At 40.6% G+C, this 241,647-nt stretch overlaps 3 protein-coding genes and 1 long non-coding RNA gene across 17 annotated transcripts; 2 read left to right on the top strand and 2 right to left on the bottom strand.

The window, feature by feature from the left end:
* Positions 1-13,190: 13,190 nt before the first annotated feature.
* Positions 13,191-18,028, bottom strand: LOC141942314 (uncharacterized). Its single transcript, XR_012628601.1, has 2 exons — positions 17,926-18,028; positions 13,191-14,902 (listed from the first exon to the last, which is right to left on the bottom strand). It is a non-coding gene; the product is annotated as an uncharacterized LOC141942314 (long non-coding RNA).
* A 1,534-nt stretch (positions 18,029-19,562) lies between these two features.
* Positions 19,563-27,906, bottom strand: VIM (vimentin). Its single transcript, XM_074865269.1, has 9 exons — positions 27,276-27,906; positions 27,025-27,085; positions 22,926-23,021; positions 22,621-22,782; positions 22,001-22,126; positions 21,054-21,274; positions 20,914-20,957; positions 20,418-20,503; positions 19,563-19,934 (listed from the first exon to the last, which is right to left on the bottom strand). The coding sequence occupies exons 1-9, from the start codon at positions 27,815-27,817 to the stop codon at positions 19,893-19,895; spliced, it is 1,380 nt and encodes a 459-aa protein (XP_074721370.1). The 5' UTR covers positions 27,818-27,906; the 3' UTR covers positions 19,563-19,892.
* Positions 27,907-28,279: 373 nt separating this feature from the next.
* TRDMT1 (tRNA aspartic acid methyltransferase 1) lies at positions 28,280-80,307 on the top strand. Of its 14 annotated transcripts, XR_012628583.1 has the most exons (13): positions 41,040-41,157; positions 49,675-49,784; positions 51,471-51,547; positions 53,020-53,091; positions 56,813-56,878; positions 58,406-58,475; positions 59,331-59,435; positions 59,924-60,291; positions 67,566-67,623; positions 68,622-68,751; positions 74,439-74,610; positions 75,211-76,937; positions 78,389-80,307. XR_012628583.1 is itself a non-coding variant. In XM_074865253.1 (11 exons), exons 3-11 carry the CDS (start codon positions 49,729-49,731, stop codon positions 74,537-74,539), a joined length of 1,026 nt encoding a protein of 341 aa, XP_074721354.1. In that variant the 5' UTR covers positions 28,280-28,503; positions 29,464-29,533; positions 49,675-49,728; the 3' UTR covers positions 74,540-75,164. The 14 variants fall into 14 exon arrangements, 11 of the variants coding, with proteins under 11 accessions (XP_074721354.1, XP_074721362.1, XP_074721369.1 ...); XR_012628578.1 differs by lacking the exon at positions 78,389-80,307 and having other exon boundaries at positions 75,211-77,096; XM_074865253.1 differs by lacking the exons at positions 41,040-41,157; positions 51,471-51,547; positions 75,211-76,937; positions 78,389-80,307 and adding exons at positions 28,280-28,503; positions 29,464-29,533 and having other exon boundaries at positions 74,439-75,164.
* A 7,063-nt stretch (positions 80,308-87,370) lies between these two features.
* Positions 87,371-235,814, top strand: CUBN (cubilin). The gene is made up of 67 exons (XM_074865188.1): positions 87,371-87,504; positions 87,660-87,789; positions 88,110-88,202; positions 89,190-89,228; positions 90,001-90,102; positions 91,041-91,144; positions 94,775-94,901; positions 96,347-96,515; positions 97,284-97,415; positions 98,611-98,706; positions 99,240-99,361; positions 101,552-101,738; positions 103,445-103,563; positions 104,904-105,138; positions 106,484-106,665; positions 107,435-107,597; positions 107,796-107,986; positions 111,900-112,056; positions 112,680-112,858; positions 113,312-113,474; positions 113,721-113,937; positions 114,926-115,056; positions 123,239-123,425; positions 126,670-126,830; positions 127,343-127,524; positions 128,160-128,316; positions 130,801-130,988; positions 143,999-144,158; positions 153,693-153,874; positions 160,426-160,600; positions 162,246-162,427; positions 170,386-170,542; positions 172,221-172,337; positions 174,633-174,746; positions 176,017-176,145; positions 176,413-176,545; positions 178,728-178,933; positions 180,198-180,379; positions 181,901-182,090; positions 182,818-183,015; positions 183,350-183,496; positions 184,375-184,565; positions 184,863-185,046; positions 186,382-186,556; positions 187,591-187,769; positions 189,449-189,658; positions 189,963-190,103; positions 191,859-192,040; positions 193,594-193,765; positions 194,731-194,937; positions 197,923-198,072; positions 198,925-199,046; positions 200,923-201,148; positions 203,198-203,385; positions 205,677-205,833; positions 207,368-207,517; positions 214,457-214,657; positions 216,962-217,091; positions 218,034-218,251; positions 228,514-228,719; positions 229,583-229,745; positions 230,224-230,432; positions 231,075-231,222; positions 231,339-231,520; positions 232,851-233,016; positions 234,864-235,099; positions 235,499-235,814. Exons 1-67 carry the CDS (start codon positions 87,386-87,388, stop codon positions 235,604-235,606), a joined length of 10,905 nt encoding a protein of 3,634 aa, XP_074721289.1. The 5' UTR covers positions 87,371-87,385; the 3' UTR covers positions 235,607-235,814.
* The last annotated feature ends 5,833 nt before the right edge of the window (positions 235,815-241,647 follow it).

Genomic DNA, 241,647 nt, shown 5'->3' with positions numbered 1-241,647 from the left:
TATGGGCTGAGAAGACCATCAGCATTTTTAAAAGAGAGGGGAGATCATCTCCTCAAGGATCCCAGGATGCCCATGTTTGGGTATGTGAATGTGCCTGGGTTTTGAGATACACGTCTGAGTTTTAGCTTGCCTCTTCCATCTTGTATCGAGTGTCTGTGTCATCCTCACTCTGCAGCCAGAGACAATTAATAGTGAATAGGATGTTAAGGTCTCACAGCCTGTGCAGACTGACAGATGGAACCATCTGGTTAATGGAGATACCATAATGAAAGCATTAGCTCTTAAGTATATAAATGCAGATGAAAGTCTTTTATCATGTAAGTGAAAAAAGAGATAGCCCAGTGAGGACTGAATTTAAGCTGCTCTCTGTTTTCTGCTGCACAGGGAAGGGAAGCTGAATTAGTCCGGTAGCTCACGTCCTGCCACTGTCCTTGGAGGAAGAAATGCTGGATGTGCTGGGAAAAAGATACAAGTATTAGAATTGGAATAACTTTCATCTTCTAAATTACTTTACTAGATATTCTGAGAGACTTTTAGGGCAAAAATAATCTGACTGAATTCTAAGCGCAGTGTTGCTTTTGTAACTCCAAACCTGCGGGGGCATTAGTTCTTTCTGTTTAGCTTTTAATCTCCTCTGTAAGGACAAAAATTGTTCTTGTATTATGTGTGGAGTTTTAACAGAGTAAAAACACTCAGTATCAGTCCCTGCCCGTCTAAAACTAATACTTCACCTTGAACAATACACACTGCGCAAAACCAGCTGTGAGCCCAGGCAGGACGGTGGGAGTGGGCTGCAGCCCCGTGCTTCTTCTGCCCTCTTACAGAGCCCGGGCACAGCTCCTGCCTGTGGGCTGCCAGTGGCCCCCACCCAGCCCTGCCAGCGGCTGGGTGCCGAGGACTCCTGCCAGGAAGGTAGGAATGATATGTCTGAATCACCTGTAGGAGAGGAAGGAGTTGAGCTGGGTGGCGTGCTGCCTTGGTAAACATCCTAAAACTGGATTATGGTATAAAAGAGGAGCAAAAGGACTCTTCCCCTAGCTGGATTTTAAATTAATTGGTTCTACTTTTCCAAAATACAGAGTTGTTATGCTCTCAGGAAAGGTTTCAAAGCTGGATCCAAAAAAGACAATGGCATTCACTGAGGCATTGGAATAGAAGAGTAAGAGATAAGATTTAAGGTACTCCAGATATGTTTGTGCATGAGACATCATAGAGAAATGTTATGAAGGAAGGATGGGGGCAGTGTGATTAAGTGGCAGAGGCAGTGACATAAATTGGGAGATTACAGGACTCTGACATCAAATACACAGTTATCCATCAAATGCTGGTGTAAAATAACTTTCTTTTTAAAAGCCAGATGTTGAAGCACTGAATGGGCTGGTATGGGAGGCAGATCTAGGAGCTGTGACACAGGTCTACCAGTGTCCTTGGGCATCTCACCTTGCTGTAAAGCTGAGCAAGGCAGCAGAAGGAAATAGCCTGAGATTCATCTCACCAACCATGGTCTCCAGTTCAAGGTAAGGTGACTTGTATGCTAAACTCCATGGTCCATAAGTACAGGATGCTACTTCATAGTCAGGGTGACTACTTCATATATAAATTTCTATATCATAAACAACTACACTTATTAAATCAATCCCATCATTCCTGCCCTACCCTTTCTCTATCTACATTGAATTTTTTTAATGGTGCCTTAGTCATAGAGCTCTGAACTCTGTTGGCCCTATTCACTCTACTATAATATAGATAATAATTTCTAGGATTAAATCTCTTTTTCTGAATATATTTATCATCTTTCAGAAGAGTCTAAAATAGAAACTCTAAGAACATTAACTTAGAAGCACTTTTCAAGTTCATCTTACTTGCAGTCCATTAAAGTGAAGTGACAACTGAGGTGTGACATGAAGTAATTATACTGATTGTGTTGTATGTGCTCCGCAGGAGCTGAATGATTTGCTGAGGATATTAATTTCAGAAGTCAGACAGCAAGAGATCAGCTGAGATGGAAGATCACTGCAAAATGACCTCAGACCAGGGGAAAAGAAAAAGAAGTGGGGGGGAATGTGGCCCAGCGCAGGAGTTCAGTGCTGCATAGTCTAGCAGTGAGCTGAAGTAGGGGCATTTTGTCACTAAAGGTGGTCTCCGTGTAACTGAATGCTGGTGTCGTCACTGGAGTTCAGAGTCATCACTGTAGGTTCCCTTTATGTTCTATGGAGAGAAGTGGAGAATAACTAATCCGGCTTATTTTAGGTATCTGCATTAGGATGTGATAAATCATGCCCTAGCTTCCCTAGTTCATAAAGAGAGTGTCAGGTGACTGACTGGGCCATAATGTCTGTAGTTTGATGTTCCACCCTAAGGGACTAATGCAGGTACAGGCCCAGACTGAGCTACCATCTATCTTATTCAGTCAAAGGCATGGACTTGTCTATGGCCTGATCATTACACCCGTGGCATTACACTTCATGACCAGGGAAATTAGTTGCTAAGTAGCAGACTGCATAACATGACTTAGAGAGAGCATATAATGAGATCAGGTTGATAAGGGTTCTCTGAAAGAATCTGTACTTTTGTGAATAACAAATGTAGTGAACTTAATTTCTTTGATCTCTAAAACACTTTTCATGGTCACAAGAAGTTAATCAGAATGTAAAAGCTCTTTTTCTTTATCAAATATTCACTGTTGAAATCAGTATTGGATTTGTGTACTTGAACTGTTGTGTGGCCCTGAATAGATACATTAGAAGCAGTTTAATTCGATTGTACTTTGGCTTTAGCTTATTTCAGCAATCTGGCAGTGCAAGTAGAACTGCTTTCACTTAGAGATTGTCACTGCTTCACTTGGATAAATTCATTAGCAAGACATAAAGTAACTGTGAGTCTGAGAGGCTTTGGGAGCCATGGGCTAGATCTTCCTGAGAGAACCAAAAACTGGAGGTAAGTAATAATCTCTTCTCAGTGTAATACAACATTCATGAAAAGGATGTCATGAAGCTTGTCTGGGCAGCATATTCCTTGAATCTGGATATCCACACTCAGAGAAAGAGGTAAGCAATAGTGAAAGCGTGATTCTGTACTAACAGAGACCTCCACGCTCAATCCATTCCACAGGGCTTTATCTGTCGTTTACCAGAAAAAGTGACAAACTACTTTAGTTTCACTAAAGTGTTGACTTGGCCAAGAAACAATTTTTTGGCACATCCAGACCAAAACAAAAGTCTGTAATCATCATGGCCATCGCTGCTACTGATTCATAGACTTCATGGAAAAACACAGGCAGTCCCTGAGCTGAAGGCCCTCGGCTCAAGGGCTCTGAGCACATGTCCAAGGATCCTTGGTCCCTTGTGATTTTGGCAGCTAAGGCTCAGCCTGTACTGAAGAGGCGACTGGCCTATACAGCCCGCCCCAGGGTAACCATCTGGGCTGGTACAGCCTTCTTCTGTAGTCAGTGGACTTTTGGAAACAGGCCTGTTATCCCATCCACCATGGTGCTGTTATGCCTCCACTGACAACAGAGAGTCACCTTGAAAAGAGGTTTAGGGTTTTGACAGCTAAAGTAAACAAAAAGATCACCTTGCTCACTGATTAAGGTTGTATCCTTGCATGGCACCATTAATTGCACTGGAACTCCAATCTCTGCAGCACAGGCACCATCCACAGATCTTTTGTGCTAGTGAGAAGAGGTGCTAACCAATTTGTGGCCATCAGGAATCTTTTCTCTTTTCTTTCCACACACCTGGAAATGAGTCAAGACTTTGAAGTTCGGAGGGAAGGATGCCTTTGTAGGGATCTTTTCTTTTTAGTCTCCATGTAGCGAGAGTAGAGAGCAGTCTCTTGATTTCTCTATGGCCAAGCACTTAGTCCTCTATTACTCCCTCTTCAAAATGGGGACAGCATTGCTTGATCCTCTTCCAGTAGTGTTATGGGGGTAAATACATCATAGATGATCTGTGAGCTCTGTTCATGTTCTGTATGATGGAGACCATGCATGAACTGCAGACAGACAGCTTCTCCTCTCTCTAAAAACTGCAGTTTATCTCTTGCTGCTGTTTCACAGCTTGATCTATGCTTGGTTGGCCATGACATAAAGCACAACTGGACAGTTTAGATGTATAGTACCATTATTATGAAATTTAAATTACAAAGATAGAAAGCAAATCAAAAGAACATGGAGAGAATTTAACATTTTTGATCAGCCTTTCTCCTGCACTTTCTTACTATTTAATTTAAACCAGAGCTGTTTCTTTCCTCCTGTAATAATCACCCGTCTCCAAGAAGTGAAAATACACTTGCAAAACTAATAAATGAGAATCTATTTGCAAAGATATTTATTTATGCGCCTGGCACTTCAGGGTGTTTAGAGGGTAATCTCAAACTGTGAGCTCTGCACTGTGTAAATTTAGAAGCGATTTTTCTAAATGTCAAGTATTTATTACATGAAAAAAACATTTGGAGTGTGGAGCAGGTCCCCAGTGATATATGGTGCATTTGGGGAAGGGCTTCTTGGAAGAACAGAAATAATATTTGAGAGATGAAAAGCAAATCCTCTATTTGAAATTGCTTTGTGTACATGGAAAGGAGATTGAACAAAGGTAGAAGGCCAGCTCAGTATTTTGCTTTGTCTCATGCATAAAATAGTGGTTTTCCCAACCTTTTATAACCAAGCCTATACCAATCTGTCTTTTCTGGGTCCTGCGGCACTTCTACCACCCCTGCTTAGATTGCTGCTATCTCCTCCTCACCCCCTTAACAGCTCCAGCAGACTTCATTCAGACTGCAGGCAAATGAACCCTGCAGAATTTATTCATGTAGGATTTCACCCACATAATACCTCACCTTAATGTCAACATATCTCAAAGTGCAAAGTAATAAAGTGCACCTCTCCAACAGGAACCTGATGATATGGAGTATAAGGGACTGATCTATTGTAAGAAGCCTGTGATGCCTGTTGTTTTGCTTGGAAATACCAGCCAGCCTGGAAGCTGCAGCAATGTGAGAACCATCACAAGCATAGGAAGGACACAAAAAATCTAGCATGTTTTAAACCAGGAAGCTTTTTCAGGCTGGTGGGTGCATAGAAGCTGAAGGAATTCCCGCATTCAGACCCTGCTCTTGGTTTCGCTGTCTGTAGTCCACAGTGCTTGTACAACACAAATCCCCAGCACTCGGTGGACTATTTGATCTGCTTTTGGGGACCTTCTCAGTCTTAGTATCACAGCCATATACTTCCTTCACCACGGTCCTTGAATGTCATTAGTGAGGATCTCCTACGTCTTCCATTTGGTATGCTTTTCAGTTAGTACTTAGGTTACTCACTTTCCTTTGAAGACTGACTTCATGCCTCAACCGCTAATATTCTGCAAGAACAAAATATCTAATATAGTTGTTTCTTTGTGTTCAGTCTAGGAATTAAAGTAAGATGCTTTCTATCAGTAGTAACTCTGCAAATGTTTCCCTTCTGCTCTTAAGCCTTTTTTTTCTCTTCAGATAAAGCCTTATGTTCTCATTTTACACTGTATTTAGTGCATAGTCTGAAGCTACCATATTACTCCTGACTACTGTTTTGTCTGCGACTGTCTGTGATATTTTTGGAGGAGCTAAGGAGAGCCCTGCTGTTCCTGGGAAAAATAATGCAGACTGAGTTACACACATGCTGCCACCGTGCTCTTCTGAGTAGCACGTGCCTCCCTGCCACTGCGTGGGAGGGCAGCAGCACAGGGAGCTAAGATGTGCCAGGCTGCATGCCAAAATTGCCATCTCCCTGTGGTCCACCTCACTGATCCCTTCAAAGTGATGCAATGACCTGCAGAGACCCACCTGCGAGACTACAAATGGGATCTTGGTATGGTGTATGCAGGGCCTATGACTACACCATCAACAGAGAGATCTCTGCCCAGTCCTTCAGGGGCTTATCAAGTAGTGAGGCCAGTCTGTGGACTCTAGCTAGGTTACAATGGCTGAGTCATGGCTGGCACTAGGATACCCAGCTGCATTATAGCCAGTGCTGCTCTTCTGGCATTGGAGGTACTGACCAGTGAAGGTGTAAATGAAGCAAGAGTTCCCACACGTCCTTGATGAGCTGAGTGCCAGGCAGCCACGGGGCAGCAGGAGGGAGGTTCTGCTCCTCTGGTGCCTTCTCTGAGCATCTGAAGTCTTGATGGATCTCTTGTCTCAGGAGCGAAGGGCAGGACCTTTTGCAGTATCCTCACAAACTTTAGTGTTGGGCCCTTCTACAAGAAAGGGGTCTGCCTGCCTTTATGCAGAACTTTAGGCTGCTGTGGGGGACAGAAGGGAAGTTGAGGGGTTGAAGGAAGTGCCAAGTGCCTCGAGTGAGAAGCAAGAACAACAGCACACAACTTCAACAATATGTCTCTATTTGCTCATTTGAAAAATGAAAAAAAACAGGAAAAAAAAACAAAAAACAAAAAACAAAACCAAAACACAAACACAACAAAAGTAACAAGGAATGGTGGCTCTAACAAATTTCAAACTAAATATTTGAGGTTCTACAGGGAGACAGACACCTCTCCTCAGTGGTGCCCAGTGACAGGACCAGAGGCAGTGGGCACAAACTGGAACACAGGAGGTTCCCTCTGAACATCAGGAAACACGTTTTCACTGTGAGAGTGACTGAGCACTGGCACAGGTTGTCCAGGGAGGTTGTGGTGTCTCCACCCTTGGAGATACTCAAAAGCCGCCTGGACACAGTCCTCAGTAACTGGCTCTAGGTGGCCCTGCTTGAGCAGGAGGTTGGACCAGGTGACCTCCAGAGGTGCCTTCCAACCTCAGCCACTCTGTGATTCTGTACTGGGGCCAGGACATCAGGCCAAAGTGGAGGTTATGATTAGGCCCAGTGAGGGGAGCTAGTGTCAGACACAGCCTGTTGTACCCTGGGTCCTCCTTCTTGCCTTTCTTTAAGATAGCAGTGACGTTTACTTTCCTTCAGTCTTCAGACACCTATTCCAGTCACCATCATCATTCAACAATAATTGAAGGTGGCCTCAGAACGACATCAGCCAGTTCCCTCAGCACTGATGGATGCATCCTGTCAGGGCCCAGGGGTTTGTGCATGTCCAGTTTGCTTAAGTATTCTCTGACATGATCCTCTTCCACCAAGAGTACATCTTCCTTGCTCCAACCTTTCACCCTGGTCTCTGGGGATTCCTGAAGTTGCATCTTGCTAGCAAAGACTGAGGTGAAGAAAACATTCAGTACCTCAAGCTTGTCCATGTCCTGTGTCACCAAGACCCCTGCCCCTTTCAGCAGCAGGCCCACATTTTCACTAGTCTTCTTTTTGCCCCTTGTGTATTTATGGAAGCCATTCGTGTTACTCTTGACATCCATTGCCAAACTCAACTCAGGGTGGCTTTGGCTCTTTCCTAACCATGTCTGTATGCTCAGTGTCTCTATATTTCTCACAGGTAACCTACCCTGATTCTACCTTCTGTAGACATTTTAATGTCAGAGTTTTGCCAGGAACTCCTTATTAATCCACATAGGCCTCCTGGCATTTTTGCTTGACTTCCTGTTCTTTGGGATGGACTGTTCTTGAGCATGAAGGAGGTGATCATTGAATATCAAACAGCTTTCTTGGACATCTCTTCCCTTTAGGGTCCTATCCCATGGGACTCATTCAAGCAGACCCCCGAAGAGGCCAAAGTCTGCTGTCCTAAAGGCCAGGGTTGTGATCTTGTTTTTTGCCATGCCCTCTCCTCTCAGATCCTGAACTCCACCATCTCTTGGTCACTGCAGCCACGACAGCCTTTGTCTTTCACATCCCCAATGAGTCTTTCCTTGTTTGTAACTGTGAGGTCCAACAGAGCACCTCTCCTTGCTGGCTCCTCTGTCACTTGGGTTGGGAAGTTGTCATCGATGCTCTCCAGGAACCTCCAAGTCTGTGTTGTACCTCCAGCAGATACTGGCGTGGTTAAAGTCAGAGCCAGAGAACGTGAGGCTACTTTTAGCTGTTTGTAAAAGGCCTTATCTACTTGTTCTTCCTGATCAGAGCAGACACCCTCTACATCGGGCACCTTCCCCATACAGGTTCCTGATACCCTGGGCTGAGGCTGCCCCAACTGTCCTTCCACACCAGGCTGCCCTGCTCCCTGGCTGGGGGAGGTGGGATGGGCCCTGGATGGTGGGGCCCTGCCCTGCCAACCTGTGTGGGGACAGCCTGCAGTGCCTGTTCATCTGATGACGGTGTAAGTCAAGGTTTGTGGATAGAGGCCCTGTGTTTTATTAGTCTATCTAATAAAGTTGGGGAGGAAATTGACAAACTTTCATCTGAAAGCTCTTCTTCATGTCTAAAATAGATGCCATGAAGATCAAAGCAATTGCTCCAAGTTCAATTAGGTACATAGGAGCTCCGCTACCTAAAGGAAAAGGCAGCTAGATAATTATGGGTTAAAGGATAGAAATGCTAAGAACCTATCTTGCAAATGACAGAGAGAGGCAAGTAATTTACAGTCTCTGTGGAAAGTGGGGAGGTCAGTGGTGAAGACGAGGTAGCAGCTGCGTATACTGAAATTCAAAATCAATCCAGGAAGGAAAAATGACCTGGAAATCCATTTCAATCAAGTTGAACATCGAAAGGGTGCTTTCCTTAAATTTAGGTAGCAATTTAAAAAAAAAAAAAAAAAAAAAGAAGTTAAAAGATTGAAAATGCTGATAAACCACAAAGAGACTTTTTGAGATACTATATTAAACTGAGAACTGCCTACTATCTTACTGAAAAGCCTCTCAGAAAGAAAAGAAAAAAAGAAAAGAAAAAAGAAAAAAGAAAAGAAAAGAAAAGAAAAGAAAAGAAAAGAAAAGAAAAGAAAAGAAAAGAAAAGAAAAGAAAAGAAAAGAAAAGAAAAGAAAAGAAAAGAAAAGAAAAGAAAAGAAAAGAAAAGAGAAAAGAAAAGAAAAAGAAGGAAAAGAGAAAAGAACTCTCACAAAAGACACAGCCCAATTAGAAAGAACAATGAAAGGAACTACTAGAACTTGACAGAAGTCATGTCCAGTTGGGAAAACCAGGAAACTCTGGGAAATGAAAAGTAGATCTCCAGTGAGATAGATCAAATACAAGTTTGAGACGCAAGTTCCTAATAAAAAACACTTTCAAACACATCCAAACCATGATGTCTGCCAGAAATTCAGTGCAGCTTCAAGTGAGACAGTCAAGAGGTTGAAGGATTACTCAGCAAAGATAAAGCCATAGGAAAAAACTTGCATGAATACAGCTTATTAAGAACAGGATGAAGGAGCCCCCTGTGACAGATGAAGAACAGTCTCAAACTGAAGAGGTTTTGAAAGAAATCAATACATTGACAGGTAAGAAGAAGGCAGAATGGCAACCATCAAATGGGTCTGGAGCAACTCAGCATGAAACTGCTAATTTGCTTGTTGCAATGCCTGTGGTGTCAGAGGAATAGTCAATGGCCAGTATAACTTCAGACTCTAAAAAAGGCTCCAGGGTGATGCTGAAATCTATAGAGCAATAAATCTAATGTTTTTGCCTGGCAAAATCAGGAGGAACTGTAAGAGCAGCTGTGCTGGGTAGGATTCCACATGCATTTTTTCCTGAGGAAGTCATGCCTCATGAATCTGGTGGAAATTATAGGATTTTACAAGCTTTGTGGGTAAGGGTGATGCAGATGGAAGACTTTGTCAAAAGCTTTTGCAAAATGATCACTGCAGATTCTAAGAAATACAATGGGCAGGGTCTCCCTATTTTAAGGTAGAAAGTAGGGAATGACAGAAATAATGGAGAGCCTTCACTGTGAAACGAAGCTGTCACTGGGCTCCCACAAGTATTTGCACACTGGACTTTACCGTTTAATATATTCCTCAGTGACCTAGGAAAGGATGACTAGTAGGTTGACAAAAGTTTTCAGCTGGTACAAAATTATTAAGGGCAATCAGTATTAACGCCAAGCTCAAAGTTGCAGAAGGATATTATTGCCCTGGATGACTGGGCGATCAAACAGTGAATGAAAATTTAATGTCAATGACAGCAAAGTAGGGGGAAAAAATAACTCACAGGTATTAGTCCTTAGGAAATAGATCTTTGACTCACTGTGGATAACTTTCTGAAAACATCAGCCCAGTACTGAGCAATGATCAAAAAAGCAGATGGGATATTTTTACTTACTTTGAAGGTAACTGAGCACAAAACAGTAGTTCCCATTATGTCACTCTGTGTTGCTCCAATGCCTGTGTCTTGAAGACTGCTTGTTGTCTCAGTCATCTTGTTTTAAATAGATTATAGCAGAACTAAAATGAGGAGAAGAGTGATGAGGATTGGGAGGGTTACAGGATGGCTTCTTGATAAGAAGACACTATAAATGTTAGAAACGTGCAGAAGTGCTGGAGGGGAGCTACCAGAGAAGTCTGTCAAATGAGGGGTGGCGTGAAAGTGTTGAACACAGAATGATTATTTACTGTGTTTCATAACACAAGAACTACTGGAAAGTCAACAACATGATCAGACAGTGAGGATAAAATAATCAAAAGAAAATGTTTATCCCTGGTACCCTGTCAAATTATGAAATACAGGCTGTTGGAAGCTAAAAATGTAAAAGGATTCAAATCAGGTCAGATAAGTTCATCAATGATCTGGATAAAGCCAGTGGCTCAAAAAGCGCCTGATTTTCTGTTTACCTGAAAAATGAAGTTTATTCCAGGGATTTGAGCCCCATTTCTTACGCCCTTTTCCTCAGCAAGGACTGTGGAAGACCGGGTGGATCACTGGTCTGACTCAGTATGGCTGTTCATACGTTGTTGTAGAGCTCTGGCCTTTACTTACCCTCCCGTCTGCCAGGCCACCACTGTCTATGGATTCTTTTGATGACCAATCAGTATAACTTGATATAATGACGCTAAGTTTTCTGGGGGAGGTGAGCCTTTCCCTCTGCTCAGCCCTGGTGAGACCCCTCTGCAGTTCTGTGTCCAGTTCTGGGCTCCCCAGTAAAAAAGAGAGATGGATGTACTGGAACAAGTCCAGCCAAGGGCCATGAAGACAATGAAGGTCTTGGAGCATCTGATGTACAAGTAAAGGCTGAGAGAGCTGGGACTTTTCAGCCTGGAGAAGAGAAGGCTCAGGGGGATCACATCAATGTGTATAAACACCTGATGGAGGGAGTACAGAAGATAGTGGTATTCAGTAACAGGACTAGAGGCAATGGACATGAAGTGATGTTTAAATATACGAAACAACTTTTTCACTTTGAGAGTAACTGAACACCAGAACAGGATTTGGCCAGGATAGAAGCATATCCTACCAATGCAAGAATTCACCACTTCAGACCCGTCCTAGGTCACTGTACTGGGTCTGGCTGAGCCAGAATTGGTTTTCCCTATAGCAGCCCCCATGGTGCTGTGTTTTATGTTGGGAGCTGGCAGGGTGTTGATAGCACACTGGTGTTGTGGCTACTGCTGAGTAGTTCTTACACAGCACCAAGGCTCTTTCCCACATTTCCCCCCACAGTGGGACAGGGTGGGCAAGATCTTGGGAGGGAACACAACCAGGACAGCTGACCCGAACTGACCAAAGGGATATTCCATACCATATGACGTCTGCTCAGTATAAAGCTGGGAGAAAGGAGGAAGGGGGTGGGGTCACCCTTGGTCCTCCGAGACAACCACTACGTGTATCGGAGCCCGGCTTCCTGAGAAGGCCCGACATCGCCTGTTGATGGGAAGTAGAGAGTAAATCTGTTTTCTTTTTTGGCTTCCACGTGCGGACCTTTGCTTCGCTTTGCTTATATTAAAACTGCTTTTATTTTACCCACAAGGGTTGTTTTTTTTTTTTTTTTTTTCCCCCTATCTTATTTTCTTTCCCCTCTTTGCCCTGTTGAGAAAAAAGGGAGAAGGGGGGGAAGTGATAGAGCGACTTGGTGGGTACCTGGCATTTAGCCAAGGTCAAACCACCACAGTCACAGTCCAATATTTTTAGCTTAAAGCAGCAGAGAAAGTGCCTTGTGCTGTGTTTGGCAGGAGTGGTACAGGCATCCACTTCTACAGCTGCCCAGCTGCAGGGCACTAAGGTCTGATGGGGAAAGCTGGGGTCAGGTCAGCAAACCTGTCATGCACTCCAGCAAGCATCATCAAAGAAGGACTGTTGAAGCACAAAGTGTGTTTGCAATTTACCATCCCCAATTCACAAAATAAGCTTTAAAAATATGATTGCATTAGTTTACAGTAGGTGGGAGCCAAGTTATTTTTCCAGGATTTAAACATTAACTAGGGATGGGGATGGAAACCTGGTCTGCATGTGGAGCACTTCAGCCAGCAAAACCACCTCGTATTACTCACGTTGCCAAGTATAATAAAGCTGGTTATATAAAAGGGCAGAGCTTTTCTGGAGTGTACATTTCTTGGACACCCGTAAAATCTATAGAGTGTCTTATGTTGGGAGATCTGAGCTTAAAACCCTGCTCCTAATTTGGAAAAGATGGACTTTGAATCTGGGTCCTTCTCAGCCCTCATACATAGCCTCCACCTAGCTGCCTGGCACAGAGACGCAGGCACCCATCTGTGTTGGCTTTGTGTGTGGTGGGGTTTTGGTAGTAGGGCGGAGGGCTACAGTGGTGGCTCCTGTAAGAAGCTTCAAGAAGCTTCCCCGGCTCCAAGTCACACCCACCTCTGGCAGGGACCCACACTGGAGCAGTCTGTGAAGCTGGAGGAGCCCCCTCCCCGCTACCAAAACCCCACCACACACAAACGCAACACATTTCACCCCTCACCTCTGGGAATCACATATTCAAGAATTATCATTAATATCCACATTCATCACACAATCTTCACAAACTTCACTCATGTCAACAAAAAAAATTACTTCCCCACACCAAAATTAGAATAACATCATCACAATACTGAACAAAAGTACACACTCCACCCCTTGTCCTTCCACCACAATTGCAACAACCTGAATTCCCATGATTATTCTGCTAACGCTGTTCAGTCCATGTTTTTCCCGTTACCTCTCCCAATTACTATCCTTATCTCAAATTTCTCATGCCCCATGTTGGGTCCCACAAAAGGACTGTCCTAGTTTAAGCCCAGAGGGCAACTGAGCACCATGCAGCTCACTCCTTTGCCCTCAGGGATGGGGAGGAGAAAATAAAGCAAAAGGCTCAGAGATTGAGACAAGGACAGGGAGGGATGACTATAGTCATGATTATAGTCACAGGCAAAAGTGTCCACTGGGGAAGAAAAAGAACATCCATTTAATTTAAACACCACCAACACTTAACAATCAGAGTAGGACAGTGAGAAATACAACCACATCTTAAAAACACCTTCCAACTACCCCTCCCTTCTTCCCAGGCTCAGCTTTGTTCCCAATTTGTCTACCTCCTACACTCTCAGCAGCCCAGGAGGGCAGGGGATGGGGGTTGTGGTCAGTTCATCATCCGTAGCCTCTGCCACTTCTTCCTCCTTAGGGAGAGGACTCTTCACACTCTTCCCCTGCTCCAGTGTGGGGTACCTCTCATGGGAGACAGTCCTCCACAAGCTTCCTCTGACACAAGTCCTTCCCACAGGCTAAAGCTCTCCACGAGCTGCTCCAGTGTGGGTCCCTGCCGCAGGCTGCAGTCCTCCCAGCAACAGACTGCTCCAGCTTGAGTTTCCCTCAGAGTCCTGGCCTTCTTCAGGCGCAGTCACCTGCTCTGGTGTGGGTCCTCCGCAGGCTTCAGGTGGGCATCTGCTCCACTGTGGACCTCCACGGGCTGCAAGAGGACAGCCTGCCCTCTCACTGTGGGCTGCAGGGGAGTGTCTGCTACAGTGCACCTCCACCCTCCTCCTCCTTCTTTCTTCCACTGACCTTGGTGTTTGCATAAGCATTTCCCTCACAACCCCTCCTTTCAGGTTCCCCTTCTTAAATATGTTATCATAGAGGTGCAGCCACTGTTGTTAATTGGCCTGGCCTTGGCCAGAGGTGGGTGTGACTTGGAGCCAGGGGAGCTTCTTGAAGCTTCTCACAGGAGCCACCGCTGTAGCCCTCTGCCCTGCTACCAAAACCCCACCACACACAAACCCAACACACTGTCTGAACCTCTGCTAAATTCTTGTACTGGGTCTGGCTGGGGTGAAGTTAACTCTCTTCCCAGCAGTCCCTGTGGTGCTGTGTTCTGGATTTGTGGCTAAAATGGTATTGGTGACACAGCAATGTTTTGGCTGTTGCTGAACAGGGCTTACACAGCATCAAGGCTTTCCTCTTTGTTTCCCACTCTGCCCCCTCAACGAGTGGGCAGGCAGTGGGAAAGACATTGGGAGGGGACACAGTTGGGACAGCTGACCTGAACTGACCAAAGGCATATTCCATACCACACAACATCATGCTCAATCAGCAAAGTCATCAGCAATAAAGACTGAAGTAAAGGAAGAAGAAGGAAGGGTTTTGGTTTCCAAGGTGGCCATTGTTTGGAGAACAGCTGGGCATCTGTCTGCCAGTGGGAGATGGTGTGTGATTGCTTTTGTTTTTCTTAGGGTTTCCCCCCTGACCTTTTCTTCATTGATTAAACTGTCTTTATCTCCACCCACAAATTTTCTCACTTTTGTTTTTCCTATTTTCTCCCCTGTCCTACTGGAGGTGATGGTGGTGAGCAAGCGGCTGTGTGGGTGCTTGACTGCTGGCTGGATTCAACCCACCACCCTTCTCCATCCTGGACGTGTGCTTATTTGCTGTCTGCCAAGTCTGAGACATCTTCTTGGACTTCAGAATCACAGCCAGTAACAGAGAATAACTGCAGAGCAATTCTTGGAGAACGCTGCCTCTCTTCCCTTTGCGGCCATACCATCCTGCATGGTACATTGCAGTCAAGGCTCCACCTTGGAGGAGAGGAGCAATGCTCCACACAGGCGGTCTTCCCCTTGCAGTTCATGTAACCCACCACAGGGAGACAGCTGCAATACGTCTCTGAAAAAGAAACGGGCAGAAAATGTCAGGCTGAGGAGTTTGTATGGAAACTATTACACATCACTGTGCAGAGATTTAGCTGCTGTGGACTTGCCCTTTTCTGAAGCAATGAGTTTGGCTGCTGCAGGCTGAAGCTCATAAGCAGCTTTTACCTCTGGCCGGTTCATGGACCTTGGACTGGGTTGGGAGGGGGCCTGTTAGCAAGAGCATCGCTGCCCTTATTGCAAATGAAAGCAACTGTGGAATGAAGGATGCAATACGTTGTAGAGAGACAAGGGTCCTATGTTAAGGTAGCTCTACACCGTGTTGCAGAACTGGATTTTTTTTCCTGCTTTTGCTATAGCTTTCCTGGCCAAGGCAGGGAATTTCACTTGAACAGTGCTTTGCATTGGTACCCCTGAATGTCTGAGCTTCATTTTGTGGGAGCTTGATCTGAGATCCAGACTGGGAAAGTACCTGGATCTGAAATCAGTAAGTTCCTTAACAGTACACAGTACTAACCAGCCTCACACCAGACCCCTGAGGTTAGCTTCCACTTCTGAGCTGTGCTCCATGTTCCCATGTGTGAAACAGGGCTGATAAATACCCCACTTCTCGCAGGGGTGTTGTGAAGAACCATGAAGAACAGCAGAGGGTACCCTTGAGGAAATTAAAAATTCAGACTCTTTAAAGCAGATAAATAAACTGGGGGAACACACACACAGGAGGTCTGAAAATACTCTGGCAGTGAGTGGTGGTGATTCCTGAAATGATGTTGGGTATGTGTACTGAATGAGACAAGGTCCATGAACTTGTGGCTGAAGTATGTAGTGTTATGAATGAGCACAAAGGGACCAAATGAAGATTGAAGATACCATTTTATTTTTGGTACTTCCTAATTCTGCATACCTGACTGCATTCAAGCAAATGTCTCTTAGAGCAGTTTATTGGATGCAAATGACTTTAAAATTTTCAGTAATAGCCAGCCTTCCCTTCCCCTGTGGAAGGATTTGCAATTAAAATCTCTGATACTTACCTGCTGTTAGGGCACCAGTGAGATTCTCTATCCAGCCATTCAGCTGCTCATCCTCTTCAAATGTAGGAATTTATATCCCCTGGGCACCCCCCCCTTCCACAGTTGGCATAAGCAAGCCCTGGCCAGGAGCAGGAGCCTCCCAGCACCAGGTGTGCCCCAGCAGAATGCGATCTCCACACAGCATGGGTCCTTGGTGACTGCCACCAACAGCCCTATGACAGGGATGTCAGCCACAAGTTTCTCCATGCTCTGTGGGTGCCTAAAGGTGATTGAGAGTCTACAGAGTATGTTTTAATTTACTAATGGGAGAACAGACCATTCCCAAAGTGCCCAGTAACCCACTTACGTGTGGGAGTTTGCACCTGAAAATAGGACTTTGAGCATGAGCCCCGTAAGTACTCTAACCACAGGTGGCACAGGGCATCCTGCCTGGCATGGTGAGATTTGGCTGACCCCATTTAGGAGGTTTCACACAGTCTGTGGGGCAGCTTGGTGGGGTAGCACCGTGCAGCCTGAGGCACAGAGAGATGGGAAAGAGGGAAGGGAAGGGAAGGGAAGGGAAGGGAAGGGAAGGGAAGGGAAGGGAAGGGAAGGGAAGGGAAGGGAAGGGAAGGGAAGGGAAGGGAAGGGAAGGGAAGGGAAGGGAAGGGAAGGGAAGGGAAGGATGTAAGAGAGTGGAGAGAGGGAAAAGTATATTTGCTGTATACTAAAGCAGACAAACTGGATGGCAGAAGAAATGCATTAACTACATGTTCCCAAGGGCTTGGAACACAGAGTCTCTGCTAATAGTTTTCATACTTTGTAAGATTATTTTAAAAAAGCAAAGGAAAAGAAGGCAAGCTTCTGGCTATATGAAGCAAAATAAACTAAATATGAGGCTTCTTAATTATCTGGAGGATTAATATTATTTACTCTGAGTACAGCTCACACATTTGGAGGTAGTCACTATGTAAGCTCATGGGAGCAGCTTCACCGTGCTCATTGGAGGGCAGGACAAGTGCCTGGCCACTGGTGGGGGCTGCCCTGCTTGGTACGGCTGCTGCCTGCAGTTATTAGGATGTGAAATACAGTTCTGAGGTCAGCTGCTGGCTCAACACTAAGCAGCTTTCAGTGATTATATACGACGAGCATAAGCCTGGTGCGCCTAGATCAAACACTGAGAAGTTTACACAGTCACCATCCACTCTCCCTTCTACTGTGAGGGTACCCTTGCACTCGCACAGTGTGGGCTTTGGAGGCTTCCTGCAGTCTTCCTATCCCCTTGGCAACTAGGCTTTATTTTTATTTGTTTTTATTTATTTTTCTATTTATTCCCAGGATTGAAAGCTCTGCCACATGCTTCTCTTTGCTCTGAGTAACCCCAAACACAGAAGAGCCAGGAATAACTCCTTTGCTGCACTGTCAGTGCTTGATACAGTGACTTCTTTCATCTACTGGATGAAGCAATCAAAGGTGACAGAAACGCAGCGAGCCAGGTAGATGGTGTCAGAGGGAAAAGCAACATCTGAAAGACTGTCACAATTCAGGTAACCTCCAGCAGTCAATGTGCATTTCAGAAAGCACTCTGTGCTGGGGGTCTCTGCCCAGGGCCATCGATGGCTCCCACCATCCCCCAGCAGAGCTGGCTCCCCCTGCCCACCTGCTGCCGATGCCACTATCCAGGGCTCCCACACTGCTTCAGCTGCAAGAAATTACAATAAGCATTGGCCCAAACTCTTCAGTGTCCAGATCCAGAAAGACTTCAGTAGTCTACAATAGGCAGGACATAGGCACCTTATCCTGCTCTTACCCTGAAAGGTTGTAGACACCTGTGCCTATTAAGTGTTCAAAATGAGCTATTGCACATGCCCAGAGCTGTCACTATCACAGAAAGCATCTCCCATGCAAGCTCATTTGTGCTTTTTTTATCATTTTAGATGTTGATACATAGCAGAAAACCTGGTGTCTGTAACCTCTGTGGCATGAAAGAGGCTGGGTTCACTCTTTTTAATGAGACTATCCTACTCACCACACTGTAGACCAGGTTGAATCTGTTCCACTTGGCAGCAAGCAGTAGCTGAGGCTTGGATCCAGGCACTCTCCTCAGAGTCACTTCTGGCCCTTCTGCATGGAAGCATCACCAGAACAAACGCAGGACCAGCTGCAGGACTTTTCTCTCAGGTGAGCACCTAAAGCACCAAGCTGGACAGGCACATATCCCAGCCTAATAGGTTTGTATGCTTTGCTGAACAGCAGCCCAAGTGTGGTGTAATGGGGAAAACTCCCCTCTGGACTGACTGGACGTGGAAATGAGAGGTTGAAGTTCTCTGTGAACACTTACTAGAGAAAAGTAGGGTAGGAACAGCATCACCACGCTGTTTGAAAAATTAGGCACTTTTCTGCTGTGGAGAACAGCTTCAGCACTTCTCCCTGGGAGGTTCAAAGATATAAACTGCAATCACACCTAGGCCCCTGCCTCCAGGTTGCTGGATACCTGTGTGTCTGAGCTGTACAAGATTTCAGCATACCCCAGGCACTGCCCATCTCCCTCTTTAGCATCCTGGCTGATTTCCTAACCTGGTGCTGCAGGCAACTGGGATGGAAAAAGTGGACTCCTACTGCCCCCTCACTCCAGTGCCTACACTACATCTGGTTAGCCTTGCATTGAAGCAAAGGGAAGAACTGATAAGGATGAAAAAAGTCTTTTTTTTTCATCCCTATCAGATAGGGATAACAGTATACTTTTCTTACAGATCAGTTCCCAAGTGCTTGTGAGTGTCTACAACATGAACTACTACCATTTCCTTGAATGAGCACAGAATGCAGGGAAGCAGGCTTTATAGGAGTGATGCACAACAGAGTCGCTACTTTTGTGGGGCAAGAGCTGTGCTGAGGTTTTGACTGTTTTAATTTCAAATCTTGCTCTGCAGAAGAAAAGAAATTTTCAAAGTGCTCACAGGACTTCAACCTTTCACTTCTGCCTCCCAGAGGACTATGGTGGGCCAGATGGGAGTTTTCTCTTCCCCATGCTGCTGCACTAAAGCTGACGTTCAGTAGAGAACTTGATGGCTCTCCTTTTTTAAAGGGGTTTAAATGCTGGAATCAAGTCACCAGTGAGGCAAGTTATTTTTCTATGCATTCCCTTTAAATATGCATTTACTCCATCTGAAGCCTTCATTTAGCTTCTGTAATAGAGACAAGCCTTTGGGAACTAGTCTTTCCTGGAAAATGAAGTCAATGCATCAAGTCAGCTGGTAACTTTGCAAAGGTGCTGTCTCAGATAAGGGCTTGCGTGAACTGTGTCACAGCTACGTAACTACTACGTTTTACAGAGCTGAGTTTTAAGGTAGTTTGGGCATTCTTAGCTCTTAGCAACCCAGTTAACTAGTATATGGAAGCAAGATTAATTTTTATTAGCTTGAAGTATCATATTTTATTCAAGTGATAAGAAATATCATAATACATTATGCATCTGCCAGTTATATTCCATTTTAGTTGGTTCCAAAACCTAAGCAGTAAATGAGTAAGACAGTTTATCTAGTTAAACTTAAAAAACAGCATTCCACACAACCAGTACTGGAGATGTCAACCGTATAGTAATTCCAGCATTATGTTGTTATGGCTTTCCAGAAAGTCATAAAGTTAACAAATTAGAACACATCAAGAGCCATTTTCCAAAGGTTTATTGAAGTAGCGACAGGTTGCTCATACTGTGCTGGAAAAAGCAGTTTTATTGAATTCAGATACTTAAAAACAGTATTGCAGCACAAGATATTGCTATTTGTAAACTAGACTCCATTGTAAACTCTAATCCTTCAGGGAGAGTCAGTTTGCAAGATCTAAGACCTATTTCCTAGCATAATAATCTTGCGCTCATGGAAAAACTGCAGAAAGGCACTTGAAAGCTGTTTCTTCCTTTAAGACATGGACTTTTTAAATCTTGCTGGTAAGAATTTCTCCTGCATTAATAGGTAGGTATGCATCTTCACTTCAGCTTTACTCCAAGTCATCATGATGCTGGGAAGTTTCATTAATAACCTGTTGAAAAAGAGACACTTGCATTAAGTTTTAGCAGTAAGATTGTGGCTTTTTTATAGTTAAAATTGGAACATCCAGTATTGCAGAAATGTGAGCAGATGGGTATCAACTCTCTCTTACAAATGAGAAGTTCTAGTTGGTAAATAGTGCGCAGAAACCATTTAAGCTTTGCTGACTTAGTCTGAAAACAGTGTCTTGTCCCAAACAGGTACCTCTGTTTACTGCCACATGTTTTCCTCAGGTGATGTGAGAAATCTTTTGAGAATTTGCTAACTCAGCTGAACTTAAATACTCCCTACACAGGTAACCGCCAGCCACTTAAGGTTTTACTATCAGAAGAATTTTGTGATTGTTTCCACAGAAGTCTGTTTGCTACATCTGTATGTTCAGCCATGCAACTCAGACTGCCAGATACTGTTCAAAACTGAAGAGCATTTTAAGGTAACCAGCTGTGATAGAAATAAAATCAAAGTTACCACCAACCTGTCCATCTCTAGTTTCGACGGTCTTAATTAGAAGTGTCCTCTTTGAGTGAGTGTCAACCATTGGCTGAGACTCAATGTTGGTTTCTGCAGAAGAAAATGTATTATTACCAATAGTCTAGATGAAGTGTCTCCTCAAAAAAATGAAGTGTAACAGATTTTAGTGTCTACTTTCAGAATTCCAATTTAGTATATGAAGAAGTCTCCTGTTCTGAATAAGCCACTATTCTCCCTTTTCTCCCTGGTCCTCTTAAAGCACCTTCAGCAGGCATACAAACAAATCACTCACTACATACTGGTATTTAAAAATATCTGTGCACAGGAACAAAGTAGCTCCTCCCATCCAAGGTTAATTGCAAGTATTGCAGTTATATCTAAGGAAAACATTTACACACAACTGCTTTTATACAAGTTCAAATACACGAGTAAAAGGAACTATCCAGAACCCTTTTGCTAATGATAGAACTGTCTAAACTGAAGTAGCAGAAGCAGCTTACCTCTCAGATTCAAAGAAGCAAAGGTTGGAATAGGCATGTTAATCCTGAAAGAAAAGAAGAAATGGATAAAATCAGACATGGGTATAGACCGTCTTCTAGTAATTGCTGTTTAGAAAAGTGTCTGCGTGTAATTTTTTTACCTGCTCTCTTCACCCTCCAGCAGTTTTCTGTAGGTGGCAATCTCGATATCAAGAGCCATCTTTACATTCAGCAGGTCCTGGTACTCGCGGAGATGGCGAGCCATTTCTTCCTTCATGTTCTGAATCTCATCCTGCAGACGGCCAATAGTGTCTTGGTAGTTAGCAGCTTCAACAGCAAAATTCTCCTCCATTTCACGCATTTGGCGCTCCAGGGATTCATTCTGGAAGAGAATAATGAAGTCAAGCACTGCTGCAGTTCAGCCACTCTTCCTCACCCTCAAGGCCCCTCAAATTTTTAAAAAAGGGAAGTTATGTTAGCATCCTTTCTGAAAATGCCCAGACATGTCCCGAATTTGTCACCTCCTTTTCTTCCCCTTGCAAAGTCTCAGTGGGTTACTCTGTTACTTGATCTGAGGTGTGCAATGTATTTGTTCTACCAGGTGCCAAAATAATCCCTTACAGTAAGACCAACACATGCAGTAGAAGTCAGCATGCAGACAGTCCTCAGTGAAGGGATTTGCAGGTGTACTACACACAGTTAAATCCATTTCAAGCCAGCCTTTAAGGCAGTCAGGTTTTAGTAACAGCAGGATTTGCACCTCCTTTCGACTGCTCCGCCAGCTTTTTTTATACCTTCAGCTGTACCTGACAGACAAGCCATAAACACTTTCTTTGAAAGTGTTACATAAACAGTGAATATTATAGCAAGAGAATGGACTCATAGTTTATAGTTTAAGTAAGACTAGCTCAGTATACCAATCTAACCAGTGCACTGTAGTGCATGCAGCCAAATTGAGTCTATAGCATCCTTTTCAAAAAGTACTAATATGCTGTTTTATTGCATGGGAGATCAGCCACATTCGCATCTGTATCAACAATTAAACTGCAGTGCAGTGCTTAAAGCTGCAAAGTGAAGAATGTCCCAACAACTGCCATCTTCTACTTACGCTTCCCTTAAGGGCATCCACTTCGCAGGTGAGAGACTGAATCTGTCTGCGGTATTCATTAGCTTCTTGTTTGGCCTGGCGCAGGGCATCATTGTTTCTGTTAGCAGCTTCAGAGAGATCTGCAAACTGGAAATCCCCAGTTTTGTTAGCGTAACACTTCAACAGAAATGGTATAACAGACTTTTTTTAGACACAGGCAACTGAAGCCATGACAAGCCTTAACACCTGAAACATTTAAATATTAGCACTGCTCTTAAAATGCCTTTCTATTTCTAATTGTTAAACTAGAATTCATAGTTAAACCTTTCTTATTTGTTTCCCCACCCTGTATGTTTCCCATCTTTTCATCATTTTTTCATCCATTCGTTCACTCCTTTCTCCAGTATTTCAGCCAACATCTGCTTTCAGGTACAAGCACAGGAAAGACTCCAAGTATGAATCCATTATTTTGATGCCATAGTTATGGCACAAAATAATGTTTTCAGCTGTACTCTTTCCAGACTAGGAGTTTAAAGAAGACCCTGTACCATGGCTGTGTTCATGTTCAGCAGAGAGACAGAGGAAAGCTGTTATGTTCAGTTAGTTCAAGTACCCAATAGATCTGAACAGATTTTACTTACTTTGGACTTGTACCACTCTTCAGCTTCCTGAAGATTCTTAGCAGCAACGCTTTCATACTGTTGGCGAACGTCACGCAGGGCAGCAGTAAGATCAGGCTTAGAAACATCCATATCAATTTGGATGTGCTGTTCCTGGAGTTGGGCCTGCAGTTCTCGGATTTCCTTAGAGAGAAGCAGACACTCAGTGTTACTACACACAACATACAGAACATATGCGGGTCGGGACTCTGGGCCAGAATCAGTGAAGAGCTTACTTGCTCGTTAGACTGTCAGCATCTAATCATAGACCTCATTATTCAGCTTACCTCATCATGAAGCTTCTTCAAGAAGACAATCTCCTCTTGCAGGGACTCAACTTTGCGCTCAAGATCAAGACGTGCCAGGGAAGCATTGTCAACATCCTGACCAGAGAGAAGAACGATTAGCAATCTTACAAACTGATGCAGAGAAGTTTTCTATGGCTAGTTCACTAGCATACAGACTGATGCTACATTTGAACTTTTTGGCAAGACAATATGAAATCAAGAGCTGTGAAAAACCTCTTTTGGCCACCTCCTACCCCAGCCTCAGAGACCACTATACACACGTTTATTGTGATTTTGGGGAACTATACAGCATATGTAGCTTACTTCATCTTTGCCAACATATGGCTGAGCATGGTCAAGAGCACACAGATCACGGTGGGTGTAAACCCTGCTTGAAGATAAAGCAGGTACTTGGGCCAGAAGCCAGCTATAAGATCTTTTAGCTTGACTACACTGAAAAAGAGTTAGTCTTTCAATTTGCAATCTTCCATTTTTTCCAGCGGGGCTTCAAAGTGCAACCCACATGCCTGCATGCCTATCAGTGGGCTTAATTTCTTGTTTACTTCTTATGGACTCCTTGGTGATTGGCTACAGATCCCTCTGGGTCCACAAACCACAGCTTAAAAGCATACTATTAAAGCTAGTGAGGTATGTATAGGAATTGCAAGCATTTACTTCTCCAAGCAGTTCAACAGATCTCCCTTGAAAAGAAGGTATGAGCATAAATGCAAATGGAGTCATCATTGCCTACACCCTCACAGCAGCTGGCAAAGACTCCACCTTTTGCTGGACAGAGATAGTCTTAATCAACAGCAAAAATTCATTTAAGGCATAACAGAAGATATGCCATGGGAGCAGCCTGAATTAGTTCAAAAACATACTTAAGACTAAACATTGATTGGTAACTTCTTGCATTTCAAATGTGCAAGACAATTAGTTTGCAAAGGGGACGATTGTTCCTTTCCTACTGGTTAGATACACAGTTGCATGCTTATGTTCACATGGCATCAACGTATCAGGTTTTCACAGCTTACTCTAAAGCTATTTTGGATTGCCCAAAGCATAAGCTTAGCAGCAGTTCTCACTATTATGGCACCTTTGAAACAACGAGTGTTTTCTTTAGACTCCTAGAAAGCCATTCCTTGGATCACTCTGACTTTGGGGTAAGGTTCTTGCTCCAGAAGAATTCGTCTGTTTTCTTTATCCAGCAGAACACCCCTTTGATGTGTTATTCCATAACTTCCCTATCAATTCCAGTTTTACACCCACACAGTTCACATCGTCTCTGTTTTTCAATTCAGAGAAAAAATTCCTTAATTCATTTATTCTCCTCCGCACAAAAAAACTGAAGATCATTCTGGAAGGAAATTACATGGCTATGACCCAACATGTTTACGCAATTAGACAGACATCCAAAGAGTTTCCAGTGGATTTTACAGAAATTTGTGTCGTGAAGAGTATTAAGTTGTTCAGGACAACTGAACACCTACAGGATTTTTAGGAGCTTATAATAAATTGAAAGTATCTTAAAATGAAGACACTTAGAAAATACGTTATGTATTTTATTATATATGTTATCATTAGTTTATCTGTATTTCCTAGATGTATGGAGAACCACATAAATAAGCTCCTTGTAGCCTGAGTGAACACAGTGAAAGGCATACATACATGCACCTGGATTACACACTGATTTTATCCTAGGAGATTCTGTAATGCCAGTCACATAGTATGCAGAGTTGAGTATCCATGTTTACTTCAGACAAACCTCATGTTAGCCAGGAGCAGACCTGTTAGTCATGTCATAGGTTCAGGACCTGTTCCTTGCTGCCAGAGTAGCTGGCAAAACTGCAGTCAAGAACTTTCTCACTAACTGTGATGTTTGTTTTGTTCCAGAGGAAAGAACTCCCTGAACCTTTAGGTTTAGTTTATGCAGTACACCCCTCCAGCATATGAGTACAATCACATCTTTGTTCAGAAGAATGAAATTAAAATTCAGTACATATGAGTTGAACAGTCTCTAAATCAGGTGGCTTTTGGAAATATAAAGTCTAAGTTCAAGTATTTGTTCACTTTCTTTTAAAATACTGGTATACAACTGCTGCATCAAGTAAAAAGTAAATTTGATGCTACATCAGAACAGTAAAGTATCTGCTAAAGTGTTCTGAATCTACATATACAACTTTCCAGTGCAAGAATATAATGGTTTAATAAAAAACTGTGCATTTCATTACAATGGAAAGCACAACAGGATGTTTCAACTTCAGCATTCTGTGAATTTAATTTCACTTGCAGAACAATACTTATACTGAAACAGATTTAGTTTTCAAATCTTGCATGTCAAACCTACATTTTCACAGTAAGGAAAAATTAGGTATTACCATTGTTCAAATCACACTAGCATGCACCAGTTATGTCATGAGCGGATTTAGTGTAGTGTTTCCACAGAAAATGATTTGCAATTCTTATGCATAAGCTATGATTTAGGAGGTTAAATGGATTCAGTTCTGACCGTTCCGCACACGCAGATCTGCTCAAGGCTGAGCTCCTGAACAACCCCTTTCCAGAGTGCAGGGAAGAGCTGGATAATGAATGTGGGATATGCACAAAGCCAAGTTCACTTAAAAGCCTAAAGCCTTCACGAAGTTTAATTGGTCTGAAATAGAGGTAGACATGCCCTGAAGTTCACCAATTAAGTCTGAAAGATCATTTAAGCCAGACTTAAGTCAAAGGATCCTTCAATTGATTTGAGCAATGAATCAGAATAGATTAAGTTCTCTGAAACTTAAATGCTTCTGCATGGAACTTCGCACTACGTTAAATTGGCTTAGCACTCAAAAAAACAGAAGCTCAAGTTAAGGCAGTATCTCAGACTGTTCTGTTTCAAACTTCTGTCCCCAGAATGCCAGCAGAGACTGAACTCCCAGACTCCAAATGGGAGCAGGTGTCTTGGTTTCCACACATTAACTCATGAAGACTCCTGCTCTCCTTCAGAGACTATAAATATACTGTAGTCAAAAGCCTTGCCCAGGGAAACACTGACAATCAAGTGATGATTTCCTGAACAGTGACATCTGCTACGCCTATGAAGAGCTCTGAGACGAAGTCAGCCTGTGGCCAGCTGTCTGGAGATAAAGGCAGTCACTTCCAGCTGGAACGCTAGCAATGCCGCTTTGCACCAGCAAGTTTAGGGAAGAGACCTTGTTTTGAGAACGCACATTCCTAAATATCTCCTAGTCCAAACAAGGCTTAATCCAAGTTGAAAGATGGCTTTGCACAAGTGAAAACCCGAGCTTAACGCTTTTTGAACGCTGTTTGCACAGTTGGCTCTGGCTGTCATGTACATTTTAATTTATCTGGGTAACATCATAGCATCCTACTGAGACTAAACTCTAAGGCAATTTGTTTCCTACGTTAACATCTTGTTTACAGAGGATTAAATTCTATGTTCTTAACGGACATCCTGAGGAGGCAAACTTGACTGTTCCAACCTTACCCCAAGGAACAAATTGTCTACTTCTTGTCAGCAAGCACCCATATGAAAAATTTTAAATTTTAAACTGTTGTCCAGTAAAGCACTGACCAAAGCGGCTCATTAAAAAGGAACTGCTTTGTATAAAAACCGGACCATATACAGGATAGACACTTTTTGCTAGAAATATGCCTGCACCATTACACATTTAGTAAGAATGCAGCCCACTGCGCCCTCCCCTCCGACACAAAGGGATCTATTATTTCAATCTGCTGCCACCACACTTGCCATAATGCCTGTATCTGCATTCCACGGTGAATCCCATAGAAACCATTAATACCCTTCAGCCAAGCGAGCAGATGGCCCCCTTTCACTTTTATTGGATCGGAAAGCGATTCCACGTCGGAGCGCTTTTTGTAAACCAGGCTAGACTTGGATAAAGCAAGACAATAGTTCCCCCCCCTCCCTTCAGACCGCAGCATCCCCCTAAAGAAAACAAGGAGCGTTTGCGTGAGAACCGCTGGAATTCCTTTGTGCGGGGAAAGCAAACTCCTGCAGCCCCGTCCTCCCGGCCCAGGCGCCGCCGCTACCTCGGGCTCTCGTTCCCTTCCCCCCGCAGCCCCCGCAAACCTGTCTGAAGGACTGCAGGGTGTTCTCGGCCTCCTCCCGCTGCAGCATCTCCTCCTGCAACCTGCAAGGGGTCAGAAACAGCGGTGAGGAGGGAGCGGGGGGACCCCCCTGATCCCTGCTCCCCTCCCCCCCCCCCCCGCCCCGCACAGCCGGGGATGCTCGGGGGCTGCCTCCGCCCCAGCGGGCAGGGCGGGCAGTGCGAGGTGCCGGCAGCCCGCCCCCCCCCCCCCGCCCTCCTCTCGCACACTCACTTCTCCCTCAGCCGCATGATGTCGTCGGCGAGGTTGTCCCGCTCCACTTCCACGCGTGCCTTGTCGTTGGTGAGCTGGTCCACCTGCCGGCGCAGCTCCCGCATCTCCTCCTCGTAGAGGTCGCCCAGGCGGGACGTGCCCTTGCCCTTGAGCTGCTCCAGCTCGGCCAGCAGGATCTTGTTCTGCTGCTCCAGGAAGCGCACTTTGTCGATATAGTTGGCGAAACGGTCATTGAGCTCCTGCAGCTCCACCTTCTCGTTGGTGCGGTTTGCCTTGAACTCCGTGTTGATGGCGTCGGCCAGGGAGAAGTCCACGGAGTCGTGGAGCCGCATGGGCGGCATGCTGCTCCGCAGCCGCACCGACGTCGCCTTGGTGGCGTACATGCCGCCGGGCGAGGCGGACACGTACCGGGCGGTGCTGGGCCGCAGCGAGCTGCCCAGCGAGTAGCGGCTGCTGGAGGTGATGTACCGGGTGCCGGTGCTGGGGCGGCTGCCCCCACCGAACATGCGGCGGTACGAGGAGTTCTTGGTGCTGATGCTCATGGCGGCGGCGGGCGGCGGCGTGGGCTTTGTAATCCGGGAGCGGAGCGGGGCGGCTCGAGAGCGCAGCGGGCGAAGAAGGGCGGCGGCCCCCGCCAGGGCCCCTTCTTATGGGGCGCCGCCGCCCGCCGCCGGGCCCGCCCCGCCGGGCCCGCCCCGCCAATCGTCGCCCCGCCCGCCGCCCGCCCCGCCAATCGCCGCGCCGCCCGCCGCCCGCCCCGCCAATCGCCGCGCCGCCCGCCGCCGCGCCTCGCCCCGCGGGGAGGGGGCGGTGGCCGCCGGGCCGGGAGGGGGGCGGGGGGCTGCCCGCCGCCGCCGCGGACACAAAGGCGGGTGTGCGGGGCGGCTCGGAGAGGAGCGCAGGCAGGGGCAGCACCCCTGCCCTCCCCGTTCGGCCCGATGTGGCTGAGCCCCGAGGGCCGGCGGATTTCTCCCCGGGGCTGCGGGGGCGGCGGCTGCAGACAGGGGCGCGGGGGGAACCCCAGCGCGGCCGCGGAGGGCGGCGGTGAGAGCAGCAGCGGCACCCTGGGCTCGGCGGGAGTGGGCGCTGGTCTGTCCCTTGACTCCCATGTCCCCCTCCGAGAGTCAGCGCCGGGAGCGCAGGGCGGGGCGGCAGGTCTGGTGTGCCACGGGGACAGGCAAAATACTCCAAGTAGCCAAGGGTGCATATATTAAGAAAACCTCCACGGGTACGATGTGTGTGTATATATATATATACACGTATCTATATACTTTTTTGAGAACCTGTTTCTTCTTTCTCAGCTTTCTGAAAGAGTGAGGTCAGGGAAGAGTGACGCTAACTATTCACAAAGGGCTGCCACGGTCCAAAATAAACGGGCAGAAAAATAATCTGTGTCTTCTTTAGCTGCCTCCCGTGGTAGCAATCTCAGCTCCTGCTTCTGTGCTGAAGACACACAGGCTAAATGTGTTTTCTCTGTACCTGGGTGAGCTACCTTACCTTACACAGGTAAGGCTTAATTCTGCCATTATTGTAACAAAGACCTCAGCAGTAACTATTCTTTAGTGTGGACAGTAGATTATTGAAATAGCTGCAATTATGATCTTGGTTGCAATCCTTCTAATAACCAAGTGGCAGGCTTGATTTTAACAAAGGCTTGTTTCTGCACCGTTGTACCCAAATGACTTTTCCTATTAATTTCAGTAGGCACATGATCAGAGTCTTAGGAAAGCACCTGGCAAAATGATAATAATTCATTAGATATGACCTGCAAATATCCTGTGTGTGTAGCATCAAAGGCCAGACAAAAATCCCAGTGTTTCAAGAGCAATTTTACTATCAAAATGGGGCTACCAGCGGTAGAGAAGAATGATGTAGGTAGTACAGGGCAATAACAATGGCATAAAATTTAACCTTAGACTGAGTAGCAGCAGATTGTTTTTGGTATGAATGCAGAAGTTGTTTAAGGGAGATAACAGAATCCCTGACATTTAGATAATTTATCACTTGAGTAGCCAAAGCACAAAGCATATTCTCTAATCCTGTACTGGCATGTCAGGTAAGGGACATCTTTTTCCTCTTTGCTATGGGAAGTGAATGATACAATGTAGAGGTATTATCTGTAATGTATTATTTCAGCACTTACGGGATGCAAAACTACCATTGATTTTCAATTTCTTTTAAATTGCAGTCCTGCAGAAGCAAACACCTTCACTGGAAATTCTGATAAACCTGAACACGAACAGTGGGCAGGAAGAAAGGTAATCTTCACACCCCAATTCACAATGAAGTCAGCTATTATACCTCAGGTATTGTACTTTACAAGGAAGAATCGGAGCCCATATGTTTTATTAAGGATATTTATTTTTTTGGTAAAGGAAACTGTACTTTAGTTTCATTGAGATGGCAACCAGAAGTGCAGGAATGTAGTTTGTATCTAAATGTAGGTCCTTGAGGTTTTAGTTTCCTTTATTCACTGAAGCTTAGTCAAGCAAATGAAGCTGACAAGGTTGAGCTACTGAAGTGCTTGCAGCGTAAGTCCCGGACTACAGCTCATTCCATTCACCCACTGAATAGGAGGCAGAGGTCACACGGCATTCCTGAGGCTAAGGGTACCCGCAGCCCAGCCTGGATGCTGTTGTGCTGTCCGGCCCTCTGAGAGCCCTTTATTTAAGCCATCAAGTTTGAGCTGTAAGCCTTTGTGAGCCCTGGCACAAAAGTACACACTGCTTCTGTGAGCAGGCAAAAAAGTAAAGCAGCACATAACCAACAGCCTCACAGATTAAAGATGCTTTACTCAGAAGTACTGATAGTTTTAGCAGATTGTTGGCTTTTTAAAGGTGCGCTGTGCCCAATCTCTTTTTCCTAACAGAGCACAACTTATTTATACTCCACAAGCACTTTAATGGCACACACATGCAACAGTCATCCTTCATTCAGAAACTGCTTTGCCCCTAAAATTCAGGGAAATGTTTGTTTTAGTAAATAAATATGACCCACTCCCCATGTTTCAAGTGTAATTTCCATATGTTTATGTCACTGCTGCCATATGTACTCTTGGCCACCTGCCTCATTGCTATTTCTCACTATGAAATTTTCCTAGAAATGTTCAGATATTGTCAGTTGTCAGGACTACAATAAACCTTTAAGTAAGTGACTTTTTCTGGTTGGGACTTACACAGATGCATAAATGGAGGAAGCTCTAAATTTCTTGTGAGGCTGTAATAAATTTAACGCACATTTGCATCCCAAACCCCAAAGGGGAACAAGAACTGGTCTTTTGAAAAGTGAAAAAATCTCCACAGTACTTGTCAGGAAAGACTCTGTATCTCAGTGTAGCCATAAAAATCATGGAGAGTGTACTTATTTGAATTGAAATGAAACCATAGTAATCAGCCTAATTTTAAGGAAAGTGCTATGGGACTCTTGGAGACTGTGGCTGGTCAGGATCTTGACCGCTTCGTACCTGAAGGACAGACAGCTACAGCATCACTAAACACCACATTGGGGATTATTCATAAACTATTGTTTGTCATCTGTGTTGTTTACTGAGATGCCTTCATTTGCATTTCCAGTATGCAGTCAGGCAGCTGCCTGGTCACTGTGTGATATGTCTTACCTCTACAGAGGTAGATCAGAGGTAAGGCAATGTCACTCTTAAAAAAGGAAATAGGTATTTCTATCGGGAGCCTTTCAGTTCACACTGCAAAATCTGGTTTGGCATTTTTTGGCTTTTTGACAGAGAACTGATTTATTGTTTCACTAACAAGAATGAGATACAGAATCAAGCCCTAGAAGTGTAGCAAAAAATACTGGATTGTTGTGTAACTTTCATTAACAGGGAAAATGGGTGTGCACAGGGAAAGGGTATAGATGCCTGAACGGCTTTATACTGAAAGTCTGTTACACTAAAAATGAAAAGGTCCTCATAACAGTCAGAATTTTTCTGATTTTCTTGCACAAATATCTGCTGGTCTGAAAACACCACTGAAAAGACTGGCATTCACATTTTTTTGATTTGCCATTTCATTTAAATAGTAAGAAACTAGAAAAATTTAGTCCAAATATTGAATGTGCTTTCCAGCTATTCTAGATCTTGACTAAACAGATGTGAATGCTTTCATTAATCAGATGTATGCACTTTTAGTAAAGTTTCTGCTTCCAGGAGGTATAAAATGACCCATAAATATTAAAAACCAAGGGAAAACATCCTGCTATGCAAATGCAATCACTTTTGTTGTCAGTACCATACAGCAACCTTAAGTCCCGGCATGCATGGGGCTGTAGAGACATTCCTTCATACTTCCCCTGCTCCATGAATATTGAACAAACTCCAGGCAAAAGGGATCTGCTTTAACATGAGGATACGAAAGACTCTTACCATACTACAGCAAACTGAATAGGGACTCTCTGTACTGCTCAGCCACAGCAAGTGCTGTGGCCTATTGCTTGAGTGAGTGCTCTACCTTTTAGTCCAAAAGAGTACTTCCTCCTTCAGCTGTGGTCTGAAAAGACTAAGACTGCTATGGTTTTGAAAACAGAAAGGTTCCTGTTTCCAAAAAACTGATTCTGGCTGTAAATCTTCAGCTGGGGTTGTCCCCCACTTTAGCTGGGAGCTAAGTGTAAGGAGGAGCCCCCAAGAAAGGCCAGTGCATCCAGGGAAGAGCTGATTTTTCTGAACCCAGAGAATACATCTCCCTGCACGCTGCCTGGGAGAAGATGATTTGGGTATTTGAATACCACTGGGCTGCAGAACATCTAAACGTCCAGGCACTGAAGTCTCCCCTTGTGAGTAACTTTCTTGACTAATTATGGTCTTAAGAAAGAAATTGGCAAATTCTTTTATGAAATCTATTTTTAAAAAGATGTTGCCTACAGTCGTTGCCAGTGTTGCAAAGCATATCAAACTGGTGTGACTAGCTGCTGATTTTTTCAAGGAAATGACTAGGCTCTATACTCAAAACTAACCAAGTCTCTCTGCAATATTATATTTTAATGTAAAATGAACTATATGAAACTGGCGGGGGTTTCATCACTAGGGAAGTGTTTTGAACATGACTCATGCCAGCCAGTTGCATGACTTCCATTTCCAAAAATTATTATTGTCGTGCAAAAAGTTCCCCTCTACTATGGTTTCTAATTGCCAGAATAGGACATTTTATGTATCAAAATACGATGATTCTGTACCAATTCGGGTACTCATTTTCAAAGCCAGTACAGCCCTCTGCCTCGAGTGCCATGATTGTCTCAAACACCATGCACAGTTCTAGCAACCCAGACAAGCGAAAGAGAAGTTTTTCAGCTCTGTCATAGGTATAACAATTTATTTAATCCATCCCTTAAACAAAAAAATGGATGACAACCTGTATACTCCATCTGTCTCAGTAGTAATACACTGACTGCTGAATGTCAACAATACCTTTAGCAATGACTGGGACATAAAGGACAAGAGGTTTGGCGTGGTTTGAGGCTCGATGCTCAACCTGAAACTCTTTAAGCAGAACTAATTCCTGAATGCACAGAGTCCCTCAGTCTTGGTTTGGGTGCCCAAAAATAGATAATTTGAAATTTTAGCTCTCTGCTGTCCTTGTTTCATGAAATTTCTATTTTGCCAACTACCAAGGAACTGTTCGAGGATCATGACAGGCACTTTATAAACACCATTTAACTTAAATATCAGATAAATGATTTTAATTTATAGTCAGCTTAAGCTTTCAGTAGGATCTACATAAAATGTTATATAACGTGCGGCTTCATTCTGTCCTTTGCCACATTGCTGACTTCGCTATCGTGACCTTGCTGTCAAGAACAGTGCCCAGTTGCTATCCCCGCAGTAAGCTGTTGGCACAGGTAGAAGTCAACAGCGTGGATGAACATTCATTTGTTGCATTACAATGGGAAGCCATAATATTAATCTGTCTGTGATCACTGGTTCAAATTTTGAGACTGCAAACCTTTTCAAAGATGAGTCATCCATCCATCCATTCTCTCTTTTGGAAAAAGCTGAAAGAAGTGATTCTAGCATGTCATTAATGAACCCTTTCAGTTAGACATTTACTACTTCTTTTTGGCCAAGGTTTTTTAAAGCAAACTGCTTAAAGAGCTCCTCCAGCCAAAAAACAATTAATTTTGAGGAGTGATTTCATTCTTCTCTCTCCCCCAGTTCCATCACTTACACAAAGCATAAATAGCATAATGTTTTCTTGCCATGATATACCAGGAAATGATGATGTTCTTTCTGAGGAAGAGGCAGGACACAGCAATGGAATTGTTAATTGCATGCAGCAATTGTTCCATTCTTCCTTTGAGATGCCCAGGACAAGCAGAACACTACTAGCTCCTCGAGGGCCAAGTTTTTAGTCTATTTCTCAGTCCAAGTTCTTGTGCCAAATCCTTGGTTCCAATGAGACTCATAAACTGAGCGTACATTGTGTTAGCCATTCTGGGATTAGTTGGCTCCTTACAAAGGGAAGAGGCGGTGGTGCACACACCCCAAAGCTGAGAAGGCTGAGTTTCTAAGAAGACGAGACTGGTTTTACATGCCAGCTCTATGCCTAATTTTCAAGCATAAACATATTCTGTCCAGTTGGGATTGAGGAGGCAAGACGATCCAGATTTAAGCTGATAGTATGCATAAAATAGTGGGCTACAGGGAATGGAGTGGAAAACTTATTAAGTATGTGTAGAGCAGATGGTGCATATGGCTGGAGAAGGAAACAAGCAAATATCTGGAGGAGTGGAGGCATCCATATTTTCTCAGGTGGAAAGGTGTCCTGCTTCCCATTACAAAAACAAATTCACTATCTGCCTGAAATTTTCCTTGAGAATTTGGTCTTGTATTTGGTCAATGTTTGTGTGTGTTTGTTTGACATGGATTGGGCACTTCCTATAAACTCCATGACATGGAAGTTACCAAGCCTACCATGTAAGTCCGAAGCACACCAAGATGAAACAACAGGTCAGATGTCAGGATCTTTCAATGACAGAGAAATTATTTACTCCAAATATGGTAATAATGCCACTGTCCTAGAGTTGTATTCCGAAAATAATCAACTTCTGTGGTATCAAGAAGAATCTTGAGATATATCCTGCAGATGAAGGACATAATACTATTGTACTACAACATACATGGTGGCTGGACTGGTAATCTCAATGGAAATTATGAACAGTGTAGGTTAGTTAATTACTTGAATTTAATTCTGTTAGTTTTTGAACAACTGTGTCCTATACCATAGGAACTGAGTGCTACATCTGACTTGGCACTGTAACTGCAATGAAGTCATCCTCAGGGACTTCATCTGACATGCAGGGTTCCCAACAGACAATTCCAACAATTTCCCATTGTATTTCACTTATGAATTATGTGAAACATGTTTGCTGGAGTCTTAAACCAGCCCAACTCCCTACAGCTGAATATTGACACTGCCAATCCATACTGGCATGTGTCTTGCGCAAGGAGATTTCTTCAGAAAGAACTATTTTAGGCTTTCTTGACTCATTTAGGTTAGGCTTATTGGGGCTTCTTTCTCCAGACTGTCTCAGCAAAAATAACATTTTAAATTCATAGCCCTTTTTCTAAAAAAGGTTTGTTTCAACTTTAGGAAAACCCAGAGCTTTTTGTTCTTAGTTGAGGCGATACTTAACTGGGGGAAGGGACCCCAAAAGACCTAGCAGCTGAAAATGACACTTTTATATTTTAGCTAGGATTTTTTGCAGAATAATTTTCCAGTTTATCCTTCCTTTCAGATTATACTTACAAAATCTCACAACTTCTTCAAATCCATGCTTTTCTACAGATTATTTTCCAAGAGACTTTCTGGTAGAAAATAGCTGTGTCCCAGACGATAAGCTTTAGTATATTCATATGCTTGACAAACATTTGTAGACACATCCAAAGTGAGAAAGAGAATATTTACAGTGCAATCACTTCTGTAATTACAGTTCATAATTGATTTCAAATAGCTTTAAATTAGCTTTAAAGTAACTCATTTGCAAAGTGCCAGCAATATAGCCAGGGTGGAAGACACCTCCGTTCTGACTAGGGACCAAGTGCTCAGCTTCTTGGGCAGGCTTTACAGTACTTACTGTCTGCAGTTGTGGTTTATCTAGTTTCAGGATAGCTCAGCAGGACCACAGTTACAGCTCTGCTGTGGCTGCGTTAGAGATTTTCTTTCTCTCTGGAGGAAACACCCTACTCCTGAAATCCTACCACCACAGCAACCAGCATAAGAGATCTCATTTCCTGTGCTAACTACAGTCTTAGTCAAAGATTAAACTCATCACATGGGACTGAATGAAAAAACAAAGTTTGGGCAGGGGCTGAACTCCTTCAGAGACAAATCTGTGTATACAAAAGCTTTAGGTGATATGAGATGGCCTTGTGAGCAAAAGACATGACCACGCCAACATACAGCTACAAGTCTTTCTCAGTTTGCACACTATAGACTGTGCAAATCATATGGGGATGCTGGAAGTGAAAGTTCCTGCCTTAAGCAAAAAGGTAAGAGGCATATCCAGGCTCACCATCTGCACTCTTTTTCTCTCCTTTCCCTCATGCCCCCTCCCCCCGAGAGAACAGCAGGGGCCATGCTGTTTCCTCCTGCCCCTGCAAGGGAGCTGGGATCTCCCACGCCATTACCTCATCCTGCCGGAGCGGCTTGAACTGATCCTTTAACAAGGCCTGGCTCCGTGCCTGCTGTCACCCATTTCCTGTGACCCCTTCAAGGGTCTGATTCAAAACACATTCCTTGCAGCAGCAATCTTTTGGCTGACTGCAGTGGGCCTTATAGAGCTCACGGTCCGTTTTGTTCAGTCCAGCGAAGGTTTTGGGGTTTGTTTTTCTTTTTCTTTTTTGTTTGGCTACTAGCCTTTTTTTTGTCCTTTATTTTTTTTGGTCAAGCACTGGAATGTGTAAGTACAACAAGAAAGTCAATAACATTACGTAAACATATGCCTCTCATCCAGCCAGGGTGACCACTGCAGGCCAAACATAACAAACAGGCCAGGTTTATTTAGATTTATATTTATTTAAACCAGAAAAGTAAAGATTTAATTAGAGAAGCAATGTATTTTTTATTCCTTATTCCCTACAAAGTATATGCATAGCTCCAGAACCTGAAAATAAGATCCCAAAATGGAGAGATTAATATATTTGAAAAGAGAAAGGTTAAAAATGTTTGTGTCTGATGACTCTTCCAAATAATTTCAGCTACATAAATTTCCCCTGTATAGAGTTCTTAGAAACGCATTGGGAGAGGCTAACAGACCTGGTTTGATGTGGGTTTCATTTCTAGTCTTGCAGATGCGTAGCACTATAAATGAAATCGTAGGCTTCGTTAGCCATACTGGCACGGCCCAGCAGGCTTCCCAGAAATGCCACGTCTGTGGCTGACAACTACCTTTACCGAACATCAGTTCAGCAAAAAGCAAGTCTGATAAATTCCATCGTGAAACATTACATCCAGTACAGATCGATTTGATAAACTGCAAAAGATTTTCAGTTTTATTAGTAACCTACTGGGCCAATGGTTATGGAAACAATAATTTATGCTAGACACTCTCTGAATTTTTTCAATTCAGTGGTTGCATTGCAAGGGTATGACACGCCTCACATTCTTTCGTAGCCACAGTGGTTTCTGACCTAGAACATGAGCTTCCCTTCTAGACAGCTGAGATCTCTGTATACTCTTCCTGATCCTCACTTAGGTATTTAGTAGGTTAGACTGGACATTTTGACACAAGAAGCATTGTTTCTTGTTCAGCCATCAACATTAATATTTGTCTGTATTGAAATTTGGGCCGATCACTGTGAATGCACTTGTAAACAGCCAGTGTAGCAGCAGAGGGAGATTCTTCTTGCTTTCTCTCCACTTTCTGAATATAGAGAAAATGCTCACAAACACTTCACAGCTACAGGTCTACTAGCTTCCACTACCTAGCCTTATGTTGAGGGGTTACATTCAAAGGAAACTTCAAGCATTTATACTGCTGTGGTATTGTGGCATCAATAAAACCCTGTGACATGCACTGCAGACTGGCAACCTCCTGCTCACAGCTGGGTGCAGGCAGAGGCCTTGCTGGCATGTCAGTCTCTGCTCTGCTGCAGGTGGGAGGGCAGGGAGAAGAGCTACGTGTAACTGCAGAAGGCTTGAGATGCCTATAAAATGTTTTGTGCATGTTTGTTGTGTGCATTTGTTGCTGGTGTGAATTATAGAACACAACAGTGAAAATCTTTTGTTCTCACGTTGAGGAGAAGAGTACATGGTCCTGTCATAGTTTGTAATTTTACCTTTCAGTTGCCAAGTACAATGCAGAATCTTAAGGCAGTGTTTTTTGCATGTTTCTGTGATGTTGTTTGGCTGCATTGTTAACTGTAACATTTTTCACAATTCTAAAGCATTTTAAGAAGAGAAAATATTGCAGTGGTTTTGTTTGCGTGTTCCTCTTAACCACATGTAGCTGTTTCACTGGATGTGTTTATTGGTTACCAGGGCAACAGTTTCAGATCTAGCACGATTACCTGTATCATACCACTCATCAGAGATCTGGGCAAACTTTGGAAACTTCTACATTGAGGAAATGCTGCTAGTTGCTAGGAGGCAGGAGCTTTCAAAAGCTGTCTCAGTGAAAATGCTGATATCACATGCTTATGTCAACGGCTTTAAAAATGTCATTAAATGATCAGTTCACTTAAAATATATTTTACTATAAATATATTAGAGTCAAGAAAATAGCGGCTTCATCAGTCCATTAGCATAGTTCTATAGATGTGCTCATCTAGAATAAACTAACATCTTTTTAGAAAAGCATATCAGTTGTTACTTGAAGTCAGCTGTATTGTTGAGCCATAACTGATATTTGAAACAGCGCATACCTGCGTCCTAAAAAATGTTAAGAGTCCAGAGGTGGACACTGGACTCCAACTTTGTCATTAATCTCCTCTGTAAATCAAATTAAACATTCATTGAGATTTACAGGAATTCATCCTATATGCACAGAGAGGAGAAAGAAGGAGCTCTCGCAATATCCAAATTTTAGTAAGTCAGAGAGACTTTCCAGTTGGGAAATTCTGCAGACATGTGGCTGCTTTGGGGTCACAAGACAAAGAGTGAGCAACCGTTTAGCCTGCCCCATGGCAGTGGCAGCATGTGTTAGCAAGATTTTCTGAGTGAAGTATGAACAATCACTTTCACAGGGCTCATCCTCTCTCTGCAATATTCAGCTTTCTGTACGAAGAATGATAGGAGTGGCCATGGATGTTAGCCCTTCTCGGCCATTGCCCCAGCATGTGAAATAAGCAGGGTACCTTAAATACTATTTATGTAAGGTCTTACCCAAAAGGTACGGGTATTATTATGCTGACTTTACATTTATAAAGAAAAGAGCACTAGAAGTAACTGTTTCCAGATTCCTTGTCTTAATTTTGGTCCTTTTCACAGCTGTCAATTAATAATGAGAACCAGGTTAGGGCAGACACAGTTAGACATAATTACAAAACTGACTACTGGCAGTTGTTTAAAAATGAGCACTAGGGAAATTTTGGTGTTTCCCATTCTTTGCAAGAAGCAGCTGATAAAATCCCATCCACATTTATGAATTTCTTTGTTGCCAGAGTGGAGGCGTGTTGATCAGATTCTCCAATTTACTACACTGGTGGAGGAGGTAGGTGGAGGATTTCCCCTGAGCAGGGAATGTTCTACTGCCACCAGTACAGCAGAGTCATCTGTGCTGCTTTCTCCATCAGACTCCACCTTTCCCATATGTGAATGAGAACAATACCTTGGAGTCAGGGAAAGGAGAGGGAAAAGCAGGGCTCAGCTATGTTTCCCTGTCTGATATAAGGAAATATTGCTCCTCTGTAGCTTTAATTGCTCCAGGTACTGGGCAGCTCCAAATAAATTAACTGCTTCTGGCTGCCTACAGCTCCCACTCATCAGAGTATCTAGCATTGCTGAAATACTAATACAAGGAGCTTAAACTCATTCATCAGCTTTACTAATTTCAGTAGTCTAAAAGCTGTCTTTTTGTTCACCTTCACCTTACATCTGTATTTTGAAGGGGTCCTACTGAAGTGTGTCTTCTTAGCTGATAACAGCCTCGCTCTTTGTAGCCATCTTCATCATCTTGAACCCTCTTCTTAGGAGCCTTCACTGTCTTTGTCCCATGACTGTTTTCTTCAGCTGGCACATTCCTGATTTTGTTATGCCATGTGATTCACCCACCTTTCTCAGTTCTTCATCAGCCATCCAAGCAGGCAACCTGCCTCAGTGCTGGTTGCAATGTGTGCTGCTCTCCTCTGGTACCTTGACTGCTGCATTTCCTTTCAGAAATTCTAGAAGTAGACTTGGACTTTGTGTTTTAGTCACCTGCTTACTTCTATGGCTGACAAATAAAGCAGCATCCCCAGGCTCTGATGATGAAGATCCACAGGTGAATGACAGAACTGTGTCGAAAAATCTGGCAAGGACCAATATTCTTACTTTGAATTTTTGTTTCTAATTCCACTGTTTTCCACAGCTGATGTCTCCCATATTATGGAGAAGCACGTTAAAAGGCAGCAGATTTCTCTCTTATTTGCCCTCCAGTTTAGCTAAAACTCTTCCTCCACAGAAAGGCAAGAGGTAGGAGCTGCTACTATGACAGGCTGTATGAGGCAACTTCTAAAGAAAAATAAATATTTCTCAAATCTACCTTATTTTTGACAAGTTTCTAAGAAGCTCCACAAAAATATGATTAACTCAAGAAATTATTAGAGAAACATGTTCAGGGTGGTTTGGTTAGGTTTTTTTAGTGTTTCATCCTCACTTTACAATGTAAATCTGCAAACTGAGGCATTGGTGAGTGTCTACCTGTATATGGTGGGTAACCCACATAATTGTGTACAAGATATTTACTCTGTTATATATATATGTAGATGCATCTGTCTAATATTTGTTTTAAAACCAAACTACTTTTCATGGGCAACAATGTCTTTGAGTTGCCTCTTCCTTTTCAATTTAGCAACGGCAATTTCGTAGTGTTGGGGCAAATTAGAACGGTTTCATCAGTTATTTCCTTCCTTCCTGTTCCACCAGCGGTGCAGGCTTTGAAATGACTTCTCAAAAACATCACTGCATGCAGAAATCACAGGACGCTTAGGCTCATAAAGCTGTAGAGGGCCATTCGTATCAGCTGCCCAGCTGGACAGCAGGCCAGCATGCACATGCCCGCATGGGGATAGAGCCCCTTTTGCCGCCCTGCGTCCCCCTTCTCTCCCCGTGCCCTGGCCAGGTACAAGCCACACAAAGTAATTTCAGCCTCCAGCCTGCCCTTCCCTGCTGCCCTGACGCTAACAGCCAGGCTTGGCCTCCGCCTCCCTGGCAAGCGCTGGACATCCTGTGGTGGCACAGGGCCTGAGGAAGGGCGATGGGGTTGGGGATTTCACTGCTGCTCTTGTGAGGAGCCCTCAGCCAGGAGAAGACGTAGAGCCCAAGGGCTCTGATGGTGGGGAGAAAGGCCTTCTCCAGAGCCCCCACTCCCGGGAGGGTGCAGGTGGCAGAGCCAGCATCAGCCCCACGTCCACCTCAGGGGGCAGCGGAACCGGTCATGCCAGCGGGTGGCTTCATCTTCCGGGCCTAAGCCCTCTTCGGGGTTTAACGAGCAATTAGCAACGCCGAATTAAGTCGCTGCTCGGCAGCTGGCGAGGGCTGGCGTGGAGCTGTCAGCCCTGAGGTGCTTGGAGGAGGGCGGGCAGGTGGGAACGAAAGAGCGGCGGAACGGGCGGGCGGCGCTTGGGGAGGCCGCCGGGAGGGCCGGGCTGGGCCGGGCGCCGGCTGCCGGAGAATGGCGCCGCTGCGGGTGCTGGAGCTCTACAGTGGCATCGGGGGGATGCACCAGGCCCTGAAAGGTACAGGCGAGCGGTCGCCGCTAGCGCGTCCCCTCGGTGCTTGCTGCCTCCCGCCCCCTCGCCTGCCTCCTTCCCCCCCCCCCCCCCCCCCCCGGGGTCGCCATCTTCTCGATGGGACCCCGAGACCTGAGGAGAGGCTGTGGAGGGCGCCATTTTCTCGATAGGGCGGGCTAAGGTGGTCATTCTCCTCCCGCAGCCCGTTCCCCAGCCCCCTCCCACTGTCTTGCACAAGCACGGTGTGGAAGGAAGCGGTGGGGTGGAAGGGCGTCCCCCCATCCCAAGCCCCGGCAGCATAACCTCCCGCTCTGCAGGGGCAGGGAGGTGACCTTATGGCGGTGGGGCTGGTGTTAAAGGGGGCCGGGGCCGTCTCACGGGCCTGCAGTTAGGGACTGCGTGGGGGTGAGGCGTGCGGGGCACGGGGCAGCTGAGTTTTGGCTGGCGATGTGTTTGCGCCGGGCGTCTGTGGCTGTAAACCGAGCAGTGCCCGGAATCATTCCTGGCCTGCTGGGTGGCACCAGGTACCCGGGAGCATGCTGGGATGGAAATTATGGATCCATGGTCCTGCTTCGGCACGGGCAGCTGCTCCTGGGAAGGTTGTGGTTTTGTCTTCATTAATACATGCTTTGTCTACTGGCAAACTCCAGCTGCAGATGGGATCTGATCATGCAGACGCACAGAATGATGGTCAAATTAGCCAGGGCAATTTGACCAAATTAGCCATTGGTGTGCATGCAGACTTGGTTTTCATTGCATGTAGTTAGGTGAATAGCTGATGTGTGTTTCACATGTGAGACTGGTATAGCATTTTCTAGATACGAAAACTGGTATAGAGAGTTCATGCTTGACCATGTGCCCAGGTGAATTTTTGATCAGCTACGAGGAACCCTGAAGCTGAATTTGCTGTATTGTTAAGGCCTGGGTGACCTTCAGCAAGTCCTGTAGACTCTGACTTGGCTTCCCTGAATAAAAAACTGAGCTAGGGCTATTGATCTCCTTTGTAAAGTACCCTGGGCCTTGTTACTTTGAAGTACAGGCTTCAACAAAAGTTTGTATAATTGAAGGGAATTACCATAATAATTTTAACTGCAATCCTTCAAATACTTCAGCCTTCATAAGCATTGACAGCCCTTCTATTATACTCTGGAACAGAGAGCATTTTCGTAAAAACATGAGGTGAAAACTTATTTTGTTAATTTTCCAGTGAGCTGAGTAATATTAAAAGGTTATGCTTACAGAGTAAAATCCATTTAGCATCATTCATTCACTTAAAACATGCAGTTGGCAGTGCAGCATTTTTTCTACCATCTAGAATGTGTATATATGTTTTATATGTATAAAATGTGTAAAAATACATGACATACTGAAATAGGTACCTACATTGTTATTGTAAATAATCCCAGCTATTTGCTGTAGGGATGCATTTTTCTTATTTCCATAGATATCCTTAGATTATAAAGAGCAAAATATATCTTTGTATGGAACTGCAGCTTGTGGAGTTTTTGTGGAATGAAAAGAGGGTGTTAGACATTGTATATTGTGTATATGGCTGTAATAGTAATACTCTCCTTTTCTAGTAGTCTGGTTTCTGAAGTGATGGGGAACTATCTGCATGTGTACATATTTCCACTGAAGGTGGACTGGTTCCTGAAACTTAGCCTATACCATGGTTCTTCACTCAGCTATTGGTTATGTGTTGGTGTGTGTATGTATGTAACAAATGCTTATTGAATATTATCTAGCTCTGTTCTTAATAATAAATGTCTTGTGAATGTTTGGTAATGTTTTGCAATAGTTAATACATTGTAATGCCAGATGTGATATCCTGTGGATGGTGACCTAAGAAAGTGTCATTTACAACACAACAAAATACTTAAAAGAATGGGAATATTGGGAATGCAGCCTTAGAAGATTAGCAGAATATTGTGAATTTGTGTCCAGTAGATAGTTACTATGCATATAAAGGCTTGAGAGCATGTATCACGTTTCTGTCTTGTGTAGTTAGCAAAGCGAAGGGATTAACCAAACCCCTTGTATTATTTCCTGAAAGGGTAAATTTCTTTGCAAGCTTACTGTTTTCTGAACTTGCTGAACAAATGCATCAGTGTCAGTGCATGTTGTAATTTGTGTTATTCTGGGTTTACATTTGACCGAAGAAATTACAGTATGAAGGGTGAGACACAGATTCTTTTGTGGTACCAGCCAAAGCAGATGAAGGGCTGGTGTATAAGAGGAGACTTTATTATTTGTGTAAATGACCGTAGATAGTACTAAGTGTTTAATACCAACTGAAATTTGCAAAGCTTGCAGATACAATGCTATTTGCGTTAGAGTTGGTATAACTTTTTTCAAATCTGGGTGCTTATTTTTCTGAGAAGCATATGAGAAAGCCCATAGGCATTGTTGTCTTGGAAGAAGTTCAAACCATACAATTCTAGATGAAAATCCTGTTCTGAGTGTTGTTAAAACTAATAATCAGGCAGTTTGAATAAAAAGGGTTCTATGTGATTTGCACTGAATTAAGTATTTAATGACAGGTCGCTATATGAAACTGGTTTTGATTAAATTACATTCAGGAATACTGATATAATCAGGCATTTTGATCTTTTCTGTTGTTTTTCTAAGTCTCTTAGACATCTGGATTCAATTTTCTTATACAATTTATGAAGGAACAAAGTAAAGTCAAGGGGGATTTAAGTGTCTGCTTTTATGTGGAAATCAAACAGAAAAAAGTGACTGTTCCTCTAAGTACTTTTTGTATATAATAACAGGGTTTCTTACATGTTTTAGGCCTATAAGTGTATGTGAAACCATGCTATTTGAAAATGTATCTGATGCAATTTTTTGGATATAATTTAGCAGATGGCAGACTGTTTGGCATCTTCCATTTAAATCAAATAAGGAAATATTAGAAGGATTTTTTTTTTCCGTATAGATATGAAGCTTGAAAAAAAGGCCTTTCTTTTTGCCAGTGCTTTCATAAACCAGATACACAAGAGATGAAAATTATGTGTAATAGTTTATTTTCTTGGTATGGTTTCTAGTGAATCTATACAGCCAAGAAAAATAATAGAAACATGTAGAAAAGAGAGAGAGCATGGAATACTTCAGTATGGCAGCGCCCCAGGAAAGCCACTTGTTCTACAAAAGGGATTCTGCAGTTCTGGCAAGTTCTGGCTCAGCGTTGGTTCTTGGCCGCATTATGTAGCCAGCTTTGTAGCCAGTTATGTTTAGCAGAGCTGGTCCAACTTTCTTCTTTTCTGTGAAATTGCCAGTGTTTTCAATTGGCAAATTGGTGTTTTCCAGGAAATCTGACACTGCCTTTTCTACCTTGATGCCTTTTTGGCTGTGATCTTCCATAAACTTACTTTTAGAATAGCATATACTTGAGCTTGCAGGATGAGGGTGTTTATTGTTTTGGCAGCTGTCATGAAAGTGGAATGCATTTGGCACCAAGTAGTATGCAGTTGGTTTTGAGATTGCCCTCACCTACAGTAAGAAATAATTGAATTTTAATAAATTCATGGAAGTTTATATTCTCTTATAAGTGTTTCTCTATTAACAGTACATAGAAGTTATTAGTGCATAGTTACATAGCTGAATCAGGTTCTTTTTGACAGTGAAAAGAAGGGTGTTCCTGAATTTAGATTTCAGTCCAAACCCAAAAAAGAAAAATCTTGGAGTTTATCTAGCGCTCTGTTGATACTTCACCTGAGGATAATTCAGCATATGCAGAATTTCTGGTTTAGATTTTGAATACTTTATAATAGTATTTTAAGTTTAACGGAAAGACATGCAAAAAAAGATATAATTTAGAAAGTTTAGCTTGATTAAGGTCAGAAGTCAGTGAGTCTGTTCAAATTCACACTGTTGAAAGACTGAGGCAGCTAAGAGATGGGAGTGAATTTCTTCCTTCTTGCCACCCTGTGCTCCAAGCTTTGCGAGATTTATAAAAGTTGATGTTTAGATCATATATATCTAAACCTATGTACTTTTTATATGTCTGTGAATGTATTCTTTATATATAAAGTGCAGAGTTTCTGCAGTGAAAAATAGTGGTTTATTTTTAGAAAATCTATGGCTACAAATTCATTTCCTTAGCAACTTTCCATCAGACAAACAGCCTGCTCTTCCTCATTCCCAACCAAAACAAACTTAAACTGGTTTATTAATTTAGGCAGTTTTCCCATAAAAAATGGGTTCCAGGTCTCTGCCACAAGTGTTTGTAATCTGCCAGGTCACTGAAAAAAGTCTCTGTGCATAAAACATGAAAAGACATCTTTTAAAAAATACCATAATTTTTCAGTGATAAAGTTGGCGATATTTTTCCACTGCTATTGTTATATTTCAATTTTACCGAGTAAGAATTTAAGCCTCTTGTACTCTGTCATCTCTGTTTATTCATTTTACTTGATTATCTCTGTGAACTGCACAGCATAATAAACTGGTGTGCGTAATTACACTGGGCATAGCTATCTCAGGAGAAGAAGCAAAGGAGACAAAACAGGCAAGCAGCTTTAGGTTTCAGCACAACGCAAAACAAAAATATTGCTGGTTTGAGCAAGTTTTTACACCTAAACTCATTTTGATATAATGCTTCTCTAAAATACAGCACTTCATAGCACAGGATGGTGCCAGTTGTGCTGTAATGTAAATTTGCATAGTTTATATGGCTGAACATGAACAAATCCTGTACAAATAGAGCAGTGATAAAAGTTGTTAAGTATCCTGCAGGAAGCAAGCCTCAAATTTACTGATAGTCACGTTGACTGTAGCCACGGGCAGTTCAGCCTAATCATTTCAGCCAAGAGCTGACAACTCCTAAAAGAAATCTTTACTCTCTGTTTTAGAAGGAAATGGGACTGACAAAACATGTGACTAATCTTCCCTTTTCCATCTGTTTCCATATACCTGTTAGAATAGATAATGGTTCTGGCTCTGATTTTCCAATGCGCTAAGGTCTACCAGGCTCTGCCCTTGGTGCAGCACCATGTATTTCATGTGCTCTGCTGACATTGGTGATTCTATTACAAAATACAGTGATGAATATAAACAGATCTATGTTCATTTTAAGTTCTGCTAGAAACACATGACAAAGGAATCGATTCTAGAGAGGAAAAGGACAGATATTGTAATGTCAGACATTTTATTTTCGGCATTTGAAGATGACACCCTTTGGGTTTGTTTTTTCCAAATCAGGAGCTAATGCATGTATCCTGTCTTTGTTTAAAATGCTGCGCCTTTCAATCATTACAGCAGTGTCCCTTTCACTCGAGTGACTACTACATAGCTCAAATGGCTCATAAGCACTGTGTATACCAACAAAATAGAGAATTGAGACCCAAAGTTTGGTTGCTGCCTCTTTAGGCAATTTAAATAACAGTTAAAGAGTTCCTGCTATGTGGACCCTAGAGGTTTCAAGACTCAAGTGTAAAATCAGTACTTTCCTAATAGGATGCCACAAATTTGAGTTCACCTGCTTTCAACCAAGAGAGTATTACAGTCTAGTCTGTCTAAAAATAAGCCATAACATGTCTCTCAGTAACTTCCTCATCGTGTCTGTGGCTTCCTTTTGAGCTACAACATCTCATAGAAGTACAAAGTCTTGGTTCAAAAACTGTGGTGTTGAGGAATATTGCAAATCAAGTATTCAAGCAGCTACTTAGTTTCACTTAGAAAATGTGTATTATTTTTTCTTTAGTCTGCATAAAATTAAATTGTTTTCTGCATAGTTGTAATTCTTTTAAATGGCTGTGTTTTGAAAACGGCATACTTGTTTGGGGAAAAAAAAAAGTCTTCAGAGCTGTGTATGTTTCTGTATTGAAGTTCTGCTATATATTTTGAGGAATTGATTTAACATTTCACTAAGTCAGCAATTCAGCAGCATTTTCATATTCCTGAGTTTCTTTTGTGCCTTTTGTCAGTGGCAATAGAAACAGAGTCTTGATTCTGGTTTTTTTTAGATTCTGCTTTCTTTTTTATGATACATTCCTACAGTCATTTCAGCTAATAAATATAAATGCTATAGCAAAACAATATCACAGTTTGACATTGAAGTTATGTAAATTTCAGGAGACGGTCTTTAAAAATATTTCATTTTTGCATTGTTTGAAATTTACACAAGCTCTTCTTTGTTAAGTCGGATGTGTGAGATCTGCTTGTCTGCTTAAGCTCCTTCATGCATTTCCACACAAATATGCTTAATCAGCTTTTACAGGGAGTCTCTTCTCTAACAGAAACTCCCAAGTGAGCCACAGCTTTGAGTGAAAAGCAGAAGCTTTGAAAAAATTATCAGGTCTTTGAATTGGGAAGAGAGGATGTTGGGTGGAATAGATCAGGAAAAGTTCCTGTCCCTTTTCCATGTGGGTTAACACCTCTGGTTTAGACTGAGCATTGCATTGCATTGCATTGCAAGGGGATTCAATAAATGCCTATTAGCTATGTGCTCTCTTTCAGTATTTCCAGGCATTTGGGTCTGTGAAGTCCCTTGATGCAAATCCCCAGTTCTTTTTTCCTGTATGTATGCAGGGAGAGATTGGATTCATGTTAGTTAAAAGGGTGAGCGTCTGTATCGGGTTGTGAGAGAAAGCACACTGCCTGCCTTTCCAATTGTCATTTTTATCTGCTGTTAATTTAGATAATAATTTGAGGTTCTTGATTTTATTTTTTTTTTTTTCCCCTTCTTCTGGAGTGCCTGGAACATGCAGTAAGGATCAGCTTGTCGGGATATTTTAAGAACTGAAAGAATAAACGAGAAAAACAGTCTCTTAAACAGCACTTGAAGTTTGTTCCCATTACTTAGGTGTTACAGCTTTGTTTTAGGAAGATGAAAGTGTTGGTTCTTGAATATGCTTGTAAATTGAGGCAGTCAGCCTGCTAAGGTGACATTCTTTTCACGCTAGATGTCAGTGTTAACACACCTGTTCTGTAATCTCAGGTGTAGTCATTCAGTTGGCCTGGTGGATACACCTCTATTTAATCCTTCCGTTACAATTTACAGTGAAAATGTCAAGACGGTAACTGTGAATAACGATTTATATGTTGATCCTTAATGGGCTGCCGTCTGTAAATCTTTTTCTTGTGAAACTCCTATTCTTTTTGCCCTCTGTTGCACGAAGTAAACCCAGGAGAACTAGGCTGGTCTTTGTTAAAATGTCTGCTGCAATCTTTCCAGTACCCAGATTTCTCTTTCATCTTAGTTTTGAATAAGATGGCCTTGGAAACCTGAAAGATAGTAGATGGGTGATAACTGCATCACTCAAATCCACTGGGGACATCATAGTTGTATTTTTATCCTCTCAAACTGTAAATAATTAGCTGACTAGCTGTAACTCATTAGATGTCTCATAAGGTCATTTGTTAATGTGTTACTTGACCATGTTGTGAGACTACTCAAAGGCATGTGGCTATTTGCCTTGTTTCTTTTTTGCTCACAAAAAACGTTAAAAAATTGCCTGTTTCATCTGGGGTTTTGTAATGGTGACCATAATGTAAATTTCTCAGTGGTTGAAACTGGTCTTGTCTATCGGGAAGTATGGTCACTTTTTTCTGCCTGTGGCTATAACGGTGACCATGGCCTATCTTCCTGGATTAAAAAGCCTCAGTGAAGGTATTGTGCTTAGTAATAATAAACAGCGTGACATGATGAGCAGTGAATTAAACGCTGTGACATGATGAGCAGTGAATTAAACGCTGTTCTTTTTATGTCTTTAGCTTCTGTAGAACCTATTATTCTGTTACTCTGTAAATTAACCATTGCCTATTTACATTCTTTTTAGTGTATTTTTCTTTCAGGATTTTAGCTGTTAGTAGATTTGTCACAGCATGCTCTCTTCTTTTCAATAACATCTCTAAGTGTCCAGAAGGACTTCCTTTGATATCAAAAGAGGAGCTGCCAAATGTTGTCCTTCAAAGCGTTTGGTATTTTGCGGACCTTGAACTCAAAGGAAGCAGCAGTTGTGTTCAAGGCCCAAGGTTTTATTGGCATATAAGCACAAATGTTTTTCAACTTCTTAAAGTTTTATTGCAAGAGTAGATGTACCTCAAACATATTTATTGGTGCTGTTTTTTCACCATGAGAGGTAGTATACTTCTAAGATACCACATTTAGTTTCTGTAAGTTGTCAGTGGCTGGAGAGGCTCAGGCAGTGGCAGGGAGGCTTGGCAGGTTAACTCATGCTGCGTTCCATTAGCTAAGGAACTTGGTGGCCCCAGAGACCAGCTGAGTGCAGGTGGGAATGTTGTAGAGATGCACCCTGTTTGGAGTTTATGTGTGACTGTATCTACAAATTAAGTGTGCAGTTAAATTCCTTTTTTGGATACATAAGGCAGGGAAGTATTTACCATACAATTAGAAACATGGTACATTTTTCATACAAAGTTTTAAAGGCAACACAGCAGAGTTTGATCATGTAATTTCCCTTTTATTTTTGAGCATAGCTGTAATGCAAGTGAACAAACACAATTTTCCAAGAGTAGTAAAGAGAAGCTACAGTTTTCAAATTCCTTTTTTAATTTTAGAAAGCTGCACATCTGCAGAAGTTGTTGCTGCTGTTGATGTGAACACTCTTGCCAATGAAGTCTATAAGCACAACTTTCCCAGCACGCTGTTATGGGCAAAAACAATTGAGGTGAGTAATGAATGTCTTTTTTACTCTAGTCTGGTATTTGCAGAAATAGTTGTCTTCACTATCTTTATTAGTAACAAGAGAAACAAAAAGGTTTAATTTATGTTGTTATGAATATAGCAGTTTTACAATAGCTTTGATTTCTTGTGCTATAGTTGCATGTTGAAGTTAGAGGGATACTCACTGCAGTCTCTTTCTGAAAGTCTTGACTGCTGCATCAAGAAACGTTACATGAATGTCAAGAGGAATGCTTACCACCAATAAAAGAATGACAAAAATAATATTTTTTTGATTAAAAAAATATTTTCATGTACTTTGAAAGAATTTAAATTACTTGAAGGCATGCCTCCTTTTGTAGTTATAGTTGAGCTTAGTAAAACACAAGAAAATATACTGGATGGGTCAGTCTTGTGGTTATTTTGTGGGCTCAATAGATCAAATGTTTTAGGAGTTCTGTCCCTTTTCCAAATTATATGAAGAAGAACTAGGTAAAATTAAATTCTTTTTTAATAACTGAGGGGCAAACTAGGCAAGTCATTTTGCCTGGATTTAGTTAGAAATTACTATATACTTACTAATCTTCTTTTACAGTTTTACAACATGACAGTAATAGATACTGAATTTGTTTTAAGACACCATCTTAAACAAGACTTAAATAGGTGGCTAAAGGTTAAATGCTTATTCAGCACTTGATAATAACAGGCTAAGTGACAGTTTACAGTTTTATATGGGAAAAGAACAAGAATGCTTGCCTGTGTCTCCTTATAGTAGATAAGAGCAGATTACAGTCAGTAAGATCTTCTTCAAATTTACTGGAAAAAATAGCAGCTTTTGTCTAGTTTCTGTGGGCAGTTATGTTATATTTGCTATATAGATACTCCCCAAAATATATAAGGCAGTGATTTCTTTGTCTAGCTCATAGTTACTTGATCATTATCCTTCTTCTCTCCTCTTGACCCCTTAATATGTTGTCCTTCTAGTGTTTATTAAAATTTAGTCTAGAGAAACTTGTGACTGTGTAATTAATTCATGCCACAGACCTAATTCTTTCTTCTCTGAACAGAAATATTTTCGCGAAGTGAAGCTTTCAGCCATATAATATCTTTGAGGGATTTCTGCTGGGCAAAAACTAGAATGAAGTAAACTTTACAGGGTGCATTGGTAGTGAGCTCCTAAGAGTTGAAACCCACAGTTTGGATCTGTAAAAATACTTGAACTACTTTTCTGTGCACATATTTTGTCTTTTGAGAAGATCTAATATTTTGTCACCTGTTTTGAATATATTAATATTGGTTTTGGTGTACGAAGACTTCATATCTAAATAACAATACTTTATTTGGAAGAGGAATGGGGAGAAATAACTAGTCAGCATTTTGATGTGATCTACTGAAAGAACCACTACACACCTCTTCTGAAAGAATGAGTAGATAAAAACTTCATGATTATGTGTAGATGCTAACATCATTAGTGGTTTTGATTCATATTCAAAGCAATTAATACATATTTGCATTGTATGGTTTGACAAGATAGAAAAGATGGAAATTACTAGGTTAAATGGGAGATTAGATCTTTTTCTGCTAGAAGCAGCATATAGTGGAAGTAAGAGAGGTAGTTTGATCTGAAAGATGACTTGAGAGTTTCATACAGTTTACAACACTCAACATTCTTCTATTTTTTTTCCTTATTCAGGGCATAACACTGAAAGAATTTGACAGATTATCTTTTGATATGATTTTGATGAGTCCTCCCTGTCAGCCATTTACAAGGTAGATATAGCACGCTTTGAAGAAAAGTGCAGTTATTACAATGTGTGCTGTTAAAGGAGAAATGTTTTCAAGGGTGACACTATGTGTGGTTCATCTGTGTATCTTTCTCTTCCTGAGCAAAGATGTTGTAGCTCTGTTCACCGTGATGTTTACTGAAGTAGAAGAAATGCAGCAATTTGAATCTTAATTATTGGTTGCATTTCTTGTAATATATATTTTAATTCAGTTTAAATTAAGTAAGCTTCTTAGAGCACCTATTTTATGTACTGTATTATTCCTCTAACAGTGAAATTCAAAATTTTGCTGTTTAGGACTATTTCCCTTTAGGTATCAATATAATCTTTTCCTGGGGCAACTCCAGAAGGAGGATTGGAATGTCTCACTTCTGCCTGAGACTAAGAGTGTAATCTGTTTTTATTTGCACTTTGAAAATTGCATGTACACACTAATAGTTTATTTTGAGGAGTATTTCTTTTTTATCCAAAACTGGGAGGATAATGACTTTGAAATTATTTTATGGATGATATAGAGGAATATTTTGCTGATTAAGTACTGAATTTACTGAGATGTTATTTGTCAGATTAGTTTCAAATTCATATCATTAGACAGCAGCGACCAGTGGAGGTAAGAGGCTAGTAACTATACTCATGTAAAGTAGTAACTTCATGAAAAAGTCCGTTGATGATGGAACTGCTTGTGTAAGAAAGTATATCTCATTGAATGGTCTAAGATTAAAAAGAAATCCCACTGAAGTCTTGCTGATCTATAAAAATGTATTTGTGTAAACATATGATGTATATAGGAATCATTCATTCAAACTATTATTATTTTTATAATACAGTGAAAAGAAAAATCTGTGTGTGACTAATTAATTTAGAGACATGCTAAAGTGCTTCTACCAAGGCTTTATTCTTTTTTAAGAGCTAATACAAGTTAGAGGAACACAGGCCTGGAATCGTTATATTATATCATTTTTATAACCTACATGAGCTGTCCAGTTTAATGTTACAAAATTGGTTACAGAGTTATTCATGTGGGGCTCAATCCTGCAAAGTGGTGAGCACTGAGGCTTTAATTCATAGAAATAATTTAATATATTCAATGTAAAATAGTGGGGTATTCCCAGGAACCCAGTGGGGGTTTTTTGTTCTTTCAGAGCCAAGTATGTTCAAGGGGTTTGCTGGACAAGAGCAGAATGCTAAACACTTTGCAGACTGGGGAGTGGATTTCGTTACTGAATGCTTCAATTTTAACCTTGCTGTGAGCTGATGGATTCCAGGGTTAGACTTTCATTCCTTAGAGCATTTCTTAGGACACTGGCTTTGTAAGCAGGTCCTCATGTCTGTACATGGTGCTTTTGCAGAATCCCTTTTTGAAACTCAAAGCAAAAAGTGTCAGCATTCTTAGAAAGATGTAAGTCAAATGTCAGTCTGTTCTGAATAATATACAGGTGTTTCTTCATTCTTTCTTAGAATTGGCCTGCAAGGTGATGTATCCGATCCACGGACAAAGAGCTTTCTCTATATCCTTGATATTCTCCCAAGGTATAAATGAACTTCTACCTCAGTTCTTAAGCCTTTGTTGTAACTAAGTACATCTTTTATATTTCAGCAAGACAAATAATCTATAATGTTTTACAGGGATACTACTAGTATTGTGTTGTATTACTTATTTGTTTTCACATGATTATATGTAACTTATAAATACTTGTGTTTTACTAATGCCATTATCATCTCATAGTTACTGTGTATTCATTGTCTGGTTTTCTTTTTATTGTGTGTCTGTTTAAACTGTGGCTGTATCATAAATGAAAAAAAATGAGTTATTTTCAGTTCAACATCGATCTTGCACTGACTTTATGTAGAAGCAGAAGTAGGTAATGTAATAGTTTGCTAATAGGCATTATGGAAACATGAAAATTGTTTGAAATACCAGGTTAAAAAAAGCTTTAATTCAACATTTAGCACCTTTTGAGTAGGTAACATTTGAAAGTTTGTTTAAATATGTTATAGACTGCACAATACGATACATTTTCCGACCCCTTTCATTCTTTCTTAAAGTGTGTATTCTGCCTTGTGGTGCTGGGACACCAAAATATCTTGGGGGCAGATTGTGTATTTTTGGTTTGTAATACAGTTTCTTGGTTTGAGAAGTAATATTAAAGAATTCAAATAGCAGTGCGTTGTCTGAACAGTGCTCTTGTCTTTGTATTGATCTGTCATTTTTGCCTGGTCAGACCCCAGTTCCTAATAAAATAGCCATAATTATTTGTATTATTTATGCCTTAAATTTTGAAACAGTAAATACAGACAAAGTGGGTTTTGCTGACTTAAATTGTTCTTCTTGAGAGTGTTAAAAATTAGCTCCAAGCAAGGCTTGTAGTCTTTTTTGGGAAGAAGATGCACAGCACTGTAAGAACCTTCCCTGGGGAAGTGGAACAAGCAGTTGCTCAGGGACGTTATCCAGTTGAAATCTCTGCTTCTGGATTGACATGTCCACTGGGCACCAATTGGCATGAGCCTGAGCATTTGTGTCAGTTACAGTCCACCAGACACTTGCCATTCCTGGTGGCCCCGCTTCTGCTGGAGACTGGAACAGCTCTTCTCTGTGTATTCCTTCGTTGGTTAATCTTCTTGTCAGAATTGGAGGAGGACGAAGGGAGGTTTGGCTGGCCTTTTTTTTTTTTAATAATGCTTTCTGCACAGAAGGAAACTGGTACCAACAGCAGCCTTTCTTTCAAACTGCTGTTAACACGGGGAGAAAGGGGTGTTCATCTTTCTTCCAGAAACAACTTTTTTTCAGCCAGCAACATTAAATGGGACTACTTCTTCTTTGCTCTTGTCATCAACAGTTAGAGAACACAGACACAGAAGGGCTGAGTGACTTGGCTGGGGTCACCTAAGAAATCTGTGGCAGAGAACACAGAATATAATACAAATTCTGTAGCCGAGTAAGTTAGACAACAGGTAAAAAGAAAGATTATTAATATACCCCTGCTTCTATTAGAGACACAAAAATAGGGAGATAACGTGGGTTTTTAAAAGTTGCAAAGGATGTCTTTTCTGGAACAAGGAATGTTACTCAGTCCTCCAGACTGACCTTTCAAAATGGTAAGTTAAAAAGAGCAGATAGCATGTAAGTTAATAGTAGTCCCTTCCTTATCCTTAATGGAATCCTGACCTCAGTATTTCTTTCCGTTAAACTGAGACACAGTTAAGAGGCTGGCTGCTTTTGCGACACTGTTGTGCATTAATATGGAAACATTGCTTTATGGTTGCTGTGGGCTTAGCTGGATAAAGGGCAGAAGGTTTTCCTTCTCAAAACCAAAGCTTTAGACACTGCAGAACAAATGTTTCGTCATGACGATGCAAAGATGCTGGGCTTGGTTGTGGCACTTTATCTCAACACCCCATGAGACCCTGCTGGTGTCCCTTATCTCCCTTGGGCAGGTTGTTTCCTGAGGCAGTACTTACTGTAAGCAGTCTGTAATATGTTCAGGATGGTGGCTTCTGCAGAGTTTCTCAATTCTAATAGATTTATGTTTTACTGACATAGTGTTTGTGTATTTTTTGGATATGACATGTTTGCCAGACATTCAGTATGGAGTATTTCAGCCCAAAAAAGGGAAATTCTTAATATAGGAGTTACCACTTTGCATTCTAAATTGGTATATGGCATGTGTTCAGTTTATGGAAACTATAAAATAATTTCTTGTCCTTTGGCTGTTCCTACCTTATGTTCAGCGTTTTGTAATGAAATGTTGGTGAAATGAGGCTCAAAGATAGCCTGGAAAAACAAATATTAGAGATATGGAAAGGACAGTTTCAGGATCTGGAAAGACCTAGGAAATCCTTGGAGCACCTAGCCAGCAGTCTGACCCAGATGGTCCGGATACTGTCTGTTTATCGTGTCCAAGCCATAACCCAGGGAAATCTAATGCTAACAGACACATTTGTAATGTTAATACCTGCCAATTACTTAACACGTACTCTTTGTATAACGATTACTTGTCTTGTGATCTGTTGATGCTGTATGAGCTCTTGCATTTCAGGCTATGCTCTGGGTTCATTACTTTAAAAATAAGTTTCATAGTAGGTGGTGATGATGATGATGACTGTGGGTAAACATACCAACAGATATATTCTCCATTCCTCTGCAGGGAATTTGGCTGCTGCTGCTTTATTCAGTTTATTTTTTTTTTCACTATTATTTTTAGTATTTTTAAATTTGACTTAGCATCTTGTATGGTTTCCAATTTCTTGTGAAATGCTTTAGTTCTTTAATTCTTCATGTGAATGTCTTTGATAGTTAAGAACATGCTAAAACAAATTCTGCTGTGATTTGTTCCAGTGGAAGTCCAAAGACACTTACTGACTTAAATAAGCATGGAGCTGCTGTCTGGTGGCATTAGTATCCTTTTTCTATATGCTGTTCTGAGATCCCAACGTGTGACAGACATACTGTGTCTACATTAGCCTTACTAGCGAATTAATCAGTGCCAGGGAATGTTCCCAGAGACTTGAATCTGAATCACTGATGCTTCTAAATTGTTAGAATGGTCCCTGGCAGTATGGGCATGTTCCTTTCTCCAGAGATTTAATATGCTGGTTTTGGAAATGAGCCTTTTTCCAGACCTCTGCACTGATCTTGCTAAACCTCAGGTGCCTCCTTCCCCTCCCTCCCATCAAAATGAAAAAGTGAAGTATAGAAAATTGAGAGTATCTGCAGTTTGATCTCTAAACATGTAGTATTTCTTAAAGCAATTAGATGAATACTGATTCTGATGTGTTATCACTAAAGTTGATATAACTTTTTGACATTGATTTTGGGTTTAAGCACTTTAAAATGTTTTCTGTTCCATGGCTAAATAGTGATCTTTTTTTTTTTTCCCCAACAATTACCTTTCCTATTACAAACTCAATCTGTTGAATAATAATATTATGCTTTAGGAAATGAACAGTGGTAAGCATTTTCAGAAGTACGTGCATGGGATACAGGAGGGTACAGCAGCCCATCTGAATATAAGTGGGTTTTGTTGGTTTTCATAATTACCAGCAGTCCACGTATTTAATTCAGTTGGAAATAATTTGATCTAGGCAACCTTGAAAATTGAGGTACATGTTTTTTCAAGGATGCTAAGCTTTAACAGCTAGCATGATATGGAAATACTTTGATCTTTCTTGTAGCTAAAAAAAATCTGGGTGAATATAATGTGGTTTACAACTTGTTACTATAATTTGTGGATCTTTTTTTTCCCCCTTGTAGACTCCAGAAGCTTCCAAAATACCTACTTTTAGAAAATGTTAAAGGATTTGAATCCTCGTCTGCAAGGTAAAGTCTAATTTATGCACATTTTAGTTTTTAATAAAGGACATTTTCTTTAGAGGGGGAAGGCAGGATTTTTATTCCCTAGAATTTATGTTAACAAAGTAGTGAGATGGGACAGCTAGCAGCTGTGGATTAAAAATACTGTTTTAATTTAGGAACGAAAATCTTAAGTTGTGAAAAGAACTTTCTGATTAGCTATTTATTTCTCTAAGCAGATAAAATATAACAAGTTGACTGCATTAATTTTATTTGATGATCCAGTGTCCTTTAGAAAGGGTCAATAGGGATTTTCCAAAGAACAGTAACAATAGGTATAGCACTCAGAGGTTTTGGGGTTTTAGCCATGACAAGAGTTCATGGTATCTTGTGTTAAGATCACAGTACAGTACAGGGGCTTTCTTCAGTACCTTTGTTGATGGTAGATTTATCACTGGTTCAAGGTTGCCATCAAATGGTCCAGAGATATAGGATGAAGACTGTATATAATCTTTGTCTGAAATGTGGAAGAGGAAAATTGTCAATAAGGTTACCTAGTGACAGCAGGAGCATTCTCCTCTCTTGTGGGCAAAGCAGGCGACAGGGGGTTGTGATCTTCCTTATCATTCCTTGCCAGAATTCCTTCCTTAAAGCACCAAGAGGGCAGCCAGCCTGCATATCATGCTCCTTAATGAATATGGCAGGCAGCTGGGAAACACGTTCAGCTCTCTCAGTGTAACCAGTGTGCAGCAGTCCTCTGTGAATACTTGAACACTTTGTTGGAGGTGCAGGCTGCTGCTGTAGACCCTGCGATTCCCTAGGCTATTGCTCACTGGCCAGTGTTTGGAACAAGCTGGAATAAGTTGTAGTTCAGAAAACACCCCAGTCAGAATGCTTGCTTTCTCTTATGACACTTGGGGTGCAGTGTCACATACAGTGCCAGGTACAGGTCACAGGTCCTGCTTTTTGTATAGTTCTAGCCTGCTGCAGTCTGTAGAAAAGACAAGTCTTTTTAAGATTTCCATTGTAGTGATTTCCCATTGTTTATAGAGTACAGTCCTACCTCACTGTTATTATCAAAGCCACCAATTTTTGTCATCCCTTGAGTTAGCCCTTTTGTTAGGTTTAGCTGATGCCATGTATGTGACCAGAGGGAAGTAGTGAGCTATTTGTAGTGGTTGTAATCTCCCGGTTTGTAATTCACAATAAAGAGAATGTATTGCCCTCTGTTTATCTTCCTTGTTGATACACTATAAGTACTCTCCTAGAGATGGGATATTTTTTGAAGGGGTGTTTGTACCGAAGTAGGTGTGAGATACCTGTGAATGTGTAGTAGTAATTTTTGGCTACAGTAACAATAAACTTTGTATGTTGTTTCCTCAAGTTCAGAAATGGATGACTTCATATCAGTAATTCTCTGTCCAGTTCTTTCACTGAATGTGCTGAATATTTTGATATCTAAGGTGTTGCATTTAATGTTTTTTATTTAGGATAAAAAAGGGCCTAAAGGTTGTATGAAGGGAGTAATTACTTTTTGATTCTTTTCACTGCCAGAAATGAACTTTTGCAAACACTAGAAACATGTGGATTTAAATATCAAGAATTTCTCTTGTCTCCAACCTGTGTGAGTACTAAAAATGCTCTAATATTTAACTGTTCAGACTGCACTGAGCCAAGAACATTTGAAAATGATCTGTTGTGTTAGAAAACAGTAGTGCTCAGAGCTGAAGACACTCTTTTGAATGAGAAAACCATCGGGCCTGACATCTGATTTTTCATCAGTATGCCGACATAATCATACTGCTGTTATTGTTCAGATACTAGTCCCATATTGCTTTGCTACCATTTGATATTTTTTTAAAAGGCATGAATTTACACCATGACCAGGAAGGTGGTTTTCCCTGCAGGAGCCTCATTGCTTCAGAAATGCTGATGCCTGTGAATTTCCCAGCATGGAAAATGTGACTGTGTCATTTGTGCGAGGAGGGGCTTTGTTTGCATGTTTCCCTGGCAACTGGAAAAAGAGTTGAGAGAGATTTCAGATTGCACAGGACTGAATAGAATCAGTGAAGTACTGTATATATCAGAGAAGCTGATAGAGGGTAGGTTGAAAACCAGTTGTGGTGCATTTTTTTCATTGTTAGATGTCTTATAATCCTTGTTCAAAAAGACAAGGAGATGTCTTTTTGCTTTTTTAATGGAAAACAGTAGCACCTGTACCAAGAAATGGTGATACATGCCGTTTTTTTCTTTCTTTGCATGAAACTTTGCTTACATTCCTGTTCATCTACAGAGAAAGTAAAAACCATGAGGTGCAAAGAATAACTACCCGCTTGTTTCCTTGAAAATACCTAGGCATGGAAGTTATAAGTGTTTAGGATATGTATTAGTGTGGCATAGTTCTATTACTGTATATAATGGTAGATAACTTGTATGATGCTATAAACAACTTTTTCTCTCTTTATCACATGGACTAAAGGCTTGTGGATTTTGCTTACAGCTTGGCATTCCCAATTCTAGGCTGCGATATTTTCTAATTGCAAAGCTTCACCAAGAACCATTTTCTTTTCAAGCTCCTGGTCAGGTGAGTCTATTAGTGTTGCTTGAATTTGCTTTGTTTCATGGAGATTGAGCGTTACTTTCTCAGTTTAGTGATGTGTGTTGATGAATGGAGAGAGGGATAAGTGGTATCAATAGAAAAGTTAAATTCTGTCTCTTTTTTTTCAGCCTGAGTTTTGTAAGGACTGAAATACGTGCCAGTGGCTTAGATGGCTTTAAACAGTTGGGGGACAGTGGCCGATAGTGGGCTAGAAAACAATGCATTCTGCTACTTTTTTCACACCCTTGGAAAGGTGTTTTTTCAAAGGCAATTATGTGTGGTTGTTCCTGACATCATTGCTGGTAGGTCAGCAAATCTTGGTAGTAACATTTTTTGAAATCTTCATGAAAATAACATTGAAAGATTATTTGCTTTATTCTGAGCATCTCTGAAGGAATTCTCATGCAGAGTCTGCTGTCAACTTGTTTATCAAATGCAGTTCTTTAATTTTTTTTCTCACAATTTGTTCCTAGATTTTGACAAGATTCCCAGATCAGGATCTAGAAGACTTAGTCAAGGCCAAAGTTGCTGACAAAGTTGTTGAAGCTAGTTCTTTGTCTTCTGAAGAGAAGAATCTGGATCCAAACATTGGTCCTGATTGCAGCAGCAAGAAGAGTTTACCAAAAGGAGCTTTTCTTTTTAAGCTTGAAACAGTAGAAGAAATGGAAAGGAAACATAGTCAGGACAATGATTCCTCTATTCAAATGCTGAAATATTTCTTGGAAGATGAAAATGAAGAAATGGGTCTGTATTTCTTACCACCAAAGTACTTATTGCGCTATGCTTTCTTGTTAGACATTGTTAAACCGACCTGTCGGAGATCCACATGCTTTACAAAAGGGTAAGTTGCATAGAAGATGTCTTGCTGAATTGTGTCCTGAAATTTTAAGTGTGTTTTTGCTTGTGTACTGTAAATCAAGAAGAGCCATTTCATCAAAAAAACCCCAGGCCTCTGGAAAAAAAAAATCTCCTTATATAGTGTGCTTCCTGGTCCAGTGGAATGCCAGCATGAGAATCTGTCTGGCAGAACATCATGTACCCACTCCAAAAAGGCATTCACAAAAGAAAGTGCCATTTGTTGTTGACCTTCACAGAAGCTTAATTACCCCTACGGAAATACGGTTCCAGTAGACTGGTATAGTGCTGATTAATTAATGAATTTTTTTATATTGTTCAATGAAGTTACAAGGTGTCATGCATGACAGATCTGTTCCTCATTAAAACTGTCTCCACTGTACATTTTATTGATTTCTTGGATTTTTCAGCTCCATAGGTCAGAATAGCTGTGGATTGGCCATATGTCATAAAACCAGTTAGGTTGCTGCATTTCAGATCATATTTGACGGAGCAGAACATCAGTGCTTTTCTGTCTAGTAGTTTTCTGATTTGTGCTTTGCAATTTTAAGTTTGATTGCTGGAGGTTGTTGAGTGTTCTGAAACCCACAGACAAACAGTCAGGAGCTTTTCCACTGAATGCGTTTGTATTGGAAAATGCCAGATGGAGCCTGGACGTTTGTGGAAAATGTTAATATCGGTGAATTTTTCAGATTAGTTTGGTGGGTGCTTTTTTTTTTCTTTTAATTCTCAGAGTGTTTCAGCAACATGACTTAGCTGATGAGTTAAAGCTAATTAGAACTAAGGTTAAAGCTAACTAGAAATTAGACTGCCAGATTGACAGAGTTCTGCAGATTTTGTGATTTCAACTTTTTGACAATAAAAGAGTTGAGAAAGAATTTCAAAAGTTCAAACTTTTTGCAATAGGAACGTCCTTCCCCCAGCTCTCATTGACATACACCTTCAGTGCCCTCGCTCTTTTGAGTTGTGGGGGATCAGCATGTTGTGGAGATCTGTTTCTTAACTAGAATAGTCAAATAAAAACTTTAGGCCAGAATGATCTCTTATATATCTGACGTTTGCCTCGGGTGTAATCAAAAATAAATTGGCCGCTTGTGGTTTCACTGGAATACGTCATGGTAGTTTGTGGTCATGTTTATCAAAATCACACTGAAGGAGGCTCTTTAGTTAATATGAAGTCTTTACATATACTGGTGGGAAATCTGACATTGAATGTGACTGTTGCCCTTCTGCTGATGTGGAAGGAGCCAGACCAGATAGCTGTGGTAGTTCCTTCTTGGCTCAAAATGTAGGAATCTGATTTACAGTCTTTGTTTCCTTTTTTAAGAGCCTTTGGGAAGGAAGGTTTCCAACATGGCTCTCAATGTGGTCATATCATTTACAGCTCTGCATTAAAAGAAAGATTATAATTACATCTCAGGCTTCATCCAGGTCACTTTCTGAGGCCAAGAATAAGTTGCTGCTGTATATGTTCTAGGAGTTCTGGTTTTATGTTTCTCCAAAGCTTGAGATTTAGGAAAGAGGACCCTGAATGAAGCAGAACAGTAATCCAAGTAGTACAGAGAATCCCTCTGCTGAGATGCCTGTTTGGTGTCTTTCTTACAAGTCATCAGCTTTGAGACTGGAGGAAAAATTTACCTCAGTTTTGATTGGTCTTCAGTTATTTCCAGCAAGGTTTGTGTGATAAGGATAATCCAAGTATGCCTTCTCCAGTCCTTGCTAATTCAGGGACCTCAAACACCCGATATTTCATCAGTGGTTTTTGCCTTTCTGCCTTTGTCGTACCAGTACATCTTCTGAAAGGCTTTGGTGGAGTATAGGGCATAATGTAACAGCCTGTGATGCATGAGAGATCAAGCAGAAGATCCTGTGTTCACTTCGGACCTTGGACTTCTAGGCAATTGGAAAATGATTGCTGAGTTTCTTGAGACTACAAACATCATGGTTTCTCTTAAGAGTATGTTTGTGGTGACTGAAGTTGTGAGAGGAAGTTGTCCATTTTAAAGGACAGAGCAAATTGACTACTTCCTTAGATATAGTGGTTCTGGGCTTACTTGTGAATTCTTGATGTGCTATTGAAAAGAGAAGCAATGCCTTCTAAAATAGTGTAAAATTAGTTACAGAGACTCTCTCCAGCATTATAGAAATTACCTTTTTGTTAATCACAGGACTCAATATACCCAGAAATAATATATTATGTGTATGAAATTAAAAGGTTTTTTTAAAAGCTTACAGAAATAGAAGGGGGGGGGGGAATCCTGAGTCAGATGAAAATTGAAGACTGTAATTTCTTAAGCCAGCTTCTTTTATTATAACTGGTAGTGAAATGTCAGAAAATCAATGCATCATTTTTTACTGTGGCAAAAATTACCATCTTTAATTATGTTCTGAGTCTAAAGTAGGAATGTTAATTTTTCTGTAGTCAGCAGCTGCAATAATAATTAATAACAATCCAGCTAACATTGGCCATCTGCCCATATTTTTGTTGAAAAAAAACCCAACACCCTTCTTCCCCGGCCCCCAAACCACTTCTACACCAACTGGGGTTTTTTTTGTGAGGAGTGCTGTACTCTAGTGCCAATTATTTAGACTTTTATATAACATGGATCCTATTAAAAGTTGCTTTTTCCCCAATAAAACTCTAAAATACCACTGTGAACTTTATCCTCATTTATTTATTTGGCTCGGATATAATCATCTGAAATACAATCAGATGCTATATAAGAGGAACATCAGGATTCCTCAGTGCTATGCGTGTTACATTGTTTAACTTGTTGCATTTTCAGGATGCAGTTAAGCAATTAAAGGTGATGTATTTACAACACAGTTGGATTCCATGTGTTTTTCATAGAATCACAGAATGGTTTGGCTTGGAAGGGACCTTAAAGATCATCTAGTTCCAACCCCCTGCCATGGGCAGGGACACCTTCCACTAGACCAGGTTGCTCAGAGCCCGGTCCAACCTGGCCTTGAACACTTCCAGGGAGGGGGCAGCCAGGTTGCTTCTCTGGGCAACCTGTTCCAGTGTCTCACCACCCTCACAGGAAAGAATTTCTTCCTTCTATCTAATCTAAATCTACCCTCTTTCACCTACCCTTTTAAAACCATTACCCCTTGTCCTATCACTACACTCCCTGATAAAGTGTCCCTCCCCATCTTTCCTGTAGGCCTCCTTTAGGTACTGGAAGGCTTTAAGTACTAGAAGGTCTCTCCTGAGACTTCTCTTCTCCAGGCTAAACAACCCCAACTCTCTCAGTCTGTCCTCACAGGGAAGGTGCTCGAGCTCCCTGACTGTCTTTGTGGGCTCCTCTGGACTCGCTTGAACAGGTCAATGTCCTTCTGATGTTTGGGGCCCCAGAGCTGGATGCAGCACTCCAGGTGGGGTCTCACAAGAGCAGAGTAGAGGGGGAGGATCACCTCCTTTGACCTGCTGGCTACACTTCTCCTTGATGCAGCCCAGGATACAGTTGGCTTTCTGGGCTGCAAGCGCACATTGCTGGCTCACAGTTTTTCATCCACCAGCACCCCCAAGTCCTTTTCCACAGGGCTGCTCTCAATCCACTCATCACCCAGCCTGTATTTGTGCTTGGGATTGCCTTGACCCATGTGTAGGACGTTGCACTTGGCCTTGTTGAACTTCATGAGGTTCTCACAGGCCCACCTCTCAAGCCTGTCCAGGACCCTCTGGATGGCATCCCTTCCCTCCAGTGTGTTGACTGCACCACACAGGTTGGTGTCATCAGTAAACTTGCTGAGGGTGCACTCAGTCCCACTGTCTGTGTCGCTGACAAAGATGTTAAACAGCACTGGTGCCAATACCGATTCCTGAGGAACACCACTTGTCGCTGCTCTCCACTTGGACATTGAGCTGTTGACTGCAACGATTTGAGTGTGACCATCCAGCCAATTCCCTATCCGCCGAGTGGTCCATCTGTTAAGTCCATGTCTCTCCAATTTAGAGACAAGGATGTCATGTGGGATGCTTTGCACAAGTTCAGGTAGATAACATCAGTTACTCTTCCCCAATCCACCAGTGCTGTAACTCTGTCGTAGAAGGCCACCAAACTTGTCAGGCACGATTTTCCTTTAGTGAAGCCATGTCTTCTGTCACCAGTCAGCTCCTTATTTTCCATGTGCTCTAGCATAGTTTCCAGGAGGATCCACTCTATGATCTTACTGGGCACAGAGGTGAGACTGACTGCCCTGTAGTTCTCTGGGTCTTCCTTTTTTCCCTTTTTAAAAATGGGGATTATTTTTCCCCTTTGCCAGTCAGTGGGAACTTCCCCAGACTGCCACGACTTCTCAGATATGATGGACTTCATCTGTCCGTTCCCTCAGGACCTATGGACACATCTCATCAGGTCCCATGGACTTGTGCACCTTCAGGTTCCTTAGATGGTCTTGAACCTGATCTTCTCTTACAGTGGTCAGTTCTTCGTTCTCTTGGTCCCTGCCTTTGCCTTCTGTGTCTTGGGTGTTTTGGCTGGAGCACTTGCTGGTGGAGACTGAGGCAAAAAAGTTGTTGAGTACCTCGGCCTTCTCCATACCCTGGGTAACTAGGTCTTCTGTTTCCTTCTGGAGAGGGCCCACACTTTCCCTAGACTCTTTTTATCATCAGCATACCTAAAGAAGTTTTTCTTGTTGCCTTTCACATCACTGGCCAGATTTAATTCTGTCAGGGCTTTGGCCTTCCGAATCTGATCCCTGGCCACTCAGACAATTTCTCTGTCTTCCTCCCAGCCTACATGTTCTTGCTTCTACCCTCTGTAGGCTTCCTTTTTGTGTTTGAACTCATCCAGGAGCTCCTTGTTCATTCATGCAGGCCTCCTGGTGTTTTTACCTGACTTCTTTGTCAGGATGCGTGGCTTCTGAGTGTGGAGGAGATGATCCTTGAATATTAACCAGCTTTCTTGGGCTCCTCTTCCCTCCAGAACTTCCCTTCCATGCTACTCTGCCAAGCAGATCCCTGAAGAGGCCAAGGTCTGCTCTCCTGAAGTCCAGTGAAGCAAGCTTGCTGTGCACCCTCTTCACTGTTGTAAGGATCTTGAACTCCACCATTCCATGGTCACCACCCTTGAGCTTCATATTCCCCACCAGCCCCTCCTTATTGGTGAGAAAAAGGTCCAGCATAGCACCTCTCCTCATTGGCTCCTCTGTCACTTGGAAGTTATCATCAGTGCATTCCAGGAACAGTCTGGATTGCTTGTGCCTGGCTGTGTTGCCCCTCCAACAGATACTGGGGTGGCTGAAGTCCCCCATGAGGACCAGGGCCTGTGAATGTGAGGCTGCTCCTATCTGTCTGTAGAGGGCCTCAAACGCTCAGTCTTCCTGGTCGGGTGGCCTGTAGCAGACCCCCACTAAAACATCTGTTTCTGCCTGCCCTTTAATCCTGATCCATAAACTCATGGTCAGCTCCTCATCCGTCCCCAGGCAGAGCTCCATGCACTCCAGCTGGTCATTGACACAGCAGTTGACATCCCATCCTTGTCTCCCCTGCCTGTCCTTCCTAAAGAGCCTGTACCCTTCCATTCCAACACTCCAGTCACAGGAGCCATCCCACCATGTCTCCCATGATGTCAACAAGATCATGGATTGTAGCCCTGCAGGTGTGCGCACAGCTCTAACTCCTCTTGTTTATCCCCTGTGCTATGTGCGTTCACATAGAGGCATTTAAGGTGGGCCCCCATTGAAGCTGACTTACTGGCTGGAATTCCTTTGTGCTGCTCTTCAGGTGCTCTCCTGCTGACCTGTGACCCCTCTCTAGGCTCTGGGCATCTATAGCTGGCACTGGTATCAAGCTGGTAGGAGTGGGATGGATTGAGGTTCTCTTCCCCTGGCAAATTTAGTTTAAAGCCCTCTTCGCCACCGTGGCAAGCCTATGACCAAAGATGCTCTTCCACTTCTCTGACAGACAGACCCCATCAGCTCCCAGTAGCCCAGGTTTCTCAAAGCGAGTCTCATGGTCTAAGTAGCCGAACCCCTGGCTGTGGCACCAGTCCTGTAACCAGTTGTTGATTCACCAGATTAGGCTGGTCCTATCAAACCCCTTCCCTTTGACCAGAAGGACTGATGAAAAAACTGTTTTAATCTGCATCAGTGTTTAGGGCCTTTTGTTCTGATCCTAAGGAAGACTTGCAAGCACTTTATTTTAAAACGAGTGTTGCTCTCGCTGATTCTGGCAGAACTACTCATAAGCTTTTTCAACTGAAGAAAAACTTCTCAAGATTGAGCATCTGGCTCATTATGTCTGTGCTGAAGGGAGACTATTCCTTTATTCATTGTGGCATTAAAAAGCTTGAAACAGAAGTTGTTCCAGTGCCATGCTTTAGAATGGGCTGCAAGTGGAACAAAAGACCTTTATAACTGTCTTTACAGATGCACAGATAAAACTAGAGAATGGTATCTGTGAATGGTTGATGCAGACCACATCCCTCTAATACTAGGGATCTTCTGAAGTTCTTCCACTGTGCAAAAACCATCTGTTGACTTGACTCAGTCTCTCTGTTCAGGACATTCAAACACTATCACAGTTAGACCAGCAGAGCATGTTTCTGAAAGCCCATAATTATATTTAAATGATAGCCTGGAAGAGACTACAGAGTAAACATGTTGTTATGCAATCAACCACAAAGCATCCAAAAAAGCTATCATATGGTTTTAGAATGTAAGTTTGCTTACTGTTTAGTTGGATTTAATTTTTTTCTTTCTTCTTTTTCTTTCTTTCTTCTACTGCTCTGCATAGGTGCCTGGCCATTGTCCATCCCTTCCCTCTGTGGAAAATCCACAAGCAACCAAAAGTTAAACCTGGCTGAACCACTTTGTTCCTAATGGATTAATAAAAAAGCTGAAGGCTCACACTAATGGTCCTCCTTTGAATGCGGAGAGCTGATTTGAACCCCTAGAACCATTTGGCCTTTAACATGTTTTGCCTTAGTGTAAAATTGGTTTTGTGCAATGCAGATGGCCCTTTCTGATGGTGCTGTGCTCGAATTCCTTGGCCTTGTATAGTTGCCTCATATAAGACATTAGTGTGGATAAACCCTTGTGCATTGATTGCAGACTCATCCCTAGAGAGCAAGTTCAGAGGCTACTGCACTCCAAGGGTTAGCATTGTTAATAACAAGGCCTTTTGCTTTATCTGTCCAGGAAGCTATTAATCAAAGCAAAGGAACCTAAGGAACTTCCCTGTATCTTTGCAGTTGTCAGTGCTATGAGGTCTGATGAAAGTATTAAATTAAGATTATTACTGTTGTTGTTAAGGTACGGACACTATGTAGAAGGGACAGGCTCAGTTCTGCAAACAGCAGTAGATGTACAGGTAAGAATGTGTAGACTAACATATGAGAATTACTTGTTTTAAAACTATTTTTTCTGTCTTCTGCTTTGTTATTCTGAATATTATAACAAAAAAGCTTTTAAAACTACATTTTATGGCAACCGAGTTTCCAGTTGATTTACTTTGTGTTCTTAAACAACAGTTTATTTAAATCAAAATTATATGTGTGCCTCTTTCCATGGAGAATATGTGTTGCTATTATTTTATTATCCATAGTGTCATACAGAGATTTCACAGGGATATGTGAAAACATTAAGAACGACTAGTTCTATGATTAAACTACAGTACAGTGTTGTGAATCTAGGGCCATTTTTTGTATGCAGATGATCCGGTAAATATTGTCAAATGTTTTACATGTTTGAATTTCAAAAGTATTATTTATCTGGGAAGACATAGTATTTTGAAAAGTTCTACTGTTGATACTAAGTTCACCGCAAAGTGATATTTTGGCATTGGGGAAGGTAAAAATAAATGTATTGGTGAATCATCATTCAGATACTTTTCATAAAGCCTGTTTTGTACACAAGCACCTCCTCTTGCACTTCTGTGCTGTTGACTAATATTGTATGGCATTTCTAAGCATAAGAAGAATGCAGCTTTGGAATTCAGGATAATCTCAAAGCGAATGTATTAAAACAGCTGCATGTATACAGCTTAATTTGCGTGGATGGTCTGCTATATTAAGTCACTATCCTGTCATTAACAAATGTTTATAATCCTTTGATTGCCTCATTAAGTATTGGTATAGCTTGTAACTGGAGGAAGAAATGATGAATGCCATCATTCAACATTGATTCTTTCTTGCAAGTCCATGTGTTGAGACACTGGCTGCAAAAACACAACACCAATCATACCTTCAACAAAACCACGCTATTGTCTTTGGCACTGTGATAAAGAAATATTCTGTTAAGATGTGAGTGTTAAATTTTGCATATTTGGCCTGCATTGATGATATGTGTTGTTTTGGATATTCTTCATAGCTTGAATCAGTGTTTAAACACATTGAAGATTTACCAGAAGAAGAGAAGCTTATGAAATTGTCAACGCTAAAACTGAGGTACTTTACCCCAAGAGAAATAGCAAATCTTCATGGATTCCCTCTGGAATTTGGTATGTGCTAGAAAGTACCCATTTCTACATCATTCTTCAGAAATGTCAGTGTAGTCTTTTTACTGGGGACTAATCTATGCTTTTTATTTTGCATTTCCTTTTGGACCGTTCAGTTCTTATGATTGGTTCTTGGTATTCGGCTAACTCTGAATTTCTCTGAATTTCCACTAGTTTTTTATATTTTATAAGAGCCAGCTTCTGTGGTTAGGTTTATCTCCATAAGCTAAGAAAAAAATTTTGGCATGGGAAATGCTCTGTTACTGAATGGCAGTGAAGGAATACCTTTGTTTAAAGTTGAAACTATTTATTCAGCAGCCAGCATTACTCACAACTGTGGTAAGACAACAGATCCTGCCAGTTTAGGCGGTCTGTTGGTGGTTCTCAGTGTTTGAGCTGCTTGCTTTCTCCCTTCCACACATTTGCAGCTGCTGACAGAAATGGAATTTCAGAAGATACAGATACTTCTTTGTTCAGGAGTAACCAAACTCTTCAGTTAATGATCTTTTAAGTCATCTCTGTTTTCTAGAAAAGGCAGTCCTAGCCCTTGGTCAGTTACTTCATTTTCTAACTGTTTTTGTGGGGAAGAGGGAGTCAAGGAACAAGACTCATCAATATCAGTATATTGTACACAGGTCAACCAGAATTAAGCCTGAAATAAATTCATCAGAGTTCCCCTTGTAAAGAAAGGCAGGCAAGGAAGTGTAGCTGCAACTAGCTGCTGAGGAGCTTGGCCTGCTGCTGTCACATCAGATCAATTTAGTATGTCTTGGCAGCAAAAGCTTCTGCAGAATAAGACACCAATGATCTTGAGTAATTTACTGTATTTTTCTTCGACTTTCTCAGTGACTTAGAGTACTGAGGAGTGCCAGAAGTTTTTATATATTTCTTTCTTTTGCAATTTTAGTTTATTTTCTCATTTATTACTTAGGTGTATTCAAAATCATTACATTCAAAGAACATTATTAAGGTTGAAAAGTCAAGCACTAGAGTTGTCAGCACTAAGCTTACTTGCTTAAGATTATTTGCAGGAGTGTTACATGCCAACATGCAGTATTTTTTCATAGCCTCTCTTTAATAAATTTGTTCTTTTTGCAGACGGCCTTTTTCTTAGCACAGCTCTGTTCCATATTGATATAGGCTAGTGTAAAGAAACTTGAGCTAAACGGGTGGATTTGACTTGTATAGGTTTATCATGCTGTTCAAGCTCCCTTTTGAGCACAGAATTGCCCATTTTCTATTTTTTAAAAAAATACAGATTGTGTTTTCCAAATGTTAAATCAGTCTTTGCAGCATCACTGAGAGGTGTAGTAGGGTTAATATGGCTTGTATTTTACAGAGGGAGAACTGAGACAACGGAGAAATTTATTTCTGAAGACTCCATTAATTTAGGGCGATCAGTTTGCGCAACTTGACCTTCACTATTTCAGCGTGCTTGGAATGATACCGTGCTTTCTCTGTTCAGGGCTTATCATCAAGGTCAGCTGTGAGCTTCAGTATTTTTGCAAACCAGAACTGAACTCTCAAGACAAGTCAGGCTTCTGAATTTGAGGAGCATCCAGGTTGTCACTATCTGCGAAGTGCTCATAAATCAAACCTGTCTTTTGTCACCTGGGAATTGTGGAGGGAGGGAGAGAGACAGATTCCACCTCTCAGAGGGCAGTACCTTCTGCCTTAATCACAGGACCTTCTTTACAGTTCTTGCAGTTCCCTGCCTCTTTATATTACTTTTCCAACTTCCACAACACATGAAACAAGCATCTCTCATCTGGTGGCTTCCTCTCACGTATACTCCTGAATCATAGGCAGAACAAGTTTTTCCCGCTGCGCTGAGTCACAAGTCTGACATTTCTTTCCTGTGTGTTTAATCTAAGACATTTCCCATTTTGTACTTAAAAAAAGTGTTACTCAGCTCTAGGGTGATTGTAATCTCTGGTGAATTTAGGTACTATAAGTTTCTTCTGAGGATTTGCAAGCTATGGGGTTTTTTGAAAATTGCTATATTTATGGCTACAGCAAAGGGTGTTTCCCTGACAGCATTTCTCCCATGTTAAATTTCGAGTCATTATTGTGAAGTTGGTGTTTTCAGAGGAAAATGTGCTAGAATTTCTCTGCTCCTGTGTTCTGTAGTGACAGCAACATTTGGGCTGAAATTTTCAATAACAGAAAGCCTGAAGATGTACCCACTGCAAATATGTTGTTGGTCCAAGGAGCTAAAGAATGACAAAACTGTAAGCTGAAAATGAAGTGAATGACAGGAAGATTTGTAACAGATGCTGTTACTAGCTGCAGCTACAGTATTATTCATGGAGCAGGTCATCTCGAGTGCTATTAAAAGTCGTATAATGGACAACCAGGGGATCAGGCCTAATCAGCATGGGTTTATGAAAGGCAGGTCCTGCCTGACAAACCTGATCTCCTTCTATGACAAGATAACCCGACTATTGGACGAGAGAAAAGCTGTCTATATTATCTACCTGGATTTTCAAAAAGCATTCAACACAATTCCCTATAGGATTCTCATAGGAAAACTGGCTGCCCATGGCCTGGATGAGCGAACGGTCTGCTGGGTCAAGCACTGGCTGAATGGACGGTCCCAGAGAGTGGTGGTCAGTGGAGCTAAATCCAGCTGATGGCCGGTCACAGGTGGTGTTCCTCAGGGCTCGGCCTTGGGACCATTTCTGTTCAACATCTTTATTGATGATCTTGATAAGGACATAGAGTGCATTATCAGTAAATTTGCAGATGACACCAAGTTAAGCGGGAGTGTCGATCTGCATGAAGATAGGGAGCCACTACAGAGGGACTTGGATGGGCTGGATTGGTGGGCCAACATTAATGGGATGAGCTTCAACAAGGACAAGTGCCAGGTCCTGCACTTGGGCCACAACAACCCCCTGCATGGCTACAGGCTTGGGGAGGTGTGGCTGGAGAGCTGTCTGGAAGAGAAGGATATGGGGGTTCTAATTGACAAGCAGCTGAACATGAGCCGGCAGTGTGCCCAGGTGGCCAAGAAAGCCAACGGCATCCTGGCTTGTATTAGAAATAGCGTGACCAGCAGAAGTAGGGAGGTGATAGTCCCCCTGTACTCTGCACTGGTGAGGCCACACCTTGAGTATTGTGTCCAGTTTTGGGCACCTCAATACGAGAGGGATATTGAGGTGCTGGAGTGAGTGCAGAGGAGGGCAACGAAGCTGGTGAAGGGCCTGGAGAATAAATCCTATGAGGAGCAATTGAGGGAGCTGGGACTGTTCAGTTTGAGGAAGAGACGGCTGAGGGGAGACCTCATCACTCTCTACAACTACCGGAAAGGACACTGTAGAGAGGTTGGTGCTGGTCTCTTCTCACAGGTGATTAGTGACAGAACAAGGGGGAATGGCTTTAAACTGCAACAGGGGAGGTTTAGACTGGACATGAGGAAGAAATTTTTCACAGAAAGAGTGGTCAGACAGTGGAATAGACTGCCCAGGGAGGTGGTGGAGTCACCATCCCTGGATGTGTTTAAGGGTCGTTTAGATGAGATGCTGGGGGATATGGTGTAGGGGAGAACTTTGCAGAGTAGGGCTGATGGTTGGACTCGATGATCCCAAGGGTCTTTTCCAAGCTGAATGATTCTGTGATTCTATGATTATCAGAAGAAACATGATTGTGACTAAATGGTTCTATATTTTAACAAATTGATGGCCTTTTCCAATACATGAGAGCCAGAGTTAAAATCACTGTTCGTTCTTAACATTTAACAGATTTATTTGTGCTTTTAACATCTAAATGTATAAATAGTAATTGCACTATAGGTCAGTGAAACACTGCAGTCATGTGTCTGTGGGTCCCACAGCAATATCATTAAAAGTGATCAGAGCATTCTTGCACCTGCGACCTGCATTTATGAGGGTGATGTCAGGATGCCTTTTCCATTTTTCCTGTTAGTGATGTATATAAGCTATTAGGAAACAAATGGCAGCCTAGTGGAAGGCCAGCGCGGTGAGGTAGTGCGTGTTGCCAAGACTGCAACATCAAGTAGCGTGCATGACCTAAAGGACATGGTGAGAGCTGTGCAGCAAGTGCCAGCGTACTGAGTTGTGACATCTGTCCTTCTGATGTAGGCTATACTTGAGCCAAGAAGATAGAAGGTGCAAGATAATGTTAACAGGCAGATGGAGGAGGCTTGGGATAAAGGAAACAGTGAGCCCTGAAAATTAATTTGGGCTTTCAATTGCCAAGAGGCAGAAGAAGAAGCTGAAATGTTCAGGGTTCAGATAAACTTCTTGAGCACATGCATGTGTATGTGTGTGCATAAATACATATTTATTTTTATATACTCTTTTAAAATGTGTAGATTCTGTACCTTATTCAGTGATTTAATGTGAAAACTCCATCTAAGGAAATGTGTGTGGGAGTGCAAGTGATTGTTCCAGAGAACGGTTGCCCAAATGTGAGTGCCAGGAAGCTGGGCAGAGTGGATGGAGCTGGCAGAAGATGTGTTTACCAAAGCAGTCCACATTCGAGGCATTAATAACTGGCAGAGAAGGATGGAACAACTCCTCCCAGACACCACCTCCTCAGCTTTCCACCCTTGGCTCAGCAACTGTCCAACCATGTTCTCTCCTGACCAATCCCTGGAAGAGGAATTTTCTGAAGTGCTAGGAAAACTTCAGAACATGTATAGCACTGCTTGCACACACAGTGTGTTTATGCATCAAAGCTAATCTGACTGGTGATGACCTTGGGCTCAAAGTTAGGTTTTCTTTTTGGGGAATGATCAAATAATTGAATGTGATCAAGTTTCAGCAGCTTAGCAAATGACCCTAATGGTTGAATCACCACTGCTGTTCATCTTTCACTCAAGTTGAACCAATGGACTTTAGCTCACAGATGGAGTAAGCTAAGAGTGTAAGCAAGGACAGTAACAGCAGACCAGCTGGCTGTTGGCAACTTCCTCATTCTCAGAAGCTTGGTCACCTTTGTGCACCCAGTGTACAGCACAGCCCTTTCACAATACCTGGACCAGTTTATTTTTTTCTGGGCCTCCCTTCTTTCTGCCAGTCCATGCACTTAGCATGTGAAGAACATTTCAGATGCTGTCTGTATTTCTGAGTGCATTTGACAGGGTCAGCATTGAATTACATGGAAAATTGTTCAGCTGCTTGATCACTCACTGAATAAGGCTTGCTCTTAGCTAAATCTGTGCTGCTGGTGTATTGCACTGTGAGACTCGTTTGATTTGTCTCAACTGCTTAGAGGGGCTCAGAAGTACAATATAAAGCTTATTGAGAAATGCAGTGTAGTCCATCTGCAGAATCATCACTTTTTCTTTGTGCTGTGGCCATGTTGCTTTGGATGTTCTCTAGAGTAATGGTTGTGCAGTGTTTTAGGTGCTGCTGCCTCTCCTTGAGGCTGCTGCATGTTTTGAGCTATATGAAGAGAAGATAGATCTGCATTAGTCACACAATAGAGCAATGTTTTGAGGCTTCTTGTAAAACTTTAGAGATGACAGTACTGCTAATGGAAGAACTGATACAAATCCAATGAACTGGTTGGGAATTATTTTTGTAACTTCATGTATTTTAGAGGGAGGGCAGGTGAACCCTGCTGCAATCTGTGATAACTGAACTGTTCACTGAAAAAAGTAGACTAAAAGCCAGGAACAAACCCAGACTAATGACGTTTAACGATATGGTTTTTTGTTTTAGGCTTTCCTGACAAAGTTACAATAAAGCAACGCTACCGTCTTCTGGGAAACAGCCTCAATGTACATGTGGTAGCAAAGTTGATCTCTGTTCTACTTGGATAATTCAGAGCCTGAATCTGATGAATACAGACTGGTGACAGAAAATACTTCCATGTTTCAAGAGAAAGCTGATGGTAGCTAAACAAAAACCATACCTTACCAAACAGTTCTGATATATTTTTAATACCTTGATGTTATGGTGGATTTGCACTTTAGAGGTGTTTTATTTAAATGGAAGTTTCCAGGCCTTAATTACTTTATTTAAATGTCCTTTTTAGTTTGCAAAATAAAAAAGAGCAGCATTTACATGTGCCTCAATGAAAATTGTTAAAACTATTTTATCTTAAAGCTGTCTTCTCAGTACAGTATGAAAAAGCTGTAAATGTAAAAGCTGTTTTAATTAATTGCAGAGACCAAGTTCTACATGTAAAATGTCTTCATCAGTAAATATCAGTGATCCATTCCTAAAATATTTATTGTATATATGATCTGAAATTTTGATGTGTTTTTGTAGCTAATTAGACTATTCAGTATTTTTATATGATTTTTAAGATGACACAGTGTCATCCTTAGTTTATGATTGTCTCATCCTCTCTAAATACTTGTAGGTTTCTGGAACCCAACTGTATCTGTCTGGAATGATTTGTTTTAGGTGCAGCTGAATAAAAATATTTCAGGATTATCACAACCCTGACAATAACTTGCCTGTTTCTGTTCTCACTTATATTATTCAGGATAAGATCATTGAACCTTACACAAGAGCTACAGATAAAAGACATAAAAATGGCAAGGGCTGCAAAGAGTAGCAAGAAGGGGTCTACAAGTATGTCAGCCAGAAAAGGAAGGTTCAAAGCAAGTGTACCCCGGCTGATGAGCAGGAATGGCAAACTGGTAACAATGGATGAGAAGGCTGAGGTTCTCGACAACTTTTTTGCCTCAGCCTTCACTGGCAATCTCTCTGCCCACACCTCTCAAGTGGAGGGACTGCAAGACGGGGACTGGAGGAGCAAAGTCCCTCCCACTGTAAGAGAAGATCAGGTTTGTGACCACCTGAGGAACCTGAACATGCATAAGTCTGTGGGGCATGATGAGATGCATTGCAGAGTCCTGAGGGAACTGGCTGATGTAGTTGCCAAGCCACTCTCCATGATATTTGAAGTCATGGCAGTCAGGTGAAGGCCCTGGTGACTGGAAAAAGGGAAACACTGCACCCATTTTTAAAAAGGGTAGAAGGGGCCACCCTGGGAACTACCAACCTGTCAGCCTCACCTATGTGCCTAGGAAGATCATGGTTCAGATCCCCCTAGGATCTATGCTAAGGCACATGGAGGACAGGGAGGTGCTTCGATACAGCCAGCATGGCTTCACCAAGGGAAAGTCCTGCCTGACCAACGTAGTGGCCTTCTGTGATGGAGTGACTGCATCAGTGGGCAAGGGAAGAGCTATGGATGTCATCTATCTGGGCCTCTGTAAGGCCTTTGACACGGTCCCCCACAACATTATTCTTTTTGAATTGGAGAGATATGGATTTGATGGGTGGACTCTTTGGTGGATGAGGAATTGGTTGGGTGGTTGCATCCAGAAGGTAGATGTTAATGGCTCAATGTCCAAATGGAGATCAGTGATGAGTGGTGTCCCTCAGGGGTCCGTACTGGGACCAGTGCTGTCTAATGTCTTCATCAGTGACACAGACGGTGGGACGGAGTGCACCCTCAGCAAGTTTGCAGATGACACCAAGCTGAGTGGTGCAGTTGACACACCTGAGGGATGGGATGCCATCCAGAGGGACCTGGATGAGCTTGAGAAGTGAGCCCATGTGAACCACCTGAGGTTCAACAAGGGCAAGTGCAAGGTCCTGCGCATGGGTTGGGGCAACCTCCAGTATTGATACAGGCTGGGGGATGAAGGGATTGAGAGCAGCCCTGTGGAAAAGGACTTGCGGGTGCTGGTGGATGAAAAGCTGGGCATGAGCCAGCAATGTGCACTCGCAGCCCAGCAAGCCAACTGTATCCTGGACTGCATGAAGAAAAGTGTGGCCAGCAGGTTGAGGGAGGGGATTCTCCCCCTCTGCTCTCGTGAGACCTCACTTGCAGTACTGCGTCCAGCTCTGGGGTCCTCAGCACAGGAAATACATGAACCTGTGTCCTGGTTTTGGCTGAGATAAAGTTAATTTTCTTCCTAGTAGCTGATACAGTACTGTGTTTAGTGTGAGAATAATGTTGATAACACACTGATGTTTTAGTTGTTGCTGAGTAGTGCTTCTCCTAAGTTAAGGATTTCTCTGTTTCCTATGCTCTGCCAGCAAGCAGATGCACAAGAAGCTGTGAGGGATCATGGCCAGGAGAGCTGACCCGAACTAGCCAAAGGGATGTTCCATAACGTAGAACGTCATGCTCAGTATATAAACTGAGGGAGTTGACTAGGAGGGGCGGATCGCTGCTCGGGCATTGGTCAGTGGATGGTGAGCAATTGCATTGTGCATGACTTGTCTTTTCTTGGGTTTTATTTTTCTCTCTTTGCTATATTAATTTTCATTACCATTATTATTGTCATTATTAGTAGTAGTATTATAATCATCGTAATATTTTATTTTAGCCATTAAACTGTTCTTAACCCACAAGTTTTACTTTTTTTTTCCTGAATGTCTTCCCCATCCCACTGGGAGGTTGGAGGAGAGAGCAAGCAGCTGCGTGGTGCTGAGTTGCCTGCTGGGGTTAACCATGACAACCTGTTGGAGTGAGCCCAGAGGAGGCCATGAAAATGACCAGGGGGCTGGAGCCTCTCCTGTGAGGCCAGGCTGAGAGAGTTGGGGTTGTTCAGCCTGGAGAAGAGAAGGCTCTGGGGAGACCTTATAGCAGCCTTCCAGTACTTAAAACAGCCTTATAAGAAAGATGGGGACAACCTTTATATCAGGGCCTGTTGTAAAAGGACACAGGGTAGTGGTTTTAAACTAAAAGAGGGTAGATTTTGACTAGATGGAAGGAAGAAATTTATTACGATGAGGGTGGTGAAACACTGGAACAGGTTGCCCAGAGAGGTGGTAGATGCCCCCTTCCTGGAAACATTCAAGGTCAGGTTGGACAGGGCTCTGAGCAACCTGATCTAGTTGAAGATGTCCCTGCTCATTGCAAAGTGGGGTTGGACTAGATGACCTTTAAAGGTCCCTTCCAACCCAAATTATTCTATGATTCTATCATAAATTTAAAAGCTCCATGTTTAGGTTCCTGTGACATAAGACCTGGAGAAAAACTAAACAGGCTGTTTCTGAAGAATTCTGAAGAATTCTTCACAAAACTTAGCAGTAGTACTAGTGTATGTTGGGATGAACCACTGCATACAGCCAGCCAGAGTGCCACAGCTGTACACCATCTCACAGAGCTGGACTGAATGTTTTTTAAATCATGAAGTCTTTGTGAGTTTAATATCTCTGAAACAATAGAGAAAATTATGGGAAACTGAAAGCCTTCTAAAGAAGCATGTGTTCCAGTTGTTCTCTTTCCTTGCAGGTAATATTATATTGGTATCTGGAGAAAAAACAGCTTAAGGGAAGAAAAGGCGAGGTGATACTTAGTAAGCATCCATTAGGGAGCTGGTGTGTCACCAAACTGAAGGATTTCTTTGATTGGTCATAGTCCCTGTGCCCCAAAGCAGGAAGTCATCAAAGCTGTCAGTTCTGAAAAAGACTGATTTTTTTTTTTCTATGGGATGACATAGGAACAGTCATGGTGAATTGCATCTAGGCTTGGTAATGCAGGAGAAACTAAAGACTGTAGAGAAGAGAGCTGCTGTAGAGATACTGCAGCTATTCTCATCTGTTGTAGTCCCGAAAAAGAAAAGGACTACTTTTGTAGTCCTTTGTTATTTTGTGCCATACTTCATCTTATGCTGACTCTTTGTGTATTTCTTCTTCAGTCTTGATTTGCATGCTGCTTCTGGACTGTTAAAACCAGGAGAAGCTTGAGTTGACCTACTTCAGCCTGTCTTACTCTCCAAGAGCATTTGGACTGCTTGGGTTGTTCCAGCTATAAAAGAGAAATAGAAATGGATTCTCCTAAAAAAGCTCTGGAGTAGGCTCTAGAGAAGGATGAGGTTGGCCTCTGTCTTTACCTGGTCTCCTGTAGTACTGTAATGGCAAAAAAGTGCTAGACTAATGTTAGGCTGTGCCTACTACTAAACTGCAAAGAGCAAGTCTGTTTTAGACAGTGTTATGAACCATAGTCACCTGTTTACATGGTGGTTATTGTGTAGATTTATCAGCCAGATCAATAACTCGTAGCTATATGGTCTTGTTCTTGGGAGAAATGTGATAATAGGAAGATGTGCTGCTGTCTAACATAACCCAAACATTGAAATGAAAACAAAGGAGATTGATTTTATGTATAAATTGGGATTTCTTTCTGCTAATCCATGTAAATAGTTCATTTTCCCTCACTATAGTAATATTTGCCAAATATTACTATTAACAATTAATTTTCAATTCCTTAATTTGTAAACATGTTTTAATGATTTATATGTCACTCAGAAGCAAGCAGTATTAAAGTGTAAGTTGGAAGTTATCTAGCTGCATCTAAAACTGATACAGCAATACAGCCTGTTACATGTTGACAGTGAATTGTAATTCAGTGTGATTGTGAAGACTGAAATCTGTTTTCTAATCAGACCTGTTTCTGAAGGAGGTATTCTGAAAGAACAGATGTCAGAGTTGTAAATATATATTTGTGTATTGTACCCCTGCTAACCCTGTAATACCAGTGTGGCTAAATTGAGTGACTGCTTCTTATCACATCAGTTTGTCATTAACAGACTCGTTTATTGAGCTCTGCTGGGTTGCACCTGCTTGACCTCCCTTGATGATCACGTTGCTTCCTTTTCCAAGCAGTCTTCTAATCGTAAGTGCTTTGCAGCCTACATTAGTGCTGCACTTTGCAACTTCAGCTTAAGCATTTTCACAGCAATGAAATGTGATTACAAAAGCAGCTAAATGCAGGTAAATTAGTGAAATCTGGAAGACAGTTCTGGAAAGGGAAGGAGATTTCCAGAATCTGATTTTTGGTTTTGTAGCTCACTTTTTCTTCACATCTGAAACACATTTCATTATCTGAGTGAGATGATGTAGTTGCATTCCCTGAAACTTGAGAAGCTCCACTGAGGAAAAGAATGTCATATTTGGTGGTGTTATATTTATGCAGTCATTTTTGAAGCTTGCCGGTTGGCTTACAGAATGTTTTACCTACATAAACTTGTCTTTATCTGAATTAGTCTAGGGATTCCCTGTACTCATGAAGAAACCTGTGTAACAGTGAAGTTACTAAAATACCGTTTAACGCAGTGGGTTTGAATATTTTTTGATACATGAACTGAAAATTTTCCAGTGGAGGTGCATACTTCCATGCAGTGACTGTAAGGTGCCTGCCCACAGGTTTTTATATCTCACCTTTTGCTGACCCTCTTAGGAGGAGTATAAGGATAATCAGGAGTCTGTGTATTACATGCTGGAAAAATACTGATCTGTCATAACACTATCATTATGTCAGAAACTTAGTCATGGGTAAGCCCATTCTTTTTTCTAAAGAAACATCTCGATAGAAATCTGAACAGGTCCAATTGTACAATTCTGTTTTAGCAGTTGTCGCTTGTTTCTAGAATAAATAGAAAATTTAGCAAATCTCAGGATGAACAATTCATTCTGAACTCACCCTTTGATTTCCCTGTTCTATTTGCTTGCTATTCATACTGAAGTTAACACTTTGTTGGCTTATTGTGTAAATATTGAATTATATTTCTTTTCCTTAGCACTTGAATATATTTTGCCTCTTAGGTATTTGAAACCACATATGCGTTCTGTTTATTTTTTTCTGCATGGTGTTTAAAGAATATGCTGTATGAGTAAGGATTTGGAGGAGACAAAGTAATAATTGGTTAAGAACACTAGACATTTCTGGGCAGTCTTATATAAACAGTGTATAAAGTAGAAACAATCAAGGAAATACCTGAAGAAAAATAATGTGAAAGTATAAGAAACTAGGCACAGAGCCCTAAATGAATTCCAGTAACCATTTTCTTGTTTAGTAACAACTTGTTTGAATAGATAACTGATATCCAAGATACCAGGGAAAATGAAGTATTGAGTAGTGATAGTATGTCAATTTAAATGTTAATTGTGAAGAGTGCAAAGACATTTGTGTTATTTATATCTTTATTTCATTTCAAGGTTTGGGGAATTTATATAGCTGTTGAAGAAAAGAAATATGTGGGCTTAGATGACCAGGCAGCCATCTGTGAAGAAAAGACAACTGAGTTGTTCTCTTTGACTTTCACAGAATCACAGAATCACAGAATCATCTAGGTTGGAAAGGATCTTGAAGATCGTCTAGTCCAACCGTTAACCTAGCACTGACAGTTCCCAACTACACCATATCCCTCAGCGCTATGTCGACCTGACTCTTAAAAACCTCCAGGGATGGGGACTCCACCACTGCCCGGGGCAGCCCATTCCAACGCCTAACAACCCATTCTGTAAAGAAGTGCTTCCTAATATCTAGTCTAAACCTTCCCTGGTGCAACCTGAGGCCATTACCTCTTGTCCTATTGCTTGTTACTTGGTTAAAGAGACTCATCCCCAGTTCTCTGCAACCTCCTTTCAGGTAGTTGTAGAGGGCGATGAGGTCTCCCCTCAGCCTCCTCCAGACTAAACAACCCCAGTTCCCTCAGCCGCTCCTCATATGACACGTGCTCCAGACCCTTCACCAGCTTTGTTGCCCTTCTCTGGACACGCTCGAGTAATTCAATGTCCTTTTTGTAGTGAGGGGCCCAAAACTGAACACAGGAATCGAGGTGCGGCCTCACCAGTGCCGAGTACAGGGACAAGATCACTTCCCTGTTCCTGCTGGCCACGCTATTTCTGATGCAAGCCAGGATACCATTGGCCTTCTTGGCCACCTGGGCACACTGCTGGCTCATGTTCAGCTGGCTGTCAATCAACACCCCCTGGTCCCTCTCTGACTGGCAGCTCTCCAGCCACTCCTCCCTAAGTCTGTAGCGCTGCTGGGGGTTGTTGTGGCCCAAGTGCAGCACCCGGCATTTGGCCTTATTGAAACTCCTACAGTTGGCCTTAGCCCATCGCTCCAGCCTGTCCAGGTCTCTCTGCAGAGCCTCCCTACCCTCGAGCAGATCAACACTCCCACCCAACTTGGTGTCATCTGCAAACTTACTGAGGGTGCACTTGATCCCCTCGTCTAGGTCATCAATAAAGATGTTAAACAGGAGTGGCCCCAAAACCGAGCCCTGGGGGACACCACTCGTGACCGGCCGCCAACTGGATTTAACTCCATTCACCACAACTCTTTGGGCCCGGCCATCCAGACAGTTTTTTACCCAGTAAAGCGTGCGATCGTCCAAGCCTCGAGCAGCCAGTTTTGCCAGGAGAATGCTGTGGGAAATGGTGTCAAAGGCCTTACTAAAGTCAAGGTAAACAACATCCACAGCCTTTCCTCCACCTGGTCCTTTTGACCGTGGGAGGAAGCATGGACAAGGGATTTTTTGGTAAGAGCTCCGATAAAGTAAAAAGCAGAGTTGGAGGGGCTAAATTTCAGTAGAATACAGCGCTTTTAGGGAGAGAGGGTTGTTGGAGGGAATTTCAGGTGACAACTCTAGTTGGGTACCCTTCACTGGGAATCAGAAATCTCTGCATCAAAGAAGTCCCTAAAATCTTGAGAGGGGAGCCTCTCTGATTTTAAACACAGGAATACATCCTGAAATCCCAGCTTCATTGAGAGCATGCTTGTCTTGTCCTTTTGTCCATGCATTGGGCTGTTGTAACTCAAACATTTTAAAATTACAACCTGGCAGTTGGAAGCAAAGTACATTGACGGTGCTAATATATTTTTTCATACTGAGACACTAATAAATAGTTTTGATTAGTTCAGATGCTTGCCCTGTATATATTTTAAAAAAGAAACTAATCCCATTCTGTTTCTAAATATTATACTTAAAAATTGGATACTACTCAGAATTAATATTTCTGAGTGGCATTTTGACTGTATATTGATCTTACTGTGTGGTATTACTCATTCATTGTACATGTGTTGTAAGGTGAAGCATGGGAAGAGTTCAGAAGACCGGACAAGTTCATGGAAGAAAAATCCTTTGGGAGTACCAAGTAAGTAGAATTCTGGCTGAAGAAGTTCCCAAGCTGCAAATAAATGGAGGCCAAGAGTGTACCTAGGAGAGGTCCTGTATGTGTTTGCCCCTTTGTGTACCCTTCATTTCCAAACTATCTGCTCTTGGCCGCTGTTGGAGACAGGGTACTGACCAAGGTGTATCTTTTTCTAACTCAGTATGACCACTCTTACTTCCTTATATTTGTATGGTGACAGAACGCCAATATTTTTAATCACACCATCAGTACACGGCAAATGATTTACGGACTTAGCTCAGATCTAAGCCTCTCAATAAAGCCAACAGTATAGAATAGAACAAATCTGAGGGCGGTTGCGCAGCCAGGTCTATTCATGGCTTTAGGGTTGTTAGTGGAGAAGGGTGATTATACAAATGGAAGTCCCTAAAAATAACTCCAGTGTGCATTAAAGCAATTGGAATGTGCTAAAAGGAGTGGAATAATCAATAGAAAATAACACAGCCAATGTAACTGACTGGAAACTTTTCATGAACCTAATTTCAAAAAAGAATGAAACAGAAAATAGGAAGCATCAAAGTGGGTGGTGGTTTGTAGAAACAACATGTAGGAAGAAAAATCAGAAAGACAGAGGAACCAAAATATGAGTCTTATAATGAAACTGAAAAACTAATATATGTGATAAAGGAACCCAGAGAGAATTGGGACAGTAGATCAATTCCAGCTGAAGTAGCTAACTAAATGAAAACTCATCTCTGTTATTTGCTGTTAAAAACTGAAAATGTAGATTTCCTGGCCAGTTAGTTTAACTTCATCAGCAGGTAACTTATTAACTTCATCAGCTGTGTTGAAGGAGCAAAATCTTAAGCAGGTGTCAGAGGGCAGTATGCTGAGAAGTAAAATAAATCCTTAAGGAATGGTATGGGAAGTGGACCCTTGCAGCTCCTGCAGCCCCTGAGGAATACAGCATTGTTTACACCAGTAATTTCCACATTTGTACCATGAAGGTAGCAGTGCTGCTTTATATGTTATGTGTCACTTTTGAACCCTGGACTATTACTAGAAAGAGGAAAGATGAGAGAGGATAAAGGAAAATGAAGATGGAAGTACTGGGAGACATGACCTCAGCTGAGGGGAAACTCAGGTAAATGTGCATTACTTGGGATTAAACCAGCAACAGGGCTGGATTTATAATTACTTGCAAATATTTGAGTCATAACATTGAATAGCAGGGATCCTTCTTGCATCTATAGAACAAAATAAAGGATTGTTAGTCTTCCATTAAAAAATTAGCCAGGTTGGGATTCACACCAATAGTTGCCCTTTCCCCATATAAAAAGGGAGCATTGTCAAAGACTCATGTCATGTCTCTGCATCTGAGTTGCCTTCCTAAGTGCAATTAATGTGTATTGAATTTTTGGCCATAATCTGAGTCAACTCTTGACTTCTACAGCAGAGTCTTTGCATTGCAGGCACATACTGCTGGAGAAGTAGAGAGACACCACCATATCATTTTACACAGCTACACAAGATGGTGGTAGATTGTAGTCCCTGCTAGTACAGGATGAACTTCAAACAGAATTAGATGGAGACAAATGCTCCATTACTTCCTGCCAAATCTGTGCACAACCTATACTCTTTAGAGGTGTTTCCTCAGCCGTAATGTCAGTGAGGTAATGAACGATCTGTCCCAGGGGGAGGTGTTCATGCCAGCTCTCTGTGTTAGGAAGAACAGCCCCTATTCTTATGCCAGACATTTGCAGGGTTTCCACTCTGTTCCTCCAAAAATGATGTCTCAATTCAATATATTTCAGTAAAATGAAAAGGTGTGGACCTATTTTTCTCCTTAAAATGGTTTATAAATTTCCCAACTTGGCCAGCCTAAGGTGCATTCACTAGGAATAGCAAGCAAATTAACTAAAATCTGGAAGGTCTAGTGAAATGGAAAATAGTGTGTCATGCAAGGCTTAGATAGATGTCCAGAGCTATCTTTCCATCCTGTAATCAGTGCTTAGTCAAAGTCACCTGGTCTTCAAGTCAACCATTTTCTAAGCTGTAAAGCCTGCATGAAGAGAAGGTGAAAACAGTTATTTCTTCCTCCTTGCATTAGCAGCTCTCTTCCCATCCTCTATGGTTTATTGCTCATTGGTCATTTGGTATATTGGAGTTAATTAGTTGGATAGGTAAGCTTGAATCAAAGATTGACAGGCAGCAGAGAGGGACAATGCATACTCAGTATGCAAAAGAAATGGAGAAAAGGAAGGGTTTTGTGGGTCACAACCAAAGTCCAGGCTGAAAACTGTCAGCATACAATAGACTTTGTGCAAGGAAGTCCCTGAAGTTTGCATACATTCAACTGGCCTGCTAGGAAGTGCAGGTTTAGTTGGCCCATAGTTTCTTCAAGTTGACACCCAACTGACAGTTACAAAAACTCGGTAGACAGTTAAAACAAAAAACAAAACAAAACGATCAAAAAGCTGTGGACAGACACCATACTGACATGAAGAGTATCGGTGAGCACTAGTTTAATGGACAGTACCAGGATACCCAGAGGCAGAAGGTGTCCTGTTGGCTAGACAGAGACGTTGATAATTTATCTATGCTCTTCTATTTGTGAACAGAGGTTTCAGAGCAAAGAGCAGAATAGAAAATAAAAAATTGTTGTGAGGACAGATCCTCCGTTGGTGTATATATCGTAACTCATTTGGATTGAATGGAGCAGTGATAGTTTTCAACGACTGAGGATACAATTCTGTATTTTTGTGTAAACACTATCCCCTATGATGGTAAAGGACAACACATGGGGATTCCTCCTCATGTTCCTCTGTTCTGTCAGCAACAGCTGATAAACTCGATCTGGAGGCCACGGGCTGCTGCAGAGCAGGTGAATATCCAGAGGGCTGAGCTGCTGCTGCTGCACGGGTAGACATATGGGATGGGCTGTTCCCCGTGGGCTCAGGAGGAGCTTCACCTCTGCCCTTCCAGCCCTCCAGGCAGCAGCCATAACTGTTGGGTTAGCTGTATCACAGTCTGTGTGAGCGCAAGAAAGATGGTCAGCAGGCTCACACTTCTGAATTCTGAGATAAGTTTCTATAAAACACAGATAATGTAATAAAAATCTAGGTTTTATGCAAATAGCAGAAAATAGTGGAGGTGATGGGTTGCAGCCGATACAATCTCAGACATTACAGTTATTCACAGTAAGGGCCAAGTTATTATCCATGGCAGCACCACAAACATTAGCTGTCCTGGCTTCACACTCATTTTCACAGTCCACCTCTGTCTCTTTTTGAGGTGACATTAATATTTTTTGTTGCCACATCTGATTTCTTCCCAGGGTGCTTTGACCTCATAACATTTCTGTCTGTGAAAGCTGTAGAGTTTGTCCAGTCCCCCAGCTCCAGGGCATGTCCCACAGATCTGTCTGTGGGACATCTGTAGGTGACAAGTGCAAACTGGAGCAGAAAGGAAGGCTGGGCAGGGTTAGGAAATGCAGGAGTTCCATGGCCTCCAGGAAGGTCTGGGACTTAAAGGATCAGTGAATGGTGGCTACTGTTATCTTCAAGCAAGAGCAGCTACAACTGTTGCTACTCTTTTCTTCTTAGGGTTTTGAAATGTGAGCAACCTGAATGAGTTGTCTACTAAACAAAAAGGAAAATCAAAAAGAATGGTGGTGGGCTTGAAGGTTCAGGTAGCTCCTAGCATGAGGAAGGAAAAGATACACAAAGCTCCCCTCACCAGGGAGAGGAAAACACAGCAGGGTCTTGTGCAAGGGCAATATGGAGACTCTGGCAAAAGCAAAGGGGAGGTGGGATGTGGACTCTGACATGGCTTCCAGCAGCAACAGCCTGGACCTCAGAGAGGTCTGACAAGCATCTGGGTGGGACACTTGAGAAGGCTGCGAGGTACTGCTGAAGGGTAGAAGAAAATGGGGTCAAGATTAAAATTTTGGCTCTAAGAACATATTAATTTGCATTTTTTCATTACTTTTGAGCCTCCTTTTAATTATTCCTTGATCTTCTGCATTGTCTGTGGCTGGCCGTGAATTTGGGAGCCCTAGTGTGTGCAGTGAAGTCAGCCTACACATGCCAGACAAAATGCAGTCCCCTTGGTGTGTGATCATCTCCCCAGGATCTGCAAACTGAGTTATCCTTGAGTCAGAGCAACCATATTTGGTTAAAACTGTATTTTGCTGTTGTAATCCATGGGATGCTGTTTGGTACTGCTAACTTGTTTGTGTCATCTGCCCAATAAATTACTGGCTGGAAACTTCTCTTTCAGTACAAATATTCCTTGCCAGCCACAGTGGGTTTTATGTGTGGGATTTGGGGTTTGGTTTTTTTGGTAACAATCTAGGTCCTTTAGTGCTGCCAAATAATCTTTCCTTCGCTCATGTGGTGCAGCATGTGGGGAGAGCGAGCTGTTCCCGCAGTAGCCAGCTGCACGTTACAAGGTGCTCTGAGACACAGGGGTGCTCAGCTGTGTAAAGGTCAAAGAAATAATGATGAAATGCACATAGATTTCAATTAATGATCTTTCAAAGCTCCTGGAACCGAAAGACAAAAAGATAAAAATGCATTTAGTTCTAGAGGATTTGCATGCTGTCAATCTTTAATTAAGATACCTGAGATAAAGTTCACCCTTGCAAGACAAGACAGCAGAATGGGCACCTTGTGAATAAAGATCTGTGTGAGAGCAAAGGGCACCTGGGCTTACAACAGTACACTTCAGCACTGGAGGTTTTGCTTCAAACACAGGACAGCTGGAGGAGAGCAATGCTTTGGGCTGCTCCTGCTCCTGGGCTTTTAGTTGCATTATTATTACTTACTGGATTGAGCTGTGAATCAAACCATTATGAAAAAAAGAGGCAGAAAAGAACCATTTATGATGAGCAGTAAGTACCATTGCTTGCAAATGCTTTTGTTCGTATGATGGCTTCTAAGTGCCAGTAATGGGAACAGAAAGACTTTACTGCAGCTCTTTTTTCACATACTCTTTGGCAGATACATGTAACTAAATGATCTCTTTGTCTTTTCCATAATACAACAGGCCTCGTTTGTCCTCAGAGCAGGGTAATTTAGTGTTCCATGCTGGCTCCAGAAAAAATATTGAATTTAGAACTGGACCACTGGGGAAAATAAAAATTAATGAAGAAGACCTTGCAGAACTTCTTAGTCAGGTGATACAATTACTTTTCTGTAATATGTTTTTGTTTTCAGTTTTGCACATTAATAGTTTGTCTTCAGAACTTGTCTTAGCAAATGTGTTTTGTATGATTGTTATATTATCTATGTCAGCACTCTAATATGAAAGTAAGCTTATTGCAGCTATTGTAATCATGCCATTACAAAAAATAATTAAAAGATTAAATTGTGTATGTAACAGAGCTCTCTGTATTTAAGTGGACTTCATAACAGTAAAGTTAAGCGAGAACAAAACTTTTCTAAGCTTTTGAAAAAGCCAAGCTTGTTTCACATTATCTCTGTTGTTTAAACTTAGGTGAGAGAAAGTAATGCAGAGATTCAAGAACTTAAAAAAGCCAATGGTGCCTCTCAGAATGTATCCCAGCAGGTTGCTCTGCTGACCTCCAAGGTGAGCCATGCCCTTGTGTTATCCTCCTCCAGCATTCACAGTTTTCCATTCCTCAGATTAACATCATTGCCTGATTTATTTTTGTATTTCTGTACTCCAGTTCAGAGAACTGGGGCAGAGTCCACATTTAACATCAGCTCAGAGTCTATGTTTAATGTTGAGATACTTATTCAGTAACTCTGGAGACAATGGAAATATTCCTGCAAATCCCATAATTTCCAGTTACCAAGATTCTTCTTTTGTTCGCTGTCTACATCTCTATGGAATATATCCTCTAATATTTATTGAAGTGAAATCCCACTAAATTTAGGAAATGGACCATATATGTTCTTATAGTTGTTAGCTGACATTCCATTCCATAGGTAAAATAGGCTATGGGGGTTTGCAGTGGAAAGAAAAGACCTATGCTGTAGTTTTGTCTCTACCCTGCTACTAAAGATTTTTCTCCAACAGAAGATTTTGAAATCTTTGTCTGACTTGATTTAAGTGTCTTTTTTTTACAGTGTTGCCACAAGTTCCTTACAGGAAAATCTTTTATAGCCTAAAGGCCTTTCTTTAGGGAAATTGTGCTAATATGTATCCATCGTATTCCCTGATTCAGTTTCAGCTTGCTGTTTGTCATTATAACCCACTGAGATATGGTGAACCTTTTCTTGGCTTTGATGTATTGTCTCAGACCTCCGTCCTTTGCATGCATATGAGCACCCGAACAGTCCCACTGCAATATTCACATTCTCAATGTTGAGCACCTGAATATATCTTCACAAGACTGAGTCTTGCTTTCCGGAGCCAAATGGGGACATATTTAAGCTGTCATTTTCTGAACAGCCTAAACCACCAAAATCCCAGTGAATGGGGCCCGATTTGAACCTGATTGTCACCTGGTTTCATATACCAGCTATTATCTTTTCTCACAAGAAAATACTTTGTTAGCCTACCGACATCCAGCACATACCAAGCACAATGTAATTTGCATTTCTCTTGCAGATAGTGAGTCTTGACAACAAACTTCAAAGCTTAGAGCAGGTGAGTAAACGGGAAGCAACCTAGAGATCAAAAAAGAAAAACCCAGCACCAAGTAAATAAAGTGAGGTTACAATGATTAAATAGCTAAATTATTTCTTTCCTCTCATGCATTACTCAGGAAAATTTTTTTTTGGTAACAGGAGGTAAAAAAAGCGCCAAGATTTGTGGAGGAGGTGAAATGCCTTCTTATGAAATATAAACTGTGTAGGAGCCTGCATTCCTTAGAGGAAAAACAGTTGTAGACTCAAGAACAACTAGATACCAAGAAGAAGTAAACTCTTCCTTCACTGATCTGTGAGGACTGGGAGAATTCAAACTGGATTTTGTATTGTACTGGAAATAGCTAATTTTCAACTGTCACCTGATTCTGCACTGAGCTTCTGACAAACCAGAGCTGCCAGTAAAAGCAGTTGTCAGATGAGTCACCCATGGAATTGAGAAGACAAGATAACCCTCCATCTAGATTCACAGTCTGCTGCCAAAGAACAGTCTCTATTAATACTTACTTCTTACAGGGCTTTTCTCATCCTAGTGCTTGCAGCTGGCCATCTTGTGTAAGACCAATCATATTAGTCATTATTTTGTACAGGGGTAAACGAAACAACTCAAAACATTTACGAGTCAACCTTGCTGAAAAAGAAAAGGGGGAGGGAGAACCCAAGAAAGAATGAAAAAAAAAAAAAAAAAAAAAAAAGGTTTGTCTTGAAAATAAATGCTAATGGAACACCAAATAAGCAGGAACCTCATTTTCTGCTCTTTTTCTGGGTTTCAGGCTATCCAGAGGAAAGCCTGCAGTAGTAACCCCTGTAAGAACTCAGGGACCTGTGTAAATTCGCTGGATGGTTTCTTTTGCCTCTGTCCCAGCAACTGGCAGGTGAGTCTTTAGCCTCCTTGAATATGGAGTGTGTATTTTAACTGTAAGGATACATCTGGCTTAGCGTAATTGTCATGAAGTGTAACTTTTTAAGGTTGCTCAGGACAGAGTGACATATACTGAACAGCAAAGCAGCAGTATCACACTCATTGTTTGGATGAAGTGCAACACGTTTTCTTCTTGACATTATCAATAGATACAAAAAACCTAAAGCCCAAACCATTGGGCCAGACTCTGCACTGTTATCTGCAGGTGATGGCCCATGAAGTCAGTGATGCTTGGCAGTTCCTACAGCAGAGAATTAGTCTTTGGTTTTTGCTGAGCAGTGGACTGAGCTGCATGCCTTGCTGTTGATCTCATGCAAGGATAGAGAGAGAATGGGGGGAAAGGAAGGATATTTATTCAAGCTCAAACAAATAAGACAAATGGGGGTGTAAGTAATCAATCCCATTCTGAGTTTTTAAAATCCAAATACTTTACTGGGAAAGGGTTTAATGGTGCTGTTACATGCACTAGAGATGGAAAAGTTATATTTTCTTCTCAAAGGCTCTCAACTTGAAAGTTATCCCAGCAAGATCTGGGTCAAAATTGCTGTGCTTTCAGTCTTAATAAAACAGCATCTCTCTATAGAAACAGTTTGAAAGGAAGTTTTCTGAGCCTTTTACTAGCAAGTTGGAAAGTAAGGGGGGTGACAGTACTATGCTGTCCATATGCTTTCTACAAACATCTGAAATATTTTATCCCCCAACTGACTGATAACCAGGGTCACAGAAACACAGCTGAAAAATTGAGTTTTGTTATAATGTTTCATAAGGGAAGCTGTGTTGATAGCAGCCCGTGGTTTGTATATCTTTGGAAACTATATTAAACATTGGCTTCACGGTTTGCTTCATTTCTGAGTTATTTGGAAAATAAACTGGTTTTCCATTTCATCTTAGGGCCCCCTGTGTTCAGTGGATGTTAATGAATGCCAGATTTATTCTGGAACAGCGCTAGGCTGCCAGAATGGAGCCACTTGTGTGAACACACCAGGCAGCTACAGGTAACTTTTCAAAACTATACACAAAAATCCTATGAAAAATACTCTGCTATTTTTGCAGAGCATATCACCCCCGCAGCACAAGTTCTAGGAATATGTCTGTTTAGTATCTTGCAGTCTGTGAGAATATAAAATCCTTAATACACTGTACACAGAGCCCACCACAGTCACAGAAGGCCCTGTGAAGCCATTACCTGCTTTGACACAAGAAGAGCAGCAAGAACCAGATTTATCATACAGCCATGCTGGGGAAGAAGGCTGCAAATTGTAGACTGGCTCCAGTGACCCAGCCCCCTGTTGTAGGTGCAGATGCTTTAATGGAAGTTTACTGCACCATGGGATGTAGGTGGGGTGGTGAGATGTGGCATGCTGGTCTGTAACCAGCACTTGACATGCCCACCTAGCACAGCCGTGTTATCATCCCTCTGTTATCACCTACCCCTCGAGACCAAAGGGAGTGAGGAGGTGAAGGAGGTGAACAGCTTTGGCCCAGCAAAGGCTTTGAGTAGCTGGAAACCTCCTGCATGTATTGGCACCCTTGATCAGTGGCATTCCCAGCGCACTGCATAACTCTCAGAAATGCCTCCATGCCCTCCAGAAATACAGGCACTGCTGAGACTGCAGCAGAGCAAGCAATGCACAATGCTGCCAGGCAGAAAGGGAGGAGAAATGCTGTCTCAGCCAGCAGGCCAGGAGGGTGCCTGGGCTGCCTGTGTGCGGGCCCCCATAGACATGCTTCATCCCCCAGGAATGTATCCTTCTCTGGCTGTGCTCAACTCCTTAGGAAACATACTCTTGTTTACAGGGCAAGCCAGCCTGAACTTTCTGTGTCTTATTTACCAAAATGTCAAATAATCTGGTAAATAAATAACTTTCAGATATAATACAAAGCAATCCCTGTGCAATGGGAACAAGCAGGCTGGAGAGCATGCCACAGCTTTCTGCAAAGCATTCTGTCTTCTGCTTCAGCACAAAAATCTTAGCCCCCGCAAATATTTGCTTGGAGTAACACTGGCTTACAGTGCTTTGTCAGTTCTTGGAAGAACCTCACGCAAGGGAAGTTCTCCTGCAGTGCTCCTCACACTTCAGCATTAACACAGAGCCTGCTGAGGCCTCACTGATACCTGATGCTTCCTGTCAGCTTTTCTTTGATTTTAAAGGCTGTTTCTAGCTTGCCTGCAGCTGACATTTGTCAAGAAAACAACACAGAAAGCAGCTTGCCTTTACTTACTGTTTCTTACTGTGCTTGGAGGTGTGGTGTGCAGGTATGTGACTAAATTAGCGTTTGAGAGGACAAACTTTCTGCCTTTCTCGCAAGTGTTGTCATTGTGTTAGTACAGTCATGATTCCTGTAAGTTTCTTCCCCAATGTAATTCTTGCCCTCCTTGGTACTTGCTGAATCAGTGCCTCCTGAAATGAACTAAGACCTCTTCATAAGTAATCCAAATCTTAATATTACTGCTTTTGCATTACACACTCAGGATTATTGTTTAGTCCTTTCCCCAACCCCATTGCACTGTCTTCACAGTATCCCTTCACACACTGTCTTACTTATTTCTGAGTGCTCCCCAGATGCTAAATGCATCCCCAGATAGAGTGTGATGTTCCTCTTTTCAACAACTGTGAGAACATTGCTGCTAAATTTTCTGGGACCCAGCAACCCAGGTCACCCCACTTCTGTTCTGGTGTGGTTATATTCACCAGTGTGGACTGCGGGTAAAGAAAAGGATGATATTTAAATATCCATAGTCCCCAGAGATAACACCAGGTGAAGGGCAGTGCTGGATTAGGTACCGTGAAATGGAGCAATAATACAGTCTTCACTCCCTGTTCAGATTCTTTACCTGCGTGCTTCAAGCTGTAATTCAGGAAAACACTAAAGTAGGAGGAAAAAGAGTAGGTATTCAGGAAATGCCTTCCTGAATTGGGACCTTAATGGGACATTCAGGGACCATTCATCCAACATCAGTTGGATGAAAGGCTGTGAGAGTCCCTGAGTCTATCAGACTTTTGTGTCAGAACCAAAATCATGGGGGGCTCATCACAACATACCCTCAGCAATGGGAGAGAACCAGGGCAGTGCTGAGCAGCAGTGCATCACAATTTGGCTGCAGCTCCTTGCAGCATGACCTACTTCTTGAAGCTGTTCTCTTAGCAACTTCAAAAGGGTAACAGATTAATCTTTGCCAGACTAGGCAGGAGACAGTGCTTGTTGTCCTCCTTTTGAGCTGGTGAGATTGCCTTGCACTGTCCTTTGGAGCTGAACATGAAGCTCTGAATGTACTTTGAACATACAAAGGTGATCTGGTTCCCTGACCTGTTGCCTCTGAGCTTGCCTAGGATGAGCTACTGCACTGGAAAGATGGTGTTGGTCTATCTGCCCTCTCTTACAATAATGAACATGCTGTCTTACAGTACTGCAGACTGCAGTTAAGCATTAAGCTATTATGGGTTTTTTAAGCCTAAATTCATCCAGGTTGCTTGTGCTGGGTGCAGCATTTAGTTACCTGTGATTGACTTATCAAACTGCTATTTCAACTGAGCATGTGACACCCTGGCAGGAATGGTAGCAGCCAATTAATAAATTGCTCCAAGGTCCAGATCATCTGCACTGAAAAACCCTGATTCAAAATCTGCAGATAAATGCCTTGACAGAGTAGTTTTCATTAGTCAGCTTAAAAGCGATTCAATGGGGGTGTGCACCTGCCATATGTCTCTGTGAGAAGCAGACATCAGCAGATTTTGCAGCATAGAACTTGTCTCACTGTCATTTTAATAAAAAGCTAGTGAACTGATAGGAGGCTTTTTGCAGGTTTAGGTCCCTTTCAGTTGTATTTCAGAGCCTCAGATTTGGTCCACATGGAAATAAAGAGTCAAAGAAAAGGGATGTATCCAATGGCTTGGAAGTTCCCAATTTTAGTTTCACAGCGTAGGTACAGTGCTATGACTAAGGTGTGCCCTATAAATAACAATGTGATGCAGCTGGCAGCCTGCAAACCAGATTCCTGCTGTAGAATGCCTCCCCTCAGTCCACTACTTTGTTCTTCCCACCCTGTCAGCCCCAAATGCCTCCTCCTGCCCACCACACTCACCTGAAAGTTGGGCTGCTGCTGCTGAGACAGGAGCTGCCACGTCTTGAGGTGTGCTTGTGAAGGTATCCTGCCTCCTGGGACAGGCCAGACATGGCATTTCTGCGTATTGCTAGAGCTAGGGCTTTAGACACTTGGCATCATATGAGGGTCATAAACTGAAACACGAGGTTAAGGTGCTCTCTGAATGAAGTGGGGATTTCCAGGCCCACGTGATACTCTGTTGAAGTCTCATGTTAGACGTTTCTTTTTCTCTGGATTTGCACTTACGAATGTAAGAGAAGACTGTGGATTCTCCCATAGGGTCAGACAGTCATGGATATGCCCAAGTCCCACGTGACTTTCGAGTTTCTGCTGAACAGGAGCCTTGCATCTGTGCATAATTATTAGTGGGACTGTCAGTATAGATATATGTCATTATATATACAGATGGATTTCATAAGGAACACCACATAATTAAAAGATCTCTTACTATGGCAATATATGATTGTTAAGTGCTATATGAAGACAACATTTTGGTTTTCCTGTCTGCTTTCACCATTAGCTGCTCCTGTACTCCAGAAACCTATGGGCCCCACTGTGCCTTGAAGTTTGATGACTGCCAGGAAGGATCTGAGACACTCTGTGGTCATGGCATCTGCATAGATGCAGACAGGGATCAGCCCAACAAGGTAAGGAACAAAGTGTAAGTTTCACTATACAGCACAGCATGAATAAACAACAAATAATGCTGAGCACCACAAAACTGCAGCACACACTGCTGCTGAAAAAGAGCAAGAAATGCCACTGTACAACATAACCTAACCTCTCTGTTGTCCCAAGGACAGCAGAAAGAATTGAAAATGTCTTGTTCAAGGTACTTGTCACAGTATCAGCTCTACATCCATATGGAGCTTGGGAATATTCTTTGAATAAGTCATAGTCATATAAGTCATCTGAAGCATAATATTCTTACTGTTCATTATTTGGGGAGTTCTAAGTTGCTAGAATATTTTATTAATTAAATGATTTAGAAGGACAAACGTAATGCATCTTGTTTTTCCTGGGAAAAGGCATACCTGTGGAACGTTATTGTCAGTGGCCTGGGAGCCACCAGGGCTGCATAGCAGCTGGGGTGGCTGCTGCTCATCTTTGGTGCTTCTCACTGTCAGCTGGACTCGGTCTCTGACTCCAGACGCTCTCCAAGCATCTGCACTGGGTGGATGCTGGCACACACTTGAGCAGTCTTCTGGAGCAAGCAAGCTCATTCTTTCTGGGAGAAAATCTGGGTACAGGGTGTTCACTCCAAAGGGACACACGGAACATGCCAGCTTTGGCTCTTTCCACTCAGAGCTGCCCTCCAAAACTATCCTGCCGAGTGCTCCTGTGCTTCTTAACACTCCTATACACCCATGCACCATTCCAGACACACCACATATTCTTTGCGCTATGCTGTAAAATAATTTCTTTGCTCAATTTGTAAAACTTTTCACAGCTCATCACTTGTTTTCTGCCTATTTTTTGTGGAGAAAATGTTTTAAAAGGGTTCAGTGTTGGCTTAACTGTGTCTGCTCCTGTGACAGTCAACAATAAAGCTCCCATTAGCTTTATTTGGACCAAAACTAGATAAATGCTGAAATCTGGCCATTGGTAAAGTTTACGAGAGAGAAAACTGTTTTCCTCAAAGAAAATGTATATTTGCCATTTAATGTCAGTGCTGCACATTGCACAGATTACCGAACAGTTTGCTTAAAAGAACACAGGCAAACTGATTTCAGTTTGCCTATACTGATCTGTTTACCTTGGTTACAAAGCAGTTTGATGACTTTTAATTATGCTTATGTACAGCTCATAATTGCTGTTCGTTTTCTCTGGGAGCTTTGGGGTCAATTACAGGTTTCTTTCATGAACATAATGAATGAGCCTGTTGCTTCCATAATCTAAATAGGTAAATTCAAAGGGAGAAATAGGCTGAGAAAACTACTGAAGCAACTATAAAATAGAATGTGCAAACCATGTAATGCTCTGAAAGCTTTCTTGCTATAGTTTGAAAGACATTTTGTAAAATGAACTCCTCCTGCCCTTTTCTTGATTGTTCTAACTGTCTTAAATGTGTATGCAATGTTTGCTGTGGCAGCCCAAGTACCGCTGTACCTGTGACACTGGTTGGATGTCCCCTCCTGGCAGCCCTGCCTGCAGTGCTGATATAGATGAATGCAGCCTCCCTAATCATCCGTGTTCACAGAATCCGCTTGTGCAGTGCCACAACACACCAGGCTCCTACTCTTGTGGTCCCTGCCCCACAGGTATCATGTCCTTCCACGCTCTCAGGTAGGAGGGGGTGGCAGTAGGTAGTACTGCCCGTATGTCATAAGCACAGACACAGGATCTAGATGAGAGTAACTCCATGAAATGCTTTGGTCTGTATTCTAGAGAATAAATGCCTGCAGGTTATGTCTTATCCAGGTAATGCATGCAGTGGAGTCTAAGGTATGATTTATCCCATCCTAAACTGAGCATCTAAACAGGTCTGATGTACTGTCATGTCCATAGGAACCTTCACGTCCATCGTGTCCTATTACCTTCATGTAATAGGTCCGAGGTGCTTTCATATCCTTGTGCTCACTGCCCTAAGGCAATATAAAAATCTAATAGTCCCCTCAAGCCATATAACCTATGATTTGTCTTCCTGAGTTGGGTAGGTGGTGTGTATAGGAGGAGTATTTGAAATATCTAACCAGAGTTATGATAAAGCTTTGCTGCAAATTGCACATGTATACACCAAACCAGAACTGCCTCCTCTTTAGGTTAAAGTCTGTTTGATTTTGGAATATCCAGAATACAGTTAAAATAAAATGTTCTTGCACACACACCTCCACCCTGTTGTGTTTGTAACCTGTTTTGCAGACCAGTATTAATTTTAGTCAGTTATGAGAGGGACAGGTCTTCTCCTGTGTTAATGAAATGAAATTCAAAAGTCATATTTTTCTGCTTTGTGAAAAGATCTGGTCAAAGAAGAAAATGAAAAGGCCAGGCATTTTCTATTTTAATGTCTTTCCTGTGCTTCTTTCTAGGCTGGCAAGGAAATGGCTACAGTTGCCAAGACATTGATGAATGTGGAAGTAATAATGGAGGCTGCTCAACAGCGCCAATGGTTCAGTGTATCAACACAATGGGATCCTTCTACTGTGGGCTCTGTCCACCAGGTAAAATGTATTTTTTGGTTGATGAAACTATGGAAAGGCTTAAGAGATGAAGATTCAACACATTTGAGCCTGGTTTATGGTAGACTTAAGAAGCTGAAGATTGGTTTTTATGTAAAAAAGTATCATACACAAAGCAATACTGTAATATAGAATGCAGAGTCCAGGTATATTCAACATTTGATAAACATTTGATATATGAACATTTGGTAGAGTATGTCCCTAATGATGACCCTCTGAAATGTGTTTCTGTTGTACTAAGTAGCCCTTTTCAGTGTTAGAGCCTTGGTTTGACGAAGTACTTCCTCTATAAGATCATTAATGGGAAACAAGGATTGCGTAATTATGATAGTAATTTCATTGTCTGTGTTAATTGAAAGAGTATCCTGTGTGCCATAAATCAGCTGTATTGTCTGTCTTAAAAAAAAGCCTGGATAATTGTCACGCTCTGAATGCTGTCTAAGAAGGCAGTGTTTCCATGGCAGTACAGGTCAAGCAGTGGACGTCATGACATCTTTATCATTTGTGGTTTATGATTTAAAATGCTTTATGAAATGCATGCTATCAATACTAGAAATACTAGCAGGAAAAAGGGTTTCTAATTGACCTTTCAATTGCTATTTAAATGGCAATAGACTGTAGGTGGTGAAGGCTCTCAGTTACTGAGCGCTGAAGGGCTATCACTGTGCTGGAGACGTGGCCTCAGACAAGTTTTGATGTGGGATGCAATGGACCTCAGCTCTGGCCGTGCAGAGTTGTGCTGCAGTGCTTTGATCCTGCTGAGCCTCCCGAGAGGAGCTGGATGTTGTGTTTGAGAGCCCAGGGCAGCTCTGACATGCAGCGGGAAGCCTGGAGGTGGTTGGGGCTGGCTGGGTGCAGACACGTAGGGAGGGGCAGCACATGGTGGCTGAGAGAGCTGAGCTTCTGTGGCCTCACTGACCTCCCCTATATTTGACTAGCACTAATATACCTTTTTTCTAAAATCATGGAAGGATTTAGTTACAATCAGAATCCATCCCTGCAATGTAGGAGCTGCAATAAATATGCCAGGTTTTACTTCAATGGTTATCTCAACTTTTTAACTTCAGAAGAGTATGATTTTATACCATAAATTAGTCTTTTTCTCACCAGATGATTGTTTTGCTGTTGATTCTCAGAGAACATAGTTTGTTACAGACTGAGATTTACCTCTGAACAGGTTATGAGGGAGATGGACAAACATGTACCCAGGTTGATATCTGCTCAATAAATAATGGAGGGTGCCATCCTTCAGCTACTTGTACCTCAGCTCCAGGTATGATGCCTTCTCAAAGACTGTAAGTAATACCAGTATGAATCTCATGAAGGGAATGGTTAGGCTGAATCCACTCTGTAGCAACATATTTAGATTGCAGCCACTTCTCTGCAATCAGTTTTGCCTCGCCCAAAGGAGTTTACTGGCAGGTTAGCTAAAGCCAGCAGGCCTTTCCACAGACACTGACAGAAATAGATTTAGGCTCCACCAAAGAACAGATTTCATCATAAAAATGTGGAGATCTTCACCATTTCTCTTTGATGCAGTTTTCCAATTTCAGCTTCCTCTTTCCATAAATACCCTTTGACTACTCCCACCGTTTCCCACGAAGGTGACCTTGGGCTCTCAGGTACCCAGTGCTAGGGATCTTTACATGGTCAAACTGGACACTGACCAGGGAAGGTGTCAAAAGATCAAATAAGTTAGAATTATATAAAGGTTCTGCTTCAAAATGTCAAGGACCTTTACTGTCATTGGTATTGTCATTGTAACAAGGACTGAATTACTTTGTGTATTTTGTCTCATCTCCCAAGGGCTAATGCCATTTTGTTCCTGCGCATCTGGGTACACTGGAAGTGGATATGGGCCAAATGGGTGCTCTCCTCTCAGTGATACCTGTCAGCTGCAAAACCCTTGTGCAAATGGGCACTGCTTGGTAAGTGCTGGGCTCCTTGCAGTTAGTGACAACGTTATGTCATTATAACCAGTACAACAGGGAGACTGGTGAGACTGAAAGCTGAGTGCAGACATACTAGAGGTAACGAGGCAAGGTCAGCGGGGAGTGGGTGATCAACAGGTATACCTGGGAAAAACAAAGTTGTGTTTCATCTGTGACACATGAAATGTAATGTTAATTAAGTTGTGTTCCAGGGCACACAAGCCATTTCTTTGTGTCTGCAGTTAGAGGCAGCAATCTAGGTACTAATAACCTGAGAGGTTGTAGCTGGTACCCCAGGCTAGTGATGGGATGCTGGTGCTGGTGGGGGAGAACTGATGAATGGCTGTCCCTGGTGGGACAGAGAAGTAATTTATCACCTTGGATCATGGAGGAATTACCCATGATAGCAAAACCAGTACCTCTGCTGTCCTTCAGACTGTTAATAGCCAGTACAGTTAGTTGTGTGTTCCTAGGCTGATGTTGTGAGAGCCACCCTGGAATCTCAGGCTGTTTGTATGGATGAGGAAAGGGTGCTTCCTGGGAATTTGTTGTACTCCTGCTGGTAGCCGAGTGTTTTGGACCTTTACTGATTGGTGGTGTGAATTCATTCTCATGTACAGTGACCATTTAGTTTGTGTACATGGACCCTGTGAAGGCCTTTTGGCTTCCTCAGTGAGGTGTGCTGTGCTTAGGGAAGTCCATGCTGTAGACCTGGGGGTTTTGATAATTCTGTTGTGGAGGATATTTATGGTGATGATTTTGGAGAAATGTTCAGAAGTCATAAATTTGTTGTTCCAGTAGATCCTGATCCCATTTGTCCACATTGGTCTGTGGATATCCTCCTTCTGATGATCCTGGGAGGCAGGGGGGAAATACAATATGGACTTGATAGTGTTAGGTTAACAGTTGGATTTGATGATCTCAAGGGTCTTTTCCAACGTAAATGTTTCTATGTTTCTATGATATGTTACCTTTCCCATTTTTTGTGTGAAAGGAGATGATCCCCTCACCTCCACTCGACCCCTTACCAGCATTCCTCGCTCTCTGTTCTGTAGGTACCTATTGTCTTTTCACTCAGGGGCCTTTTGTGCCTGGATTTAATTCTGACTATTTAGAAACTATTTATTTTAGTCAGTCTATTAAAAGATATGACATTTTCCCCTAAATAACATATGACCGTAGGCAATCATGTCTACAACTACTACATAAAGATACTAACACAGTCAGATACTTCAGTAATGGGACTATAGAAGCATCTAATAAAATAGCGGAACAGCAGAGCTATATTTGGCCAGTGTAATGACAGATGAAATGTAATGTTAATTAAATATCAGGCAATGCAGATCAGAAAACACCTTTTTACCTTCAAATAAGCATTTGGAGCCCTAAAGACATTTGGAGCCCTTCCATCATACTGAAAATCTCTGTTCAGGACCCAGAGAACATGAACAGAGAATGCAAAAGGAAATAGAGACTATAGCACAGTGATTGTGTGTCATCAAAGATAGGATTGTTAGCATGTACCTTGAAATACCATGTTCTGCTTTATCTACAAAAATCATGTCTATAAAACAAGAAATACAAGGAAAGAGGGCATATGAAATTAAAGTAGAGATATGGAAAGACTTGATTATGAGAAGTAGTAAAGGTTGAGACAAAAGAAATGGAAAAGCAACATAAGGAATAATACAGAGAAGGCAATGAAATTGTTCCCATTTAGCATCCCTTGGGGTGCAAATGAAAGTTAACAGCCCACATAACTGCAGTGCAGACTTCCCAGAGAACAGGCTTGAGAGAAATGATTTATAAACCACTGTTATCTTGACTTGCTATTTATAAGGTTTAGATAATATGCTTGACTTGTTTCTAGGGTGATCATTTTAAACCAAGCAGTTTTCTGAATGGGTAAATGAGTACAGATTTTGACTTTCTAAAAAGTAATTTGAAAGAGCCCTGCAAAGAAATAACTTAATAGAAAAAGCAAAGAGATAGATAATCTGATCAGGCTTTAGATTTATTTTGGTATTCACCAGTGACCATCAAGGTCATTAAATTCCAAAGGTTTTATTTCTTTGCTCTGATATCTACACATAAAATAAGTGTAAATATCAGTCTTTCTGCCATCTACATTGATTCCTTTAGGTGATCCATGCTTACTAAGTTTACTGCATTTGCTTATACCTGTAGGCAATGATCTCTGGATATTTCTGCCTGTGTTATGCAGGCTGGACAGGCCCTAATTGTACCGAGAACATTGATGAATGCATTAGCAACCCATGCCAGAACGGGGGGAGCTGCACTGATGGGGTCAACGGCTACTCCTGTGAGTGCACCAGCGCCTGGACAGGACCACAGTGCCAGACTGCCCAGCAAGGTACGGCCAGGACCTCTGCCCCCGGAGAGATGGGGCACCAGGCTTCAGCGAATAGATCCTTGGTGTATATGATTAATATCTGAGAAAGAACCAAGTTATGATGGAAAAACCCAGCCCTCTTCTTGGTGGATTACAGGTCCCAATCCAAAATCCCTGGAAGTCAGTTTTCCATGAGTTTTGTTTATAGCTGCTTTGTTTAGCAGGAGCATAACAATGAAGTTGATCTGCAGATTCACTGGCCTTGACTAGGTGCCAGACATCCTAAAATCAGATCTCTGTTCCTGAGAAAGTGTTCTGGTAAGCCTGTTTGGAAAGAGGATTCGATATAAGGAGAACAGATTTACAAGAGAATATATTAATGTTTCTCTTTTGTGCATACTATTTCATTTGTCACGAAGCTGAGAGGTCCTGACATTTTTAGTCAAGATGAAAAGCCAGAAGAGGTTTTCAAACAGAAATTTAATGAAAAAAATGTAATCCATGAAAATGGGGGACTCGGAGTTTTAGAGTAACTGCAAGGTCCTGCCTTTAACATTTCTTCTTAATATCACTTTTTCTGTTTGTTTGGGATATTTTTGTCATTAATTTTAATTAAACAAGGTCAGGATAGCATTCCAGTGAGCGTCCCTGTGGCAACCATCTGTCAGATGTCTCATATTTATTGCAGGTTGCTGTGAAGAAAGCAGATTAACTTTTCAGAGAATACAGAATGTAAAACTTTCACTGAGCCCCTGTGAAATCTGCTCTATTTTAGAGCTACTTCAGACTCTTTCCTATTTTCCTTAAATATCTAACCAGTAATGTTTTAATAATAAACGTGTAAAAAAAAAATTTATTTTTAACTATTCGTAATAGAAGGGATAGAAAACCAGTATTTATCCATCAACTTTTTGTTTAGTTCTTAAGGGAAAAATAATACATTTTATGACATGGTAATTCTGAATCTGCTTGACAAATGGTGAGATGTTTTAGATGGACACTTCAAACAAAATTATGTTCTTTTTACCACTCCTTGAAACAAAATACTTAATTTCAGTTTGTTGAGAACAGAATATTTTTTTAGCATCAGTTCGATGTTAAACTCCAGCTGCACTGTAGCTATAGGTGCACTGTATTTTGGGTGCTTTATGGGCATATTCTTCTGTAGGTGACTGGGATTCCCAGTTCACAGCTCCCATTTGTTGAACGGCTCAGTGAGAGAAGAGACCACAGTATATCAAGAGAAGTATTATCAGGCACAGAAATCTGACCAAAAAGAATAAATGGGACAATAAAACATCTGAAGGATAATTTCTGTGATGCACCACTACTGAGAAAGGCAATTTTATATTGTGTTATCTTCAAAATGTCATCTCCTGTAGGTGAAAAATCTAAAGATTCAATCCAAAGGTAGCCTTCTGGAAACAAACTAGTTGATGGACATTTTCCTGAGACAGAATCAACATCTTTTGGCACTGTCCACATATTCCAGCTGAAAATCTTTTTTCTTTTTCCAGGAACTACTTTTCTTTCAGGGAGTAATTTTGCTTATTTTTGTGATGTCATTCCACTATAGAGGAAATCCTGAAGACTCTTTTATAGAAGTATCTTTCACCCTTGTTTTAAATGTTTAGGAAGCCAAAGCTGTGCAAGAAATTTAGGTTTTGTTTAAGTCTGTATAGTGATAGCACAAATTAATCTATTTCATTTTCTCTCTCTTTCTGCAGTTTGTGGAGGATATCTCTCAGGCTCCAGGGGGACTTTCAGTTACCCTAACAACCCAAACAGCCAGCAGTACAATGGAGGGGTCAGCTGTGCTTGGGTTATTCAAACTAATCCCAACAAGGTAAAATAGAGTTCAGGTTAAAGAAACCCTCACTCTGCAGGACCCCTCAGATCATCAGAACAAATGTGACCATCTTCATGCTACATATTCCAATATAGCGACCCAATCCCCTCAGAATAAACAGTTTTTCAAAAAGAGTAAGTTTTAGAACCTTACAAGCCTTCAGGCTCCTTAGCCTAAGAATTTGCCTGGGCTACTTTTTCAAGGTTTTTGCTATGCACCTGAGGGATAGAATTTATTCACCTACCGCCAGCTAGAGAAGGTGCCTGTTTTACATTGCTTTAGCATGTGATCTGTGAATAGCTGCATGAGAAAAGCTCTGCTCTGACGGGCTCCACAGTTGGTTCATGAGCTAAGTGACCCTAGAACAATTTCACATTTCTGATTTCTGAGCACCAGAAAAGCAAAATATTGAATTCATATTGTCAATGGCTTTGTGTAATAACAGCAAGTGAATTTTTTTAAGGATTAGTTTTTAAACGTTGCACTCAAATGTATGTCCTGATTCTGATCTGTGACTAACAATTCCACTTGTGTTATAAATAACAAATACTAAATATGTTACTTCACACTTTAGCATGGGACTTCTTATTTGGAATTTAAGTATTTGATCTATTTTTGACATTTCATGGAATGAATTAAGTAGTTTTATAAATGAGTGGTTGCTAGTGGTTTATACAGCATTATATATATGTGACGTATCCTCAGCTTTAAGCCTGAGAGCCACTACTGCCTTCAGCAGAGCTATATTAAGGCACATCAGTGAGGAATCTGAACATACATAAAGCTCTATAGCTGTCACTACAGTATCTAGAGTGGGCTTCTGAGACACTGATTTTATATGGGCAAAAAAAGATAATTTCATTTTTTTAACTCCCAAGACAATGCTTTCAACCATTGCAAGGATGAGAAATGTTAATTACCTGATGAGAAAACTGCCATGGGAAACCTGGAATAAAGTATTTTATGCTGTATTTCGAGTCTTTCACATGACTCAAATGTATAATGTATAAAATGTATACATATATATATTTCACATACATAAATACAGACACAGGCAAATTATCTCAGTTATTAGTTTATAGAAATAATGCTCTTTCCAGACAAGTTCCCTGTCCAAATTCTTTCCTATATATTTTCTCTCTTTCCTTTTGACCCTTAAGATTCTGTAATAGCTGCTTCTGTCCTGGAACTTTTCAGGAAATGGCATAATGGCTCCAAAGCTCGTAGATTCTCACAGTTGCACGAACACATTTATCTGCTCTATACAGTGTTACTGCATAAACAGTGTCTCAGCAGATGGAAAAAAAGAGATTTCTTGTTTTGTTACTTTCTGTTAGATTCTGCGTATTATTTTCCCATTCTTCCAACTGGAAGCAAGTAATGAGTGTAACACTGACTTCCTTCAAATCCATGATGGGCCTTCAGCATCAATGCACATGCTGGGAAAATACTGTGGCTCCTCACCTCCTGCAGAGCTTTTCAGTTCCCATAACTCCCTGTATTTTTGGTTCTACTCAAACCACACCATTACAACTGGAGGTTTTACCGTTCGGTGGGAATCTCAGGATCCTGGTAAGTTTGATGAAATGTCAAGTAATTTAGCATCTTCATGGCTTTGAAGCAAAGTGAATTACTTATTTCCTTTGATTAGGAAACATTAGGAGCAGTAGGACAGTATTTTACTAGGGAGTGAGGCTAAAATGTAGACATGTATATAATTTAAAAATATTTGAAAACCAACTCTAGGCCTCTGCATGAATAACCTTCTGCTGGTTTTTAAGGCTCCTTTATACGTCCTGTGAGGAATCCCCCAAAGAGCATGTGTTCCTGGAGATGCTGTTCTTCTGATTAGTTCTCTTTTCTCACAGAAGTATCTAGTACTTTGAGGAGGCAAGTTACGCTTTTTTGGCACTGACAAGTTGCAAGAGGTTGAACCATGCTTTCCAAGCATGATAGATTGTTGGGAATTTGATTTTAAATTATCTGTGAGCTTTGAGGTATGATTTGTTGCACATTTCTGCCTGAATTCTTGGTAACGCCACGTGTGTGATTCTTCCAGGAGGCCTGGCAGTGCATTTCTATAGATAAACCCCAAATCATGTTGTGCAATGTCAGCTCACTTCAGTGTTCTGTGTATTGTCTAGAAATAAAATAGTGCATTGGGTTGTGTCTTGAAAGAGCCATAAAGTATAAAAAGTATAGAAAATTCAGGGGGCAAATGGTTTCTTTATTTCCAGAAAGATTTACTGAAATGCTTTTAATGTGATTTTTGATTTGTGTTTTTTTTTTTTTCTTTCAATTGACATTATTAAGTAGATAATTACTAATTGATGAATAGAATATAGATACTGAAAAGTGAAAACATATCTTTTTTTGGGGGGGGGGGGCGGGGGGGAAGCAAAGAGGGAGAGAGATCTAGATGTGACTAAACTAGCTATTCCTTAGGTATAATACACAAGTTAACCCTACCACTCCCAACAGTTATGCTGAGAGGGATGGGGTTTTTTATTACAGGTATATAAAACCTTCCCTGTAATTCACACTTCTTAAAAAATTAAAAGTTTTGTGCATGGAAACTAGTTACAAAGTACAGAAATTCAGATTAATTTTGTAAATCCAATTCAAAACACAGTGCTTCTGATCATTCTCCTAGAGATATTTCTATTATAACTGGGAAAGAATCTTTTACTGTGCAAATCAGGAAATATTTGGAGTTCTGCTTTTATAATTGAATTGCAGAATTAATTGCAGAATTTAAAGGAATAAGTAACTTGTTGGTTTGCTTGGCTTGCTCTTTGGTTTTGAATTTATTCTGTATCCCAAAGTGGTACCTGGTTTTGACACTACAGGAGAATTCATCTTCTGACCTGACATGTAGTGTTAAAGACTCTGTTCTTACATGTTTCTTTTCTGTTAGAATGTGGTGGTGAGCTGACAGGTACTTATGGCTCGATAAGCTCTCCAGGATACCCTGGTAACTATCCTGTAAACAGAGACTGTTTCTGGACCATCTCAACCAGTCCTGGCCTCCTCATCACATTTGCTTTTGGCACACTAAGTCTAGAACACCATGAAAATTGCAGTTATGACCATTTAGAGGTAAAGTTTAATTGTGGATTATGACACCATTTTATGGCTATGTTATTGCAAAACAAGGTATTTCAAAACTTGTTGTACATACAGAAGGGGACTGTTTGAAAATTAAATCCTGGCTTGAAATGCTTGTTTGTACTTACTTATTCCAGCCATCAATGCACAGTCAGATACAGGCAGTATATCAGAAAGAGGATGACATCCTGCTCCACTGAAGTCAGTGGAAGTCTTGCAACTAAAGAGGGTGGGATTCAGGCCAAATACCTGGTGGGAAGCTTTCACTTTCTTACAAAGTTCAATCTCCAAATGCCTTGTCAAACGTAAACCCACAGAGAATCAATCAGCCTAAGAAAAACTATTAAGGAAGGGGATCTAAGTGTAATAGATTCATATTACAGTACAGTCCATGACTTGATGTGTGAGCTAAGGTTTTTTCTCAAGTGCAAAGTAATGGTTATAGAACTCGCCAATACCCGAAATGGAAATGAAAAGATGGTTTGGAATAGCATGTTCTCCAAAATTGTGCAATGCAGAACATGATTTCAGGAAAACAGTTCAACAATAGATCTCCTGATACTTTCTTTCCCTTTCACAAAACTTTTGAGAGTCTGTTTCTTGGTTCCTGTGTGTTTGGAGTAAACTCCCTACGAGCTTTCCTTCCACCCACCATCTACAACATCTCCTGGGGCCCCCAAGATAACTTCAAGAGTGTTGATACTGTTCATAGTTGGCACACATCTAATATTCCTAAATGCTGATCTATCATTCTGTCTAGATTCGAGATGGTCTTCTTCCACAAGATCCTTTCCTTGGTAAATACTGTAGCACTGGATCTCCACCCCCACTCCAAACCACTGGTCCGTATGCATGGATTCACTTTCACTCTGATGACTTAGTTACTGATAAAGGCTTCCACATCCTCTATACAACATCTCCTGGTAAGTAAAATCCAGCATTAAAGGTTGGTCTGTGACATTCCCAAGATATAGCGAACAGCATATGAATGGACATAATTAACACTTGCTATTTAATAATACAGAAAGCCTCTTTGATTTGCAGCCATTGTACAGAGGCAGCCTAAACTGAGTTACCATACTTGTGAGTATCTCAACTAATGTATTTTTTTCTTAATACAGCAGATCCAAGTTGTGGAGGAAATTACACGGATAGTGAAGGGGTTATCATGTCCCCTTTCTGGCCTAACCCTTATATCAACAACCGACAATGTATCTATGTTATCAGACAGCCAGAGGATGAAAAAATATACCTCAACTTCACCCATATGGAGCTCACAAGTCACACTGGCTGTTCATCGAACTATATAGAGGTGATTTCTCTTAAGCAGTTGATATGAAAGGTTGATTACATGTGTGTACAAAACCATGCCACATAATTTCTGTCCCAAGGGCCACTGCAGAAATAGTTGTTAATCAAAGGACTAAGTATACCAATTTATTAGGGTCCAAAAGTCACAGGGGCCAAAAGAGCAGAACTGTACATTTGAAATGAAGCAAAGATAAGAGAACAAGAAAATATGTCCAGCTTAACACTAATTCTTAATTGGCTGTACGTGATTAAGGTGGAGTTTGGACTTTTGGTAAATGCATGTCAAAAGCAAGAAAAATAGAATAATGCCATAGCCTCTATGCAGCATTTTCTGGAGCCATGGCGTTATATGGGAAATCTTGTTTTGGCACAGAAAGGAAGCACACCATATATATACTTATATATACATTCTTATGTGCGTATATACATATGTAAAGCCAGGAGTTTATTGTTAGCATAACTGAAATCTTACAAGTCTAACTCAAGAATTGTTATTAGTCTAAATCTAACTACTATAGAAAAAATAATAGTGCACTTAGAAAGTCTCTATATGGAAAATGTAATAATAATACAATATTAATGTTGATACCAACTAGGATCCACTTGAGGTGATTTTTATGTTTGCTTTTACACCTAGTTCTCTCTTCATTGGTCTGCAGCTTCATGTTACATCTGAATTTACTACTATAGGGTGCCTTTTAAGTATGCTAGGTACCATTTCTTCATTTTCTTTGTTATCCCTAAACCAGTTTTGTCCAGCTCCAGGTCTGCATTTCTTTGATTGTGGGTAAGGTTTGGCATGGTGCTGTGCAGGCCAGGGGCTCCCAGGGGCCATGGGGGCTCCCTGGAGGTGCAGAGCAGGGCCTCAAGCCAGGGCCTGTCCCACTGCCCCGGCCAGGGAGCAGGGCAGCCCCAGCATGGGGCACCTCCCTGGGGATGGGGATGGACCAAGGCCAGGCCAGGACATGGGCATGCGGATGAGCCTGGCTCAGCAGAGCCCGTGACTGGGCAAGGCAGAACTGTGGGGAGCTGGAGATTGGCCCTGCTGCATTGTCGCTGGGGAGGGGACTCATGGCCCTGGGGGACTGACATGGGGTCCCGGGCCATAGGCGGAAGCAGGGCTGGGCCAGTGAGTCCTGGTAGTGCCCTCAGGGCCTGACAAGCTCTTTATGTTGGTGGCCTGTGCCCCTTCTGTCACCTTGTCCCTGTTCTCCTCTGTGCCGCACCCTGACTTGCCATGTCTCAAGGCATCTGCTGTCGTACCCGGCCTGTATGTCTCCATGCAGTCATAAATACCTCATCCTACATGGAATGGCTGCTGGGTACCTGCTGTCTGTGTAAAAGTGTGGCTGCACCACATAGAGGTAAACAGAAGTAAAACAAACTGGGCACAGACACCCCGTTGATTAGCAAAGGTGCTGCCATGGGCAAAGCAGGTGGGAGCAAGCCCTGCAGCCCCTGCACAGAGCTGGGTCCTGCACTGTCAGCTACACAGTTAAGTGGCAGTGCGGGTTTGGTTTTGTGTTTAATCTCTTCTTGACCAAGCAAGGAATAGGCCCCTGTGAACTCCGTGCAGTTAATCTGTTTTTAAAAGATGTTACTGTGCTGACATCGTTCCCTTCCCTCCTCCTCTAATTCAGAGACTTTGGTTGGAATGAAGTGTAATTAATTTCTGAAATGAGAGGGGAAGTGTGTTTAATGAAAACAGACAGCTTTTGTTTGTTTGGCCTGGTACTCCTCTTGCCTAATTGCTGGCAGAACAGCAGCTAAATTCACAGCAGCCAGAGAAACAAAACCATTTCTGTTGAACGCGATCAGTTTGTATTAGTTCAGCAAGGCATTTACCTCGCTGTTTGCTGATCAGTCACAAGCCATTCAGTTTCCCTGTGTTTCTGTCCTCTTCTTCCTGCCCTCTCACTCAGTGACTCAGCCCAGAGCAGAGAAATAGGACCGACATTTTCTGACTGGGACAGTCAGTACGACTAAAGCATTGTGCTCTTTTATCAAGGCCTGATTTTCCACATACGCTTTTCTAAAATACTGTCTCACTGGGTTTTATAATGAAGTTCAGCTACGGAGATAGCTTTTGGGTGTTTAAGTTACTTTAAAAGTCACTCTCTGACAATTGTTCTGTCACTTTGAAAAGGCTCAGATTATTCCTATCCCTAGCGATACCAGGAAACCTGCAGAGTTTCCACAGGGGCCAGACACAGATCACAGGCTCTTGCTCAGGGAGGGATGTTTAGTCTCTTACTGAGGAAGAAACAGCTTGAGACCAGGGATCTGCAATAAGAAACTAGAGACAATAAAAATTCTTAAGAAAGACTGTGACATCGTGCTGCAGACATAAGGTGTTAGCCAAGGCAGCTCCTTCTCCTTGCCATCCTTCTAACTGGCAATAGGAGACATTACTCATATGGTTTAGAGAACCTGTTATTTTTATCACTGCTCATTGGGCTTTATAAATCAAAAATGTAAGGAGATTCAGCTCAAGAAAAAATGTAAACTCCTGTGAACTATACTTCTGTAAACTTTCACTGCTGTCCAAATATTTTCTAAATATTCCGGTACAAATTCTGATCTCAGCTGCTCTGCTGTAAATCCAGAATAATTCTGTCACCTTAAACTCAAGTCCTAGGGAAATTAAAAATATCTATTAGTCAAAAAGCCATCTCATCAGCTGGAGATTGCCAAAGCTGGGCAAGCAGGCCAGCCACTGCCTGCTCACCAGGGCACCAACAAGGGTCCCCTGCCTTCTCTCCCAGTCCATGGAGGAATAGAGATGAGGAGGATAGAAGAGGTGCTGAGAGGGACCTGACAGCTGGATGTTCCTGGCTTTGCCAATGATTTCACTGGAATGATTTTTTGGGGTTGACAGCATATAAGTGCATTTAAAAGCAGCTCCAGCTACATGAGCTATCACCACTTCTACAGCAGAAAAGAGCTGTTTTCTTTTTAAGAGAATCTGGGAGATTTTTTGTCTCGGCAAATAGCAGGGGACCTGTTTTTTGGACTTCAGCTTGTTGGCTGCCCTCTTGGGCACCTCAGAGGGCATTCAGAGCTCGTTGGCTATACCAGTGCTCTGTCTGGTCCCTTGGATGCACCTATTCTTTCCCACAGACTGTGGGTTCAGAGCCTGAAGTTCAGAGGTGAAAATACCTCTTTCCTTTCTAGTCTCATTGATAATCAGGATTTATAATCAACTTTGGGGAGAACACATAAGATACATTTCTTCTTTGACTAGCAAATTGTTTGAGGTCAGTAGAGTCACAATGCAGAAGGTAAAAGCCGAAAGTGATTCCTTCATAAGCATCATTGTCATTATCATTCATTGAACCCTTCAGATAAAGTAATGGAAAGACATCAGTATACCTCTTTATTGCTTTAGGGGCTCAGAGTTGTATCTCCTGTTAGTGAGCTGTCTGGCTGCATTGATGTATGGGTGTGGTGGGACATGTGCTTTTTCTGGAGAAATGCCACTGAAAAATCACTAGAAGCTTTATGGGCAGAGCAAGAAAATCACAAAGAAAATACCCCCTTTTTTCCCCAGCAGATTCTAGTGTTGGCAAAAATTTCATAGCTATCACTGGTGAGCACCTTACCCGTCTCTTTCATACTAAAGATGTCACTTTTGGAAGCACAGGCCCAAATTTTACTAAAGCTGAGAAGATCTGTTTCATCCTAATGTCCTGTGACAATAGCATGTGTGTGTGTCTTCTGTGCTGATCATCCAGTCCTTCCTTTGAGCTCTCATGTGCTTGTGGCAATCACTGTGATGACTCTGTCCCTCTTATTTATAAGTAAAATAGTTACTCATTTTGTTATTTAGCAGCTCTTGTGAGGTTATAATTTTATCTGGATATCAGATCCCAATGCTTTTATGATCTGACATTTTTTTTCTTTTCGATGACTAGGTTCGAGATGGTAACAGTGAGATGTCTTCCCTTATTAGCAAATTCTGTCATAGTGCCGTCATGTCCCCAATCACTTCTACCAGCAACAGTCTCTGGATCAAGTTCAAGTCTGATGCTTCTGTGCAAAGGGCTAGCTTCAGGGCCATTTACCAAGTTGGTAAGAGGAACTGGCGACTTGCAGAGTGAACTGATCTGTGATTTGGACACCTTCAGTCATTTCTGTGCTATATTATCTGTATAATGGGTTTAAGGCAAACTTCAAAAGAAATGAAAGAAAAAAATAGAGTCAATTTATTTATTTATTGCTACTTTTAGAAGTGCTAAGATGATGTCTGCAGTAGGTCTGTTGTAGGCACTCCTTGCATGCTTGGAAACGCACCCTTCATTGCTTCTATTAATGAAAAATCGCTTACTGCTAACATACAAAAGATGATATAGCTGTAATTCTGCCTAAATCTTTTAACTTTCATTTTTCCTATCTTTTAGTTCTTAATCACCAACAAATCTGTCTGTCTGTGAAACAAATGAGTCAAATCCATTAGTTTTCATGGCACTGTTAGATTGGTCTCATGTATATACATGTTTATGCTATACTTATAGCAATATGTTCTTTTAAATACATTCTTAATACCACTTGGATGATCTGTAGTAGATGCTGTAAAAAGACAGGTTTTTATGGGTGGTTTTCTTCTAATTTCATAGTGATATTTGATAGACATCACATTATTCATTCCTTGAAACCATTCATTACAAGTACTGATTCTTGGTGTTTCTTGGCAGCCTGTGGAGGCTCCTTGTCTGGAGAAGGTGCAATCCATTCACCTTACTACCCCAGGATGTCTCCTCACCCAAAGACCTGTGAGTGGATCATCTCCCAGCTAGCTAGTGAAGTGGTGATTCTTAACTTTATCGATTTTGACATTCAAAATACAACCACTTGTGACTCAGACTACATTGAGGTAAAGAATAATACACATATACTATGAATAATAAATAGATTCTTATGTGTATGTTTCTTCTTATACTCATCTCTACCAAAGCTTTTCCAGGTTCATAATGGGATCCCAAACCTTTTCTTGGTTCTCCAAAGATGATATGACCATTTTGATAATCAGAGACAAGTTTCAGGTGTCTTAAATAGACAGACCTAGTTTTGGAGGTTTATGTGCTTCTTAGTGTTGAGGGTGTAAGATCTCAGCTTTTCTCTACCTGACATGCTTTGGGTGGGAGAGTGCTTCTCTGGCAGTCATAAAGTTGCTTTGTATGTGCCTGTAGTAGAAACCATGCTGAAAAAAGGGTAGGGTTTGACTTACTAAGTAGCTCTTTTATATGGTTCTTATGAATTCATTTATGCTTAAAACTTTAATATCATAGAAATTTGTATGGGATATTTTGAATACAATGTTCTTCAGGTCAGAGATGGCAACAGCACAGACTCTCTTCTTTTGGAGAAATACTGTGGTACAAATGTACCATCTAGAGTGCAATCTACACAGAACAATCTCTATATCAAATTCAGAGCTTCCTCTCTTACCAACTTTGGCTTCAGAGCTGAGTACTGGCCATTAGATACAGGTAAGGATTTTTTTGTTGTTTTCTGTGTAGAGTGTTGGGACTTTCCAAATTTTCCTGTACACTGGAAACAGCTGGCCATCAAGTTTTATGATGGTGTAATAGGAGATAAATTCTGAATCTGTTACTGTGTGGTATGCATTGAGGAAAAAAAGACAATGAAATTTCAGAAAGAAAAGTAACCAATTTTAGAAGTGCCTAACTTTTTTATAAATATACCACTTAATCTGATGTTTTAAATCTCTACAGTATGTGGAGAGACCCTCACTGGAGCGGAAGGAATCATTACAAGTCCTGGCCATCCAGCTATCTACCCACATGGCATTAACTGTACCTGGATTATCAACATTCAACCCGGCTACCTCATCCGCCTGACATTCACTTCATTTAACTTGGCATTTGATTATAGCTGCAGAAAGGATTATCTTGAAATATATGACAACAGCACTGTGCAAAAATTGGGAAGGTGAATATGTCCATTAGCTGAATGTAGTGAGCACTGTTCTATTGCTCTCAATATCCAATTCGCTTCCTTAAATTTTGTGTATAGATTAATTTCTCTGCATTACAGAACCAATAGCAGCAATTTCTCTGCCTAGGATAGTAAAGTCAGCTTGCTTCCTTTGACCATGGGATGAGAAGCACATTTAATAAATATTATACTGGGAGAAACTAACTCGTGTCAAAAGGACAACTTTTTTAAGGACAGGTTTCAATAGCTGGCATTGTCCATTGTCATTTTGATTTATGTGAAATAAGTTCAAAAGCATTAATAAATCTGTTCCCAGAAAAAGCGTGATTTGAAACAGTTGCAGAAGTGAAAGAAAGATTACTTAAAGATTGTGCATTTGAATCTCAGCAAAAACTAAACCAAAATCTGCATTTTATAGATTTTTTTTTTTTTCACTTTCTCCTGATATGTGATTTTATCTTAGGGAGGAATCTTTTCTTTTTTTCCCCTTCTCCAGTTGGGGTATACACAGGGTTTTCTTGCCACCCTATAATTCAGGAACATCTGAACTTCTTGGGAACAGTATCCAGCTGCAGCTACAGACTGTAAAGTAGTTGGCTGACGTGGCAGTATTTTGGAAAATAAGGAGCAAATTACTCTCATAACGGAGAGTGTTTTGCAACCTTAGTCTTTGGCTAGCCACTCTGACTCCTGCAAAAGAACAGAATACATTGTAGGTACAGCACAGAATAATTTCAGTAAGAATTTGACAACTTGATGAACAGTTTCTTCTCTGACTTTGCCCCACAAGTGAGATTTGTACTCTTGTACATGTAGTGTGCTATTTAGTCCCATGATACAGGGTATATGGCTGGGTTCTGTATCATCCAAAGGAGACATTGGTGTATATGTAACTGTTCAAACTTCTCAGGAAAGCTGAATCCAGTAATACAGACATTTTGTAAAGTACGGCCATTCAGTTTGGGGCATCTTTTTGCTGCAGGTACTGTGGAAGATCAATTCCACCATCTCTCACTAGTGGTGGCAACATGATGATGTTGTACTTCGTAACCGATTACAGCATTGCATCTGAGGGATTCTCAGCTAATTATATCTCCCTGGATGCATCAAAAGGTAATATGTCAGTCTCTTCATTATGAAAATTAAATGTTTTCATCTGTCACTAAATGACTACTACATTATTTTCTGCGTTAACAGAAAACTGCCTGGTGCCTCTTCCCCCTTCTTATTTATCCTGCTTTATTCACAATCTTTTTCCTCTCTAGGAAAGCAGAAAGCAATTTCTGTAAGCAACACTGCTGTTTTCTTTTAAAAGCCAGTAAGAGCTGACATGGCAGAACTGCATGAATTATTTAAGAAAAGTATTTTCTGGGTTTGTTTTGTCCATTCTGAGCTGAGTATGTGTGATCTAGGAAGCTTAGCAATCATGGACAACTCACTTGAATGGGAGACTCTCAGGTGCCTTAAAAATTAATTTAGTCCTTGTTAAGGTGCAATACTGATGATGCACAGAGAAATATCATATAGGATGAAATTTGATAAAACGGCAAAATAACCTGAAAGCACAAGCTGTTTTTTTCATTACGACAGAGTGCAATGTTTCTGTCTCCAGAAGAGTTCAAGGCTCCTGTAATGCATTAAATCTGTTCTTTAAGTATCTCCTTTTAAGGGTCCAAGACATACATCAGTGGGGTAAAGACTACGAAGAGAATGGCCATTCATTCCCTTAGTACACTGAAGCAGAGAAAAACTGAGAAATTACTCTGAATTCTAATTGATTTGAAGGTTTTCCAGGGTGGGGGCACATCTGTGTTTTCAAACCATGCTGCATCCACAATACCTGATCCAGTGTTTACACATCTCTCCAGCACTGAGAGCATTTTAGCAGTGACTGAGCCACACTTGAAAAAGCAGCCTCTTGATGAACGACTATTGAGTTTCATATAACCCAATAGATGTGGGTCTGCTATTGCTCCTCTCACTGCTAAACACAGATCTGTAGTAGAAGAGGATTCATGTGGTAGAGGGACAGGTTCTGCCTAGCAGAATTAAACCATAGAAGAGGCAGAGTGGGACAATGAAAAAAAGTAAAAATGAGAATACATTTGTAGCTGGATTATTTGTGTATCCATCATTAACCAGTTCCTAGGTGGTTTGTGTGTGTGAGTGCAAGCAATGTGGGATTTATTAAATGAATACCAGAAATTCATAGTACTCATCTCTGCAGCCATAAACTGCCAATGGCTGCTCATTGCTTGCTCTTAGTTTCTTTAATACTTTTGTTTTTTCTACTTTCTGAGTTTCTCCAACCTATTTAAAACCAGCAAAATGTCCAATTTCTATCTTGTGAAAAATAACTGCTTTCTTGGTGACAACTTGGAAAATTTGGCTATTATTTCATCTTTCAAGCATGTGTGTGATTGAGACCAGTACAGATTTTGCCACTGTTTTTATTCACTACCAGATAACCTACAAATCCAAATAATCAATTTTCTCAGCTGCCTTCATTCATACTTGAGTTATCTGGCATGGAAACCAAAAAGCTGGTAAAAACAATTAAGATTTAATGAGACCTATTCCAAGGAGGAAATTTCTATTTGTTAGAAAATAATAGGCCAAAACCCAAGCTGTACTTTTAAAAATCTTTCCAAGAAAGAATCTGTAGTTTGAAAACTGAGTTCTTTCTAGTGGTAAATTGTGAAATTATCAGCCTTATAAAGAAAGTCTTTTATGAGCCTGTTTTTGCATCTGCAAACTGTAACTTCTGTGAATATGATTGTTGCTTGTTAATGTGATATTTTATCATTTACTTTACCTGAGATTAATATTTCATGGGTCAGTTTGATTCCTTTCTAACTGTTCTTATAGCAGCTTTTCTCACAGTTCAAGATCAAAATATTCTTTACTCAACATTAATCTATATTTCTGTCTCCATGTAACCCTGTATGTTTCTCTGGGTTTGTTAGTTATCTCAGTGCTGTCCAGCTTCTCTGTTCTGCCTCCTCTCTTCCATATTGCCCTCCTTTACCATCACCATGGTGATTGGATTTTCTCATCTTTCATCCCAAGCACTGCTATATGCATCATGTGAGGTTCAAACTGCATCAACACTGTCCCTGGAAGGGTTCCAAACTATGCCTTAAAAATGCAAATCTGTTTTTCTTAAATGCTATTAACTAGAAAGTGTATAAAATGTTTATATTAAATTAGAACTACATAATATCCTCATCCAGGCTCTAAAACAGCAGGTATGATTTTCTTTTCCCATAATTAACGCAGATATGTTTACTACTCTTCAGCTAAACTGGGTTAACTCTCAATTTATTCTCACTTAGACCTAGAACTATGATCTGTAGAATAAATGCCTTTTCATTTCAACCACTATAGTTGTGTAAGTATGGCAATGTAGCAGATAACTACTGAAACTCATAGTAATAAACTTATAGAGAAGTTGAAACTACGATCTGTTTTCTTTACAGAAATTTGTTTCTTTTGGTCCCAGCACAAGCTTAGCAGTACTATGAAGTTGTCATAAATACTGGACTGCTAACATTCATTTTTTATTAAGAATAAAGTGTTTTGAAGATTCTGTGGCCTGAGAGAAGGCAAACACATGTGTATACGTGGACTTTGCTGTGAGAAGCAACTCCCCACTTCCCTGAAATCATATCAAGTTTAGTTTTCCCACTGTGAGATGTTTAGGCCTGATATTCATCTTATGTATATCCAGTTACACTAAGGTAGCAAATTGCTGAACATAATCATATCTGAGAGAGTTACCAAAGCTCTGGATTTTCTTTTTTCTGTACATCTGCTGCCTATTTTCATTTTTCTGCTAAGGAAAATATGGTTCTAATAATGTTTCTTGTTCAGTAAGAACCCTTCATATTTTTGAGCTGTTTTCTTAGCCAGCTAGAGTGTAACCATTATCAGAACTGGTCAAAGCTGTGCTGGTTCATATTAGACATTTCAATAGGCTTTTGCCTGGAGTTATTTTACAGTGAATGAGCTATTGAAAAGATGGACAAGATTATCCCCCCAAAAAAGAATAAATAGGAGTAAAACAAAAAAAAGAATAAGTAGGATTGAAAAAAAAATTAAATAAAGCATACCTAATTTTCTTCTCTGTCCACCTTCGCAAACAAAGTTTTTGATAGTGTAGTTTATCTGTGATATATTAATTAGTTGAAAAGTAGCCTGAAAATAATGGCAAAGCTATATTTCCAGTCAAAAAACTTGAATGCCGCAAGATATAGCCATGGTCCATAAAGTGCAAACAATTGTCTTAGCAGTCTGCCAGCTAGTACTGTGAATACTTCATATGGCAGCAATACAAATGGAAATCTTTCAGTCAGACATGCCCCCATGACAGTTGTTTAGAATGTATACTGCCCACTTAAACTATCTGTACCTCAGATGCTTAGTTCTTGGACATCTTTCTGTCTTTTAAAGGGGAAAGACACATGGAAACCAAGGTAATATTTGGATTTATTTCCTAGAGTCCAAGTCTCAAGTACCAGATAGACGAATGTCTCGACAGCCATGTAAGTGTTATGATAGATTTTAGGGTTTTCTTTTGCCTGTCTTGGGTGACCACACCACAAAGAACCCATGTAAAATTATTGAAAAGTCTTTGAAAGGGCTCAGTCTTTCCTGGAAGCGTTGCTCACGGTCTTAAAAGACCCAAGCCAAAATTTTCCAATAGGAATAGCACTAGAATCAGTGCATATATTTTATTGTCCTCGACCTCTTCACAAGTGGGAATTCATTTGTTTTACTTTGAATTGGGGTTTGGGGGGGATTTTTTTCTTTTTTTTTTTTGTTTTTTTGTTTCATTTGTTTGTTTCATTTAAAGAGGCTTCATTTTATCCTTTCTTCTGAGAAAAGTCAGCCTTAACAAGGTTATTAGCAGATTGGCTTCCTGATAGAGTTTTTATTCCTGGTCTTTGTCAGGCTTTGGTGAAAGGTTAGATTTTTCTTCCTTATCATCCTGAATTGTGAATTACATTATTTATCAAGAGGGGTAACTTGGTTTTAAATAGCTTCATTGTGTGGTATATGTTAGCTCACAATGACTGACTGGAGAAGTCAGAGTTTGAGAAGGATGAGGAAAGAAAGAAAAACATTTGTGAACTCATGGACTTAAAAGTGCCCCTGAAAGCAATGTATAGATTTGTGTGTCATCTTTATTGATAGCTGAATACAAGTTGAGATTTCAGTTCCCATCTTGCTGACTGAACCCAGTAATTATTAGGAAGATGTTGCCTGGCTTTTCTCTTCAGCTGAACGAGCAAAGACAAGAATGGCAAGTAATGTCTGACCAATATTTGTGTGCAGAGATACAAGGCATGGTGGAACAAGGCTGAGCTAAGATATAAAAAAAAGCTGAAGTCCTGCATGCATCTTGGCATCTGCTCAGCTCATCCCGAGTCTCAGGAAAAAGACTTAATAGGCTGGCAACTGACAACTTGTTAGGCCACTGTAACTTGGTTATGTTTCATCAGGGTATTAGTCTGCCTATATATGCCTATATATGTGTATACGACTCCATAGTGGGTGTGTGTTCATATGTAAATCGGCCGAAGATAGTCAGTGATTCTTTTTGAACAGTTGCACCCGGTGTTTCTAAGGAGTTTGGGTCTGAAACACTACAAAGGACCTTTGTGTGCCTTCTTGCTAAAAATCAAGCCTGTTAGCATCTGCCAGCAGCAGTAACAGAAAGCCCTGAAGTGCAGATGTGCCTTTCCATTGCCTGTGGAGAGACATATAGTTCATGTGATAGTTTCTTCCTTTTTTTTCTAAACATGCATAGTATTGCATAAAGATCTAATTGTTAGGGATCCCAGTTTTCCTTTGGCAGAGTAAGATCAAAAGAAAACTCCCATTTTACATATGACACTATAGTTTTATTTTTGATTAATTAGAATTGTTGCAACTGATTAATATCTCTTTATGGGAAAAAACATGGATATAATTTTCTGTGGTATGCATGATTGCATGAGTGAGTGGTACAAAAGCTGACATTTTTCTCCACTATTGGCTATTACAGTGGGTTGCTGCCATTTATGGCATTTTTTTCAGAAGAGCAAACACATTCAGTACCAAAATCAGAAAGCAGATTGAATAGGTTTCAAAACCTCACACACTGGCAAAGCAAGATCTGCGATTGTCCTCGACAATTGCTTCCTTCTTCTGTTTTTCATGAGCTGCGATTTGTCTTCAAACTAAACTCAATTTATATTTTTTCCAGGCATATAATAATCACATTATGGTGTTAGACTGCATTCTGAACTTTGGCAAAGGAGTCAAAGGACTTTTTTCCTGATAACTTTGCTAACAGTTTTCACTGAAAGAAATATTACTGCCCAAGCACACCCCCAAATGCTGTGTTAGTGAGGTGAGTGGAAAAGGGGAGTGCTGGCTCTCCTGCTGAAAGTAGAACACAACAAATGAATCCAATTACCAGAAGAGAGTTGGCTGTCATAAAATGTGGGTTCATTTATGCTTTTCCTAATCCTCATAGCAGTGTATGCTTGGTCTACACTTGGATTTATTTTACTGTAGCCAGAAATCTGACGTTTCTAAGGCAGTCACTGTTCTACCTTCTGTATTTATCCCCCTTAGCTCATAAAGAAGATTGTTATGTGAAGTGTAGATCACTATACAGCATCCAGTTTAAAATAGCACACTTGGGATATGAGTTTCTGTATGGATTAGTCCCAAGAAAGCAAAGTTTGGTGAGGGAGGGAACCTGTACAATTCTGGATAAAAATGACACTGATAAAGATATTTTGGCTTCCATGTTGCTAATTTTACCCTAAGGACCCTTATCTAGTACATCAATTTTAATATTCTCGAGGTTGAAAGCTAGTATTCATGGTCTCAGACTCTAAGTAAATAAGGAATGGCAGTATTGCAACAGCTCTAACCATTAAATGTGCATGAGTCAGACACCTACCCTTCCAAAATCAGGAGGAAATAATTAGTTAAAAATAAGTAACCTAATAAGTATACACACATTCTCATTTTATTTTTTATTGCTTTTTGAGTAATGAGCTGTTACAAAAAACTTGGGTCACATTTCTAAGCCAGATTTCTAACCCTGCAGGCAGGGTTCTCAAGAAATCATATGGCTTAAGGATATGGGGTTTGATGATAAGCCCTACATATCATGAAACACCATGGGAGCTGGCAGCACAGCAAGGGCATTATAAGGATTTATAAAGCAGCACAAGGCTTCTAAGGTGACCAGGACTAACCTGATTGTTATATTCATAGATTAGAGCATATCTGTGATGGAACACACAAATGACTAAAATTCTAGGTAGAGACTTTAATAGATGATGATTTTAGGTAAAGTAATGCATGAAACCATTTTGACTTGTCAATACTAAAGTACAACCCAATGGCAGAAAATTTTTGGCTTGTTCCTGTGTCATGTTTCTTTGTTCTGCTTGTGATGAATTAGGAACATGAGTCTGGTAGCTAGCTTGGGGGATATTTATCCCACAGAAAACATTTTCAACAGAGGTCTTCCAGGAGACCAAGAATGCAAACAACCACCATTTAAAAAGACCCCATTAAAAGCAAAATTGTTCTAGTAGTTAGAATGGATAGAGAACAGACATGGAAATGACCAACCTCAGACATGGGGAACCTGAACTGTAATTTCATCCCTTCCCCCTACTGAAGTGTTAATCTGTGCTGTGTTAGAAAACAGGTTTCAAAGATCTGTGGCATCCAGCTTAAATGAGTATAAAGTTAATCATAGTATTTTGCTTGCTTTTTGAGTTGCACTTTATAATTAGCCTAACCCTGCCTATATGATAGAAAGTATTTAAGAAATCTACTTTTGTTTCTTATATTTGCAACCTGTAGGACCTGAAACAGGGGAATGAAGGACTAGAATAAGTCTCCAGGGTCATAAAATCCAGCCCACAATTTTATGCCTTCCCCCCATCCTCCCCCCGCTTTTTTTTGACAAGATCTACATAATGTGATCCCTTTCTTAATTAAATTAATCAAATTGTATCTTAAAAATCAGTGGGCTCTTTTCTCCTTCCTGCATATGTTATGTTGGTTGGATGATTGCTCTAGAAACTCACTTCCTGATAGAAATTTTCTCCTAATTTCTGTGTATCTGTATTCATAGACAGTTTTTAACTTCAGAGCTTGTACTGTCATTGAGAGTGTGTTCTAGTTTTCTTTTCTTCATGCTTCTTGATGTTTATCTTTCTTTTTTCTCCTGCCTTTGCTAAGCTAAACAAGTTAATCTCTTCTAGTGTCTCTTGCCTACTAATCTACTAATTTTCTGCTATCTCCACAACCTCTGCCTTACTTGTTCTCATTTGATTTCCAGAACATCAGTGACCATGGTTTTCCACATTTTTCCAGGTGACATGTCACCATTACCTTGTGCAGTGGCATCAAGATGCCCTGTTTCAACTGAAAACACCTGACATGGATCACGTTTCTTCTTGCCCTTTTTGCAGCCAGGTCACAAACGTTACTCAGACTGTGATCAACTAATACACGACAATTGTTTTCTCCAAAATAAGTCTCATGTACTGTTGTATAGCAGATATTTTTATTCCTAGTCCTTATGTCTGTGCTTTCGAAAGAGCTTTTCAATTATTGCTTAAGTCCACACTATTCTTTCTAGCTAATAACACCAAGATGCTTTTACAGTGCTCACAGAAGAACTGATGTAGCTGGTTTTACTATAAGACCTTAAGTAGAACAGCTTTGTTCTCACAATCTAAGGATTATACTATTTTCCAGCCAATTGTCACTTATGACCCAGAAAATGGGAAAAGAAATTTAGATATAAAATCCCCATCTGCCAGGTTTGATCATGGGGAATGCCTGAGAACAATATAGCATCTCCTTGTAGCTAGAGACTGCATTCAGTTTCCACCACCACTGCTTTTCAGAAATTCAGGAATCCTACCTTTTGTGTTGATCAAGACATCCCTTTCAGTTTCCTTTCTCTGCTTACCTGGGTTTTAGGTCAAAGGTTAGGCAGCTGGAACTACTTTTGTGTTGCCTATTTATTACAGACACAATGTTCTGGTAAAAACTGAACAAATCAACTCAAATATAAGAAATCCCATGAAAAAGCTGGATTCTGGTTTTAGTTTATAGTGATGGCATTCAGCAGTAAGATGTGTCCAGGATGAGGCATAATGCATAGGAGCACAGGATGTTTGCTCCTCTGTCTGTTGGAAATAGAAATTTCCTGTTAATTTATCATACATATTAAATTAATTCATACTTGTTTCTTTTCTTTTTAAAGTGTGCTCACACAACTACAGTACTGAAACTGGTGTGCTGACATCTCCAAACTATCCCAATAACTACCCTGTCCGGATGGAGTGCATATACACCATTACAGTGGGAATAAACAGACAGATTGTGCTGAGTTTCACCAACTTCACCTTGCAAGGGAATAAACGCTGTACAGAAGATTATGTAGAAATCAGGCAAGCCCAATTATTTCTCATGTCCTTATTACTGATAACCATGGAAGTTGTCCAAATCCACTTAGACATGTTCAGAAGCTATAGCATGTCCTGTGCTATAGTTAAACCTGTGCTGTCAATGTGGGATAAGAACTTACCAGAGAACTTTAAAGGCTACCTTTTCCTCCTCCCATCCTGCTCTGTTGTTGGCTTTCCCACTTGAATTCCAGTTCTCAGAGCAAGTGGAGTATGTGGTGGATGAGGAATTGGTTGGGTGGTCACATCCAGAAGGTAGATGTTAATGGCTCAATGTCCAGATGGAGATCAGTGATGAGTGGTGTCCCTCAGGGGTCCGTACTGGGACCAGTGCTGTCTAATATCTTCATCAATGACACAGACGGTGGGACGGAGTGCACCCTCAGCAAGTTTGCAGATGACACCAAGCTGAGTGGTGCAGTTGACACACCTGAGGGATGGGATGCCATCCAGAGGGACCTGGATGAGCTTGAGAAGTGAGCCCATGTGAACCACCTGAGGTTCAACAAGGGCAAGTGCAAGGTCCTGCGCATGGGTTGGGGCAACCTCCAGTATTGATACAGGCTGGGGGATGAAGGGATTGAGAGCAGCCCTGTGGAAAAGGACTTGCGGGTGCTGGTGGATGAAAAGCTGGGCATGAGCCAGCAATGTGCACTCGCAGCCCAGGAAGCCAACTGTATCCTGGGCTGCATGAAGAAAAGTGTGGCCAGCAGGTTGAGAGAGGGGATTCTCCCCCTCTACTCCACTCTGGTGAGACCCCACCTGGAGTGCTGTGTCCAGCTCTGGGGCCCCCAACATAAGAAGAACATGGACCTACTTGAGCGGGTCCAGAGGAGGCCACGAAGACAGTCAGGGGCTGGAGCACCTGCCCTGTGAGGACAGGCTGAGACAGTTGTGGTTGTTCAGCCTGGAGAAGAGAAAGTTCCAGGGAGACCTTATAGTGACCTTCCAGTACTTAAAGGGGGCTTATAAGAAAGATGGGGACAAACTTTTATCAGGGCCTGTTGTGATAGGACAAGGAGTAATGGTTTTAAACTAAAAAAAGGTAGATTTAGACTAGATATAAGGAATTCTTTGCTGTGAGGGTGGTGAGACACCGGAACAGGTTTCCCAGAGAGGTGGTAGATGCCCCATCCCTGGAAACATTCAAGGTCAGGTTGGACGGGGCTTTGAGCAACCTGGTCTAGTTGAAGGTGTCCCTGCTTATTGTGGGGGGAGGGGGGTGAACTAGATGACCTTTAAAGGTCCCTTCCAACCCAAACCATTCTATGATTCTACATTCTGTTTTACGTTTATTGTCTTTAAACAGCAGTTATTCTGTGATGTAGCACTAGGAACATATACTGGCATCACCATTAAACTTAGGATATTAGCATGGAGATTTCTAGTAAATTTTACAGAACAGAGGCAAGTAGAAGAAAGTAGTATTTGCAGAAAGGTTAGCTGCATGCTTACTACACATCTGTGCCAAGTACACGTCCTTTCTGCTGTGTTGCTGTATGGGATTTGCACTGCAGTGTCAGTGCACCCATTCTTCTTCTCATGAGCCAGCTCTCTAGATGAACCATGTCTCCAGAATACCAGTGTATTTTTTTCACTCTGAGCATGCCATGAGTTTCCATGACCTCAGTGAGCACCATGATAGAACTCATTCTGAACATTATACCAAATATTCTTTATGGGTTATTCCTTGGTAAGTAGCGTCTTATTTTTTAGAACCAAACAAAAAGCTGCTTGGTGAAGTTGAAGTATTGAGATTCTGAATTTCTGCTGAATTAGCTGGTTGTTTTCAGCTGTATATACAAACTGGAGAAAGTTATGAAAAACTGAAAGGCTTTTTCAATATTTTCTAAGTATTTCATTTTTTCATTTTAAAACAACAATCTGAGATTAAATTTAATCTAAGAGTTAACACCTTAATTTGGGGTAGATCTGAATTATAAGAGGCTTTTTTTTCACTTTTTCAGCTTGAGAACTGAAAACATTCATTTATTGCATAAATCTAGCTCTGTTGTCACTGCAAAGAGCTCAGCAGCATCAAACAGGTTTTAAGGTATGGCCAGAACGTTGCTAAGTGCAACTCAGCACATTTCTGCTGCCATAACTGGATTTCAGATTGTCTCATCAAACCTGATAACATTAAATGGGGTAGCTAGATAAGTCTTAGGTGAGGTGCCACTCTGTTTTCTTGTCCTGAGGTGTCCTCTGATAAATTGCAATCAGTCAACTAAGAAAATTGTTCATCTGACCACAACTGCAAGGACCGAGATGCCTGTGAGGGGAAGCTCTGGCACAGTTCTTCAACTGCCAGTAGTCTGAGACAGTGGAAAGCAGTTTAAGCTGTGAGGATGACAAGAAAATATAGTGGCAAGGTCTAAGTAGAAATTTCACTCAAAAGCAGGTATAAACCTGTAAAAATGTAATTGAAAGTATTATTGTCCACTTAAAAAGCATTATATCAAGATTACACCCATATATAGATATAAATGTATTTATTTTTGTCCTAATGCCTGTAGGGTATTTGTAATATGAAAATGCTTAAAGATAAGGTTAGAAAGCAATTGGTAAGCAGGTTGTCACCTTTTTTTTATTCCCATGAGACATGCGCAGGTTGCAAAAGAGAGTATTAGATGTGCATCCTGATTACAAAATTAGAAAATATTACTGGAAATATTGCTTAATTTAAAAATAGGAAATAAGTGATTGTAGAAACAATTCTGAAGGCTAAGAAAATATTTCAAAACATGGATCAGGTCTGAGGAATGGGTTCCTATTTGTGTGGTGGCAAATAAACATGTTTTTTTTCATAGGTCAGCTCATCTGGTTTGGTGCCAGGCTAAACAATGAGAAGCAAGCAAACTGTTATTTATTCAAATTAGAAGATGACCTTTGGTTACACCAATGATTGTCACCTTGTAGAATACAGAGAATATCCTGCCTCTGTAGCATCAAGTCTACTTGAGATACTTCTTGAGTCTGTCATTGTACTGACAGACTCTGGACAGGCTGCTGAGATGAGAGAGTAGACATATCCAGCAAGCAGGTGCTTGTGGTAGGACTTCTTACTGCAAGTAGCAGTACTCCTCCAGTATTTGGTAGCTGTATTGCTAAAGGTTAAGAGCCAGGATTCATCTTTCCCAGGCCTGAAAGAATCCCAAGATTTTTCATTTGTTGACATTTCTCATGGTTTCGCTCTTTGACCCAAAGTTTTTCTTCTCTATCATTCTAGAAATGGAGGCTATGAAACTTCTCCTCCTCTTGGAAAATACTGTGGTACAGACCTGCCTCCTGTTATAATCTCTCATGGTAACAAGCTGTGGATAAAGTTTGTAAGTGATGTGTATGGCACAGGAAATGGATTTTCAGCAGAGTGGGATGGTACATCAGCAGGTAAAATGACCACATCAAGTATGAAACCATTTTACACATCTCATTTTTGATCTTTCATTTGTATTTAATTTCTCACCTTTTCCCCCACATCTTTTCTGCTTCCCATCTTCTAAAATCTGTCTGCTAATTATATAGCAACATATATTCATGTTGTTAAGATCAAGAATACAACTTCCTTGATCCTTGGGCTTTCTTTTTCTCCATAGGGAAGGATATGCTATTCCCTAGATATAATGTAGCATCAACTTCGGTGTAACCAAGAATTTAGTGAAGAGGTTTCTATTTGAAGATTAACTGTCTATCAGGAGCACTATTCAAATTAAATAGTTAATATTTCTAGGTGCCATAGGCTCTCTTCTGCTTACAATACTGTTGGCTAAATGCAGATTTTTGGGGCATCACTGAAGATCAGGGCATGTGAAGGTGGTCAGCAGTGTGAATCTCACACATCATGTCTAATTCTCTACTCTTCTAGCTGTTAAATTTTGGGTTGGTTTCTTTGCCATTTTCAGGTTGTGGTGGGACTTTGATGACAACTTCTGGTATCTTCATGTCTCCCAACTACCCTATGCCATATTACCACAATTCAGAGTGCTACTGGTTGCTCAGAGGAAACCGAGGAACCCCATTTGAAATACAGTTTGAACAGTTCCATGTAGGGTATCAACCAAAGTGCGACTTTGATTACCTTGCGGTATGTACCCTGTGACACTTTGCACTGTAGGAGGCAGCTGAGTGTGATGAGTACACAAGCAGGGAAAAACACATGGCCTTGATCTTCAAAGGTTTGTAAGAGAACAGACCTAGAACAGGAAATCTCCATGCTGACATACTACTTTCATATCACAGAGCAGTGAGAGGTAAGGTAGCAGTGTCTGTGTAGCTACTGGTAGGAAAAGCATTTATGTCTATGCCACTGAAACAAGAATCTGTCTATATCTTTTAAATTTGCTGTGTTCTGTATGCTCTCTTAATAAATTACAAGGGAAAAGGCACAACAGTGTCAATAACCTTATTGTTAATCCCAGATTTCATATTTGAATTGTTGCATACATTATTTGAATTTTAATAGAGTTGAAATGGAATATAGTTTTCCCCTCTTGGTAAGTAAGCCACTCAAAACCCACCAGTATTCAGTTACTGGTTTCCTGTTTTTCCACTGATTTGCTTGTTTCTGAAATGCCTGTCAGGCTTCCTCTGAGCAGAAAGAGAACTTAACCTTTTGTATACCCAGTAATAATTCCCTAAGCAGACATATGTCATGGGGAAATTACTTGGGTTTGTAATGCCATCAGCTTTATTAAATTTTTGTTTGTTTGTTTTTTTAAGGTATATGATGGCAACAGCAGTAATGCTAAACAGCTAGGTAAATTCTGTGGGAATCAGATACCACAACTCATCCATTCCACTGGAGACAGCGTGTATGTAAAACTAAGGACAGGGAACAGTCTGCGAGGTGAAGGTTTTTTAGCCAAATACAAACAGGGTAAGTAAGTAAAAGAAGATGAGAAGAACATGTTTCTACAGTTCAGCTTGTTCCTGAAACTGCTTCTTGCAGCCCATGATCTTACCTACTCATGAGCAGAGGACAATGTATAGAGCATATTATTGACCCAGATTCTCTAGCGTGCACAGTCACAGAACACAGAGAACTAAAAGTTATCTGCCCATCTACCCGTGATGGAGATTATCTCCTCCCTAGAAGAAAGCTGGTGAGGTGGCTCTACTTCTATTACCTGCACCAGCGGTGCTTCCCACTCCAGATTTATTCAAAATAACAAGTGCTGGAAGTCCCTAACAAGGTACATTGGACTGTTCTTGCTCTTCTGCTCACCCAGTCTCCTGACTTTTTAACAGAGAAGGCAGATAGAACAAGTTTCTCTGCTCTTCTAGCTGCTTGTGAGGCAGGATGGCAAAGGATAAGTGAGCTACCTTCAACCATGCTGGATCATTGTGGGTGGTTAGGATCATTTAGCCTACCTGGAACGCTTCAAAAAGTTTCATCTTTTATATCTTATAGTAAGGGTCACATTTTTCTTGCAAACTTTTTTTTTTTTGTGTAAAATAGTTCTACCCCAGAAGTATCAGAATAATAACATTTGGAAAAAAATCCAAGAAGATACATGACAAATTAATGTTATTTTGTTCCCAGTCATAACCTTGAATATTGTCCTGGTGTTTACTTTTCTCCTTATACACTCTAGCATATATGGTTAAATGCACATTGGAAGATATGAAATTTTACCATATACAAAATGTTTTTCAAGCATCTTTGCATAGCCTAAATATGACATGCCCAAGTGATAGGGATTGCTGTAAGTTTATAGACATTAAGTTGTCCTAGCAAATGGTTTATGAAAAAACAAAGCTATTCATCCACACATGACACATACAATAATTAGAAGAGTGAGGGAGCGCTTTAAATTCCTTAAAGATACTCCTTAAAGATATCACAGATTCATCTACCATGTACATTTCAGACTGCAAAGTCAAGACAATATATTAGAAAAGGGTTCCCCTTTCATTAATTAACCAGAAAGAGCACTTTCAAAGCACTCAGATGTAGAACCCGAGTGATCAGATAATGTGATTTACATTTTACATTCATATTTAATTCCTGTAGATGCATCAGAGACAGCTTTCAATGGCTTGTCCAAAACCTAAAATTATGTAGGAAGTAGCGGTATAAAATAAGGATGCATAGATGCCAGCTGCATTTACGTGTACCTGAAAGAAAAGTAATGATGAATTGGAAAACATTGCAGAGGAAAACATGGTATGAAGTTAACATTCAAAGGAACCTTTGTGTCTGATATGTTTCTAATAAAATCCTGATGGCAGGGGGTAGCAGCTTTTACCTATGTTGCGTTCTTCAAAATCCATTTTGTGCTCTTCATCCTGTCCTTTCAAAGAGTTGTGTGCTTCAATGTAGCTTTGCAGACAAGCTCCACTCCACCTGACCCTGACCTTCAGCTATATCCTGAGTATTTTGAAGTCCTAAAAACACAGACCTTACTGCTCTGTAAATCATTTGAAAAGAATCAAAAAAATTTGCAGGAGGTAGGTGTATTATCCCTAGTGACAGACAATAGAAGAGTTTTGCAAGTGAATCTCAGCTATTTCTGCTGTTCAAACACTGCAGATTTGCTCAATAAAGCAAACAGCCTGTCCTGCTCCCCACCTCCTGCCCACTTCTCTGTGCATTACACTGGTCTGTATACTGTCTCCAGACAAGGGATTGCCCACATCGATATTTTCTGTCTTTAGTGAAAGGTAGATACAGGAAAATGAGACTTGCTGACCTAATGTCATAACTGTAATTTCACTCTTTATCTAGTTTAGGTTTTTTTTCATTTTCTCTGCACTTCAAGAAAAGCTCTCATTATTTCAGGTGAGTGTCCAGTTCTTATGCTAGGTTGTTATTGGATGACTCACAAGGAAAATCATGGCTCCTTTTTAAAGAATTTCATAATCACTTCCAGTTCCTGAAGCTAGAAAATCCAATACAAGTAGTGTACCAGAGATTATGATTTTTTTCTAGTTTGCTGAAATAAACCACTTTAATCCATTAGTCAATCTTTGTCGAGCATCCTCCCCAAATTGTTTCAAATGACAGGGCAAATTTCTATTATTAGTTTTAAAAAAATAAGTAGAAGAAAACATGTTTCAGGAATAACCATGTATTTAGAGTTAAAGAAACTGCCAGAAAATATATGTACTACATATACTGATGAGTCTGCAGGTGTCAGAAAAGAAGGACATAACAGAACTGAAGGATTCAAGTTTGGAAAGTCTGGATTTTGTTTGCAACATATACAATATGTTCTTCAATGGGTCACAGTCTTCTCTAATCTGTGAATAAAAATATTTCTCACCTTGTAATGCTATCAGTAACTTCAATTAGTAATTTTTTGAGATACTGGGTTAATAAGCACTGCACAAGTATAATTTATTATCACCTTTTTTTCAGTTTGCCAAGAAGTACTGACTGTTAATCGTAGCCATGGCATATTGGAAAGTTTAAATTATCCAAATAATTACCCATTAAATGAGCACTGCAGCTGGACTATCCAAACTACAAAGGGGAACACACTCAACTACAGCTTCACAGCCTTTAATTTAGAAGATGGATTAGACTGTGACCGGGACTTCTTGAAGGTATGTACCCAGATTCTAGAAACAAGAAAAATCAGGTCTTAGACAGTAGAGAAAAACAATAAGGATGTAGAAGACCAAGGGGAAATTTATCTAAATTTAGCCACTAAAACTCAAGGGTTAAGTCCAAACAGTTTGTCCCTGTTTCCTCTGGAATCAGTAGGGAGTGAAGCCTTGCCAGAGAGTGCTTCATCCTACCTTAAAACAGGTGTCTGCAATGGGGAGGATGAATCACTTTCCAGGTGCCTAGATTTGCCACAGAGAGTCTAGCTACCACCTTAGATTAGATGCACTGGCTTTTATGGGTGAAGTGAGATGTCATGATTCCAGGTTCATGTAAAGAAGAAGAAATCTTGAGATTAGTAAATTGATTGCAAATGGCAATTAGCCCAATTATCTTCATCTAGTTTTTATCGGAGGAATGGGGAATGTTCAAAAACTTTAAAATGTGTTACATCTACATTTTTAAAGGGAGGGTTGTTGTAACTCCTTTTTATATTTTCCTTTTCATAATTAGTCTGCTTCTTTAAAGGATCTGAAATGAACTGAATTTACTCACAAACAAAATGAGAAATTTTAGCCTAATAAAACCATCCAGTCAATCTAAAGCCAAGTACCCTTTATTTTAATTTCCTCAAAAATTTTATTTCTAGGCCAACTGAAAAGATATTTCCTCCCAGTTTTGTACTTCATACTGCGGGAAGTAGAGTGTAGCCATGATCACTGCTGCTATATTGAGGATTATAATCTCCTGCCTACAATTTCACTGTTTTGATGAACTAATCCATCCTTCAGATCTCACCCTTGTACAGGATGCCAGCACGTAGCCCATGTGCTCTACTTACATTTTGCATAAGAGGATTTGAAATTTAGAGAAGTGTTAGGGAAGGCTACTTACAGCCAAGGAGAGGGCTAAGGAATAGTGCCCACATATCTGGGGATAACTACTTACACTGGGGTCTTGCAGAAGGTCCAGCAACAGGCCTGGTGATGGGCTAATCTGTTCCCTCTAGATGTCCTCCCTCGCTCCCTCTACCTCCTTACAATGCCAGCTTTCACAGCTCAAAATTGGTAATAAACTGGCAAAAGTGGTGTTCTTCCAGCTTTCTTCTTTTTGTGGTCAAGAATGGAAAAAAAAATAGACGTGAAGAAAATAAACAAGGGAGCACTGTATTGAGAACTAACTATTAAACCCTGGTTCATTTTTGTGAGGAGGCTGAAAAGGAAACATTGGAGCCAAGTGGAGAGGCCAGTACTAGTCTCAAAATGCCTAAGCCCTTGATCCATGAAAAGCAGGAGCCGTGCACACAGTAGCCAGCCAGTGAGGAGCAAGAGACTTGCCAGAAGACGCTATTCTAGACATAAGTCAAGGCTGGAGGAATAGTGCCAGAGGCAAGGACCTGATCCAAAGCATTTAAAAGAACAGAAATATATCAGAGAGAGTGAGGAGACAGGGAGTAGAAAAGTACTTGCACTTTTTGTTTTAACAATTTTTCAGTGCTTCCAATCAAAGAAAATACAGACTGAAAGACATATAAAGAGGTAAATGCAAGGGAAAAACAGAGTCATGGGGAGTGTGTTAAAGAGGCTTTAATTTGCAATTCCAGTGACATTACTTGCAAATCTTTCTCCAAATGCCATTAAGAAATATCACTTGGAAAAGATGTTCTCATTTGGTTGTTGCATGGTGCACAGATATGTGCCATAGTGTAAAAAAGGGAACAAGGTTGAACCAGCCAGGGAACTGAATAGTGTTTGCTCCCACCCTGCGTCTTGCGAAAGGGGAGCATGTTGGCAAGGCTGTGAGTGCTCTGTGGTGTAGGGGAAAGGGGGAATCATCTGGAACAAGTGTGCAGTTCACTTTCTAAGTAGACTGCAGATATTTGGGACTTTTTTGTCTGAAATTCATGTGGAGTCTGACGCCACTGCAAACTGGAAAAAAGGTTAATAAAAAAACCCCCGACTCATAGCTGTTCAGCTAAGATAAATTACTTTTCTGCCACATGCTAGTTTTGAGGTTCTTTTATTGCAAAGAGGCCTAAAAGAGGAAAGCTCTGATGCCCTGGCTGAGTATAAACACTGGGAAAATAGAGGTATAATCCTGTTCACTGTAGTCCAAGTGGGTGGTGTGTGTACCACGTGCCAGAGCCCTTCACCATTTTCTTGGAGGAAATGGGAAGCTGCTGCTCAGACAGTTTGTATGTAGCTGCACTCACAAACTGGAGTGGCTGCTGGTGATGATCAGGTGCTCTTTTTCCCCAAGAGCTTTTAGGTGCTCCTTTTCCTATCTCCTTTTGGGTTTGGTGGCAGCAGCTCTCCCACCTCAGCCCCTTGCAGCAGGCAGCCACACCCTACTTGTCTTCTTAACTCCGTGGCAGCCCTGACAGTAACAGCCTGGTGCTCCGTAGCAGCTAGCAGGCTTAGTGAAACATTTGCTGCTACTTGCTGGGAGGCTGGGGATGGGAAGGAGAAGAGTTAGCTGTTAGGTTAGATTAGGTGATGATCACAGTTGTGGTGGTAGAGGGAGTAAAGTAATAGGTGATGGAGAAGGACAAGATTAAATGTTGCAGAGGTGTTAGGGCAAAGAGTTGACCTGTCTGAGCAGAGTACAATCAAGAAGTGGCAGTTGCAAAAAAACAAAAACAAACAAACAAAAAAAAGAGAGTAGCAGAGCTGCTTTTAAAAGTCAGTGGGAGAAACAGATTCAATCCATGTGGACATATTTTCATGACATCGCAAATTTCTCAAACTAGGGCTCTGATTTTTTTGAAATCTTTCTGAATTCTGAAGGAGAAAACCATGATGCTAGGTGGGGTGGGGACAGCTAGACTGGGCAAACTACGTTCCTGAGTACTGCTGGACCTGTCCCACTGGACACTATGGGTTTTGTCCCAGTCTCCATACAGGAAAAGGCCTGTTCTTTGCCTTCGTTTTAATTAGGGCTTACACTTCTGACCCAAACCCACATGTAGTATACAAGAGCACTTTGCCTTATGATTAATCCAGTCTGATATACACAGAATATATCAATTTGCTATTTGCTCCCTGGCTTAGTCTACATATGAGTCAGAAATTAAATATGTAGAATAATGACAAAACCAAAAGTTTCTACACAGAGGTATTCCTAGTGGTTGTCAGCTACCAAAGATTATCATCACTTAGAGCAAATAACTGTTTCAAATACCAGACAAGGAAAAAGATAGTCAGATATCCAAAGAGTACAAGTAAGTGCAAGTACAGAGTGTGGCTGTCCCAGACTGAAATGCAGTCACAGCCGTACGATGAGAAGTCAGCCATGTATTGCATTACCTATTTCCTTTTCTCCTTTGATCATGGGATGCTTCTTGTGAGCCAGACTGCCGTTTGCAGCAGCTGGCTGGTGTTACTCATGGTGAGCAGCATTCCCCCTCTGCCGGGAACCTTGAGTGACTCTGACTTGGTCTGGCCTGGGCAGGGCCTGCAGCTCCACCACTTCAGCATGCACAACTTTATATCTGTGTCAGGTAGGAAGGAAAAAGCCCTGTTCTGACTTGGTGGAAATTTTCTGCCTCTGTGTGTAGGTCCCAGAAATTGAGAAGGGGCACTGTGTGAGGGAGGCAAAACTGCAGTTTTTTATAATGTCAGTCTCTAGCATGAATCTCATATGAGCACTTTCTCAAGAAATGAGCAGCGTGCAGTGTTCCATGGCCTGTCAGAGGATGTTGGCTCATTGATAGTAATGCTCACATGATGTGTGACATTTTGGATATGAGATGAATTGCTTCTGATAAAGACATGTATAGAAGTGGCAATAATATGGTACAAGGCATACCAAATAGCAGACTGTTTCCTAGTGGTGCTGCATTAACTGTAATTAGATTGGATGGTCTTTAAATTATACTGCATGCTGTGGCTTGGCTTAATAACCTAACATTAGTTTTTCTAGAGGAGTCATCAGGCTGTAGCCAGTGAGATATTGCAGACAATGACATAGAAATGTCATTCCTTCCTCTACATTCACCAGGTTATTAGCTGAACAAGCATATATTTAACTCCCCATCTTTAATGATGAATTACCTTCTTATTGAGCATGACAGAACATAACGTCCACAGAAGCAAAGCTATTTTATAAGTAAGGAGAATGTCATGTTATTGTCCTGAAGATCTAAGTCTTGCAGTAGGACTGAAATGTACTCCTTTCTTATCCCAGAAAAGTACAATTTGAAAAACACTAATCTTTCAGTCCTTCAGTGACAATCTCCCTCTATGTTCTTCTGCTCAGAAAGTACAATCATCCCTTGAAGTCCAGTCTGTTTAGCATCTGCTTTTAATAGGTACAGGGAAGACCTTGCCTAGCCTTTTGCAAGATGCCACCAGCCTGATAAGCAGATAGTAAAATTGTGTCACAAAGCAAGACAAGTTTCAGTTCTCTCTGTTTGAGTCTCACCCCTTTGGTTTGCGCAGCATGTTAGTCTAGCAGCAAGGATCGAATTTTCATTGGCTTAATGCAAAAGAACAACTTATGGCCTGATAACAACAGTAGCCGTCCTTCTGCTGCAGGGCAGAACAGAGTTCCTCTTTGGAATAAAGCACTTCCTTGCTTGCTTACTGCCAGTGCACTTAAGCAGTCCAGACTCTTTCAGCAATTAGGCTCACAGGGGTTAAAATACTATTGCACCCTTATACGTGGAATATTATCAAATGAGTACAGTAATTAATGTGGCATCTGCTTCTGAAAACTGTTTCATTTCCTTCTGGTGGTAACAGGATATGTCCTTTTTTTTTCTTTTTTAAACCACAGTAGCATTCCAGGGATGTGCCATAATATCCTTTTACTCCATCTGGGAATACTGCATTAGATAATTGTCGCTTGCACTCAGCTGGTCATCCTCTTTTTTTATTAGCTTATTATAGGGAACAAAAGAAAGCTTACCCTGTTTCTAGTTTTACTCCCTTCTGTACTTGTAATTAGTAAATATGCTTAAACCATATTAGGAGATTAACATTATTACATTTATTTATGAGTGTGCCTTTTTAAGTGCTGCAGGAATTCTCCAAGCACAGAGAATGGCTTTGCTTATGGCCATGCATTGATTTATAAAATGTCACTGGTAGTACATCACCCTGGGGAAGCAGATGATATATTAAATATACCCATCCAGGTTCTGCACACAGACATCAAATTACAGCCTGCCGGCCAGACTGCAGTGGTATCCATTAACTTATTACCATGCAAGCTGGCAGCATGCCAGCCCATCCCTGAATTCCTTCAGGGGTTTATGGGCCTCCACAAAAAGTCCTTCAGTGTGAGACTGTAAGGATAAAAGCGACAATTCTCCTTGGGTTTCTGTGGCAGGCCTCACCATTGATATACAAGGAAATCTTAGCCCTTGCACTGATTTCCATTGAGAGATCTGGATACTCAGAAGTAGAGTGTTAGGCCAACAAGCTGCCCGCCCTAGACAAGACTGGCTCAGGACTCAGATTTTTGTTTTCCCAATTGCCTGCATTACCAGAACCGAAGTACACTTTGGCTTTTCTGTTTGAAAGGTTACTTAGAAGCAGACGTACAAATGCACACAAACCCCCTCACCCCTCAAGACAGCTAAATTAGTCAGTGATGAAAGGATTGCATGGTGCCTACAGAAACCTCAGATGACAAGAAACACGAGTGAAGCCAGCACGAATTCTGCTCTTGGACTCACAAAATGAGTCAGACCTTCATGGACTCAGCGTTTTCCACACCCTGCCAGCTCAGAGCAATGTGACTTTGCCTGTACCTTCAGGAAAAAGCACTGTACAATGAAGTGACTGTGAAATACCACCATCTGATGGTAGTGTGCATGCCCCTTGTTGGGGAAAGGGCATTTGAGACTCATCTAGTTGCAGCTGGAATCTTCTCTCCTCTGTTCTTCTGTATTCCAAATTTTGCTGGAAAGCCTGGCCAGCATCTGTGATACTGTCTGTGCAATGAAGCGGCTTATCCCACTCAGCACAGGCATCACAATACGAAATTACATGGCAGCTGGAGAAACCCCATCTGAATTGGTCAAGGCTTCCCCTCATTAAAGGGAAGTCCCCCAAAAACTCAGAGGAAACCACACTGGACTTTGAGGAAGGTCTTGTCTCTCCCCTCCCCATTGTTCCTATAAACAGGCAGTTTTGCTTTCCTGAAAGCCTAAGAGGCAGGAATATTTCCCTTTTCTCTCATCTTCATTTGCTGAGACCAAGCTGCAGCTCTCCTTAGTTGCCATAGTTATTCATGATGCAAATTTTCTCAAATGGGGGATTCCCAGAGAGGATCCTGCCCTGTCTGGACTCTGATAGTATGATGTTGCTTGCACTGGCAGTTCAGTTCATCTGGGCTGTCAAAGCACGTGAGAGGAACAGCACTCAGCCCTGCACGCAAGTCAGCAGCACTACAAACTGCTCAGAAGCCCCTGGGCTTTTCAGAGCAGGTGCACCTTCTCCATCCCACCCACCCCCCCCCCCCCCCCCCCACCCCGCCGATTGCTGTGTCCCTAAGCACAGCCCTGTCTCTTTGTAAGGAGCTTTTCCCACAGTAGCAGCTTTCAGCTGAAGAATAACTTTGGAAATATTATTGTCCTAAGCTCAAAAGCAGTCCTGCTCCCTCCACCATGAGTGGATTCTCACTGAGAGGAACTGTCTCAGTTTCTGAGGCATTGAGGAAAGCGGGACCTCTACCAAAATAGCCACAGCCTTGTGACTGGGCACGTGTGATCCCACTGCCACAAGGGCGTGGATCCCCAAGCAGCCCCATGGTCAGCAAGGGCAGGAGAGACACTTCAGGGACACATTTGAATGCTGGCCTTGACAGCAAACCTCTGCCTGTACCTCAGGGAGAGGCACTGGGTCAGAAACAGGACACGGGGGCAGCCTGGGTTTGCTCTGGGCAACGGAGCTGTGATTTGAGGTCAAAGCACCCACAGTGGTTAGCAGAAAGGCAGGCTTTTCACACGGACTCCTGCACTGGACTGCCTTGCTTTCAGCTCAGCCTGCTCCATCCAGTGTGCATGGGTGAGGCTCCAGAACTCCCCATTGCAGGTGGCTGAGACTTTTTCCATCCAGACAGCATGGTGATTAGGTGGAGGTGCTCTCCTAGTACAGGCTTGAGGATCTAAAATATCATACTGAACAAATAAGGTTTTGAGTGCATGTCTTGGGGTTGACTGACTAGGTGGATGTCTCCTAGGCATTGCTTTCTTAAACAGCATTTGTTTCCAACTCCTGTATCTAAAACAATTTTAAAATTTCATTCAAAAACATACCCTGCATTTCTTACATTCTTATAATAAATCCAGAGCCTTGCTAAAGAAAATTAATATTTTTATATCATTTGCAGAAATAAATCTTTCCTAGAAAGACAGGAATGAGAAGATTTGCCCGTAGTTATAAATTCTTATTTTCTTTGAGAAGGTAGTAAGTGGTAATGTAAGAGATGAAAAATTCTTTTAAAAAAGTATCACTGCCATCCAATGTGGAATTTAAATTTGCTTGAAACTTTCAAAGAGCTCTGAGTATTTCAGGCTCAGGTTACAAGACAAAACATAGACTCAGATACAACCCTTACTATTAAAAAATGAGACATTTATACATTTCCATATGTTAGATAAATCCCAGTGAGATTAACCAGTGTGTCTATATGTCTAGTGATGCACGATGTCAAACTCCATTGTACTATGGAATAAAATTAATTAGTGAAAGTGTGTTATTGTGTGGAGACAAGAAAGTTGCCTACAGTGGTCAGAGCAAGGAATTTTATCAAAGGTCATCTAGGGCATAAACATATATAAATAATCCTAATTAGAATGAGTTCTTAAGGAGGGCTTCTTTCTAGTGGCAATTGCAAATACTTCTCATCATGCAAGCACAAACATAACCTTATTTTGTTCTCTGGTTTGTGCAGAAATAACAAGGCTCCACACAGTAAGTCGCTCAAAGTCTTAAGCTGCCTTTGTTTCTATGAAAACTATGTTGCCGTGGTGCTAAGCTAGAGCAATGTGCCTCATCCTAGAGCTTTAGTTTGGGTTTTTTTTGTCTGGCTGACAGACCTGCAGGTTCTTAAGCTTTTACTCTAGTTCTAGAAGGAAATGTGTTGCTTGGAAATGGATTATTTTTATTTGTGTTAATTCTTGGTTTAACACTTAATGGTGATCTCACTTTGGAGTGCATTCTGTTACTTGGATGATGTTTTTGCTGATGTTATTGTCTGGTTTTTGCTTCATTTTTCTTTTCTGGTAACATATTTGTTGAGATGCTGTGAAAATTTCCTGTCCAAAAACTGATTCATTCAGGAAGAGCTGCTCAGATACCTCTAATCACTGCCTCTAATGTTTAGATCCGTCACAACAATCCTGTATCAGGTTTCCCACTTCTAAGAGGAAAGGGATACTTCTGTGTGTCAGAATAGTTCTTTGAGGATGTCCTAGAAGCTCCAGCAATGGGTGGGACACTCACAGCTACGCTGGTCTGATCCAGGTACAACCTCCTTTCCTGAGTTCTGTAAATACAGCCCAGTGCTGTTGCTGCTGGTCCCCGTGAAAAGGCTTTTGGACTGCAAACAATTTGTTTCAAGACTCAATTTGAGACAATTATTGATATAATTACTCATAATTATATAACGAATTAATGACATCTGATAATAGAATTATTTACAGTACAATAATGTGAGAACTATCAGTATTCATAGGATGGATTTTCCCCTCATATGAAACTGAAAGTTCATCTTTGAAGACTCCATCATCTCTGGATTGAGACTATGTGTTATGCTTAACTAATTATGTAAGGATAGGTTAGACTGGGGGTTTTCCTTTATAATGATTTTCCTGATGAAAAAATGTGCCTTTTCACAGAAATAAAGTTCTCCAAAAGAAAACTGAAATTTTGCCCTAACAAAAAAATCAGTTTTCTGCCGGGAAGACTGAACAGATGGAGTCCCACTACCTGTCTGGGAAGGCTCCTGCCAGTCTCACTTTGCAAGAAGGAATAAGCTTGACAAGGCACTCAGCTAGAAAAATGTCGCTGCTTTGAGTATGCCCAAATGGAACACGTTCAAAGTTTCTTTCCTCCCATTTGTTTGAGATCTTTATTTCTTTCCATGCAGCAGAAATTCCATTTTCCAGTCAGCTCAGTCCTTGAGCTGTTGCTCCAGTTCTGGCAATGAGCTTCTCTGTGACACAGGTCGCTTTGCTTTGCTCCTCCAAAGAGAGGTGACAGTTGTGGCCTCCAGAGCATCAGTGACATATTTCCAGGCTGAAGAGTCAGAAAAGCCAAAATGTAACACTGGTGACCATGATTCCTCCCTTGGAAGAGCTACCCAAGCCGATCCCTTCCTTCAGCCTTGGCTAGCCCTGCTGTCCCAGCCCCATTCCAGTGTGCAGCAGATGGTTTTCAGCTGCCACTTCACTGCAGGGCAGTCCTACAGCTTGATTTATCCCTTAGAGAGCTAGTACCTCCCCTTTTTACTTCTGTGTCAGCCTAACTTGCTTCTAGGCAGCTTGATAAGGAGTTTCTCATAACAGTTATTGAGCCCATGCCTAGTACTTCATCTGAATGTACTGCATCCCTGCCTGGGCTGTGCTGGGGTGCACGCTGATGGAATGGAGCGCTCTGGGTGCTGCTGAGCAATTGCTTTGGTTAAAGAGGGGAGACTAGGGATCTGAACATGTGCTGCAGCTGCTTGCTTATTTTGCCTGTTGGACTTTCTGCCAAAATCATTACAAAGCCCTTGGATTTTCTGATGGAGGCTAAGAGGTCTGGACAAATAAATAAATTATGAAACAAATATCTATACAGAAAGGGAGCAAGGGCTTTGTTCCCAATATGTTGCTGGAAGGCAGCCCAATCCCTAGTTCCTAGAGTCAGTACTGTACCAGAGTGGCTAAAGAAATTGCCCCAAAATTCACTTGTCATGTATAGTCCAAGGGGGTACCTTGCCTCATAGAGCCTGGGGAAGAAGCTTCCTTCAATTTGCAGCAGTTTAGGATAGCACAGCTGACAAAGCAGGCCCTTAGGCGAGAAACACTATCTCCCAGATCAGAAGAGAAATTGTGGCTCATGAGATCTTCGTTCAGCTTCAGTTTCACTTGCCCGTATTTGTGTGAGAGCAAAACGTGGTTTGAGAAGTTCAAAATGCCCTGTGAAAACACACAGCTGTTCCCTCACTTAGAAATGAAAGACAGCTTGAAAAACCCCACTGTAATTCTAGCAGTTGTGGTTCTGCCTCTCTCAATGAGTTACAGCTGGCCAGGCACTCGAATTTCCTGTGAAACTCTGCTCTGAACCCAGACCCACGGGGCAGCACGGCATGAAGGGATTGCCATAGTAACCATTCTTTGTGTCTTGAAAAACTGAACGACTGTTTTCAGGGGAAATTACATAGAAATGTGACATTTGCTGCCTTATAAAAGTAACACTCCCTGCATGAATCAAAGTTGCAGGAGACTCATGAAGGTTGTTTTTCTGTTTGGATTTGAAAGTTTCTGGGTATGATTTAGTCCATAGTTCTTTAGAATGGTTTTTCATTTGTAATCACTAAAGCTAACGGCTAATCATTGAATATGTATTTTAACACAGTTTTTGCTTCTATTCAGAGCACAGATTCATGATCTCCACATTGATTCACTCTTCACCATTCATATTTGTCTGGTGTAAGATTTCCATGGCTTGAAGCCACAGAAATATGAGTAGTATATACCGCAAAGCTGTCAAAGGAAGTAGTACTATTAAAAAATCTAATTGAGTCTGACTTTATTTCATTTTGCTGAACTTAAGCCATAAAAGAATGCGTAAAGCTCTCAGCCTAGCTTGGAGGAAGGTTATAACTGTAATGCTGGGCATGGGACAGCTCATCTGTCTGTCAGGCAGTCCTTCAAGCTTTACATTTGGAAAGAATACAAATGGATGTTCAACTTTTTAATGTCTAATATTTATGACAATTTCATATCTAATTATCAAACATGTCTGATCAAGGCTTTGCGAGAACTACCAGCAATGGGTCTGCAATTAGAAACTTTCAAGCTTTTCTGATTTCACCTAGAGAAATCATACCAAATGGAATGATAGTTATCAGACTCCAATACACTTCTCATGCTCTGAGCCCTTAATTGTATTAGAGGATTGAAAACCAAAACCAGCCATAAAATAAGCCATGGAATATTACCATAGAATTATTCCTGCAATTTGCCCCTAACTTCTGGCTGAACTACATCCAATTTATTTTTTATTAAAAAAGACATTCAAACTAGACTGTCTGCTTGAGGATTTGAAACCATTTGAATAGATTTCTTGGCCCCTACTATGTCTTAAATCAACAAGATTTCTGAAGGTTCTGCAAGACCAACATCTTGAACAGAAAAGCTGAGGATTTAATTACTTATTCCCAGATGTAAGTCTGCTAGAAAATGTGTACAAAAATTAGTAGCTAGCATGGTTAATCTATATTTGCTGTAATATCATACGTCCATACTGTGGGTGTTGAGTGTAGGAGAATTCTTAGTGGAATCAGAGCTATTTGGAAAAGAGATTTGAATGGAGAGCAAAAATAAATAAACCTTGGCTATTTTTCTAGAGATCATAGATTTGATTCTTTGCATGGAGAGAACTTTACGGTGATGGCTTCAGAACAGAGAAAAGTTTTTGTTGAAATTCTGAAAGGAAGCATGCCAAAAATTCACAATGAGAATGTTCAGACATGGTTTCTGTGCCAGTAATTTGTTGGGTTGTGTTAGGAAGATATGCTCGGTGAGACAGAAAATCGGATGAACTGTGGCAAAGTGATAAAAAAGCACAAGGGTTGCTGTTTTTCTAAACTTTAAGAATCATACTAACAAAAGTAGAAATAATAAAGTGACTTCTAATTTGGCAACAACTGGCAATCTGATATCATAAGTCAAAGGCAATTTAGCTAAAATGTCTCATTTTTACCAGCTTTGCAAAAATTACTCTTCATCCCTGAAAATTACACTGAGCATTGGGATTGGGTGAGGAACATAAATGCATGTTCAGTGTCATTTACTGGATTTGAAAAAAGTCACAAAACTAGAATTTGAAAGGCCCTTTAAACCTGTTTGGAGACAACTAATGTAAAGAAGCTAAAAAGCTCTAAGTATCCACTACCTCCCCATCAAAACATGTATCAAGTGTGTTCATCTAAATGTAGTATATGACTAACTTCAGATGTCAAGATTTAAATACAGGAATATTTCCTTAGCATTTGGGGTTTTTTTAGTGGTGGAGTTTTAAGAATGGGATGGAGTGTTTCTCATCTGTGTTTGGGGAACAGAAAGATTTTCAGTCTGCCTACATCTGCCACCACACCGACTGTCAAAATACGATCACGTAGAATATTACTAGGAGATCAAATATGAAGTGTTTTAAGTACAAAAGTTCAGAAAACATGGCTCAGTCCACTTGTCCAAAGGAGGACACTAGCATAAGATCATGAAACAATAAACAAACACATGTGAAGTTTGTCTTGTGGTTTTTGAGGATTTACTTTGCCTTTGGTTTTCAGTTTGTCCTCACTACTTTGGAGGCCCTGGTGGTGCTGACTGCTTGGTTTTGTCCATCACAAGCTCTGTCAGTCCTGAGATCACCTGAGTGCAGTCTTAAAGAAATAAAGATGTAAACAGAATTGTCACCAAGGGGTTTGGAGGCACTGAGCATGTTAGATGCGTGGTTAAATCAGACCCATGACATCCCCTTTTTCTTTCTATTTCAGTTCATTGCCATTTGCCCTTTATCTTCTTCCCCAGCAACCCCCAATACACACCAAAACAGAAACAGCAAAACCTTCCTACTGTACACAGTGTGCAGCCAGGTTTAAAGGCATATTGCAGCTATATTTGCTCATCATTTCATCCAAATCTTTCCATGCTCCCTAGAGCTCATATTGCTGTGCAAAGGTGGCCAGTGTGAGAAGACTCACTGCTTTTTTTTTGACATCCTGTACCAAACATTAAGACTTGGGGAGCTGCTTTTTACTCATTGGGATATTTTTTGTTTCATTTCAGCTCTATGATGGACCTGACGTACAATCCAACCTGATAGGCACATTCTGTGGACAGTCTCTTCCACTGGCAGGGAGCACTACAGGGACCAGCCTTCATGTGGTGTTTTATTCTGATGGACTGAACCCTCGGAGTGGATTCCAGATGCTGTGGCATGTTAATGGTAAGTTAGCCAGGTTTCCTCTGGGAACGTATGTTTCCTTCTTCCCTGTGTGTGTAATGGAGTCCTAGCTTATGCCACCTGTGTCAGCTAAGTAGAAATAACCCATTATAGCCCTAAAAATATTGCATTTCCTCACAATTCTTGAAATACTTTCCCAGTGGATGTTTCTTCACATGCACACCTTCAAAGATCATCTGATCAGAGACTGAGAGCTGTTAGTGAAATACACTTTCATTTGCAGGAGAAGGAACAGGGATGAGGAGCATCTGGAGAATTTCTGTACTGAACAGAAGATATATGCTATTACAGGGAAACTGTGGGTGACTTGGGCTTTCTAACGGGAAACACTCAGCCCTCAGTTTTCCCCATTCCTATAGACTTGTTTTATTTAGTGGTGCCTGTTTTCTTGGGTATCATGTTCAGTTCCAGCTGCCCCCTGCCCACCTTCTCTGCATGAAATAACATTGGCCAGGTTGTGCTTTGGGTGTTTTTTCTCTCGTTCTTGCATGTCATGAAGACAGTCACAGGCCTTATTAAATAAGCAAGCATGTACACCAATTATGAACACATCTGGTAATGACTGTACAACTGCAAACTATGCAAACAAGGTTTGCAGTTTCTTCATTAAGTGAGGCTACAAACGCAACTTTTTCACTCTGCTTACTTAACAGCAATATTGGACTGTAACAAGATTGTACATCCCATCAAAGAGGATCCAACCTTGAAAATAATTAAATCGCCACAGTTGCCCTGTCTGTCTAATCAGTTCACACCATTCAGCTTTGACAGCATTGTAAAGCAGCTGAAATCGGCTGCAGAGGCCCCACTGTGGGTTGCTGAGGTGTATGGCATGCTATACATTGTTTGAATAGGAGCTCCTCTGCGCTACCACAGACTGCTAGCGTTTGCAGGCTCCCAGAGGGCTCTCGTCGACTAGACAGTGGTATTTTGCATTCAGCGGGGGTCAAGGAGTATTTCTGGGCAAAGGAGGGACATATGCAGGAGGAGTGAGATGTGTGGCAGGAGTCAGCAGGGGAAGTGCTGCAGCACAAAGGTACGTTCTTGTGCTTCGAGGTGATGTCATTCTGGGACTGCACAAAAGAAGAAAAAGTGGAGGCTTTTGTGCACAGCCAGATGACATCAGCTCCATACAGTAGCCATGGTGCTGGGTTAACTTGCTTTTCTAAAGCTCTCAAAGCTTTCTAGAATCTGCCTGCATGGTAAGCACTCTTGAGCTTTCCCTCCACGTCCCTCTCTAAACATTTCCCGGACTCTCCAGCCCTTTCCCAACCCCCTGCACTTCTTTTCTACACTGACACATTCACTTCTCTGTCAGACAGCACTGCCCCTCTGTTAATTCCTGGACACTAAACTGCAGCCTAAAGCTGCACAGGGCCCAGACTGCTAATGTGGGTCTGTGTCTAAGCAGCAGAGCAGGATCTGTGGGTTCAGATAGGGCTGGCTCCTAGGGAATGTCATTGCTGGCTCTGAACGTCACAGCTGCAACTCCTGACAGCCTGTAATATGAGTGCAAGTTGCTCCAGAACTGACCACAGTTGTCTTTTTGTTCACTGCAGGTGCTTCCTTTTTTTCTTGTTTGGTGCCATGCACAAATATGGGTATTCCTCTTACCCTTGGTGGCTATGTTGTCTGGGCCTATACTGTTGCCCTAGACTGGATAAAATTAAATGTGTTCCTGTGGTTTCGGTGCTATATTTGCTTCTTCCTTCTGAAAATCTTTCAAATGCACAAAAAAGCTCATTGGAGAAAGTCTCCTCATCTAGGGGAACTCATCAGGAGATACAGCCTTTGAGTTGGGTATTTCAGAGTGAAGCATTCAGGTCCCCTCTTCTCTGAGGGCAAATCCCTAAGAAAATCTAAACCTGGATGTGGTATCATCTCACCTGACAAGAAAATAACAAGGCTATATATATTTCTGAGAGAAGAGCTTTTACTTCTGCTCAACTGACAAATGTTGTGCTCTACAGTTCAAACTGCTGTGAACTATTTCTCAGGCTGTCCATGTGCTCCTTAACTGGCAGTTGTGAAGCATCTGTAAGATATATACCAAGGACATTCACATGCTTTGGTGATAAAAGAGAGCAGCACTTATGTTTGCCCCATGTGCCTGATATAGTTCACTTCAGACACTCTTCCCAGCAGCTTTGCTCGCAGTTATGAGGATCACAAAAAGCCAAAAGCTTACCTCATTGATAACTGACATAAGGAGCCCCTCCTGCCATATATGACAGAAATCTGAAGTGTTTTGATTTGAAACATTTGCATTTGATCTTTCCAGTTTCTGAGCCACTGCTTTTCAGTTCCTGACTTACTGATCTGGGTTGCCGAAGGAAGCCCAGTCTTTAGGCTTTCCCAAAGACATAATTAGTAACTGATCTTAGGAGAGTGCTGTCATTTATGCTTAAAAGTGTTTGGTATAATTTTAACTTGGATGGAAAGCTGTCGTGCAAAGAATTAAAAGAGGTTGTGGTTCTGAAATAACACTGTTCATCTAAGGGGCTTTCATTGATGAGGCTGGTTGTAGAATTGATTTGGCTAAATCACTAATGTTTTCTTCTGCAGCCAAGGCCTCAGGAGGATTATTCATGAGAGGAAAGTTCAAATATGCAAGGTGCTCATTCGACTTCTGCTGTTTATTAGGAAGGCAAATATATACAGGCAAATATATTTTGGGGCATATTGGAGAAAAAACAAACTCTCGGTAACAGTCTGGATATTGCAAAGATGGCATGCTGATTGAATTGCTTTCCTAAAAAAAAATCAGGAGGCCAAAAGGGCAAAGGTCCCTCAGTGCAAAATCCAGTGACAACTGTCACTATCTGAGAAGACACATATTTCCTAGACCCATCACTTACCTTATTAAGCAATGTGCATGTAAGAGCTGACTGCTTTATATATACATCTGCATTTCATTGGAAGCTTACTCATTTGGCTGCTTGATTGTCAGTAGAGCTTATAAATTCAATTGGCTGTTCTCAGCATAGTCAAAATTTGAGCCCACTATTCTGTTTTCTGTAAGACATTAATTCCCCCTTTAAAAAGAAGCAAAGCACACTATTGAGAAAAGAATTATGTAGCCCCAAAGTATTGTATTGCTTTTTTCCTTCACCATCATCTCCTTTCTGTTGGATTTCCCTAAGAAATGATTGATGGACAGCATGTGGAGAAAGCCACCTGGTTCATGAGAAGAGAGGTTTTCATTAGTCCAGGTCTGTATTTTCAGAAAATGAAAATTATTAAAAGGCATACAACAACTAAAGACTGGGATTTTCAGTGTATGTGTCAGGTAAAATGTGAAATAGTTTGTTAGTTCTTCAGGGAAGCATAACAGCAACAGAGATTAGATTAGGATGCAGAAGCCATTCACTGCAGACATTTGCCAGGCATCCATTACACTGCTGGAGAGAATATTGCATTGCAGGTCAATGAGGGAGCTGAGGCCCAGATTTCCTAAACCTGAGTCATAGCTCTGTTGTTGATTTCTTGTGCAGCCTTTGACAAATTGCCATTTGTTCAGTTTTCAAAAATGACTACTCCTTTCCAGTGTCTTTCTGTCACATTAAGTCTAAGGATGCACAGGGTCTGATCTTTTGAAGTCCTGAGCAGTTGAGTTGTTGGTGCTAGCATGTTCAGAGCTGGCTTTTTGTATTGCAGTCCGGCTATTAAGAACAGACATGTTTCCTGTGAGAGCTAAGGATTAATTAATTTCTGTTTCTTCAGCAAGCTGGGCCTCCCCCCCCCCCCCCCCCCCCCCCCAACTAATATATAAGAATAAGGGCCAAAACGTTCTTTAATGCTTGTTGCTGAACAGTTCAATCAATGTCTGAGAGCTAGAAAATGTCTATTTTAACACTGAACACTGGCAGCTGATATGGGAATTGTGGCCATTCAATATCTTGGAGAATTCAGCTTCTGTTTAAATGCCTAAATTTGCCCTTATGTCTCTGGGTCCTAGTAGTCTATCTTTATTTATTATCCATCTTACTGATATGAGATTAGAACATGTTGAAGAAAATAGCAGAATTCAGGAGACTGATAAAACAATAATAATCAAAGCTACAGAAGTGATTAACAAATCAGAAAGAAGAAAAAAACCACAACAGTTTCTTGCTTGAATTTTTACTCTCTTGCATAAACCCTCATCACAAAAATTATTCCACTTGCTCCATTGGATAATATTCTATGAACTAAACCTACTCAAGAGAGCAAAAGATTTCAGAATCAAATCCAAGTTATACTTCATGCAAGTATTAGTGTAGTACAGGCAAATGTTCATACTACGTGCTCCTTGCAGCTAGAGTCAGTTAATGTTTACTGAAATATTTCACCATGAACACAACAAATGGAACAACTCTGAATCCTTTCATTTCCCTAACTCTGATTGTACAGGAACAGTGCCAGTTCACTTTAAACTTTATGGAAGGGATTTTTCTAGCATGTGGCTAAAACATATCCGTGAATAAATCTGAAAACCTTTCAAATAATAGAGGTTTCCACAGATTACTACTTCTCTATTCAGCTATAATTATTTATGAGAATAAGGATTCTTCTTTGGTTAATGAACACCATCTGCTAACCAGACAGGCAGTAATATGAAAAGATCTGTAAATCATTCCTTGCACAATCTTCAATGACTACTTGGATTTTAGGCAGAGGAAAGCAAAGACACCAAATCTATGTTTCCTGAGCTTTCTATTTATTTGTTGTCTGATTTCCTAGCAACTAACACCAGGTTAGGTAGTTGTTTTAAGCATTTTTCAAGGGAATTCCAGGACCTTTACACTACTAGGAGAGTGTCTCCCCTCCCTTTTTTTTTTTTCTCAGTTTAACTGCAGGGCTGAAGTTTCCAAAATGACTGCAAGGAGGTCAACACAAACCGAGCATATGCCATATGCAGTTCAGCTGGAAGAAGCCTTTCCACAGTGCAGCTGTCTGTGTGTCTGTCTACATACAGCAAGACTGTGTATTTCTGTGCTGAGAAAAAGCTTTTAAAGATGTTTCACTAGGAACAGAATGGTTTCAGATTATTCACCATTATTTCAGTGAGAGCTGAAGTCATGCAGCAATTTATAGGTTCTGCTTCTGCATTTTTGTTTACCCCCAAAGACCAAATCTTTTTGACTTTGTTGCCATAAACAGCACAAATTCCATTTATTTGAATTGAAGCAAACTGTAATCTGATGTTTGCAGACAAATGTAAACGTTGGGAGAAGGTTTGTATTAATTTAATGGTGATGCCAGAGATGGAAGAAGTTTGATTAGCTGAGATGATTACATCACCATTTAAACTTTTCCTATTTTGATATCTTAATAAAGTAGGCAGGCTACTTTTGTATGGAAATTACATTCCAGGTTAAATTAAAATGTATATCTTAGCTTGCTCAAAAAATAGGAAGAGGATATGGTACATACAAATGCACACTTCAAAAAAACCAGGACTGCCATTTCTGCTGAAATTTTCCTTTCAAATGCAAAATCCATACATATATTCACATATAAATATGCATCTGCATCTACATCTTCAGCCTGAACACCGTTCATATGAATGTAATTTGTGTGGTATCTTTTCTGATTATTTTAAGTATCTGTCAAGGCAGATTTCAAAGCCTAGTATAAGCATCTTAAGGCAGGGAATCTGTCTTCATACGTAACACACAAATAATATGATAAACACTTGCAGTTTAGTTTTCCTTGATGGCTTCTATCTGCAGTCCAATCAAAGAAAGAGATAATGCTACAAGAATTTTGTGGCTAATGAAAATGGGGAAGAGACTGAATGAATCAGGGATTAAGGTGTAAATTCACCTTTTAAAAATATTCAAGACAAAGAGTTTGTGAATTGTAAGGACCCATAATGTTCCAGGAACTGAAATATAAGCTGCAAAATTGGTGAATCAAAGTTTACTTCTCATTTTGAAACAGTATTCCTGGACAATTTATTATTTTTTTTAAAATTCTAAGACTGGGCAAACCTTTCACATACAAGGTTTGTAAGCATTTTAAAAAGTTTTTCTATCATTATTTGATTTTTCTCATTTTTGTGTTCCATATATGTAGCAAGTGAGTTTAAAGGCAGGAACATTTGTTTTAACCTCTTACATATTTCTGTAAATATTTCGTTAAAATCATCTAGCATCTATATTTTCAAAAAAGCACAACAGAACTGATTCTTACCTCATCCATATAAGAGCAGAAACATAGTATATAGTCTTTCTGCCAGCTGGCCAGAGTTCGGAAATTATGTTTCTGCTCTGGTATGGTGGTTTCTGCTTGCATATTCAGGTTCGTCAAAATAGTTCAGGTGTGAAGTTCACATATTTGCAAAGATCAGTGAGTCCTTTTTTCAGCTATTAGTCAGTGAATACTTAGGCATAAACTAAAGCAATTTCCGATCTGTTTGCAAACAGTTAATAAATGATTGGCAACATGAGTTGAGCATATTCATTATAAGAAATTAATCGCGGAGATCTAAACTTTACCTCCATTTTACTGGAGCATTTAAGAAGAATCACTTCTCTTTTAAGAAAAAGCCTTTTCTGGGAACATTTGTAGTTGGAAAAAGAGAAATGGCACATTAACAACAGTTTGACGTTCTTATTCATGTACTTCACATACCTCATCCAGAGAATATCGATTGAGCTCAGAGAAAATACAGACCACTCTGGAGGGGGAGCGTGAGTAATCTGAATGCTACCTGCAAGGGTTGCATAGAAAGAAAAGTCTGCCTCAAAGCACAGCACACAGCCTTTCCACTCATCTGAGCCATTTCGGGTTTAAATAAAAAACATGTCTTTGTGGCTATCAGGAAACTCTTAGTAGGAGAAGCTGAGTCATAACTGCCTGTTTAGTTTTAAAATGTTCCCAGCTTTCTTCAGGCTGAGATAAATAGCAATTGGCTTTGTTCTCTCCTGCTCAAACTCCCCTGCCTCCCGTTCCCACCCCCTCAGGAGCCGAGCCATCAAGTCTGTTTGTTGAGAAATCTTTCTGTTTCCCAAGCTAGCGAGGCGGCTTTCCCGTCCTGAAGTCTGTCCTCAGCGGCCGTGTCATTCCTGCTGCTGAGGGAAAAGAGAGACTCGCTCACCCTGCAAATTCAGCTGTTAAGGCTCCCCCCCTGCCGACACTTTCTTTTCCTCCAGCTGTAAAAACTCAACGACTTGGTTTCTTTTGAGGAAAATTAGGCCATTTTCTGATGGCGCTGGGGAAAAAAAATGGGGTGGTGGGGTACACTGAAGCTTTCTTCCTGTCTCTCTGGTGAAATGTTCAAGGATGTCAAAGTTTCAGGGGCTTAACGTTTACCCACCGGTGCTGGCAGGCCTCGGGAAGTAAGTTTCTCTCTCCAGAGGGACTGACGCAGGATTGGTTTCAAATACACTTAAAAGCTTCTTTTACTTCTCGATTGAGACATCTGGTAGCTTGACCATGTAGCTTTGTGGCTGCAGGGCAAACCACCTCAGGGTTATGGAGCATCCTGTGCAGCAAGGTGGGGCAAAAAGGAGAAGAATTTAGCCCGTACCAATTCACCTGTGAGGTCAACCTCAGCTATGTAAAGGCTTTCCTGGGTTATAGCTAATTATTGTCCAGTTGTGGGAATTCTTGTGTTTAAAAGGTGGTTTTCTGGTGAGTACTGGGTGATGGACTGACAGAGATCTGTGTTACGTTGCTGGCATGGCTGAAGTCTTCCTCACATCTACATTTACATGGCTCTTTTTAGTTTAAAATGGCTTCTTATGTCTTTGCTTCCTTTCAGACTTGCTACTCTTTACTCTCATAGATTTTTATTTTTGCAGTCTGAGAAGTCCTAGGAGCCAACTGTGGTAGAGCCAAACTCAAGTTTTCAGTGAGGAGCTGAAAGACCCCATGGTAGAGATGATGGCAAAAGCTTCTGGGCTTAGCAGCCACCCTTCAATAACCAAAAGTTTGTCACAGAAGATGTTGAGGAAAGTATTTGCATTTAATTGAAGATCCTGATTTATAGCTTCCTGAAGAAAAAAAAAAGTGTTCAACGGCCAAAGATACCTTGTTCAAGTTGCAAATTATGCATAGATTTAATAGAGATTAGGGGAGTTTTACACATCTGTGTGGATTAGTTGAGCAGGTCAAGGGGCTAGTTTATTTGTTGTATATTATAAAATATCTCCTATAACTTAAAGTTCTGATACAGATGCTATTTACAACTTCTGACATACCGCAGTATTTGCCTCTGGGAATATAGAGCTTATGGTTTGTCAGATGGTTTATTAAGTTTTTGGGGGCTTTTTTTTGCCAGAACCTTCCTCTGGAGATAAAGCCAAAGAAATGGATGGAGTGTGGGCTTTATTTACAAAGCTTGAGTGAGCCGGTAAAAGCTGTATAAGCAAAAGATTAGCTAGTGCCTAAATGAAGCACCCGGGGGCTTGTAATGTGGAGAGGAAAAAAATGCTGCTGTAAGGCAGAGTGACACACATGTAAAATCAGATCAAATGCACAATTCCCTTGCTTTCTGCATGTGACAGGTACACGACCACCCTACCAGCTTCTCTAAAGGTGAGCTTTACACCATGAGTGTAGCTGATCTAAATCTGCCCTAACACTGCGAAGGGCTGTAGTGCCTTCCCACCCTGCTGACATCTGCACCCTGGGACTGGGTCAGGGACAATGTCTTCTGGGAACGCAACAAAAGGAGGCGAGTGCAGCAGTTGGAACATCTTCATAAAGCAATGATAAAACTGCAGTCTCAGGTGTCCAGCTGCTTTGTGCTGTCGAACCAGAGCCCGCATTTGATCCATTGTTTTGCATCTTTTTTCTTTTTTTTAAAATCTAGCTCATAATATGCAAGAATTTAATCACCCAAGGGGCTGGGGAGGTTAGGACAATAATTTCTTATCTGAAAAGAAAATACATAACTTTTCAAACATGGCATGTCTTACAATTGCACAGTTACAATTCAATAGAAAAGAATATTAAACCCACCAAATGTCAGAAAGCCAGTTTATCCACTGTGACTTGGCAGCTTGTAATCATGCTCAGTGGGCTGAGGGAAATTGCATTGTCTTTAATTTTATGATTTCTAAAGCAGTGGGAAATGGCATTTTTACAACAATAGGAAGCCCTCCCCATGATAACTTAGTTTGTGTATTAGTTGAGGTCAGTAACAGCTGAGGATGGATCTGATTCAGCTTTCTAGAACTGACTAAAATTAGAGGCCAATATAAAAAATGCCACTTTTTTTTTTTTTTTTTTTTTTGCTCTGTGTCTCAGTTTCTTCAGCTGTCAAAGCAGATGCTGAGGTATGGTGAGAAACATGCCAAAATAGGAGGTGAAGTGCTTACTGCACAGGCAGTACCAGCAGGTCCAGCCTGCTGTTCCTGAGTTTCCCTTTCCTGCTAGACCTCAGTTCCCTGTGACAGAGCAGACCCTCAAGCCCAGTATACACATTTGTGCTTGAAATGAGTGCTAATGCTTCTCCCTGTTGCAGAGCTGTCAGTGAGTTTTTCCAGAGCCCCTCACTGATGGGCTGCTTTGCTGTGTTGTCAGGTTGTGGAGGAGAACTCTCTGGCCCTTCTGGTTCATTTCACAGCCCTGGCTACCCCAACAGATACCCAAGCAATAGGGAATGCATCTGGTACATTCACACAGCGCCTGGTAGCAGCATCCAACTCACCATTCAGGAGTTCAACATTGAATATCACCCAAACTGCAACTACGATGTTTTGGAGGTAAGAACATCAGATTTACTCCTCAAAAATATACCAGTTACATGCTTTTCTCTCTGGAGCAGATAATCCCAAGGACTGCAGGAGCAAAACAAACAAATCTACTGCAATTTCTCATTTTTGCTATGGTTACAGTTATGTTCCATAGGTGTTGTCACAGAAGCCACAATGCTCTTATTATTTTTTGCTTTTAGGCCTTTGGTGTCTGTATACCTTAACTGATAAGGATGCTAGGTACTATATACTTCCTAACAAGAGACAAAACTGCTTTGAAAAACTCAGTCTTAAAAAGTCCACCTTTTACAAAGAACTAAGTGTAGGGTGCTGTACCATGGAGATAAAATTTCTTGATCTAAAGGAAGATAATGGATCACTGGGTGGATAACTAAGGTGAGACTTTATGTAGGACCTTCCAAGAAAGTGGGGAGGTTTATAGCCCTGACTGCTGAAAACTGTGAAGAATCTTTTACTCAGAAAAAAAGAATAAAAGAGACAGTGTCCTCGTCAGCTTAGGGTGCTGGAACAAGGAGAAAAGGGACTTCTCTAAGGGTTTACTGACCTTTAAGAGACCAATAAGACTGGATGGTCCTGTTATATACAACATCATCGTGCTCATGTTGGGAAGTATCCAGGTGACCAATCTCAGCTAACAGATTTGACTAGACTTCCAGTGCAGGAAGAAGGGATAGGAAATAATTTCAGGAAGAAGTTCTTTAGAAGTATAGACTTTCTAGATTGCTTTCACTAGAGACATTTGAGATCACTAATGGAGGTACAGTTGTTGGGTCTTTCGATCTTAATACATGGGTGACATTTGAATATTTTTGTAATGAAACCAAAAGACTAATTAAGAGATCTGTTACCACTCCGCTGAGGCCTTTCTTCTCCTCTTCCCTTGGGTAATGTGATGTGTGACTGGCATACAGCTAGACAGCTTTCTGTCCAGCACCTACACACACTTACTGCTGCCTATTCTTACATTTGTAGCTTTGATTTCTCCAGCCTCTTAGTGCACACTCACCACCCACATTCCTGGAAGTCTTAACCCACATCCCGAAGCAAGTCCTAAATATACAGTTGCCAGATAGATGATCACTAAGCATTTGTATGAGTAGAAGACATGTATAACTTAACTCCAACTTTCTGGCTCTGAAACAGGCTTTCCTAGTTTAGCAATGAAGTGGAAGCCTTGACCAAATGGACACTGTGCTTTGAGTATTCCATTAACTTTGGGACTTTTGTAGGATCTGGATGTAAGGAAGTTGTTCCATGAATTCTCCATCAGTAGCATCGGCAAGTATGACTGTATGTCACATTGCTGACACCAGTCCCTGTGAGTAAGTGACCTGTGTTGGTTGGTTTGGGTATTGATGAAGTCTGTTGTGTTGCAGTTTCATTGTTGTTTGTGCCTAAAATGACTAGATTGAAGCTAATCTGCCTGTAAGATTCAGTTATGCCTCTGTTGCCCAGAGGAATCCATTAAACAGCTACAAGATCTAAGTCTGCTGTGGTTGACCATTTCTTGAATAGTGCAAGGACAATGCCTACATCTGCAGGTGGTCAGCCAGGAGCTATCATGATCCAGTGTAGATGGCTGGCAACCATTTGCTTGACAACTTTAGTGGGGACACTGGCCTAAAACCACTCAGTGGGTTGCCAGCCACAAATTGCTCAAAGAAGTTGTTTAAGAGGGTCCTACAGTTTGCTGCTCTGTGTTCCTGAGCAAGGTATTCACCTTAGGTTTTGGGTTTTCTTTCTTTACCATTTCAAACTTAGTTGCTATTTTTTACTTCTTTCCAACCTTACTCATTTATCAGCACAGATGCCCACCTTGCTATTTGAACTTCCCTGCCTTCTTGCCCTCAGAATTGGCATGTCTCTGAGTTACTTGCCTCCTGACCTTGGCTCATCTGGTTCCCAACACCTGTCTCTGATCTGCCGACAGATAGCCTAACATGAATCAATTTATTGGGGAAAATTGGTTAATGTCTTAGTGCAAGATCAAAGGTTCTGCCCAACAGCAAACAGCTTCCCCTGCCAAAGTGCAGGCATTTGGTGGAGCTTTACGTACCTTGCCACGTACATATTTTCTTGTTTTTGTTATAAAATTACACATTCACAACATGATTGGTATACTCTGCACAGAAGAAATGATGACTCAGATTTAGTGGGGAAAAAAAAGAACATGGTTAACCATTTTCCGGGGCTGCTCTATCTTGTCAACTTCTTTCCTGTAGTTGTCTATGTGTATCCAGGCTGAAAACCACATACAAAAGTTTGAAAAGTGTTAGAAAAAAAGAGGTTCCTAGTGTGCCTTTGACACAGTGTGTTTCAGTGATCACTAAGATTCCAGACTTCTTTCACTCACATTATCTCACCAAGAGTATCCTGTCTACCAATTCTTTGGGTTTTGAAGTCTGCTTTTTCTCATAGTTATTCTCCTGATTTCACTTTTTCCTTATCTCTGATTAGTGAGTTCTACCGCTTCCTGTTTTCTTTCAAGCCAAATAACTTTCCAGTTTTAATAGGAAGTCAAAATCAGTACTAAAGTAGCTCTGCACCCTCCTGTCCCTCCCTGTCCTGTTAACTCTCTCTACTCTGAAATAAGAAGCTGGCTTTAGAATGTTGCAATAAATTGTGTTATTTTCTGTTGCTTTCCCAAAACATATTACCTTGTAATAAAAATTCCCCAGTAATCACAAAACACTCACCTGGATGCATTTAGCTTTTGCTTAGAAACACCCTCACCCCTTCAACCTGGCAGAGAATTGTAGGAAAATTCTAAGAGATCTTTCCTTTTACAGCACCTTTGCTGCTAACTTCATTTTTATACTATAGTTTCTTGAATATTTCTTTCTTGCACATTTTTCTGAAGCATATTTGTTCTTGTAAAACGCAGCAACTGTCTCCCTTGCCTTTCCTTTGACAATGCCTCCTAAACAAGCTGTCCCTTCCATGTCAGGATCCCAGTCCTGCCATGTGTTTCACCAAGACTGTGCAATAATTGTTATGTAAAAATTTTGTGTGTGAAATCCTCAAGTTCTCCCCATGGCTTCTGCATGATCAAGTGTTTGACATATTCTCCTTTAATCCTCCTCCTCTTCCTTGTTTCTTTTATGACACTGTTGCATTCTGTCTTTCTCTCTTCCCCATCAGGTTCCATTCCTTTTACAAATATCCAGAAGCAAATTTTAAACTGTTCTTAAAGATGTTTTCTAGAAATGTTTCATGGAAATAGAAGCCATCATTCTGGACACAATGAAAGAGTTAAAAATATTTTTTAAATGGCTTCCGTTGGAAATACATACATAGAGAAAAATTACCATGCCTGCTTTGTTAAATTATGACATCTTCTCTTTAACGTGGACCAGATTTTTGTAAACTATAAATATATTCTACCACATCAAGATGTAGCTCAGATCTGAAAAGGAAGGAACCCTGTCAAATCTATTGTACTTCCAAGTTTTTAGTACATGCTCTGTTCTCATTTAAATGTAAAGAAACATCAAGTATTACCATAATTCTTAATTCTCTGTCAAAGGTGGGCTCTCTCTTTGCTGGCAGTTATATTTGAATAGGGATCAGTTTTATTTCCAGAAAATCTGTGTCATGAGGTTGACCCACCACATAAAAACAGCTTTCTGTTGCTCATAACTCTGGAATGCTGACTGTTAACAGTAAATGGAGCTAACGGGGCAGAAGCAAATGATAAGAACAGATTAAAACCATGGGCTTTATGGCAGTGTCCTGCATCGCTGCTATGCCATCCAACATCATTTTATCTCTGGATCAGGTGCTCTGGTCAGACTAAATGTTTCTATTTTTATCTGTTTGAGCTCAGACGATCTGTGAGTCTTTGTGAACCACACCCTGGAATTCATTCTTTCCAGCCATTCTCTTTTCCCTCTTCTTTTTTCATGTGGTAACTATTGGTTTTCCTTTTTGTAGCCAAAAGTAACATTTTATTGTTTTTTGTCATGGAAACGCTCTTAACTTGTTTTTGTTCCATCCCTTGTGAAAGCATCTGATTAATTGAACTGGCATAAAGGAGAAAAGAAAATACACTCTTACTGTAAAGAGCATGCCTTTCACTGTGCTTTTTATTTTGAAACTGTGCAGTAGGCCGTTGCCGAACAGTTAACAGTGTAAAGGAGACCCACAAACCTCGGATTTCCATCAGTATTTCTTCCCCATCCTTAATTCTCTTCCAACAGGTCAACTATAAGTGTTCAGCTTGGGCCAAGTTAATTTCTGAGGTAATACTACAGAAATCAGCAGGGTTTATGTCAGAGCTGGGTTTGGTTCCCTTCCCATGGTGTGCAGATGGCCCCAGGGAGCACCAGGGATGATGTGAGAGGCTGGTCCATGATGCTTATTAGATGCATATTAGAAACTCCTGCTGTTTCCTCTGCCACATAGCTTCTCTGGGCTGGTTTAGATGATTAAGAGCATGTGCTCCTGCTAGATCTCATGCTGTGGCTCTGACTCAGGGAATATACCACAAACACATTTTAAAATTCACATTTTGAACAGATTTCTGACAAATGCAGTTGTCATTGGGCCTCACAAGCAGCCAAGCAGTAAGATTTCGCTGAAGACACTGAGCTTCCAGCGAACAAACATGTTCTTCCACAGACCGTGTCTGCTTCATAACAGATTCTTAATCTGAGTGTGATTTCATCCATTCTCACTTCTCCTGAATGCCTTGAGACGATCAATGGGACAGAGGAACCATTATCCATTCAAGTCAGGCAGCCTCCCTGCAGAATGCAAAAAAGTGCTGTCTCCGTCAAAATTGAAATGTTTAAGCTATTACGCCTGCGTAATCAGCCACTAAAACAAAATACAATATCCTGAACATCTAACAGACTATGATGTTTATAAAAAAATTAATTCCTTGTTTCTTCTGGGGATGCAAGCTTCAGCTTCTGCGGTCTCACATTGCCCTGAAATCACTGAATTTTTTTTCCAGTTTAAAAGAAAAGTTCTTTCCCTTATACCTCTAATGGCAGAGCAGTGTCAGGCACTGTGAGCAGTTAGGGAGGACATGATCAAGCAAATTATGTAGCAATGCACTACACTTAGCCCTGGAGGTGGTGGGACTAGCTCAGCATTTGTAAAACTTGCCTAGATATTTAGCTTGGACAGAACCCAAACTTCATCTGAGGTTAAAAAGTATCCAGCAGAGTTTATTAAAATTCTGAGTTTCCTGTCATCTAGAAGAGAGCAGAGGCAAAAGGGCAGTATAGAAGGTTGGTTCTTATAGTACTGCCACTTTCTGAGAGAGATTCATAGATTGCTTTTTTTGACCTTTTTGATGTTTACCAGCCTAATAAAATATTGGAGCAGACTTTAGATGCTACTGGTGGGAAAATCCTGATGGGACGTCTCGCCTTATCTTCCTATTCCCTGGTTTTGTTGTTAGGACTTGTCATTCTGTAGTTTAGCTTATAGATAATATATGCTGATACAATGAGAAGCTATCTTTTGCTAGTTCAGTTGCTGAAAGGCAAGAGCACACTCTTTTTTTGTTGTATCTCTTCAACCATTTTCACATTTGAGGTTACTGTCAACATGACTTTTGCAGTTGCTGTCCTACTAGGTACATACCAATGGAAGGTGGGAGACCCTTAATATCAGGTGTCATTTCATTAGCATGGCACTAGGCACGAAAATCACATGTCTGGTTTTGAAAATTGCACTGAGTATGTGTGTTTTCTTCAGCTTTGAGAGGGAAGGCGAGCCAATTCCACCAGTTATGAATGGGCTCAAACTAAAATCCCACATCCCTTTTAGAAAACAAGAAACAGAATTAACAAGGCTTCAGCACTGCCATCTAATTCACTTGAACTGGTTTAAAAATTCATTATAAAGTACACAGTACTGATAATGATGTTTAAGAGAGTGGTGGTTTTCTGGTTTATAACTGCCTGAGGTACTCTTCTGACTATAAAATAATTATTCTTAGAAGTCAAAACCTGTATTTTGTGGGAAATGTGTATGATGTATATCCTTGTTTCTGAAGAGTATTATTAAAACGTAGTTTACTTGACCAAAATCCCATAGTTTGGATGTTGATTCTGCCATTGAAGTCAATAAAATTGAAATGTTTTTTATCAGAAAAAGTGATGAAATCTAGCCCCCATTTAAAAATCAGTCTTAACTGTGCCTTTAAACATAAAGGGTGCAAAATATCAGCACAAGTTCCTGCCAAGAGAGACAGCACATGAAAAAATCTGGGTTTATATCCCCACGGAAACAAGGTGCTAACCCTGAAGGGATGCAGAAGAAGAATGTAGCAAAGTCCCCAAAGCAGAAAATTCTTATTTAATGCAAGGCTGTTTTGAAATTACCTAGAATTTCATACTTGCACGAGGTGGTTCAGATACCAAGTAAACCTGCAAAGAAAACTATTAGCTACTTTACATTTCAAAATGTGGAATCACTTTCAATACTTCAGATTTATTTTTTCCTCCTAGCTAAACAGTTCTCATGTATTCTGTGTGGCAGACAGTCTCTTTGAAAAACTTTGACAGTGTTTCTTCCATTTCTAGGTCTATGGTGGCCCCGATTTCCTCTCTCCTAGACTAGCCCAGCTGTGTGTTTCAAGATCAGCACAGAACCCACTGCAAATCTCTACTACTGGCAATTCAGCCATTGTCCTTTTCAAGGCAGATGCAACAATAACAGGGAAAGGTTTTAATGCCTCCTGGCAAGAAAATCCGGGTGGTGAGTATGCTGATTAACACCAGGAGCAATTCAGGAAGTCTGAGAATCATGGATCAGCCATGCAAGCATTTAAAGTAATCAGACAGCATAGGACTGAAAACTGAAGGACACTTCAGGTGTTACTGGATTTGATAACACTAAAAGATGCTGAAAAACACACAGAGGAAAAAATTGTCTAACTAACTGAAATCTAGGCCTATTTATGTATTTTGTAACAGTCTACCTTGTTGGGGTTTCTTCTCTACATAATTAATCAAGCCATTCCTGTAATCAGAAAAGAACTTTTGCATGCTACCAGTTCTCCCCACCCACTCACCCACACAGAGTCCTTTATTAGCTGAATGATGCTTTTGGTTTTAAACTGTAAAGTGAAAAATATCTGAGAACATGGTTTAACTTGGAGAACTCGGTGGACTCAAAAAATACTTGGAATGATTAGTAAATACTTGAACTCTATAAGGTTCATCTGTCCCCCATGTGATTATTTGTTCAAAACCTTACTGGTAATCAGTAAAAGAAGAGACATGCTTAGAAGACCCAACCACATGTCTCTACATGGGAGTTCTTACGAAAAGGCCAATTATTGGGAAATAATTGCAACAAAAAGTGAGGAGAGGCAGATTTTAATTCGTGCAGTATTGCTTGATTAAGCACACTGATTAATTAGTTTGTCAAGGTTTATACTTATCCATTCTCACAAGTTTTATGAGAAAGGCACAAGATTTTTTTTGAATAAAAGTCTACAATAGTCCTTTGAATTAATCCCTTTCCGAGATCTGGCAGCTTATTTTTTGCTTCTTAGGCCCCCTGAAGCTTTCTCATCACTTTACAGCATTTTGCCTGTTGTACTCCATCCCCTCTCTAGCCTCTAAAATACCCCCTCACCAGAACGAAGTAACAGTATAGTTCTTATCCTTCCAGCAGGCTGCCTCCATCTGCAGCAGTCCCAATGTCTTTTTCTCACCCTCCTCCATCCCTTTGCAACATATAAAAGTCCATTTGTTTGTGTTAGTCCTGTTGAAAGCCCTGGCACTTCCCGCACAGGATCCATCATTCCAGGCTATTTAGATATTCATGAGCACTGGAGCTGTTCTGGTAAGAAATACCTGAGGGTGGAGTCCTCAGGAAGCCCTCAACTGCATGGGCAGAGTAGTAGAAACTTCAGGCTTGCAATTGTTGCACTCATGGGGAGAGTGCAGCTCCTAGCTGTCTTGATATTTTCAGAAATGGTTTTCCCACCCCTCTTCTCAGCTAGGCCTAGTAACTGCTTTCTCAGTATGCTAGGTCTGTGGCATTCATATGAATGGTATTTTTGATTGCTTTTGCAATATCTAGGATAGAGGAATACCAGTATTAATGTTCAGCCATTAGAACACCTACTACCAGCCTGGGGCTAGAAAAAAACATTACTCACAAGCATTGTTGTTGCATATTCACTGGTAATGATAATGGTATACTTTCCTGATAGTCATTTCCATTGATTTTTGTTGCAAACATGACACTTCAACAGTTGGAGCACTCATCTTACAGAAGTTTAATATAGAAAATATAAAGATGGAGGTGTTCCTCCCTTAGTTTAAAAATACAGGTGGAATCTTGCTAAGCATAAAAGAGCTTGTGATTAAACTGATTATGTCTTTTTCAGGCTGTGGTGGTATTTTCCAAGCTACCAGTGGGGAAATCCATTCTCCAAACTATCCTCAACCTTATAATAACAGCACAGATTGTTCTTGGATCATCCAAGTTGACTACAGCCACAGAGTCCTATTGAATTTCACGGATTTTGACATTGAAAATCACCATTCATGTAACTATGACAATGTTGCAGTAAGTAACAATAGAAATTTCAAAAGTTTCCTCAATGAGTCTGGTGAAATGCTTGCAAAAGAGGAAGCTTACTGTGCAACCTAGGCTGCAGTTGGTTTCAGACTCATAGTTGCATAGTCATGTTTATTCACCGATGAGCTAAGTCTTAAATTTGCAGCTAAATAGTTATCTAGTTCCCTTTGCTTCACCAAGGAAGCAGGCTTCACAAATGCATTTCCGAATTCTTCCAGGTTCCCACTTATGTCTGAAAGGAACTTTTCTTGAAAGCAGTGCATGCTACATCCTGGCAGCACATTTTTCCTTTTGGTGGTGTGAGTTGTAGTTAGTACTGCAGGAATAACCTCATACATAGATGACTGTTATAATGACACCTTTTCCCATTTATCGTGCAGTTTACCCCAGCTTGCTCCAAGACATAGGATGGTCTGCCCACGTATGTAATAGACTGACCACACTGTGTTACAAACTCAGGAGAGAGGGAGATCTACATCCAGAGGGAATTGTGGCTGGCTGGTTTTCTTTATGCATGCACTGTATATTCAAGTGCTCCTCAGCTGTCTGTTTAATTGCTTCATTAGAGCTACCGCTGTCTTAGAAGCTTCACATTGCTGTTGGTTTGTGAGCTTTTGTTGATGTCACAGAAATTCAAGTTGCTGCTCTATCAGTGCACAACAATGAAGAAACCTCCATGTCTCCACTTGGCCTTTTGGGAGCAGGGACATGAAATCCTGACCTTTGATGTCAGATTACACTCCACTCAGTACAAAGACATGTGTGATCAGTACCAGGTGGATAAAGCACAGTGACTGTAGCCCAAAATCCAGCTTCCCTCTCCTTGATAAACTGTCATTCACAGAGAACTCAGTTTGGCAGGAACTGAGACTCTTTTGAAAACAGCATCAGTTTTAACAGCACTGCCTTGTAAAGCAATGTGTCCCCGTTTTGCTGAGCAGAACTGAAGATTTCAGTTGGCCACAAAGTATCTTTATACAATGCCTTTATTTTTTTTCTGGTCCTGAAGCATAGGGAAATACAGTTATGTCTTTTTATTAAAATTGTTTAACTACATCAGGGGGATCATTGAAAGGGAAAATCTTCTGTGATACCACACAGGAGTAGAAAATCAGATTGCCTGACAGAAACATGGCCATCTGAAATGGCAGTACTGGTAAAAATGCCAAAAAAATTTTACAAATTAAGGGCTAAGTTCTGAAAAGACCTGATATACAAGTGTCTCTTTTAAACTGATGCCAATGGATGCACGTACATATCCAAACACTTCGTAGAGTAACTCAGTTCTGTGAGCTCCTTGCAGTTACAGGCACAGCTTCCATTACCTTTATAAGCCAGATAGAGGCACTGGGCTTTTATTCACTGAAAGGCATCGTTCCTTCAGCTGGCAGAGGAGATGGCTGTGGCAGAGCTCTTTGCGTGAGCAGAGTTTCACAGAATCACAGAATCATCTAGGTTGGAAAAGACCTTGAAGATCATCTAGTCCAACCATTAACCTAACATTGACAGTTCTCAACTATACCGTATCCCTAAGCGCTATGTCAACCCGACTCTTAAACACCTCCAGGGATGGGGACTCCACCACTGCCGTGGGCAGCCCATTCCAATGCCCAACAACCCATTCCGTAAAGAAATACTTCCTAATATCCAGTCTAAACCTTCCCTGGCGCAACTTGAGGCCATTCCCTCTTGTCCTATCGCTTGTTACTTCATTAAAGAGACTCATCCCCAGCTCTCTGCAACCTCCTTTCAGGTAGTTGTAGAGGGCGATGAGGTCTCCCCTCAGCCTCCTCTTCTCCAGACTAAACAACCCCAGTTCCCTCAGCCGCTCCTCATACAACATGTGCTCCAGACCCTTCACCAGCTTTGTTGCCCTTCTCTGGACACGCTCGAGTAATTCAATGTCCTTCTTGTAGTGAGGGGCCCAAAACTGAACACAGTAATCGAGGTGCAGCCTCACCAGTGCCGAGTACAGGGACAAGATCACTTCCCTGTCCCTGCTGGCCACGCTATTTCTGATACAAGCCAGGATGCCATTGGCCTTCTTGGCCACCTGGGCACACTGCTGGCTCATGTTCAGCCGGCTCTCAATCAACACCCCCTGGTCCCTCTCTGGCAGCTCTCCAGCCACTCCTCCCCAAGCCTGTAGCGCTGCTGGGGGTTGTTGTGGCCCAAGTGCAGCACCCGGCATTTGGCCTTATTGAAACTCCTACAGTTGGCCTTAGCCCATCGCTCCAGCCTGTCCAGATCTCTCTGCAGAGCCTCCCTACCCTCGAGCAGATCAACACTCCCACCCAACTCGGTGTCATCTGCAAACTTACTGAGGGTGCACTCGATCCCCTCGTCTAGATCATCAATAAAGATGTTAAACAGGAGTGGCCCCAAAACCGAGCCCTGGGGGACACCACTTGTGACCGGCCGCCAACCACATTTAACTCCATTCACCACAACTCTCTGGGCCTGGCCATCCAGACAGTTTTTTACCCAGCAAAGCGTGTGCCCATCCAACCCTTGAGCAGCCAGTTTCACCAGGAGAATGCTGTGGGAAATGGTGTCAAAGGCCTTATAAAGTCAAGGTAGACAACATCCACAGCCTTTCCCTCATCCAATAAGCAGGTCGCCCTGTCGTAGAAGGAGATCAGGTTTGTCAAGCAGGACCTGCCTTTCATAAACCCATGCTGACTGGGCCTGATCATCTGGTTGTCCCGCACATGTTGTATGATGGTACTCAGGATGAGCTGCTCCATCAGCTTCCCGGGCACCGAAGTCAAGCTGACAGGCCTGTAATTTCCCGGATCATCCTTCCGACCCTTCTTATATATGGGCGTCACATTGGCTGATTTCCAATCTGGTCAGCCAGGACTGCTGGTAAATGATGGAAAGCGGCTTGGCAAGCACCCCAGCCAGCTCCTTCAGCACCCTCAGGTGTATCCCATCCGGTCCCATAGACTTGTGTGTGTCTATGTGATGCAGTAGTGACTGACTATCTCCTCCTGGATTGTGGGGGGGTCGTTCTCCCAGTCTTTGTCTTCTGGCTGAGAAGGCTGGATTCCCTCAATACAACTAGTCTTGCTATTAAAGACTGAGGCAAAGAAGGCATTAAGCACCTCAGCCTTTTCCTCATCACTTGTTACCATGTTTCCTCCTGCGTCTAGCAGGGGATGGAGGCTCTCCCTGGTCTTTCTTTTGCTGTTGGCATACTTATAGAAACATTTCTTGTTGTCCTTGACTGCTGAAGCCAGATTAATTTCTAGCTGGGCTTTAGACCTCCTGATTTCCACCCTGCATAGCCTCACAGCATCTTTGTAATCACTGTGAGTCGCTAGCCCCTTCTTCCAAAGGCTGTAAACTCTCCTTTTCTCCCTGAGTTGCAGCCAAAGCTCCCTGTTTAGCCAGGGTGGTCTTCTCTGGTGCCGGCTTTGTTTGCAAACCATTGCGGTGCATTGACACCCCTTTTCCTCTATTGCCCTGTGAGTATCTGTTGTTTGCTTCTGTTTTTTGGGGTTGGTGGAGGAGCAGGAGGCAGTTGCCTGTCAGCCCCAGCTGTGCAAACACAACTGAAGCAGCAACATGAGCAGGGAGGGAGATTTAAATTTAATGCAGGCATCAATCACTGCCCACCAAGTGGACAGTGGTTTGAAAATGGATGAGGGAGAATGCTGATTTGAAGCCAAGAGATAACAGAGGGCTCTGGTGTATGAGGTAGAGAAGAGCTTTTTAGTAGGGGGACCAGAAGGGCAAGAAAGGGGTGGATGGAGTTTCTTTCTCTACGTGGTATGCCAGTAAGCAGAAAATCACTTGTTACCAACACCTGTATGTGCTCTGTGTTCATCTCATTCCAAGACTTGCTATATACCTCACACGGTAATGGGAGAACAGAGTGAGGGGACAGAGTGTGCCTGGAAATATATAAGTATATGTCTGACTGTGAATGGTTTAGGAACTGTGTTCCAAAATCTGTGTAAATGGAAAATACAGGCAGCTAAGGAAGCTGATGGGTTGTTTTTCTCTCTCTAATATAGGAACAACTACTGTGTATGAGTAAGACAGTGGTTCCACCCTTTTCTATTTCCCAAATTTTTACTTATCTTTATGTATTTTCTTTTGCTCTGTGAGTTCTCTTGGGGCTTTCCTCCACCCTTGAATGTACCAATTGCCTTTTCCTTCATCCTTCCTCTTCTAGACCCTGTCATTTTTCCCTGTGTTATGACTCGAGATTTTTAATTTTTTAAAAAATATTTCTACCGTAAATTCCTTTCTATGGAGAACACATGAAAATGTATTCTTTTCCTGTAATGTTTTCCATTGCACATTTGATATATGAGCAAAATGGAAGGAGGGAAAATACGCCTGTCTGTTGCTTCTTGGCTGTGCTGCAGCTCCAGAAAGCCCAGTGCATTTTTCAATTCTGCTCAGTGATTTCACATGTGACTGAGCACAGAACTAGGTTCAGCCAAATTAATTCTAAGCCTGTAGTTTACACCCACGGTGTAACTGCTCTGAGCTCCCTCTAGAGTCAATGGATGGAGTGCGCAGAGAGTAGTCCAGGCCACCAAAAAGTACATTCTTCATTCACTTAGCTGCCTAAATGTAATTGATTCCTCAGCTTCTGTGCCTCAGATCTGTACCATATCTGTTCTCAGAACGGGTGAGCAGCTCTTCATCTGCTAAATAACGATGCCTTTACTTTCTCTGATCTCAAATATAACATGGTTATATTCTGTAGAAAGCATAAGATCTTTGAGAGGAGTTTTTGCTGTCACTGTCACCATACATAAGGAATAAATTTTTAATTTCTCTTTGCGTACCAGCCCATTTCTATCTGCAGAGTGTGTCTTACAACAAACGGATTTGTTTCTCTGAAGGAAAATAGAGGGAAAGAAATAATGAATGCACTAATTCCTGTATCTCTTGCCATTGAGTTTAACCAGTATTGTATCTGATGCTACACCAAGAGCACAAGTCAGCAAGAGTTGCAAGTATTTGGTGACTTGAGGAGGACATGACTCGAAAGGCAGTGCTTGTAGCACAGGAAAAGGGGAGGGAGAAATAGTTTGTTCTTTTCAGTGCCTTTGATTAAGTAAATATTACTTTCTTTTCTTGTTGCAGTATAGCAAGTAGTACACAGGAGTGTAGAAATGTAAGCCTCTGGGAGCTAGAGAGGAGGTATGACTTCATTTATTGCAGGTGCTGGCAGAGAGGATCTTCCAAGAGAGGACAGCTAGAAATATGTGGAATTTATTTTTATGGGTCAGAAGACAAAAATTATCTTCTTTTTGTCATGTGCTTTTGCAAAATGCAGGACACATTTGAACAAGAAGGCAATGAGTCACTCAGTTATGTTCATTATGGAAAGGGAAAAGAAGACCAAATTGCTGCTATGCACAGTGCAAATGAAAACTTGGCTTTTAAGTAAGCAGATACATCATTTTCCGTTACTCAGGCAGCCACAGAATGCATTTCTCAGATGTTTTCAAAATAACTTTAAGAAGCTGCACAGAGACACAAATCTTTCCTGAACTAGTGTGTGAATATTGTGATTTCTGATCTAGATTCAAGACTGAAATCCTCCCTGTGAAATAGTTTAAGCCAATAAATAGCAGATGAGCAAAAATGATACAGCCATAAAATATCCATGTGTTACTGTTCCTGCTTAACTTGTAGCCACCATAACTCCTAAGAGTTGTTGCTGTATCTCACTAATGCTTATGCTGAACTGTTCCTTGAATCAGATTTTTAGCAAGTGAAAAGGCTAGGAATCATTTCTTCAAGCAAGCTGCCCAGAAACAGCAGATACACTTGATTTAGAAAACATTCCTCTGACTTCATGCTCTTCTACCAGTATTAACCACAGAAAGACCTTATTCCAGAAAGCTCTTGTAATGAAATGTCTGCTTAGTCTCTTATGTTACTCATCCTTAATATCTTACCAAGTGAGAAAGCTCAACTACTAGAGTGTCACAACAGTCCATGTGTCAATGGTCACATCCTCAGCTGTTGCAGAGTGGCACAGATCCATCAAACCCAGCAGTTTACATAAACTGTAGTCAGGCCCTCTCCATGCTCTGTCAATGCAATGCTTATTCTCAGTTCTAGCATTCATATAAAATCCTCTCACTACTGTCTAGGGAGAGACAGTACCTTAATTCCTAAGGGTTATTTTGTTAGTCATTACTTTTTTTCCACATTCCATGGTTTGTGGTTTTTAACTCCAGGCAGTCTGATTTATATACAGAATGTATGTGCAGAGAAAGAATAAACGCTGCACACTACGTATTAAAGGGCTGATTGTGGCAGGATGCCAAGAGAGAAGAAAAGGTTGAATGGATATTTTGGGTCTCTTTACCAGATACTAATTTTTACAGACATTGCAGTACACTTTATACTCCATCACAAGGTCCCACACAGATAGCTAGTGTTAACAGGCCCAAGGGCAAATGTTTAATTCATGAATGCAGCACTTGCTGTGTAGGGTGTGTCAGTGGATTAAGCAGGAGTTTGTCCTTTGTTTCTCAGCTCCGAGTTTTATTTGAGACAGGTCATCTTTCAGCTACTGTTTTTATATATTTTTTTTCACTAATGTGCTCAAAGGCCTTTGGATACTGGAGGCAGAAACGTTGCATTGTGTTATACAGTGTAGTTGGAAATTTGTAATTCTTCGATCCTGCATTGCACAGACTTGCTGAAATTTGAGGCATTTTTAAGTAAAAGAAGACAATCTCAATAAGAAGTACAGGCCTTCTAACCCAATGGCATTATTTTGCTCAAAGAGGGCTTTTATATAGCTCTTAACATCCTAACATCTGAATATCTTCCAGTCCTTCTATCCATATTTTTATCTATATTTTTCTCCATTTTGCTATGGGAAGCTGAGTCACAGGTTGTATTAAATGACATGCCTATGGTAATGCAGGATGTTAATGGTGAAACAGGAACTGAATTTAACTGCTGTTGCTGCCCAGTAGCCCAAAGGCTACTCCCTGGGTCATGCAACTGTGCTGATGACTTCAGTGCTCATCACTTCAGAAATCAGGCACAAGGGTGCTGAGACTGTCCCATGGCTCCAAACACAGCAGCAACAAAGCACGTCTGCTGGAATGCTAGGAAAGATTAGTGGGAGACTCAGAGACTGTGGCCATTTTTCTCTCTCTGTGGTTTCTCTTGTTATAATTTCAATGTCGCTTAAGCTAGAAACTCATTGGTTTTAACCTCACTATCCTCCTCTTCCTGATTGTGAAACAGAGAGGAAGGAAACAAAACTATTAGCTGTAAGGGGAAAAAAGAGAAGGCAGGCATTTGTGGTAAAAATTAAAAGTGAAGTTCTGTAAACCCATCTTTACTTTCTTCCTCTCTTTTTCTTACTTTACTCTCTGCTTAAATAACACTTCATGTATATATGTGTGTAATTCAGCACCCTAAAGCTATTATAAAGGGTAAATATATGGACTCTGTTCCTTGATGCTGGGTATATGTACCTAAAAACCATAATCCTAGTGTCTTCTCTTTTTATAGACAGTCATAGCTCCCACTGGTGCACTAGTTGCATGTTAGGGCCAATTTAGAAGTCTTACTGGGAAAAGATGTAGGGTTTAACTGAATAAAAGCTACACAGGAACTCATGTTAACCATCAACAGGAAACAATAAATGTATGGGGATATGTGGATTGTTAAAGGAGAGTTGCTTCCATACCAGATAGATACACACAGAGGAAGGTGGTTACTTGATGCATTTTTGTTATAAAGGCTGCAATAGCTTCAGCCTGTAATACATGCATTTTTTGGAAATGGCCAAAAAATTAAGATAGGCAATGCACAGTTTGTTTGTACTGTCCATACCAGGGCTGTATCAGGATCAAAATATATGAAACATAAGAGAGGGAATGAAATAAAAGTCTTCTCAATACTCCTGTTGAAACCAAATACTTCATCTGATCTTTTCATAACAGGTATTTGATGGTCCTAGCAGTGAAGCACCACTTCTTAGAAAACTCTGTGGAACACAGCATCCTCCTCCCATCACATCCTCCAAGAATCTGATGTACATCCGGCTGCACTCTAATACAACCACCCAGCACAGGGGCTTCAGTGCTCGCTTTACTGAAGGTAATTTTGTCATTTACATTAATTCATATTTATCTAATCACCAGTTGCTCTGTATTAGACACAATCTTTTAGCATCGCTGGTAACGGGAAGTGTTTCTATACATGCAGCATACCAGTGTGTATCTTTAACAGGACAGAATTTTTCCAAATTATAGATTAAATAATTTAAAATCTAAGGATCATCTTAGATTCTTTGATTGGTGAAAAAACTTATTTGCATCTAGCACACACCAGTTGCGTCTTATTCCTCCTCCCTAGAGGGTTAGCTACCCATAACTGTCCTGAGAAAAATATGCAACTGGCAGTTTCCACAGACCTAGTGACAAAATAACATTTTATATGTCTATCCATGCGCATGAATCCGAAAAGCTATAAAAGAATTCTGTGTGGTGCTGTTGATGAAGTCCATGGATTCAGGCCTGCAAACCCTGCCAAACATCAACTATCCAATTTGTGGAGAACTAATTGGTATTTTACATGGTTTCCTTTTTAATGAAAAATGACACCAACTGGGCAGAATTTTTCATGAAATTACATCCTATTTGATGATTGGTGATTTACTTTCAGTTTTTCACAGTAACTTTGAAGACATTTTTTCCCCAAGATACAGCCATTTAGTTTTTTCAGAGAAAATACCGTTCTCTCATTTTCTTCTTAGGATTCTTTTCACTATAAATTAGTGCTTTTCCCAGAAATGTTTTTTCCTTTGAAAATACTGTGAAAAATTATAAAGAAAAGGAGGAATTTGGATCAGCAAAAATCTCAGGAACCCCAGTTATTGCGGTACTAGTTAGATGCCTAATTAGGCATTTCTGACTAACAGCTCTGTTAAACATTCTCAGCGCACATTTATGGGATTAGGCCCTGCACAAAACATGCCTGGTGAGCAAGTGCTGCCTGCCTAGGATGTAGGCAACCCAGCTTCCCTCTTTCTGAGAAAACCCTCCTGATGGATGTTTTAGGCAGCACAGCACTTTAAATGAATCTGTCTCTGGTACCTAACTCCTCACTCTGCTGTTTAAAGCACCTGTGTGTTAAACTCAGATCTGGAGGGTTATGATGAGTCAATATGCTTAGAAATGAGGCATGGCAGCCCTCAGCACTGTTAGCCAAAGTTATGCAGTCAACCGAGCTCTTGCACATGTGCAGCATTTCACACAATTGCAGTTTTGTTGATGCAGCTCACAAGAGATCATGCCAATGCAATGTGATGCCATCCTTGGGCATTGGAAGGTTCGGGAGAGTTTTTTGTAATTGTTTTCTTCCTAGCTGCCAACACAGGCAAATGATCAGAGAAATGATTGTTGCCAACAAAGGCAAATGATCAGTGTATGATTGCACTACCTGGAAACCAAATTATTTTAGCCCCAAGATTGCTCTTCTGGGCTATGAGGAACTATAAAGATGAGGTCTGTTCCCAAGTCAATCTGGCATCTCTCAGATGGTCAGCCAGGGGCAGCATGGACTGTGGATCCTGGTCAAGAAAGTACACTCAGTGATAGGAGCTAGTCCTTAAGTCTCTTCTTCTGAAAAATTACTGTTGTGAATTTTATCCTCATTCCACATTGATGTAGTATGTTACATTTTATTCACTCATTTTTACTACAAAATCCAAGATAAGTGTTTTGTATATATTGATAATGTGTGTATGTGTGTGTGTATGTGTTTCATTCTAAAGCATGCGGAAGTTTCATAGAGTCAGATTCAGTTGGGGCAGCAATTTCCTCTCCTCTGTATCCTGCCAAATACCCAAACAATCAGAACTGCAGCTGGATTATTCAGGCTCAGGAACCATGTAAGTAAAAACATCTTTTATAGTTAGCTGGGATGACTAACATCCTCATCTTCTTTTCTGTAATAACAATACAAAATTCCTCCTTTATTTCTCTAGGAAGTTCTGCATCCTGGTAGTTGGAGAGTGTGGCTCTCCTAATCTGTCCTAAGTCAGATTTCACTTTAAAAGATTTAGTGCATAGTGAGGAAAACAGTTTACAACTTTGTCATAGCTGATTTACTATGGCCCAAGTGTTGCAATTATAAATGAGGTGTTGCATACTATGTGAAGCTGGATTTGTCCATGAGAAAATCTAAGTGTTTATATATAATTAAAGTACTTGCATTTAGCCAACCTTATTTTAGTCTGGATTTTTCAAGCTAGAGTTGTGTTAGATCAAATCTACGCTGTTAACATAAAAAAAAAAGAAAAAAATTAAATAATGAGAAAACATACAGAGGCATTTCAATTTCAAATACAAATAAAAAATAAATAAATAAACTGGTCTTATGTGCATAGATACAATCTCAGATGTTCCTGTCTAATTTTACACAGATTTATGATTGATCATAAAAGACCAAATATTTTCCATCAGATACTGATATTACCTTTAATACCCAGTATTACCTTTACATTGTATAAGATTCCTAAAAAATATTTACAATTGAGTAATCGTATCTTGGTAACATCATTTAAAATAAATGTTTCTTTTTAATAGCAACTACTGAACTTCAGTTGTTCATCTGATATTTAGCCATTGTTGTTAAAATTGTAGAATGTTCCAACCACATTTGTAAGTTTATTCTGCTAGGTTATAAAATGAAAATCAATTTGCCAAAGAAAACTCCAAAACAAAAATCAGGAGATAAGCCATACTTTTTTTTTTTTTTAGCATAGGTTCTTATACAAATATATGAAAATGACAGCATCAAAGCTGTTCCTCACCTATACAACATTTGTTTTTAAAGACAATTGTTTTCTGGATCCAGGTTGAAACCTCATACATAACTGTTGTCTCCTGAATTACATCAGTATGAGGGACCAGAAAAATGCTCTATAAGAAGTAGTGTGTGTATGTAGTGACTTCCTCAATTTACCACCAGGACCACCACATACCACACGTTACAGGTACACGTGGCTTCATTACGCCAGTCACTCAGCACTACAGGGTAGAGCCACATGCAGTAGATTTGGCCAACGGCAAACCACAGCAGAGTTCCTGCTCTGCTTTTACTGAGAAGGCCAACAAGTCTCCTGCTCTTGCCACCCACTGTGTTTTTCCTTTTCACTTTGTATCCTGAGGACCTGCATTGATAGCTGTAATTGATTGACCAGACAGGGCACACAGTGAGTGCCAAACACACAGACTATGCAGCTGAATGCCAGTCAGTGGCACCCTGCTGCGTACAGTGCCTGGGTCCACCTCTGTCATTTCAGCTTATTCTAGCTAATTAATTGTAGCCCAGTGAGAAGCAAAATATTTGTGTCAAATTGAGGTTTGGCCAATGTGGGAGAAAACTTAGTTATCATCTAAATCGTGAGATTCTTTCTGACCTGCTCGAACTGCATAGGAGCTCTAAGGCCAGGACTAACTACTGTCACAGACTGGTGTTGAGGACAGCCTCTCTTCTTCCAGTTGTGACTTCACCTTCGTTCATATCAGACAAGCAAAAGCAATACAAGAGTCAAAAATACCCACAGTCAGAAATCCTCTTTTTCAGGATGTAGCCTCCACTTCAAGGGAGTGGAAAATCCAATTCTGTACAAATATAGCTGAGGGTAGTTAATGATCCTTCGACCAGTCCAATTGATGTATGTGGAACGTTACAAAACGATGAAAGAACCAGCTTTTTCTAAGCCTGGAGCAGGGCAACATCAATTCACATTTTGTCCAGATCTATGGTTTAGATCGCAAGGGAACAGAAGGTCACAGATGTGTAGAAATGAGTTTTGTTTCTGAATGTGTGTAAATTTTCCATGTTGTATTTGCTGACACTTTCAGTATATAATGAAGCTGTTCAGATATTAGGAAATTTAGATTCATGTGTATGTGTTAAATCGTACGGTTCTCATGTTGATTGTACTAGAAAGTACTGAAATATGAAGAGATTTACCAGGACCTTTGCAGTAAGGATTAGTGTACTTCTATCAAATTCACTCCATGTACCAGGGATTATATTACTTCAGATGTTACACTTTAGAGGGACTGACTGACTTCAGGGGAGAAAGGAAAAGATGGTACATTTGTTTACATGTAATTATTTCTCTGTGAAATGCCAAACTTCTTTTTGAGTTTTTACTCTTTGCTGTTGCCAGTCAACCACGTCACACTTTCATTCACTGACTTTGATATTGAATACAATAGACAAAACTGTACAACGGATTTTGTGGAGATTTTGGATGGGAATAACTACGAGGCTCCTCTTCGAGGTATTGTACCTTTCCCTTGTTTATTTCATATACAGAGCTACACCCAGTGTATGCAAAAGAAAGTTTTCTCTGAGTGTTCTCCTGTTTCATGGATTTTCTCTGATAAAGGAAGCTCCTTGGCCACTCCGGCCAGAGGAGACCGGGGTAGAGGGTAAGTGTTCAGTGTGAATGGCACAGTCCTCTCAGGCTCTGTATTCCTATAACCTACAGTTTGGAGCTGACTCCAGCTGCCTCTTCCTTCCTCTTTAGCTGAACAATATTGGGAACAAAGCAATTCAGTTTAAACTGAATTCCGAGTTAACTGTACAAAAACATAACATAACCCACACTCATAAGCACAGTCAACAGTAAACATAGGTGAAGAAAGCTGCAGATTTCTGGGAACAGAAAGCAGATTTTCCTCAAGCCCTGGAAAGCCTGATTTTCTGCTTGTTCCCGAATTTTCTACAGCTTTCTCCCAACATCTGTGTCCCAATCCATCACCTTCAAGTGGCAGGAGCAGTCTGGAGCAGCAAAATTCAGTGCTTATACTGCCAGGAAGCCATGAGAGAGCCCTGGCCACAGGGTGGTTCTGACTCCCCTCACATCCCCAGGGTTACCTCAGATTCCATTTTGGGAAGTTCAGAATGTTTGTGCCTGATCATGCTCTCCCTTACTCTATTTCTGTATATGCTCTCTTGGCAGGAGTGGGGCTGTACTCAATTTAAATGGTTTGTAACTAAGAGCAGAATTCATTTTTTGGTCTCCTACCCTTGGCTTTCACTTGGCAAGAGGACCAGGATACTAGCTGCTATCTTTCTTTTTGCTGTCAGATGCCTTTCTGGTAGATGGTGATTCATATTTCTAATCCCCATGTTACAATCCATTACAGGAGAACTGGTCTGTTATTTGTCACTTGTTTTTTTATCAGAAAGCAGTTGAGTGAAATGGAAACTGCTGTCAGATATATTTGATGGGATTTTTTTTTTTTTTCAATTAGGCTGTAATTTCTGGATAGAGTGAACACAAAGGAGCTCAGTGACAGACTAGCCAGTGACTAGGGTGCCTGGAGTACAGGAGGTCCTTCCTCTGTTAAAAAAAATTGTCATCACAGTTGAGTTCTGTGCTAATGAAATAGAGTATTTCATTTTTATGTAGATTAAATTGGCAACTGCAACTGTAAGCAACAAATGTTACTCCTGGTTGCTGTCAGGCATTAACCCCAAATGTTAAATTACTAATTACACGCTTAACACTTCTTTTTTTTTCTCTCTGTCTTGTTCTCTTTCAGGCCGTTACTGTGGTGCTACTATGCCACATCCTGTCACTTCTTTTGGTAATGCCTTGGTGGTGAACTTCATCTCCAACAACGACATTACCGCCAGGGGCTTCCGTGCCACCTATGCTGCATCATCATCATGTAAGTCCATGTGACAGGTGTTGCTACCTTCTGACTTTTAAGAAGAAGAACAGATCCTGTATCTCTTTATCTCTCTGACATTTCCTCTCTTAAAATCCCCTATTACCCTTCCACTTTTTGGACAAGGCCTCAGCAAGTATATCAACAAGCTAAAGAACAAGGAGACAAGAAGAAATGCTTTCTTGATTAGCAAATGCTCTGGCTCTGTCAAGGTATTTTTTTTTATGTCATCCTTCTCTAGCCTCTGCTGTCTCCTTCTTGTTGCAGCCTGCGGGGGTACTTTCCACATGGACAGAGGAGCTTTCAACAGCCCTGGCTATCCTGAGCCATATCCGCTCAACACGGAGTGTGTCTGGATGATTCTCAGCTCCCCTGGCAACCGGCTCCAGCTGTCCTTCATGTAAATGCATTGCCAGGGGTTATTATTCAGCCCTTTAACAGACCTGAAGGAAGGATGCTCTGTGTTTATTAGGAAATGTAATTACCACATGATAAAGCTGAAACATGTTTTTAGAGTAACTTGGAAAGAGAACACAGCAGTGGTTAGTGGCAGCTTGCAATCGGTGTTCTCCTGTCTTAGTCATTGCTTATATTAAGGCATACAGCATTATATAAATAGGTGGTTTATTGTTTGGGCAGCATGGTATGCTAAAGAAGCCAGTTCTCACTCACTTATAAACAAGAAGAGGAAATTTAGCATTGCTCTGCCTTTTCTTTACAAAGGAAATTCCTACTATTTCCTTACTAGCAGATTCATTGTAGTATTTACTATATAGGTGAGTAATAGAAAGGGTCCAGATACTCCACAGACTCTGAGGTTAAAATTGATATTAAACTCTTCAAAATTTCTCCAACAATTAGTGGAGGTACAACAGGGGCCAGGAGAGTATCCGAAGGAATTTTGTTTTCCCTTCAGCAAAGTAACTTTCCTTTGAAGACTTCTGACAGGAAAGTCATGTGTGATCCACAGAACAATGTGGAGTCCTTTACCAGGGTGGTTAGGTTGTTCTTTACCCATGATGTGGATTTCTGAGCCTCTCAGTTTCCCGGCATCAAACAGTGGCTGCTGCCAAGAAAGAGAGCACTGACCCTTTGCAAAGCTTATCAAGAATGAGCAGGAAAATAAAAGTAATTCTGAACCTGCATTTACAGTTAATCAGGACAAAAGGAAAATTTGCCCAGTAACATGCTGACTGCATACGGTGCAATTTGTTAGGCATGTACTGATTCACTAACACAATAAAAAGGACATTCTATTCCTCCTTTACTCACTGAAGCAGAGAAAAAGTACTACAGCCTGAAAACATTTTCCAAAATATTTGCTACAAAATAATGAATAGCAACTTTTCAGAACTAAAACAGAAATCTAGTGTGAAGCAGAACTATCAGTGGAACATAAATTCAATTATATAAAGTGACACTGAGCAGATGTAAACTCTTTTTCTTCAGTTACACATAGCTGAAAGGCAAGCTGAAAATACTGGAAAGCATGGAGTAATTGTGTTAGAAAGCAGTATTTATTTTATTTAATTTAATATTAGGGGTTTATAAAGTTTTGTTGGCATGAGACATTCATTTTCTTCAGCTCAGTCTGAATAGAAATGTCTGTCTTGCAATTTGAAGGTTAGCTTTAAATTAGTCTGAAGTATATACAGATGAGCGGTTGGAACCATTTCACAGAATGTGTACACTGAACACATATGGCTATATTCAGAACTGAAGGGGAGAAGTTGTTACCAGAAAATCAGAAAGCACAAATATTTGGGGCATTGGTCATAAAAGTCACTCTCTGGAATCTTTACTGTATATTCATAGCCTGCTTCTGAAAAGGATATTGGATTGAATCAAAGCACTCAGAATGACAGATAATGATTTTTAGAATATATTTAGCATTCAGCTTGGTGCAGTAATTAAGAATTTATAATTTGATTACTAAATCCTATTCCTTTTCTAAGGTAAAAATTGGTTTAGAAGAGTTCATAGCAATCCCTATTATTATTTTGTACATCCATCTATGTGAAACTCAGAGAAGCCAGAGAAACAGTAATATTTCATAATTCTGAAGAAACACTCTGACCTGTGAGGTGTTAATTACAAATGAGTCTAGGCCCCTGGCAATTGTTTTCTCACCAGAGAGTATAATGAAATAATACACGTATGAAGGGAATGAAAACTGATTTGTAAGGCAGTAAAGTGTTCCCTGCACCCAATAGATGTGTACCCAGTAAATAGTCTGACCTGGGCTTATATTAAAAATCTGTTCTATGTATCAGGGGTTTTCTGTGTTTCATGGTTGTTGTTGGAGAACCAAGAAACAAGGGTTTGAAAACTCTTTAAAAATTATAACTTTGCAAACTGAAGTTCTGTCAGAAAATAAGGGGCTAGAAAAGAGAGGGCCCTGTATCAGCAGCACTACCAGGTGATAAGCAGTGACCTCTGGGTTCTGGAGGGTTTTGTTGCTGCCCTCTTCTTAACTGTTAGAACAGGATACCAGCGATGGGGATTAGTGGCCTGGCAGGGCAGACTCTGAAGTATGTACCAGTCATATGCCTACTAATGCTCTTCTACTGCTATTGAAACAGAGCGTTTCAGGTGGAAGATAGTAGCGGCTGCACCAAAGATTACCTGGAGATTCGTGAAGGGAATGATACAGGCACGCTGGCAGGACGATTCTGCGGGAACTCCTTGCCTTCAAATAATATGTCTACTGTTGGACATGTCCTGTGGGTCAAATTTGTCTCAGACAGCTCAGGCACTGATGTTGGCTTCAGGGCTACATTCTCTCACTGTGAGTAAATGTTATTTAATTGAAAACCATTGTTCTTTCATAAAACTTCAAAGCTGTAAGGTCTATTACAAAATGTTTGTGGATGTCAGCAAGGCTGTAAATTCACTTAAAAACTATTTTGTAAAATATCTACTGAATGTAAAGGGATTCTCTAAAACATGTCAGAACAGAACTTGTGTGTATGTAAGTATATTAAGTATAACATAAGCAGAGAATCAGACATGTCAATTTTATCTTTTTAAATTATCATAACAGACAATATTTTTTCAGATTGATCATATTATCCTTCCAGAAGCAAAAAATTGCATGGATTACAGAAAATAAAATGTCCTCTATTTCACTGACTGTTTTCTAACAGTTTATCAAGCAATTTTCAGATTCTTTCTTGAGTGGTATTGGGCTGTGAAGATATGAATAAGAGCTATATACTAAAAACTTCTATGGCAACCCGAGTTTACCATTAGCCTCCTCTAAGAGTAAAAATATCTGACCAAATGTCTTGGCTACCTGAGAGTGAGCAATGGTATTTAATATTTATGTGGCCATCTATTAGGCAATTGACAAATTAACAGAAAAGCATTTATTTCCCAGCTTTCCATTTTGCTTTTTGAGTATGACGGTGCCGATCTTCTGGTTTGGATCTAGACACCATCAACCAGGGAACAGAATTAGAAGAAAAGGAAATGTTGCCAGTTTATAGATCCAAAATGTCAAGGGACCATTGCAAACATCAGTCTCACTTGCTGCAAGAACAGACTACTGAAGCTAAACATCCACAGCCATTCTGATTATGCAAGCTGAACTTCTAATAATTTTCCTTTGAGACTTTTACTGCTCATTTTCAAAAGGAATTATCAATAGTTCAGAGCCCAATCAGATCAGAACCATTTTTCACCAGAACACACAAAGGCGTTTTAAAAAAATAATTTTATTATTTAATGCTTCTTGTGAAGAAATGAACATGAAGTAGGCAGAGTCAGGGGGGAATTTAGATGTGCCATCTTACTGCCTCTCCTATGTGTAGAGCCACACGTCGCAAATGGGTAGTTTCCTTCAGATAAGGGCACACTGCATCCCTCACAACAAGAAAATAGATGTGCATCCTAGGACTGCCTGAGACACAAGTCTATGCCTCACAGCGCTGTCTAGTCCTAAGTAAATTAAGTCAGATGGGCTGAAATGAAAGCTACATTCCAGGCTGGGCCTCAATGCTTCTTTTAATCTATATGAATTAGAGGCATTAGTTGTCTCTCTTGTTTTTCAGTGTATGGAAATGACATTGTGGGAAACAGAGGACAAATAGCTTCACCCCAGTGGCCCAGAAGTTACCCTCACAATTCCAATTACCAGTGGCGAATAAGCGTTAATGCTTCACAAGTTATCCATGGCCGTATCCTGCAGATGGATATTGAAAATCATCACATATGCCGTTATGACAAGCTAAAGGTGATTTCATTGTGAGAAGTTATTTTATTTCAATTAACTTTCATAAAAATGATGAATAGAGAAACCTTCAGGAGGAATGGGAAGAATTTCTGAGGGTCAGGTGTGCCTTACTGGTTTTGCTATGTCATCTTTTCATAAATTATTAGCTATAGGAATGGTTACATACTCTTTGGCTCCCTAACAGATATTTCCAGTCTGTAAGTTTGAAACCTGTTAAAAATAAGTCCACAATAGTACAATCCTGAATTTTCAAATCTAAGAATTTCAGGTCAGATAACCAGTTGAACTTTGCTCTGTTGAGTTCAGTTGAGGACAACAGTAATAATAACATTTCAATGCCTCTAAAAATAAGGTTATTTTAAAATCCTTTACTTGTCCTTCTTTGCTCTGTGGATCAGTAATTTGCTGTTGGCAGTAGAAAGGTACCTTTTTCTTCCTGTTTGATTGTTTTTGTGTACCCTCCTGTAATACAGTTTAGCCGCCTTACCAGGCTAAAAAACATAGCACGCATGGTGCTAAGCAAAATGGAGCAACAGAGGCAACAACTTCTTTCTGAACGTAGCTAAACATAACTACTTAGTTAAATAAGGTAAATCTCTTACTGTCTTACTGTCTTTTTTTTTATTTTAACCAGCTGATTTGCTAATTAACTTTTTCATCTTTGAGAAAGAGAAAATTAATACTAGTTCAAGATATTTAGTATATTAAATTCATTATTAATTCACTGATATCCAAATTTAATATTAGTTCCAAAAAGAAATATAACTTTTTCCTTCATCATGAGACTTTAACAGCATCTTCTTTCTTCTAACTCAGCCTACCTTTCTTTGTCAGTCCCTCTGAAAGCAAAATGAGTTTCTTAAATCAGCTAGACATTCAGTGGGTGTGAATCAACCTCACTCAAAGATCAGGTCTTCAATATAATGTTAATGTTTATTTAATATTTCCTAGCTTTCTGTACTGGACACTTTTTACTGGGGGAAAGAGGACAAGAACACAAATAAGTTTGAAAGGTGGCAAAAGAGAAGCATGTTTTAACCATGCAAGATTTTGGCTTATAAATACATAAAATGAAAACAATATTATCGCATATTTATTTAATAGAATTTAAAATATTTGTTCCTCAGGGGGAAAAAGAAAAAAAAAAACCAAACAACCCACAATAGCTTTTTCCTGCAGATCTTGTTTTTTTCCCCAGCAAGGAACAAGATTGTACTGGCAGACTTTTTTAACACAGGACACCAGTCCATGTCCCTAAAGAGCAGCCCTGTGATAGGGAATGAGCTGAATTTGGTGGCTTCCATTCAGATCCTTCTGTGAAAGCTTCACAATTAACAGTATATAATGGAAAGGGAAATTTTCTTCCATTTTTTGTAAGAAAGGTTTATCTCTAACTTGGATTTGCTGAAAGATCCCTCACTCATTTAAAGAGGGTAACTTTCTCCTTGGAAACTTGCTGAGTATGGGGTGGATGAAAATCTGCCTGTGTGATGAATGGCATCATTCTCCTTCTCTCTGCAGGTTTATGATGGGCCCTCCATTCATTCTCGTCTTATTGCAACATACTGTGGTGCAGACTCTGCTTCTTTTGCATCCTCTGGCAGTTCGATGACAATCCAGTTCCAGTCAGATGTGTCTGTGACAGGAAAAGGCTTTCTTTTGGAGTGGTATGCAGTGGATGCTTCTGCTGTTACACACACCATTGCTAGAGGTGGGTTTTCAGTGGGTTGCACAGGTAAAAGTGATATAGCCAGTGATATACTGAGATTTACTTTAAAAACTCCAAACCAATTTCCCCACAAGAGAAAGCCCTAGCTATTAACAGAGGGAAAGTTTTCATTGACATTTTAATTAAGCATTTTAATAGCTTTTTAAAACAATTTTTAGGCACTTTCAGATATACTGTTTTACAGTGGTTTAAAACTAAGTATGTTGGTAGAGGGACATTTTTCTTTACACAGTTATTTCATGAAAGCTAAACATTTTATATGCTTTAATGAAAAAATATCCCTCTTGAAATACCTTTCTTAAGTCACTGGCCATTGTGATATGAAACCTTTCACTATAATGCATATCATATCCATAAATAAAGAGAATATGCTCAGTATGATCATGTACCTCTGACAAATAGCATGTGGAAGGAGAGGGAATATGCTTCTTATGATTTTCTCTGAGCTAGTTCAACAAGAGGAAGTTAAGACTAACTAGGACGTAATGCAGTGTCTTCTTTCTAAGTCTAAAGGTAGCACAGGAACATCCTTATAGGTCAGGGTTTTCAGATGTACTCCCAGTCAAAACTGAAGTTGAAGAAATGCATTCCTGTGACTGCACATATCATCACTGTGCCCCCATTGTGCTTAATTATAGGACAAATTATACGAGGGGAGTGTTCAGTTTAAAAAGTGGATGTTTTCATTTTTGTTTTTTGTATGTGACAGGTGCATGCGGAGGGACTGTAACAACTGAAGAAACACCTTCATTCCTCTTCTCACCGGGCTGGCCCATGAATTACAGAAATTTTGCTGACTGTGTGTGGCTTATCAGAGCTCCTGGATCTACTGTAGAGTTCAATATCCTGGCCCTAGACATAGAATCTCACAGCTCATGCAACTATGACAAACTTATTATCCAAGATGGTGAGAAGCCAATCTTGCCCTGCCCTAACAGTGTGCAGTAGATACCCCAAGTCCCAGTACCTGGAATTCTCATGTCCATTGAGCTTAAGCAATCTAGATAGCAATGGAAAAGTGCTCTAAATCAGTATTCTTCCTCTATACTGAGACATTCTGCTAGTTAAAATAAAACTAGCGAGGTCTGGCCAACTATTTGGTGGTCTATAAAAATATATCTCAATCTGAAATGGGTTAAAGACGTTGAAAAGCACCTGACTGCAGGTGTGAGCCACAGCAACCAATAGGCAGATGTGAGTTGATTTGGTTTTAACACTAGCATGTCTTCTTTTGATCTCAGGAGACACTAGTCTTTCTCCAGTGCTGGCTACTCTGTGTGGACGAGAACCTCCTGGGCCAGTAAGATCAACTGGAGAGGCAATGTTCATCCACTTCTTGTCAGATGCAAGTGTCACTGGAGCTGGGTTTAATGCCTCTTATCACAAAAGTAAGATTTGTTTCTCTTCTCCCTCAGATAAATGTCTGCCTTGCTGTTAACAATGGGGTAAGGAAAGAAAAGACTGGCATTTTTAACATCTGTCCACAGTCTATCAACTTAATCACACAGACCAACTATTCACATCTTATGAATATGCATTAATAAATGTCTGACTCTCCAAAGGTAAAATTTGCTATTTTCCCAGCAATATAATACAACAAAGCATGATTCAACCAGACCGGTCACTTTTCAGAAGTGAGAAAAGTGTATGCCTAAGTTTATAACAGTTCAGCTGAAAGGTGAAAGAATGCCCAACTAAGAGAGGGAAATAAAGGACTCAAAGCATAGACACAAACCAGAGAGACAGATGCAGAAAGCTGTGTAAGTTCCAGCAGGAATGTCAGCAATTTCCAGTGGCACTCCTTCTCCCACATGCACCCAGGGATGATAACAGATTCCTGAATGGGTTGAAGCACTAAGGAAGGTGTTATGATAACAGTGGGCAGCAGGGGAAGTTTTTCTGACTGGCAGCTTGAGTAGGTGACAGTGGTTTGGTCTGTGGCTAGAAGCAATATACTCAGTGTAACAATATGCTCATGCCATGGGAGGTCCTTGGCACAGCTGCCTGCTTACTCATCTGTTAAATCTGAGAACTGAGTCTCACTGTCAAGATGTTTGGTGTGTGTCATCTTTCAATCTACTAGCTTGTATTTGGGAGATCATTCATTGTGTGCATTGCTCTCTGCCCCTTAACTCTTCATACACTTGCTTCAACATTTGCTTTTACCTGTCATATCTCCCTTTTAGGAGACAGGGTTTTTCTCTAAATTAATATGTGAATAGTTGATGCTAATATCTTTTATTTTGCTTCAACTCCCTTTTCTCAGGTTGTGGAGGCTTTCTACACACAGGCGAGGGTGTGATAACATCCCCCAACTACCCTCAAGACTATGCTGCTAATCTGAATTGTTCCTGGCGTGTAGTGGTAACCTCTGGATTTATCATTGCTGTCCATTTTGAACAGCCTTTCCAGGTTAAGAGTGAAGATACTTCCTGCAGCCTTGGAGATTATGTAGAGGTGAGGTTATTGGCTAGGTCACCAAATTCTCAAAGCTATTAAAACTACTAAATCTCACAGATTCCAGTGTCACTAAGGCATCCCAGGTTGTCTGGGAGTGGAGATGATACCAAAGAGAAATATCACAGAGATTATTTCTCTCCCTCTCTCTCTCTCTCTTATATTTATTGCTGTGCATTAATTAATCACTAGATTATTGTTTTCCCACATGGCTGGAAGCATTAAGATGGTATTTGCTCAAATTTTACATTTCAGGGCTGTTTGCTTGAGTGACGTTAGCAATTTCTCTTCTTCTAGCTGAAGAATGGGTTAGATAGTGCTGCCCCACCTTTGGTGTCTGGAAGAGGGAATGGACGGTTTTGTGGAAGCAGCCCCATCTCTACCATGTACACCACAGACAATCAACTGTTTGTCCACTTCATTTCTGACAGCAGGAATGAGGGTCAAGGATTCAAACTGAAATACGAGGCTAAGAGTCTAGGTAAGTCTAGGAAATAAACTTAAATTCTGCAACAAAATAGATATAACTTTTAGTTTGTCCTTTTAAAGGAAGTTCTTGTTATAAGTCCCAACCCTGGTAAAATCTGATGTCTGCAAAAATGTCCCGTTTCTTTCTTTAGTGCATGACTTCTGATCCTACTCTCAAATGTCTCCTTTTTAAAGAGAGCCAGCCACAGGTCATGGAAACTGGAGATATTAAAGTTTAAAAAAAAAAAAAACTTAGGGGAAACCCTTTAGCAGGGAAATAGTATCTATAGTTAGGAAGAGATGTTCAAAATTCATACAGAAAAGGAAAAAAATCCTGGAAACAAGAACATTATTTTGAACATATAGTACCCAGTACAAGTGCTAAACAATGTCAGGAATGATTTAGGCTAGTGTGTCTAGAAAGGTTGTAACATTTCTCACAAGCTCTACTCTCACTTGAGAAAATAACATTCCTTGCTAGAGCTAATGTTTTTTGAAAGAATAAAAAAAATGGAGACTCAGGTCCCATGGGTAAATCAGGGATTTGGCATTTGCAGTTATTCCACTGTATTCATGACACATGCCACTTGGGACACCAGGAGACCTCCTGTTAAAGAGTGTAACTAAATACAACTAAGGCAACTTGTCAATCTACTAAAATTTTTAAGTGCTTGTTTTCTGCCTACTTTTCCCTGCTGCCACAAAGAATCATTCTTAGCATTATTGTAGGGGATTTGTAAAGGGAATGGGTGAAGCTATACAATAGTATTTCTACCATTTCAATTTATAAAACTTGATTAAACCCTGTGTTAAACCAGTATTGCTAGAACATAGTGGGGGGTTTTGACAGAAAGGTTCTGGTCAAAATAAAGATATTTTTGTAGGATAAAGGACCTGAACAAATGCTCATGTTTGCTTCTTCACACATTCATTATTGTCTCAAATGGACATTTCAGTTTTTGGAAAGCAGAAGTGGGGAACGATGCAACAGAAGCATTGATGGGTCTGACTTGTAGGCTTTCTAGCTCTTGGGAATTGGGATAGGAACCAGACAAGAAATATGTTTCCTGCTTGGTTTAGAAGCAATCCAAGGAAGAACTAATACCAGTTTAATTCAGGGTCCTGAACATCTGAAAATGAGAAGGGCTAGATAAGCAGGAGCCCAGGAACATAGGATTCTACTGCATTAAAATGTTTGCCCAAGTAAGTAGTAAAATGCACTTGTTTTTGATGTAACTATATGACACCAAAAGGAAATTGTGTTGGAATATAGTGATAACTCATATTTTTGATGCCTCACCCATTTCCTTAACATGTTATTTTTTGTTGGTGATCTTTTCTTTCCCAGCTTGTGGAGGGAATATTTATATCAATGATTTCAACCCCAGCGGATATACATCTTCCCCCAACTATCCAAGCAATTATCCCCCGCATGCTGACTGTGTCTGGACCATAACTGCTCCTAATGGACATGCAGTAGAGCTGCAATTTGAAGATCAGTTTTACATTGAACCTTCACCAAAGTATACATCCACATTATTCTGCCTGTGATTCTTCAGAGACTCCATTCTGATTCTTCTTTCCTTGTTACTTTCTCTAATCCCTCCCAGAGCGCACTTCCAGATTTACAATCAAAAGTGGTTAGGAAATTTTTGAGTGAGACCACTGAAGCTATCAGGCCACTGGTATAGATTCCTAGGACTTTGGAGTGCATGACAGAAATGAATATAACAGACAGAGGGAAGCACTGGTGGTAGAAAGGGGCTTTCTGTAAAATCTGTGCCCTCTAGCCCTTTCATATCCAGATTTTCAGTCATTTTGACTCTCAGGTGCTTTTAAATCCAATGGATTACCACCAGAACAATTCCTCTGCCTCCTCCATTGCCTGTCTTCTAATTTGCAATGGGTCTACGTGTTTTGCACCCCCTGCCTGAAGCATAAAACATGGCCTAGTTTCCAGCTGATGTAACTTCACTGATTTGGGGCTGGACCACTATATGGCAAAGGTGAGCCTCACCTGTGAGACCATGTCCAGAAAAAATGGGGCAGGATGGAGAATCTTGTGACACTGCATCATTCTGAAGGTGCAAATGCTGTTACTTAAGATATTTTGGGTTTTTATGCCCACCTAAGTAAGCCCCCAGATTTAGAATTTTTATTCTCTTCATCTGTTTTGTTTCTGTTCCTTTATTGAACAGCCATCAATGAGACTTAATAAGGTATATCTTCTGAACCCGAATGCTACCAAAAAAAATATGTTAAAGATGGTCACAAATATTCTATCAGTGCTGTTCATACCCCTCCCCAGGACTTGCTTCTGTCAGATCTGATCTGATCATAGACTGGGCTTGGGATGAATCTTTCTCAATGTTTCTAGCACTCCTTTTGATTCAATTATTACATAACTATCATTGATTATGAACTTGTTGATTCCGTCCTGGTCACACTGCATGGAAACTAATCTAATTCGCTACAGCTTCATGGCTTTCTGCACATACTGAAACCATTTCAAGCCATTACTGCTATATATTGAACAGAAAATTCTCTCCTCTCCTAGCTGCACTTCCAGTTACCTAGAGCTACGCAATGGCGCCGACTCCGCTGCCCCCATCATTGCCAAGCTGTGCGGAGGTTTGATGCCAGGCTCGCAGAGATCCTCAGGAGCCATCATGTACCTGAGGTTCAGGTCTGACAGCAGTGCCACGCACGTGGGATTCAATGCTAAATACTCCATCGGTAATGCTTGCATTTATCAATTTCTCTGATTTTAGAGAAGATTTTGGTCTCAAGTGTCAAGGTTTTATGCATATGAGGTGGACTAACAGATACATGCATCTTTCAGTTAGTGTTAGAGCTAAGGCGTCAGAATCGTCGTGTGGGTTAACGTCAGCATGTTCTGCACCTAGCAAGAGGTGAAAATTATGGAAATAGGAATAGGAAGGTGCTCATAGATCTGCAGCAATGGAAACAAAGACTGGATAACCTCTTGTCAAAGACAATTATCAAAGGGGCAGTAGAAAAAAAGGTTGATGTTGATAAAGTCATGTAACGTTAATCTGATTTTCAGCCTGCAAAATTAGTGTCATTTTCACGAGCAGGATTCTGATGGGGAATGCAAAGATCAGCTGAGAGTTGGCAGGAGAAGAACAAATGAGGAGCTTCTCTATGTAAATGTAAATCAATTTATAATAAGAATGCTGCTAGACAAACGGGGGCAGCACAATAGACTGAAAAAGGAACAAACAGTAAGAACCATTATTGGTCAGGTGGGAAAAAGAATACTTTAAAATTATTTGCTTTCAAGCTGCAAAAACAGGTTAGAAAGCACTGGCAAAGTTCTGAAATTAAATAAAAAATAGTCTTTGATCAGATTCAGAAATATGCTACTTTTTTGATTTTGATAATATTAATAATCTTCAAAGAATAGCAGCTATTATGTTAGTATCACTCATATAGGAAAGTCTAGGGCTGTTAATTTCTCAAAGGAAAAGTAGTGGACTATATTGCTTTACACAGAATTTTGCTGGTTGTGTTAGATTTCAAACACTTAAGCCAATATAGTGTGCTATTACATTTGTGAATGTGAAAACTGAAACAACTTGCAAGAAAACATTGTTAGTATATGAAGCCACAATTTATATTTACCCATAACAGATTTACAGTATCTCAGCTATATGCCAGTCATCCTGGAACAAAGCACTAGTCACTCAGAAGAGTAGAGAGTACCAACAGAACTGTTATTGCCACAAAAAGATTGTAACTAGCAGACACACAGAATACACTGTAAAATCCCATAAATTCCACCTGAGAATATTATTTGCTGTAAGCCTTACAATTGTGAACTTATGTTTGCAGGTACCACAGAGAAATGGGTTTTCAGAGAAAGAAAATTAAAAATAGCTGTTTCCCAGATTGTGCAGTGATCCCTTACCAAGGCATCACAAGGAGTGGAATGTGAACAGGAAGGGACTGCAGGAAAGAGGAGTCTGAACCATAGCTGTAGGCCCAAACCAGCAGTCAACTTTTCTCAGTCATAAAAAATTTAGATCCACATTTAGCAAACTAAATTTCTTTATAATTATTTGGTATAGTTTTCCAAGATTTTCTGGTAAATATGGACATGGGTAAAGATGAGATACAGACCTTGAACTCTGTGAGTTTTTCAAATTAATAAGAGATATGACAGAGAGGAAGGGATGCTTGAAATGGAAGGGGGTATGTGAAAAATAAAAACAACAAATGAGGACAGGTTCAATTAGGAGAATGAGGAAGATTTTTTAACTGGAAGGCAATTGCTGTTTTATTACCACAGTTAGAGAACAAGTCAGCTGTGCCTTAGCTTTAAGTCTTGTTTAGGAGAAAGGTCATCTCTCTGAGGTCCTTCAGTCAACCAAGCAATGTTCTTCCTTTTGCAGCTCCCTGTGGCGGGACAGTGATAGGACAAAGTGGCATCATTGAAAGCACGGGGTACCCTGATCTTCATTATCAAGACAACCTGCTGTGCGAATGGTTTCTGCAGGGTCCCAGGGGCCACTATCTTACCATCAGACTAGAAGGCCTAGATATCCAAAACTCCTCTGAGTGCACAAATGACTTTGTGGAGATCCGAGAATACAACGCTTCTGGTCTGAGAATTATTTCAGTGTTTGTCTTCCCTTCCCTAGTACTACTATGAAACCTCACCAGAGGTTCCTGAAAGCATTTCCCTTTGGGTACAAAGTGAGCCTTTTCAACATATACATTGTATTTGCTTCTGTCTGCCTTGCTTGCTAAAGCAAAGTAAGGCAAACAAAATCCTTCTATTTCCCAGCAATAACTTGATTTTACTAGTTTACTCCTGCCTGTCTGGTTAAATTGGAAAGTGATCCTTCAGTATAAACATAAATAATATATTGATATAAGATTTCTTTCTGTATTTGATTTTTGCAGGAAATTTGTTGGGCAGGTACTGTGGTAATACTCTCCCTGATGCTGTGGACACCTCTGACAGTTTTGCTTATGTCAAGTTTATCACTGATGGATCAGTCAACGCCCGAGGATTCAGACTGCACTTTGATTCCAGTACTGAAGGTTGGATTTGTAAGGTTGCAAGTTACTTTCAGGGAAGCAACATATACCACAGTCTGTAATTGCGGTAATACAGCATATATTGTAGATCACTTATTCTTGGAGTGGTGTGTATTTGCTCTTAAATTTAAACTCTGGGGTAATATGAATTAAAAATGAATAGGGCTCTCTGATCACTACTTAGCCAAGCTGAAACTTTGAGAGGCAAGCAGTCTCTAACTATAATGGATGTTGCCATCAGTGTGGGTCTCACACAATGAAGCACCCTCTTCCACAGCAATCAGTCCAGTGATGTCCTAACATACCCTCCCCACATCTCTGTTGGTAAGGAGGAAGGTAAAGAAATGCTGTGATTTTCTTTATGTTATTCTGTCCCTCTGGGGTGAGTGGTATTCTTAAATCTCCCTAAAACCAATAGTTTTTAACTGATGGGTTTTAAGCAGAATCACAGAACTGCAGAGCCATTGAGGCTGGAAGGGACCTCTGGAGATGAGGTAGTCCAACCCCCCTGCTCAAACAGTGTCAGGTAGAGGAAGTTGCCCAGGACTGTGGCCGGTCAGGTTTTGAATGTCTCCAGGGATAGAGATGCCAAAACCTCTCTGGACAATCTAGTCCAGTGTTCAACAGCCCTCACAGTGAAATGTGTTTTCATGTGTTCAGGTGGAATTCCATGTGTTTCAGTTTGTGCCCATTGCCTCTTGTCCTGAGCACAATGGCTTCAAAGAACTGCTCAGATCAGGACTAAGGACATAGACCTATTCCTGCCTCACACTTCTCTTTCACATTCTTTAGTGCCATGCAACAATTGTCCTGACAAAATATGGCTACTTTTAAAGAAATTCTTTGCAGTAACAGTCTTGAAAAATCTCCTTGACAACCCTTCTTAACTCCTTCCAGCTCATTTAAAAGTTCAGCCGAAAGCTTCCTTATTCTTCATGCTTGCTTCTGCAGTAAAATAACAGAGGGGAAAACAAACTCCAAAAGAATGTTATTCCACTCCCAGGACCCTGTTATGCAACCATAGAAGATAAACTGTATTAGCAACAATTTAATGCAGGTGGATACACAGATTAGACTGTTCTGCAGGAGCCTGTGAGGGTTGAGGAAAGGGACTAAATCTCCCACTGTACTCCATTAAACTATATTTTAAAAAGAAATCAAGTGTAGGCTGATAAATTTATACCATTAGTCTCAGAAGAAAAATGTACTCTGTACCCAAGATCTTTAGTGTTCTTTCCTCAGAGCACAATTTGATGTTCATAACAAAGATAGAAAAACACAAAATAACTGAAAAAGCATTGATTAAAATCCCTGAAAGCTTTTTCTCTACTTCTGTTAACCAGCAGAGGAAAAACACATCCTTCATCATTACCCACTCTAAGACCCTACTTGTTCTGTGTAGCTCTGCCCAGTCATCTGAAAGGCAGAAATGTCTCAGTCCTGCCACAGTGAGAGGCTTGTATCACTTGACATGAAAGCCTGTGGGTCACTCAGGCTTCTGAGGCCTCCCATGAGTCCTTCACAGAAGGAAATGTTAATAATTAGACTAAAAGGAGCCGCTATGGTCAATTAATATTCACCTACATTTATAGCTGAGTGATAAAGACTGGCAGGAACATAGCTGTTTAGACGTACGGACAGGATAGGCATATCAAATCAACCTCTCAGGATCTCTTTTTCTTTCATTATTAATGGGTTTTTTTGCTATAGCTCTATAAGCAATTCTTTAAGAAGTGTCCCAATATTTGGGTATTTCAGAATGTGGTGGGGATTTTACTGCCCCTGTTGGAACATTTACTTCACCCAACTATCCCAACCTATACCCACATAATCGAGTGTGTGAATGGAGGATCACAGTGGAAGAAGGCCGACGTGTGACTCTAACCTTTAATGATATGAAAACTGAAGAACACTGGAGGTGCTCATCAGATTATGTGGCTGTGAGTATTGGGTGTGAAGGCAGAAAAAGCTCTTCCTAATCCCTTTGTGGAACATTAATGGACATGATAGAGCTGAAATGTCATTTATAGGTCTACATCTGATTTTAAGACAAATCATAATTTAATCCGGGGAAAACAGGTAAGTGGGAGAAAGTGAGCTCTGTAGGGTGTCTAAACTCATCTGCTTGTTTTAGAATATGGGAATTTTGGAACTGTGGTCCAGCCAGAGGAGAGGACTTGAAATAATTGGAATTGGCTCTTTATCAATTATGGAAAAAAGCTCTGTGGTTTTTGAAAGCTTGCAATGTCTCTTCTCTGTGGATACAAAGTCCATTAGTCAGTTCCAGGTCTCTTTTGACTTTGGAGGTTGTTTCTGCTATTGTTACTTATTGTTGTCAATTAAAAAAAAAAAAAAGAAAGAAAGATAAAAAGCCAAAGATTGCAACAAATCACTACTAGTGTGTTGGACCTTGAATATTCTGAAAGAAAGATAGGGAAATCCCAGGAAACCCCACCTATTTATCACCCCCATCTTCAAAAAGGTAGAGTTTGGTTATTTTATCATGGTTATTTTAGATTTTTGGTTATTTAGTGCAAGAAAAATCAAACCTGGCACACAGAACTGGACCTGGTCAGATGTACAAATGCCTCAAAAATACGATTCCTCTATGAAATTGCAGGAATGGAAGATCTAGTTTAGTTTCCCATTTGTTCAGATTAGCAGTGCAAACACAGGAATTAGCTTTAGCATGATCAGAAACTAGCCCATGCACAAGTGTGAGGGGGTAAAGTGGTTCTCCCTTGTGATCTGTAGATGATCTTCCCCTTGTTTTCCTTCACAGATGCTTTAGACAGACCATGGGGAGCTGGCTTTTTATCGATTAATGAAGTAATGATCTCTTAAAGGAAGATCTGTCCTGCCAGCTTTTGTGCCTTCAGCACTATAACGTATTCCAAATCTCAGTGGGAAACATCATTTCTGCCTTGCTTGCACTGCTGACATAGTAGTAGAAAGAAGGAAATTAACTCCTAGGCTAAAGGCTGTATGAAAGAAACTGCAAAATACATCTGGATCATCAAAAAGTGAAATGTTTCAACTAATCAAAAATACCCACCAGCACTGAATATTTTGGAGGAGATTTTTGATAAAGCTGATGTTGGATTTAACAAGACTACAAAGATGTTCATTTGAAATGGAATGAATATGATCAGTAGCTGACATTATTAAGTGATTAAGTAAAGATATAGATAATGAGCTAAAATACAGTATTTTCCCCAATCAAACTGTTTCGATTTCTGTTTAAAAAAAAAAAAGAGAGCATATGTTTGTGTTTTGCCAAAATAAGCAAGGTTTTTTCGATGTTTTACTTCAGAGCCTCATCTACTCAAGGCAATGGAAGTTTGTTCCAAGGTTTTGAGTAGATTTGGGAACTAATCTGCTGTGAAGGACATCAATGAACCTTGTATTAAAGATGTGAAGCACTGTTAAATGATACAGGAGATGCTCATAAGACTGTATTTTGATCTCATAAGAGTTCATTTTGACCCAACAGGTTTACAATGGCCTCAGACAGAACTCTCCCCGGCTGGCCAAACTGTGTGGTGAGGTAAATCCAGGCACTGAGGTGAAATCCTCTGGAAACACAATGAAAGTCATTTTGGTGACAGATATGTCCCGTGCCACCAGAGGCTTCAGTGTCTCATACACGTCTAGTGAAGATGCAGGTAGTGTGTATTTTTGAATTAAGTGTTTGATCTTTGGTGAGTCATTTCATAGTTAAAGTACTGGCACATGTCTAAAACAAAAAACCTCTGATACCTTTCTTTTCTCTTTTACATCTCTTTGGTGGAAGTATATCACATATCTTTAATTAGTTGAAAGGATGTGAAAAAATGGTGAATCTCTGGGAGTTATGGACTTTATGTGCCAGTTATGTCAAACTTCAAATGAAAAGAACAACCTCGGTTATGGATCACAGTCCTTACTCTCACAACTGATTTATTGTTTTGTACTTAGTCTTGAGTAAGAGATGATCTGAAGTGGCCTTATTCCATGAAAAGATCCAAAAAGCATAGTGCCATAGACAACTTGAATAATTCAAGTGCTTCCTTATTACTCAGGGGGGCAATTGATTTATTGTAGCTTGAGAAAGAGTGCAGCTAGCCTACTTTTGCAAGCTCAACCTCCAGAGAGGAGGCAGCTGGCAGAGACTTACTACTACAGCCTTGAGTCTTTTGAACTTGATTTTTTAATTCCCCCCACAAGCATCCTACTATAGCATGAGTGTACTGCTCTTGAGGGTATGTTCCAGAAAAATCTCAAGTCTAGAATTAGGTAATGGGTGGGGCTGAGCAATACTGAACTGGAGCTGCAGTGGGATTTTATCAAAAAGTTAAATAATGTTTGTTGTATTGGTGGTGCTGCTGAAATATTTTGTTTGATACTGTGAACGATTTTTTATTTGCTTTACACATGTGTTTTTAAAGACTTGCCAATAAATTCCAGGACACTAGGCAAGAATTCTCTTGTACACAGCAGTAAATTATAAAAAAGGTAGAAAATGGAAAAAGCCTTGATCTAATCAGTGCATATGCTTGCTGACATGCGCACGTCAGAATAAACAGGGGCAAGATTTCTCTTCATACAAAAATTATTACTATTTTTTTAAAATTGTATTTTGTTTCTTCAGTTTGTGGTGGAACCCTGATGGGATATGCAAGTGGAAACTTCTCTTCTCCTGGTTATGATGGTGTCAAAAATTACACAAGTAACTTGAACTGTGAATGGACCATTGAAAACCCCTCCCACTATAATTCATCCATATATATCTCTTTCGAGGATTTCCACTTGGAACATCACCAGGACTGCCAATATGACTACCTAGAGTTACAAATAGGTTTGTATATTCAGCAGGAGAATGGATTAAGCCTATCAAGATTCTAGGTGTGCAACCATGTTTGTGTGAAATCTTGTTCATATGTATTTGCAGAGAACGATTGTTGTAGGATCTGTACATCTGAGAGAGTGTTCACATGCATGCCTTACATGTTGCCTCCTAGACCAGGAGTGGGATTTCACTGCCAGAGCAATGGATGCATGGATTTGGTCACCCTTTCTTTCAGAGGAGAAAATGGAAAACTAGATAGGTATCTTTGGAGGATAAATTGTTTTGGTGGTTGCAATACACACCTGACTCTCTCTTTACAAGGGACAATACAAATTTCACTTCATCTCCCTTGAAAGATGGTAGTCAGGAGAAGCTGGAGTCATCAAAACAATTTATTTGGTCCACAGCCCATTCTTTCCCTGCTCCTGAAATATCTCCAGGGACAGCAGGAGTGGAGCAAAGAATGCTTTAATTATTCATAGCCTCTGGGCTGCATACCCACTTTGTACCCCACTTTTGTACTCTATAAGATGATTCTTCAAAAACAAATCCATATGTCCTGTGAGACTGCATCACAAAATACAGACTAAAGCATTTAAAAGGAAAACAATCACAGGATTAATGGACCAGTAATATCTCTGCATGTTTGAGTATCTTTAGCTATCCATAAGAACAAGGAACTGGAAATGTCATATGAAAGTCACTCAGCTAATGCCAAGTGTAGTATGAAAGCTCCAGCTGTCTTTTTCACTGAGAGGCTGTATCTGTGAGTCCCAGAGAGAGCAGGTTCTAATTTACTAGGAGATTGTTTCTGAAAGGGGCAGGGGGGGGAAAGTTGAGAGCAGGAATCTCTTACATCCTTATTTGCATTAATTTGAAAGAGAGCTCTTGGTTGTATAGCATCAGCTTGTCCTGTGTAGAGCCAAAGCATGCATAGCTGCATAGCCTAACAATTCCCTCCCACGTATGCACTGAAGCTGGGAACTAATAGAAAGAGAACTCAGAGAAAGAAATAATAAAATATATCTGGTCCATTACTCATCAGTTCCCACTGCTCTCACTTACTGTGAACCTCAGGCCTCCAGGCAATACAAGAAAAGGAGAGAGGTAAAAATGTAGTTGTCTTTTGCCCTACACAGTTTTGTCATCTAAATAGTAATGTTCATTTTGGCCATACTAATGGATCTTCAGTTGCACAACCAGTCTCATGTCAAATGAATGTCAGCTGTGTATGCTGACAAGTAACATTTAATGAGCACTGAGATGTAGATAGAGCAGAATATCACTAAAGTCAGACAGGCGCTGTTTGAGACTCTCAACACAGCAGATGTGAACTTGGGGAAGGGTCCAATTCAACAGTAAGTCACCTGAGAGGCCCCAAATGAAACAGAGATTTGTAAAATTCTCTTGAGTTACTCATACAACACACTTAATGGTACTGAATGAAAAAAAAGCAGAATTGACTTTGATAAATATTTAATCTAAAAAGATAAAGTAAATATTTCAAATTTGTTAGGGTAAGGCTTTATATTAAGTTACGAAATTATCAGGCATGTGCATGTAGTCTGTACATGGTAGTACAGCTGAGCATATTGCGACAGTGAAATACACTCCTAACTTCTGGCTTTTGTGGAAGACTCTTTGTCTTTCATACCATTCCCTTCAGTTTGAAGCAAATCTTACAGCACAGTCTTTCTGTTTACGTTTTCTATTTATCAACAGTCTAGATCTCTGGCCAGTTGGCCATTCATGAAAGCAGTGATTGGTGTCAATTTTCACACTGTAGAGATGGAGTAACCTGGGTCACATCTGTCACATGGTCAATCACCTCATAAGAAGTGCAAAAAAGAAAAAGTAGACTTCACATTTTAATGCTCAAAATTATTACTATTAAAAAATAATAATAACCATAATTTATCATGAATGTCTTCTGCTTGTGCAGCTCAACATAATTTTTAGTGTATGTTAACAAGACAGGTTTTAGCATTTGTCTGTGTAATTTACATTAATAGAATTTTATTATATGCCACCTTTTATCCCTGTGCTTCAGGGCATTTCAAATAGTGGCTGTGTCATTGTATATGACAGAAAGATGAAGTTACTCAGTCACCTTAGTTGGAATAACTGTGAAAGGGCTTTGAAGAGCACCCAAAGTTTCTCCCTCTTGCTCTACTGCCTTCTTTGCAGGAGCAGCCTGCCACTCTGCATGGAGTTAGTTGTTTTTGAATGGAGACTTTTAAGATCAGTAGCCTGCTGGTTATTAGAGAAGCAAACTTAGGAATGGCATTGCCTGGATGTCATGAGGAATGCTATTACACTTACTTTCCTTCTCCTGAGAACATAGCAGTGATAAACAGAAACTGATACTTCTACCAATGTGGTGGATAAGAGCTTACACCAAAATGAGCAAACATTCGGTGTCACAGAAGTGCAGTGGCCTGTGTTGTGCCTTCCTTTTAGGTTTCAATGATTTGAGCAAATGCTGGCATTTTTTTGCCATACAGAGAAGAGTATATTGAGCTCTCTAGGACAGAGAGATATTAATACAGCAGTGACAACTTGTTCATGGATGAAGCACATCCCTATGTGGTAGAAAACTCAAAATCCCAGTTGACTTTGGGCCATCTCTTCCCACTGTTCTGCCCCAAAATGTCTGCAGTTTTGGGGCACTTTCTGGTTTTCGGGTCTGATGGGTCATACAAAATGAAAGTGTGCAGGATGTCAGGGAGGGGAGAGAAGAAGCCCAAGATATTAAAAGGACCATTAATACAGATTTGGAGAGAACTTCCTCATTGTCAAGATTTAGATCCCAGCAGTGAACTGCAGCACTCTACCTATACCCATTACAAATAAGCAGTTATTAAGTGTGATATGTACTTTTCTCTGTTTTCTTCTCAAAACAAAATTAAATGTATGTTTGACCTATGTATTCTTTTATGTTACTGTAGCGCTTTTAGGATAGAAAAAGTGTATTTTTTTTCTTTCTTTACTCAGGGGATGCTGATGGAGAGCTAATAGCCAGACTTTGTGGTCAGGCTGTACCATCTGTGCCACTAGTCATAGCTGCCCCCCAGATATGGGTGCACTTTGTAAGTGATGAAAACACAGAAGATAAAGGATTTTTGGCCCATTACACATTTGAAGGTAAATGGCTTGGTAGACTGTTGCCCTTGCTGACTGAGGCAATTCTGGGGACATTTGGTGATACTGAGAAGACACACTATGGGATCAACTCTCAAAGAGGTCCTCAAAAGTTACACAGTGCCTGCTACTATTTATATCCAGCTAAAGCAAACATATGCTAGCAATTGAACTTTCAGATTTATTTTCTCCTCACTGTTCCCATTCTCCAAACCACATTTGAATTTTTGCAATGCAGTGCAACATTCAGAACAGCTGGTTGCTCTTGGGAATAGGGATGTAACAGGTAACACTAGCCAAGTTTGACTTACTTCAAATAGGCCTCCAGAGTGCTAGTGTGGCTGAAATACATTCTGCTGCTTGAACCTTTGCACTCATTTTGAAATCCACTTAAAGACGTATCAGTGCAAATTATACCACTTTGCCATTTACATGCCAGCACAACTATTCTTCCTGTCACAGCTGAATTTAGCCTTGGTGCTTATCTAGACACATCAGCAAGTTTTTGACTTGATTGTGTTGGTCCAAGAATGGCACTGGTTTGCTTAGGAGTCTGAGGTAAATAAATGGAAGATAAGGTGGAATGGGAGCTGTAAGTGTCAGCTGGCAAAGGTTTTGCAGAGCTATGTTAAGTATCAGAATAAATGCAGACTTTCAAGGTCATTGTGTCTGTTTACTCACTATTCAATGAAAAAGATTTTAAAACTTGGATTTTCCCAGATAAATTGTTCCTCCTTACCTATATCAGTCCAACTTAAATATATCTTAGTACTATTACAAGCTGAATAATCTTCCACCATTTGATTATAGTGTTCAGTTCCTAAAATGTAGTGAAATGTTACTTTTTTTCTTCAGCCTGTGGTGGTATACAGTCAGGTGAAAGGGGAGTTATCTCAAGTCCTAACTACCCAGAGCCTTACAGCAATCTGAATCACTGCTCCTGGTTGTTGGAAGCCCCTGAAGGTGAAACCATCACTGTGAGTAACACAATGTCATGATTGTGTGCACAGCTGGCAGTGTGAGAAGCACCCTCTTAGTCTTGAGGAACAGGTTTGAGACAATTTGGAAAATTAGAAATGCGGAGGAATGAAATATCTCCCCATCAGCCTTACCTAAGAAAGAGGGGGAAAAGAAGATAACACAACCAAACTAGGCTGTGCTTTTTGAAAAGCAGAAGGATCCTAGTCTAACTTGACCTCAAAACATAGCCCTGACTTTTCCTTTAAACAATGGCTTTCTATGTTTAGGAAACTAAAATAACTCATGTTATTAGATGTGCGTGGATATTCTCACTATCATGACAATAAACATGAGGTTGAAGTTTTTCATCTCTGCAGAAAAGTTACACGCCACTAGAAAGTTACTTTTGTGTTTTAATGGTTAGTCTGAAAGATAATATGGTTGCTGGTACAAATTACATCAGTGAGATGCTGCTTTTATTTCCCAATAACTATTAACAGGCTGCCTGAGGTGCTACTTTCTTGAGCTGAATTGCTGAGAGACCAAATTAAGCACCTTTATGACCAAGCAGTGCTATACTTCACTTACTGAATTATTTGACTGAGCCTTTGGAGAACAGGTCCAATCAGTGACATTTGCAGTCCAGGTCAGAAAAATATCTGAAAAGCAATGTGTGAAAACACATTGAAGATTTTCATATGTAATGTCTTTCACTAATTTCACTATCATGTTTTCCTTATTTACAACTACAAAGGTATTTCTTAGAAATGCAAACCCATGGTCCTAATTAATCTGCTCCATGATATTCTGACCACTGCATAGGTACTTACTTCAGGGAGTACAGGATTATTTTAGTAGAACACAAAATTTCTATTTAATCCACAAATTTTAAAGCAGAACTAATCTTAATCAGACGGAACTAGATTTCTATTTTAAAAGGACTGATTAGCAGCCTCCTCAGTGAAGGCAGACTGAACTTTCCCAGTATAAACTGCCAGTTTCAGTTGCTGGTAAAGTTCTGAACTTAAATCAGTTGAGCTAAATTTGTATTTGGTCTTTGCCTCAGGCAGAGTTCTTTTGGAAATGAATATACATAAAAGTTACAGGAAGAAGTGCTATGTATCTGCTAAACTTTTCCACAAAGATCCCAATCCTGGAACTGGTTAAAAAAACTTATTGGAAGAGGGCCAGGCAGTCATTAGTGTACAACAATATTTCAACATCAACAAATCCAGAAGTCTACTGGATCAACAATCTGAATCTTTGAACTGGAAATCCCACCCGTGTGCATATCACTCCAAGGACAAACAGCATCAGTGTGGGAGGGAGACAGTCAGAAGCTGCCTGCCCAGCCCCGTCTATTTATGTGATGCATCCAAGCTCACAGGAACCAACCATGCAACTGTTTATCTCAGATTTAATGGAAACTAGCATTATTTTTAGCAACTGTTAAGTATTCTGATTCAAAATAATAGGAAGAAAAAAATCCAAGGCTTTCTGCTTACATAGCTACTTATATTTGTATGTGCAACTTCAGATTTCATGACCAGAAGTCCTGGGAGAAGGAAAGTGGTTCAAGACCTGCACATATTCAAGACCGTTTTGAAGCACATACTAAGCTTCAAACATATGGTTAAGTCCCAATAATGCCAGTTTTGAACCTGTGTGTTCCTCTCCGTTTCTGTCTTCATGCTAAGTAGCTGCCGTTACTTGTAGTGGCAAGACGCCAAGCAATACTTGCAGGAAAGCATCAAGGTGAAGTGAGGATCGGATTACTGAGCATACCCAGAAATCATTGTGCTAGGATGGCTACAGAATCTGGCTGGAATTGCTCTAACCCCTTTGCTGGTGTGGCTGGTGTTAGCTCCTGAATGTCACTTTTGTGTGTTGCAGCTTACTTTTACAGCCTTCCATGTTGAAAATCATTCACTTTGTAAGTGGGACTCTGTTACTATCCTGAACGGTGGCTCTCCTGGGTCTCCTATCATAGGAAAGTACTGTGGAAACACATCCCCTGGAACTATTCGGTCTGGTTCCAGCAAGCTAGTCGTCATCTTTAACTCTGATCATTCAATTCAAGGAGGTGGCTTTTATGCAACATGGACAGCAGAATCTCTAGGTAAGAGAAAAAAATACTGATTTTGTCAGGTCTAACATGGCAGTACATTATGCCTATATCGCACTTTTCAACTGCAAAATGAGATAGGATTCCTCCTCTTTAATTAAGTTTGAATTAAAGAACAAAAGAAATACATGCCAACATCTTCATTCCCGAGAGAAGCTAGCACTAAAAAAGTCAAGTATTAAACCAGTGTTGTCTGATCTTGCACAAAGAAATCAAATTTGGACTGATTTTGTACTTTTTAAGCCTCCCACAGGCAGTATCTTAATGTCTGTAAATTGATACCATGCACATTATCCTCCCAGCAGTGGTATCTATTGTCAGTGACTATGAGACATTTTATTTCTTCAATAACGATTGTTTCACAGTTTGGTTTAAACACTTAAAACTAGAAAGAGGTCAGTTTCAAAACAGAGAGGCAGGAAGAACTTCTCAAAGAGCACATGTGACAACAGCCTAAAACTCTTCCACTTTAGTGGAGATGTTAGTACACTTCTAAAGGTGGTACACATGCAGGATTCAGTTGGTACATTTTAAAAAGCTACCTTCCCTCTGTTGAAATTATCATCTCTCTGTATTAGAAAAAAAAGAAAAAGGTAACTCACCATTTGCACACTGTCCTTCAGGAGGTGACTAAAGGCAAGTGTAGATGTGCTGGCTGGTGGCAGGGCTGAATTCAATGTGCCTTTCTACCTCAGTGCAGAGCTGGCAATGTGTTCCCTAATGTCACCTCCAGCTGCAAACCTTCTGGCTGATGTGATCATCTTTCCATCAGTTAATGATCTAGCAGTATTCATACAGGCAGTTGATGGAGTGTCTTAAACATATCAATAGTCTGTGCTTGCATGAATATACACTTCACTTAAGCACGTTTTTGACACTGTTCCCTGTTGTCACTGGAATTTCATGTGCAAGGAAGGCCACTCTTCAATCTTGTAGTAGACATTAGCATACACATGCAATGTGCATAGTCAGTATTCTCCCTGTGAAAGGATATTTTTTTTATATTCCTGGTTTCCATTTCTCAGCTTTCTTCTCATTTGTCCACTGAGAATCTCTGGGTTTACATTCTGTATGTGTGAGCAAAACTTGGCCTCAGATCCTTCTAAACACAATTGCCATTTCTAACATAGAAGAATGAAAAATAAAATCTTCCTTTTAAAGCTAATATGTATTTTTAATTGAGTAAAAAAAGTAGAATGTTATAAACCTTTTTTTTTTTTTCTCTTTATTCATCCTTTTACCACATTGTCTCTGCAATAATAATGGGTTGCTAGTACTGTACGTGTAGCCCTAGTAAATTATTCTTGGCATGGTATTTGCAAGTATGTTTCAAATTAACTAAACTTATTATGTATAAGAACATGAGCTGCCACAGACCCATGACCAGCTATTCCCCCTTATAAATGAATCTGTTAACAATTTTTAAAGGCATGTTTTTCATCCCTCTCCATAATCCCACTGAGATCCACAGGGCTGCCTGGGCTGGAGAAGAAGTCATCATTTTGCCCTGTGTAAACGGATGTAGCTTGAGTAGATTCACATGTGGAACTGCAATGTTTGCATCTTGCAGAGTGAGAAAAAAAAAAGGATTCAGAAGTAGACTGAGTTTTCTTCACTAGGGTGCTTTTCTGAATGGCTGTCAGTCATGATGTGCATGCTGTGGGGTGTGGGAAGGAAACTGCACAGTGTCGGGAGAAGCTCCTCATTTTAATGTATTTCTTACCCTTACTCTCTCTAAGCAATACTAATTTCTAATTGTCTGGAGTATATAGATGGACCAGAGCAAAAGTGTATGAACTGGCAAGAAGGAGCTTATGAAGATGAGAAAGTGAAATACAAAGAGAGACCTTCTCTAGAGTGTAACTACCTCCCTGCTGCAGGGGTGGGAGAAGGAAAATGCATTAAAAGAGGGGTAAATGAAGTTTGAATGTGTGTCAGGGCTTTCCTCTCTCACTCTTGCACCACAGAAGCAAGCAGCCATTCAAAGCTGACACCAACAGGAAATACTTGAACATTTCTCCCACCTGTTGCTGTTTTTTCCAGGATGTGGTGGAATCATTCATTCAGATAATGGTATGATCAAGTCTCCTCATTGGCCTCAAAACTTTCCCATGAACACTAGATGCACATGGACCATAATTACACATGAAAGCAAACACTTGGAGATTAATTTCCACAGTAACTTCCAGATTCCAGATAGCAATGGAAGCTGCCAGAGCAGTTATGTGAAGGTAAAATAATTGTTGGCATTAGATCATTAAAGCAGTGCTTTAAGAATTGATGATTCCAGAATCCTGTTTTGTAATCATCATGGTTAGGACTGTCAAGGCACAAAATTCAGAAAATATAAACTGAAGTCCTTGTACCAATACAGTCAATTTTCTGTATGCCTTGAGAACTGCCTTGTATATATTTTCAAGTTTTTTAGTTCATGAGGTTCCACCTCCAGCTGGGACCCTTCACCCTACATGCTGCCCTAAAAATGAGAAATATGAAAAAAGTACATATGACTTCAGAACCAGGAAATAATGAGAAAATATAGTGTAATGAAAAGACCTTTTCAATTACTCCAGTGAATAAAAAAATGGGAATGTGACACTATAATTTTACAGAACTTCTTTATAAGTCTATAAACTGTCCAAGTTGCACTAATCCTTCTGGTTTTAATCTCAAAAAACAAAGATAGCATTCTTATCTTTCATAGGTTGTCAAGAGCCACTTGTTTTCAAACCAATAGAATGGAGTGGACATGCTTTGAATTTTTCAGTGTCATTTTTTTCTCAGGCATTTGGCATATGTTCAGTGGTTTTGTGCTCATTTTCTCCACAGCAGTACAACTCCCACTTTAAATAAAGGGCAAACATAATTTGACAACATGTAGGAAGACCTGAGCAGCTGTATGTCTGATCTATACCTACTAACTTACAAACCACAGTTGCACTCATTTTTGAGGCTGTGAAAAAAAAATACTATTAGATTGGTCTTTTCATAGCTCGCTCCACTGATTAATTGATGTAATATGTTACAATAAATTTCACTAATATGAAAGTCTTAATGCCACCCAGTAAAGGTACTTTAATTTCAAATTTCTGAACTGTCCAGAATTCCATGGTCAGAACTATGTCAAATGGACATATTCTCCATAGACAAAAATCTGAAATTTTTGGTGATGTCCGCCTCCATTTCTGAATGTCCAATTTGAGATGTATGAAGGTGTCTGGATATGAAAAAGTGTGGAACAGGTATAAGTTTCTTCCATTCATTCCAAGTTGAGGAGCTAAAAAAGAGGAATCCAAAATAAATAGTGACTTTGCAAAATCTTGGCCAGGCCATAGACTGTTTATATTAATCCTTTGAGCATCCATTGCCTCAAACACCTGACCAGATGAACACTAGCCCTTGGCTAACCCTTTCTAGGATGGTTGCTTAGAGCAATCACAAATTCATGTGGTTGTTCTAGTTCCACTAGACTTCTTTCAAAGACATTATTTTAAAAATCAAATATTACTTGTTTTTAATATATATTTTTTGTATAAAGTACCAGTAAAAAACCTGTTCAAATACATCGATGAAAAATAAATGTATTATTAGAGCAAATAATTTTTTCTTTTTTCTTAAAGCAGACACTTTAAATCCTTGACAATAAACATCCTGATTCAGGAAATTACTTAAGCACTCAGAAACATCAAACGTTTATGCCTATGTTTCATTTTATATGTGTGTTGAAATTCAGTGCTTAAACTGTGAGCCTCAAGTACATGTTTAAGTAATTACCTGAAGAAGCTTTCACTTAAATACGTACCTAAACGTGCATGTGCTTCTTGAATGCATGGTTTGATTGAACTTAAATCGCCTATTGGTACAGTTGAAGTATTTTTTTTTAAAATTGTGTCTTTTTCTTTATTGTACTTTTTGGTGAATTACTTTGTTAACTTTCTACATGATTTGATACTTGTCATTGAACAAGTGTATGCAACATAACAAAAATGGGAATAATTTTTAATTAGAAAGACTAGATATTAAGGATCCAGATCTTCCAGTTTGATGCCTCTCTATTATCCTAGCATGACAGCTTTGGTTTGTAATGACTTATGAATTATATAAGGATTGCATTTAATAATTCATTGTATACACAGATATTCATATTCATAGGGTGTGTGGAGATAAGTTAGCAGAGACAAAAAGGAGGTAGGTAATGATGTGTATAAAATGTTTTTCTCTGGTTTCCTGAACCTGTTCTATGTTGGCTCTGCTATCAGCAGGGGTTCAAGCAAATGACCTCCAGATGCCCTTCAGAGGTCCCTGGCAACCTAAGTTATTCACTGTGATTCACTCCTTGGTGAAGTCTGACTGCAGAGTGAATGGAGAGTGATTAGCTCCAATTTAGATCTCTAAGATTAAGTGTGAAATTAATCCTACCATAAATCTATGGAAAGAGCAATTGCATATGCAATTTCTGGTGGTTCCCACAAACTACATGGGCTTTGAAAGCACTAAACCGTTTCCAATCTGGGCTTGTCAGGTGTGGAGAGGAAATGATGAAGAAGAAGCAGCTTTGTTAACCACAGGATGTGGAAGTTCAGCTCCTGATCCTGTTGTTGCTCCAAACAATGTGATAACTACAGTATTTCAGTCTCAGGATGCTCCCGGGCCAGGTTTCTCTGCATCTTTCATAAGCAGTAAGTAATATTAAAGCCAGATGGCTGCTCTATTAGTCCATTTTGGATTAGTCTGATCTGTGTGTAGCAATTCAGACCTCAGTCCAACAAGGCATTGAAGCCTCTGCCCAGCTTTTGAAACCAAGAGTTTCCTTACTGAACGCAATGGACCTACTATGTGCTCCAGTGTTGGACTTGCCAAAGATCCTCCATGCAGCTGTAACTTTGTAGTTATTCTTAGCTACCTTTGCCTTTTCAGTGTGCCGAAAAGAAATGAATGGGCTTTACATTTTAAGAATGTGTTTCTCTGTAGTTAAACTACTTGGAAGCTAAAGCTATAATCTTCTTAAAAAGGAAAAAGGATCTGCTCTTCCTTTAGAATTTTTATCTCTGTTCTTTTCAAGGCACATGCTTAAACTGTGGTAATTTCTCCTGTGTATGATTTAGCTCATGCCCTTCACCTAAACTGCTCTCAGGAGAAGAAATTACTCCTCACCACCTGCTCTGGCCTTTGCTTTGCTTTGTTTTGCTTTGTTGTATTTGTATTTCATGTAGCTCAAGTGGCATTTCTTGGGTGGGCCCCTCCATTTCTTTAACCACGGCATGTGCTTTGTGATGGTCAAACCCACCAGAAGTGGAGGAGGTAGTTCTCAATTGCTGTAGGTTGGTTGGGTTTTTTGTAGAATGTTGACAAAGGAAACCACTTTCCCTTCACTGGGTTCAGATTAAAACAGTGAGAAATTAAGTGGTTAGAGACACTATTGAAGTATACAGAATTCTGAACTGAAACTGCTTTTGTTTTTATAATGTCTGCCCTAATGTTGTTAGTAACAACTAACAACCTCTTAGTGGAGACAATCACAGGCTTCATATGCCTGTTCCTAATCTTACACCAGCATTTCACTGTGCACTGCATTCTTTTAAACCTGTAGCTTAAAATAAAAAGAAACGCCAAGGCCATGCAAGTCATTAGGATCAGAAGGAGCTCCATGAAAATGAACAGTTCTGTGTACTTGAGAAGTTCGGGGTGACAACCTTTCCTGCCTCTGCGTATAGCAAAGCAACCCAGAGATGGCCCTGCAGACTGCATCCTCCTGGCTGTCAGACATGAAGCAAGAATGGTACCACTTGGGCTAACATGGGCATTTTCAAATGAGGCTAAACTGCTGATGTGCCCCAATAACCCCCCATCCAATAACCCCCCATACAATTTGCATGTACAAATTTTGAAGGTGTAGGATTTTGAAAAGTGCAGGCTCCAAACCTGTAAGAACAGCTGGTCCTTCTGGCCAGTGGGTCTATGGCCTGGTCTTAGCCAAGACAGTCCAAGATACTATGTGAGGCTGCAGGCAGGAAGGCCCTGTGTTTCCCCAAAATACTGCTCTGTGTGTGTGTGTGTAAACTACTTCTGCCATCATGACATATACTATTCTCCCTGTTTTTCTGACCAGCCTCTTAAGGAGAGATGAGGCCCTTGCGTACATTGGTTTTCTCACTGCAAAATTGGAATGATGTTATCACCTGGATTATAACTGTGTCTTATTTATGTTTGCAGGATGTGGAGTAAATTTCACCAGCCCTGCAGGTCGTATCATCTCTCCTAACTACCCTAGTCAGTATGATAACAACTTGAACTGCAGTTATATCATAGATCAGGGACCACAGGCACTGGTGATCCTAGAGTTTGAGAGTTTCCACTTGGAAGGTAACTGGTTCTTCATAATTTCAATATGTACTATGAAGTGTAACTTTGTACTTGAAAACATACAAGTCTTCTAGCATAGCAAAAGGTTGATGGTTTAATTTGCTGGTCCATTCTGAAAATCATTTACAGACAGACATTTAGCGAGATAGTTTCCAAGGCTCAGTTTTCTGTCACTGAAGGCTTCCAGAAAAGCAAAGATAGATCTCACCTGTTGAATATATTGCAGCGATGAAGTTGGAAATTTGCCAAGTGGTTGGAATATAAGAGTGACTGTGGCCAATTTGGGTCTCTGTTCCTGACTTTTTTTTTGGCCATTGAGTCCTCTAATCTTTTTGATCTTAGGCCAGCCGTTTTCTTTTCAGTGCTTCTGTTTCCTTAACTGATAAAATGGATATAAATATACTCGGATGTTTTACAAGGATTTACAAACATATAAATGTGAAACTAGGTGAAAGACTACAGTAACTGAAAATGTGTAAAAGTTGTTACCCTGTATACACCCATGAACAAAAGTCCCTCTCGAGATTTTCAAACTTGGCAACATTTAGCCAAGAAATGATAGGTATAATATCCTGATCTCATTGGTGTGAATGATAAAACTTTCCCAACTTTGATACGGTCAAATTTTTATGTGTGGAGATGTCATAATAACACAGAAGAATCAGTATGTCCAAACTACTTGGGTGGCATCTCATATTTTGAGGCCATCTTAATTTGGTTCCCTTGAAGTCACCTAGACAGAGATTTTTGAGTAATTTCTTACTAAGCTGGGGTGCATAATTTGAATTTTTCTTCAGACCAAACAATAAAGTCAGAAAATAGGCTTCTTTTATTTTCTTTTTAAGTTTTCACACTGTTTTGAATTCAGAAGTATTCTGGTCCAAACTTAATTTAGGTCTGAGGCAAAGATTTGATTTGACTGTGATTTTATCTGAAACAATTGTTTTCATCCCCTAATACAAACTGCTACTTTAGGAATTATTCTTTTTAAATGAAATGTACATTAGGCTGAATCAGATGATGCCAATCTTGACACCACTATGAGTACATTACTGATCTGTATTCTGTCTGTTCATTCACTAAATGGATTCAAGCTTTTGTTATCAAGAAGGTTAAAGCAAAGAGGTGATAGAGATATAATAATAAGCATAGACCTAAATAAATACTAAAAATATTGTACTTCTTGCAGGGCAATTTGCTCCTTTATTGTTATAGGCTTCCTTAGGCTACACAAACTAAAAGTCCTTAGTCACATGAAAGAAAAGAACTGTGGATACAAGCTAAAGGACATCAGGTTGTAAAAGAGGAAGTATGACACTCTCTAGTAGTTGATTATTAATATTTTTTATGAAATCTTAAAATACAACCTTGTAGCAAAGAGCAATTGCCTGGGATTAAATTGGAAAGAAAATTGAAACCACCATCTTGCAAACTATCATGCAGAATTGAAAGCTTATTCAACAATCCCACTGAATATGTTTAGCACATGTGCCTAAGGGTTTCCAGCATGAACTCCCTTAGTTCTTTTCCAAAGGCAGGACAATGTTTGGCAGCATCTGTTAAAAACATTTCTAGGTATTCCATATGCAAGGAAGCATTGCACCTGCTTAGATTGTTGCTGAGTGTGGCCTTTAAAATTTTAACTAGTATTAAATTTTTATACTAGTACAGATGTTCTGAATTGGGTTTTTAAAGATTAGCTATATGTCCAGTTAACATAATTTACTACCTATTTGACCTCCCAAAAGAAATCCAATTGTTTTTTTCATGGTTGTCTTCTAATGAAATGAAGTATTTAAAATAATGCCTGTAAGGCATACATCTCATTGACTTTATCTGGTTGAGATATCTTTTCCAGAAAATTAGAAGGCAGAAGGTAATTGGCTATAGTGCAGTGACACATGGATACAAAACTGAATGACTTCATGGGTTAGTTACAGATCTCTGCGGTAGAGTAGTTATGTTTTCAATTACAATGAGACGCCTGTTCTGATTATAAAGAATGACTCCAAATGAGGCAGTTAACCCACAGCGGTGATAAAATATCAGTATCTGGAACCAAATGAACACGACATGCGTGTACTAAATATTAAATATGTATTATGCACTAAATATAGAAAGTAACAGAGCAAGAGAGAACAGAAGGAAACTGCTTTTGTTGATTTTGTGATCAAAATTTAATATAAATTGGCTGCTTCCTGGTAGGTAGAATTTTTTTTTTTTATCTGACTTTGAGCCCCTGAAAATAGACATCTAATTTAGATAATCATCTAGATTTATCTTCTCTTATAGTGAAGTAAAAAAGTGCTTTAAATTCAAAACCAAGTGTGTTGTACAGGTGGAATGAATTGCCTTCTGAAGGCCTCCCTCTCTCTCTTTACCCATTGACTATTACAGGAAGCCAGACAATAGCTTACACAAGATATTTAAGATTTAGGCAGCAAAACATAGGCAAGATTAACCCTATGAATGGAGTTTGGCTTAGTCTCTGTGATTTCCTTGCAGCCTGAAGAATGTGTCTTCCTGCACCAAACTAAATATGGTTACAGAACCTTTCTGATTTGCCTGTTTCAGGAAGTTGCATAGGTTGCCACTTTCTTCTTGTAGTACCACCTGCATTGTTGTGTTTGGGTATTTTATTAAAAAAACCAAACAAATGGTGGTGAGTTTGTTTTCTCAGCCCCATTTCTACAACAGTGATAAATGCCAGTTTCCATTTGTCCTCCCTCCTTGGATCAAAGGTCTACACAAATCTAACATATTAGAATTAGTAAAAAAACCTTATCTATCTATCTTAGTAGACTTAATAACTAAGAAATAATTAACCACATCCATCTTTTGTTCATAAGCTTTATTCAAATGAATGTCCCTACAAATACACCTCTAGGACAGCTATGGTAGTGTATTATTAAATGGCCATAATACTCTTCAGGTATAACATCCAATAAAGTCTGAGTTCCAAATCATGGAAAATTAGGGGAAATGGATGTAGGCCTCCCGTAATATCTGCTTTTAGAATTCTGTAGCGTTTATACTCTGTCTATACAAAACAACTGCATTGCGTTGATACAATGCTGACCTGAAAAATGTTTTAATAACTTGTTTATTTCTCCTTTTTTTTTTTAAACATGTAACTGTAATTTTGCAGTCTGGATAGGGTCACAGCTTCATTTTGAAGTCTTCTGTATCTGCTTTCTCAGTTGTTACTAGGCAATTCAGAAAATAGACAAGTTTGGCAATAAATTATTTAGAAAGAGGATATATATATATGAAAGACTTGTAATTCCTTGTTTTCAAAATAGTATCTTGTGCTATGGAGCTGGTTAATATATTGCACATGAGTATATATCTGTGTAATACTTTTCTACATTAGTAATTACTAATTGTATTACCATTTATACCAGAACCTACAGTTGTGCACCAGAAGCTACAGTTGTGAACCAAAACCTCATTATCTTAAGTTTTACAAACTTTAAACAAAAAGACAGGTTCTGCCTCAATACAAAATGAAGCAATCGATGGCTACAGATAGAGAGATGGAAGAATCTTGGACATTGTTATTAGTGATCATATAGTTAGGGGCCCAAATTTGGTCAAGGTTTTTGTGCAGGCATCATATCAAATAAATGAGAAAAATTCCTGCTAAATGGAAAGGAGACAACACAAAGGCATATTTCAAAATGGAATGTAAGGACAACCGAAACTTGTCATGTGAACTTTGGAGGCAAGAGTCAATGTATCAATGCTGAGCGCTACTAAGAGATGATAATAGATAACAAAAGGCCTTGAAAGCAAATACATGCAGCAATTCAAAGAAAGAGTGATATGTTCACAATGTCAGGCCAAATAATTGATGTCTCCAGCAATGTTTGGAAGAAATATTGTCAAGGCTAGAGGAATGAATGGTACAGGATCCACGTTGGAAAAATCACTATTTCTAGGGTGAGAGTCATAGCTATGTAGAAAGATAGGAAAGAGTTTATCTTAATGATAGTAACTGGAAACACTTGACAATATGTACATCTATCCTGGTTGTGAAGACACAGAGAGATCCAAATCATAGACATGGACCTAATGAGGGCAGGCAAAATAATGTCTGTAAAGAGAGGAGATGCAAGGGGGAGGGGGAAAAAAGCTCTCCTACTGAATGGTTTTGTTGAGAGGCAGAAATAAGATTTTAGTCTGAACAGAAAGAGGCCTGGAGGAGGGAAGTAGACGTATAAGGTCATCAACATAGAGAGAGTAGTTGCATCTGTCCTTGAAAATGAGATTATACAGAGCTAATGTGGAGATAAAGAGAGAAAGACAGGAGAGGAGATGTCTCATTGAATCCTCATGGATGAATCAGAAGAGAGAATACAGTAATACCAGAAGGATGAGCAAAAGCTCTTAGTAGACAAGGTTTTATGAAGAAAACCAGTGCTAGCTGTGTGGAAAGTGCCTGTCAGCTCAAAGAGGATGTGGGTCTGACAACTGGCTAAGAAAAGATCTCTGGAGACTTGTGAAAGCTGTTCCATTGTAGTGCAAGGGACAGAAATTGGTCTAGAAAAGATCTAAGATGATAGAGAAAATAAACCACAGAGAAGAATCGCTGATGATGTGTTGAATATGTGTAGAGGCTGGAAGTATGACATGAGATAGAATCGAGGAATCTGAGGCTAGGGATTATTTACAGAATGCATTTAGTATGGTGAGAAATTAAGAGTGTAAACAAGGGAATGAGTTACAGGATAGAGATCAAACAATCACCAGTCCTGCCAGGACTCATGGGTCATAAATGATATTGGCCCAAACAATGAGGATTCAAAACTAGAAATTAAGCCTTTTGCACACAATGCTACATCAACCATCTTATTCTTTCTACTGCAGCCATTTGAAACAACTTGTGACAAGTATTGTGGACCTTTGCTCTGCTGAGAAATCTGTTTTACTTCATGCCTTTCTCCAAAGTCTTTTCAGAAAAGGACCTGAGTTGCTTTCTCACATTTTTTCCATTCTGAAATTGCACTTGTCTCCATTTCATTTTTTTTTAATTTCTTTTTATTTTAAAATTGATTCTGTTTTTTTAAATTGTATCACATTATCAAATATTCTCAATAGGGTAGGACATGAAGAATTTTTGAATTAATTATTTTATTAAAAGTGTAATCAGCATTCTGGTGTGGCTGGTTGTTTTCAGCTTAGTTACTCTTATTAGAGTCAGACAAGCACCATATTTCCCTATTGGCATAATTGTAAAGCATGTTAGAATACATTGCCTTCATTGAGAGAGAAGGAATTTTTAATTAAAACTCCAGAGAGGATCTTAAATATATCTGACTGCTGGGATCACTACTGTTCTTGTGAAACAAAATTATCACTCCATTCCTATTTGTCATCCTGTTCAGTACAAGTCATCCTGTTTCCTACAACACTAGGAAGCAGCTTATTTTGACTGGACAATCTTCAGGAATCACTGTGCTGCAACAGCAGGCTCAGCATCTGTCCTGTTAAATTTAGATAATTCCCTATTAATCCTTTGCAGTTTAAGTAACTGCCCCATTGTTGCTAACAGATTGCAAACATGATAACTTAACTTTAATAAACAATGAAGAAAAAGACAAACATTAGGTTGTTCTATAAGCATAACAACTAACAAAGCTCATTTTTCAGTAGATGTGTGCTGTGTTTTTCTCTGCCAGCATTAATCCAGCTTTCTTGCATAACTCATGTGGCTCCCTTCTTGCTCCCACATGATACCAAATGTCTCTAGTTCCCACCATATATCCCTTGGTGGTACCACCCTGGGTACCACCAACTTCTCCCCATGCCTATGACCCCCAGCTGGGCAGGGAGGTGGTGACACGGCTCTGAGCTCCCAGGGTGCCGGTGACTGGTGCTCTGCAGGTCTCTGCCTGAACTCACAGCCCTTACACTGAAAGCACAGCTTGTCCTTCTTCAGGGACATTCTAACTGAGCTACTGTCTGACCTTCATGAAAATTATATGAACATTTGAGACCTCTCGCCTCAGCCAAATCTGGTTGCAAATGGTGATGTGGCTAGAAAGTCAGGAAGGTAGGGCAGGGAGTCAGAGAGGGTGGCTCATTCCTCCAGAAAGCTAACTGCAAATGAGAAACTAAAAAACAATGGGGAAAAATAGTAGAAGGCTACATTCCCCATTTCTGTGTTTCTTAGTGCTTCTGAATGGTTAGATTTTCGCTCACCCTAATAGCTGCACCCATTTTCCCCCTAAAGCAGATTGCTCTTGCAAATCATTGGATTTTCTTCCTATTGCTCAGTCATCTCCAAATCGCTGCTGACTGCCACAGTTACAGCATTTCACTGGCAAAGATTAAATTTTACATTTTTTTGTCTTCTGAGTCAAGCTGAAGAATCTGGGTTTAGGTACTCCAAAGTTTGAGAGAATTCGGAGAGAAAGAAGTCAGCTCTGAAACATGTTAGTGTATGGGCTATTTTTTCATTTTCCAAAATTCTCATTCTTAATGATTTAAAATTCCCTGCACTGAGTGCTGACTTCTACATTAGGGGAAAGAAATACAGGGTAGTTGGTTGTCTGTAACAAAAGATGCATTGCTTTGATCTGCGGAGGAGATCCATGCTTTTGTTAGGTTCTCTCATCTCCTCATACATGCTGTTTGCTCAGCTATGAACTCCCATGTACTCAAAGGGCCTGGAGCCTTTCCCAGATGATAGGATGTGTTGAATGAGACCAGTCTGATCTCCTATATACAAGGTCTCTTTGCCTTTTTCTGCCTCAGTTTTTCTGCATGTTAAAAATTGACATTTGTTTCGTCAGCAAGCAAATGAGATCGCAAGATCCTAGAATGAAAAGTAATATAAAATTTAATTCTTATCCTGTGTGAAGTCTATGTACTTGCAGCTCAGTAGATCACATGGCAAATATGTTGCTAACACTTCTACATTATATGTCCATGCAGCCCCAGCACTCTTGAGCAGAATTTGTCTTTATGATGGAGTAAGCATCTTCAGTGGAACAAGGGTTACCCCACATCCTCTCATCACACTCTGTGGTAATGAGCTCCCTGCCCCAGTCAGCATCGTTGGACCTATGCTGCTCAACTTCTACACCGACTCCCACATTGTAGGCTTTGGATTCCAGGCAAGATACAGAGCAATTGGTGAGTAGCCACTGTCCTGTGCTTTAGGTGGTGAAAATATTCCAGCTGGATTACGGTTCAGTGTAGGAAATGTTGTACCTCATGTTGGGAATACCTTAGATGAATGTAGATGGTTCATATTCCCTCTGCACTTGCCCAAAAAAGCTCTCAGGACCAGGACATGGGACTGTTCGGTGCATGTTGTCACTGGCTGATGTGTTATCTCACAGTTCTTATTTCAAGGCACTACATGGGACCAAGTCAGAAACTGAAACACTTTTCCTTTGCTGAAGAAAAGAAATGCAACCCATTTGGCAGGGTTTTTTGTTTGGTTTGGGTTTGGTTTTTGTTGGGTTTTTTTCAATAATGTTTAAGGTGAAACATCACCAGTTTATTTAACTGATTTCATTTAAAAGATTTTATCACATACAAGAGAATGGTCTGACTCTCAGTTATACTAAAACTACATTATACAACATGGGAACCAGAACAGGATCTTTAAACAGATCCAGCTATATGCCTCTATTTGATGAATGTCTTGCAATGCCAGGTATTAATGTAAATAAAAATTGGGATCTAGATATACTTTTATTTTTTAATTAATATTTTCACCAAAACTTTTTGTCATTCACATGAGATCTCTTTTGTTTTATAGAGGAAATATGTATTAGAAAAAGAAGTTTCCAACTGAGTTTAGAATCTACATCTACACAAACATAAATATCCCAAAAGATTAATTTTATTTTCAAAACGAATTTTAATATTTTCTAGGTTTAACTTGTAGAGACAGTGCTTTGATTTTTGAAAGCTATTTCATTTTCTAACTGCAGAGAAGAGCGAGAGTTCTTAACTTTGGTATTTCCCTTAATGCATTCCTCATGTTCAAAGCCACAGCAAAAAGCATAAGGCTAAATTCTTTATATAAAATGAATGGCCTGATACAGATAAGGCAGAGGGAATGGCACTGAGAAATGACAATGTGCAGTTACTCATGGGAAAGACCTTCATAACTCACTCAAGTCAGTTGCTGCTATCTGACTTGTGACTTCTGACATTTGAGAAAGATGACTGCAGCCTTATTAGCTTGTTGCTGTATACAAAGCAGATTCTAGCAATTAACATTCCTCTTCCCTCTAGTTGTATTGTTTGCTGGAAAAAAAAGAAAAAGGCTTCCCCCTCCTAGTGTAGAATAATTCTCATTCTTTATCCTCCCGCTCCTGTCCTTTATCTGCCAGTGCTCCAGGCCATCAGCTGAGGAGCCAGGGGCTCTGTATGCAGCAGCACCCTGTATGGGACTGCCTTTGTTAAGGTAGTGGCCTGGGCAGTGGCATGTCCTTTAAAACATGACAAGCTGTGTGTGGCTTTGAGCTATTTATCAACAGGACGCAGGGAAATGGTTTTTTGCCAAGTTAAGATTATAAAATAAAGGCTGAAGCTAACAATGAAGATTAGAGTTGGTTTTATAATCGGTTTTGTTCCTTCAGGCACTGAAGCTGGGAACAAACATTAGCTACATCCTGGCCTCATCAGCATCCATGGTGTGAAACCCTGAGAAGGCAAGCAGTGCCTTTAGTTCACAGCTGCAGAGTTTAACTTGCTCCTCAGCCAGAAAGCAAGTATGCAGTCCTCCAACTCAGCCACCCCCCACTGCTGGCAAGTCCCAGCACGATGTGAGGTGGGGAACAGTCCCCAGGTTAGTGATACCTGGGGACTCCTCTCTGCCTTTCTGCACAGAACAAATGCTACAGTAGTGCCCCAGCCCTGCTGGGAGGTGGAGAGATGACGAGGCTCTACATACAGTTATTCCAGAAAAGTCAGCAGTGAGGCTATGCGTGCAATTTTGGCTGCTTTTGTGTCAGTGCCAAACTTTCAAAGGCTTCCATGGGGCAAGGGTTTGGGTGAGGGAATGTCTTTGCCCACATATCAGCCAGGTTTCTCTTGGCAAGCTAGAATGGGTGCAGAGCTACTCCAGACACACCTCGCTCACGCTGCTGCATGGGGCAGCCGCCCCATTCCACTGTTCCCTGGTCCCACTGCAGCACATTCACAATCAGGCTTATTCTTTTACTGTGCAAACACAGAGCCATTGTCATTTGGTATGGACTAGTAACAGCTTGTTACTTCTATACTGTCTAGTCTTCCACTGCAGAGCACAACCTGATAGACATCTCCACATTTAACAGTTCTAGGCATGACAGCAAAGACCGCTCCTTATTTATTCAAGGGCTTTTCTTTCCTTATGGCTAAACTCCTGCAAGAAATATGAGAATTAGGACCAAACTAGTATTCAGACACTAATCACTCTTTTTTCTGTTTCCCCTACAGTTTGTGGTGGCATTTTCAATGGCTCTGTTGGTGTGATCAGCAGTCCGGCCCATTCAGTTCTTGATTATCACAACAACATGAACTGCTCATACTACATCACAGTTGGAAACGGCAAAGTAGTGGCCCTCAAGTATGTAATCCAAGTTCAGCTTGTCATCAAGGGGACAGGAAGGTCTCTGATTCCAATTAAAGACAGCAATTATTGACAATTTTATCTCTGTCTTTCCTTTCCCAAGGGGAAAGCTGAACTAAAATGAGAAATGGCTATTGAAGCCACCTTTATCAACCTCAGGCTCCCTTACATCTTTCTCTGTAACTTGTTATGTTATTATCACCACAATTTTAACTTCCCACTTTGGTTGCCAAGAAAACTAAGAAATTGTAAAAATGTAGCTCATGCTTTTAGTTAAATGCTGTCAGCCTTTGCGGAGTTAATGAGACTTCTGTGAGTTGATACAAGAAAAAACATAATTATTTTAGAAGGCTGGTGCTCACTTTACAGCCCAAGTAATAATGCCCACTCAGAAAGAGTATACTTCTGAGTGTGTGCTGTCTTGCCTAAAAGAGGGATATGGCTGCCACAAAATCTTGCCACTGGGAAGTTAAGAGATGGATACATTCTTCTGTCATATATATGCTGATTGTGAATTAAGAGAACATTTCTCAAATAAGTGGAAGACGCAGCTGGTCTGCACTCTGAGTCTGCATTTTATATGCCACTCACATGCCCAGGGAAACTGCAGGCTGAGCAATTTGCAGAAGTTTGAGAGGGTATGTTTGCACAGGGGAGATCTGCTGCTTCACAGAACGCCGAGGTATACTGACAGCTTGCCTTGCAAGTGGCCCAGTAGGTGAGGGTCACTATTTCTTTGAGGCTGGTTGTCTGGAGTGTTTTGCCATGCAGTTAATAGTTGTGCTTGCTTGTTCCTTAAGAGAAATGTTTTGTGGTATCTGTCTGAGTATGGCTTTGGCTATTGCTATTACTTTGACCTTTCCTCAAGCACTAAAAACACAGATAACACAGGAATAGAAATGAAAATGTGATACCTAAAGCTCCAAGTGTATTTTACAGATTCAACAGCTTCCAGCTCGAAATATCTCCCTCCTGCTACAAAGATTATGTGGCTGTATATGATGGCTCAGACACCTATGCTCCTCTTCTTGGGAAATTCTGTGGCTCAGAACTGCCTCCAAATATTAAGAGCTCCAGTCATAACTTGTTCCTGGTGTTTAACACTGACTTCTTCGGAGTAGACAGGGGATGGAAAGCATCTTTCAGGGAGACCTTAGGTAAGACTATTATCAGACTCGTAACCCCAAGAATCTGCTGGTAATTTCTTTCCTTTGGGAATGAGTGGTTATGGTCTCACTCACTAGGGATGCTGAAAGCAGAAAAATATTTCCGATTTTGTCCAAATTGAGTGAACTAAGGTAAATACTAGGCTTATGGGATACCTGCATTCCAGCCCTGGTTCTGAACTGATTCCTTTTATTCTTTGCTAACCTTTTCCTGCCTCTCTGAAGGCACAGGCACTTCTTTGGTGACTGAAGGCTTAGCAACACCCAAAGGCCTCTCTTTTGGAGGAAATCTGGCATTACCTAAGAACTCTTTTTTTTGTAGTCAAAGGATGGTGGTGCCCTAAAGATGCCTCCTTTCCATCCGTTCTCCATTTCTGTTTCCTTGCAGTTCACTGCTCACCTTTTCAAAAACTAAAGTGTTAAGATCAGTTAAGATTGGCATTCCCCCCAGGCACCACTGTGCTGATCTCTGCTGATTTTGTGGGTCAGTCTGGCTAGCTGGCCATAACCTAAATAGGATCATAGTGAGAAGGCACTAGATGTTAAATGTTTTGATGGACATAAGACTCAGGGAAAAAGCTTGATTATTGCCTTAAAAAAAAAAATCTAAGCTCAGTAGTCTATTTTTAAGATCAAGGTGTAAAATGAGTTTTTTACCTTCTTGTAACATTTGAATTGTTTAGAGATGATAAGCAACAAATGGTAATTAAATGTAAATGGATTTCATGTCATCGCTACTAGTTTCCTATGTAATTAACTCAATGTTTTTGTGATCTAGAAAGAAGTAGTTGTCCAGTTTACAAAGCTGGCACTCTGACAGTTCAGAATGAAAGGCCTCTGTGACAGAACATAGTCTTCTGCTGAGTCATTGAATCCCCTCCCAACACCTAGCCAGGGACTTTCTCATTTGATACAGTCTGAGAAAGTATTTACAGATACGGAAAATAACTGGTTCTATGGGCTTTGCGAAGAAAAATATTCTCACAGAACCTCATGATCGTTACTATAATTAACTCTTCCTTTACTTCACTCTAAGTAATTGCTACAAGAATCTTTAACACCACTCTTGTGGACTGTTATTTCAAGTAACATAATGTTGCTTCACATGTTGCTGTCTTTAAACCATTAGGTATCAGTTAGTTGTCAGAGATCCCCTGCAGCCTGGGTTCGTATTTCCAGGGTGAGATCATCAGGAACTCCACAAGCTCTTGCTCTTCCTGTTGGGATATAGGAATTTTTTTTAGCCACTGACTTCAGATTTATTTGTGCAACTTGCCAGAGGTTCTACTTAAGCACACAACAGAACACAAGCCAAGCTCTTCAAGTCAGTACCATGCCAATAATTTCCTAGAGTAAGGAGAAGCCTTTCATGAATAAACTTTGACATCTATTAGGCTAAGTTTTGGAGGGACATTCCTGCAGGCTCCCAAGGAAAGGGAGGTTGTGATGTTGCAGGAGTTACTCAGGAGCAATGGAGCTGCAAGTTTGAAAAGATGGCCATGTGGAGATGTGGGTTCTGTGGTGAAGAGCCCCCATGGTGCTGAGATGCTTAATGGTAGGTCTTCTTTCTCCACTGTGGGAATCAAGCCACAGGGACTAAACCACACAGCCATTAGGAAGGATCCTGACAGTCCCATGCTAGTACAGAATGGCCAAAAAGGAGAAAAGTATATTATAAAGGGAAAACATGAGTCACAGTCCTATAAACGTTTCCAGTTTGACTTATCTAAAAACTAGAGCCAGGAAAATCTGTGACACATCTTTGTACTATGAGGTCTGAGGTTCTGCTTCAAATGAAAGAGAATAAAACCATGAAGATCTAAAAGCCTGTTATTCTAAATGGTGCTTTAGACAAGCTCCCTCATGTCTGTCAAAAGATAAAACCCATGTGGTTTTGAAGAGTACAAATGCAACAAGATGACAATTAATAATGATAAATCTCTTGGATAAGGAAGATGGTATCTGTAGAGAAACAAGCAGCCAGCCTCATTCTCTGTTGGATGGCAATGAGCGCATTATTCTGTAGTTACCCTAGGGAAGCACAACTGGATAACATAATTATTGCTCTCTATTTAATGTTGTGAGTGACCCTGATTATGTATTGGAAAGAAGTGAGCAGAAACAGTACACTTGTTTGTGGCAAACTAAACTATTTCTTTTCCTCACAAGCTCTTCCAATTTCTTTCTTGATCAGGCTTCTCTCAGGAATACTGCCAAAATCCAGGGTTATCTATTCTTTCTCTCCTGTGAATTTTATTAGTAGGGAGTCCATCTGATAAACACTGTAGGGGGAGGGAAGAGAGAATATAAAGTAGGAAACTCACAGAAGCCTAGCAAGACTGACAGTAACCAGGCATTCAAAGAGTTAAACCCTGAAATTTCTGTAGAAAAACATTCTCTGTTTTAATTAAAACAATTTGTTTGCATCACTGATCCTGCACCCGCTAGAATATTGAAGGCCCCCCCACTAGTCAGAAAAGGGATACTGACAGTATGAAATAGCATTAATTTGACAGAACAACATCTCACCTTTTTTTTCCAAATGTCTTCTATGACATGCTACTCCATACACTGTGCAATATATTGTTAAGTGCACATTTCACAAGCAGCATTCTTTGTCATAACCAACTGTGTGATATGGTGCATTTGAGGCAGGGGAACATATGGCCCTTGGTGCAGTTCAGAAGGTTTATCATTTCACTATCTCTGCTGCTAAATTTGGACACTTACTGGCCTTATTTTTGGAATCACTGGATATGATCTCAGGCTGAGCTGGTGAACTGGGGTAACTGGAATATCCCAGCCTGCTCCAAGTGTTAGATTTGTGGAAGGACAGACTCCTCTTACCTTAGTTACCACTGACCTTTTTTTCTGGCTTTGTTTTCAGTCTGTAAAAAGAGAATTATACCTCCTTTCCACAGTGAGCATGTGCTCTGCTAGGCAATCAATAAAAGGACGAGAAGAGAAAAATCAATACCAGCTTAAGGCATTTGGTCACACGAGATGTCTCTGTGAAGGAAGGAAAGAAAGCTAAGATATCTCCCCAAAGAATGAAGTCTGCATGTATTGAGCTTGTGACTTAGACAAAGATCTCCTGATTGTCTTTCCAGATTTAAGGGGAGACCTCAAATTTTCAGTGACCCTGGCTGGCAGGGACAGAGCCTGCACATACCTCTGCCATCCCTGCTGTGATAGCAGGGACTTTGTACTTTGGCAATAAATGGAGCTTCTGCCTATTCCCATCCGTCAGTGGGGTAACCCTCTCACCCCAATTTGTGATCCCTCTGAGACTTATGATACAAAAGCTGAGAAGATATATAAGGGTTTGGGTTTTTTCTTGTTTTTAAAGAGTCAGCAACCCCTGTCGGGAAATATAGCTGTGACCTTATTAACAGCACATCATTTCTACTTGGCAGCTCTCTGTACATAGCTCTATTGTCTCAGTAATGAAAAACATATCACATTCTAAACCATCAGAGGAGGATCTAGGGATTTTCTGAAAGGCAGGTCTGCTCATGGGGGCTGTCTGAGGAAGCCACGTGAATTTACAAGAAGCAAAGTGTTACACATGATTAGATAAGTGGATTGAGTCAGAAAGCTCTTCCTGAGTTTTCTTCACACAATTACAGGCAAAACTGAAATGGAGTTGGGACATTGGAGAAGGTGGGATGGAGGAGGGCAGGAAGATTGCCTGCTTTTTCTCTACAGCCCTAAATCCTGCTTGACTTCAAGCTGTAGCTAGCTCTTCCCCCTCCTCTTTTTTATACTATCTTTTGTGAGCATGCAGGAGAAATTCACATTTATACCTTGTGAAAGAGCAGTATGGTGTACTGCATTAATACCACTGTCATCCCTTGTTTGCATTACCTTGGGGCTTACGAGCTCATGGGCCACCATTCCACTGCACTAGGCACTGCACAGACAGAATAAAGCAACAGTCTGCTGTCACAAAGAGATTATGATTTAAACACAAGACGAGGAAAACCAGATGTCTATAGACAGACAAGAAGAATAGGGTGGCAATAATGAAAAACTAGTATGGGCTCTAAGGCAGAAGAAATTCCTCCAAAACCTTTGGCAGCCATTAGGCTGTTGGAATGTGAAGTCCTTAAACACCCCGTCCTCTGCATTGTCCTCAGTTTGCCCAGTTTTTCCCTCAAGGATCCTTCTGTCCTTTTTATTCAAATGAACCTTTCTATTGAATTAATATTAGTCATATTACATAGGAAGAAAAAAAGTGAGTAGAATTTAGAAGAAAAATGGTTGGAAAAAGGAATCTTCTCTGATATGCCAGAAAAATGCATTAATAGGTAATTTACATGAATAATCTAGTATGCATAAAATAGAAATAGATGATAACCTATATGCTTTTCTTCCTGACAAAATACCTGATAAATCACCCAGAGGTATCTGTCTTCCCTTATTCTATTAGCTGTGTATTGAATTACTTGTTTCCTGTTTGGAATACAATACACTGTCTATCACTAATGGGTTTACTGTTATGCTCTCCCTCCACTAATGAAATTAAAGCGTAGTTTTAAAAAAATGGATCCCGTAGAATTTTCACAGCATTTTTATTTTACAGCTATTCTATTTTATCAACAAAGAAATTTGCTTAATATAGTTCTAAGTCCACTTCTGCCCTGCAGACTGAAAGCTTTACTCTATATTCAGTTTCTAGGTGCAGATTTTCAGCAGTGCTCAGCATGCGTCATTGCTGTGGATTTTTTTTTTTTTTTGATTGTTCAGATTTGCTGAAAAAAAACCCCAGTTCTGAATGGGCAATATAAGGTGTAAAATACTGGCTTGATTATTCTATTGCATAGGTCAGGGTTAGGTGTTCTTTTTTGAGTCTTTTTTAAGTTCTTACACCACCAGAAAAAATTCATTGCACTGATTTTTGTAAATAATTTAGCACCTGCTGTAGGTGGTACCAAGCACCTGTACCGACAACAGCAGTTGTAGCCTATTAGGTGGGAAAGGACTCAACACAGCTGAATCTCAGGTTTCCTCCAAATTTTTGTCCCTTGAACAAAAAAAATCTTAGAATGTGTCCTTGACTGTGTCATGTGGATGCTGTTGCATCTTCTCATGCCTTTGGAAAAGCAGCAATGTCTGGCAGAGATTTCACAGCCCATTAAGACCAGTTTCCAGGAGTGTACCTCAAGATATCCAACCTGGATTTAGAGCCTGGTGCTGCAGAGGGTCGAGCTGAGAAGCAAATTGCTTGAAACTCACAAGTCTTCTTGCAAAAATATCCTGGGGTTTTTGGTTCATGCAATTTTTTTACCAAATATATTGCACGTTAATATTACACATTTCAGATTCACTACATGGCTTAACTATGATTAGCTTAATCTATTGAAATAATTAATAAATTGTGGCTAATAATATATTTTATTGATCTTATTATAGTCTATGAAAATAAGAACATCCATAACAAGCTCCGAATATATGTTCATAAGTCAATTCCTGGACTGTTTCTAAATGTATTTTGGGGCTCAAATATAAAAATATGCATCAGCTTGAAATCTGACTAAATTTAGAAAGCACTTGCAGTGTTGAAATACATCTCTTCAACATCTCTGAAAAGAATACAACTGTTGAGCTAAGGGATAGTCTACAAATGCCTCTCAGAAATGTCAGTTATTTAACGTCTGTGACATTTCTTCTCCCAAAGCAAAAATAAATAGAAGTGGTTTGCATACTCAAACTGGATGGACAAGAAAAGAGGTAGACTTTTAAATAAGAAGTTTCTGACTGATCTGAAAAAAATTAGGTGAAAAATAATTTTCAGAGGGATTAAACATAACTTTGTAGGTGACTAAACAGTTAAAAGCCAATGGGATATCCAGATTAAAGCAATTCACACAACTGTGGGCAAACTCTGCTGGCATGAATAGTCTTAGCTTAACTAAAGTCAATAACAGCTTCAGCTGAAAATCTGTACTCCAGTGCACACAAACAAAGGGTGAGGAGACATTTCTGATTTCACATCACAAGAGAGATCTGCAAAGGCCTGGGCAGCTGTGATGGCATCAAGTACGCTAATGCAGTATTAGAAAGTATTAGAATGAGGCCAGACTGCATGTGTGCCTCTGGTCTCCCAGGCAAGCATCAAGGAGATGGATAGGATGGTACATTCTATTTTGCAGAACATCCTATTTTGCAGAACTAGGGCAGGCTTGGCAAAGAGCATGTCTGGACTGTTATATTTGGGATCAGCCAATAGTCTAAAAACTTAAGAATATGACCTTCATCTGACTGCACTTGTGACATCGTGCTAAAGCAGGAGACTGGGGCTTTGCAGTCCTTAATGTCACTGCTGGAACCGTTGCCAGGCCATCAAATCAGTCAAAACCCCTTTCTGTGTAAAGGCTAGGCTGAGGACTAAAAAGAGTCCTGTGCTTTCAGAAGTCCTGAAACATTGCAGACACTGTGGTTGGGGCTGGCACTGCTGCCAGGGTCCTGCTGCCATGCAGAGTCACAATGTCTGTACACTGATTGCCAAACACGGGAACAGCTCAGCTCAGCCTGAGAAGGTTTACCAACCTTCAGGAGCAGCCATGAGATGAAGTGTGACAGTACAATTCCTCTCCCCAGCCCTATATCCTTTTGAGCCATGGTCCAAACAAGCTGAGCTAATTATTACAGACACAATTAGTTCAGCCATTACTCTGCACTGGAAATAACACCCTTCAGGAAAGGAGCACTGGTCTTGGCAGGGTTAATCCTTGCTTATTGTGATTTTTAATTCAGATCACAGAGATGCCTAGAGTTCCCAGGGATGCTTCTAGGTGAGACCAAATGCGATTCAGAAATCTGGGGGAGGTTTTTCATTACTGTTCAGGCAGAACTAGAACAATTCTTTGAACTTTTCTGCCTTCTGGTAGACATTTGTGGTCTCATTTGGTAAAAAGGAAAGGGCAGCAAAATCAGTTTGTTGTGTTTTGAAATGTCATTGGTTTAGTTCTTCCTGATCGATTTAAAACTACTCTGTAGGCTCCCATTCATTGCACCCATACCTGTATAAATGAGCCTTCCCTCTGGCTGTGCTTCAAAGGCTGTCTGCTTCAAAGTTTCATCTTCAGATTCATTCCATATCTAGAGGATATAACTCTTAACAGAGAAACATGTGCTTGCTCTCTGTTGTAATTATTTTTATTTGCCATAGGGGACTTTCAGTTCTTTCTTTTCTGAATGGTCCTTCAGCCTTTTAGTTTTGTTAATGCTTCCCACCAAAAGCAATTAGTGATGACAGCATGTGCCCTAGTTATTTGATATTTGTGTTCTCTAGCAAAGCTGTCTATGAGGAGGACAAGATTGCAATCTGATTTATGATGACTTTCTGATTTTTGTTTTAAATAAGAAACCAGAGACTGAAAAACACAGTAAACCATGTAGTCAGTCCATCTGCCCACACACAAATTGTTCTATAAGGTACATTTCTCATTATTTTTACCAAGTTTAGCTTTTAATATCTAAGATGCTATTCTACAAATTAACAGACTTCTCAGTCCCAGATTTTGTCTAAATTTTAGCCACAATTTTTTCTGGCTGTGTTAGCCAGCGATGAATATCATTCCATCAATGATTACCAGCAGACTGGATGGCTACTACTTGGCCTTCTATTCAGAATTGGTTCTGATTTTTCAGACGACGAGTTGTGTCCTGACTAAAACACAGTCCAGTAGTATTTCTCTTAGCGTGAGTTCCCTCCTGTTAAGCAGTTGGTTCTTCATTTATTTGTGGGTGTTACTTTGATCTACACAGCTTCACTATTCTGTAACTTTTACTGGCTGCAATCAGATGATCAGTACCTAAAATCATCAAGCTGGATAGATTTTTCAACAAGGGCTGCTCTTTATTTGGCTTGATGCAGGACTACTTGATATCTGGTTGGCTTCCAGTCTAGCTGTTATTTATAATATACTGTCCTGTAAGCATATGACTCAACTCCAGCTGAGCAGGCTAAGCATTGTGAAAGCTAATGATGAAACCTCATCTTTATTAACTGTAAATCATATTTCTAGTTATTTATCTCCCCTTAGATGTTATTTCTGGCTATACAAGCTAGAATTAATTTTCTGATACTGGGGATTTGGCCCATTTCTCTCTCTGTCAGGTCCATTTTATGTGCTGTACATACACAGCTTACCCACATCTGTATTCTTTGTCACCTGAGCTGTCTTTACAGCTGCACAGCTAGCAGTGAAGTACACCATTGCAAAGGCCCAGACATTTGATATCCAAGAAGAGGACAATCGAACAGCACTGAGAGCCTTCCTGTTGCGTGGCTCATGTGGCAATTCCCTGACTCCTGTTGCAGTGGTCTGACTGGCATTTCTGCAGCTCTAACCCTGAAAAGGGTGAAGGGGAGCTTTGTAAGGTGTCTAACCCATGTATCACTCCAGACTTAATATTGCAGGGCTGGATGGTCGGACTATGATCTATGCCTAATGATTATATGCTTAATGTTATGTTTAGCAAACAGTGTCCAAAATGCTGAGCAGGAAATGGCTCCAACAAGATTGTGTCAAGGGGACTGAATAAACCATGCAGAAGGGTGAACCCAGAGAAAAATGTAGAGAAACTGCACTCTTAGAGACCAGGCACCCTCCCATCTGACATTTTCCTCCTTTCTAGACTATTTGTAAGAACGTGATTTATTGTTCGTGTTTCCCCCACTGTTGTTCTCAGCTTCTGCGGTGGCATTGGAATGAACGTTAACACTTTTCCAAGTTTCTGACTTCATTAACAGCCCACAAAACTGGACTAGAATCTATTAATTCCTGACTTTTTCACGTTGTAATATTTCTTCTGTTCATTTTTAGCTATAGCAAAAGCTTAAATCTCATGTTATTAAGATTTTGGTTTTAAGCAAACTTCTTTTTTAGGGTGGGGTTTTTCTGGCTTTGGTTAGTAGAGCAGGATGACATTTAGCCTTAGTCACTGGTTTAACCACTACAGTCTTGCAAGATGGGGCTCTCTCCAACCCTGGGTTACTGATGCAATCCTGATACTTGGAGGCTGATTTTTCATCAGAGTGATCTTTTGTAATACTGTAGCTGAAGTATGGTGCAGTTTTATATGACTGGAAATATATGAGCATGTCAAGGTTAAGTCACTGTATGCCAGCCAGGCAGGCATATTTTACACACGCGGATGAAATTCTGAAACTCCGCTCATGTTGCTTAGCCACAGCTGTAGCTTCGTTTGTTATCTAATTCTCCTAAAAGGATTCACTGTGGGAGACACAGGCTGCTTGCAGTTACCACTTTGCTCCGTGCAGTTTACATAAACTCTTTCTCAGACTCAAAAGCAAGATTATGAACCATACTTTATTTGAATTCCTGAGTTAAATAAGTGTCCAAGAGACCCCACAGAGACTGAGGAAGGAAGCATAAAGTAAATAAATCGATCAGATTTACTAGCCCAGTCCAACCTCTGGAAATCAAACTACGAAAAAAAAAGAGAAGTAAAAAAAAAATCCTTTCAGATAGTCTGTGTTTTTTGCTTGTTTGTAATTAGAGGCAATAAAAGGGTTCTGATTCTTCTAATAACTACTCTTCTCCAAAAGTAATTTCTTTCAATGTGACTGAAAACATTATAGGGTTCAAATTTTCAGAGTGAGTAAGTACAGTAAGGGATTTAGCTCTGTCTGTGGGATACAAATGAAAAGCAGCTGGCTTTTCAGAAGGGTTCTAAGTTCCCACCAAGCAAAACGCTTCCAGAAGTAAGTCCATTTTATTTAGGTTCCTCAAAATGAGTCTGGGTCCCAGTGTCAGGCTACCAAATTCAATCCCACCCCGAATGAGGTTGACTGCCAAAATAAGCAACTCAATTCTTAACCAGATTTTCAAAGTCAACAACCCAGTGCCCCCTACTGTCCAAATATTCTTACTAGCAGGTAAGAATTTACATTAAAAGGCCTTCTAACCACTTTTCTATTTAATTTCTGTCCTCTTGTCTTCTTACAGTCCCTTTAAAAAAATCTGTTGCTACACTGTCAAAGTGGATACTGATTTTATATTCAACAGAAGAAATGAACCATTCTTAATTCACTCTACCAAATCTAACTGTGATTCATATCTAACACTGTGTTGAAAGCTGTTTAATCATTCAGATAGTCCTGGTGAGACAGGACAGTAAAATTCTGTAGCACACAAAAAAGATGCTGGCTTGACATTGAAGAGTTGAAGATTAAATAAATGCCAGGAATTTAGTTTAAAAAGCTTCTGCTTTTTCAATAGGACCTCGGAATGGCTGTGGTGGTTACTTGACAAATTCAGCTTACAGCTTTGGCTCTCCAGTCTCCAGTGTGACCAGAAGATATGAGAAAAATCTGGACTGTGTATGGATCATAACTGCACCTGTAAACAAACTGATCAACCTCACCTTCACTTCATTCGCACTTGAAGCACAGTCTGCTCAGACTTGCCGATATGATTATGTCAAGGTAAGATAGCTGCGTAATTTCACAAAGAAATATCAGTGATACACAATCCAATATTCTCTCCATGAGGCTAAAACTTAAGTCATAGAAAATGGTCTTATGAAGAAATTAAATTGCTTGATAGAATTAAAATTTTTTTGTTGGGTTAGATTACTACTCCAAATGACATCTGCCTTTTGAGAAACCAGTAAGAGTTTTAACATTGTTATGGGGACATGCTTCTGGTCTTAGACTGCCTATATAAATGAGTATTTATTTCACAGAATAGAAACAAAACAAAACTCAAGCACTTTGAAAGTAAACTTGCAGATTCATTATCATACACAATTGCTTGAAAGGACTTTAATTTATAAAATTTTGAATAAATAAGTCTTGATGCTCAGTGCTCACCTGTGAAAGATATTTTCTTGAAGATGAGCATAAAAAACGTAGGACAGCAGAATGCTGCTGAACAAGATCCACCAAGGAGTGTTATAGATCCTGCTGAGCATTAGAGGTGCTCAATGAAACTAGTAATTAATTCTAGATTTTGGTGAATAAAATCAACCCTTCTTGTTGAAAAGCGCTTTGAGATTACATATAAAAAAGAAATCAGAATGCCAAACAAAAATAGAATAAATTTTTGATAGATTTGCTGAGATGGGACCAGAATGATCCATAATGAGATTTATACTGTCCAACAGAATTAGTTAATATGGCAGTGAATAATTATAGTCATCAAGAACATCCTGTTAGACCACAAGAGCACCTACTGTGCTTTCAAGTAAAAGAAATTGTAATGGCAGGAGGGATCAGAGAATTTTATTTCTGTTTATTTGTTTGTTGTGCCTAAACTGTTAGTAGCTTATATACTTTTCTTCTTTCAGCTTTATGATGGAGATAATGAAAATGCCAATTTAGTTGGCACATTCTGTGGATCTACAGTGCCAGCTCCTTTTCTTTCTACACATAATTCCTTGACACTGAAATTTATCACAGACAATTCTGTGGAAAGGGAGGGTTTCAATGTTACCTATGCCACAGTGGATCGTAAGTAGATGTATATATGTATGCATACATATATTGTTGTGGTTCTTTGGTGGAAATAAATATTTGAATAATCAAAATCATCAAAATCTTCATTCATCTGAATTATCAAAATTTGTTCTAGATATAGCGCTCAGGAAGGAACAAAGACAGTCCTTAGCACAGCATCTATAAGCAAGTTAAAAGCAGCACTGCTAGACCCCAATGCAATTGTGGGGTGGCTGTCAGTCTGGAGTGCAAAACAGGAGCACTCACAGATTGTTAACAAATACACTGATATTATAGGGAACAAACATTTATTTGAGTTTTTTGACATACATTGCCACAGCACTAGCATATGTTTTACTTATTTTTTTTTTTATTCTAGAGACTCACAGGTAAATACAAAAGTATATTGTCCAGTGTAGTTTTCCTCAATAAATATTTTTCCCCAGTTGGAAAGGTTTTCACTCTATGATTCATTTATTACTATTTTACACAGGACTGTGTGGAGGAATATATAATGCAACTTCTACATCCCTGACTGCAACATCTCCTAACTTTCCAAATGAATATCCACCATTTACTCTCTGTACTTGGGTCATTGATGCCCCTCCGCAACAGCAAGTCAGGGTGGTGGTAGAGGCCTTCCACCTCCATTCCAGCCAGGACTGCTCTCAGAACTACCTAGAGCTCCAGGATTCACCAACAGTAAGAAATTTACAGTTGATACTATTCCCTATTCACATTCAGCTCCCTCTACTCTTTACAAAGAGAGGAGAAACCCACCATTTGCTAGTAGATTAATTAATGATTCTGTGTGAGGGGCACATCCAAAGCATTACACACTGTGCCCCACTTAAGATGTGTTAACTGGTACACAAACCTCATGGAAGCACACTGTACTCACATTGAATTAGACCTGGTGTTACACAATTTTTCACAGAGCTGCCAAACTTAACACCCAGAAAATACTGCCCAACAGCAAGTTTTCGTAAACTGATTATACTTCCTCCCATCCAAGAGCCATAATAAAAATGAATATTCATGCCAAGAAGAGTGTTTGTGAAAATCACCAGAAAAAAACCCTATTTATGTCCCTTGTATTATATTATTCTAAACCTTTTTTCATTGTTTCTTATTTTGGCATGAAAATACCTGTTACATTTGATTTGTTTCACATAATAATTGAACATAAAATGTTCTGACATTATTAAGTGATTTCCATGAGAACTTTAAAATGTGATTGCATAACTGGTATAGAAAGTGTTGAGAGATTTATTCACCTCAATTTCAGTAAGTAGAAAACCGAATTATATCATTAAGTAACTTGTGACATGTATCGAATTCCAGCACAGCCAAGGATCAGTCCATAGATTCTGTGGCACTGAAACTTTTCCAGTCCCTGAATTTTATTCTTATGATCGCACTGCCATCGTGACTTTCAAATCAGATGAATATATGATTAATAATGGAGTCAGATTTACCTATCAAGCTACAGGTAAGCTTGAAGAAATGTCTTAAAAATCTACCTACCATTCTCTTTGTTTATTCCATACAGTGAAAACCAATACAGATATCTGAAATGCTTTCATGTCTCTGCTTTTCTGTCTCAAGGTTGCAGCAGGGAGTATAACCAGCCATTTGGTTACCTGAAGAGCCCTGGCTGGCCTGGTCGTCACCCTAATAATATGGACTGTTCCATCATTCTACGAGCTCCCCTGAATCACACAATTTCTCTTTTTTTCCATGCTTTCAGTTTGGAAGACAGCATCCAGTGTTCACGTGATTTCCTAGAGGTATCAAGCAAGCATACGTATTTTGTGGGCCTGTGTCAAAATCTAATGAATTCAAAGGATAAGCTTTGATCAAGTCTGAGCTGAACTGACATTATGAACTAATTTATTGCTACAGTTTTATGGTGAAAGGTACTCAGATGTTATAGTAAGAGGTTAAACAGTACACACTATAATAAGTCCAAAATCACTGAATAGTTTCATTTAGACTAGATATTAGGAAGCATTTCTTTACAGAACGGGTTGTTAGGCATTGGAATGGGCTGCCCAGGGAGGTGGTGGAGTCCCCATCCCTGAAGGTGTTTAAGAGTCGGGTTGACATAGCACTGAGGGATATGGTGTAGTTGGGAACTGTCAGTGCTAGGTTAATGGTTGGACTAGATGATCTTCAAGGTCCTTTCCAACCTAGATGATTCTGTGATTCTGTGATTATTGGCTAACTCATCTTTACCTAGCTCTTGTTGATGTTACCCAGTTAACAGAGCAAGCCAGGACAGTTTTCATCTGATATTAACATCTGTGCATGAACAGAAAGCCATAAATCTGAGTGCTTTCATTACAGCAGTAGATTTCATCTGCTTGATATTCTTCTTAAAAAGAATTTTTTTTCTAAAAAAACTTTTTTTCATTTTAAAAAAAGAAAAGGAGCTCTAGTAACAAGTGTAGGATACTTGCAAAGGTACTTTGTGTTAATAAAAAGCATATCCTCCGACACAATCCTCACTCTGTCCTTTCACACTTGTTGAAGGTTTCCCTGTTCACTGGTCAGATGACAAAAATCAGATGTCTGTGGCAGAATCATTATTTAGTTTTCCTTTCATATCCTCTTTACTGTCTCAAGAAATGGATCTGAGCACCAGCATTATTGGAGCTCAGAAAAAAATCAGATTAAATCTGAGCTATGTAATATGATCTGTGTCTCAATGTGACCAGGGAAAAGAGTGGTCTGCAGGGTAAAGAATTAATCTTGTCTTCTGGAATATTAACATTTCTTATTAAAAGTAAAACATGGGCCTGAATTGCAAAAGCACATCTTAGCTACTAGTCAAGTAATTTTTTCAGTCAGGAGATGTATCGCACCATAAAGTTTAGCTACCTGTTTCTGATGATATTTGTTCTGTGCAATTACTTACAAAACTCAGACAGACTGGTTAATGGTCTCTTTTTCCTTCTATACAAAAATATATAATAGGAAAAATAACAGTATTAAAATGACAATTTTTCATGCAAGTCACTACATAGTTTGTGCTGTGCTTATATCCCTGCATAATTGTACTGGTGTATAACTGGCATAGGGATTTATTGTTGCCAATGTTTTCTGTGTCCCTTGAAGGTCAGAAATGGGAGTGATGTGCAGTCACCACTACTTGGCAGGTTCTGTGGAAACACTGTGCCCAGTCCCATCTTCCCCAAAAATCACGTTGTCTATCTTCGTTTCAAGAGTGATTTTTCAGGGGCTCATGATGGATATGAAATTACTTGGACTTCATCGTCAAGTGGTAAGGCTGTAATTACAAAGTAATTCCACTTAGCAATTGTACATAGAGGGAAAATACAGAAATGTGGAATTCAACCTGCTCAGTTTGGGCCCTGCATCATCAACACTTAAGACCTTCCCAAGCACCCATAGTCCACCCTATTCAGTCACTGGAGAGAAGTGACTGTTCCTCAAGACCACTGGGGCGAGATCCTTTTTATGTGATGGAAGCCATTCCCTCTTTCTAATGTTGACTTTAGCAACCTCAAGAGGATGTAGTTCAATTAAGATGAAGATCCACATCGTTCACTGAGAGGTCAGAAAATAGCAGGAACATCTATCTTGGGATCTACAGAGTGGTGGGGGTGGTGACTCAGCCTACTCCGTTAATAGTCCAGTTGTGATATGCCCTAGGACCTAGGCACTGCTAAACTGGAAGAGAACTGAAATTTGCCCCAAGAAAATAACCTAACTATAATGCTGTGTAGTGACTGTATCATAAACACATTCATAAATGGCTTATGAAATGGCAGTGAATAGCTGGGTAATAGTTTGTTCATGACACTAAGTTACTGGAGGTAGGAAAGCTCATGGCCACATGAAAAGCACTGCAGAATAACCTTACAGTATTGAGTGGCTTGGTGATGAAAAGGCAGATAAAGTTCAGTGTAGGAAAGTGTTGATGAAGAATATGGGCAAAAAAAGACAGTCCTAACTTTACTTACAAAAATATGGGCTCTGAGTTGTCTTTTAGTACTCTGCAACAAGATCTAGGGGGTAAAAATGGTTCCATGAAAACAAGAGCTCACTGCTCACTAATAGTCAAGTAGGCTAGCACAATGGTAGGAATTGTTGGGAAAGTAAGAGAGAACAAATAGTCAGCCACTGTATAAATCCATGTTTCACACACAAATTGAATGATGTGCACAGTTCTGGTCTCCTCCTGTTGTAAAGAATCCAGTATAACTAAGGGCTCAACATAAAATTGGCTTCTGTATGAGATATGCTGAGACTTTTAAATCTGGTTAAGAAACTACTGATGTCTATAAAACTGAGTGACAGTGGATGATAAATAGTGATCGACTGTTCATTGACTTCCCATAGAAGAACTGGAGGCCATCAGATAAAGCCAGGAGGTGGTAGGTTCAAAACAAACCAAACAAACCAGTTCTTCACACAGTATGCAGTTAAACTGTGGAGCTCCTTCCCATAGGATGTTACAAATTTATGTGGATTCAAAGGCTACCTGAACAAGTTCATGGAAGACACCTGATAAAGACTATCAAATACAAAGATGCTATCTCTGGAAGCTGTGAGCTGAAAATTCTTGGAGACTGTGAAAGTAATCTGGGGCATGATCTGCACATGCTTACTCTTACTCAATAAACTTGCATTTCTCCCATGGCATCTGCTTCTGCCCACTGCTGGAGATTGAATGTTGGTATAAATAGCCTTTGGTTTACTTAATATGACTATTTTCTCTGAGTTGTTCTCTGTATTTTTCTATCAGATGAGGATTCATTACTTTTCATTCAAAGAACAGCCAAAGAGAATTTGTCTCTGGTTGAGTAGTTGGGAACTGAACTGACCAAGGCACAGACTTAAGACTTTGGTTTCGAAGAGCTTTGGGAGTTTTGATTTTTAATACCCAGTGATGGTCTAATGCCCATTGCATATTCTTCTCAGGCTGCTGAAGCTACAGCCTCAGTTTTGCCTCTTACTGAAATAATGCTCTTATCCACATTCATTGTCCCAGCTCCCTGCGTCTCTGTTTTTCAGTGCTACTACTAATACTGTGCTAATGTACTACATCGTGTAGTATCTTGTGAAACTAAGCCTTCTAAGCTAATTAACAGTGTCCGTTTCCAGGATGCGGAGGAACATTATACGGCAGCACTGGCTCATTTACTAGTCCCAGCTACCCGGCAACTTACCACAACAACACTGATTGCGAGTGGGCCATTAGTGTGCCCAAGGGACGAATTGTCACAGTGAACTTTGATTTCATCAGCATCGATGACCCAGGGGATTGCAGTAGCAACTATCTGATCCTTTACAACGGGCCAGATGCCAGCTATCCCCCGGCTGGGCCGTACTGTGGGATGGTATGTATTGCCTACTGTCTGTGACCCTGTAAGTGGTTAAAATGAATCTTTACTGTTTCATATTCAAGACTGTTTCCCCAATTCTGGTATGAATCCCACACAGATCAGTGGGAGCGAAGGCATAGGGTGTGTGTGGCGCCTCAGAAGCCTTCCAACGAAGACCTTACAGTGACATCTAGTGGGAGGCATCAAGCTATTTTGCGCTGTATTTAGTTGTATTTGTGATTTAAATATTTGTAATACCCTGAGGGAGAAATGCAACAGCAGTATCTAGCACCGACCTGAGGTCACTTCCAATCTATAATCCAATTTGTGCCTCAGTTTTAACTTTCTGACTGGCTTTTCCAAAGGATCTTGTTGTTCTATAAAGCTTTTCATTTTTCTTGTCTTGAATTTTAGGATACAAACATCGCTCCATTTACAGCTACATCTCATCAAGTCTATATAAAATTTCATGCTGAGTATGTGACTTTACCGTCGGGATTCCAGTTAAGCTGGATGAGCTAGAACACTGTTTATGAGAAATATATTACCATTCCTTGCTCTACTGAAGAGACTTCAGATCATAAAGTGAGTTTGAAATCTGGTTATGATAACTGCAGCTGAAGTAAGGCCTTTTCAAAATTACTTTAAGTGTAGCTGTTATGAATTTAAGAGTTCTGTCAAAAAAAATGTGATCTCCCATTGTACTGAAAATAAACTATTATCTACCCAACTGGGAGAATGAGTTTTTGCTAGTTTTTGAAACATATTTTGTATATTCTTCTACATAATTTCAGTTTTACATTTAATACTATAAAAAGTGAATTTGCCAGGATAGAACTTAAACACAAAATATCCAGCATGAAATTGATAAGAGGACCCAAGATATGAAGTTGTCTTTAATTAGTTCTATAGTTATGTGGTTTTGTCCCAAGCATCTTTGAAAACATCAGCTACAGTTTTATTCAAATTAGAATAGAATCAGAAATTGCTAAAAAATGGCCCCTGACCTACAACCACTTACACAGATGACTTTGCTGGAGAACTTTCTGTAACACTGTGCATTGGGTATAAGAACCCGGCTGAATAAGTACTCAGGCATTCACGGAAGTTTAACACAGTAAGGACGTGCTGTGGTACTAAATCTTAAACGCATTAAGAAGTAATATCAGGATCAGAGCCCTATGTTCGATATACACAAATATCTGTGATTATATTTATTGAGTTATATCTTCAAGCTTCAAAGTCTATTTTACAACTGAATATAAAAAACTTGTGAGACTTTTAGTAACTATGTCACCTTCCTAGTGAACTTGTAAGCAACTTCCTAGACAGTAATAAAACAGATACAATTTCAGAATAGGGCAGACATAAAAATATTAATTGACCTTTGACTAGAATTAGTTTTTCCCTTCCCCAGGCTAACACACATCATACATAAAAAACGTTATACAGAGGACACTGATTCCCACTATGAAACATTTTTTGTCACAACCCAGAATGAATGACCAATTCATTTCCTGGCTGTCACCTGTGATGGACAGGCAAGAGGAATTCACACTGCAGCAAAGGAACAAGAGCCTCATCAGAACTCTCACTTTATAACTGTTACAAAGAGTCACTCACAGCAAAAGTAATTCCTTAACGTGACTGTTGCACTAATTAATTATGAAATTACGATAAAGTGTTAATGGCAGTTCTAACCAAATCTAGGAACTCTTTGAAGATATCCCAGTGAATGCCAAAAAAGCCATCATTCCACAAACATACAAAGCTTTATAGTGGCTAAGAAGCCATTGTGGTTAAACTAAAATGTAGAAAACACAAAACAGACAAAAAGGGCAAAAAGGTAGATGGCAAGCTATAAAATACAACTTAAAATAATCTGGTAGTAAATTAGAATTAGAGAAATCTGTGAACACCCACTGGCCAACAGAATTAGATGTAATACAGCATTTTATGATTGTCCAAGGACCAAGAAAAACCTAGCCTGTGTACAGGTGATACTCCTGCTGACGTGCTAAAGTATAACATGGAAGAAGGAGAAATATCTGTATTTGGATCAAACTAGGAGACACCTCTGTCCTACCGAGATGCTGGCAGAACAGAAAGTTCCTCTAATAAGGGAAGACATAAAAGACCATGTAGTCAAATTAAACTTTTTCAGATTAGTGGCCCAGAAAACTTCTGCTGAGAGTCCACACCAAACTGATTTCATATTTGCAGTCAAGGGATGATGCAATCTTTGTCCATAGCGTTTATTAAAAACCCCATAAAGGGGATAGCAAGCAGTAAAGAAAACAAACATCTGAACTGCTTGGAGATAAAGCTACACAGTAAGTTGTAAAGATAGCAGTGTGTAAGACACTGCAAGTACAATCAAGCATGGCTTCAGCTGTTTGCCTGCAGAGATCAGGAGGACTTTATTTCTTCCTTGTGAATGGCTGCATTGCAGGGCTTTGTGTGTGTCCTTTGTGGTTTTGACCTTCCTATGAATCACCATGGATTTGGTGCAGTTGATGCAAGGCAGAGAATCCCCTCAAGATCTGGCTGCTGTCTCTTGGTGCTAGGTGTCTGGTCATGGAAGCATAGATTTTAGGTGAATATAGGCTTGGCAAGAATGTTGTCACTTTCTGCATTTCACCAGCCTGGAACACAGCTCAGCTGGAAGCCACAGGTGAAAGGGAAGGGCACGTCTCCCCCAGACAGCTCCCTGCCGCTGCAGGTAGTGCTCTGTGGTACATTCATGTCTCACGTTAAAAGTGGATCACAGCCTGACAGATCATGAGTTCTCAGATTAAACCTTGGACTTGTCAGGAGTATGCCAGAGCATAAACTGATAAACAATAGAAACCTGTACATGGTTTTAATGAATGAACTTCATTAGTGCCTTTTGCGACTGGTATCAGCCACACATCATACAGTTTATGGACACAAAGTTGAGTTCCCCGAGGACACCCCCGTCCCCCATGCTCACCGCGCTGAGGCTGGCCTGCTGTTGATTTAGTGAATAATCCGTAGATGCCATCTGGTGACCTGTGATGTACATGAGGCCATTCTGGTGACACGACCTTTGGCCTTAAACTCTAGAGGGGAACTGCAGTTAAACTGATGAGTTTGCTGAAATATGATTGATTTCACTAAGAGAAAAAGCATGTTTGACTTTAAAGAAGATTAAATGTTTTTGAACATTTTTTGATACGATAAATACTTGCTCTTGGCATGACTTGCTGTCACAATGTCAAACAAATAGTATGGAATCATTGAACTTCTGCAGAAGAACAGACTAAAGAGCACTATGAAAGGGAGGAAGAGAAATTTGTAAGATTTTTTTTTTTAATCTAACAATAACTAATGGTCGGTGCATCCTTAAATGTTACAAACACTCCATGCCTATGCATAATTTTATTTACAAATGAGTAAAATTCATGAGGTTCTTCAGAGAAAAATGAAAGTCCAGCAGAGAATTTGTGCTCATGAAGACTGTTGAATGAAGCTGCTGGTACAAGGTTCAATTGATCTAGCCCAACTGACGCTCGCCAAAAATAGTCAAAGTCTAAAATTAGAGTAAATTATCAAACCCATTCTTTAAAAAAACAGGAACAAAGTAACCCACTGCTGTCCTCAGCGGGTTATTAACATTTTCTGTGAGGAACCACAACAGAAATACGACTGCAGAAGTATTAAAGTGGAGGTCCTTAGAGGAGAGAGCTGGTGCTAAGGCATGTTTCTGCCTTGGAAGGTAAGGAGTCATTTAAAATGCGTGTTTTAAAATGAATGCACAGCAAAAGCAAACAGGAGCAACTAAACAGATAATTTAAAAATAATTATTCTATGAAACTTCTATGTGTTTTTTGCAGGGTACAATTCAAAAGACAAAATCCGTGTTTAATAAGATTTATGGCTTCATCTCACAATACTGCCATGAATGTCTTTGCTTTTATGTCTGTGCACATTGCTGTCTCTTTCATAGATAATGTCATAGTTGTGAATGCTGCATGTCCGTATTATAATACCTGCATGACTACAAACAACCTCCCCCCTGTCAATGACAAAGCACAGATAATTAATGTGCCTGTTTTCACTTCCTGCATGATTTTAACTTACTTGTAAATCTTCTTCTGCATGTTACTCTACGTATTTATTCTTATATAAAGGTATATTTTTAAGAGACACTTATATATGAATGGTGAACACTCCGAAAACTAGGATTTGAAAAATAAGCACTAAAAGATCCATAACAGTATTTTTTAACTGCCATTCCCATGTGGCAAAGCTGTTCTTTATAAACAATTAATGAGAAGGTAATACCAGAATGAGATTATTGGGGCTATAGTTATTTGAAGTAAAGGAGGGAGAAGATACACAGCTAAAATGCTACAAATAGTGGTGCTGGTCAGTTTAAAACATTACCTCATTTTAGTTAAATTTACAAAACAATTTTGGCTGAAAAACAGTTTCCTCTCAGCTCATAAAGCAAAGGAGGAGGTATCTCAGTTTCCCACAGTAACTCAAGTGTCCTAGTCACCAGAATTAACATATTTAGTGTAATTATTTTTTGTCAGCTGCCAAACTAAAATCACAGAACTATTCTGCAGTCCTGATTAAATTTAAATGTAACAAAAATTCATAGCATTGACTACTGTTCATAGTAACGACAAGAGCAACAATACAGGTTTACCAACAAATAAATGTTTAAAATGTTTATTAGTTGTTAATAAAAATAGAAGCCACATTCTAGAACTTTGCTTTTCTAAATAAATAAATATTGTGGACCAGCTATCACACATAATTACTGTAATATTGATGGATACATTTTTAGCAGCAGTGCCTAGCAGTACACAACTGGTTTTGCAGGTGCATGTTGCTGTTGTATCGCTTTGATGAAAAGCTAATCCTGCATTAATGTTGACCATTATGATACCTCTTCTTGGAGGGGAAAAAAAAGGATAAAAATATAATAATAATGTAAAACCTCATTTCCTTAGTTAGAAGAGCTACCCAGGACAGCCAGAGCAAGGGCAGCATCAGAGCCACTCGTCCCCTTGCTGCTCCCCTGCACAGTGAGAGGAGCCAGCGGGAGGCACGTCCAGCCCTCGCTGCCCAGCCGGAGCAGGCTGGGGGGAACCAGGGCAGGGAGCAACTTCTCCCTCCTCTTACCACCGCACGGCAGCTGCAGCTCTGCCATACAATCCTGGCCATACATCTGCCTCACAGTCACCTGCTTTAGCCTGCTGTCCTCAGGACAGAAGGCATATGCCAGCCACAGCAGACATGCTAGTGCCTAGGTCTTCAGGACAACTAACTGGTGGCAACCAGGACATTTTCTTACACAAGAAAGAGATCCAGATTCACGTTGCTGCAGACAAAAAGGAACTGTACACCGTTGTCTTGTACATCTGAGTAACTGTGTGTTCTGCTGAGCAACCTAGATAAAAGGAAGTTAATCCAGTTGTGTTTCGTAAGAAAGACCTGAAAGCAGCCTGTAACTTCAGGAAAGGACTCAAGGTACTAAACACTATTTAGGGGTAAACATGCTACAATTCTGCAACCCAGAATTAAATCCTTACATTCCTAAAAAAGGAAAAGCTAAAGTTGCATCTCCAGCACTGTTTCTCATTTGCTGGTTTAGGCACCTTCCCATTCATCATCTTGGTTTCTGTAGATATTCTTTTTAGGCTTCTAAGAAACACCATGCAGTGCATAGCAAACACATATGCAAAGTTCATGGCTGTGGTTCTCAGTGGGTGGCCTGGCCTTAGATAATTTTATAGATTTAGTCAGTAATTGCTCTGAGCTTCCATATCTGTCGAATGAACAGTAAGCAGGAGCTTAACCCCTAACAAAGATGTTTTACATATAAATACATTATAAACAGGAAGGCTGTAACTCCAACATCATGGTGATGAGGTCAACTAAAAGTGCTCACTAAAAGTGAACCTGGGCTCAGCCTTGTGACTTTTGCAACTAGAGCCAAATAGAAAACCCAGATACACCTGAAGAAATGGAAACCACTGATTCAATGAACCCAGATTTTTTTGTGTTAATGTCTTCTGCCTTAGGTAGCCTTTGCCAAACTTCAGGGTGCTTTGAAACCCTACTTGGTCAGTTCCTAGGGAGCCTGAGCTTCCCAGCTCCAGGGCTCTGCAGCTTGTCCTGTCTCCTGTTGCTGACTAGCTGGGGCACGGAGATGCCCAACTGCCCCGAGCACAGCCCTGATGCCTTCCAGACCCCTGCCAGGGCACGAAGAGCTAAAAGCACTCGAATGCACATTACTCCTCAGTGCAAAACGGCACCAAACCAGCCACAACCCATCTTCTCAGGTTTATGCTTGTAAAGCGCTTGCCAAGTGCTGAAGAAACGGAAACGAACGTTGACATTGCGTTTTGAAAAGACAGCAGTGTAACCATACGAGGCTCCTAACGGGAAAGGCCAGATCAACCTCAGCCATGGCGTTAATGCCAGCTCCCTTACCCACCCACAGGTACAAGCACCCAGGTGAGCCTGCTGAGAAACAGGCCACCACCCGAGCAGCGGCACCACTGGAGCCGCGTTTCCTCTGCCAA

Source organism: Strix uralensis, chromosome 1 (assembly GCF_047716275.1).
Source record: "Strix uralensis isolate ZFMK-TIS-50842 chromosome 1, bStrUra1, whole genome shotgun sequence".
Taxonomy (NCBI): domain Eukaryota; kingdom Metazoa; phylum Chordata; class Aves; order Strigiformes; family Strigidae; genus Strix; species Strix uralensis.
The sequence above is the reverse complement of the archived record's forward strand: the minus strand, read 5'-3'. Positions and strand labels throughout refer to the sequence as shown.

What these genes read in the sequence shown, in the direction of transcription:
- CUBN (XM_074865188.1), top strand. Translation starts at nt 87,386, where the DNA reads ATGCTTTGGGCTGCTCCTGCTCCTGGGCTTTTAGTTGCATTATTATTA. An exon ending in TCTGTCCCAGCAACTGGCAG is followed by an intron (nt 90,103 to 91,040) that starts GTGAGTCTTTAG and finishes ATTTCATCTTAG; the next exon opens with GGCCCCCTGTGTTCAGTGGA. An exon ending in GTTCATCGAACTATATAGAG is followed by an intron (nt 107,987 to 111,899) that starts GTGATTTCTCTT and finishes TTCGATGACTAG; the next exon opens with GTTCGAGATGGTAACAGTGA.
- TRDMT1 (XM_074865198.1), top strand. Translation starts at nt 41,094, where the DNA reads ATGGCGCCGCTGCGGGTGCTGGAGCTCTACAGTGGCATCGGGGGGATG. An exon ending in TATGGGCAAAAACAATTGAG is followed by an intron (nt 49,785 to 51,470) that starts GTGAGTAATGAA and finishes TTCCTTATTCAG; the next exon opens with GGCATAACACTGAAAGAATT. An exon ending in TGGATTCCCTCTGGAATTTG is followed by an intron (nt 68,752 to 74,438) that starts GTATGTGCTAGA and finishes TTTTTGTTTTAG; the next exon opens with GCTTTCCTGACAAAGTTACA.
- VIM (XM_074865269.1), bottom strand. Translation starts at nt 27,817, where the DNA reads ATGAGCATCAGCACCAAGAACTCCTCGTACCGCCGCATGTTCGGTGGG. An exon ending in CTGGAGGGTGAAGAGAGCAG is followed by an intron (nt 20,958 to 21,053) that starts GTAAAAAAATTA and finishes CTTTTCTTTCAG; the next exon opens with GATTAACATGCCTATTCCAA. An exon ending in TGCTTCTTTGAATCTGAGAG is followed by an intron (nt 20,504 to 20,913) that starts GTAAGCTGCTTC and finishes TTTCTTCTGCAG; the next exon opens with AAACCAACATTGAGTCTCAG.